Source organism: Rhinolophus sinicus, chromosome 17, assembly GCF_057876585.1.
Source record: "Rhinolophus sinicus isolate RSI-liver-muscle chromosome 17, RSI-T2T, whole genome shotgun sequence".
NCBI lineage: Eukaryota > Metazoa > Chordata > Mammalia > Chiroptera > Rhinolophidae > Rhinolophus > Rhinolophus sinicus.
The window spans coordinates 182,191-420,304 of NC_142517.1; the positions used below are offsets into that span (position 1 = coordinate 182,191).

Sequence of the window (238,114 nt, forward strand, 5' to 3'; positions counted from 1 at the left end):
GTGCCTGGGCCCGGATTCCCAGCGGCGTGATCGCGGGAGAGGCTCTGTGCAGGGACGGCTTCCCGGTGCTGGGGTCTCGGGCTGGAGCGGGGCTGCCCCCTTCCCCTGGTGCCGGGGTTGGGACCCTTCCCACCACGTGGGCGTACTGCCATCATGGGGCTGCTGGGACATCCTGAGCACACTCAACGCTTTGCCTGGCATTCTTGCCGGCGTGATGACAGGTCCCCACTTAGACCCGGCGTGGGCCGGGCATTTCCCACAGGCCTTTATATGTCTTAACTCACTTGCTTTTCAAAGCAGCCTTGGAAGGTGTAGTATTGACCAGAAGGGGCTCCAGCAGCCACTTGAGACCATGAGGTGACCTTGGGAAGTGGGAGGACAGAGGGGACGAGACGTTAGGAGCCTGGGCGCTTGGTGGAGCTGAGTTGAGGGACCCACAGGATCCCGAATGAGTCGTCCCCCACATATGTACCGGAAGTGTGTCTGCATGGTGCAGGGGCGGACTTCAGTGAATATGAGTACACCTGTGGAGTCCTCATCTGGTGACTGAGGCAGGAGCACAGAACACCTGTGATGAGCAGTGCTTGCTCCCCAGCACACCAGACTGGCTAAAGCTCTGCTGGACTGCACACACTTCTCTGCCCGAACCTGCAGCCTGCCCTCCTTTCACAGGTGTTGATGCCAGACAAACATCTTGTCCCACAAACTCCATCTCAGCATCTGCTTCTCGAGAAAACATCCTGCAACAGGTATCAGGAGTGTGAAATCAGGTGATACACTGGGGTTTGAGGCTGCTCACTCCACGTGTGGGTGAAACACAGCCCCGCGGCACAGGTGGTGATGGAATGTCAGTTTTTTCAGCACTGTTGATGTAGGAAGTGACTCACTGAAGCGAAATGGGATGATACACCAGTGGGTGGGTGCTGTGTTAGGCCTTTTACACACGGTGGAAGTGGGAGCAATAAGGAAGGATAATGCCATTGGTTGTCTGTCTAGTCCTTACCACTGATGCCCTTCGGAATAGTGGACAACTGATGGCTGGCAACAGGCACTTACTTGAAAGCCACAGATCTCTTTGGTTCCATGTAAAGAAACCCTCATCTCCTACATTTAGACAAGACAAGGTCCCTGCCCAGGAATTAGTACCTCAGAGATGGTAAATGCTCAGTCAAGGCAGTTATGCCAAATTTGGCACTGGGAAAAGCTCGGCCCATGACACGGGTTGGAACTGATACCTGGGAAGGTGACCTCAAAGGTTTTGAGTCCCCAGATAACCTTGAACCTTTGGCGCCTACCCATGTGGCTCACGTCCCCACCTACTGGACACTAGATATATAATGACGGTTATTTCTTAGCATAATTCAGCTGGAAACATGATGAGATAGAAAAGGGACTCTAGCCCTCTCCCCCTCAAAAGATTTGTGTATTAGTTGCTTGCACTGCAATAACAAAGCACCACCAACTGGATACCTTCACAGAAATTTGTTGTCTCATTTCTGGAGGCTAGATGTCAGAACAAGGTGACAGCAGGGTCACTTCCTTCCGAGGGCTCTGAGGGACAATCTGTTCCATGCCTGTCTGCTAGCTTCTGGTGGTTTGCTAGCAGCCTGTGGTGTTCCCTGGCTTGTAGATTCATCACACCAATCTCTGCCTTCATCTTCATGTGGTTTTTCCTCTATCCGTGTGTTGGTTTCTGTGTCCAAACTTTCTGTTGATAAGGACAGCAGTCATTGGATTAAGGCCCATCCTACTGACCTCATCTTAACTTGATCATCTGCAGAGACCCTATTTCCAAATAAGATCCCATTCGCAGGAATTGGGGGTTAGGATTTCAACATCTTTTGGAGAGTGGAGGGGATATAGTTCAGCCAATAACAAGCTATAAGACCCAGCCAACAGGTATACCAGAAGCTGGGAGAGTTCGTGTTGGGCTGGAGGATGTGCTTGGTGAGTGGTGGTCCCTAACACCTTTAATTCACCAGCATGACCCCTGCAGGAGTCAGAAGGGAGCTGGAATGGAAAATTGGGTAGAGAATTTACTGACTTAGAAGCAACCCTTTAAGATACTGGATTTAACACCCAGGTGGACTGGGTGCAGACTTGTTCAAAGGATGGCTTCTAGGATGATGGTGTGTCTGTTGCTACATAACAAGTCACTACACACTTAGTGGCTTAAACCAAGACCCATTTACAGGCATAACTCGTTTTATTGTGCTTTGCAGGTGTTGTGTTTTTTACAAATTGAAGGCAAGACCCTCCACCAACAAAAAGATCACGACTCACTTTATTGTGACTCTTGCTTTATTGCGGTGGTCTGGAACCACCCCCATCGTATCTCCAAGGGATGCCTGTATCATCTCTCTATGTTACTGCGGGCACAGAGGGGAGGCCTCATCTCTGTTCCACAGCATCTGGGGCCCCCACTGGAGCAGCTTGAAGGCTGGAAGTTGGAGTGATTTGCAGGTTCATTTACTCACATGTCTGACAGTTCGTGCTGGAGCCCAGATAAGGGATGTTAGCCAGCACACCCACATTTGGCTACTCCTTGTGGCCTGGGCTTCAACACAGTATGATAGCTGGGTTCCAAAGGCAATTGTCCAAAGACAAAGGAAGGCCACAGCCTTTTTTGTGAACTAGCCTTCGGCCACTTCCTGTCTATTTGTAATGAGTCACTAAATCTCACCTGTATTCAAGGGGAGGGGGAGAAGACTCCATCTTCTGAAGGGAAGAGGATCAAAGAATTTGCAGCTGTATTTTTACAACACTACACGTGGAAAAAGCTATGGCCCTCAGTAAGGAAAGCTGAAATGACAGAATCACTGTGGTCGACTTGTGTAAGGGAGTAAAAGGCTCGGGGGTGTAAGTGTGCTGAGATTTATATACTCGTGCTTCCTGAAGATCCATTGGTGGCTGTACTTCACATAAAGGCATAAAGAACACATTTACAAAGTCCAAAGAGACAGGCTTGTGAAAGGGGCACTTGTGTCACGAGAATGTTCAGTGGTGGCTCACCTCTAGGCAAGAGCTAATGGTAGGAAAGACTGCTCCAGAATTTGGGTGGGTGATAGCAATGGGGATGACACGGTTGGTGTGGAGACAAACAAGGCCGGGAGGCTGCACTGAACTGACAGGTCAGAGGGTCGCAATTATACTGGCCAGCAAGGTCTGGGTGGCAGTCAAGGGAGCCTGACCTGTAGAGAGTTACAGAAACGGTTACTAAAACATGGCATCTCTACAGGCAAAACAGATGGGCAGCTGAGGATACTACCAGCAGAAAAAAGTCTGGGATGCATGACTAGGAAAATCAAGATGGCTGCCCAATAAAAAAATCACAATCCCACACCCAGTTTCTGGAGCTGAGTCAGTTTTCAGACATGGAACCCATTTACTGAATGGCCCGATGTGGAGAAGGACCCCATAATCTACACAAATGAATCCCCAAGTCCTTTTCCAAAGGGTCCAATAACCATTTCCTTTGATAATTACACCCTGGGGAAAAGTGGGTAGCCAAATATTTTGAAGACTGATGGGCCCAGGGTCTGACTTGACCTTGATATCTAGACACCTGAGTCATTGTCGTGGCCCCATCACAGTGGCTGCATACCGTGGCCAGGAAATAATGGAGTCCTGCCCAAGGTCCAGCTTGCAGTAGGTCCACTGGGCCTGCGGTCATCTCCTGAGTCCCCAGCTGAGTAACTGACATTCACATACTTGGCAGTTGACATTTCTCTTACATTGGGTCCCTGACATGTAGGGTTAGAGTCGTCACAGTAGGAAAGGCCAAGCGGAGCCCTCTGAAACTGCCCCATCCCTACCAGGATCATAAAATAGTCACATCCAGAGGTGGGAATGGCAGAGTTGGGGCCACTTTTCAGGTAGTCCCCCAAATCTTTAATGCAAGAGCACGACCCCCACAGAAATTGGAAGGATCCTGGAAGATGACAGTATACCACTGCAAATTCGACCAAGTCGCCTGACGGCAGCCTATGCCAGATGTGGCAGGTGGCTGTTGATTTGGTGTGTTCCTTTCTGTCCTATCAGAAAAGAGGATCAGAAATTCCACACTCAGCTGTAACAAAGGTAACCGTTTTGCCAAAGGCTTTGCTACCTCTTGCCTTTTCATAGTCCAAAGAGAACAGGAGCTCTAGACGTCCTGGACTATGTTACATTGTCCCATTACCTCAATGACGTCACATGGATTGGGCAGATGAGCATGAGGTGGAGAAGATGCTGGAGATCTTGCTGAAACAGGTGTTCCAGAGAGTGGGAGATAAACCCTACCAAGATTCGAGGACTTGCTACATCCATAACATGTTTAAGGGCCCAGTGGTCAGCAGTGCCCTTGGGCATCCCTTTCAAAAGTAAAGGACAATTATTGCATCTTGCACCGTAGGGACTGTTCAGGTTCTGGAAGCAGCATTTGCACACCTAGGAATACTGCTCTGGCCCAGACACTGGGTGATTCAGAAGACGACACGAGCCAGGACAAGAGATGTGATGGGTTACAGCTGTGACGCAAGCGACTCTGCCGCCTGGGCCGTACGGAGCAGCAGGTGGTACTGCCCGTGGGAGCTTCTGGTACGTCCAAGTAGGAGATGCACAGTGCAGGGTCCTGAAGCTCTGCCATTCCATTCAGAGTAGGGAATGACATGCCTCTGGCAAAGAAATATCTGGGTGGGCTACTGTGGCCAAATAGAGGTGGAACACCTGACATGGGGACACCAAGTGACCCTGCAGCCCAATCCACCCATTCTGAGGTAGGTTCTGTCCAAGTCACCAGTCCATCATGAGATGGAAGTAGTACGTTCAAGATTGAGTGTAAGAGTGTACGGAGGTCACAAATGAGTGCAGAACAGGTGGGCCAGACCCATATGGCACCCACTGCCCGTGTCAGGGCCGCTCTGCCACCTCACACCTGCGACCATGTGGGAGAGCCCTTATGACCAGTCAACAGAGGGAAACGAGCTTTGTTCCTAGGTGGGTGAGCGTGGCATGTGAGTTCAGAATGAGTGATGGAGTCTACGTGACAGCCTTACTCGGGTGGCCTTGAATGACATTGAGAAGGGCATATCCTGCCAGCACAGCTGCTAGGCATCCACTTTTTGTGTAAGAAATGGCCCAAGGGGAGACTGTGGACTCATGGGCAGTGTTGGGTGGCCTGGGTGACTGGTTAAAGTCTTGCAGGAAAATACTTGGAAGTTGGGGACAAGGAGGTCTGTGGGTAAACAGACTGGAATATCGGCACCAAGTGGGACGATCTTGTAGAAAGTGCCAAGGGCCCTAGAGAACATCTAGGAAAGTAACAGTCAAGTAGACAGGATGACTTGCCCAGTGGCCGTTGGACAGCAACCCCAGTACTGGGTACAAGGACAAAATGGCCCAGGTGGAGTTGGAGGCCACTCATGGGCCCAACAGTGCAGGTTCTCTGACTAAAACTGGTCTAGCCACTAGCTGCCACTGAATGTCTGACCTGCCAGCAAAAGCGCAAAGCTGTTTCCATTATGGCTCCTTTCGTCAGAAGCCCAAGCAGCCTGGTTTGCTGTACTGGGTCGCTACCTCCCCAGAGATTTTCAGACATAGATTCACATTCCATATAGGTTTGTCTTCCCTGCCCACAGTGTCGCCAGCAAGGGCTTAATGAGTGCTTGTGTCAGTGGCACACGATGCCATATGGCGTCACGTTAGATGGGATGCAATTTACAGCAAAGGACAGGCAGGAGTGCACGTCACACAGCAGGAACTGTGGTGACCATGGGACCCACTGCCCGGGAGAGCACTGGGACAGCCAGCTAAAGGCACAGCTGAAGTGCCCAGTTGGAGGTAACATTCTGTGAAGATGGGTACCATTCAAGACCTTCCCAATAGCGGGGTCTGAACCCCGAGGGGTGGAAACAGGCGTAGCTCCAGTTACCATCACTCCTAGCAGTCCACTGGGGAAACTCCTGTCCTCCAAAGTTTTGACTCTGCAAGGCTGGAGTCCTGGTCCCCAAAAGGGACACTCAAAAGGGAACACAAGAAGTGTTCCACTGGGTTGCAAAGTACAGGTGATGTCTGGGAACTGTGGGGTGCTTGCATCTAGGAACCAGCAGGCGAATGGAGTCACTGTTGTGGCGGTGGAGATGGCAGGGCTGCTGTCACATGCATTACACATAGGGAAGATGTGTGCAGCCAGATGACTCAGGGGGTGGTGAGTTTTATTCTTTTGCTCAACTGTGATTACAAAATGAGAATCCGACTTGCACATGCAGTGAAAGGCTCTGCCATTTTGTATTGTTGTCAGTTTATTACTGTTTGACATCCAGTGAAACTGTCGTACCCCACCAGGCCTGTGGACCCCAGGACCTGGCGAGTCTGACCTGCCTAATAAAACACAGTACGAGGAGAAGACGACTACAGCCACTCCAAAGTGCGGCTGCGACAGCACTGCCAGGAAAGGAAAAGAAAAGCAGGTGTCCCATGTTCCCCGATTCAAAATTCTTTATTGTTTTAAACAATTAATGCTGTTACCAAATGCCACTGATGCAAGAACAGAGCCAGACACAAATAGTCCTCCATGTTCCTTGCCACATAAACATGGAAGATTTTCATTTATACAGTTTTACTCCAAGTCTGAAACTGCATGTGCTGCTGCTAGGGATACAGCTGGGCTCCAGAAGGAGGGGCTCAGCCTTCCTCACACCACTTCCCGAGCGTCCTCACTGCCAGCGTTGCTCACCACCGGTTTGGCCCAGGACCGCAGCTCAGCTGCCCCGCGCCCCCCCTTCAGCTGATCCTGTGCCTTCTCCTGGCTGAGCGTGGCCTTCACTTTGATCAGGAGGGATTCAGCTCCGAGCCCCCTGCCCTCACTGTCATCTTTCTCTGCCACACGCTGAAGACCGATGCGGGACAATTGAGTCTTTGGAGGGCAGGGAGCCCCCAGGTTGAAGGTCCCGTGTTCGGGCACAGCCGCGAGACGTCCCTCTCCAGGTCACTGGGGCTGTGACAAGCTCGCAGTGCTGGGGCAGCAGCTTGAGGACGGGGCAGCTGGATGAACAGCTCGATGAGCTGACGTCCAGTCCTGGTCCTTGAGCATCTTCTGGGTGAGGCTGGCTGGGATGGGGACAGCTCGGCAGGCAGCCCCTGCTCTGCCTCTCACTCATGTTCTCATCATGGCTGTGGGGCTGGATGGTCAGCCTGTGGACCCAGCGGGAAGGGAGGTGACATGGCCCAGGGTCTACTGGGTTAAGGCACACACCAGTTTGAGACATGACTTGCAGCTTGCGCTAAAGAGCCTTCAGCTGGCCCCTCCGCTCTGCGGTCCAGGCGACTGCCTCCAGCTGAAGCCACATATGTGTTGGTTTATAAATTGGCCCCTGATGCAGAGGGCCAAGGAGAGACCGAGGAAGAGACAGATGGCTTTATAGGTGGCAGGATTTATAAACAGGTGAACTTACAGGTTTGAAGTCGGTGCGGCAAGGCGAGTGGTCTCTGCCCCCCGCCCAGAGCTTCAGTTTGCACTGAGGCCAAAACCGGCTGGCACGTCCCGTTCACGTGTCCCATCCACGTGGTCAGCATCAGGCCACTTCTGCTGGGGGAAACCAAGCAGAACGCGTTCCAAGGAGGAGCAGGTATGGGAGGCACCTCAGATGGCCAGGTCCGCTCACAGGTCAACAGGCGGTCATGTCCCCTGGAGGACCTACTCCCACACGTGGGAGATCAGAGATGTGATGAGGGAGGCGGAGCTCGTCCCTGCTCTGTCACTTCTTCGTGCCCTGCGGCTGAGAGGCAACCTGCAAAGCCCAGCCACCGAGACATTCAAGTCCATGCGGCGGTGTCGGCAGGTGTGCTGCAGCCACGGATCTATGCCTGAGAGGACAAATTCCCTGCTCCCCTGTAATGGAAAGAACCGGGTCGCCACATAAGGTGTAGCACTGGTCTCTACTATTGGCAATTCAGGCACAGAAGTGGCAGAAGCCAGGAACACTTTGGGGACAAGAAGTCTCCTGTCGGCCACTGTGGATGCTTTTTATGAGTTTGTTCAGAAAGTACCATGTTGGCTAAAGAGACTGAGTGACAGGCCTTGCCCGCTAGATTCCACTGCCACAGCTTGTCCCCTGGTGGGCGGAGATGTGTCTGCAGATCTGCCCTGTGGACTCCTTGATGCGTCTTTACAACCTTTTCTCTGTCCAGCTGACCAGTGGGACAGTCAATTACCCACTGCGCAGGGATGCTTCTAGATCAGGAACTCAGGTCAGCTCTCTTCCAAGTGAAATGGACCCCCAGATGTACCATCCCAAGTTTCACAAACATGAATCTCCCAAAAGCCACCCAGAAGTGGGGCTGCAGGGCAGCTGTCCACTCTGGCTGATGAGAGCACTCAGTGAGCGCCATCTGCAGAGAATGTCCCATGAGGCCACACGTGCCCTGAGCGGCAGTGCTACGAGGTGACTGCTCACTCGGGTCATCTGCTTGTGCCTTCAGGCTGTCTGTGTACTTGATATGGACTGTTTCCCCGCAAATTCATGTTGAAATCCCCCGCCCCCATTGTGGTGGTAGGTGGAGGCTTTGTGGGACTGGCATTAGGTGAGGCCGGTCTCTCAAGTTACATTTAGTTACATCCTGGTAACTAAATGCCGGAGGGAGGGTGGCCATGCCCACCATCGGCCCGTGTGCTTCCTGGGGGCTCAGCCCGTTGGCTCTGCACAAGGTGCCGACTTCTACCGCGATCTCAGCTGCAGCAACACTGGGCATAGGGCACAGATGCCGAGCAGGGCAGGGAGGCTCCCAGTGACCTGACAGCAGTGTCAGCTAATAGCAGAAGTGCGGCCATGGACCCATGCTGCGGGCTGAAAGGAGAATGTGTCACCGAAATAAGTAAGGGATTTAGAAGGAATTGTGTTATAGTAAAGCCTCGGCCCAGCAGAATAAATGTTGTGTCAGAGGTCCTGAAAACACAGAAGAGCATGTAAGTACAGCTGTGCAGCCTCTGGGTAAAGGACAGTGACCGGGTCTTACTGCCTAGAAAGCGAGTGTGAGGGATACGTAAAGGACCATAGCAGTGAGAAGCAGTACTGGTGGCAGTCCCTTCCAGAAAGTAAAGAAGGAACCACATAGAATGAAGCTAGGTGACCAGTGCTTTGAGTTCCACTGCAAGTTTCTGATTTACAGGAGTTGAACATAAATGCTGTCGTGGGTTTTTTCCCCTCAGGGACAAAAGCAAACAGGATAAAACTGAAAAACAACACAAGGGCTATTCACAAATAAAATAGTTCTTTAATTATATTCTCTCCTTTTGTGTTTTTGTTTTTAAACCCAGTTTCCATCTGTACACTTTAAGAAAATAAACAGGGAGCCAGTCTCTGCTTACCGACCCTTCTTGGAGGCAGGCAGGTGGCTCTGCCCACATGCACTGCGCCCGTCACACATGAAGGTAAGGAGCTGACAGGTACTGAGATTACACAGGAAACACTCCATCTGGCTTTGCAGCGATGCACCAATGTGAGAACACGTCAGTCGTGGCACTCGGGGGCTGGCGTTTCGGGCGCATGAGGACATTGGGCACCGCTCAGCACGGCGGGCCACAGCTTTCCGTAGACAAAGGAAGAACAAATCTTGTCCTCAGACAGAACCATCACAGGTGAGAGCCAGGGGGATTTTATTCACTGTTTAGTCTTCTGGCGGCAGGATTTCTTGAAAGTGGGATCTGAATATAAATAAAAATGATGTACAGTATGTTAGAAGGCTTCACTTGCCTTTTAAGAAGAATTTTGCAATGTTGAAACACTACCACTAAATTAATCTCATCTTGGTAAAAATATGAGTAATTAAAATACACAGTGGTTTACATTATGATGATTAAAAAGCACTGGACAAACTGCATCCTGCTGAGACATCACCGCTACATTCCCCCTGAGGACAAGAAAGGCCCAACGGCCCAGCTGGTCAGCTCACTGAGCCCAACACCTGTGGAGCCCTGTGCACGGCTCTGAGGTGTGTCCGCTGACAGCCTGCTGCTGCTGCAGCTGGTGACAGCTGCTCGCTGACACTGCACACCAGCAGCCCTGCCTACGTTACTGTACATTCCAGGATACAGTTACGGTATTTTAGCAAATACTCAGAGAGCACCTTTTATTACCTGGCGGCACCCCCCCCAGTCTCTGCTGGATCATTTCTAGGTGGTGAATATATTCCGTCAAGGAACGTTCTGGATCTTCAGATGCAGTCCGGGGTCTTTCTGATCTTGAATTTGGGGATGGACTGGATCTTCAAACGAGCAAACCAAGAAACAGACAGAACAGGAGATGAACACGCCACAGTGACCGCAGTGAGCACAGACAGGAAGTGCTCTGCGTCCTGCTGACCAACACACAGGCCCCGGGAGACGGGGGACACAATGGCTGTTCCCTTCATGTCTTCCCTTCACCGCGAAAGAAAGGTGGTACCTGGTGCTTTAACACCAACTTCTATGGAACGTCTCCGAGTTACAGTGAGTAAAACTACTGCATATGACTGCAGTCACCAGACCGTGGATTATGCATTGCATGCCTCACCCCACACTACTGGGCACAGGAACTCAGTGTGTCACTCCTCACGTTCTCATCACCCACAGAGAAGAGGCCTTGGTCACCACTTGTTGCCCAGTGAGTATCACCACCTGGGCACTGAGTGCCACAGCCACTTAGAGTCCCTGCCGACCACGCTCGAAGCACACTGGTGCCCACCTTGCTCAGGGGCCCCCAAAGCCAGACTTACAAATACGTCCCTCCAAGGAACCACATACACAGGTGGGACCTCGTCAATAGAGGCCATGAGAGCTAGATGCACGAGAGTGTGCAACAGGATGGTTACACCAGACATCGTTACCTCCTAAAGCGCAAGTGTCACCGTTACCCAGAGGCCATGGAGCGAAAGAGCCAATGTGAGCGCTCACCCTGCCACCTGACAACACGCGGGACTATGTTTTGCTCAGACTAGAGTGGAGCGCACTCATTTCAGAACAGGGGGACCACACTCAGAATCCTAAGACAGGACACACCTACAGATTCTGATATGCGTGTGCAAATGCCAAGAGACACAAACTGAACTTGCTATACACTTGAAGGGCATGTTCCAAATACTGGAAAAGTCATAGTTGAAACAATTCAATAAAGGACTCATAATCCAGAATGCCTCATTCCAGCATCTGAACAGGGTTATCATCTTTAATAGGATCATTTGCAACTTTGAGAAGTAAAAGCGGAAATCTCATTCTTCACCAGTGACTCGGAGGTGAGAAATCGCATGGTCAGGAAAATGGCATAAACTGTGAGAAGGTCATTAAGCTTCATCACAGCCCCTCGTGACAGGCACATCACATTACGTCACCTCTGCACGCAGGGAGGGCTTCGAAACATGACAATTAAGGACATCTTTTTAACTGAAAAGATTTTGTCCCAAATAACTTATCATTAACATTGTCATTGGAACATCTCAATTGCCAAATGAGTGTAAGTATCAAAATACATCAGGTGTGCACAAAACCCAAATCCTACAGAAGAGACTGATTAAAGCCCCCAAGGCCTGTGTGGCGGAGGGTTTCACTCGCCTGGGCACGCCCCTTCCATCAGAGGCAGGACTGGGCACCTTCCCACTGCTTGTCTGTGGGCCTCCACTGATGGCTGCCACCCAGGCCCCGTCTGTCCGTCACAATGGAAGAGCGGCCTGGAAGCACCACAGCTCACCTTTCGCTCCGGCGTGGGGAGGCTTTTGGCACATGGTCCCGGGTATGGCTGGAGGAATCGTCTCGGGTTGGCGGGGATTCACTGGTTTCGCGTGGAGGGTGCTGTTGCCGTGGCACCCAGAATCCTGCCCCCAGAATTATTTCACACCAGAGGGATCAGGAAAAAGACAAGTGCATTTTAGTAGGAAGGCCCATCTACCAGAATTTAAAATTCATAAGCTATAAGAGTCTGCATGGAAATTTCAAAACATTTTTAAGTACCTAAGTTATAAAAATTACATTTTGCAAAGCTCTAGAAGAAACCCTTCTGATCACCTCATACCCTGGCCCTGGAGGGGCGCTTAGTGGTGGATGGAGCCAGCTGGGGGGGGGGGGCCGGGGGCGGGGTCTCCTCCACCCAGCTGGGGAGTGGGCTTGGGAGACTGGAGCAGGAACCCTGGAAACCACCAGGCGCGCCCAGAGGGGGCAAACTTTCCTGAAGGCTGAGGAGGCATTTTGACTTCAAGAAGTAGCATTAACACATGAAACCAAAGCTGATGGGCACGCTGGGTGTCATCTGTCCCCCACCCCAGGTGGCCCATCCCTGTGTGAGTGGGAGGAGGTTCTCTGCCAGCGTGGGGATGGCAGCAGAGAACCTCAGACACATGTGACTGAGCGACAGTGAGCAATGCATGGCAGCTTGAAGAACTCCACTTCATTTTGGAGAATAAAAAGGACCTTTTTGTTAAAAATGAGTTATCAGTCGATCCATTTAGTATTTCTGTGCTTTTCCATCACTGTGCTTCTCTAAACTACTTTTACTCGTTAACTGTATGAACCACAGTTTTCTTTGTGTTTGTTCCCTATAGAAACCATTCTCCTTAAAGACCACCTCGCCTCTGACAACTGCACTGACTGGATTTACCCATTTCTTGTACTTCATTATATCCCCACCGAGCCCTGAAAACCAGTGGATGTTAATGAAAAGCTACAGCACGTGGAAGGCACGTTTGCGAGGTCAATGGGTCCCTGCAGTCCCACCTGGGCGGGGCACCTGTCCATGCATCAGAGCTCCTTTCCGATCTACTTCTTGCCATTTCCTAACCAAAAAACGTAATCTAGAAAAAAAAAAGATACAAAGCATTGAAAACTAGAGCCAAACATAAGTGAAAAAAACAAAGAAAATCCAGACGTGACCGACAGGTGGGTGGGTTTTGCCGGCCAATGCACTAAGGACAGTGCGTCCTGCACACTCTAGCTACCTTCTCACCCGCCCTCGGGCCCCGCCCACGCCGCCTACATCCAGCCCCACCCACTCTGCCCACACCTGGAGCTGGCCACGCCCTGACCCCACCTAGGCCACTCCCGGCCCCGCCCACTCCCAGGCACCCAGGTTGGGGTCTTCCAGATTCCGGTCCAAAATCAGGCTGCAGCACCCCGCTCACTCTGTCACCAAGGCCACTTGGGCTCAGGACAGCAGGTGAGTGGGGTGTCGGGTAACCGGAGTGCAGTGTTGCGGGGGCACCTAGGCCCGGGTTCCCGACACAAGGTCCCTGCAGATGCCGCCTCCCTGGGCAGCTCCTCAGCACCACCGCTCTGAAACCCACCCTCCTACAAGGCATTTTCTGTGAAAAATCGCAGCGCTGCGATGACCCTCCCTCACTGCCAGGAGGCCCTGAGGCTGTTTTGGGTCTGTTGACCTGTCCCCACCTAGCCTCTAACATCCTTCCTGGCACAGGACCCATAGGTGAGGGGACCAGGAGCCCTGAAGCTGGAGGAGGCCCCCCCCACCCCGCAGTGCAGCCTGCCCTACTGACAGACCAGAGCGGCCTGGGAAGGCACCTCTGGGGGAGGGAGGGTGGGCGTCACAGAGCAGACACAATCACACAGTTCTCAGTGGGACACATTTTCAGAAATTCATAAAAATTTAAAAGTATAGGATAAAATGGATTTCATCACTTAATTTTGAAATTCCCAGTCACCCTAGAGAGTCCCATCCCTGCTCCAACAAGATGCCTGTGCACACAGTGGCTGTGGAGAGCAGCGAGCCACACCTTCAGCTGGGGCCCTGGGTCACTCAGTGGCGGGTGGGGGGGACAGGCCCCCCCAGCCCGCAGACGCTCTTCCTTCCCTCCCCCACCAGCGATGGGGACTGGAAGGGCTGCACCGTAAGTGCTGGGCTGTATTCTTATGCACCTGGCCCCTCTCTGTAACACAGATGAGACTAAAAGAGGAAACAGAAACGTGAAGAAGGAAGGCAGTGTTAGACGTGGTCAGACGTGCCGAGTCCTCAGAACAAGCCTGGCAAGAGGCCCACCAAGGGGCAAGGTGCTGTTTTGTGATGAAAAGGGACCCTTAAATCTTTTCCTTTTAGTAGGTTTTGGCACAACATGATTTTTTGAAATCAAGTGTCACTTCTACTTTCTTTAAGGCGCCAAGCGTCATTCATCTCAAAAAAGAAGACAACTACAGAGTGTCAGACTAACGCCACCAGGACAGCCTCCCACTCCGAGGTGGGCAGCCACGACTTCACGTTACCTGGGTACCGTTACCTGGATATCGCAATCACCACCCTGACAGCCGTCCGGAACTTGGTGAAAGGACGGGGTGGGGCAATTTTCTTGTCTGCTTTGGACGGAAACACTCCTAAATGAGCAATCATGGAGAGTGTTTCCTGTTCCGAGTCCTGGAACCCACCAATCAACAGTAAAAGATACTTCTTTTGATAAATCAAAGCTTTTCTAAAGCTCTCGGCTCTCAAATAACGCAAGTACAATTTTTCCATCTGAAAGAAAAAAGATTGTAAAACTTAATCATAGAACAAAGATATCTTCCTGACAAATCTTATAAAGCATGTTTGCACTACTGTGCTTTGCAAAGACCCAGACCACTTTTTCCTCAGCAAATCATCAGACATCAGCCCTGTACACCATCTGTAACCGGAAACAACCTTGCTGTTTAAAGTCTGATCTTCTGTGTCAGACAAACATAGGCCACACGCCCTCCCATGGGGTGCCGTGATCCTAACCACTAAGCGAGGTCCAGCCTGGGGGCCACTGGGCTGTGGGAAACCCCGAGAGAGTGCGAGGTTGCCGCCCACCTCTCAGTATGGACCATCCCTCAGGAGAGGGCATGGCTCACTCCATGGGGTCATACGAGGACCACGCAATGCTGGCGCAGGCTTTTCCGGTCTGTGCAAACTATTACCTGGTGACCAAGCACCACGTGCTCTGCCCCTTAACCCATGAGCAGAGACCCAAGGTCAGATGAAGTTCCTTCTCTTTCGCTTCCCTCAAGTGCAGCAACTTGGCCGCCAGCAGCAGCGTGCTTCTCACTGTGAACAAGCACGTGTGGTGCACGTGATGCAACTGCCAGGCACAGGGAGCGCTTCTGCTAGTTAACACACTGGGATTTTAAAAAGCATCGACCGGGCGGTGGGTGAACAGGAGGAGCACAGAGGGTGCTCAGGGCAGTGACACGCTCTGTATGACACTGTGACAGTGGGCACACGTCACTGTACATCTGTGCAAACCCAGGGTTGGCACAGCACCAAGAGGGGCCCCTGGTGTAAAGGGTGGGCCCCGGGTGATGCCGACGTGTGTGTCACTGTAGGTCCGTTAGTTGTAACAGAGGCCCCACCTGGTGGGGACGCTGACGATGGGGGACGTGCCTTGGGGCGGGGGCTGTACGGGAGCTCTCTGCGCTTCCTCTCCATTTTGCTGTGAAGTTAAACTTCCCTTCATATAAAGATATAAAGTCTTACAAACAGGTCAGGACGCCCCTTCCGCAGCCCTCAGGCTTGGTCTTACCTTGACGGTGCTGGCGTCCGCCTCCTCCCTGGTGGCCGGTGCAGACAGCCCTGGGTCTGGGAGTCCCGGTGAGCCTGGCAGAACCTTCCTGTCCCGCTTCCCGGCTGACCTGTCCGACCTCTGCAACAACCCCAGACAGTGCCAGGTGCAGAGCTGTTCTCCATAAGGCAAACGACCACCTCTCCCAACGCCAACCCCCGGGGGGAGGGCATGTTCAAACACCTGGCTCTGTCCCTGGCTGTCCCCTGGGCCTCCGCAGGATGAGGCCCCAATGGAGGGGGGGGGGGGGGGACACGGGCCACGCCTATGTCCCCTTTCAGCCTCTTCTTAGAGGTGCCCAAGTTGTTATGTGACATCATCAGCCAGATAACTAACACTCATGGGGTGATTATCACATGCTTTTACTGAAGTATGCTTGCACAAAAGGCACTTTTATTAAAAACCAAACCCCAAGTATTTGTGAAATAACCGCAAATTCAAAGCTCCAAGCTCTTGCGCTGCCTCATGTCCTCTGACCTAGAAACGCTAACTCCTAGAAGATGAAAATTTCTCGCTCTGCTCTCGCACCATCAGATCACATGCCTGGAGTCTCAGCAAGGGCCCCACACAGGAGCCACTCAAGCCGAGGGACAGGCACCATGTGGAGCACACTGACCAGGCAATGTGTCCGAACCTACGCAGCGTGGGCTGACACCACAATGTACAAAAGACCCCAGAGCTCCAATGCGGGGTATGCTATTAGAAGGATTCCACAGGGAGGGGAACCAAGGAGCCACCCACAACAGATGGGGACCGACTGGCCTGTCACCGAGGCCAATTGAGCTCGAAGCACTCCCAGTGCCACGTGGCCAGTGGCCTTCGGCCAGCGTTTGGAACAGGAATCGGAGGCAGCCTAGTCGCGCCACCCCTCCCCCACTGCAGAGCAGGTCCGAGAGGACAGAGCCCTGAGACGGTGATCCTGGGAGCAGCTCTGCACTCCCTACGAGGCAGAAAGGACCAGTGTCTTCTTGGTCTTAGAACATAGCTGGGTCGTGCCTGGAAAGAATCCTCGAGGAACACACGTCATCTCAGACACAAAGGAGAAAATACTCCACCGTTTGCTTTCAGCCTACCTTTGATTTTCTCATTAAGAATATTAATTTCCTGGTTTCTTTGTTAACTTTTTCACAAAGGATGAAAGCATTCCACTGCTGACTGCGTTTTAGTCCACGCAGGCCCAATGGGGTGCCCTAAACAAGGAACCTGGAGACACGTTCTGAGCAAGTTCCAGAGAAGCAGACAGGCAGTGAGGTGACACTAATGGCAGCCGTCATCAAGACAGACGTGGAGTCTTCATAACGACTGCGACAGAGAACATAGTCGTGGGGCTGCTGGCTGGTTGGGAATAACTCCACAGTACAGGGTCCATTCACCTCCTCTAACAGAGCTTCAAAACTGACAAATCCACAGTCCTCATTAGAGATGTCAACACTGCCTGCCAGTGACGCAAAGGACAAGCTGGAAGATGCTCCGCTGCTCACAGAAGACTCGAACCCCATCAACCAACTCGATCTAACTGACCTTTCCAGGACACTCCACGCAACACCACCAGAAACATCAAATCCGTCACCAAAAACTTTCCAAAAAGGAAACACTAGGCCCAGATGGTTTCACTGGTGAATTTTAACAAATATTTAAGGAAGAAATAAATACCAGCTCTACATACTCTCTTCCAGAAAGTGGAAGAGGAGGGAACACGCCCCACTTCGTTTTATGGAGCCAAAACAGACAGACAACGCAAAGAAGCCCACAGTAATCTCTCTCATGAACCCAGATGCCAAAATGCTCAACAGAATGTGAGCAAATGGAATCCAGCAGTACCCAGAAAGAAGGCATCACAAAGGGCAGTTGTTCCTGGGACGACAAGGTGGAGTCAACATTCAGAATCAACGTGACCCACCACGTTCACAGACTAACAAGAAAACTACACCACCCTATCAACAGGTGCAGGAAAGCACGACAAATGTCAACACTCACTCACGACAAAAAGTCTCAGCAAACCAGGAACAGAAGGGAACGTCTTCAAACTGACAAGGGCACCTCCCAGAAGCACCTGTGGGGTCCCTCATGGTGAGACTGAGCCCCACCCATGACAGAACCAGATGAGGGCGAGCTCCTCACCACGCCTGCTGCCACTGTCCTGAAGTCCTAGCCAAACAGGCAAGAAAAAAACCAAGTATTCAAATAGGAAAGAAGGGATGACACTCCCCATTCGCCGACGACATGGCTTCGGTGTACAAAGTCTTACAAAAAGACTCGTAGGGGTAAACGGTGAGGCCAGCAAGGGTGCAGGTCACAGGTCAACCTGTAAGTATCCATCACATTCCCATACAACACGAGTGAAAAAACAAAACGTGTAAAAAGTTCCCTTCCCAACAGCCCCTGAAAAGCGAAATATTTAGATATAAATCTAATGGAATGTTGACAAGACCCACATGCTGACAGCTACAATGCATTTAAGAAAGAAACTTCAAGATGTAAACACATGGGGAGACATGCCGAGTTCATGTTCATGGATGGGAAGGTTCAAATGCAGCTAGGATGTCAGTTCTTGCCCAGAATTGTATCGCAGCTTTACTGAGGTGTGATTCACGTGTGATAAAACGCATTCTGCTGAAACACACTGTCCAACTGCTTCTTGGTCTTGTGGCTGATTCGAGAGCACCTTCATCACCTGCAAAACCCTGGGCAGTAGGAGTCCCCCCACCCAAAGCCTGACAGCCACTAACCTATTTTCTATCTCAATACATTTGCGTGTTCTGACGCTTTATATAAATGGACCCATACAGCACGTGGTCTTTTACAGCTGGCTTCTCAGGCTCCCCGACTGCAGCAGGGCGTCACGCCTTCATTTCTATCGACTGCTGAACAATATTCCACTTCAGGACAAACCATGTACCATGTTTCCCCGAAAATGAGACCTGGCCGGGCAATCAGCTCTAATGCGTCTTTTGGAGCAAAAATTAATATAAGACCCAGTCTTGTTTTACTATAAGACCGGGCCTTATCTAACATAATACAATATAAGACTGAGTCTTATTTTCAGGGAAACATGGCATTATTTTCCTTTCATCAATTACTGGATATTTGGGTCATTTCTATTTTGGAGCTACGATGAATGGTGATAGGGCAACTTGTGTACAAGTTGTTATGTGGACATACATTCCTATTTCTCCTGGATCAAATACCTAGAAGTGGAAATGCCAGACTGTTTTCTAAGGTGGCGGCACCTTTTTCCCTTCCCAATTTTTCCCACATTGATCTACAGATTTAACACAATCCCAACAAAAATAGCCAGCAAGATTCTAAAATTTATATTGAAGCATACAGGAACTAGAACAGCTAAATAATTTGAAAAAGAAGAAAACGTGGAGCCTTCCCACTACCTACTACCTGAAGTGAAAGTGTAATACAAACCTGCGTTAATCAGGCAGCTGGTAAAGGACAGACATACAGACCAGCAGGACAGAAGAGTCCAGACACATGTACACAAACACTATTCACTGACTTTTGACAGAGGCACAAAGACAATGCAAGAAGACAGGACAATCTTTTCAGCGAGGTGTGCCAGGATAACTAATATCGATACACACAAAAAGAACCACCTATCTTTCAGACCATACACACAAGTTAACTCAAAATGGAGCCCAGACCTCCAAGTAAAAAGTAAAACTATAAACTCTTGGCATGGTGACTGTAGGCAGGAAGCATAGGGGCCCCAAGGGCGGGGGGAAGCAAAGGAAGGAGGAGGCAAGGTCAGCAGTTAAGGAAAAGGCCTACAATCCAGCCAGAACCAGATGTCGGTGGCCGAGAGCAGATCCAGGACAAAACGTTGCCCCTTACAGTGAACCTTTGCTGATTATAATAGATCCTAATGCTATTAGCATGGCAGCCAATAAAATCTCCACCCGATCGCTGTGACAGTTCCTAGAGGCACTCCTCAGGTGAAATGCAACACACACCATGTCCTGGCCAGGGCCAGAGGACTTCTGTGTGAAGCCATGGCCACAGGAGACAGAGTGTGTGATGCATCTGGCTCGGAGTAAAGCAGGGCACCCAGTACTATGGAACAGAAGCAGCTGTGGCCACCAGGGAGGACAGAACTCACAGCGCTAACTGGAGAGGGGACGGCACTGCCCCAGGCCACAGCCCTGTGCAGGCGCATACGTACGCTGAGCGTGCAGCCCTTCAGCAGGTGCTGGGCAAGTGTCCTCTCCAGCCGGGTCGCAGCCCGGCACAGCCCCGCCTTCTCCCGGGTCACGGCGCCGAGGGCCTTCCTGAGAGAGTCATTGTCCTTGAGCAGGATACCCACCAGCTGCTCGGGTCGCTGTGTTGTCATGTTTTTCTAGAGAAGGAGGAAACAAAAACAAACGTGTAAGGGTTTTTATTAAGTGGCACGCACACCACCTCTGTTTCTTACTGTCAGTTTTTTCAGGGATTATCATTTGAAACGTTTTTTTGGGTTCTGTGGGAAGCTTGTAAGGCTGGGCAGAGCGTCTGTGGGACAGGAAACAGTACAACTCATCAAATCACATTTCTCCTCAATCCTCTCTGAAACAGACAGCACAAAACTGAGCTGTATGAACAGAGCGGGCCTGGGGCCTGGACCCGACACCGCGTGGCAGCGCTGACCAGAGAACGTCATGTGCGCATCCCCGGACGCGCCTCAGACGCAGCGAGGAGGAGGGCGAGCTGTGTCTGAGGAGGACTGCTCCCAGGGGGCTGGTGAGCAAGTCCCTCGAAACAGGCTCATTACTTCCACAACCAGAGGAACCTTTGGCCTGTGGCAGGGACGCGAGGAAGGCACAGTGCCCGGCAGACAAGAGGTGGGCCGAAGGACACCCACTGATCTCTGGCTGCCTGCCAGTACGCTGCTGTCACCAGAAACTGTCATCGCAAAATGGTCACAGACGCTTGCCAGAAATTCCTATCAGCAACGAGGACCTCACACACCTGGAGACACAGCTGACAGGGCGCAGGCTCCCCACACGGGTGTGCGACGGCCAGAGCCCACCGGGGGCCTCACAGGAGTGCCCTGAGCGCCACACCCCTGAGGCACCCACTCGCTCACCGACCGCCAAACTGAAGACAGATGGAGGAAGGAACAGAGGAACGACCAGTCACAATGAAATCGAAACGGGCAGCGGGCGGCCGCTGCATCTCACCTGGGAGCAGGTGGACGGGCTCAGCTCGCACTTGAGCTCCTCTAACGTCCGCAGTAAAGATGTGACCGCTTTCTCATTTGATGATGTCCAGTCATTAATTGTCCTGTCAAAATGAAGACACATTTAGATGGTTCATACGGATCCCAACTGCCCACCACCCGGCGCCAGGCGGGATGCTGCCCTGAAGAGGGGTGAGCACCAGGCTCCCGGGAGGGCCGCGTGCGGCCCACCGTCAACATGCTTGTCAAGGACATCGAGCGCGTTCTGTCCACGCAGGTGGGCAAGCCCTGGCGTGGGCAGCCTGTGAGGCCCAGCAGGCTCTGGCCACCCCACTGCCCGCTGAGCACCAGGCTCCCTCGGCGCTCACGCCTCCCACGGGACAGCTCAGCGGTCACGCTGCTGCCAGGGAACTCCAATCACAGGGAACTATGTTTGCGGAGGTTCTGTGTCTGCAGGAAAGGGCCACATTCACGTCGATTATGCTACTCACACAACACACCCTGGTCTCCAGGCTGGGCTCCGCAACCACGACACGCACCCGGTCATGAGCAGAGGCCTTGGCATGGCCAACACACGGCACCCCCCGATCGGGTGGGCGTGCTCGGCCCTGGACCCCCTGGGTGTGAACAAGTCTAACTGGTGTGGGGAGAACCAATCCCAAGGAATGTGGACTTCTGTCACTGCAGCACACAGGACAGTGCACCCTGAGTTCATCCGAACACGTGGGTCACTGACACATGGGCTCGGAGCCCAGGCTGCCCCTCGTGTAAGAGGCGCAGGACGGCCAGGCCCTCCAGGTCCCCAGACTGACCTGTCCACAGTCTGGTTGATGAAGCTGGTCAGCAGCCCGGCTGCGCCCAGCAGCTGCTGCCGAATCTTCTCCAGGCTCTGTTGCTGCTCCTGCAGACGCCCCGCCTCTGGGGACCGGTGTGCTGCCCGCTCCAGCTGCTGAATCTTGTGCTCCTGTCGCTGGCGTCGCAACTCCAGCTCTCGCTGTTGTCAATGGCAGGGCAGGCAAGGGCGTCACACGCATCCCAGAAGCCCAGCCCTGCACTCGGGGCCCCGCCCAGTGTTGGATCCCAGGGGGCTGCCCAGCCCACGTCACCCGGGGAGGGTGCTCACGGGGTCCAGATGCCCTTCCTCACACATGGCACAGGCCCAGTGCTATTAGGGTGGAATGTTTTGTGTTTCTGAGAACGGCCAGCTTTCACAGGCCCAGGGAAGCCAAGGTACAAAAGAGAAGGACCGGGACGCTGACGCACGCAGGACAAAGCCTCAGAGGCCCATGTCTAGGCCACCACCCTCAACACACACATGTGTGCACATGTGAACAGCCATGTGAACACGCGTGCACACGTACACACATGAACAGCATGAAGCTGGGCCACCCTGTGGCCTCACTAAGTGGAAAGCCCCCACCGAGAAAGAGCTACGAGACGAGTCATCAGAGCAGGTGGGGACACAAGAAGAGCGCGGGGAAACGAGGTCCATGTGGCTGGAGACATGCAGACAGGGGGACAGGCTGGGACAGACCCCAGCACGGAACGGACCGCATGGCCTAGGCCACCAGGTTCAGAGCTGCCCTTTCAGTGTATTGTGGAGAACAGTTAAAAATTTAACTTAGAAAAAAACATTTTCTTTGTAATTGTGTCTTTCAAGTTACCACTCAATTTAAAATACATTAAAAAAAAAAGAAAATCAGGTAAAAGGGCCTGGCTGTAAACTTGATATATGCTTTGGGGAACATCTTGAAAGCACCTGGAGGCTGCAGACCTTTCTCCCAGGGGAAAGGCCAGTGCACACGCGTGCAGCACAAACCCTGGACACATTCTGGGCTCTGAGTCACCCAGGCCCACCCAGCGACTTGATGCCACGCTCCTCCTTCACAAAACAACTAGCAGTGCCGCCCGACCATGCTCTGTCCACTCTGTCACTCCTCCCAACTATTCTTCTCCTTTCCAAGACTTCTGGTGACAAAACATTACAACTATTTTAAAGGGTGAGTAACACAGTAAAAATTGTTAACCATTACTTACACACGCTATAACATGGATGAACCTTACAAACATCAGGAAGAAGCCAGACACAAAAAGCCACCCATTGTATGATTCCATTTATAAATTCCAGACAGGAAAATCCAGAGAGGTTGGAGGTGGATTAGTGGCTGCCAGGCGCTGTGGTGGGGTGGGGGGTGACCGCTGACAGGCAGGGCTCCATGCTTGAGAGATCAGCGTGTGCTAAAGCCGAAGGTGGGGGTGAAAGTACTAAATTGTGAAAGCACTACAAACTGCTGCCCTGTGCCCCTGAAATTGTCAACTCAGTGGTGTGTGGGTTGCGTCTCAGGAAAGCTGTTAAAAATATTAATCATGTCCTCATGTGAACTTATAAAACTAATTCTATAGCATTTTGGAATCTGATTTATCCTTGTAACATTTAGAAACTTAGAGTTTTCTTAGGAACACATATTCATTTCTCAACTATATCACAGCAGGCTAATCACTAAAAAGACCAGGTCGTTGGTTTTCCCTGTGCATTTTTAAAAACTTTTTATAATTTCACAAAATACCAAACCAGAAATTGTGAAGGTATTTTTTCCAAATTAAAAAAATATGTATTTTTAAAGAAGTCAAAATAAATGTCAATGTATGAGAAGATACAGGATATAATTTCCTCAGAAAAAAGGCTTTTGGTTGACATAAAATGTATCTAAAATTAAAGCTCATCTAAAAATTAAAAGAGGGAACACTATCCAGCTCACCCTCTGAGGCCAAAATCATCCTGATATCAAAAGTAAAGACACCAGAAGGAGATAAAACCACAGACCAACATCCCTTATGAACACAGATGCAAAACACAGTGAAATCCAGCACCATATGAAAAGAATTATATATACACGAAAATCAAGTGGGCTTCATCCAGGGCAGGCAAGGATGGTGTGACCTACGGAAATCGATGCGACACACCCACCAGCAGAATGAAGGACAAACCGTACACTTCAAAAGATACTAAGTAAACCCAAAACTCTCACGATTCCAACAAAAACAGAAAACGTTGAAAAACCTAGGAAGAGAATTCCCTCTGATAAAGGGCATCTGCGAAAATCCCACCACTCCCATTGTACTTAATGGCGAAAGACTGACGGCTGCCAGACAATTAGGAACAGGCCCAGATGTCCCCTCACCACGTCCAGCATTGCTGCCCTGGAAGCTCCCGCCAGGACAATCAGGCAGGAAGAGGAAACGCAGGCACCAGATTGAAAAGGAAGAAGTCAAACTATGCCTACGTGCAGGTGGATGTTCTTGTGCCTGGAAAATCCCAAAGAATCCACCACAGAAACACTGGAACTGATAAACAAGTACAGCTAAGCTGCAGGGTGAAAGGTCACCATAGAAAAAGCCACCGGATTGCTACACATGAGCAATGAACAACCTCACACTGAAGCTGAGAAAGTAAGTCCATTTACAACAGCATCACAGACATTAAAATATTTAGGAATAAATTTAACAAAAGTGCAAAGCTTATCATCTCAAAGTTAGAAAACACAGTTGAAAGAAATTAAAGAAGACCTAAATAAATGGAGAGACCTTCCAGTTTCATGGTGGGAAGAGTTAACCTTAAGGTGACAAGACTCCCCAACGCGACCTACAGTCGGTGCAATGGCTACCGAAATCCCATGGCCTTTCTTACAGAAACAGAAACGCCAGCCCTCAACTCATGTGGAACTGCTAGGCCCCACATATCCACACGACCTGGAGGAACATCCAAGGTGGGGACGTGCACTGACTGCTTTCCAAACCTGCTGCAGGACTGCGGGCAGTGGGGCAGCCGGTGGACGAGAGCGGCCGGAAGCGCCCTCATCGCGTGGCTCGTCCCTGGTCCCTGCCCTACCAACTTAGGCCTACATGCTCACATGCGCCGAGGGCGGCTCTCACCAGTTTCTCCTTGTCTCTCTGCCACTTCCTCCACTTGTCCGCGTCTGCACAGCTCTGCCTCGTCCCCGCTCTCCTCTGCGTGTCCTGGTGTCCTTGCTCTGCCAGCCTCGTGTGTAACTGCTCTACCTGTGCCTGTGGCCACACAGGCGTCTCCCCCTCTGTCTCCTGATTGCAGCTCAGCTCAGGCCTGGGGGTCTGTAGGGCCTGCACGGTAGCCCCTGGCGTGGCACTTACCTCCTTCTCCCTCTCGAGCTCTTGGCAGTGCCCCTGTGCCTCAGCCTCCGGCTGCTGCGGGGCAGCCTGCAGCTCTGCCACGCGGGCCCTCTCATCCCTCAGCTTGCGCGGCACGGTGGGCTGCCCTGGCGGCACCTGTGACCTCCGACTGAGCCGCTCGGTCAGGAGGCGCTCATGCTGCAAGGCCTCGGACAGCTCCTGGGAGCGGCCCTGCTCAGCCTCTAGGCGCCTGCGCAGCTCGGTTAGCCGGCCGCGCTCTTGGGCCAGTAGCGCCTCGCAGCGCGAGGCCTCAATCTGCAGCTCCCGCTGGAGGTTGTCCTTTGCTGTCTGCTCGTGTTTCAACGTGACACACAGTCGATTGTTTTGAGCACACTGCTTCTCCAAAGACACTCTCAGCTCCTGTCCGGGGGAAATGAGAGGGAGGATCTGAAATCAGGAGGAAGGCTGTTTTCCAGCCAAACTGCTGTTTATATCCTTACCCAGCAGTCACACCTTTTGAAATTGGCCGGGTGGGTGAGAGAGGACACGGGGCTGACCCTTCAGTAACACGGGGGTAGGGACGCCGACCTCTCTCCAAGCCAAAAACCCACGCGTGTTAAGTATAGTTGGCCTCTGCACACACAGACCCACAACTGCGAAGCTGACCCTTCAGCAACGCGGGTGTGAACTGTGCAGGTCACGGTAAACAGTGGTCAGCTGACAGACACCCACACCCGAGTGGACCCACGCCGTCCACACCCGCAGTGTCCAGGGCCAACTGCACTGTAACTATCTTGTTACTCGGAAAAGTTGCTCTGGGTAAATGCACAATGCTCCTGGCCCCGTTCCCGCCTCAGGAGAACCAAACATCCAGGACACCCAGACACACACACACACCCAGTCTGCACTGTGGAAACACAGCTGCACTGTGGCTGGGAACTCATGCTTGGCCTGCCCAGGACCACAGAATGCCCGCTGGACACATAGTCTTGGAGCTGCGAAACCAAACGCAGATTCACACAACCCACATCGTGCACAGGAGTTGGGTCCTGCCACCTACGCGACGCGGCCTGACACAGGCCTCTGAGGCTGCGCCTCGTGTGTCTGCCCAGCACAATCAAACGGTTGGAGATGGTGGGGACTGACCAGCATCGCGGCCACCACACTGTCACTGCAAAGGTCACCCAGACGAAAAGAGCCACCGTAGCGGCTCCCGGCTCCAGCCGGCCCGGTGGCGCTCACCCCCAGGGCTTGGGCGTGCTGGGCCTCTGCGTGCAGGCGCTGCAGCCGCTCGTGCTCCAGCCGGCCCTGCAGGGCTCGCTCCTGCCCACGAGCACTCTCGAGCTCCTGCAGCGCGGCCCGCAAGTCCTCCTCCTTGCCATCCAGCACGGACCTGTGGGGAGACGCCACTGCACACGGGCCCACGGCACAGAACGCTCAGGTGCATCGCGGGCCAGCCCTCAGGACCCTGCCGCCCCCCTCGTCTTCTGCACCTGGGCTCCACGCCACTGCAAACCCATGGGAGCAGGACGTTTCTGCCAGGACCGGGGCCACACTGACCGGAGCACAGCCGTACCTCAGCTGCAGGACCTCCCGCTGCACGTCGCTCAGGGACTCCAGCAGCCTCTCGTTGTCCTGCTTGCACTCGCAGAGCTCCGACTTCAGAGCTCGGACTGTGTTCTCCTCCACCAGCAGCAGCTGCCGGACGTCACTGGCTTTCTCCTGCTCTTCGCTGAGGGTTTTCTGGAGATCGCTCGCTATACATTTTTCCTGCTCAACTTTGTATGCCAGTAACTCAACTAAGAAAGAGATAGAAGAACATAAAACAGCATTCATCACGAGGCCAGAGAGCTATATGAGTAACTTAATGAGTTCCAGACAAGCCAGTAGAGGGGTGCAGAGAGTGAATGAAGCTTCGGTGACCTAGAAGCCGTCAGTTATAATGGAGCCACATTCCTTCTTCTCGTCACTGGCTTCACCGTGCATGGCACCAGGCCGTGGCCTCCGGGCGGTCAGAGAGCGTGCATGACCCACACCAGGCATGCGGGCACGCACACTCGACGTGGCTCCCGGGATGGGCCACAAGCCCGCTCCGCCCCTGTAGCAATTCAGGTCTGGAGTCTCCCCAGAGACAGAGGCTGCAGCTAAGCCGAGATGGACCTGCACGTGGGAGGCCGCTCAGAGCCCACCATGCCTGGTGCCAGAGGCCAGGTGTGGCCTCTCGGTGGTCACTCTAAAATGCCATCCCACCTGCCGCTTCTACATTGAATGCCTCCAAAAGAGCCAACCCCAGCCCGGACAGCTTTCCTGGAGAATTCTCCCAAAACTTAGGAAATAAACCCAGTTCTGTACAAACTTCTCTGGAAAACAGAAGGGGTATAGACATGTTTCAATCCTCCATGAGGCTAGTGTTACTCCAACACCAAAACTGGAAGAGAGGAAACGGCAGACCAGTAGCCCTCATGAACGCAGATGCGAAATATTGCAAATCCAGCCCAGAAACGCTAATGCACCACGACGAGGAGTCACGGCCAAAACGTAGGGCTGTTCCACTCGACAGACTCAGCCCATCATTCATCCTCCACAAGTAGAGAAGGAACTTGGCAGAGCTGGCAGAGCGCGTCTGTGACAATCACAGCTGACACAGTGTTTAGGGTAAGACACGGAGGGCTTCCCTTATGGCCGGGCCAGGGGATCCATTCATGGCATACTCACCGGCCTGAGCCGTGCAGGAGAAGGGAGGTGGGGAGGAAAACGTAAAATGCTTTTATTCACAGGCAACACGAGTCTCTACATAAACAGCTCAAAGAATCTAACTAAATGTAGACACCATGACAGCTGCTTGAGCCCAGTGCACGCTGCGGGGTGTCCCAGACACGGTCCTGCTGGTGCCCGGCACACCTGCTTGGACATGGGCGCCCCCACCGCCTGCTGGGATCCTGGGCAAGGCCTCTGCCCTGACCGCTCTCAGTCGTTTTCACTCAGAGTTCTAAGAACCAAGAAACGCTGCAGCCAGTGTTCTGACGACAAGGCTGCTGGGCCCGCACTCAGGAACCTGAGAAAGCAGGACGTCACTGCAGCCCCAAACCCAGTGCTAGGCAGGCCGGGGGACTCTGCTACCCTGACGCCGTCTCACCAAGCCGGGGCCACGCCGCCGGGGCCGTACCCACCCTGCCTGCGCAGCTGGTGCTCCCGCTGGCTCCCACGGGCCTCCGCACTGGTCAGTGCCGCGCACAGCTGCTGCAGTTTCTCCTGGTTCTGCAGGTGCGTCAGCCGCAGCTGGGCTCGCAGGGCCTGGATCTCGGACAGCAAGCTGCTCCTCTCGGACAGATGCAGGCGCTCCGGCGATTTCTCCTGCAGGGCCTCCTGGACACGTGTGAAGGGGGGAAAGCAGTCAGACTGGAAGGCTCAGGGGAGGGGAGCCCACCCACATGGGAAATGGAATGTGACGGAAGAACCCTGAGTGCTGGCGGCCCCAGGAGCAGCCCACCCTCTGCACACTCGCGCCTCCAGTGTTGCTGCTACAAGCTGTGGACTTGGGAGTCCCTAACTCGTGGGAAAGCCTACTCGCCAAGCACACATGTGACCGTCCGTCCCCAGAACCTGGAGCTGGTGCAACAGGACGCTAAGCTCGTCAAGGGCCAACACCCTCCGACGTCTGACCCCGGGCGCTGTGATCACAGCATAGGGCCAGGCAGCGTGGAGATGCTTTTGCTTTCGAGGAAAGGCCGGTTATTTCCAGAACGGAGTGAAGTGTACAGGAGGACAACTTGCACACAGAAAAACTGTGTTACACCCGGACTGAAGGTCGGGGGCTCCAGGGTGAATGAGGCCCGAGCTTACCTGCTCCAGCCGCTGCGACAGGAGGGCCACGGGGCCATAGCCGTGCCCTCGGGGCTGCAGTGCCGACAGCATGTCCTGCTCCTTTGCAAAGGCTTCCTGGACAACCTGCAGGAACTCTCCTCTCCAGTCAAGGCTCATGCCGGGAGGTTCCTGAAATTGGGAGCAAGGAGCTCAGTTGGCACAGATGCTCCCGGCAGGAGAGCAGACACGAGTGCCCAGGACCGACCATGCAGGGGCAGGGAAGGCTGATGGTGCTGGGCAAGAGGGGAAGAAACACTGCAGATGGCGGTGAGATCAGGCCGAGCGAACCGCAGCAGGAAGCCTCTCCCACCACGAGGCCCTGGGCCCAGGGGAGGCCCAAGGTGGCCACTGAGGCGGGTATGTGCGTGCCAGAGCGCATGGAGCACAGAGCATGGGCCAGCTCTGGCGGCTGCCCTCCAGCCCCTGCTCTGGGCCCCTCCTCTGCAGGTCCAGCCTGGGTCCTTCCCCTGCTCCCCCACACCCATGGCAGGCTGGCTCCCCTTGGACGTGGTTCTCATTGGGCCCTCGCCTCAGCACTGCCCCATCCTGACCCCCACGCCACCTACCCAAGGCCTCTCCTGCCCTAACAGGGCCTGGGCCGGGCCGGCATGTGGCCAGGAGCCCGGCCACCCTGCCAGACACCAACCACCTCTTGTTCCCTATTCTTGCTTAATTTGCCAAACAAACCCCTCAGAGTGGCCGAAACCCACGGTTTCTGTCTCTCGTGAACATCTCTGTACCTTCTCTCCCTTTTGGGGTGCTGGCAATGCCTCCAACAGGCTTTGGCCCCCCCACGGGAAGCCCTCGAGGGGGGTGCTCGGCTCGCCCTTGCCCAGCGCGCTGGGGGGTCCACGGTATTCAGACAGGGCCAGGATGTGGCGGCTCTCGTCACACACCATCTGCAGCAAAGCCTGCAGCGGGACATTTCAGAAAGAGGAGACATCAGCTTCAAACTACCGGTCCCTGGTGGCCCTGCCTTTGCGGGGACGCCTGCACTGCCTTTGTGCTCAAGAGCAGAGCTTGCGTCCTAACCGCCAGCTTTTTAAAAGTCCCACCCCCATGACCGGCAGGGGCAGCAGAACACTGCTTTGGAAAGGGTCAATTTCTGTCGAAGCCATTCCAGGGTGGCCCCCACGACTTGGCCATCCCATCTCCTTTCTCATGGACACTGTCCCTCCCCTTGGCCTGGGAGAAGCTTGGGGCAGGGCCTGGGGCCACCTCCCACGACAGGTCATGAAGACGTCATGGGCTGCCCTGGCCCCCCTGGGACCGCAGCTGCCAAGCCCTGAGGAAGCCCCATGGGAGGCCTGGGCACTTGTCCCAGCAGACGGGTGACGCCTGCAGACGGCACCAGGCCAGTACTGACGATCTCAGTCCTCCAGTGGCCCCAGGAGCCCAGACCCAGGGCACAGAGAAATGTCCCCGAGGCCTCCTGTCAGAGTCCCTGCCCACAGGCCCTGTATTACAGAGCGATGGGAACGGTGACATCCATGGTGGCCGTCTACATCCTACCCAAAGGGGCTGAGAGGTGATGGCTTCCCCAGAGCTGTCCTTGCGGGTAAGTTGGGGTGAGGACAGCGCCCCTCACGTCCCCAAGGCATGAAGTCAGCCTCTGCGCACGGTGGGCCTTTCCTGCGGCAGCACGGCCCACGGCCACACCTCACCCCGCTCCCCACGGCAGTTACCTCAACGTGCTTCGAAGGGACCACTTTCTCCTTCATGGCTTCCAGCGGCCGTCGGAAACTCCACGAGGCAGGAGGGGGCGCTGCTGGACTAGCAGTGGGGGCGTCCTGTCCTCCTAGGCTCTGGGTGAGTGTCTCTACTCCATCGCCATCACCTGGAACACACCACCAGGTGAGGGACTAAAATCAGAACGCTCGGTGGGGGGCAGAGGGCAGGCAGACCCCACCATCCTGCCGGGGAGCGGTGGCTGCAACTCCTCTCCCTGCAGAAGACACCGAGGGGCCACCAAAGACGGTAACATCAGGCAAGAACTACATACATGAAGTCGGGAAAAGTGTGTTTTGCACCTTTCAAATGGTAATGTCCATCATTTGAACATAAACCTTAGGGATCTTGGCTCATTTTACAGATGGGGACGTGTTTCTTCACCCCTCTAAGGACAGGACAAACCTGCAGCACAGCACAGAACAAGCACCTCAGCAGACAGGCGTGCAGGGCCTGTCCTCTCCAAACCCAGGGCATGAGGACAGAGGGGCTGGGGGCAGGAAGAGAAAGACACCGGCAAGGACTGGCTGGGAGCCGCTGGGCCAGCAGTACACATCTGGCCAGGAGGTGAGCACCAGCGAGTGGGCTAGGGAACCACGGACCAGGCCTAGAATCTGAGGTACCGGGAACCTGTCAGACACGAGGGCCCTCAAGTCAGAATGCAAAGCCCCTCAGAAGCATGTGGCCCCACTCGTCCCTCTGCCCTAAAGCCCATGGCCAGTCCAGGATGGCTGGGAGGGAACTCACACTCTGGACCCCAGAGGGGGCCCAGGGAAAAGCAGCTGCAGAGCTGCCCTGCTCGTCCCCACCAGCGCCCAGCTTGGGGCTGGGAGGCAGGGGGCTGTGGGGTCCTGGGGGCTTCCAGTTGCTGCTTTGGCCGCCTGCTAAGGAGTCCCAGTTCTCAACAGACTGAGAAAGCTTCAAACACAACTGAGAGAAACAGACAGATACTAGGGAGCACGCGCCGGAAGAAGCCCGTGTCAGCACCGGGACCTGTGAAGGATACGCAGGCCCTCTGGGTGCCCTCTGGAGTCCGAAACTGCAAAAAATAAAAGGTCTACATAAAAGGTGACGGACTCACTTTTTTCACTTTCATCGCCTTTTCCTTGTAACCCAAGAGGGGGCGATCTTGACTTTTCTTGAGACTCAAGAGACGTTGTGATAAAATCCTCAACATCTTTCTCCTGTTCAAACAGGTGGAATTTTAAATGGTCACAAAATAACTACATCATGGACCTGAACTTACCATGGGGAAACTTTCGAAGGCTGACTTTATCACCTTCCCACACAAAACGCAAACAGAAGTGTTCAAAGCTCCTGGACACACAGAGGTCACACACTTTTGCGAATTTAATCAAAGCCACCCACAGTTCTCTAGGAGCAGTTCAAACAAGCCACTAGCAAACATTTCAGATTAAAATGTTTTTGCACGAAATGGTCATTTATGGATACTTCAGGTAACACGAGTCCCCTAACTTTTTATTTTATTGAACCCACGATACACAAAATATCAAAATTATGTTAGGAAAAATATAATCTATCTGAAAAAAAAAATAAATGGAAGTGTTCTTGAAATTAATTAGCATTATACGTGGAGCTTCTGAAATATGCAATACAACTGAAAGTAAAGCTAAAACACACATTCCAGATGAAGACGCCGGATGCAAACCGCACACGAGGACGAGTTCATGACCGGACTTGTCCACATCGGCGTTAATTCAGGCACTTAGTCCTGGGGGGACTTCTGAGGAGGACGGAGGCACCTCCCACAGTTCTACGAACCACTGGAAGGCCTCTCAGTGTTCACGTCCCAGTGGCTTTGGGTCTGTGCTGACAACACTGACTGTCACTACACACAGCTGACGGGACACTGAGGGGCCTGCCCACACCCGCCCACAGGCCTGCCAGGAGGTGAACCAACAATGCCGCCGCTGTGACACCACGAGCCACACAGACAGTCCCATGACCCAGGACAACACCCAAGGGGTACCACCTACCACAGGCGTCCGCTGCACGTGGGGGTCAGCAGAGGGAGCCTGGTCCACAGCTGCCAGGGACTCAGCCCAGCAAGGGGCCTTTGCTGCTGCTGACTCGCCCCGGGAGCAAAGCAGCCCCTGCTGGTCAGCCTGGAGCAGCGAGGTGCTCGTCCTGTCGCTCAGGGAGGCGTCCAAGCAGGGCGTCACGGGCAGGCTGGGCAGCGGTTCGAGGGTCGAGTCCCTCCTGACAGCCTCAGGGGAGCTCCAGGACACATCCATAGCGCTGAGCGCGCTCTTCAAGGGCTCGGCCCCCTCGCTGCGGGTCAGGTCACTGCAGCTACTGTGCAAGCTCCCGAGTGACCCATCCTGCACATCTACCTTCTCTCCCATGGGGACATTTGGCTTTTCATTTCTTATCCACGAATCCTGATTTCCAATAACGTCAACTAAATCCCATGTGGTTTTATTGATAGTAAATGCTTCCACAGGAGGCAATTTGTCAGTTTCTTCACCGTTATTGGAACTATCACTCAAACTGTTTTCTAAAACATCAGAAAATGCCAATGGCTGTTGAGATTTGAAATCCTCTGTCTCAATGTTCTGGAAGTTCATAGAATATACCAGACAGTTCAGTTTTTCTTGAAGTTGTTTCACCTGACTTATCAGATCAACTTTCCGCAGCTTACAATCTTCCAGCGGTTTCTCCTTATTCTGTAGGTAGAAAAGAACACGCAAACAGTAAAATGATTGAATTAATTACATGGTGTAACATTTGTCTGTCTGGTATTTGTAAGTCAATTTCAGAGACTGTCTGTGTGAGCAATTAAGGATGAGATTCCATGATGAGTTCTTTGGTCCCTCTAGACTCCTAAGATTTCAAGCTTTTTAAAATTTTTTGAAAGTCAGAGTCAAGGCTTACAGCTCACTGCCTAAAAGACAACTGCTGAAGAAGATTCTGGGAAGATGGTGGAACAGGAAGCACCAGGAGGCTGTCTCCACCTGGACAGCAACTGCACTGGCAGAATCTTATCTTTGGAACTACTTTGGTAGTTTGCTGAAGGCTTGTAACTTCCAGATGAAAGCTTAGACAGTAAACTGTGGTCACTCGGGATCAATTCCCCCTCTTAGCAGAATAGCAGCTATCTGTAGTCCAAAACCAGGCCCACAGCAGGCGACCATGTATGTGTTCCTGGAACAGCTTGTACAGATTTGGGAGCTAAGGTGGGCAAAAGACCCTGTCCTCCAAACACTGGGGATCTGTGCTCCGACTGTTGCTTCTGACCGGGGATGCATACAGAGATGGGAGCCCTGGCTACGGCGGCCCCTCCTGCTCTGGATGAAGTGACTTCCAGAGACTTGAAGGGCTGGTGCCCATTTTTCTATCCCTTCATTTTTTTCTTTCTTTTGGGGATAAATTAAAAACAAGGACATTCAAAATCAACTACAATACAGAGGAAATTAGAAAGTGACTGTGTGTGTCCAGGGAAAGGCATGGGCTACAGAAAGAGCTGAAAGACCCTGAGCTCACATCGCAGGCTGATCCTCAGAACAGAGACAGCCTAAGACAATAAAAAACAAACACACACAATTACAAAAAAAACCAGCAAACCCTGAGGAAGAGGGAGACTCTGATTTCCAGATTTGCCACATTAGATTCAAATGCGCAGTGTTCAACAACAACAAAATCATGAAGCATACAAGGGAACAGGAAAGTATGACCCATTCAGAGAAGAAAAATACATCAACAGAAACTGTCCCTGAAAAAGACCTGATTGCAGATCTACTAGACAAAGACTCTGAAACAACTCTCTTAAACATGCTCAAAGAACTAAAGAAACACATGGAGAAAGTTAAAAAAAAAAAAAAAGAAGAAGAACAAAAAACACTAATGTTTAAACAAAACAGAAACATCAATAAAGAGATAGAAAACTTGAAAAGAAACCAAAAAGAAATTCTGGAGATGAAAAGTACAATAACTGGGGGAAAAAAAATTTTTCACTAGAGGGATTCAAAGGCAGACTTGACGAGGCAGAAGAAAGAATTGGTGAAGTTGAAGACAGACGATGGACGTTATTGAGTCTGAGGAAAAGAAAGAAAAGAGATGTAGGAAAAGCACTTGACAAAATTCAACACCCTTTCATGATAAAAACATTCAACGTAACTAGGATTAGAAAGAAATGATCGTACATGACCATATTATGACCATACATAATAAAAGCCGTACATGAGTAACACAGTGGAAATCACAGTCAACGGTGACAGACTGAAAGCTATTCCTCCAGGAGCAAGGCAAGGATACCCACTTTCACTGCTTCTCTTCAACATAGTATTGGAAGTCCTCACGGGAGCAATTAATAAAGAAAATAAATAAATAAAAGGCATCCAAATTGGAAAGGAAGAAGTAAAACTATCTATGTTCACAGATGATATGCTCTTACATGTAGAAAACCCTAAAGATTCCACAAAAAACTGTTAAAATAAATTTAAAAATTCAGCAGAGAACACAAAGTCAACATATAAAAATCAGCTGCATTTCTACATACGAACAATGAACAATCTGAAAAGGAAACTAAGAAAACAATTCCATTTATAATACCATAAAAAATCAAAAAAGAAAATAATTAAGAGTTAACTTAACCAAGAAAGTAAAAGAGTTGTACGATGAAAACTACAAATAATTGCTGAAATTAATGGAAATGCATCCGTATTTATGGATTGAAAGACTTACTTAATATTGTTAAGATGTCAAAAGTGCCCACAGATTCAATGCAAACTTGACCAAAATTCCAATGACTTTTTTTTGGAGAAAGAGAAAAACCCATCCTGAAATTCATATGGGATCTTAAAGGACCCGAGAATAGCCAAAACAATCATGCAAAAGAACAAACCTGGAGGATTCATACTTCTTGATTTCCAAACTTACTACAAAGCTACAGGAATCGAAAAAGAGTGTTACTGACATAAAAACAGATATATAGTCCAATGGAATAGAGAGCCCAGAAACAAACCCTCACATGTACAATGAAATTATTTTTAATAAGGTTGCCAGAACCATTCAGTCAGGAAAGGATAGTCTTTTCAACAATGGTGCTGGGAAAACTGGACAAACACATGCAAAAGAATGAAGTTGGACACTTACTGAACACCATACACAAAAATTAACTCAAGATGGATCAAAGACTTAAAGTAAGACCTAAAATTATAAAACTGAGAAGAAAACATAGCTCAAAAGCTTCACAACAGTGGATTTGGCAATGATTTTTTAGATAGGTCACCAAACGCACAGGTAACAGAAGAAACGACAAATTGGACTAATTTTACAGACATTTCTCCAAAGAGAAATAGGCAAAGAGCCAATAAGCACATGAAACTATACTCACTATCACTAATCATTAGGGAAACGCAAATCAAAATTAGCTTCTAGATACTGTTCAAGTGGAATACTAGGAAATTTCAAAAACGCATCTGAAGAGCTGAGAACATAATGGAGTCTATTGGTGTGCTTGTCACCTCAGCGAAAATGCCAAAGATCGCTATGCTCATGATGGGCTCCATGCTTGCTGTGCCCAAGTAACTGTGCACCCCCCCACTCCTGTTGCCGAGCACCTCCAGACTCACGTGCACCACCTCCATCTATAACGCCCCCCAGGAGCCCCCTCACTCACACGCATCACCTCCATCACCCACCCCCGCACCTTGCCACGCGCCTCCGCACTCAAGCGCATTTCATTTTTCACCAGGAGCAGTTCAGACTCCAACTGCCTCTGGCAGACAGCGAGCACCGACGTCACGCTGTCTTGGTGGTGGAGACCCGCATGGTTCAATGTCAGCAGGGCTTTGGCAGGCTGCACATCACCCTTCACTGGGCTCTACAATAACAGAGAAAACAATGGTGATGCTGTAAGATGACGCTGACCACACGCACCACGGAGGTGCGGGAGGCCGGCTGCTGGGCTGCCGCAGGCCTGGGAGACCGGGAGCCCAGGTCTGGCCGCCTGCTTGGCCCACAGCAGGTCCAGAGGTCCGGCGTGGGTGGTGGGTGGCAAATCCTCCGAGTTGTACTGAAAAGCCAACTGAAGTTTGTTCCCAAAAGAAATGAGCTTGAAACATCTTACACTGGAAATGCAGGATAAAAGATGACATACTGGATTAGAGCTCAGGGGGATGGGTTAGGAGGAGGCCTAACATGGTGACCTGCCCATCACCAGATGTTCCCTATCAAAGAAAGGTGAGTTTTAACAAGCTTAAATAACTCAAAATGATAATAAGCTTAAACATCTACAAAACACTGAAACCCAGAGCCTCTCACTGCGGACATGTGTTCTGGCTTGAGGTTCTATGGGCCCTAAACAGGCCAGGGCCCCAGGCCAGAACAAAGCCACAGACTCGCCTCTCCTGCATGGCACCAGCCACCCACTGGGAACTGCGTGCCCCTGGCTCAGCACAGGGAGGAGAAGCATTAGGATAAAGAGAGACGGAGCAGGAGAGGAAGGGAAAGGATTCAGTTCCCTTCACAGAACACCCAGTCCCTCTGGTCCAGCTCCAGCACGCAGCCACCGTGTCACTGCTGCCAGGGCCAGGGATCCTCCAGGCCCCACGCTCCCCGACCTCAGTGCACACAGCCTGCACCTGTGGAGCTGCAGGGGCCCAGGCCCACCTGTGGGCCATGGTCATGGCCATGGGAGGCCTCGGTCAGCTGTCTCCTGCCCACGTCATGTTCCAACTCTTCCTTACAGAAGGCCTCGTCATCCCCGGACTCCAGTCCCTGGGCACTGCCCTCCCCAGGAGAGGGTGCAGGAGCCTGGCACGCCTGCTGCTCATCCAGCTCTCTCTGGCACTTCTGGAAGTGCAGATTCAGCGCCTGCAACTGGCGGCTGAGGCGTACGCACTGCGTTCGGAGCCGCTGCAGCTCAGGGGGCTCGTGCGTGGAGCCTGGGTGCTGCTGTTCCAGCAAGCGGCGGATGCGGGCAACAGCCGACCGCATGGCCTGCAGCTCGACGCAGTGGGCCGATGTTCGTCTGTGCAGAGTCTCGATTTCCAAATCCCTCTGGGCAACCGCCCAGTCCTTTGCTTTCAGGGCGGCCTCAAGCTCTCGGATGTGGGAGGCCACGCCGGGCTCTGGCTGGGCCAGCTGCCTCGCGGCAGCCTCCTCCACGCTGCGCAGACGCTGATGCAGGGCCTCCAGGGCCTGGCCATGCCGGTGTTCCTGATCGGCCAGCAGCCCGCTTAGGGCCTCCCTGGACGCGAGCGCAGCATGCAGTTCAGCCTGCAGCGCGGCCTGGTCCTCGGCTCCGCCCCTCTGCGGGCACAACAGCTCGCGTTCCAGCTCACTCTGGAGGTCCTGGGACGGGCCAGGACTGCGCTCCCGCTCCATGGGCCCCCCGAGGGACAGCTCCCTCTGCAGCCTCTCGATGACCTCGTGCAGTCGCTCGATTTCCTCGGCTTTCTCCTCCTGCAGCCGCTCCTGGTTCTCCTGCAGAGTCTCAATAATGGATTTCAGCTCCTTGACTTCTGAACTGGTGCTAGGCATAGCCTGAAAAAAGAGCCCGTTTCAGAGGCAGGCACCGTGCCAGCCCCACACGGCCTGATAGCTCTCAATCATTCTGCACAAGTGGGGACTTGGGAGCTTGAGCAAATAGTGTCACCAAATGAGCTGACACTTGGAAAAAAACCCCAAATGCTGCACCCCGACTACTTCAAGTTTCTCAAACTGGTCAAGAGGAAAGCCCGGTTGCTACCCAGCCGTCCGAATCCAGAGGAAGCTCCAACTCGGTCACTGGTCACTCAGAGACACCTTCATACTGATGTTTTCACCCCCTTTGAAATGTGTATTTAGTTATTATAACATTGAAATAAGTGTAATTTGTTTGGTTGTCCTAACGGGCACATTTAGATTTTAGGCGCCACTCTAACACTTGAGTAAGGAAGTGAGGAAATCGGGCTAGGGACTGTGTGTGATGAGGACTGTGACCGAGCCGGGCGATGGCATGCACGCAGTGTGTGACATGTCGGGACGGCCCCACACAGAGCACGGTACCACACCAGGCACCCAGAACGCTTTTACTATTTTGTCTAATAGGAAATGCTGTGCTAGTTCATCTAACCCTCAACAATTCTAAAGTAAGAAATGTTGGTATTCCTAACTTTAAACATGGGACAATGGAAACTTAGATATTAAATATCTTGCCACAACTACAGAAAGATAGTAAATGGAAGATCAGGACTGAAATCCATGTCAACATGGATCCAAACTCCATTGTCTTGAGATCACATCACTGGTAGTGACCAAAAAGTGAAACCTTCTAACCAATCTGTGTTTTAGTTAACAATCAGCCCATTTGTTATAGTTTAGTGCTTTGGTTCCTGAAAACTGACAGTTTCATAACAACTCTTGGTTTCAGTACTGCTTTTACACGCATATTGCTTCGCTTTACACGCATATTCAAATCCGGCCTACAGTTAAAGCAAAAATAAAAAACAAATTCACTTGCAGTTTGGATAGTATCAGCTACACAGGACCCATACATTTAGCGTATCTGAATGCCATACGGTATAGTTAGCAAAAGACAACGCGCTGGTGTGAAGTTAGACCCTCAATCAGCTCCAGGTCCCCCGCCCCCCAGCACTGAACGCTACAGGCTGCATCCCCCTACTCACGGGCAGCCGAGGGGGATTTAGGGTAATTCTGACTGTGTCCAGTGTGTGCTTATCCCCTTACTGCACTAAACACAGAGATGAAAAGGTAAACAAACAAAACAGCCACAATCACAACACAAATATTACATTTAAAATACTGAAGCCAGCACGTGAGAGTGGCTTTAAAATGGTAAACACTAAACTCTAAAGTAGGTCCTCCCAGACACAGTACAGTTGGGGCAGGCGAGGAAGCAGCTGGCAGCGAAAGGTCAGGGCTCCCAGGGGCGAGCACAGCTGCAGGCCGGGGAATGGAAACAAAGCGCGACCTCGCGCCAAGAGCACATGGCTCCGTTTCCCACAGGTCCCATCGACAGGCAGAGGCCACCAGATGGGGAAGAGCCCTCTCTCAGGCTGTGCCCTCAGGTGGCACAGCCAGACGAGTGAGGCCCAGGAGAAGGGGCAGGGGTAGCAAGGACTGTGGCAAGTGACAGAGAAGCCAGGAAGGAGAACCCCAAACTCCGTGTGTTGACAACACCCACAATCGACCGCAACAGGCAAGTTGGAGCATGCACGTTGAGCCTGACCACCACTAAAACAAAAACCTGAGCCCTCGGCAGAGTCAAGTTCCCACAAGATAATTTGCAGAGTATCAAGGACACAAGTCAAAATATTCAAAATGCAAAAAAATCAACAACATGAGATCAATTCTGAAAAGACAACCAAGTGCAACCACCCTGAGATGACAAAGATGCTGGAACGAGCAAAACAAGTTAAAGTAGAGGTTACGGTTGTGTTCAAGAACATAAAGTAAGTTCAAGATAAACAAGAAGACAGGAAATCTCGCTAGATGGACAGAGACTATAGAAAAAAACCAAAGTGCTAGAACTAAAAATTATAATGGGAGAAATTCACTCAGTGGGCTTAAGAAAATCCTGGACGTGACAAAGCCCGCAAGCTTGAAGAGCCGTAGACATTATCCCACCAGAGGAAAAGAGAGGAAAAACAATACTGAAAATGCACACAGCCTCAACTACCCAGACGACAAGGTAAAGGTACGGCATGTTTGTAACTGGAGCTCCAGAAGAGAGAGGGGGGCAAAAACAAACAAATAAACACACAAACAAACCTCAATAATGGCCAAAAATTTCCCAGTATAAAATATTATTTTGAAAACTATTCAAATATATGGTGATGGAAGGAGAACTGACTCTGGGTGGTGAACACACAATGGGATTTATAGATGATGTAATACAGAATTGTACACCTGAAATCTATGTAATTTTATTAACAATTGTCACCCCAATAAATTTAAAAAATAAATTATAAAAAACAAAACAAAACAAAAAAACTATTGTAACCACTAAGGAAATTTAATCCATAATTTAAAACGATGGTAACTTGCCAGGCCCAGATGGTGTCACTCAACATTTAACAAATAAATAATACCAATTCTATACAATCTATTCCAGAAAACAGAAAAGGGAAAAACTCATTCAATGAGACCAAAATTATCGATGTGAAAACCAGACAGACATCACAAGAAAACAACAGACTAATATTCCTGATGAATATCGATACATAAATTCTCAATAAAACCCTAGTAAACAGAGCCCAGCAAATAAAAAAGAACTTACACCACGGCCAAGTAAAATTTATCCCAGGGAGCCAAGGCTGGTTCAGTAATTGGATCAACGTAATCCACCAGGAAGAAAAATCACATGATTGTCTCAATGATGCAGAAAAAGTTGACTTGACAAAATTCAACACTATTCTTGATAAAAATTCTCAGTAAACAAGAAATAGAGAAAAACTTCCTCAACTTGAAAAAGAGCATCTTTTTTTAAATGTACAGCTAATACTACACTTACTAGTGAAAGACAAAGTTTTCCCATGAGATATGAAACAAAGCAAAAATTTCCACTCTGACCTCTGTTATTCAACATAGTACTAGAAGTGCCAGCTAGCTCTTAAGGCAAGAAAAGAACATGAAAAGCATATAGATTGGAAAGGCAGAAATTAAACTGTCCCTATTTGCAGATGACATACCAGTCTACACAGAAAATTCCAAAAAATCACAAATAAAAAAATAACCCCAAAACCTTGAGTAAACATCAGGATGCCAGGAGGGCTGGTTCGAACCCAGAGTTGGCAGGTCGGGGGTGGGACCTGAGAACTTGCATTCCCCAGGTGACACTGACGCTGCTGGCCTGGGACCCACTTGGAGAACCCCTGACCTGGTGGGTAAAAGTGTGTTGCTGGTGCCAGACAGCGTGGCTTTGCCATGTGGCTCTGCCGCTGACTGGGTCCACGATAGGAACAAGCTACTCGGCCACTCTCTGCCTCAGTTTCCACATCTGTAAAACAAACTATTACCACCTACCCCACATGGCAAATACCATATAAGTGTGATCTAAAAAGGAATTGAGTCAAGTGGGGAAAGAAAGAGAAGCAGGAAAACGCTGCCTCCACTCTGAGTGTCCTTCCTTACTCTCCGTTCCCCCACCGCTGAGCTGGAGAGAGTGAGAGCCTAGCCTTATTTGGGGAACTTGTGGTGGGCACAGGCCCTGACTCCCCTGGGTGAGCAGATCTCAAGTATGAATGGTAAATGAGCACATGAAAGATGCTCAAGATCACTACCCACTAAGGAAATCCAAGTCAACACTCTAAGGCCGTACCAGTACACACCTGCCAGAACGGCTGAAATGAAACACACTGACCAGAGCTTGTGCTGGTGAGGACGTGCTTAACGGAAGCCTTCACACACTGCTGGGGGGATGGGGCAAGGAGAGCAAGTCTGCAAAACGGTCTGGTGGTTTCTTTACAGTTAAGCTCACACACGAATCAGTCGTTCAACTCCTGGCTATTTACCCTAAAGAAATGAAAACTTATTTTCACACGAAAGCCTGTACATGATGTTCCTAGCAGCTCAGTTCATAATTCCAAAACCAAAACAAGCCAAACACCGCTCAATGAGTGACTGGGTAAACAAAGCTTGAAAGAGCAATCAAGGGACGAATTACTGACACGTGCAATGGGTGAATGGCAACCCATCACACCACGTGCTGACACAGCATCCTGGAAAGGGCACACAGCACAGGGCTCAGTGGGTGCCAGAGGCTGGCAAGGGCATCACAGGGACACTTCCTGAGGCAGGGACTGGTCTGTCTCTCGACAGTGGTGGTTATTACGGGACCAAAAGCATTTTTCAACACTCATATAACTGTATACCCAAGTGAATTTTACTGTAATTATTTTAAAAAAACGTTTAAAGTTTACAGATAAAAAGACTATCTAAAATCAATGACCTAAGGTTCCACCTAAAGAAGCTAGCAAAAGAAGAGCAAAATAAGCCCAAGGTAAGTAGAAGGAATCCAATTAAAAAAAAAAGAAAAAAAAGAATCAGGGGCGGACGAGTGGCTCAGTTGGTTGGAGTGTGAGCTCTGGGCAATGGGGCTGCCTGTTCAACTCCCACATGGGCCAGCGAGCTGCACCCTCCACAACGAGAATGAAGTCAATGTGGTGCCGCTCAGCTCCCGGGTGGCCAGATGGCTCAGTTGGTTGGAGCACACGCTCTCAACCACAAGGTTGCCGGTTCAACTCCTCGACTCCCGCAAGGGATGGTGGGCTGCGGCCCCCTGGAACAATGGCAACTGGACCTGGAGCTGAGCTGCACCCTCCATAACTAAGATTGACAGGACAACAACTTGACTTGGAAAAGTCCTGGAAGTACACACTGTTCCCCAATAAAGTCCTGTTCCCCTTAAAAAAAAAAAAAAGCATCAAAATAGACCAAAAATTGAGAAAACAAGTGTAATGCAGAGACTCAGCTCCCGCTCCCTGCACAAGAACGCAGGATATGGTGAGTCCAAAAATGAACAATGACAGAGCCATAGATAGGGGAGTCATACCCCTATATTCTCAATGGCGGCCAGTCGAGACACAAAAGCAAACATCCGCCAGTACCCCAACGCGGGGTCTTCCTGCACCCATCTCATTAGCGGCTGGGCGAGACACAGGAAGTAGGATCCACACAGTCCGCAATCTGCTATTCGTGCTTGTTAACCCCACTTGCTAGCCACAATCCACCGCCCGCTTCTCTGCCAACCAACCAACGCCCTACTGTAGCCACGGCCGTTCTATTAGTGGCTAATGGCTAACCGGTAACAGCTGATGGCCACCCAGCCACAGCGGATGGCCATCTAATAACCGAGCCAGCACCTTTCCATGTGAGGCCGAGAGCATGGAAACTGCTCTCTGGGACTCTGTCCCCACAACTAGCAGGGCCAAAAGTCTGGTAAAAACATCAAAATAAATAAATAAAAAAGACAAACCCTTAGCTAGACTTCAAGAAAATGAGAAAACACAAATTCACCAATATCAGGAATGAAAAAGGATCATCAGTGCAGAAGTTAGAGATATTGAATGTGTCCATAAGGAAATCGTTAATGAGGAAAGATTATAAACTCCTTCACACCAAGAAATCTGACAATTTAGATAAAATGCACAAGTTCATTGAAAAATAAACTTATCAAAACGAACACAAGATGAAACAGAAATCCAAATACCCCCTATAGCATGAAGCAAACTGAATGCATTATAGACACTGGGCCAGATGGTTTCACAAAGAAATCACATCTATGTTAAACAACCTCTTTCAGAAAATAGAGAAAGTGCAAAAACTTCCAACCCATTTTATAAGACCAGCAAAATATTCACACCAAAAAATGATAAAATATAACAAAAAAAGAAAATTACAAATGGATACCACTCATGAATACAGTTGCAAAAATCATTAAGAAAAATCAGCAAATCAAATCCAATGCTATATTAAAAGGGTAGTTCATCATCACCAAGTGGGGTTTATTGTAGGAATGCAAGGTTGGTTAACCGTCAAACATCACTCAGTGAAATTAATCCTGTTTGTAGACTCAAAGAGAAAAATAATATAACTATTTCAAAAGATTTAGAAAAAGCAAACTAGAAATAGAAGGTAACCTCCTCAATGTGATAAACGACATCTATGAAATACCTCCAGCAAACATCACACTTAATGATGAAACATCAAACACTTTCCCCCAAATCAGGAAAAAAGCAAGTATGACAGCTCTAACCTGTTTTATCTAACACTGTCCTGGAAGTACTACACATTGTAATAAGGAAGAAAAAGAAAAAAAACAAAAAACGATCAAACAGAAACAAAACCGTCTGTACTTGAAGACATCGAAAACCCTATGAATCAATAAACACTACCAGTATACGTGAATTTAGCAAGGTAACAGAATACAAGGTTAATATACATACATATATGTATATGTGTATATATACTCACAGCAAACAATTGGATAATTAAATTTTTTTTAAAGCCCATTTACAATAGTGCAATAAACCTAAAATACTTAGGCATACATTTACCAAAAGATGTTCAAGACCTCTTCATTGAAAACTGTGGAATAAGGGGGGGGGGGGGGGGAATGAAAAAAAGAAACAACACTAACGCATGTATTAGAGTCAACAACAAAGGAAGGAAAATGTATAGTGTGAAGAAGGTGTTAGGATGTCAGGGAGCCACTGGAGGAGGAGGTGCAGAGAAGAAATAACCCTAACTATATCCACAGAGATCTTCACAATGAATGACGGAGACAGAAGCGTTCAGGTTTCCCAAAAACCTGAAAGATACTACGATTCTAGAAAATGAAAATCTTCACTGACATAAAATAAGGGTAGAAAATGTATGAAAATATGGCTTCCTTCAAAGAATTAGAAACCTAACAAGAGTCAGCCCTATAAACGGTATTTCAGTTTTATTTCTTATAGCAAAGCAAAAACATTGTCCACACCTTTACAAAAAATCAGTTGAATTGCAGAAAACAAAGGATGTACAGATTTGTTTGTACACATATAGAAATGAATAAAATCTCAAAAGAAAACATTTGGGACTGTCTTTATAAAGCTGTCTATCCTTAAAGTTTTGTCCTTATCACATAAACTATTTTCATTATTTATGACATTTTAATATGTAAAATGATACTCACTTGGACAGTTCTAGAGCACTAAGGACAAACAACAAATACAACCGCCTTTAAAAAAATTAGTCGGGCCGTCCCAGTGGCTCAGGTGGTCGCTGGTTCGATTCTCACATGGACCAGTGAGCTGCGCCCTCTACAGCTAAGATTGTGAACAACGGCCCTCGCTGGAGCTGGGCTGCCGTGAGCAACCAGAGGTTGGCGTGAGCTGCTGTGTGCCGCTGTGGGCTACTGTGTGCCATGAGCTGCCGGTAGCCAGCGTGAGTGGCCGGCAGCCAGCATGAGTTGCTGTGTGCTGCCATGGGCTGCCATGAGTGGACGGCAGCCATCGTGAGTGGCCAGCAGCTGGCGAGAGCTGCCGTGAGCTGCTGTGAGAGGCCAAACGACAACAGGCGACCTACAGGGAGCTGTGTCCTACACAACTAGACTGAGAAAGAATGGCTTAAACCGGAGTGGGGAAGGGAGGAGGAAGAAGGGGGCGGGAGTTAGTCACTTCAATAAATGGTGTTGGGGGGGCGGCAGGTTAGCTCAGTTGGTTAGAGTACGGTGCTCTTAACAACAAGGTTGCCGGTTCAATCCCCACATGGGCCACTGAGAGCTGCACCCTCCACAACTAGACTGAAACAACTACTTGACTTGGAGTTGATGGGTCCTGGAAAATCACACTTAAATTTTTTTTAAAAAGTTAAAAAAAGGAAAAAGTGATTGCAGTTTAAAAAAGAAAGAAAATGTTTTAAATAAATAAATAAATAAAACATAGGGGCGGCCAGATGGCTCAGGTGGTTAGAGCACGAGCTCTTAACAACAAGGTTGCTGGTTCAATTTCCGTGTGGGATGGTCGGATGCGGCCCCTGCAACTAAGATTGAAAACGGCGCCTGAACTTGGACCTGAGCTGCGCCCTCCACAACTACATTGAAGGACAACGACTTGGAGCTGATGGGCCCTGGAGAAACCCAATAAAAAATTAAAAATAAATAAAGAAATAAATAGTGTTGGGAAAACTGGACAGATACATGCAAAAAAGGGAACTGGACCACTTTCTTACACCACATACAAAAGTAAACTCAAAATGGATCAGAGACTTACACTTAAGACCTGAAACCATAAAATTCCTAGAAGAAAACATAGGCAGTAAACTGTCTGCCATTGATCTCAGAAATATTTTTTTGGATATGTCTCCTTGGGCACGAGTAGTAAGAAAAAAATAAACAAATGGAACTAAAGCAAACTAAAAAGTTTGGCACAGCAAAGGAAACCATCATCAAAACGAAAAGCCAGTTTACTGATTAGGAGAAGGTATTTGCCAATGATACGGTAAGGAGTTAATACCCAAAATATATAAAGAACTCATACAACTCAACATGAAAGGAAAATAAAACCAATCCCATTAAAAAAATGGGCAGAAGACATAGATAGGCATTTCTCCAGAGGACATACACATGGCCAATGGACAGATGGAAAGATGCTCAACATCACTAATCATCAGAGAAATGCACATAAAAACCACAGTGATATACCACCTCATTCTGGTCAGAATGGCATCACCAATGAATCAACAAACAACAAGTGCTGGTGAGGTTGTGGAGAAAAGGGACCCCTCGTGCACTGTTGGTGGGACTGCAAATTGGTGCAGCCACTGTGGAAATCAGTATGGAGGGTCCTCAAAAAAATTAAAAATAGAACTACCATATGTCCCACCAATTCCACTTCTGGGTACTTAGCCAAAGAAATCCAAAACACTAATCTGAATAGATACATGCACCCCTATGTTCATTGCAACATTATTCACAATAGTTAAGATGTGGAAGCAATGGCAGTGTCCATCAATGGATGAATGGATAAAGAAAATGTGGACACACATATAATGGAATGTTATTAAGTGAAACAAAAAAAAACAACCAAAAAAAAGGTGAAATCTTGCAATTTGTGACGTAGATAGACCTGGAGGGCATCATGCTAAGTGAAGTAAGTCGGACAGGGACATATATCACGTGCTTTCACTTATATAACCTAAAAACAAAATGAAAAAATGAACAAACTCATAGCTACAAAGAACAAAGTGATGGTTGCCAGATGGGAGGGGAGTTGAGGGGAGGGTGAAAAAGGGAAAGGGATTAAGTATAATTGGCAGTTACCAAACGTCATGGGGATGTAAAGGACAGCACAGGGAACAGAGTCAATAATATGGTGATAAGTATGTACGGTATCAGGTGGGGACTAGTCTCATCAGGGGATCACTCTGCAAGTTATACAAATGTCTAACCACTATGCAGTACACCTGAAATTAATATAATATTGCATGCCAACTGTAACTGAAAAATAAATTTTAAAAATAAATTAAAAACTATCAGTCACTGGTTTTAAAAGCACTTTTCAAAGTAACACACAAAAAATTTTGTTTTAATTTTGCCAAATATATAAGATACCATGACAAATTACTAACATCCCAAATAGCCTGCCACTGTGAAATTTAGCGACACGAAAAAACTGCAGATAAAACTTTTTATCCCAACAGCTGCCACCATCCTTATACCTTCCATCATAACTAATGAAAACACAATTATAAACTTTATGTTGTGTCATCCTCGAGGTCTCTTTGATCTGACATCTGACCTACAAAATCCCAAGAACACAATGGCTAACTAAGATGCCCCTATGGCCAAAGGCAGGAGATCAGAGGGCGTGGCCAGGCTGGTGGTGTCAGGCTGGCAGGCTCGGGGGCGCCTACCTCGCTGACGCTGACAGTGCCACTTCCTATCCCAGCCAGCTGTGCCTCGAGCTGCTCGCTCACACACATTATCTCATTCTCCCCGTTTTGCAGACATGCCTGTGGAAATGAAGATAATAAACATGATGAACCAACAAAGCATTCCTATGGGAAATAGTCCCCAGACCTGGCAGATGCGAGATGTCTTAACTGAATAAGCCTGTAGTTTCAAATACTGACACTCAATTTGAAAACGTTTTTTTCTAATAAGGGCTTCCGTTAAAATGACATATTCATTCAATTTTTGAAAATCAGTTGCTGCATTTCTCCAGTCAATCTATTTAAAGCCACCAACAAGGAGAGATAAGGTCCATTTCTCCTCTAGTGATTAGGGACGGGTCCCGCAGACAGGTTGGCAGTGACCCTGGGATGGGCCCTGACCCCCATCTCCACTGAAGAGTTTAAAGCGCACAGCTGCAGACCCGCTGAGGCTCGGGTATGAAGGACACGCAGCCTCTAGGATTCCTACCAGCGCTGCCACTTACTCCTCCAACAACTGCCAGGTCGGCACTCCACGCAACGACCCTCAACTCAATCTAATACACTGCCAGGCCGTCTAAGGTTACGTTTTCTCCACAACTTGGTTATCGGCTGCACTGTATAGGGGCTGGTTTTCTTTTCTGCTTCAACAGCACAGCTACATAGAGGTAACAGAGGATTTAGAAGTGACTTCTCTTCACTCTGAGGTGGGAAGGTAACGGCGAGTGACAGCCTCCCCTTGACTGGGCGCCCTGGGAGGCAAAGGCAAGGCCGTCGCTCCCAAGTCCGATTTGCTTCCTTGTCACAGCTCTGTTGTCAGGGAAGTGCCTCTTTCACAGCCTCACTCCAGCAAGCGGCCCTCAGCAGCCCTGCCATCAGCACTGCGAACAGGAAGCAGAGTCTGGTGCGGAGCTGGGAGTGGACCAAGCTCGCCAGTCAAGGCCACTCTGGTTTTTCACCTGTGATGCCTAGAAGCTGTCCCGTGCAGACTCAGTGCAGACACGAGGCTGGCACCTCCAGAGTCACCTGCCAGCGTAGGGTCCCTCCCGTCTTCTGGAGGGCTGACGTCGCCCGCCCAGGACAGCCTGAGGCCCTAGCCGACACCCGACAGACACCCCACAGCTGAGGGTCCCCGCAGTGGGCCAGCCGCAGCACTTCTGTGACCCATAGAAGCTCAGGAGCAGAGGTGGGTCTCCTCAGCTCACCGTCATGCTGGCGCCATCAGCGTGACGCCCGCCAAAGCTGGCACCAGAGTGGCACCAGCCTAATTTTAGGTCCAGATGCCACGCCCCTTCACTCCTGTTCACTGAGTCATCTTCAATTTTTTCTAACTGCTCTTTCAAATCCAAAAGCTTTCGTTAAAATAAAAGACATAAGTATTTATTAAAAGTTACCTAATGCTCTAGTTGACTTAATAATTTTTAAGGTCATGCTGAAAGATTTCAAAGTATATGCCTCAAAGTGATTACAAGTAATCCTATAACCCATATGAAAATGGTCAAAGCACAAAGACTACCCAGGAGCTACAGACCCACCACTGCACTCTTGGAACACCTGGCATCCCCTGCTGGGCAAGGACTCGGGCGCTGGGCGTCAGGCAGCGAGCAGAGGGGCCCGCCTGCCCGCTTACCTCGCTGTCCTGTGGCAGGTGCGCCCTCTGCACAGCCTCTAACTGGACTTCTGGGCCCTCGGGACGGCGGCCCACAGGAGGCCAGGGGCGTCTGCCCTCGTCTTGTCTAGCCTGCCGCGTGGACACCGGAAGCAAGGTACTCAGCTGCTGCTCCTGGAAGACCTCCTTGTCCTAGTTGAGAAAATAGGCCCGTGTTTCAGGAATCGGGGCCTGAATTGCCGTGTTAGGGTGTACGCCGTCCCCGGCTCTGGTGGAGCTCCCCTGCACACACCTGCATGTACCACACACCTGATCCCAATGCCCCTGGTGAAGGACGCGGCCCCAGAGCCAGTGGGCACAGCAACCCACTGCAGGTGACTGAACCTTAGTGGTCACTCAACAGGTACAGAAAGAGTCTCCACACATAGCAATTTCAGAACACTGCAAAGAACTTGCCAAAGAACAGGGTAATGGCTGACAACACATCTGTACAGAGAACGTTAACAGCCCATTTAAGTTTTCCAAGAAAACCTGATATGGATAAAATGTCATAACACATTAAGTGGGCAAGGAACGGCATACCAAGTTGTATACAAGGTCCCACTGCGGAGGGAAAGAAAGGCATTTTCTACACGCCTGGCATCCAGAGTTCAGTGTTTGCTGGGGGGAACGGAAGGGGGAAGCCCACACAGGAAGTGGCAGGACGGGCACCACTGCCCTGCAGGCATGGGAAGGGGACACCTGGGCGCCGCTGGTGTCCTCACGAAGGAGCCCTGACTCTACTCAGTACCGTGCTTCCCCAAAAATAAGACCCGAAAATAGGACCATCAGCTCTAATGCGTTTTTTTGGAGCAAAAATTAATATAAAACCAGGTCTTACATTATATTAAAATATATTTTAATTATATTATATTAAAATATATTTTAATTATATTATATTAAAATACGACCGGGTCTTACATTAATTTTTGCTCCTAAAGATGCATTAGTGCTGATGGTCCAGCTGGGTCTTCTTTTCGGGGAAACATGACAGTTCTCATGGGCATTTTCCACAACCAAACATGCCTGGTGAAAACTCGCTTCCTTGGGGCAGGATGTGTCTTAGGGCCAGATGAGTGATTCTAGAATAAAATTTCTCATTGAGCCTCACTTTTCAGGTGAGCCTTTAACCTCCAGTGACAGAAGATAGATGAAGTCAGAAGTTCAAGTGCTTTTGACGAAAGCACTTGCGTGGCCACGCCGCGGGTCCCCTGCCCTCGCACTGAGCACAGCTCACCCCTCGCCTGAAACAGAAGCGTCTGTCCCTCACACGCATAACTGCAAATGACAGAAAACTGTCACTGGAGGCATTTTCATCAGAGGTGACATAAATTACTAAACTCAAAAATTAAAATAATTGTAACTAGCTCTAATGTTATTTAATGAAATAACTTTTATAAACCTAAAATCCTGAACATTTACTTTATGAAATTACTAAGGAGTGCTACACAAATTGTCATAAGATGCTATTATACTAAAAATGTGATACTGTGACTGATAAGAAATGTATATTTGGTCTCCTTCCAATTCCTGGCAGAGCTCCCAAAACCCTTGGACTTTCCTGAGTGATCCGAGAGCAAGGGGCTTGCCATTCATAACAAGCCCCTCCAACCCCACCTGAGTTGATGTTGCTAAGACGACTTCTGGAAAGCCCCTAGGTCACCTAAAGGTGGGGCTGGCCTGGTCGACAGGGGAACCAACCCTGTGATGAAGGGGTTGGACCTTTCAGTCCATCCCTGACCTCCATGGAGGGAAGAGGGGCTGGAGGTTGAATCAGTCACCAATGGCCACCGACTTACTCAATCATGCCTGGGTGATGGGACCTCCATCCATAAAAGCCCAAAAGGACAGGGTCCAGAGCGTCTGGTGGGTGAGTGCATGGAGGTGCTGGGACAGTGGACCCCAGGGACCCTGAGCCCACCCCCAGACCTTACCTTCTGCATCTCGTCCTCCCATCTGTTTCTGAGTTAGACCCTTTATGACCCTAATCTCCTAAGAAACTTGTGCCCTGAGCCTGGGAGCCACTCTAGCAAATTCAAGGACTCTGAAGAGGGGTGTGGGGACCCCTGATTTCTAGGCGGTCTGTCAGAAGTACGTGTGGTTGAGACTTGCGGCTGATGTCTGAGGGCCAGTGCTGTGCAACTGAGCCCTCCCTCGTGGCGTCTGTACAAGCTCCAGGGGCTGGTGTCAGGACTGAGCTGGGAGCTGCCGAGGGCGGGGTGCTGCTCAGTGTGCGGGGAACCCCCACCTTTGGTGACCAGTTTCGTGACGCAGCAGAGGACGCACTGAGCACTTCCCTCCAGAACAGACAGAAGCAGGGAGGCCAGAGGGAAGTCCATTGGTCAGTGGGTGGCCCAGGGGCCTCGCTCACACTCAGGCTTTCCGAGCGGCTCAGGCAGTGTGCGCCCACAGCGGGAACCCGTCCAGACCCCCATGACAGCAGGTGCTCACCTGCTGCAGCTCTCGCATGGCTTGCCTCAGTTTCTCCAGCTCCTCCTGGAGCTGAGTCACCTTCCTCATGGTGCTGGCATTTATCTCTTCGAGATGCTTAATTTCCTCCTCTTGGATCAACACTTGTCTGTCTGCTAATTCTTTCTTTATAACCAATTCGCCAAGTTCATCTGATTTTTCTCTCAATTTTTCCTGTAAGAATTCAACCTAAAACAACAAAAAATGCTTCAGAAATACAACAGTTAAAAAAAATTCTTCCAAACAAAAAAGTCCCCAAACACTCGAGAGAAAACTCATCGTCCACGTGGTTCTCTGGACCTCAGTGTGCAGCGACGCCCTGGGAAGAGCACGATGGAGCCGTGGTACGAAGGGCAGGCTCCCAGGGGAAGACGTGAAGGCGAGGACACACGGTTTATCGCAAAATGGACTTAGCCCCGCAGTGAGGAACGTGAAGCACTCAGCAGGAAATGCGGCACCTCCAGAGAATCAGGCTGCGGCACCCAGTGTGCAGTCCCCTCGTAGGAGGGGCCGAAAGGAGCACGTGGGCTGGGATGTGACTGGATCCCGCAGGACGTCACCACTGGGGACACTGCGCCAAGGGGCACAGGGTCTGTGTCTTATTGCTCATGACTGCACGTGAACCCAGTTACCTCAGAATACGTTTCATTAACAAAGAACAAGCCCACTGACTACAGAGACCTCAGACAGGAGAAGCAGACAGTTCCGGCCCCACACTGATGGCTGCAGGAAAAAAGCAGCCAGATGCAGGGGCAAGGGCGCAAAACACCCCCCACCACATATCCCCGTGGGCTGGGCAGCGCCCATACATACCTGCTCGTCCCGCTGTGCCCGCTGTCATTCCCGGGTACATGGAAGGCAAACACATTTTTCAAGATAAAGCTTAAGAGCCATAGAGAACCACTATCCCGCGAGTGTAGCACGTCGTGGGGCCAACTTACGTCACCATCAGGGACGCCCCGGGGCCGTGGCCTGGCCGCCTGCCTCAGCTGTTCCTCCAGCCTCTGGATCTCCTGCTGGAACTCCTCACGCTCCTGCTCCCTCTCCACGGCCTGCTCCTGTCACCAGGCAAGATGTGCGCTCAGGGCCACATGGCTTCCCTGGTCCACAACCCCCCCCCCCCAAAAGGGGACCTGGGAAAGGGGAGGCGCCCGAGCCTGCGCAGACCGCCCGCTAGCCTCTCACTCAGCGGCCAGGGCTGCCAGGTGGCACAGGTCCCCTGCCCAGTCATGTGGCCCTGCAGAAATGGCGCTAGTGCAGGGTCAGCCCTTCCCGTGTGGTGCAGGGAAACCTCGGAACATTCAGAAAGCGGAAAGCGTGGCCCTGACTGGCACCCATGCGACCGTGGGGCTCCTGATCAGACCGTGGCGCTCACGCATCACAGAGCCTCCGTCTGCCCTGCCCACCAACAGCTCAGAACCCTTACATCCATGAAGTGTCGCTGGCTGCGCAGCTGCTTGTCTAGACTCGCCAGCTGCTGCCGCAGCGCGCACAGCTCCGCTGCCTGCTCGGTGCACGCCTGGTGCTGCAATAGCTGCTCCTGCAACTCGGCCTCCAGCGCCTCTGTCTGGGCACGCAGGGCACGGTGGTCTTGCTCAGCCTGCTTCCGGCTCTCCGCCTGCTCCCTGGTCACGTCCTCCACTTCTCTCCGAAGAGCTGCAGGGACAAAGAGGATGGTGGGAGCCAAGGGCTCAGACTGCGGCCCTCATGCCGCAGCAGAGCCCCAAACGTGGTTTCCTGACAGTGATGCCGGTACAGCAGACGCCCACATGACACGGCTGCCCAGAAAAGGGCAGACACCGCAGCCAGCCTCCCTGGCGGCCTAGACGGGTCCTGGCCAGGACGGCAGCATGGGCTCCCTGAGGCTTGCAGACCCTGCCCACAGACACAGCGTGGCTGCCCCTGTCCCGGTCTCTCTCCTCCCACAGGAAAAGGACTCAGCCGAGACCACTCAGCCACCTCTTGGGGGAACACGTGTACCCACAAGCTAGTGTGAGCTGCATCTCTGACAGGTGCGAGTGGCCGGCCATCAGGGCACTGTGGCCATGGGAGGGCGGGGTCCTGGGGGCACACACCTCCCTCAGCGGGTGGCTGTGGGGACCAGCGGTGAGGGCTCCACATGACACACAGGTCAGAAAAATGAGCTCACGTATTTGTTTCTTACGAATCTGCTCCTGAGTACAATGTTACCTGCAAACTCCACGTTTTATACCTTTTATGTTTTGACTGTTTTTAAATACTCAAAACTCTAGCAAATGACTTTTGCCAAAGCTGTATTCTCCTAGTTAAGATAACATTAGGAACTTTTTTGTCATTTTCAGTAGCATTTTTAAGTCACTCTCATTTTTTCGCGGTCTTGGCAATTTATCTCAAACAGGCTGGCGACATCCACAGTGCCGTTTGCCAGAGGCTCTTCTGACCCACAGACACGTAGAAGCAGGGTGACAGGCGGACACTGCCGTGAGCAGCACCCCACGTGCAGGTTCCGTCCCTCTTCAGCCCCGAGACACCCGGCTCCCAATAAGCCGCCGGCCTTTCCTACCGGCTTCCCGCTCCTGGGCTTCAGCAGCGGCCGCCTCCTTCTCACACAGCAGGACAGCATTCTTCTCCTTCAGCTCTGCCAGCTGCTGGGTCCCCTGCTGCAGTTGCTGGCTCAGGCTCTCCAGCTCGACCACGAGGCCCCGCTCAACCTCCTCCTTCTGGCCCAGCGCTTCCTGCAGGCTGGCCTTCTCCACCTTGAATCCCTCGATGATGCCTGGGGAGACAGGGGTGACATGCTGCGGGGCCCCACTGAGGCGCCGCCAGGCAGATGAGGGCATCCCCGCACCAGCACGACAGCTCAGTAGTCGTGCCTACGTCTGTTCCTAGACAGACAGCACAGGGTCGGCCCACCACGCAGGTGTGGGAGCTGCCAGACACAGTGACACAGCAGCCGTGTGCAGGACGTCTCCACCTCCCCTATGCACACACCACCCCCTAGTGCTAAGGGCCCAGCACACACGGCCACTGTGCGCGCTTGACACACCAGGGTCATGGGAGTCGGGGGCAGTCACAGAGGTGACTCCTAGCGGCACCCACTGTCCGTCGCCCGTGACGGGAGGAAGAACGGTCCCATCCTGCCACATTACACTCTGAGGCTGTCGTCCCAGAGAGCAGCAGGAAGTAAGTGCCAGGGGACAGGACCGCTCCATGAGCCCGTCTGCTGCAGCCCTGACGGTGCACAAAGGCGGTTCCTTCCACTGAGGAAAGTCACTGACACCTCACACTGTTTGCTTTATTTTTACACTGGCTTGAAAACTCGGTGCTGACACTTCCCATGGCACGGCTCTGCTGCGTGCCCCCCCGCGCTCGCCAGCCGCTCACCCTCCGCCTTGTACAGCTCCAGCGTCAGCCGCGTCTGCGCTGTGTTCTCCTCCTCCAGGCGCTCCAGTAACTCCTGGTGTTTTCTCCCAACCTGTGCCATCTCCTCACTCCTGCAGCTAAATTCTTTCCCAAAATGATCATGAATTTGACGTGCTTCCTCCAGCTGTTAAAACACATAGAAAACTGGAACTGTGCATCGAAAGAAATCGAAGCTCAGTTAATACAAACAGAATTCTACTCGCGTACAATTGTGGTAGAATCATCAATACTCCATAGAAAACAGTTTCAGTGTTCAGTATTATGTCAATTACTAAATAAAGTTGCTCATTCAACAAGTTTTCAACAGTTGTGCGCACAGACTCGCACACCTAGGCATCATCGATACACGTGTATCTGGCATGGCAACACCATCTAGGACACGTGACAGGAAGCCGATCAGTGAGAGCCTGGCACCTGGGAGGGGACAAGCCGCCAGCTCCACATGTGCAGAGTGGACGGGAAAGGCCACAGGGATAGGAGAAAGGGTGCCTGGGGCCAATCATCAGCCTGGGCCGGAGACCGGGTGTGGCTCAGTCACCACCAGGCCCCTCCAAGGCCTCCTGATGCCCCCACTTCCCAGCTTGGCCCTGGGCTACAATCTCCCCTCCCTCCCCTGCTTGTCTGGCAGGCATGTCCATTCTGCAGCAACCAGGCCATCTACAGGTTCGGGGGCCCTGAGTACCCCAGCTGTCCCCACAGACAACTCAGTACCTGGCCTGGGCCTCCCCTGCCTCCCTGTGTACCTGACGAAACTCAGCCAGTGAGGATACCTGTCGGTCTCACCCTGAAAACAGCCCCCAGGACTCCTTTTCTGAGGTCCTGCCCAGAGCATCCATCCTCTCGGGACACCTGCCCCGGCCTCAACAGGGCCCCTCAGCCCGTCCAGCTGCCCACCGCCCACAGGACACCTCTCCGCTAACCCACCGCCCACCGCCCACAGGACTCTGCTCAGCTCACCCCACAAACCTGCCCTGCGTTCCCTCCCATGCCTCACGTCCCTCCTTCTGTGGTGATGGCTGGCCCCCTCCCTGAGGAATGCACTCCGTGGGGGTGGACTTCCAGGGAAGGGGACACAGGGAAAGCAACACGGGCCCACGACAGACCAAGGCACTTGCTCAGACACAATGCCAGGACGACGGCCGGGCAAGAGCTGCAGACACCAGATGACCACACAAGGGCTTCTGTTTCTTTTTAATGACACTAGGGGACAATCAAAAGCACCTAATGACATGTCAGCAGCTGCCCAAACCTGTCTAGTTTGCAGACGGGAGGTGCAAAGGGGACAGGCTGCTGTGGGGCCGAGAAGGAAACGTCAGGTGTGGACAGGGAGGGGGCTCACTCAGGGTCTCTGAGTGCGAACAGAGGCCTCACATAACAGTTTTTGCGTTTAATGCACGGATGCAGAAAAAAGTGTCTCTCTACTGCTTTCACTGTCCAATTTAGTGTCTCTCCTATTTGTCTACAACATCCTACGAGGTTAACAAGTAATTCACTTTTTCAGTGGTAATGCCTGAGCAGAAGCGTACTAACTGGATCACAAGCAGCTGAATTACACGTCCCCTGAGTTAGGGCGCGGAGGCTGTTTCCATTCACAGCAAGCCCACTTCAAGACCTTAGGATCAGGAAAGACTCCTTCTCAGAGACAGGTGCGGAAAAGGACCTCGCCGGCAGTGACACGATAAGGGGCGGCACCAGAACCAACAGTCTCCGTCCCCAAATGCAGGGGCACAGAAAGGACAGAGCGACGGGTCCGACCCCTCCCTACTGGGCTGGGTGGGAATGGGAAAGGCCCAACGAGAAAGGCCATCGTCCAGCATCCTACACGGTCACCGTGCCTGAGGCAGTCGGGGCAGGAGTCAGCATGGGGCTGTATCTTACCTGCCTGCTGGAGTCCAGAACCATCTCCAAGAGACTGTCCACCGCCAGGGCGAGGCTCTGGTAGATTCTCCGGACAGGCTGCTCACACTCCAGCATGCTTTCTGGGCTCAGGAAGAAGCTCTCACACAGGTGACTGCTGATCTCGGCCTCGGAAGACATCTCCGTGCTCTCAGGCAGAGTCCCGTCAAGCTCCGGCACGGCCCCGTCACAGCCAGGCCACGTCTCCTCCAGGGCTGGCACTGCAGGTGAGCAAACAGGATGCCACATCAGGGACGACACCCCAGCACAAGCAGCAGGTCCGGCTGGGCCTGGAGGGGATGAGGGTGACACTCAGCGCCCAGGTGTCTGGGGCTCACCGGCAGACGGGGTCAGGCCGAGCCCCACGCGCTCGCTGATCCGGCTCTTCAGGGCGCTGGCAGCCTTCAGCGTCTCCCCAAACAAGCTCAGCAGCCTCCGCAGGGCGTCCTGGAGAGCTGTCCTGGGAATAGAAGCACAGGGGCAGCGGCCATCAGGGGGAACAGCCACCTGACCGGGGCTGCCTCAGCTCAGCCAGCAGCCCTGTGGACGCGAACAGGGCTGGTCTTCCTGCTGCTCCCCCTGATTTTAAAAGAAGCTGGACCACTGTGCCTTCAGGGCGCTCCTCAAAGGCCTGCAGCCAGCCGACAGACCAAACCCACGGTTCCCATGTCACAGCTGCCCCGGCCCTCAGGACCCTGCCCTTCAGAAGACGGCCGCCAGCCTACCCCACAGCCCACGACAACCAGGGTTTAGCATGATCTGCTCCTCAGAGGACTGGGAGCCAGGCTGCACCCCATCTCCAAGGTGGGCCTCCTCTGACCCTCAGTGTGACCCCGCCCAGGACAAGGCTATGAGCAAAGGGCTGCAGCTGGTGGCCAAGCCCGACCAGACGATGTGGTGCACTCACTCCCCATTGAGGGCGCCGCACGGGCACTGCTCTCAGCACGGACCACCACTGCCCCAAACACTCGAGGAGCCGCGCCTCATGGGGCCAACATTCCGGTGCAGAGCAGGAACTGGAGGGGACACTGCAGACTGCACAGAGCATGCGAACCCCGGGTTGGCGGGGCCTGACAACTCCCTGCTGCTGCCCAGGCCCCCACGGGGGCTGCCGAGGACACAGAGACCCTGCGGTTAGCGTGTGGGCAAAGGGGAGGTCAGGAGGGCCAGTGTCAGCTCTGCTCTGTGAAAAAAGCACCAGAGGCCCCTCCCAGCTGCCCACACCACCTGCTCACGCCCTGTGCCAACCCCCGGTCCCTACGATGATCCCAAAACGCCACCCTTGGTGTCCGGGCGTCTGCAGCTGCTGCTCACCTGGAGGACACACTCTAAACACCTGGGGTCATGTGCTCTCTGCTGAGTCCCTCCCGCGTGCGGAGCTGGTGACCGCAGAGCCTGTCACACTCCACCCTGCACCCATCTTAGTGACTCAGGGAGGCATGAAGCCACAGGCAGCTACAAACAAGGGTTACGGAAGCGAGCACGTGTGGACAGAGCCATGGGGAGGTTGGGGGATGCTGAGCAGGGACCCGCAGCGGGCTCAGACCTGAGCCAGGCCCGCAGTGGCCTGGTCTCTCTCAACCCTCAAGGTCAGTACAGGGCCACCGGACAAGGCTGCGGGCAGAGACAAGCTGGTGGGCACAGTAGAGATGGAGGGACCTGGAGAAGGGCCTGAGCAACGGCTCACACAGATGGGACGGCTCACACAGTGTCACAGATGGGACACTGAGCAACGGCTCACACAGACAGAAGTGGAGACTCACTGACGTCAGATGCAAAGGGACAGCTGGACAGTTCCAGGAGTGCACTAGACGTACCGGAAAGAGAGGCTAAACGTGGGACGATGTGTGGGGACACAACCTGTGTGGCGCCAGGAGGAAACTTTCCAAAAGCAGAGCCCAGACACGAGGACAAACGGGCGGATGGCTCACAGCGCCTGCATCACTGTCACGGTTTGCAATTCAGCGAAAGGCGAAGCCCCAGCAAAGTGGGATAGGGGGTGCGCAGGTGTCCGCCATGTCACTCCTCACTTTTCTCGGTGTCTGAAATCTTTTCAGAGGAGGAGAGCCCTGCAGCAGGGGTCCCACCCATGACACCCGGTGCGCTGAGGCGCGGCAACTGACCTCTGGCTGGCAGACAGGGCCGTGTCAGATTTGAGCATTGCGATGAGGTTTGCGCCCTCCTGGTTCTCCCGGGCGCGTCTCTGCTGTAACTCCTCCAGCTCGCGGCTTAAGGATAAAACCTGGTCCTTCAGCTGTTGTGGAAAGATCAGTCACACTTTACTTAAAACAATTTAGTGAAAAATCAATTTCTGTATGGCGCTTTCACCATAACCTTCTTCACCCCACTAATTAAAAAACAGTGAGGGCCGGCCCAGTGGCTCAGGCGGTTAGAGCTCCGTGCTCCTAACTCCAAAGGCTGCCGGTTCGATTCCCACATGGGCCAGAGGGCTCTCAACCACAAGGTTGCCAGTTCAATTCCTCGAGTCCCGCAAGGGATGGTGGGCTCTGCCCCCTGCAACTAAGATTGAACACAGCACCTTGAGCTGAGCTGCCGCTGAGCTCTCGGATGGCTCAGTTGGTTGGAGCGCATCCTCTCAACCACAAGGTTGCCGGTTCGACTCCCGCAAGGGATGGCACAGCCCTCTGCAACTAGCAACGGCAACTGGACCTGGAGCTGAGCTGCGCCCTCCACAACTAAGACTGAAAGAACAACAACTTGAAGCTGAACGTTCAGAACCCTCCACAACTAAGATTCAAAGGACAATTTGACCATTGTTCCCCAATAAAGTCCTGTTCCCCTTCCCCAATAAAATCTTAAAAACAAAACAAAACAAAACAAAAAAAACAGTGAAAGACGAACAGGTGGTGATTAAAGGTGAAAGTCATTCACGTGGATTGTGCCATCGTCCTCCCCCTACAAAGCATAGAACCCCCAGGCCACTAGCCTGGGGGCAGCGGAGGCAAACCCATGCAAGATCATTCTCACAAATGATCACTCAAAACAAAATCCTTTTCTGGTCATTCATAATAAAAATCAGTCGCCAGGCAAGTGAAGATCTCTCTTACATATTCCTCTCACGAGCAAGACAAAAAGTCAGCAACCGTGGTGCCTCAGGGGGCCATCTGAGCAGTGGCCACGGGCGTGGCGGTCTTGTCATGCCGCTTAGAGAAGTGACAAGTGTGTTTTCCCAGCAGTAGAGCCCCTGAGCCCCTTAAGGCAAGAGCTCTCCCTGGCCCGGCACCCACAGCCACAGTTTCTCAGTTCAGGTCGAATTTACTGCCAAGAAGAACATGGGCGTCCTTCCCATGGAGGATGAAAGGACAGAGGCCACCACAGACCTCACTGGGGTACACGCCGACACACACAGCTTCACAGCAGCAATGGGCTGACACGCCCACGGCTGCCTCTTCATCCAAGAGCAAGTTTGTGTGTGGAGAAAACGGACACAAGAGCACCAGTGCAGGGCCCATAAAACAGTTTGAAAATACAAAAAGAAAACCCAGGCCATGGGAGGAGGAGGCGTAATTCTGAAAATAATTACTGCAGGAACCACAGCCAATTGTCAACAGTTTCTGTGTTGTGCTTGGAGGGGAATCAGCATAGAATGGGGCTCTATAAAACACTGGTTACGTCAACTAACACCCTGTAGCTGGACAATTAGAGAAAACACAATCAACAGAGAATTAAAAGTTTCAAGATGGCAGAAAGTGATCCCAAAGGAATAAGAAATCGAGAAGGTGAGCGTGCCCACCGCACGCTGCCACACACAGACCTGCATGGCCGGACCGCGCACGGCCAGCCGTGGCCCCGGCTACTGATGTGGGGAGTGGATGGTGCTCAGTGGGTGGTGGTCACTGAGGGCCTCACTGCAAGGAGCACCACGGCAGCCAAGGTCGACCTTGGGGTGGCCACGCCCATGGCTGGTGGCCAGGCCAGAGGCCACCACGATGGTCGGTCACACTCAAGAGCCTGCAGGACAGTGGGAGCTCCATGCCTGTCCTGCCCTGCCCCACACACGGTAAACGGGGAAAACTAACGTGATCACGAAGAAGAGACGGCAAATAAGCACCGGAACACAATCGACGACCACGAAATAGAAACTAAAGGATGACACTGTTCCTTTACCATCTCTCTCCCCTCAGGGAGCACGGAACCTCCCACCTCCATCATTTCCCTTATTCTGTCCTTAAACGCACAAAGGAAGCTGCAAAGTGTCCCTCTCCTGAGCATCTGCGCTCTTGGTTCCTGGCACATGTCATCAGTTTGCCTCAAACTCTTACACAAATTTTCTACAGGACTGGACGTTCTTACGTCAACATATGTGCAGTAGAATGTGCCTCAGCCTTGAACAGGAGGGACACTCTGACACCACGTGCAGGAACCTGGAGGGCATGAAGCTAGTGAAACAAGCCAGACGCAGAAGGCCACTGTATGAGGCCCCTGGAGGAGTCAGATCCTGCGACAGGAAGTAGACGGTGGTGCCAGTGCTGGGGGAGGGGGCGGAGGGTAGTGCTTAGTGGGGACCCTTGGGAAGACTGTGAGTGTGGTTAATGGTCCAGATGAACACTTCGTGCTCTGCAGACCTTGCCGCACGCGGAAGGCAGGGATGGAGGACACACGTCCCACACACCTGCACCACCTGTTCCTCCCTCTCCTGAAGCTGCAGACGCAGAGCCTCTGTCTCCCGTTGGTGGAGGGGCTGCTCACACGCCAGTCGACGCATGTCCGTTCGGTCACACAAAGCAGCTTGCTTTTCAGATTCACCCTGTACAGAACACATTATTCAGAACAAAAAGATGCAATTAAGGTATGAAATGATGCTTGTTCCATTTCTCTGCTGTTCACTAGAATTCAGTTCATTCAACAGATGTTTACTGAGTCCATACTCGGGACCAAGGCCGCACCCTGGAGCGAACACGCATGCAGAAGCGTTACAGACAGCAGGAGACGGCCTGCTGCCTTTCCCTGACGGGCGGTCGGGCGGCCACACAGGAAATTCTCCATCGTCAGGGAATCAGAACCATCAAAACCCAAGACACTTAGAACCTAAGTTCCTTTGGTTTTTCAAAGGTAAATCCTGTTTCTTCTTCAATAAAAGATGCTTTTAATTAGGTTTATCTAATGAACTAAACTGTATTAATGAAATAAGGTGTTTTTTTTCTTTACAGAAAACTACAGGTGGCACCTTCAGAATGACATGATAAGGACCTCCAAAAATCCACTCTATAAAAGCACTCTGGATAACGATGCAAAAATTGTCAAAATCAATTTCTTCAGAGCTCTGCGAATTAAGAAGGCTTGCAACAACCCAAAGAGTGTTTATGGAAAAAAAGGCTGAGTCTCCATCGTAGCACCCAGCTTTGGGGTGTTTGAACCTACCTGATCACACCAATCTCGGGGTCAGACTGGAAAACAGCACCCCCGCAGCCGTGAAGGTGGCGTTCCCCCAAAGTGCCACCCTAGCGACTGTCACCAACTGACCTGTCTGGCAGCTCTCTGAAAAGCTCCATTCCCAAGGAAGCTTTTTATCTGGTCTGAGGCAGAGCTCACTGCCACTGGTCAAAATCTATCACAGCAACTGCTTAACGTCCCATGGCCTGAGGCCACGGTAGCAGTCAGAGTTAGGAGAGACTGACCAAAGCCTCCAAAGGAAACACTAGAAAATGAGATAGCGGGGGCTCTGAGAAGCCCCCACACACTCCTGGACATTTGGAAGCAGGAGCACAGGCCGTGCAGGTGCCCAGAGAGCCAGAGACCTGAGGGAGGCGCTGAGCTCTCACCTGCACCCACAGCTCCCCACAAGCAGGCACATTAGCTGCCTGCCAGACCCCTCACAACAGAGACATGTATGAAAGGGAACCACACAGGTGTCCTGGAGCTGCAAAGTACAGTTACCGAAACGAAAACCGAGAGGCCTCCACTGCCGACAGAGTGGGCAGAAGCAGCAGCAAACGTGAGGACAGATCACGTGGGGCCTCAGTCCGGAGAACAGAGAGAAAAAGAAAGGAATGAAGTAAGCGCACCCTCAAGGCCTGAGGGCCACCAATACAGACCAACGCCACACAATGGGAATCCCAGAGGGGCAAGAACAGGGCAGAAACGACACCTACGGCAAAAGGGCCAAAACCTGCGCAATCTGATGGGAAAATAGGGATCTACACAGGAGAAGCTCCACGAAGTCCAAGGGGAACAAACGCAGAGACCCACACCTCGACACATCGGAAGTACACCACTGAGACAAGGGAAAAGAATCTCGAAAGGGGCCAGAGGAAAGCGACTCAACACAAGGACCCTTGATGGAGTGACAGGCGGCCCACTGGGACTGGCTGTGCATCAGAAACCAGAGTCAGTGGCAGAAGGAAGACACAGGTGCTAGGAGAAACTGCCCCAGGAAGCCCACGTCCAGGATACTGCCCTCGCCAAGTGAGGGAGGGATCACGACACCCCCCCAACAACAGGAATAGAGCACCCCTCAGCCAGACCTGCTCTGCGGAAACACTACCAAGAGGCCCTCGGGCTCACACGAAAGGACGCTGGCCAATAACGAATCCAGGAAGAAACATAGAACACTGGGGAAGGTAATGACGAGAGACAAAATAAATGGACTTTGTTTGTAATCCTTTTTCCTCCTGATTTAAACGACAACTGCATAGAGCAACAAGCGTGACAGGGATCAGATGGACGTACCTGCAGACGACATGAACAGAGGAGGGGGAGGGCCGCCGCCGCGTGGAACAGTCTCATAAAGTATGAAAATCAAGCCGACATGATCTGAACTACACTGTTATAAGATCTTCACTGTAACCCTAGGGTGAGCACTAACAAAATAGCTCAAACACTGTTAAGAAAATAAATACCAAGGAAATGAAAAGAAGGCAACAATGGAGGGATAGAGGGGAGCGGAGACGTGCAGGCACTGACCCGCAATGGCTACTGTGAACCCGGAAACGGCAGGCTGAGAAAGAAGCCAGACACAGAGCACATATGTGACAGGTACCATTTCTGTAAACCATCCAGAAAAGGCAAATCCATGCAAAGTACACGAGTGGTGGCAGGGGGCTGGGGGCCTGAGGGAGGCTGCAAATGGGTAAGGGGGCTGCTTTGTGTGGTGACGCAAATGTTCTGGAATTAGTGGCAACAGATGCATACTTTGTGACTGTACTAAAAACCACTGAAATGTACATTTTGAAAGTGATTTTTATGTTATGTGAATGCTATCTCAATAAAACTGTCATTAAAAAAACAAAACAGGGAGTGACGTCATAGGAATGGCGGCAGCGAGGCGGACTTCTTGAGTTTTCCTCCGGAACTTACCCCAAATTGAACATCTATAACCCATCAAAGGACTCTCTGCTCATCACACAGAAAAGCTGAGACCTGAACGGGGATTACTTGAAGGTGGGCAAACTGGGCGAGCAGGGGAAGAGGGGAGGGAGCTGAGTGGAGACGCAGCCCGCATCTGCGGCTGTGGAGACGCAGGGGGTCCTAGGAAGGAACAGAGACCACAAGAGCCAAGAAGTGGGCTCTTTCTTTACGCCTCACAGCTCATCTCTCCCGCCGAGAGGGCAGCATATCGAGCATTTGAGGCAGTAACCTCAGCTGAGACCTCCAATTGGGCCCTAGGTCAGACAAAGGATGTAAACACCATACCTGGCCCCTCCCCCCACTCTCCCAATCCTACCCCTGCCCTTCCAGAGACTTAAGCTGGTCCCTGAACTGAGGAGTAGTGTCAGACTATAGAGGAGCCATAGCGCTCAGGATCTGGGAGACCCGGCTTGCAGCTCTGACCCAGGGAAGAGGCTGGGAAGAGTGTGACACGGCTGGGCTGGGAGAGAAGAGACTCCTCCATCCCCAGCCCCCACCCTTTCTGACCTGCCTATGGCAGGCCAATTACAACAGTGGAGACACTCCCAGGGGTCAACAGTAGGTGGCAGACGCAGCTCTGGGCTTTCAGCAGCTCAGAAATCTCCCGCCCGCCCCCCCCCCCCCCACACACACACGGAAGAAGTGCCATAAGACTCAGGAGACCTGGGCATAGGGCTGGTTGTGTTACTCAGTGCGCATATGTGCAGGCAAGAGCAGAAACTGCACTGACTTTGTAAAACCTACCATCCAGACCCCATAACCCCACTCATCTAGAACTGCAGTGTCAGGGTCACTCTGGGCACCAGGTGACCGGCTCTGCCTGCACAAGACGCAGAGGACTCTTTGGTACAGCAGAGGACGACCGGGAGATTACTTGGTTGGCTTAAGCCAATACTGGCACTGCTTTTTTGTTTTGTTTTGTTTTTCTCTCTTTGGTATTTTTGCCTGTGTTGATTGTGGGTTACCGGTTGTTTTTACATGTGAATGTATTTGGTATTTTCTTTGTTATTGTTGTTGTTGATGTTGTTGTTGTGCTTGGTGATTTGCTTTGTTCTGAAATCGCCCTACACCAGGGTCCAGCTCAAGAGGCACAAGATCCAACACACCCAGAGGCCAACTCCAGACCAAACCAGAGTACTACCGGGTTGGACCTACAATTGACACACCCAGAGGGAATTCTCTACAGGCACAAGAACCCATAGGGACCAAGCCTCATTTGAGTGGTCACCCCTTACGCAGCAGAACATCCTGCTGTGGGCAGAGCCACGTCTCACAACTAGTCAGCCTAGGAGTCCATCCCACCTACTCACAAGCTAAAAGCAATTAAAGATCAACTTTAACAGGACAATATACACAACATAAGAGTCACCTTTGGAGCATACGCAGAGGAGAAGAATGAAGTAGATGCAAGTTAAATATAAAGGACACATACTACATAAGATAACCCAGCAAGAACTAAGAACCCTAGGGGATCTACCTAATACATCGAAGCAAACACAGAGAGTCAGCCAGAATGGGGAAACAAAGAAACATGTCCCAAATAAAAGAACAGAAGAAACCTCCAGAATTGGAACCAAATGAAATAGAGGTACCAACCTATCAGAGACAGAGTTCAGAACACCGATGATTAGAATGTTAAAGGAGCTTAGTGACGACATAAAGAAGGATAGAGAAACCATAACGAACAACCAGTTAGAACTAAAGAACACAATAGCTGAAATAAAGAATACACTTGAAGGAATTACCAGCAGGTTAGATGAAGCAGAGGATTGAATCAGCGACTTAGAAGACAGGTTATCAGAGATCACCCAAACAGAACAACAAAAAGAAAAAATAAAAAACAATGAAGATGGTTTAAGAGACCTATGGGATAACATCAAGCGCAACAACATGTGCATCATAGGAATACCAGAAGGTGAAGAGAAGAAGCAAGGGATTGAGAACATATGTGAAGTAATAATTTCTGAAAACTTCCCTAATCTGGTGAAGGAAACCGACATGCAAGCCCAGGAAGTGCAGAGTTCAAACTAGGATAAACCGAAACAGGCCCACACCAAGACACATTATAGTTAAAATGGCAAAGGTTAAAGACAGAGAGAGAATCCTAAAAGCAGCAAGAGAAAGAGAGAGGGTTACATACAAGGGAACTCCCATAAAACTATCAAAAGACTTTTCTGCAGAAACATTGAAGGCCAGGAGGGAGTGGCAGGAGATACTCAAAGTGATGGAAAACAAAGGCCTACAACCTAGATTGCTTTATCCAGCAAGGCTATCATTTAAAATTGAAAGAGAGATAAAGAGCTTCCCAGAAAAGAATAAGCTAAAGGAATTTATTACCACCAAGCCAGCATTGCAGGAAATATTAAAAGGACTTCTGTAAACAGAAGAAAGATGAAAACAATCTAACTACAAATTTAAAAAATGGCAATAACTATGTACCTATCGATAATCACTTTAAATGTAAATGGATTAAACACTCCAATTAAAAGACATAAGGTGGCTGAATGGATAAGAAAGCAAGACCCTTGTATATGCTGTATACAAGAGACTCATCTCAGATCAAAAGACACAGACAGGTTAAAAGTGAAGGGAAGGAGTAAGGTATTTCATGCAAGCGGAAATGAGAAAAAAGCTGGAGTTGCAATACTTATATCTAACAAAATAGACTTTAAAATGAAGAACATATTAAAAGACAAAGATGGGCACTATATAATAATAAGGGGATCGAGTCGACAAGAGGACATAACCCTAGTAAACATCTATGCACCCAACATAGGAGCACCTAAATATACAAAATAGATATTGACTGACATAAAGACAGAGATCAACAGTAACACTATCATAGTAGGGGACTTCAACACACCTCTGACAAGGGACAGGTCTTCCAGACAGAAAACCAATATGGAAACAACAGCCTTAAATGATACATTGGACCCCTTGGATTTTATTGATATTTTCAGAGCATTTCACCCCAAAGCTGCAGAATACACGTTCTTTTCAAGTGCACATTTTCCAAGATAGATTACATGTTAGGCCATAAAACAGGTCTTGACAAATTTAAGAAAACTGAAATCATACCACTGTCTTCTCTGACCACAGTGCTATGAAATTAGAAATGAACTACAGGAAAAAAACTGGAAGACACACAAATTCATGGAGGCTGAATAACATGTTACTAAATAATGAATGGGTCAAGCAGGAGATCAAGAAGAAATCAAAAGATATCTCAAGACAAACGAAAATGAAAACATGACAACCCAAAATCTGTGGGATGCAGCAAAAGCAGTCCTAAGAGGGAAATTCATAGCATTGCAGGCCTACCTAAAGAAACAAGAAACATCACTAATCAACAGATTATCTTCACACTTAAGGGATGTGGAAAAAGAACAGCAAAATAAGCCCAAAGGGAGTACAAGGAAGAAGATAATAAAGATCAGAGCGGAAATAAATGAAAATAAAAACCAGAAGAACAATACGAAAGTTCAATGAATCCAAGAGTGGGTTTTTAGAGTAGACAAACAAAATCGACAAACCTTTAGCCAGACTCAACAAAAAAAAGAAGAAGACCCAAATTAATAAAATCAGAAATAAAAGAGGAGAAGTGACAACAAACACCACAGAAATACAAAAAATTTTAAGAAATTACTATGAGCAATTATGCCAACAAATTTGACAATTTGGAAGAAATGGACAATTTTCTAAAAGCACACAACCTTCCAAGGCTAATTCAAGAAGAAACGGAAAAACTGAATAGACTGATTACCAACAGGGAAATTGAATCAGTAATCAACAATCTCCCAACAAACAAAAGCCCCAGACTAGATGGCTTTACAGTGAATTTTACAAAACATTCAAAAAAGAATTATCATCTATTCTCCTCAAGCTTTCCCAAAACAACCAGAAGGAGGGAAGGCTCCCAAACACTTTCTACGAGGCCACTATCACCCTGATCCCGAAATCAGATGCAAAAATCCTCAACAAAATATTAGTGAACAGAATTCAGCAATACATTAAAAAGATCATATACCATGATCAAGTGGGATTCATTCCTGGTATGCAAGGGTGGTTCAACATCCGCAAATCAATTCATGTGATACACCACATTAACAAAATGGAAAGTAAAAATCATATGATCATATCAATAGATGCAGAAAAAGCATTTGACAAAATCCAGCAGCAATTTATGATAAAAAACCCTTAAGAAAGTGGGAATAGAGGGGTCATTATCTCAACATGGTAAACGCCATATATGATAAACCCACAGCTAACATCATACTCAATGGTGAAAAGCTAAAACCATTCCCCCTTAAGATCAGGAACAAGGCAAGGTTGCCCACTTTCTCCACTTCTATTCAACATAGTGCTGGAAGTTCTAGCCACAGCAATCAGACAAGAAAAAGAAATAAAAGGCATCCAAATTGGTAAGGAGGAAGTAAAATTGTCATTATATATGCAGATAACATGACAGTATATATAGAGAACCCTAAAGACTCCACCAAGAAACTATTAGAGCTGATAAATGAATTTAGTAGAGTAGCAGGGTACAAAATTAATATTCACTAATCAGTGCATTTGTATATACCAATAATAAAATATCAGAAGGAGAAATTAACAAAACAATCCCATTTACAATTTCTTCAAAGTCTATAAAATACCTGGGAATAAATTTAACCAAAGAAGTAAAAGATCTGTATTCAGAAAATTCTAAGACAGTGAAGAGAGAAATTAAAGAAGATACAAATAGATGGAAACACATACTGTGTTCATGGACAGGAAGAATTAACATAGTTAAAATGTCCATACTGCCTAAGGCAATATACATATTCAATGCAATTCCCATCAAACTACCAAGGACATTTTTCACAGAAATAGAACATATAATTCTAAAATTTATATGGAACCATAAAAGACCCCGGATAGCCTCAGCAATCTTGAGAAATAAGAACAAAGTGGGAGGTATAATGATATCTGACATCAAATTATACTACAAGGCTACAGTAATCAAAACAGCATGGTACTGGCATAAAAACAGACACATAGGTCAATGGAACAGAATAGAGAGCCCAGAAATAAATCCATGCCTATATGGTCATTTAATCTACGATAATGGAAGAAAGAATTTACAGTGGGGTATAGACAGTCTATTCAACAAATGGTGCTGGGAAACCTGGACAGACACATGCAAAAAAATGAAGCTGGACTACCTCCTTACATTATATACAAGAATAAATTAAAAATGGCTTAAAGACTTAAATGTAAGATCTGAAACCATAAAATTCCTAGAAGAAAATATAGGAAGAAAGTTTACAGACATTACCTGGAGTAAGATTTTTACTGATATAGCCCCTCAGGCAAGGGAAGCAAGAGAAAAAATAAACATGTGGGGTTATATCAAACTAAAAAGTTTTTCACAGCAAAGGAAACCATCAATAAAACAAAAAGGTATCCTACTGAATGGAAGAAGACATTTCCCAATGATATATCCGATAAGGGGTTAATATCCAAAATTTATTAAAAAAACTCACTCAACTCAACTCCAAAAAAACAAACAACCCAATTAAAAATTGGGCAGAGGACATGAAGAGACATTTTTCTAAAAAGGACATACAGTTGGCAAACAGGCATATGAAAAAAATGCTCAACCTCACTAAGCATTAGAGAAATGCAAATAAAAACCACAATGAGATACCACCTCACCCCGGCCAAAATGGCTGTCATCAATAAATCAATAAACAACAAGTGCTGGCGAGAATGTGGAGAAAAGGGAACCCTTGTGTACTGTTGGTGGGATTGCAGATTGGTGCAGCCCCTATGGAAAACAGTATGGAGGTATCTCAAAAATCTGAAAATGGAATTACCTTATGATCCAGAAATTCCACTCCTAGGTATCTATCCGGAGAAATTCAAAACTCTAATTCAAAAAAATGTATGCACCCCTATGTTTACTGCAGCACTATATACAATAGCCAAGACATGGAAACAACCGAAATGCCCCTCGGTAGATGACTGGATTAAGAAACTGTGGTACATTTATACAATGGAGTATTACGCAGCCATAAAGAAGAAAGAAATCTTACCATTTGCAACAATATGGATGGACCTAGCGAACATTATGTTAAGTGAAATAAGTCAGACAGAGAAAGACAAATGCCATATGATCTCACTTACATGCGGAATCTAAAGAAAAGAATAAGTGAATGAACTAATCAGAAACAGTTTTGGAGACATAGAGGAAAAACATGGTTGCTAGATGGGAGGGGGTGTGTGGATAAGGGGGAAGGTGAGGGGATTAGAAAGCACAGTCAGTAACCACAAGACGGCCACAGGGATACGAAAGTCAATTTGGGGAATGTAATCAATGTTGTAAAGATTTTGTAGGGTATCTGATGGACATATGTCCCATTTGGGAGACCACCTCAGGGAAGATGTAGATGCCTGATCACTGCACTGTACACCTGAAGCTGAACAATAATGAATGTCAACTATAATTTTACATGTATATATAGTTACAAGAAGCGGAGCACAGCATTAGGAACAGAGACAGTGGAAATGTAATGGCTATATGTGATGTCAGAGGGGTAGTAGATGGGGGCAGGGGGGTTACCACTGTGTGAGGGATATAAATGATAAATGTCTATTACATTGTTTTGTGCACCTGTAACTAATAATAAATAAATAAATAAATAAATAAAAAACCACACACAGAAAAAACCCACAGTAAGATCAGCCTGAGACACGAAGGTGCTGAAAGCGGTCACACTACGCAGACATCCTTCTGTGGAAATGGCCCGTTAAAGCAAGACCAGCCTCATGGGGCCTGCTGTGACACCACAGCAAGGCAGACAGACAGACAAGCTTTCTCAGGTTTAAAATATTTGTGACAATTTCTTAGCAGACAAGGTATGCTAACCAGCCAATCTCAATACAAAAAGGAATGAAAAGGGTGGCCTACAGAAACTGTCCCTGAGATGATGCAAGTAGCTTGTTTTAAGTTTGCATAGCAAAGTTTATGTACAATGAAACATCCCTCTGAACCCAGCAACTCTGGCTGGGACAGCCGGGTGGGCCTCACAGACAGCGTGGACACCGAGCTGATCTTATGCGGGGACAAGTGTCCATTCCCAAGCTGACCCTCATTCACCCGGTTTTCTCTGTGAAGACACACGGAGCCACTGTGTGAAGGCTCTGGGTCCTTGCCTCAGTCACAAAGGTCAGAAATGGGGCCTGCACGGCAAAACACTGAAATTGTACTCTCAAGTTCAAGAAGCCATTTGTGAATCAACACAGATCATTGTCATCAACTTTCTCTCCTGAAACACAATTAAGTCCAATCCTTTAGAATTCAAGCGCAGTTTCTGAGTTAGGGCACACTGCAAAGTTGCAGAGAACGTTAATTATCTCGGTTAGTCCACAGGGCCACCTCCCGGGAAGGACGCTGCAGTCCTGAGAGCAGCTGGGTTCCCCCCGGGGTGCCGGTCCGCGTGTGCGAATCATGAAATGCTGGTGAACACGAGAACACAACCCCAAAACCAGCGGGCACCACAGACAGCAGGGCCACAGTCCCTTCCCCGAAACACACCCCCATCAAATTCTTCCACCAGTTGTGAAGGACCCTGGGAAAAATAAAAAAACATCAATTCCCAAGAGAAGGCAAATCTCCCAGAACATGATAGAGCGTGACCCCCAGTCACACCGGACACTGAGCCACAGCAGCTGAGCTCTCGGGACCCCGCTGGGGGGCTTCTATCTCCAGCGAGCACCTTTAGTGAATGGGCGCTGGTGGCAAAGCTCTCGGCTCACCACACCCATTAAACGCTGTTAAGAGGCGGGGGCCACACACATGGATTGGGGAACTTTTCTGAGCCAGATGGCGTCCTTCAGACAAAAACCTTTCACAGAAGCCTAATATATAAAAACAGACACAGCAACCTCTGCTTGAGGCAAGGATGGGAGCCCAGGAGCTCCCCACACCCCTGAGCGCAGTGCCCACACGGAGCGCCAGACAGCACAAGGGGTAGCACGCTCAGGCCGCCTCTGTCCAGTCATGTGGTCCTCGGGTCACTGTGTCACACTGTCTATGAACGGAGAGGACCGCGGGTGGACCATACGTGGAGCCCTGGCAGGGAACGGTGAGCCAAGGAACCGGCCCAAGGACGTCCAGTGCCTCCTTGCCCGCGGCCAATGCTAGCAGCACAACCAGGATGGCTGGGCCGAGCCATGGCAGACTCCTCGCCCTGCTCGTGGCTTCAGGAGGGTTTGAGACCAGCGCACACACACCAGGTCTAACAGGGCTGCACAACCCAGGCCAGAAGGGAGCTAACCCAGAGTGCCCATCCCATGTGCATTGGGGCAGCTGGTAATCGCCCCAACTTCCCATCTGGGAGGGCAGTGAGCCCCAAGCCTGGAGCGGGACCTTCAGATGGCATGATGACAAAGTGAAGGCCAGCCATGTGCGGTCTCAGTCACAGGGGGTACCCGTGCCATCTCGGGGGCCCAGGAATCTGACCGCTGGGGACATCTGGCAGGAGGGCGCATGCTGAAGCCACCCCTCCACATGACTGCACCGGCCAAAGGAAGTTTGACTCACGTGACTCCCCACCCATAAGACCCCTTACAGACAATCATTTCTATTTCCAGCCTTAAGTAAAACTTGGTTTAATTTGCCAGGTTCTAACGATAGATCAATATAAGAAAAAGATGTTTTTAAGAAGTTATTCTTAGGTTTTTCTAAAACCCCACAGAATTATATGGGAAATGTCATACATACTTCAATCATTAAGAAAACATAGTCGGTATGCCTGAAGAAGAAAAAAAAACTATGTATATTAGGTTGGTGCAAAATTAATTGTGGTTTTTGCAATTGTTTTTAACCTTTTAAACCACAATTAGTTTTGCACCAACCTAACAGTACTGCACAAACAACATCGAGGTAGTTATAAAAATAAATTCAACTGATAGTGAATTCGGACATTCAAGCCATATCTAAGCTGACCACAGGGTCTCTTTATATTTTCAAAGTTGTCATATAAATACATGTGTTTTTCCAAGAAAAGGGGAAGCTGCCTTGCAGAATCAGTCCTGGGCACGCTACAGTTCACTTCTCTTTCCAGACCTCTGCTGGGTGTTGCCCCCAAGGGAGGGTTCTTCATGGAGGCACATCTCTAAGAAAAGGACGTTTCAGAGCACTCGGTCACAAGCTCACTCCACAGGGAGGGGACCGGGAGAGTGACCCAATCACCTCACATGCGTACGTTAAGTAACGTCTGGTAAGTAACACTGCTTTGCAATTAGTTGCACAGATATTTGTGGCCCAGATGAAACCTGTTGGTAGAGGAAGAAGAGCTCATCCCAGCCATTGTAGGGACAATGACCCTGGCATCCCAAGGCTTTATGTAATTCACATTTGTGGGTAAAGCGTGAGCTTGCACCAACTCACAGACCTCAACCTGGCCACACATGCAGGCATATTGGCTCTGACAGGGGACAGGGAAGCCTAGACGCTCAGCCAGGGAGCCAGGAAAAATGAGCGGGGCAAACGGGGCCGGGTGGCCCTGACCTGAGCGACCACTGGAGGGAACTGGCCCTGAGGCTGGATGTGGGACGAAATGAAGATTGTCGCTGTCAACTTTCAGGTGAGAGTGGTCCTGGCTGTGCTATACTGGGGGGGGCTGACTTGGTAGAGTCAGAGAGTGATGTGTCCCAGGTGAGCACACCTGATGCCAGGGGTTTGCCTTAAACAACTGGGGGGTGGGGAGGGCTGATGCCACAAGGTGTGCGTCCCTACTGGGTAGCCAGGTGGGGAGCTGTACTAAACTCTGCTGCGTGTCATGCTGACATTTTCTCCACAAAACGTTAAGACGGGCAGAAGTATACCCCCACCTCCCCAGGGCACCGCGGTCGTCCTGTGAAATCAGCTGCACAGAAGACACGACGTACAGCACGTACAACACTCACCCCCTTGGCGGCACAGCAGGGACCACCGACCTGAATGAGCAGGTGCAGCAGGTGAACCTGTAGGAAGCAGGGCCGACAGGGGACATGCACCTTCACCAGCACTGGCTCTGAGACCACAAAGCGCGCAGGGCTGTCAGCGGCCGAAGGTGGAAGTCAGTGGGCAGCACAGGGGAAAGGCCGGGGTGGCACACAGCAGGTGCCCTCAGTGTAGCGCAGGTCTGACCCCCCAGACACACCTTGCCTGGACCCCGTCGGCAAGCTGCAGAGTGCCGTGGGGCCTGCCCAGCGGCCAGCCCCTGCCGCCCGGGCACGTGGGACCTGCCAGCAGCCCCCGTCACGTGCCTTTCGCCAGAGCCACTGTCCATCTCACACCCTCTGCTCTACTGCCCTCGAAGCAACTTCCTGGAGGCCACATGACCCATGCTGGCCCCTCAGGATGGCGACTCAATGGGCAGGGGGACACTGAGTAAACTATGGGGGGCTGTGGGGACACTGAGGAGGCTAAAGGGACACCGAGGGGACTCTAGGAGCCTGAGGAGACGCAGAGGCGACTTCGTCCTCTTTCAGTGCAGAGTAAGAGGACATTGGGAAGAGAAGACTGAGATGCTGCCAGGATGCTGTGTGCCTGCCTGTGAGCTGGTGGCCGGGGGCGCCTCCAGGCTGCCTGCGGGAGGGCACAGCTCCCGGCGTGGTGCCTCCTTTGTCCTCTCCTCCCATCAAACATGGAATCCCACCGAGTGGCCGCTTTCAGGGCAACTCAGAGCCCAAGGACCAAATGTCAAGAAAAACGTCAACTCCCAGACTTGCCAGCAAAGAAAGGGGGATGAATCTCATACGTAGGCAGGCTTCCCTGATTTCTGTAACCACCTCTCCTCCTTCTGGGCACTTTGGCTTCACGCACATGACCGCAGCGCTGACTGGTCACCTGGGAGCCCAGTGAGTGGCGGGGCCTGGTCCTGGTGTCAGAAACGGGCGTGCACACGCCCCTGGTGAGGCCCCATACAAAGAGTGCTGAGCCTGGTGTACACATCAGTCTTGTGCACAGGCGTCACATAAAATGCCAACCACGCGTGACATGCATCACACAGGTTCTCACCCCCACAAAGACCCGAAGTTAGGGAGACATGAGCCTTCAAATACAAACATTGGGGAAGGGCCCCTGGGGTCCAGCCAGGGGTTTCCCAAGCCTGCAAGGACAGAATGTAAAATCACGTGGGCCCGCGTGTGTGTACAAGCATGTGTGCAGTGGGGACAGGGTGCCCCGCACTGCATACCAGGAGGCCCCCCTGCTGGGCAAATCCCACCCCGCACAGAGGCACGGGGAACAGACGACAGGAGCCCCACGGCTGGTCACCTTTCCAAGCGCCACGGTCAACCTCGCTCCCGCAGACCCCGGTGAGCCTCAGGAAACCCTCGGGGCCCTGGAGCTTCGCCCGAGCCCTCCCATTCCTCCTCCACCTGTGGGCCTTGGTCAACTGTCACCTAGACTAGTACAGTCGCCTCCACCCCCTTCTGGCCAGCTGCCCACGGCCCCTGGAGCAGACCGCGTGCTGGGCCGCTGGCTGCCAGGTAAGGTCAGGGCCCTGGCAACAAGGACACTGCCCTCCAGGTTTCCCCTGGGGGGTCCTGACACCCTCACTCCCCACCCCAACCTCCGAGACCCTAAGAAGGAGTGGCAGAGCCACTGGCACCAGCAACAAGTCCACCTCAGAGGCTTGCCAGAAGAGGGGGGCTGCGGGGACACTGCATTACAGCCCCCCGCAGCGAGCTCCCCGGGAGGCCATGGTCTGGCGCTGCTTTGGGCCCAGGGACACAAGACTGAGCAGAGCAGAGAGCAGACAGGATAAGCACGTCACACCACACGCTCTGCTAGGAAGAATGCTGTGCGGTCTGCAGGACGCGCAATTGGTGGCCCCATCGGGCAGTGAGGGAAGGGCTCCCTGAGAAGGTGATTTGATGAAAAGGAGGCCAGAGCACAAGTTTCCACGCAGTGCACAAGGTCAAGTTCAGAGAACACAGCCCTTATGTTCTGGAAACAGAGGCAGCAAGTGGCCGGCACCATGCAGACAAGGGGAAGGGCAGCAGGCAGGGTCAGAGGGCAAGCATGGCAGGTACCACTGCACAGAGGAGAGTCTGGGGGGCATCACCAACACTCAGTGACCATGGGCCAGCAGCACCGCGTTCCAAGGAGGAGCCCCAGGGCACCCGGCAGCCCCATCACCCACCGTCCCTGAAGTTACCGCCGCCCAGGAGAGGGACGCATCGCAGGCTGGGGGCGGCTCACCTGCAGGCCCTCTGGCTGCCTCTGCCTCTCAGCCCCACGCATGCATGCAGGCACGCGGCTTCACTCCTCTCCTCTCCAGCAGGTGCCCCTACGAGCAGGGCTGCAGCCAGCTCCTCCTGCCGCAGCCTCACTCCTGCCCCGCCATCCACGCCCTGCGGGGCAGCACCAGGGACGCCCACCCGGCCCACACACCACACGGCAGCTCGTCCACTGCAAGGAGATGAAACCTGCAGCAACCCGTTTTAGGCCAAGCAGCAGTGTCCTACTGGAGAGACGCAGATGCCATGGTTCTGCAGATGAAGAAAGGTAGGCGCCAGCCCCAGGTAACAAGCCTTCTCCAGAACTTCCCTTCCATACTGATCTTAGGGACAGTCCCTGCTCTGGAAACACGACACAGGGTTTCAGCTCATGAAGCAGCCACAAGGGGAGAGCCAGGCTGCTGCGAGGAGCACACCAAACCCCGTGAGGTCAGATGCACTTTCCACTGCGATCACAGGCCCACAGCTTCCCCCGAGGAGCCTGTAATCAAAAAGACCCTTCAACCTCACTGGTCTCCATCCAAAGTCACCGCCAATGGTGGTAGCCTGGATACACGCAGGCCGGCACAGACACTGACACTCGCTCAGGTGCACACCCTCGGGCATACAGCGTGCAGCGAACACATGGAAACAGGGAGAGGCCTGTGCTGGGAGTGGCAGGGCAAGCCTCACCTGCTGAGCCCCGCCAGACCTGGCTGCAGGGACCCTCAGACTCTCGGGGCACTCGGTGCCCGGCTCAGCGCCATGGCAGGCCTCTGCAGACTGAAGCTCGGCGTCACGTTCCTGCTCAAGTCCCTCAAACTCTGGAGTCGGAGCCACGTGCTCAGGAGACAGGTGGTTGTGCACCTGTCCCTCATGGCTAGCTTGCAGCAGCTCCAGGGCCCGCCTGTGCTCACTGCGAAGGGCCTCTACTTCACACCGGTGCCTCGCCTCCACTGACTCCAGATCTGACCAGTGCCTCGCCTCCAGAGCGCAGACCTCCGCAACACGTTCCTCCTGCGACTCAGCCGCTCGCTCTCCCGAAAGAGTGCGATGCTGCCTCTCAAGCGCAGCCCGCAGCTCCGCGGTGTCAGCCTGATGCCGGGCCTGCAGCTCCGCAGTCAGGGACGCGAGGTGCTGCCGGTGTCTGTCCTGGAGGAGCCGCAGCTCGCTGGCGTGCCTCTCCTGGGCCTCCCGTAGCAAAGCGTCTCGTTCAACAGTGAATTTCTCGGTGATTTCTCTACGTTGCTCTAAAAGCCTGAGGTGACAGCAAAACCACAGTCATAAAAGCACCAAGCCCTTCATATCCTTCCAGGAAACCCACTCCTGGCAAGACCAGCATGTGGTTTTCACTGTCCTTGCTCCTCCTCCTTCGGCCACAAACGGCCCAAGAGGAGCAAGTGGAGTGAAAGGGACAGAGCCAGGCGTTCCCAGTGCAGGACACACAGCAAGAAAGCAGGTACACTTCTGCCGGGCACTGCACACGGCCAGCACAACTGTGACCACGGGAGGAGGGACCGACGGGGGCGGCAGGGCCGCAGAGGGCGTCCAGCAGACCTCAGAAACCCTTCAGCTGCGAGTGAGGGACGTGAACTCGGGACGTGCGGGCAGGAGTCGCTGGCTGGCAGGGCCACAAGCAGAGGCAGAAAACGCAGTCTTGCCAAAGCGCCTGGGGCCCTGCCTGGAAGCTCAACCACAGGGTCCAATGGTGGCGGGCCCTGCTGAGCTGACACAAATGGAGGCGTGACCGCCAGTGTGTGCTACCCACCCCCAGACACTACCCATCTAACCCTGACCACAGAGGGTGCGCTGAGCTTTCATGCCCACATGCTCAAACCCCAGAGCAGAAGCTCCTGCAGCTCATGCGTGACGTTGGGAGCAGCTGACACACGAGAAGAGGCAGAAGGTCCGATGACCCCAAAACTCACAAACAGCCTGGTCACAACAGCCCAGGTTGCAAACAGTCAGCACCGTCAAAGGCCAAGAACCAATTCACAACGTCTATTTAAAACTTACAGAATGTATGTATTTTAGAAAAAATGTTTTGTTTAAAAAAATCACCTGTTAAAGCTTAAAAAGCAGAAAAAACATGTGCAGACTGCACGTCGTTATGATAAACAAAGCCGAAAGGTCTGCATTGAAATTTTGAAATGTGCGAAGAACAGAAATGATGTGAATGAAGCGTGTGCAGCATCCGTCCATCTGAGGAAGAGACTCCACCGCAAGGACCTGGACAGTTTCTGCCAGCATGTCTTGGTCACAGAGCGGCACGTCTCACTCTGGCTTTAGGGTGAGGACGCAGGACACTGCTGAGCATTCACAGCTCGTCTTCCCAGGTGACCTGCCTCCCACAGTCTGCCAGGTGACCTGGGTCAGGTCTCGCGTGGGAACCCAGCGACAGTCCACACTCAACACACCGCTACCAGGACGTCACCCACCTGTTCTGAGCCAGCGTCAGCTGGAGGGCACAGTCCTCCTTCAGGCGGACAGCAGCCAGCTCCCAGTCCTGGCCCGGCTCCCGGCCACACTTGCTGCACTGCGGACACTCGTCCTCCGCGAGCCCCAGCTCCAGCTGCCGTAGGCGGCCCTGCTGCTCTACCAGTGATGTCTCCAGGTCCCGGATCTGGGCCGCCTGCTGGTCATGCAGTTGCCGCATCTCAGTTTCTCGGAGCTCAAACTCACTGAGCAGGGACTGTCTGCCCGCCGCCGCCTGCTGGGTCAGGTCCAGGAGCATCCGTGTCAGTTGCTCTTCTGCTTCTCTCTTTCGGGCCTCACTGGTGACCTTCCACTCTGCTTCTCTCTCTCTGAATTCTTGTTTCAGTAGCTGAATCTGTTCCTTAGCTTTCCTCAGCTCTTCCTGGTGACATTCAGCTAAGTCATGTTTTGCCTGTAGACAGTTTTATTGAAGAAGGAAGAGAGTGAAGCAACAGGTTTTTGGCAGCAATGACCCAGCCCCAATGTGAAGGCAGGACCTTCCAGAACATGTGGCCATTATGCCGGGTACAGCAATGGACGGCTTGTGTGAATGGGACCAGAAGGAACCTAAAATGACCAACTGAAACCACCTGCTTAAGTAAAATGTGTCCACATCCTGGCACCTGGAACCAACGGGGCCAGCAGGCCTGCATGAAAACTAACTGAACTAACACACATGCGTGGGAGTGGAGCAGAGTCGGGGCTGGAGTCCTTCTCTGTGGCGCCAAGACCAGCAACGGGGGAAAATCAGGTCTGTCACAGGTCTTCTGTCGAGGAAAGGCCAGTGACCCAACACAGTGGAAATGCCACCAGCAAGAAGATGAAAGCAGCAGACAGTGTCATGAGGTTGAGTCTCTGGATGTGCATGATTTATATTCCAGGATATACAGGAGCCAGAGCCAGAGGATGATGAGCTAAAACCAATATTTTCAAAGGTATCTTGTGAAAACGGAGATGATTCAGAAAGCGGAAAGGAGGGAAATATCCTGGTTTTTGAAACAGGAAAGAAAGTAGGTCAACAAAGTACTAAAAATCATCCAAAAAAAAAAACCAAAACCAAAACAGGTATGTAAGACTGACATCAACTCCTCATTTATTAAAAATAAAGTTTAGGGCCCTGCTTCTGGTGATGGCTGAGAAGCTCCAGTCTGACCAACCTTCCCAGAGATAACTATACACTCCGGTTAAAACATAAAAAGCTACCGGAAGGCCCAACAGAAATGGCACTGGAAACTCACTGAGCTGTGCTCACAAAATCCCATCATCTTACTTATTTGAACAGAGGGCTGTAAAGTGAGAGAGGAGAGCCCATCAGGACAGAGCGAGAGGGGGAAGCTGCAAAGTCTGGCTGATCCCAGATCCGTACGTGTGTGGGTGGCCCCCAAGGGCAGGCCGGCTAAGGCTAAAATAACTGAACAATGTGCTTCAGTCCAGCACAGAGAACAAGCCCTGTGTAGTCTGAATCCAGCCATGTTAACTGCCAATGAAACAAGAAATCAACACTCTTCAGAGGAACCTAACAGAATCCAGAGTCTCCACCACGTCTAGGATCCAATTCAGAACTAGCGATATACAAGTAAAGAGGAAGTACGGCCCATGCTAAAGAGAAAATGTATCGGTGGAGAACCCCAAGATAACACAAATGTTGAAATTAGCAGACAGAGGTTTTAAAACAGCTATCGTAACTGCACTTGTGAACATAAAGGAAAATATGCTCACAATGAATAAAAGAATAGGAAATCAAGGCAAAGAAAATAGAAACTATTAAAAACAACCAAATGAAAAGTCTAGAATTGAAAAACACAATACTGAAATTTGAAAATTCAATAGAAGGACTTAAAAACAAATTAGAGATGACGAAAGGAAGAGTCAGTAAACTTGAAGATCAATAGAATTTAACCAACAAGGAGAAAAGATTAGAAAAAATAAAATGAACAGAACCTGAGGAACCAAAAGATACAGCATCCATGTAAATGGACCTCTAAAAGGAAAGGAGACAATGGGGCAGAAATAAAAAACTGAGGAAAATACTTGACGAAAGTTTCCCAAATTTGGTAAAAAATAAACGTACAGAATTTTCTGTAAGTTATCGAAAGACCACCAATTCAATAATATCATCATTAAATAAGAAAAGATGGCGTCAACCTAGTATAGGTTTTTTTTTAAGGTAATTATATTTCTAAGAATCGCTGTTTCCTTTTCTCAAATATTTGCGATCAATTTTATGTACTAATTTTTAGAATCTCATGAGAGAAAACATGTCAAAAGAAATCATACGTAGGCACATCATAGTGAAATGACTGAGAACAAAACATAAAGGGACAAATCTTTGAAGGAGCCAAAAGGAAATGACACACGATATTCAAGGGAACAAGGATCTGAGCAGTGAGTAAGTTTACTTATTCATTTATTTGTCCTAAGTATAAACCTGCATCTTTTGCAGATGGATTTAGTTTTGGAAAACAGCCAGAGCCAGGCTGGACACATGGAATAGGTGGATGGGAATTAAAGTTCAGGAACAGCTGTGGAGGGACGTAGACCAGAAACAAGGTCAGAGGGAACATCTTTCAATCCTGAACAGTCAACCCAGATTTCTACATGCACCAAAATATTCTTCAAGAATGAAGGTAAAAGTAAGCCTTTTGAGCTTTAGGAGAACGTGTGCAGATGTGCACACCCATACCAGCTGTAAACACTGATCTTCGGGGAGAAATGAAGAGCACTATGAATGGCAAATGTAAGACTTCTTGTCTTTAATTTCTTTCAAGTACAAATAATTATTCAGAGTAAAGCATCATACTGCAGAGCTTACAACACAGGTAGACTTCATCTGTATGACAGTTACAGCATAAAAGACAGGGGGTGGTAAATGCACGTTTGCAATCCTGAGCTCTTACACTGTTGTGCAACAGCCTGACGTTAACCCTAAGAAGACTGCAAGTTATGAATGTCTGTTCCAACCCCTAGAGCAACCATTAATCATAACGCAAGAGGTACAACTCAGGCATCAACAGAGCCATTAAAATCAACTCTAAGAGTTTTCAACTAATCCAAAAGGCAAAAGAAGAAACAGAGGAACAAAAAAAAAAAGAAAAGAAACGAACAAAAGAAAAACAGATGCACCCTGTGGAAACTAACAGTAAAACGGCAGACCTCAGTCCAACCACATCAATAACGACATGAGAAGCAAAGGGACTACACACTCCAATAAAGAGGTCGATAGTCAGCATGATTTCAAAAACACCCAATGCCATGTTGTGCGTGTGTGTCACACACTAAGAAGTAACTGTGCGGTCCTTGTCTCTAGCTGTGGGCACACAGCTGCTAAAACCCTTGGCATCTCTGCAGTGATAAGAGGGTCTCGAATTGTAATGCCAGATGTCACACCAGAGTTTGGCTTCCAGCAGGTGAACACAGAATAGTGAGGCCGAAAAGGAACAACAACAGAGCCACGGATATGGGGTTCATACCACTAGAGTCTCGATGGTGGCTGGGTGAGACACAGGAAGCAAACATCTGTCAGTACCCCAACGAGGGGGTCTTCCTGCACCACAGTCTCGCTGGCGGCCAGGAAGACAAAGGAAGTGGGATCACCCACACCATCCACGCTTGCTAATGCAGCCAAGGCAGTTCTATAGCACACAGAGCAGTAGTGGCTGATGGCCAACTGGTTACGTAAGTGCTTACACAGGGATGCGTCTTGCGCATGCACGGGCTACACAACCGCACCAGCACCTTTCCACATGAGGCTGACAGCCTGGAAACTGCTCTCTGAGACTCCATCCCAACACGTATGCAAGGAGAAGACTAGTGGCTGGAACCCCTGCATGGCTTCGGGATGGGGCTGTCCCCAGAACACCTTTCAACCCCACCCAACCTCCAGGGAAGGGAGAAGGAGACACACTGAGGTCAGTCACCAATGGCTGGTGATTTCCTCAGCTTCCATGACATCCCTAAATACTGGGGTTGGACAGCCTCCCGGCTGCTGAGGTGCACCAGCTGGGTCGCTGGCACTCCACCTTGCCCTGTGGCTATTCCTGTTTGAACCCTCGGTGATAAACTGGGGCCAGTCAGTCAGCTGTTTCCCTGAGTTCTGTGAGCGGTCTAGCAATTACTGCACCTGAAAGGGGGGCGGGGGTAATGGGAACATTCTCACTGAAGCCAAGTCAGACAGGTGTGAGCAACTGGGGACCCACTACTTGCAACTGGCCTCTGAGGGGGGTCGTCTCGTGGAACTGAGCCCTTCACCTGTGGGGTGAGACACTAACTTCAGGTAGTTTCTTTCAATAAAGTAAAACAGACAGAAAAGGGACACCATGCAAACACAATGCAAATGAAAACTACAATGACTATGCCAACAGGACAGAAAGGGACAGATGATGGTAGAGGCACATCTGTCAGAAACACGTCACAACAGGCTGTGTAACCGCTTCAAAACTTAAAGCAAAACCTGACAGCCTTGACGGGAGACAGCCAGTGCGCAGCCCCCTTGGTAAGTGAGAAACGGGGTCCAGGAGGCACACATACACCCGACACCAAAGGCACCAAGGAAAGCCAGCCCATGAGAAACGCCTGAGGTCATGGTCTGAGGACCATGGCCGCCACAGCTGCCAGCTCGGCTCCCAAAAGCTCTGCCCTCAGCCCAACTTTACTCCAAGTCTTCACAATGCCGAGGACAGAGAACAGCACATCATCAAACTTGCAAGTGAGGATGGCTTCCTGGGAAAGTCTGTTTTGATGGAGACTAAACATGCAAAGCCCCTTACAGGAAGAATGTAGAGTGAGGGCAGTGGGCCCAAAGCAGAGCTGAACGTGCAGAAAGGACTTAGAAGTTGCAGCCTGATTCACTCACTCCAGGGGTAAAGCGCTGCTGTAAGTGGTGCCCATTGCTCCCTCGGGAACTTGGCTTGGCGGCCCTGGGCTGATCAAAGACACCACAGGAAGCACTGGGGGGGACAGCCTGAAGGTGGCCCCATTTTGTGCCCCAGCCGCTGGGGGCCGGTGGAAGGGACAACAGGAGGCGATGCTCTGACTCGGCTGGGGGGAAGCTGGTCCTGACTGAGGGAGACACTCACCAAACCCACTCAGCCAAGCAGTGAGCAGACCGACACCCCCGCCACCCAGCCAGCCAGGCCACCTGCTCCCCTAGGTCACGGTGGCCGCCGTGAGGACTCGAAACTCACTTTCTCCAAATCTTCATTCAGGCGAATTTCCTGCTGCAGCTTCTCGAGTAAATCTCTCTTTTCCACGTTTAGCAGCTCAATCTCTTCCTTGAGTTCCATCTGCAGCGAGAGTCTGACCTTGTGCTCGGCTTCCAAACCCAGCACTCTGGCCGCCACAGCCGTCTCCACTTCCTCGGCCATGTCCTGCGCAACCTGGAGAGGCACGCGAGTGAGCTCTGCAAGGAGGCAGGGAGGACAGTCAGGTGCGACACCGAGGACACCCATGCAGCACGGCAACAACCTGCCTACAGACGCTGCGACAACAGACCTGCAGATTCTGAAGACCACGTGCGCTCAGTGTGGCCACGCTGCATGCCCACACACAGCCTGGCCCCAGCCACCCACTCTGCTCCTTCAGTTCAGGTAACACATGGCTCTTAGCTGGTACATCGTGCCTGGCGGCAGTAAGGTGCCATGTGGTGGCCATAGGCACCTCACGCAGGAGGGAGAAGAGGAAGGACAGAGGCCAAGTGCGGTGTGACCTCAGCTCTCGGGGCCATGCCCCCCTTGCCCGCTCCACCAGCTCTGAGGGAGCCTGGGCCAAGGACGGCGCTCATGACAGAGCATGCACCATGTCCTCACACGGGACCCTCGCGTGGGGCTCTCTGCCTCACGTGCCCAGCTCGGCGCAGAAGAGATGGCACCCACCCCCTCCTGGAATCTGTGTCCGGCCTCACACCCACTCTCCCTGGTGGCAAGGCCACTGCCTATCCCCATCTGCCACGCCCCTGGGATGACCAGAGCTTATGCACTAGCCACCTCCCAGCCACCCCCGCCGGTGACCCCAGTGCGGTTGTGTGGCCAGGCCGACGCTCCCGATGCCCCACAAACAAGCCTGAGCACTGAGAGGCTCCCACCTTGGCCCGGCCCTTCCAAGGGCCCCGCCCGCTGCTCCAACACGTAGGTCTCTGAGACGTCTGCATCCTGCTGGGCTGCCCCTTGGCGCTGGCGGCTCTCTTCCACCTGTGTGTTCACTCGCAGGCTGGCCTTTGGGGGAGCATACAGATGAAACGTTTGCATGGGCCTCTCTGCCTGGTGGACCTCTCGCTGCCTCCCAGGTAAGGCTCACGGGCCGTCTCCCCTCATGTCCAGATGGAAACGGCGGACCACAGCCCCGAGGGAGGCAGGCTGCTCCTGGAGCCTGACTAGAACCTTCTCGGAACACCCTGCCCTTGCCCTCCCCTCCCCTTCCCAGACTCTGCCTCCTCCACTCACCCCTTTGTCTTTCACAAGTCACACAGCCTTCCTGACCAGCCCGATGGGCTCCCAGGTTTCTGTACACACTTAGCACGAGTCTCCGCCCTCCCTGGCCTGCTCGGCCCCTAACAGAGCCAGTGCTGGGCCTGCTGGGAGTTTTGCGGGGCAGGGTCTCTGCCTGCTGCCGTGAGGAGCCCTGACAGCAGGGCCTGGCCGGGCATCCAGACGAAGAAGGTTCAAGCGCTGCTTCAATACTTCCTGTCCCCCACAATGCAACTCGGAAATCCACTTTCCCCCTAAACCAGAGGAGTCACAGCAAGCTAAAAGTCACGAGTCCTGCCCCTGAGACGACTGAGCACATGAAGGGGTCACGGTGCAGACGGGAGAGCAGATCCAGCCAGTCAGGCCTGAACCTGACTCACCACTTGGAAAGAGGAAAAAACTTAAGGCTACACCTCCGGCCAACAAGAGCTAAGTTCCAGACGGACGAAATTGAAAGTAGAAAGTAAGCCTTTAGAAGAACCAGAAGAAAACTGAGCAAAATACTGTTACGCTGAGCGTGGGGAGAAAGAGCCGAGGGCAAGGAGCAGGACTGATAACTCCAGCCCTGGGGACTCCAGCAGCCACATGGAAGTGACCACAGTCATGTCCAGCCACGAGCAGTGCGGGACATCTGAACCACAGAGGAAAGGAGCAAAGATGTGGATAGCAAATCATAAAAAAGAAAGAACGCTCAGTAAATAAGTACAAAGACATTCAACCTCATTAACAAACCAGCCCTGTGACACCTTGACCTTGGACCTCTAGCCTCTGGCACCATGAGGAGACAAATGTCCGTTGCTTGGCTGCCTGAGCTGACTGAGACACACCTGAGTGACCAGGAAGAGCAGGTGTTTAGACGACAGCCGTCCTTACCAGCTGAGGGCCATGGGTGCTCTGCCACCTGTAAGCACTGCCCGCCTAGAGATCGGCCCCCAGACCTGGGGCTACTGACACTGCAAGGGTTAGCACTGAACAAAAGGCAACCTCCGCTCCCCAGGTGCTCCTGGCCGCATGTGCCAGTGGCCACCACACTGCAGCACAGAGCACCGACCACCGTCACAGAGGCCGTTTGGACTGGCCATCTACACAGGTTACAAATGACAGAAACAAGCACCTGGAGGCCACCTGAGGGGAGACAGAGGCCAGTGAGCGATGCTCAGGGCAGGATACATGTCTGCACTGCAGTCCTCGGTGCAGGGAGCGCATGGGGACGGGGGCGCCAGGGCAGGACGGCAGGCTCCCCACATCGGCTCCGCTTTACACCACTGAGCTCATCACGTGTATCATTGTGAACAAACACGCAAACAGACCACAAAGCCAGTAGGTCGCCAGAGCTGTTCACTTCCTTTATGTGACATGTGTCAGATAGCGCTTGTGAAAAGGATGGGCATCCAGATTTCATACCATCAAATAGTCTAAAGATACGGAAACACAGCCCTTCTCAGTGATACAAACTGCTCACATACCTAACTCGACAACAAAAAGCCAATCTGATTAAAAATAGGGAGAAGTTCTGAATAGTCATCTTTCCACACAGATGGCCAACAGGCACATGAAAAGACGCTCAGTGTCACTCATCACCAGGGAAAGGCAATCAAAACCACAGCGAGATATCACGTATCTGTCAGAATGGCATCATCAATGAATCAACACACAAGGGCTGGTGAGGACATGGACAAAGGGGAACCCTCGTGCACTGTTGGTGGGACTGCAAATTGGTGCAGCCACTGTGGAAAACAGTATGGAGGGTCCTCAAAAAATTAAAAATAGAACTACCTTACGACCCAGCAATGCCACTTCTGGGTATTTATCTGAAGAAAACGAAAACACTAACTCGAAAAGATGTCTGCATCCCTATGGTTACTGTAGCGTTATTTACAGCAGCCAAGATATGAAAACAACCTGGGTGTCCACTGATGGATGAATGGACAAAGAAGATGCAAGGCACACATACAATGGAATGTCATTCGGCCATGAAACAGGATGAAATCTTGCCATTTGTGACATGGGCACACCCGGAGGGCATCCTGCTAAGTCAGTCAGACAGAAAGACAAAGAACATGATCTCACTGTATGTGGACTCTAAAGCAAACCAGGCTCACAGATACAGAGAACAGTGGTGGTTGCTACAGGCGGGGGTGGGCTGAGCCGGGTGAAGGGATCCAAGGAGCAAACTTCGCGTTACAAGGTAAGTCCTGGGATGAACGCACAGCGTGGGACTGCAGCGAGAGTGCTGCTTTGTGCATCTGAGACTTGCTAAGACAGCAGATCTTAAAGGTTCTCATCACCAGGAAAAGAATTTGTTAACTGTGCGTGGTGATGCCCAGGAGACTCACTGTGGTAGCTGTTTCACAACATGGACAGACATCGAATTGTCACATTGTCCAACTTGGACTAGCACAAGGTCACATGTCAACTCTACCCTCAGTCGGACCAAACTGGCCGTCACCTCACGCGGCTCCTGCTGCAGGCTGAGCGGATGGAGGCAGTCTCTCCCTTCATTTTCAGACGTCTCTTCTAGCCCCACGCCAGGTACACTACAAGAGAAGACAGGTCCTGACAGGCCGGCACGTGGTGCTCCCACAGGTGACCTCTGCCACCCTGGCTCTGACCACATGAGAGAAAACGCCCCCAGCTCCATCCATCGCAACCCTGCTTGTGTGTCAGGGAAGGGACAGTGGGGCTGAGTGAGCTGTGTCTGTGATGGTGGCCGGAGCCAGTGTCACAGCTGAGGGGACCCTGAGGCAACAGTGGCTTCCCACGACCTGCGCCTCCGGCATGTTGCCATCCTCGGCCTGTTGCGTGAGTCAGATCAGCTCCCAGCCCTCACGATGTTTTGTTTCGAGGCCGTTAGCCTCCATGGCACCAAGTCACTGACCGGAGCAGACAGCAGTTCGGCCCAAGGTTTCCGCACGTCAAAGGATTAAGATGAAAGCTGCTTCATTTACCTTATTTCCTCAGACTCCAGAAGAGTGTCCTCCCTCCGCTCCTGCAGCCGCTGCGGTGACTGCGTCGGGCACTCCTGGCCACTCCTGTCAGAACACAGCAGGAGCCGCTCCAGCCGGGAGTCGTGCTCGCTCTGCTGCTGCTGCAAATCCTCCACGCCAGGTGCTCGGGCCGGCGGCCACTCGCGCAGCTCTTAATGGGACGAAATTATGCCATCACTTCAAATGAAACACTAGGGGAAATCGGGCCACCCTGAAGAACCTGGAGTGCAGGGCGGGGGTAGAATTCTGAGCCTGCGACATGACACAGGCGGCCTCCACAGGGAGGTGACCCACAGGCCTCAGGCTGGAGGGAGAAGCCGGACAGACTGGACGCATTCACCAGCGAGCAGCCGGCAGGTGCCATTTCTGCTCTTCTCCTAACTCCCTCGTCCCAAATCACATTTCCCCAGTCAGGGCCAGTACCGGCCTCAAAGGCTCCGTCAGAAATGAGCGAGCGGCAGAGAAGCACGTCTGTTTCCCTCCTCAGCGGCCCCTGACCGCCCAGGAGCACAGGCCGCTGACACAGGTCCCTAAAGGGCCCAGGTGAGCAGCCTCCAGGGAGGGGCTACAGGCGTGGGGCTCACAGCCTCAGCTGTCGCCCTCCCACATGGGATGGAACTCATGGGACCCATGCAGAAGGCATCCCTGTGACCCCGGGCACCGGCTCAGAACTGCATTTCTAGCACGCTCAGCCGCCGCTTCCAGGCAGAGGGAAGCCTGCACCTGTGGGCAGCTTGCTGACCTCCCACTTGAGGGGCCTGAGGTCCCGTGGGCAGACGGGTGGGCTGCTCAGCATGAGACCAAGGCTCCACCTCAGGCTGCAGCGCCCACAGCCGGGAAGTTCACGAGTCAACGTGTCCACTGCCACAGCCACCGTCTGGTCTGCGCCAACAAGTGAAGCCCGCATTCTGGCTTCTGAGGGTCTGATGCCCAACACGGGGCCCTTACCACTCAGCTCCTGCTCGTCGGTCCTCGTGCACTCAAGCTGAGACCACAGGCGCCAGTGTCCCTCTTGTGACTCAGCCTTCAGCTCTTCCTGTGATGCCTGAAGGTTCTGCAACCAGAAAGGAAGGTACCGGTGAGACACACTGACCGAGCCTAAGGCTCTACGGCCTCTCCTCACGCAGGACACAGGACAGCAGGTGCCCTCCTGTGCCTCGGTCCCATCAGGGAGGGACATGTGCCCTGGCCCTGCCCTGGCCTCGGCCTGGGTGCAACAGCTGCAGGGCCGGGATACAGGCTCCTGCAGGGCTCCAAGGACTGTCCCTGCTCAGCTGTAACCTGTGCACAGGCCACGACTAACTGTATCTCCTGCTTCACTCGTTTCTCAAGCCCGTGCTTGGGCTGGTTCTTGGGCTTGGTGTAAGAGCACTCAGGTCTCAGAGAAGATTGGGCCACGTCACCCATGTTCTGACAGCGTTTCACGGAAGAAGAGCTTGATGCATAAGCTGCGGGATGTTACTGGTGACCTTTCCTTAGGAATGTCTTTAGTAAATGTGGTCAGAGCACGTGTCTTGACAGCCCTAATGTTTCAGGGGCATTGGACAGGGCAAGAACACGAACTCTGTGCAGACTGAGTATAACTGGTGCTGTCCTCAGCCCACCCAGCAGTCTCCTGAAACCCTGCCTGGCATCTCCTATGTGACCGCACAGGTTGCTGGGAATGGCCTACCTGCAGCTGCCCATCCGCCAGCTCTGGGTCCTCCGCGTGCCGGCAGTACTGGGACCCCAGGTCCTCCTGCAGCCTCTTCACGGTGGCCTTCTGCTGTGCCTGCAGACTCTGGAGGGACACTGGGGAGCACAGACCACTCAGTCTGCAGCCTCTGTCTTCATCCGCGCAGCACGTCTCGGTAGTGACTGCAGTTGGCACTGAGTACCACCTCGCGCTGGCGGCCCCAGACTCCTTGCAGGCCCTGCTCAGCAGCCCTCTGTCCTGGGAGGGAGGGAGGGGTGCAGGCCAGCAGGCCAGCACACAGCCTCTTTGACCGGTGGGTGTCGGGTAACCGGCATAAAAAGGGAACAATCCCGCTACTGCTGCTCGGGTAATGCTTTAATAATGGAGTGTGCAAAACCGCCTCTGGAACAGGTTTCGGGAAGGTTCAGGGACCTGAGGGACCTGTGCCCACAAGCGGAAACCCCGTCCCTCCTCACGGGGGATCACGTGGGGGGGGGCACATGCTAGGCGGCATCTGAACACTCATGCTCAGTGGCAGCTGGCAAACCACAGGGCGCTCACTCCATAACTACAGGGAAACCAGAGTCCCTTCTAAACTGCTCACCGCACTCTCACGTGTCACACGCTCATGTGTCACACACTCACGTTCAGCCTGATTTTTGGCTTGAGACATCTTCTCCAGCCCAGCTCTGAGTTCTGCCGATTCCCTCTTAAACTGGCTCCGTAAATTCTCCAGTTCTGCCTGGTGCTTTGTAGATAACTCTTGGCGTAGGTTCTCTAAGCATAAATCTCTCTCGGATTCCCAGTCTCGCTTCAGAGTCTAATTTAAATAATCAAAAAGGAGACTATAACCAGTGGGGGGTTATCTGCCATAAGAAGAATTTAAATCACACGTTCGAAAACTGGGCAGTCACCCCCTGCCCAGACCAGACTGTCACCACAGGAAACTGGCTCCAGATTTCCAGTCGGTCCCCGTCTGCTAAAAGGGACAGGACCGGAAGTACTCACAAGGCAAACAGCCAAGGGAAAGAAACAAGACCACCTGCCCATAAACAGAACCTGTCTATGAACATACAGCACGGGCGCGTGGTCACTCTTTCAGATTCACGCGTCCGTCCCCCATGCAGACCGGGTGTGCTACAGAGACGTCGCTGAGCTCTGCGGGCAGGCCGGGCTCTGTCCGGGCGCCCTAAGAAATGAGTTCCGCCTGTCCAGTTCAGACGGGCAGGCTGAGGCACCAGCCTCCAACCCGGGACTGATGGCTGTCCTCCACCAACTGCCTGACCAAAGCGGCCAGAACAAACGCTCACCTGCCCCAACACCACACGTGTCCCCTATCGTCACCCGTGTCCCCAGACATCACCCACTTCTTCTACCACCACCAGCACCAACGGCCCCTCCACAAACATAGCCCTGAGAATGGGACTGTCCAGGAGAATCAGAAGTTCCAGTGAAAGACTTCCTCAGGGAAGAACTAATTGTGTTATACTCGAAACACAGCTCTTTCCCCCAAAAGGGGGTGTGGGTGGGAGCAGCAGGAGAGTGGCAGGCCATGCGGTGTGGTCAGCACTGTGAACGGGGCCAACCACGGACCTCACAGGCGAGGACCCTGCGGCCAGGCCGTCCCCCCAGGCACACCTCTCCCTCTGAGGTCCCCAGGCGCCCCAACACGCTCCCCACACGTCTCGCTCAGTCCACACCCTGCGTGAGGACAGCAAGGACCACTGAGAAAAGCAGATTTAGGAGCAAGGGCGTCGTATGACACAACAAGCCATTTGCCAATTTTAAACTGCACAAGAAAAAGAATACTTCACCTCTGAATTTTGACAATGCGACACTTTTTGAAACTGCCTGGCTTCTGCCTGAGCCAAAGTGGGGGTTTTAGTGTGGGGCTCCAGGGTGGCGGGATAGGGAGAAAGGGAAGAGCACTGTGTACGCAGAATGACGTTTTCTGATCATACACACCTCTGTTATCTGGGCATTTTTCTCCGTTTCTGATTGTAACTTCTCCTTCAGCTCAGCTGCAAGAAAAACAGTCGCTCAGTCCACCGCGTCTCAGACTTTTCCACAATCTCCTCCCCCAGGAGATAAGAGGGTTCCCAATGCCCACTGCCCCTCAACAAAAACACCCTCCAGCATCAATGGGACAACCGGACACACCTGTGAGGGAGCAAGAGCATGACGATGTCTGCTTTAATTAACAAATTATATTCCTGGCCAAACCAAGGCCAGTGGGCCTCCCAGCCAGCATGACAGGCCGGTGAGCTCGGGGGCTGCACAAGTCACTGAGGACGCTGAGGCCACCTCTTCCTGGTGGGACCCCAGCCTGTCCACTCCACATGGGGCCAGATTCCAGACAAGGAGTCGGAGCACAGGTAAGCTAAACCAGGGAGAGATGTTCTAGGGCGCAACAACCCCCAGCCCCGAGGGAGGCCGCACAAGGGCAGAGGCCCAGGGGTTGGGGGCGGAGGACCAGGACACAGCTGGCCTGGGGGTGCGGGCGGCAAATGTGGCCTGAGAGGGGGGTGTACACCTGGCAATCAGGGCGCCAGGCAGACATGGCTGGAGCCTCAGGAAAGGCCAGGGTGCAGCTGGGGAGAGGTGGCACCAGGCGGCAGCTAATGCCATGCATGCAGTGAGGGCAGCCTGAGCAAGTCCCGACTTAAGGCCAAGGGCCGCTTGCCACCCTCTGAGGACAAGTCCCACCCCAGCCGAGCCTCACGGAGCAGAGGGCAGGTGTGGGCCGCATGGACTCATTCTCAAGTGTACCTGGAGGAAACAGCATCGGAAGGGGCCTGAGGCACACCATGTTTTGTATTTTAAAAAATAAACAAAATGAGGGGCGTAAAACGACATTATTTCCGTTTGTTTGAACCCACATGAGGACACGTGGGACGGCACAAGGACCTGAGAGTGCTCTCCAGTGGGGGTGGGCCCACAGCTAAGGAGCAGGACTTCTCACACTGCCAGAGCCCGCCTGGGGCCCTCACAGCTCAAAGGAGAACCCCAGCAGGTAGATAAGCAGGTACCCGTGCCAGCAGAAAAGCGGGGGGCTGCTAACGGGCACAAGCTGCCTTTCGGGGTGATGAGCGCTCTGAACTCGACTGTGTGATGTCGGCACAAGTCTGTGACACACACAAGCCCACTCAAGTGTGCACTGTAAATGTGTGTACCACTGCTCGGTGACGCTAGGGTTTAAAAACCCAGTGTTTACAAAAATTAGTGAGCACTTTAACAAAAAGTGTACCAGACACGTTAAAATGAAAACATGAAATACATCTTAGATGTAAAGAACTTGGGGTTGGCCAGAGAATCAGGGGACAGGAGCGCCGTGGGACGTGGGGTTGTGTCCATGAGCATCCAGGTAGGCCAGACACCGTCCTGCCAAAGGTGCAGAGACAGAAACCTGCAGCACGAGAGCAAACTACCTCCAACAACATCATTTCAAGTTAACACAAGCTCACTGGACAAATGGACGAAAGGCAAGGGGACAGCAGAGCAGGAAGGACATGCGGAGCCCGCCGGCCAGGAGGCCCAGGGGCCAGTGCCCGGAGCAGGCGCCCCATGGGACACGCCACGCAGCTGCGCGCGGGAACGCCTCGCCCGGGGCACCTCTGCAGGCCACCTGCTCCCCCACGTTTCCGACGGCGGCCAGCAGGCATGTACCTGTCTCCTGGTGGTAGCGCCGTGCCAGCTCCTCCAGCTGCAGCTGCTGCCTGCTGTGCAGCAGGGCCAGCTCCTGGGCGTGCCGGCCGTTGAGCATGTCCCGCAGCTCGGTCAGCGCGCTGTCCTTCTCCCGCTGCAGATGCGCCTGTGCCAGCTCCAGCCGCGCCACGTGCATGTTGCTCAGGCTCAGGCGCAGCGCCTCCAGCTCCAGGGCGGCCGCTGGCTGTGGGGACATGGCAAGCTGAGGCGGCTTCCCGTCCCGCAGCACGGACACACATGGAGTGGGATGAGCAGCGGATGGGGGACAGGCTGGCCGTGCAGGGAGGGTCCCTGGCACCTGGCCCGAACTGCGGTCAACAGGTGTCCACAATGTCACTCCCTCTCAAAGGCCCCACACGAGACGTGAAAACAAAACCAAGCAGGAAAGCAGACGCAGCCAGCCTGCCCTGCACGCCCGTCCACTCCGTGACAAACCTCTCCCACCTGCCACCCCCAGATCCCAAACCCACGGGCCCAAGTGAGAATCGTGAGTGCCCGGGTCACCTGGGCCAGCAGCTGCCCCTGCTGCTCCTCTGCTGTAGGTGGACGCCCCCCCGTCGTCCACCAATGCCCACCAGCCTCGTCCTCGGCTCGGCCCATCGACTCAGCACCTGCAGACGCACAGGCCCGTTCACACTCCTAGGGAAGGAAGGCAAGACACGTGACCCAGGAAATTCAGCCCCTGAAAACAATGACCACATGTCCTCCCAGAGGCGCGTCCATGAATGTTCACTCAGCACTACTCCCAGTTGCCAAAGATGGGAGCCACCCAAGTGCCCGCCGACAGGTGAGCAGAGAGCAAGAGGGGCGCCCACACACAATGGGTGTCACGACCTTCTGACCCACTACAATATCGATGAACTGCAAAACACACTCAAGGAGAGAAGCCAGACACACTGACAGCTCCCTCTGCATGAACCGTCCGGAACAGGTGAGTCCACAGACAACGCAGACTGGTGGTCACCAGAGTTTAGTGACTGCCAATGCAGAGTTTCCTTCTGGGATGATGCAAACAAACGTCTTAGATTTAGCTGTAACGGACGCACAAACTCTTGACTGTCCTAAAGCCACTTAAGTGTACAGTGAGAAGTGCTGCATTCTGTTCTGTGCATTCATTATGTCCCAATAAAACTACGGAAGAACATGAGGCCTGTTTGAGGGGCTCAGTGTCAAGTCGGAAGCCAGACGCAGGCCAGCTGAGCCTGTCTGCCCTCCAGTCACTGCGACAGAATATGACACTGTGACTGACTGCCAGCCAACCCCTGCCCCCGCACACTCTGGGTACGAGGCCACCACACACAGCAGGCTCTGTCACTTCCGGGGAAGGTCAGGGCAAGACAGAGTGGCGCCTGCGTGGAAGGCGACCTTCTCTCCTCACTGTCCAGGACAAAAGGTCACAGGGAGGGCCACCTGGGCTCACTCAGAGGGTATGGAGAGAGGCCTTCCACGCAGGGCCACTCTGCCACCAGCCCCTATGCACCCAGTTTCCACGCTGAGAGCAAGGGGGCCCTTTGGAGACTGAGTCCTCTCTGTGGTCTGGACGTCCTCCTCTGACGAGGAGCACCCCTGAACAGGAGAACCCTGAAGAATACCTCTGTGAGCAGCTCAGGCTGGTCGGGGCGATCGGCATCCAGCTTCTGCAGCCTCGCTGAGTCCTCCGTCCTCGCTGCAGCACGGTCCTCCGGCTAAGACGGGAAAGGCGGGGAGGGCAGTCACAGCAGCGTCCAGCGGCAGCCTCAGGCCCTCCAGCCCCACACCTGCTCAGTCTGCCCGGTCTGCCGCCAGCATTCCCAAACTCACCGCCTCTATTTGGCTCACTGACCTGGCACCGCTGCTAGCCTCCTGTTTGTGAACTCTGCTTCTCCAGTGCCCTTGGGGGCTGCACACGTAGGTACTCAATGCAGCCTTGCAACAAACTAGTCGTTCAGACGCATGCACATTTTCCAAGCTACTAGTTTCATAAGTTCAAATATTTAATCTTTGAGATTTTCCTCTACATATAATTTTCCTTAGAAATTGGTAGAAATGGTATTTTTAGCTTCTTACTGTAAGTTATCTCAAACTTTAAAGTTTTCCAATGAATTTTCTCCCAATGGCTTCTTCAACTGTAAATTCACAATAAGCTTTCAACCTGCTGTGCCAACTGAGCTGATGACGGCTGTCTGCAAAGCTGGGTGGGTCCACAGGACCGCGCTGGCATGTCAGCCGAAGGCACTTGCACACCCACATCGCTCACACCCTCACAGCCGTTCACTCGTCACCACTAACTCTGGGCCGAGGCCTGCTCGACCCAACCACAGTTGTCCAGGTTCTTTTCTGGGCAGTTATAACCACTCAAGGAGACTGACATTTCACAATTTTATTCTCTCTTACAGACTGGTCTTCCAAAGAACAATGAAAAAATCCACCTTATTAAAAAAAAATAAGAACATATTTTATCTTGCAATTACTCCATGGTCCACAAGACCCTGCTGTGTGTCTACGACACAGGATGGACTTGAGCGGTCTTGTTTTCCCTGTATTGTGATACTATTTCATCCTCCTAAGAATTATTTTCTCATACTCATCTGTTACTACCAACCATGCTAACAAGTAAAATAATGCGAAAACAGAAGGAGGGCGATGACCATCCTTCTTGGCTTCAACGTGACAATCCATTCAGGACTTTTCATCTTCCTCCCAAAATGGCAGAGAGAAGAAAGTCAGCAGCAAAGACTGTTCACAAACACACACCAGCAGCACTCAAGGCCACCGACAGCAAAACAAGTCTTCACAGGACGACACTCGACCGACTTTCTCAAAACCAGGAAGCAGTCAGAGAACAGCATGTGAGGACAAGGGGAAGTGTGGCAGCCACATCCAGCTGCTCAGCGCAGGAAGGACACCGATTCACGACGCTCGGCATCTAGAAGCCCCACCATCCCTCCATGTAGGGAAGATGAGGAAAATTTGCCCTCATTGGTTGATGTGAGCTTTTGTCTATTAGCTTTTGTCTGTTCCTATATGTGAGGTGATTTCTGTGCTGTGATCAGGGGTTGAGTAAATTCCCCCTTTGGTCTCATTCTCCTGAGCAGGGGAGATACGAGATGAGGTTTGCTGTTCTGTCTGTGCTGTGAGATGATAGTTAGCTTAGGGTTAAAGAAATTTTTGATCAGGGGTTGAGAGAATTCCCTCTTTGTGCTGCTGTCTGTTTCGCCCACATCGGCAGATGAAGTGAAGAGCTAGCTAAGTTATATCAGGACGACGTGACAGACACGTTGCCAGGCTTTGGAAGACCTTGGGCTGATGGTCCCAAGCAACAACAGTAGATATTGCTTATCCAGATGAATTGGCCGTTTGGCCGGATGGGCAGCATTCATATCAGTAACTGCCAGACCCTCCCAGAACTGGCCATTTCCAGAGGGGGAGGCAGGAACAGAGAGCCTGGCTCTAAGGTACATCTGAGAAAATATATAAGACAGACCTCAGCTGGCAGTGTAATTATTATTACAGTGGTACCTCGGTTTTTTTAACCTAATCTGTTCTGGAAGACCGTTCGAGTTTTGAAACGTTAAAAAACTGAGGCACGGTTTCCCGTAGAAAGTAATGCAAAATGGGTTAATTCATTCCAGAAACTTTAAAATCAACACCTAAAACTGCAAATTTAGCATGAATTTTATTATCTAATGATATCATAGATCTATAAAATTTATGGCGTTCGTAAACTGAAATGTTCGTCAACGGAAACATTCGGAAACCGAGGTACTACTGTATTTCATCATTTGGTCATTTGTCATTGGTGATTTCTCATTCTAATGTTTTGAAGACCTCCAGCAACATGCAGCTTACAGCACCAGTGGATGTCCTGACTTCCAGCCACGGACCAGGGGAGGGTCGGCTGGTTCCCGGCTTCTCCAGTGTTGTTCCCCATGGTTAGCCTTCTTGAGAACTAGTTAGCATCTAGAAAACTTGTATGCAGCTTGCAGCTTACAAGATCAGAAGACGTCCTAACTTCTAACAACAACAACAACAAAGGCAACAATAGCATTCTTGGGTATTAACAAGCAATGGTGTGGAAGACACCTGAGTTTCTCTCACCTACAGACCTGGCAAGGTTTTGAACTATGACTTTTCCAGTATTGTTCTCTCCCAGTTTGGTGAGCTTTTGGCATCTACTGTAATAATTATTACTCTATAGAGCTTATTACTGCTTTTGGATACTCTTTACTGATGTTATTTGTGTACTTAGCCAAGTGATTTTTGATCAATAGTAAATATATGTTGGGCTCTCTTAAACTTATGTGTATGTGCACTCCTTTGACATGACATTGGTATCAATGTATGTAGTTTCGTCTTAACCACCTTTACTTCCGGACATTAACATATTCTATGATTGCCTTTGTCTTTTGCTATTACGTGCTGCTAAATAAGTTGATCAGATAATAAATAACTAGCCCCATTCTAGCCTGTGTCCCTCGTCCTTTTCCCCTGCTCGTCATCACACTCCCATGGTGCTAAAAGCACACGTCAATACACAAAGATTTGTATCAAACTTTCTAACAGTTGTTTTAAATTGTTGCTTTGTCTTATTTCTGTAAATTATATGTAAAACAACTTAAAAGGACAAAAAAGAAAAGAGGGTCCATGAGACCCAGATGATAAATTTTTGATGACTAGTGATGACTATTTTTCCTGGTAATCCAGACGAATATAAGAAAGGAAAGTTCTGGAATTACGCTTCCTAAACCTTCTACAGCACTAGTTAAACCTCCAGCCCACAATTCGGTAAAGGGGATTTTCTTCCAAAATTCTTCACCACTGTGCGATTTGGGGTGGTTCTCTTACAAGAAATGGCCTCTCTTTATTTTGTTCACGATGCATAACTGAAAGGTCAAGTGCTGCTCTGCTGCCATTTCTGATTTAACTGCCAAAAATGAGGTGACTATCGCCTCGATTTAAATAAAAAGCTTCTCCGTCACACACTTCACCTAACAAGCCAAGGAAGATGACCAGATCCCGAATATTTACCATCAAGTCTCCTGCGGTTCTATTGTCCTTATAACCTCCTGAAAAACTCAGACCTGAACGCTGCTTACAAATATGCCTTATTTATATATTCTTAGACTTCCATATGTTTCTACATTTTCAGCACAGGGGAACAATTTACTTTCTTTATCCTAAGACTTCAGACTCTTTAACTGAAAGGGATTATCAAAATTATAATGTGTGGGATGGTGTCAGATGGTGGCTGGACTTATAGTGATTACTTCTTTAGGTATATAAATGATGAATAACTGTGGTGTACACCTGAAACTAAAATATTGTATGTTAGCTACACGTTAATAGAAATCTTTTACAGAAATTATGATGTGTGAACTTCTACAATTTTTGCTACAGGACTTTCCTTTTTTTTTTTTTTTCTTTTTGCTACAGGATTTTCATGTAGCCGTTACATTGTATTTTCAAGCTGTCACCTATCTCTGATTTTGTAGTCTTTGAGTTTTCTGAACCCAGAAAAGAGCTTTCATGTTAAGTTACACTAAAGAATGACTATCTCACCCAGCGAAACAGGCTTCATCACACAGCAAGCCCCACCCCACCCCCCACCAACAGGCCCGCCGGGGGCCGCCATCCAGGCAGCGGGCAGCACAAGTGGCACATCCAAGCACCAACTGCACGCTTTCCACTTCAGAGATTGTTTTTCAGTTATTTTTCTATTTCTAAAGAGGTTCAAAACTACACAGTAAGCACTCCAATTAGATTATTAAGGAATAAACTTAGGCTAGAAATCATCTGTATAGAAATTACCTATATTTACCTAACAGTTAATGAGCATTAAGGTAACAAGTGTATCAAATACAGTACACTTTTTGAACCAAAATTAGCAATTTATTATATGTTGGAAAGAATTACTATTTCACATATATTTATATTTTTATGTTTTTCAATAAGCTCATTAAACTCCACATGAGCACTAAACTTCACAAAATGGCCTGACATGGGTGAAATAAAACAGACACCCTGAATCAGGTTTAAAGCACTGTGACGACCTCAAGGCTCTTCAAGGACTCACACTCCGCCGACAGACAGGCCCAGCACCTGAGAGCAGGCTCCCTGGGCTCCGGCCGCAGGGAGCGCCAGGCGCCTGGGAACAATGCGCTGCAGCCTTCTGCTACTGAGCGTGGGACAGCGAACCTGTGCTGGAAGTTTACTTCTCAGAACGTTATTCTAAACACAAGATATTTCCTATCTTAGCACCACCTATACTTAGATTAAAGGCATTTTAAGTTCTCAGGAATTGTCATTAATTACTTTATAACATATCAATGGGCTGGCCCAGTGGCTCAGGTGGTTGGAGCGCCATGCTTCTAACGCCAAAATCACCAGTTCAATTTCTACATGGGCCAGTGAGCTGCACCCTCTACAGCTGAGATTGTAGAGCTCTCCCTGGAGCTGGGCTGCCATGAGCAGCCGGAGGTAGGTGTGAGGTGCCACGGGCTACCATGTGCCACCAGGAGTGGCCAATGGCCAGCGTGAGTGGCTGGCAGCCATTGTGAGCGACCGGAGACCGACTTCCTCAACCGGCGGGAGCACAAGGCTCATGATACCAGCACGGGCCAGGAAGCCCTAAACAACTAGACTGAGAAACAATGGCTTAAACAGGAGTGGGGGGGGGGAGGGCGGGTGGTGGAAGAAGGGGAAAAATTATTTTATAGCATATCAAAAAACTTTCTTGTTTTGATTGAACTCATCATGTGCAATTGTATGACCAGAGAGAAGGTCAGTAAAACATCTCCTCTTACAGCACCGATGGCACACCCCTAATTTTAACATACAACAGCCTCATCTAGAAATCTGATTCATAACTCAACACACAAGAGGAAGACAATGGGCCATCTTACACATGCTTCCTATTTCACCCATGCACATGAAAATTTTAATATAAGCATGTAAAATGAGGATGTAAACTAAAAAATAATCCGTGCTGCTAAAATTAAAAAAATTTTGAAAAATTGTGAATGTCTAGAGGAAAATCAATAGGCTAACTGTTTATTTTTTTAAAGCCTGATTATTAGTAATCTGCATGTCTTTCTCAAGAAGTTACAAGCACAATAGCAAATTAAACCAAAGATAATTGAAAATAAAAAATCACATACACTAAGAAAACTAAAGAAACATATACTACATAAAAGAATTGAGGCTATAATTAATTCTTTTATAAGAACAGATGATTAACTTGTGTTGAGACTGATTTAAAAAGGCACAAAGACTCATCATTAAAAAAATGAAAAGGGTTATCAACCCTGACGCCACAGACAGACACTAAGAAGAAAATATTCCTATGAACAACTTAATGCCCCAAACTGAAACATTCCATGAAAGGACAAAATCTGAGAAAAAGCACAACTGAACAGTGAGATAACTCTTAAGTAAATTGACTCTGTAATAAGAGCCTTGATACAAAGAAAACTTCAGTCCCCAATGGCTTCGAAGTCTTAAACAAACTCACCCACAGCAAAGGACCCCGCTCAACTCAGCTCAGTGTGTGACGCCAGCATAACCTCAACACAAAACCCGACAAGAAGGGAAAACTACGGGTCACTCTCGCAGAAACATGTGCTTTGTCTGTTATCAACTGAGCTGATCACGTGACTTTTACCTTTTAGTCTGTTAATGAATCACTGTGATTTTTTTTTTGAATTTTTGACCAATCTTGCACTCCACTAAAATACACTCCACTCCAGATTTCCACTCAAGATGGTGGAGTACATAAGCACTGTGCTCACCTCCTCCCACAACCACCTCAGAAAATTACAGAACCATTATCAAGAATCGTCCGGAATCTTGCTGAGCTCAAGTTCTACAACTAAGGACATACAGAAGAAGCCACCTCGAAACTGATAGGAGGGGCAGAGACGCGGAACAGGCTGGTCCCCACATCTGTGTAGGACCATTAAAAATAAGGAGGGTATCTCGGCAGCGGAGGTTGCCCACGGAACAAGGGGCCCCAGCCCCACACCAGGCTCCCCAGTCCAGGGTGCCAGTGCTGGGGACGCTGGGGAGAGAAGTCCCCATAACTTCTGACTGTGAAAGAAGTTATGTGAAAGCAGAGATTGTGGATGCATGAACCAGAGTATGGCTGGAGTCCCAGGTGTTCCTCTTAAAGGGCCCACACCCTTGCTGACAGACTCACTCACTCTGAGCTGCAGTGCTGGGACAGCAGCTCGAAAGGTGACAGAGACACACAGGGAGAAACTAAGTGGTCTGGCTTCAGGGTGAGGGCTGGAAGGGCAGCTTTCTTCCAGAGAGAAGTGCTGGCAGGAGTCACTGTTCTTTTGTTGAGCCCTCAACCCTCCCAGTGTGCCACACGCAGACGGCAACCACGTCTGAGTCACTATGACCTGGCTAAAACCGTTCATTAGCTCCACCCAACTTACACGCTCCCCCAAGCCGCTTCCAGCGGCTTTTCTATACAAGCAGCCTATCTTGGCTCATGCTGTGGATTTCCTTAAAATCTCAAAGGTTCACAAACCACAAATGAGCAGCACCTGGCCTCAGCGTGTCCCTTACCTCTTGCTGAGCAACCCCAAGCCCAGCACTAGCGGCAGCCAGCCTCAGTTCACAGTTCACAGCTTGGCCTCTCCCAGGACTGTCCTAAGCAGCCCCAGGGCTGGCACGCACAGTGGCCAGCTTCAGACCCAGCCAGAGCATCACCCAGCCACCTCCAAGGATGACACACCCAAAGGACAGATGGGGCAGGCACCAGAGCCCTGCTAAAGCGAACCCTGCTCTGTAGGGTCAGCCCCTGCACAGCATCTCCTCTACTGCAATCACCCCCAGTCCTCACAGCCAATCAGCCTGAGGGTCAATCCCTCCCACTGATGTGCAAACAGCAACCAAAGCGCAACTACAACAGGAGAACACACACAACCCACACGAGGGACTCACCTGGAGCACCTGGCTCTGGTGACCAGGGAGACTATGCCACTGGGCCCCACAGCACACCTACTACGTAAGGCCACTCTGCTAACACCAGGAGGCATAGCAGCCCTACCTAATACATAGAAACAAACACAGGGAGGCAGACAAGATGGGGAGACAAAGACACATGTCCCAGATGAAAAAAGCAGAACAAACATCCAGAAAAGGAGCTAAACAAAAAGGAGAAAAGCAATCTATCAGATGCAGAGTTCAAAACACTGGTTATAAGGATCCTCAATGATCTCAGGGAGAACTTTAACAAAGAGATAGGAAACATAAAAATGGAAACAGAAAATATTTTTTTTAAGTCAGAAATAAAGAATACAATAATGGAAATGAATAATACATTACAGAGAATCAACAGTAGATTAAATAAAGCAGAGGATTGAATCAGCAATTTAGAAGATAAGTTAGCAGAAAACACCCAATCAGGACAGCAAGAAGAAGAAAAGAATCCAAGTAACTGAGGAGAGTTTAAGAGGCCTCTGGAACAACACCAAAGCGTACCAACATGTGCATCGTAGAGGTACCAGAAGGAGAAGAGAGAGAGTAAGGAATTGAAAACCTACTTGAAGAAATAATGACAGAAAACTACCCTAACCTGCTGAAGAAAATGGATATACAGGCCAAAGAAGCATAGAGAGTCCCAAACAAGATAAACCCAAATAGGCCACACCAAAACACATCATAATTAAAATGCCAAAGGTTAAAGAAAAAGAGAAAAATCTATAAGACAACAAGAGAAAAGCAGTTAGTTACCTACAATAGAGCCCCTATAAGATTGTCAGGGCCCCTATAAGATTGTTTCTCAACAGAAACATTGCAGGCCAGAAGGGATTGGCAGGAAATATTCAAAGTGATGAAAAGCAAGGACCTTCAATCAAGATTACCCAGCAAAGCTATCACTTAATCAAAGGACAGATAAAGAGCTTCCAGACAAGAAAAAGCTAAAGGAGTTCATCACCACCAAATCAGTATTACAAGGAATGTTAGAGGCACTTCTTTAAGATGAAATAAATAAATATATACATATATAGCAAAAATATTAATAAATGGGTAATAACTATATGCCTATAAAAAATTGCTTTCAATGTAAATGGTTTAAATACTCCATTCAAAAGACACAGGAGGGTTGAATGGATAAGAAAACAAGACCCTCACTTCAGAATGAAAGACACACACACACTGAACATAAAAGGGATAGAAAAAGTTATTTCATGAAAACAGAAACAAAAACAAAAAAAGCTGGGTAGTAAGACTTATATTCCAGACAAAGTAGAATTTACCACAAAGGCTATAACAAGAGACGAAGAAGGATCCAGTAATCCCACATTTGGGTATTTATCCAAAGAAACCCAAAAGACTGCTTCAAAGGGACCTGTGCATCCATATGTTCACTGCAGCATTGTTTACAATGGCCAAAACATGGAGACAGCCTGGGTGTCCGTCAACAGATGAATGGATAAAGAAGAGGTGGTACATATATACAATGGAACATTGCTCAGCCATAAAAATTAATGAAATCTTGCCATCTGCAACAACATGGATGGACCTATAGGGCCTTGTGCTGAGTGGAGTAAGTCAGACACAGAAAGACAAATGCCATATGATCTCACTTATATGTGGAATCTAAGAACAAAATAAACCAACAAACAAAAACAAATTCATAGATACAGAGACCATTTTGATGGTTGTCAGATGGGCGGGGGGGGGGGGTTGAGGGGATGAGTGAAAAAGGGGAAGGGATTAAGAAGTACAGATTAGTATTTACAAAATAGTCGCGGAAGTGTAAAGGATAGCATAACATTGTAATAGCTATGTATGGTGTCAGATGGATACTAGATTTATTGAGGTGATCACTTCAAAAGTTATATAAATGTCTAATCACTGTGTTGTACACCTGAAACAAATATACTGTATGTCACCTACAATTGAAAATTTTAAAAATTATTTTAAAAAGTAATAAAAATAAAATACACTTCATTCCACACCCACCAACTCTGTTAAAAAAGAAAGGGGGGGGGAAGAAAAGACTGTCAATACCAATCATAGACAGACGTTAGGCAACAACCACAGCTCCCATAGGCCACTACTGAAACTATAAACTGAACAACTCTTTCACAACACAGTTCAACGTATGCAAGTTGAACATACATAGATACATAGTGACCCAACAATTACATACCTACTTATAACACGAACAGAAACATGTTCACAGGTACACAGAGAGGTTATGAGGATGTTCATAGCAAAGCCAATTAATAGTGGAATCGACAAACTGAGATAACATTCACACAGTGAAATGTCAACTATAGCTCTTAACATGGATGAACCTCATAAACAAGACGTTGGAGAAAAAGGTCCGGATTCAAGACACATTTACTAGGTAGGTTATTCCTTTTATTTAAAGTTCAGAAACTAGCAAAACTAAATGATAGTTCTAACAGTCAAGGTACTCCATACACAAAAAGTAACTTGAGATGGATCTTATACTTAAACGTGGAAACCAGACCACAGCTTCAAGAAGACACAGGAGAATATATTTATGATCTTAGGACTAGGAGATTTTGGGGGCAGGACAATAAGCACTAACCACAGGAAAAATTGCTATTTCAACTTCATCAGAATTAAGGACATCTGCTTATCACAAGACACCATTAAGAAAACAACTAGGCAAGCGAGATGGGGCAGGGGAGGGGACATTCACAGCACATATATCTAACAAATGATAAATATGAAGAATATTAAGAACTATAAATCAACAATAAAAAGACCAAAAAAATTAGTTAAAACACTTGCCAATGATGGGGAAACTGCCCTTAAAATGGTTCCCTGCAACGTGGAACTGAGCTAAAATGGTGGCCCAAGTGGAGAGAGAAGTCCCCAGCCTAAGCCCCAGCCCACTTCCGCATAACCCCCTCCAAGCCACACCTTGAGCCAATCACCAGACGACATGTGCCCCTTCCCCGACTCAAGAAAGTCCCCAACCCATAAAAACCTTCTCTAAACCTCGCTAAGGGCTCAGTCTTTTGGGAAGGATCCCGCTGAGCCCGCCGGCATAATAAAGCTGACTCTCCTAACTCTCAGAGTGCCGCTTGGGTTCTTTCCGGGCTTGGATTCTGCAACACCAAAACAGCAACATCCAGACGCTCACCAAGTAACATTGACAACGCTTGGCATCCAATCAAAATTTATTAAAAAGGCCAAAATGGTGGGAAATGTGACCAAAACTAAGAGAAAAATAAGCCAATGGAAGTATACCAAAAAAATGACAGAGGTGATAGAATTAGCAAAGACATTCAAATACCTATTATATTGATACACAGTATTTAAAGGAAAACATGAATATAATGAGGAATGAAATGGAAGATTCAAAATATCTGCAACAAGAAAAAAATGCACTACATTGCATTAATAGATTATACACTGCAGAAAAAAAGATCAGTGAACTTAAGGACCCAGCAGCAGATGCTCAGAGAAACAGACTGGAAAACATCTTTAATAAATAAGCAAAGCCTAAGTGACCCACAGCAAAACACCAAACAACCTGAGGTATAAATACTTGAAATCACTGAAGTGGGAGAGATGGGAGGAAATAGAAAAATTATTTGAAGAAATAAAGGCCAAAATTTCCCAAATTTGATGAAAACTGTAACTCAAAATTCCACGAAGGTCAACAAAGCCCATGCAGCATAAACACAAAGGAAACCACAGGGCACATGTGGTTTGCCACAATGTGGCAACTCATTGCCACAATGAGACAATTCGCAATCAGATAAAAACAAAAATGTCGAAAGTGCTCCCCGCAAAAGGAAAAGAGTCTGCAAGGGCGGCTGCCTTCTCTTCAGAAACCATGCCAGCTGGGGGCCAACGGGACAACAGGGTCAAGGTACTGCAACGCTAGCCGGCCAGGCTGACATTCCATGTCCAGCAAAAGCATCTTTCAAATATGAAGAGTCATTTTCAGACAAAAATAAAGAAAAGCCAAGAAAATTCATCAGCAGACCTGCACTACCCAAAAACTGTGAATAGGATTCAGGCTGAAGGAAGAATGATACCTGACCAAGCTTCAGTCAATACAAATAAAAGCACTGCAATCAGTAAACATGTCAGAAGACATAAAAGACCAACACTTCTCATATTACACATGATTTACAAGAGAACAGGCTGTTTTAAAAAGGAGAGAGAGAATGTCCCTGTACTGCTGTGGGGAGCCTTCCAGAATACAGTGAGTGAGTGGGAAAAGCAGATGCAGCGAGTATGGGAAGCGGGGGCCGCTGCGAGAGGTGAGGATAAGTATGTGCACGTGTTTGCCTCTATGTAAAAAGAAGTAATGAGAAGAAAACCTAATTGAGACACAGCAACACGTTCCTTCCCACTCCCCCACATCGGCTTCGGCCCTCTCACAGGCTGTCAAAACTGGTGAAAGAAACCACTTGCTATGATGTTTTGGGGGTCAGACCCAATGCCACCCAGGAAGAATTGAAAAAGGCTTACAGGAAACTGGCCTTGAAGTACCACCCTGATAAGAACTCAAATGAAGGAGAAAACATTAAACAGATTTCTCAAGCTTATGAAGTGCTCTCTGATGCAAAGGAACGGAATTATATGGCAAAGGAGGAGAACAGGCAATTAAAGAAGGTGGAGCAGGTAATGGTTTTGGCTCCCCCATGGACATCTTTGATATGTTTTTTGGAGGAGGAGGAAGGATGCAGAGAGAAAGGAGAGGCAAAAATGTTGTACATCAGCTCTCGGTAACCTTAAAAGATTTACATAATGGTGCAACAAGAAAACTAGCTCTGCAAAAGAATGTGATTTGTGACAAATGTGAAGGCCAAGGTGGTAAGAAAGGAGCAGTAGAGTGCTGTCCCAATTGCCAAGGTACTGGGATGCAGATAACAATTCATCAAATAGGACCTGGAATGGTTCAGCAAATTCAGTGTGTGTGCATGGAGCGCCAGGGCCATGGGGAAGGGATCAGTCTTAAAGATGGATGTAAAAGCTGCAATGGAAGGAAGATAGTCCAAAAGAAGATTTTAAAAGTTCATATTGACAAAGGCACGAAAGATGGCCAGAAGATAACAATCCATGGTGAAGGAGACCAAGAACCAGGACTGGAGCCTGGAGATGTTATCATCGTTTTAGATCAGAAAGACCATGCTGTTTTCACTCGACGAGGGGAAGACCTTTCCATGTGTAAGGACACACAGCTGGCTGAAGCATTGTGTGGCTTCCAAACGCCAATATCTACTCTTGACAACCGAACCAGTCATCACCTCTCATCCAGGTCAGATTGTCAAGCATGGCGGTGTCAAGTGTGTTAAATGAAGGCCGATTTATCGCAGACCATATGAAAAGGGTCGCCTGATCATCGAGTTTCAGGTAAACTTTCCTGAGAATGGCTTTCTCTCTCCTGATAAACTCTCTTTGCTTGAAAAACTCCTACCTGAAAGGAAGGAAGTAGAAGAGACTGATGAAATGGACAAGGCAGAACTGGCAGACTTGGATCCAAACCAAGACGGTGCCACTACAACGGAGACGCATCTGAGGATGATGAACGTCATCCTGGGGGTGGTGTTCAGTGTCCGACCTCTTAACGGGGCCAGTGAGCAACTCACTGCTGGCTCTTTATAGGCAGTAGTGAATGAGGGAAGGACTGCAACCACAACATGCTCACTACTTGCCACTGTTTTTGTTTTAATATTCAACTACAGTAGTGTTTTAAAAGTTAAATGAAGAATAAACTTGGGGGGAGGGGGTGGTAGATGAGGGTGGTAGATGAGGTTTAAGGGGATCAAATACATGGTGATGGAAGGAGAACTGACTCTGGGTGGTGAACACACAATGGGATTTATAGATGATGTAATACAGAATTGTACCCCTGAAATCTACGTAACTTTACTAACAATTGTCACCCCAATAAACTTTAATTAAAAAAAAAAGAATAAACTCAAAAAAAAAAAAAAAAAAAAAAAGAATACCTAATTTAAATGGTAACCTAGAAAGCAAAGAAAGAAACAGGTTCCAGGGGAGAGACATACAGTAATCAGATTATCTGAACACACTTGCCTATTAATTCTGGAACCACATCAACGTTTTACATAATTATAAAACAAAATTAAATAAATGGTTAAAAAATCAAAAACATGAAAATAAAACAAACAAATATAACTATACAGTAAGTTGATGGCTTAATCACACATGGCAGAATTATTTCAAGTGACTTTGAAACAAAATAATTTGACTGCACGTCCCTGTGGGGACAAAAGGAGAAAAACATCTGTAAAGAAATCATAGGCTGCTTCCGAATCATATGGTTAGTAACAATCCCGGTACTGGAAAACGACAGAGAGAAAAGCACATGGCAACTATGTCAATGTTAGGAACGTACATGGGTAATGATAGATTTTTTCAAACTTAACCAGAAACTCTGTAATCCTAAATTACGGACATGAAAATATCAGTATTAACTCATAAACTGTTAAAAACAAATCCTAACTAGTCACTGAAATGACCTACCACGTTTCCCTGAAAATAAGACCTCGCCGACAATCAGCTCTAATGAGTCTTTTGGAGCAAAAATTAATATAAGACCCAGTCTTATTTTACTATAATATAAGACCAGGTGCACTATAATATAATACCGGGTATAAGACTGGGTCTTACATTAGACCGGGTCTAATATAATATAAATATAATACCCGGTATAATATTATATAGTATAAGACCAGGTCTTATATTAATTTTTGCTCCAAAAGACGCCTTAGATCTGATTGTCCAGCTAGGTCTTATTTTCCGAGAAACACGGCAGAAACAGTGACTCAGCCAGTACTGACGAAATCCCCCGAGTCCAGATCAGGTTTCTAAATACTATTTCCCACTAACAGAGCCAGCTGTCAACAGCCGACTCCAGGCCTGGGGCAGGACATGTGCATGTGACCCGGAACACTTGCTACCCAAAAGCCAGGACACCACCATGGCGACGGTGGTGGGTCACACTGAAGATGCTCTCATTAGCCAAAGATGGGAAACCCGAGCGTCATAGGACACACTCAAGGCAGCTCATGTCCAATCCATGGAAAACAGGCGGATTTACAGTGGTGCTTAAGAAACCCATTCCACAGTCACACTTGGAGAAGCGCAGCAAAGCAGACAAGTCACTATTTTTCAAACTGATGAACAAGGGGAGAGAGCCGAGCATTTACCCTGCTTTTCTATTACACACTGTACCCGAGGGTAACCAAGCAGCTGGTGAGACAAACCTCTCTTTATAGAAGAGTCCAAGTAATGAAGAAGGGCGGGATGGCAGAATTGAAGTATTAGTATTCTGCGCTCACTGATGAAGTAACAGCTCTAGGCAATGATCCGCACTGGCTGCTAAAACCTGAGATAAAAAGCTCGTGAGAAACTTTCAGGGGACGACCTTGAAGACAGGACCTGAAGTTGCTGAAAGTCTCAACAGCACCAGACAGACCACTAGGCATCCTGCGCCTTCTGACAGAAATGCACAACTACGAACTATTCTTGCCACTGAAACTGCCACCATCATCTGATCAAGCCTCCAGTCTAGATCAAAGGGCCAGTTTACAGACACCGTGGACCAGAGACGGGGTGATGCAGGAATTTTCCCAAGACACTACAGGGATGCCAACAACAAAATGCAAAAGGTGGCAAATTCTTCAGAATGAAAAAAACGCCCTAAGGTTTCTTCAGCAAATACACTGCAAAGGAATACAGACATGTCAATCAAAACGCCCTGTGTGGGACTTCACTTCTGGAAACCTTATGAGCAGATGTCCAAGAACCCGACGGGGAACCATCCGATGGCCATGTGTTTAGGTTATGATTACCTTTAGCTCGTCAAAGTGACAAGAATTGTCTGGAAAAAGCTTTTAACAATACTCGCCCCTTGCCCACCATTTTAGAAGCCAGTGGACAGGAAAAGGGGGTCTTTGTCACTTGACCTCTAGCCAAGATTGGTGCTGAGGAATTCTGTAGACAATAGTGAGCCAGGCAGAGGCTCCGGGCAGAGAAACCCAGGCACAGGTCCTTCCCAGCATTCATAAACACAAATCGTGAACAAAACTTTCACTGTGTGAGCATGTTCATCTTTCTAGAGAAAAAACCCACGCATCTCACCAGCTTCTGGGTTTAAAAATGGTGCTTTAAGTGGAAAGTTACTACCTGCAGTAAATTACCTCATAAACGAAACAAAATGTTTGCTTTGCCTTGGCCATCTGCCTCCTCAGTCATTGGATAGTCAAGTTCTGCGAAAGCACACTCCACCCACATTTCCCACCCATCCTCCAGGTGAGGGGTTCTACCTTCTGTGGTCCTGATGGGGTGATGCAAAATGCAGAAAAGAGTGAAGGCACATATGCCACGGACAGCCAATCAAGGGAGCTATAAAGGCTCTGAATGCACACAGACAGCTTTACGAGGTCAAAAAGATACACTAGATTGGTGGTCTGATTAGACTGCAAAAGGGGGGAAATGTTAAAAAGGAACCTAACTGACTTATGGTAGAAAATACAAAAACACAACCCGATAACAGACAAGCCCAACAGTCACTGTTGCTAACGACTGGTATGTACCCTCTGATCCGGAAAACAGAAGTCAAAATGGTTTTCCTCAGATCATCCTCCGGCAATAAGGTACTCCTCCAATACCCGAGTTAGAAACCTAAAAGGTCTGTAGCTGATAAAACAGCAAAGCAGTGGTTTTCAATTGGGAGGCTCCATCATTCCCCTAATGGAAACCCCTTTCAGATAAAGTACGACTGTGTTGTTTGGCATGGTTTTCTGATTGTAATTCAAATCTCACATGTATTTCTCCACCTGTATCAGTTTATTACTTTTAAAAAGAAATGCAATCACAACTAAACATCAAAAGTAACTTTCTGATGGCAGAAAACGTACCCTAGTTAAAGGAGGCCTAAAGAATAGCGGTGGGGTGTGGGGGAGAGCAGAGGTGAAGTACCTTCTAGGAGGTGACCCCGCATGCGCATCCAGGCACCCCCCACCAGCCACACTGCTGTCTCCCTCAGCTGGACTGTCACAGCTTCCCATCAAGTATCGCCAACTCTTAAGTCCCACTACGAAACTGAGTGCAAACAACGCCTTTTTCCTTTACAGATGCCATGAGCAGCAGAGTGAAGCCTGGAGTGCCAGAGCAAAGGCGGAGCCCAGGAACCCGAGTGCGGCAGTGGGCTCTGCAGCCCACCAGGCGTGAGGGTCCCTGCAAAGGATAATCTAAGGCCCTCTGTCACAGCGTGGCCGCAGACGAATGGGACCATATACACACCCACAACCATAAATAATACTTGTCATTATATTTCTACATAAAGCTGTAATTCCATTTCTTTTCACTGTTAAAAAATACAAAACAAAAAACCTGACACCTAATCATATGTGTCACTGGCAGACATCCTAAAAGACACGTAAGTAAAACCAAAATAACATGAACCTTTGTGCAAAATAACGCATGATTCTCAGTTTCCTCTTACAGGGACTTGGCCTTCTCAAGCACCGCATCAATACTGCGTGATCTGATCAATTTCTGTGCTTGTGGATAAGCAAACGTACAGCATCCTACTAACCAGGTACCCCATCAGCTGACGGCGTAAAACGCAATTTTATTTCAGTACTATACTAAGCTGAGCACAACAAGAAACGTCCATCTGCCAAAAGTCTAATTGATTCAAAAACCCAGAAGGAAAGAACCCCACACCACTGGGCCCCAGCCCCTCACATGACTTAGGACTTGGAATGAACGACCTTCCCTAAACTGAGAAAAGTCCATCCATCCTGGCAATCGGTGCCTCCACTAGAAACAGAATGCAGCTCCAGGCAAAGGACTCTGGGACAGGACCCCTCACCCACATCACTGGCCCCATGGCAGCATGCCCTCAGGGCTGGCAGGGGCACCACCACCGGCCTTCTGCTGATCCCTCCCTGACTGATCCTTCAGCACACAGGACAATGGCTGCCGCCAGGTCTCGTTCTCTCGGAGCCCAGCCGCCCCAGCAGAGACCCTCAACTCGCCCCCATCTTTAAAACAGGCGAGTGATCTCTCCCCAGCCAGGAGGGAAGGCAGCGGCACATTGAGTACGACGTTTCCTTCAAAACACACAAGGTGCTGGCAGGGAACAGGGAACCTGATGGCAGGGACGCGCCCACAGCACCTGAAGCCCCCTCCAGGCCGAGCCAGTCTATGGCGTCTGGCGTCCTGCTTGCCCAGCAGTTCTCCCTACAGCTGAGCCTGCAGGTGCTCCACAGGCAAGTTGGTCCCGTCCTTTACTCTGAGCTACATTTTGCAAAATCTTTGCAAGTCTGACTTCATTTCAAAGTGAAAAGCTAAAAAATAGATAAGCTTTAATTTAAAATAAAAGACTGCTGGGGCCGGCCCGGTGGCTCAGGCAGTTGGGGCTCCATGCTCCTGGCTCTGAGCGCTGCCGATTTGATTCCCACATGGGCCAGTGGGCTCTCAACCACAAAGTTGCCGGTTCAAATCCTCGAGTCCCGCAAGGGATGGGAGGCTCTGCCTCCTACAAATAAGACTGAACACAGCACCTTGAGTTGAGCTGCCATTGAGCTCCCAGATGGCTCAGTTGGTTGGAGCGTGTCCTCTCAACCACAAGGTTGCCAGTTGGACTCCGCAAAGGATGGTGGGCTGTGCCCCCTGCAACTAGCAACGGCAACTGGACCTGGATCTGAGCTGCACTGTCCACAACTAAGACTGAAAGGACAGCAACTTGACAACTTGACTTGGAGAAAAAAAAAAAGAAAAAAAAGGCCTGGAAGTGCACACTCTTCCCCAATAAAGTCCTATTCCCCTTCCCCAATTAAAAAAAAAAAAAAATCTTTGAAAGACTGCTGATTTGAAAGTAAAAGCAAAAAATTAGTTTTAATTATACTCTGAGCTTTTCTCCTCAAAGAGCCCAGGCAGGGACATACAGAGAAAAGCCACTGGGAGTGAATCCTCAGCCCTCTCAGTGTGGCTTCCATCATCTCAGCTGCCCAAGACATGGCTGCTGAGAACTGCTGCTCTAACCCAAGAGAAACATCTAGAAGACACTGACGAACAGGAACTGACATGGACCGCAAACCTGCCAGAGGACAGGGAGTGGAGGGAGAGCCAGTTGGGCACAAGCTGGCTCAAGGCGCGGCCACCTCAGTCTGGCCAGCTGCTCCCCAGGCAACGTGGGAGCACCATGGCTAGTCTTCCAATTTTCCAATTTTCCGAAAGAAGCATAATTCCACATTTGTAGGTAGTGTATCGTAAAAGTCACACGCTGGCAATCATTCCATTGTTTCCAATAAGGCAGGCCAGACACATCCTGATTTTGAGTCAAACTCTGCCTCAGCCGCCAGCTTCCCGCTCACCACAGCCAACACCTCACCTGAATGTGCCCAGCCGTACACAGCGGGGCGCTCACAGTTCAAGGCCCCTCTCATAACACACACGAAGCCCCAAGGAGAGCCCACCTACGGTCGGGAGACCACGCAAGGCCAACACCGCCAACGCCCACGTCACTCACCTGCCACACCTGCCCCGCAGCAGAGGGCGGCGTCTCCTCCACAAAGACCCCATTTCCACACGTTCACCCCTTCCCTCCTCCTCCCATGGTCAGAGGAAGGAAAAAGACAAAGAGTGACAAGCAGGTGGATCTGACAGGAGGTGAAGGCCTGTCATGGTGTAAGTGTCCCCAGACACGCCTGGCAGATGGCAAACGCACAGCTGGCCCCCAGGGACCACTTCGTGTCAGACGTCCCTTACCAGAGCGAGCACCCATACTGACAACGCCTCAGTCAATCTGAACTTCTCAGGAGCGTACAGAGATGAGCATGAGGAAAACCACAGATGTACACTCCCCTCTTGTAAACTAAAACACACCTGCCACACTTATGATGGGCAAACACTGAGCAAAGACCCCTTTTCGTAAATCATGCCAGCAAGAACCGACAGGCAAAGTACAGGCACGATGCTGAGAACATTCACCTGAGCTGCTCCTGCCCCCTCAGGGGGCTCACTGCACGATGAGCTTTGGCGAGCGTCCCCTGGGCCCACGCCTCCACCGTCCTCGCTGGCTACCGGGCTCGCCTCCTGGACAGGCGCATCGACAGCCGGGCCCGTCCTCTTCGCCGCCTTTTTCTTCGAATGCGCACGGTCACCTTTTGTTTTTCTCTGTCGGAAGTGAGCAAGCTGCGCAGAAACGTAGAGAAGTAGTAAAGGCAGAGGTAGGTGAGGAAAACGCAGCAGGACCACAGAGTCAGCAGGCTCGCAGGGGACATGGGGCTCGTCGCACACAGCCACACCTGGCCAGACGCACGGCACCCAACAGATCCCACCCCACACACAGTGCCTGCATTAATGCCTGTGACGCCGGGATCTACACTCAGAACTACACCCCTGGGGACTGTCAATTAATTACGCCTGTGAGCAGACCAGAGAGGGCAAGATGGCCCAGCGGCAGCACAGCTTTTCTAGCTCCTGGCAATTTACAGAAAAATAATATTTTAAAAATATACCTATTTAAAAGAACGATAGCTTAATCAAGCCATATTTAAGGTTTATATAAAAGCTAAATCTCTCCCCTTCTGCCCACATTTCTCCCCCAACGAAGGAAATATATAGCCTGGCCCAAACTTCCTAGCCATAGATTCTGAGACAAGGCACAGAAATAGCAAACAATTAATTAAGCCAGGTCAATCTAACATCCTCCGTTATGAAGTCAGATGTTCTAGTTTTCATGACACAGCTCACCAAAGCACCAGGGACCTCCACAGAGAGCCGCCCATCACGACGCACAACCCAGCTCTGTCCCATCTCTCCAATCCGGGGTTTCAGACTCTGCTTACGCTGCATCTCCCACTAACACTTCTTCAAAAGGTATCAGGTTTAACATCAACTTTTCTAATAGCAACTGTGGTCATAAAAGCAAACGCATTTAAGAAATGTTTGTGTAAATGATAATGAAAGGGTACACTGCATGAACACAGGATTACCCAAGGCCGTCCACTGGGAAAAACCACCTGTCAAAGACAGACACTGCCTTCAAAACCAGCCCCGCAGTCACTGCTCTCAGCTCCCACTCCCTCAAATCGACGTGTCTGACAGTTCCCTTCGGGCATCATGGTCCTCGTTTCTTGCCTGTGTTTGCCCGACAGGAAGCGTCTTGTTCCTTCTTGAGACGACGCCAATCGTCACCCTCCATGTTCCCTCAAGTATAATTACTCACGTGTACAAAGCATGGCAAGCTCGGGACACACACAGGGCTGAACCCAGGTCCAGTTTCAGCTCCCATGTATGTCACAGGCACATACATGGAAGGGGGAAAAAACAGGCCACCCACAGCCTCCCTATTCAAATCCCCATCAGAAGTTTCATCTTCAGAGGAAGCCTGCACGAGGCCAGTCTGTCCCCCGTCTGTCACCCCGCCATTGGACACGCTGTCCCAGCCAGGGGCTCACACCAGTCACCAACTGCTCTGAGCAGTTCCTTTAATGCAGTGGCTCCTCATGGGAAGGGGCCAGCACTGATCCATGTGAAATCCTGAGGTCTGAGCAGCCTGACCTCACGCAGCACCTTCCTGGGGCTCTCCGCTCAGTCGCTGGCACTGGAGGCTCTCATTCATTCACTGCTGGCAGAGGGTGTCACTCCCCACAGCCACACGGGGTAGGGCTGGAGCCACAGCCAAAGTGCTCCACTCTGCACCTAGAGCTGGGTCTATTCAGCATGCAGGTAATTCCCACAATACCTCCCCAAACAGCGAGTACCAGAACAGCTTCTGTGACAACCCTGGCAGAAGGGAGGTGACCAAAGCATGCCTGGAGACACCTGCCTCCAGGATCACTGGCTTACTGGCACATCCACAACCCAGGGATGTAGCCCCCATTCCAGGAGGCTCTGTCTGGGTGCCTGGAGCTTCCCTAGGAACACAGCATGGAGCAGGCTCCAGGGGGCTCCTCCACCCTCACCTGCTCAAGACGACCCACCTGGGTCTCAAACAGCAAGGAGGCCAGAACACAAGCTTCTGGACGCCGGGAGTATTAAGCAGGTGAGCGGGAGATATTCCGCAGTGTAAACAAGTCACGTGGCCGAGGAACAGCAGAGAACTTTTAATATTAAAAAATACTGCAGAATTCCAAGTAAAACAAAAATCTGCATGCAGTTTTAAAGGGACGGAAGCGAAGACGGAGCCTCCAGAGCGCGCCGGTGTCACCCAGCACCGCAGGGAACAGGCCCTAGAAGTCCTCCAGGAATCCTGAGCTCTGACAGGTAGAGCCACAGGTGTGCATGTGGGTGCAGGGGTGCGACGTCTGACTGTCCAGAACACGCGACGTGGGAACAGCGCCCTTCCCTTCACTTTCTACTGGCGTCCGAATGAGGGCAGACGGTCAGGGACGCAGCGCGCTCTTAAGCTACCACAGTCTTCTAGGGCGCCTCGGACTCCGGCCACTTCACAACCAGTAAAAGGGAGGCCGCCAAGCCAGCTTCCCTAGAAACACGGGAGGGCGGGACGGGGTCCAGACGGAGACGCCAGCCCACCGGCACGCCCTTCCCGGGCCCTGTCCCGAGCGCAGGCGCAGCCCTACGAGTGCCCACGAGCCCCACGAGCCTCCCAGGAAGGGGCCGCGAGTCGCCGACCGCAGATTGGCTGAGGCCGCGGCGTGGGCGGGTCCGGGCACACGGCGGCGGATTCAAGATGGCGGCGGCCAGGAGGCGGCTTCCAGGAGAGTCAGGGGCAAGGGCACGAGTGCGGCGGCGACCCCTGCCTGACCCTGTCCGCTCCTGAGAGGGACACTGGCGGGCACTGGAGCCGACCCTTACGAGTCCACACCGGCGCAAAAGAAGGAGGAGGAAGCGCTACCGTTTACCTTCGCTCTTCCCGCCTCCACCTTCCTACGCCGCTGCTCTTCCTCATCTTCTTCCATTTCCCTCCAGGACTCCTCGGGGGTCGTCCGCAAGGTGACCGGACAGACGCCTTCGCTCTATTTACACTCCCTCCCCCTCGCCCTCCCCCGAGACAACTGTCACGCAACCGTGGGCCCGCCCCACGTCCGGCCCAGTCCCCGGGCGTGTGCCGCCAACCCTGCCGCCAATCAGGGGCCAGGTTCCTGCCCTCGCGCATGCGCACACATGGTGGAACCGCCCGGGCGGAGCTCCGCTCCTGCCGGCCTCCGATTGGCGCTATGACGCTCCAATCAGCGGCGCGCGGTGACCTCGGACCTCTCTATGGTTGGTCGATTTTAAAGGGCCGAGGCACCGCCCCGTCTGCGCAGGCGTCCCCGCGGCGGTCCTGCTCCCGGAGCCCGGCCCCTTGGCCGGTAAGCGGGACTGGCCTCCGCTGCGGTGGCCAGCTCGCGTCTCACCCTGTGTGTGTCCCAGACCGCTCTCACCCTCCCTCCCCTCAGGGGGCTGAGCCCCGGTGACTCTGCCCCTCGACGCTGGGATGCCCTTTATTCATTTCACAGTCGCAGGCAGCCCGCAAGATCACTTGGATTCTTTCCCCTGCTGTGTGACTTCACTTCTGCCTCGTAGCCTGCGGCGCCTGGACGCGGGTAGCCCAAAGTGCAAGGGCAGCCAGTAACGAGTTTGATGGGAATCTGGGTCGGGACCCCCAGCTACACAGAGGCCACTGGGAGTGGCACCAGTCCTGGACTCATGTGTTCTTCCTACTGGGGACAGTGCCACATTGCGGTCTCAGTGTGTCTACTACCCCCAGCTCGCAGCTTCTGGGGGGTGCGGCATACGATTTGGCCACGGGGTCCCACAGTCCGAGGTCCACTCCAACGCCTCTGCCACAAAGCAGTCCCTGGACGGAACAGTGGTAGCAGGGACCCCATGCTGGTGTGGAGGTCTGCAAAGGGGCAGGCAGAGGCCCTGCAGGCAAGAAAGGCACACCCATACCTGGACTGGCATCTGTCCCTGTTAGGACAGCCTCTGGAAGCCCCGGATGGAAGGGGCGCCACAGGCTGACCTGCCAAGCGGCCTGTGGTCTTCCTGAGGAGAAAAATTTGGTGAGGATGCAATTTTAAACGAAACACTACTTGTACCCAGTCCTACATCACCAGAGAGAGAACGCTGGTTCAGTGAAAAGTGAAACCAGTTCTTCTCAAGTGGGAAAGGATTAAGGCTTTGACGTGTTTAGGTAAATCATTCCAGGAATTTATATTGCAAATGGTTATTAAAAAGGAATGTGCTGAGCAGCGGGATGGCTCAGTTGATTAGAGCGTGAGCTCTCAACAAGTGGGCTGCGCCCCCTGCAGCTATATTGAAAATGGTGACTGGACTTGGAGCTGATGGGCCCTGGAGAAACACACTGTTCCCCAATAAAAAGAAGTTTTTTAAAAAAGGGGCATGTGTTGTGTTTATCTGTTCAATATTGCTGTGAACCTAAAACTATCCAAAAAAATAAAGTCTATTAAAAACTTTTTTTAAAGGAATGTGACTTTGGTTAACAATTCCTGGTACGTGTGGGAATCTGAAGTCTCATGAAATCATTGTTTGTTCCTTAGCTTCAAATTTCACTTGAACCTGTTTGTCCACATAAGGAAACTGTGCAAGGTTTTTGTTCCTAGCCCACGGTTTTGATTAACAATCAAATGCTGGTGGTGTAATCAAGCTCACTGGAAGCTGATAAGCTCTGATTAATTGACATTAATACAAAGCATCTGACTTGTCTAGAGTAACTGTACCTGGGTGAGCGTTCCCAGCCAGGGCGGGCCGGGGGAACAGCGCCTCTCTCACCAAGTGGTGGTCTGGTCTAGTTAAATGTGCTTAAGGTTCTCGGTCTCGTTTTACTTTCTCTCATCGCTGTCAGTAACATCCCGTTTACCATGAAAAGGAAAACGAAAGCAGAGCCCTAAGTTAGGGTCTTTCTATAGGTCACACAACATTTCAGTTGCAGGATGAGAACACCAGAGTCCAGGCAGATGACGAGGACAGGGTGGGCGTCACCACCTCAGGGAGACACACAGAAACCACCTTGAGTTCTCTCTGTAAGAAGTATAAACGCCCCGAAACTCCACCGTGCTACAGATCTGGGCCGTTGAGAGCTGGGTAGGATGACAGTACTTCAAGTGGCCTACAACTAGAGAGGTGACATGAAAAACAAGATTGCGGTGGGCGACCTGTGTCACAGCAAACACACGGGGGAGTCTGGGTTCCCTCCATTTTTTTTTTTTTTTTAAGATTTTATTGGGGAAGGAGAACAGGACTTTATTGGGCAGCAGTGTTTACTTCGAGGATTTTTTCCAAGTCAAGTTGTTGTCCTTTCAATCTTATTTGCGGAGGGCGCAGCTCAGCTACAGGTCCAGTTGCCGTTGCTAGTTGTAGGGGGCACAGCCCACCATCCCTTGCGGGACTAGAGGAATTGAACTGGCAACCTTGTGGTTAAGAGCCCACTGGCCCACGTGGGAATTGAACCGGCAGCCTTCGGAGTTAGGAGCATGGAGCTCTAACAGCCTGAGCCACCGAGCCGGCCCAGATCTGGGGCGCATTTGAATACAGTTATCACGGGGTGTCCGGATGGCTTAGTTGGTTAGGCGCGAGCTCTCAACAAGAAGGTTGCGGGTTCCACTCCAGCATGAGATGGTGGGCTGCGCCCCCTGCAACTAAAGATTGAAAATGGCGACTGGACTTGGAGCTGAGCTGCGCCCCCCACAACTAGATTGAAGGACAATGACTTGACTTGGAGCTGATGGGCCCTGGAGAAAGACACTGTTCCCCAATATTCCCCTATAAAAATTAAATTTAAAAAAATGAATATAGTTATCACCACTCAGACATGGTCACGATGCTAAATTTTGTGATTTTACCACAGTATTTTAAGTTAATTAATTTTTAAAAGGGAATCTTGAGATGGGGAGATTATCCTGGATTATCTGGGTGGGCCCAGGGTAATCACAAGGGTCCTTCGGACCCGTCCAGAGAAAATAGGTATCGACCTAGATTTGAATATGCAGCACAACTGGTGTTTAAGACCCAAGGGAAATGGCGGCTGGATGGCTCAGTTGGTTAGAGCACGATGCTCATAAACACCACGGTTGCCGGTTCGATCCCCGCATGGGCCAGTGACCTGCGCGTTTCACAACTAGATGGAAACAACTACTTGACTTGGAGCTGATGGGTCCTGGAAAACACACTTAAATACATATATATTTAAAAGGTTTCTTTTAAAGGGGGGGGGGGGAATGGAACATTTGCAAGAAAGTAAACAACACGGGAGATTCAGTAGCCTGTTATAAAGAAACTTATGAAAGATTTCAAGATGGTAGAAAACGATTCCAGAAGGATGGCCCAAGATACAGAACAGGGTGAGGTAAATTCTAACAATGTTTCCTGTGTGGAATGATATCATGTGTATTTCTGTGAAGTTGTTCTAACAGGCGGGACTGAAAGGGTAACAGTGACAAGTAGGTCAAGTGAGCAGGGAGCCACCGTGTCCCAAGTCCCCAGTTGGTGGGTGAGGAGGTGGCACAGGACACTGTGTTTGACTTTATAGCCAACGGCCCAACAGTCTCGAGTGCTGTCACAGTTCTTCTGAGAGTTCACACTTTTACATTCAAATATTTCACCAGTTGGATTCGTTCTGGAATAAAGAGCACGAACTTGACTTTGCTTTTTCTAAATAGCTAGCTACATATGGAACATTCCATTTCTGCCAGTGATTTTTAAATGCCATGTTTTCTCTTTTAAGGTACGTGAGCCTTTGCACATACAAACACGTACAAGCACACATGTACACAAACACACATTAGCACATGCACGTGCACACATAAGCACACACATGTACAAACACATGCGTGCGTGTACATGCTCACAAAACACATGTAAGGACACGTACACATACAAACACAAGCACAAACTTGCACATACATGCACACATGGACAGACAGGAGCATATCTACATGCACAAACACACAAGCACACATGCACACACAAGCACATGTGTGTGCACACACTGTACACATAAACACATACGCACATATAACCACATGTACACATACAAACACACATGCACACACATACACAAGCGCACATGTACACAGAGACATAGGCATGCGTACATGCAAAAACACATAAGCACACATGTACACATACAAGCATGTGTGAATGCGCACACACATACAAGCACACATATGTACTCATACACACACACCCGGATTGCTCAGTTTGCCTCTGGAACCCAACAGATGTCACTAAAGTTCATCTGGAAAGACCAACAAGGGGTAACAGGGACACACTGGCAGAGCTGCCCTGTGAGACTGCCGGCTCTGCCCCCGGCACCACCAGGCGTGAGCTGTGGGACCCGAACTGGCTCATGCTGCACTGACTCGACAGGTGAGCTGCAGTCACTGGGACACAACTGGTCAAACGACCCTACACACGGGTCTGTGTGCCCTTGGTGCCAGCACTGTCAGTCACTAGGGAAACGCCGATTGAAACGGCAGTGAGCGCCCACCGCCCCCATTAAATCGGCCAGCTGAGGACATGCAGGATTGGAGTCTCCGACTGGGGGGTCACAGTGGTATACGCTCTGTGGGAGCGGGGACATACTGCCTGCCGTTCAGCCGCTCCACTCCCGTATTCACCAGGAGAGATGCGGACACGTTGCAGGGAGACTCGGGCCTGAACCCCCACGGCAGCTGTGTGGGTGGTAACCAAAACCTGCAAACATCCCAAATGTCCGTCAACAGGCAGAAGGACACAGACACTGGTTTGGCGGTGCCAAGGGACACAGCTGCGGTCATGCCTCTTAAAACTATCGCGCCGAGTGAACGTACAAAAGGGTTCATCCTGTGTGATTCCCTCCCTGCACATAAAAGTCTAGAAAATGCAAGCGCACACACAGTGACGAGCTGATCAGCAGTTGCCTGTGGGGGCAGAAAGCAGGGAGTGAAAAGGGCTGAGGGAGCTTTCGAGTTGGTGGTTTCTTCCCTCTCTTGATGTAGTAATGGCTCAGGGGTGTGCGCACATGTCAAAACTTATCAAATTGTACGTTTTAATATGTGCAAGTTACTCTATGCCATCCCAATAAAGCAAGTTTAAAAGTCAAGTATTCAAAAGTTATTTAAAAAGAAGAAGCAATTTAACCGAGGTTTTTGCAGAGCTAGTGACTGGAAGCCTTTCTCAAAGTTCAAGCTGTTTTCATGTTGGGGACACGTAACTTCAGTCGAGCAGCCAAAGCTGACCCTCAATAACCATCCTGCTTACAACTATTTTTCCTTGAGCACAGAATTTCATAAGCCCATACAGTATTAATATGGAACACTTACCTTCCTTAATACTTTCTGACCTTTGAGTGGGGAAGGCCTGGGCAGCGGGGAGCTGTGCAGTGAGTGGCTGCTGAGGTAGCTGCTGAACTCAGAGTCTTACTGTCTAGAAATGACGGTTTCTCCTTCCTTTCGATACTGATGCAGCTGTGTCTGTGTCCCTGCACTGGGCGGGGTTTCCAGGACAACAGTAAACAGTAGGACATCAGGGGCAGCTCAGCCTGGTTCTGACTTCAGTGTTTCTAATGTTTTACCAAGAAGCACAATTTTTTCTTTGCTAGGTTTATGGTAGGCAGCCTTATCAAGCTACGGTAGTGTTTTTACCTAAGTTTGGTTAAGAAATTTGATGAAGAATGGGTATAAATTTTAAGATCAGCACTGCAAACCCTGCTAAATGATCCCGTATTTTTGTCACGGCCCCGATTACACACAGGTGTCTGCTGTCTGCAGTGACACCTGGGATAAAGCTTACATGTGAATTTTCTTAGGTACTCAAGACTGCTTGTTGTCACATTTTATTTAGCATTTTTGAACCAGGTTTGTCAGTGAGAGGAGACGTCAGCTTTCTGTCTCTGTACTCTCTGGTTATGTTATGATTTTAGGGTCAAGGTCATCTGATGAATGAAGGGACATGCCTGCTATTCTCTGCTCAACAGGTTTGTACTGCGTGTGAATGAGCTGGTTCTTGCATATTTGTCAGAACCGGCCCACAGTCGGCAGGGTTCTGAGCACAGGACAGGAATCTGTACTTTGGAGAAGAACACGGTCTGTTCTAGTGGGTGGGTATGGGGATGACAGAAACACACACTCAACACAGTTCTTACCACTCCTGACTCAGCTGGAGCTCCTTTTGCGTCTGCATTCTGGCTTGTTCCCACGACAAAGGAACATCGTAGTTTTTCAAATGTTTTTTAAAAAAATATACACATATCTGGCCATCTTTACTCAGTGCCTCTGAGAAAACAATACAAAAAAAAAAAAAAAAGAAGAGAAACTAATATCACAAAAGCAACAGGTGACCACTTGACATTTACTTAAACTCCCTGATTGAAGGACAAGCCCTTCGGACTGAAGTCACACAATATGTCACTCCCATTTGAGCCAAATGCGCTGCCGGCACCTGTGCGCCCTGCCAGGTCCACAAGCTCATGCCCAGACTCCAGACTGCAATGGCAGCAGGTTGCCCAGAGCCGCCGAATTCTAACTTAGAGCCAGCCCGGGGGGAGTACAGACTCTCTTAGATAGTCTTAGCTCTCCCCCGTGTGTACAAGTCACTGGAAGTCACTGGCTTGAAAAGGGAGTGCTAAGGAAAGGGAGGACGGTGACCCACAGGAGAAGAACAAACCCGAGTAAACATGTCTCGTTGCTGAACTGCACGAGTGGAGTCTCCCGGGGAGGCAGCCCCACAGCAGCACCAAGCATTAACTACCTGACGCAATGGGGAGCCTGGGGGGTGTCCAGTCCCTCAGCTTGTGGTGGACGCACAAGGCGATGATGTCGTCCCATGGAATCTCAGCGACCGAGGGCCCCGCCCCCTGGCCCGGGAAGGGGCGCTTGCTCTTCCACCTGCTGTAGGCTCTTCCGAGCAGATTCTGCACCTGGCACTGGAGGACGGGTTGCGTCTGGCGGCAGCTGGGGATCTGGGAGGCGTACTGGGTGACCATGGAGCACACGGGAAGCCAGGGAGCTGGAGAGAAAGCACCTCGTGAGCCGCAAGACTTGGCCAAAGGACAGGTAGACATGTCCACAAAACGGTCTTCACTCTGTATTAACCTAGAAGGTGACCGTGGAGCTGAGAAGTCTGCTCTGGAACCCGAGTGAATGGAACCACAGCTGCTTAGGAAGGAGCACCTCCGTCCCCATGTCCTGGTAAGGGGACACAGTCTCCCCAGACCTAACTCACAACGAAGGTCCCCTTGGGGCTCTGACTATACAGGCCCAGCACCCGGGGGAGGTCAGACATGAGCTCTCGGCTCCCCTGGGGAACCCGACGAGCCTGCTCAGACGGCGCACGCTGCTTCCCTCTGGGCTCCCTCAGTGATGCGCGTGGGTTCAGAAACTAAGAAGGGTGCCTGAGGCCTCTTTCTCTGCGCCCACAGGAAAGGCCCTGCCCGGGCGGCGTGCTGTGCCACACGAGCAGCCAACAGCTTGCTTCCCTCCTCCTTGAGTCAGTAAGGGAAGGGGCGGCCTCTGCAGCCAGCCCCGGGCCCAGGAGTCTGTACCAGAACAGTCCAGAGGCTTAGGTGGCACAGCCGAGCCACAGCAGAGTTTCTCTGACCAACGTGCTGTGGCCCCAGAGAGCCAGCAGCGTGGGGACAGGACTGCCCAGTCCTCACCCCGGGGCTGCAAGCAGGAGAGGACCTGCTGTCCATTCAGAAACTCTAGGCCTTGGGGTCAGACTGTCCCAGAACTGCACACCACCTTCCTCTGGGGCTGTGTGGACACTGGGCTGCTGTCGGTGGTGAAGGGCCAACAGCTGTCACTCCACAAAACCTGGCTCATTCTGCCTCCTAAGATCAATGGCAGGTGCAGTACGAGGACGGGGCACAGAGTGACAGACGGAAGACCCTCAGGCCAGTGCACGACGCCTGCCGAGCTGTCAGTACAGTAAGGAAGGGATTAGGACCCCCGCCCTCATCATGAGCACGCACCCCCCGCAGGTGGCAGGTCCATCTGTGGGAGCTGGAAGCCCAGCACAGCCTGCTTCAGCCAGGCCAGGTGCTCTGGGGCGTTCCAGTGCAGGTGAGGAAGCAGCCAGCTGCCTCCTGCCTCAGCAAACTCGGTGACGGGCCAGGACAGGCCGCAGAGCTGCTCGGAGGACACCACAGAGGCCAGGAAGTGCAGCACGCTGTTGAATAGCTCGATGATGGCACCAGGCTCCTGCGAGGCCAGGCCCCCCAGCCGCCTCTCTCTTCGGTCACGGAAAAACCGGCCACTAAACTCACGGGCAACCCCATCTTCCACGTACTGGATGATGGTCTGGCAGCAAAGGTCAGGGGTACAGGGGCAGCGGGAGACCAGCCACTGCACGGCCTGCGAAACCTGCAGGGGAAGACTTGGTCAGACAAGTCGAGCTGCTGCTCAGAAGGTGCCACCTGAAGGTGCCCCGCCCACAGCTGCCACCAGAGCCACCTGCTGCAGTGGAATGTGGCCTACTAGGGCCAAGGGGACCCCAGGAGAGGGGCTCCGAGGCCCAACCTGACCCAAAGTGCAGACAGGGACACGGCATGGTCCAGCTCTGGGAAGGAACAACACCCTCCCGCATACGCGGACTCTCATGTCCTGTAGCTATCTTTCTACCTACGGTTTTGTCTTAATTCCCGGCATTCCTTGCCCTAAACGTAATTGTCAGCACCCACATCCTTTTTTAAGGAAACTTCTGTGAATGTGATTTCTTCATCTGTTCCAACGACAACACTCTACAAAAATAACTTATAAGCTGACCTTCAGATGTGACACATGAACAGTCACATTTTAAATATGTTTCAGGGCACGGGGTGGGGGAGGGGGAGGCCTTTCCTCCAGAGAAATCCTCCTCCTAATGCTAAAGCTCAATGGCTGTGTGGGAGAAGTGGGCGTGGGCTCCCACGTGAGTGTAGGCTTTCACTGAACCCCCAGCTTTCAATGGCCCTAATCTGTGCCTCGTGCCTGAGTTCACACCTGCTCTGACTGAACTGCTGCAGGTTTTCATCCAGGTAGGGAAAGGATCTAGCATCACATTGATCCGTGTTCAAACCTTTTACTGGTTCTTCCAGTGTCTGCGCCTTCCTGGGGTTCGTTGGCGAGAACGGTCTCTTTTCTTGTTGGCTTCACCCCCCAGAAGTGTCAGCTTTCTCTGGCTTACAAAGTCAGTTTTCACTGCTCCTTCCAGTCCCAGCCTCTGTAATTCTGTTGACCTCTATTACTTACTACTACCTCGTCTCCCATTCTCTCTGTGAGCTTTTATCTTTTCTTACTCCAGGTAGGAAGTGCAAGTCAACGCCTGTGCCCAGTATGCCATGTGTAACTGGAACCCCGCCCCTTTGGTTTCAAACTCTGCGGTGGGGGCTTTGCTCCTCATGTCTATTGAAATTGCTCCTAAATCGCCAATAAATTGTTTTGCCAACTGTGCTTGTAACCTGAGGTCAGGGCTTCTTGGAGAGCCGCCTTGGGCCCTCAGGCGGCAGACCCCTCCGTGTTGGCAGTTTCCTCCTGTCAGAGGCTCTCAAGCCTCCCCTGAGCCCCAGGTGTCTGCTGTGCACCCCAAGGGCCACTCTGGTCCCCAGCCTCCCCCCGGCTGTCCCTGTCACGTCCGGCCACTGTCTCTGTCCCCATTCTCTCCCCTTCTCTTTCTCGCCTCCACTGTCAGGGCCTTGCATCTTTAACTTATCCTGGGGACCCCAGAGGTGCAGCTGACGCCCTGGCTGGCCTCGCCCTCCCTGGTTCCGCGGAGCCTCCTGGCGCCTGCGGTTGTTGGCCTCCGTGCCTCGGCCTCACCAGCCCAGCCCGGGGAAGCCTGGCGCAGCCTCGGGGGAGCCCACTTCCCGCTCCCCACAGTCCCGCTCCTCCGGACACGCTCCTACCTGGTCGCGGCCCGGCCCGCGGCCACCAGCCTCCCCGCACTCACTCGCTCACTCACTCGCTCGCACACTCGCTCGCACACTCGCTCACACTCACTCGCTCACACACGCTCGCTCACTCGCTCGCACACTCGCTCGCACACACTCGCTCACACACACTCGCTCACTCACTCGCTCGCACACTCGCTCGCACACTCGCTCACACTCACTCGCTCACTCACTCGCTCGCACTCGCTCGCACACTCGCTCACACACACTCGCTCACTCACTCGCTCGCACTCGCTCGCACACTCACTCGCTCGCACACTCGCTCACACTCACTCGCTCACACACACTCGCTCACACACACTCGCTCGCACGCTCGCTCGCACGCTCACTCGCTCGCACTCACTCGCTCGCACTCACTCGCTCGCACTCACTCGCTCGCACTCACTCGCTCGCACACTCGCTCGCTCGCACTCGCTCGCACTCGCTCGCACACTCACTCGCTCGCACACTCGCTCACACTCACTCGCTCACACACACTCGCTCACACACACTCGCTCGCACGCTCGCTCGCACGCTCACTCGCTCGCACACTCGCTCGCACTCACTCGCTCACTCACTCGCTCGCACTCGCTCGCACACTCGCTCACACACACTCGCTCACTCACTCGCTCGCACTCGCTCGCACACTCACTCGCTCGCACACTCGCTCACACTCACTCGCTCACACACACTCGCTCACACACACTCGCTCGCACACTCGCTCGCACACTCACTCGCTCGCACACTCACTCGCTCGCACACTCGCTCACACTCACTCGCTCGCACTCACTCGCTCGCACACTCGCTCACCTCCAGCCTCTGACTCGGCTGTTCCTCACGGACACGAGCTCCTCCCCGCCTGCCCGCTCGGGTCCCGGCCCCCGCATGTCCTCAGCCTGAGCCTCGCTCCCCACACCCCCTGCCCGCCCGCCTCACCTCCTCTTCCCAGGGCCACCCCTCCTCAGCACGGACTTCCTCAGCCCTCAACGCGGGACTTCGCCTCACACCTCGCTACCCGGCGGACACGGGCTCCGGGCGTGACTGGCGGCGCGCCGGGTCCAACCCTACGCCGAAGTCCACGACCCGCTCCGCCTCTGCTCACCCAGTCCCGGCCCCGACCCAGGCCCCGCCCCGCCCCTCACGGCCCCGCCCAGGGCCCATGCCACGCCCACCCAACCCAGGTCCCCGCCCCCGCCTCGATGGGTCGTCTGGCGCTCCTCCACTGCGGTGGCCAAGAGCGCACTAGGCCCACCCTCGCGGCGTTCTGATTGGCTGCTCGGGCATCTGCCCATCGCTCAGCACGGGTCGGCTGAGTGGCGCGCCTGTGCAGTGCGCTCCGGCGGGCTTTTAGTAGGGGCGCAGGTGGCTGGGATCGCCGCAGAGGTCGCCGCGGCAGTCATGACCGAGGGCACGTGAGTCTTCGCGTCCCAGACTCGCTGGCCGAGGGGGCGCGGTCGGGCCGGGGGCTTCCAGTCCAGGCTCCGCGTGCGCTGGGGGCCGCCTGGCAGGGGCGGGGCTGAGGAGAGCCGGTGGGGGTGGGGGCCCTGGGCGGGGGTCCCTGTGACAGGCGTCTCCACTCGCCGCGACGCATAATGGTGCAGGAGCTGGAGGCAGAAGTGACCCCGAGAGGGTTTCGTTTTGCGAGATGAGGACTAACGGCGGTGGGTTCTTAGAAGTGAGCCGCTGGGCTCTGCCCAGGTGAAGAAGAGGCACGATGGCCATTCACCTGTGCACGACCTTTTTCAGGTGTCTGCGTCGCAGAGGGGGACCCTATAAGACACAGCCCGCCACCGACCTCAGCCGCTGGCGACTCAGCAATGAGAGGGGAAGGCAGGTGTGGACGTATTTTCAAGAGGGTGACCCTGGCCGGGGGCAGACGGCGCTGGAAGCTCACTCCTTGGGACTGGACACCGTAGGTGCTCGAGTCTGCTGGTCACACACAATGCCTGGGACTCGGCAGACCTGTCGGCATCCCTTTCTCTTAGCCGGGAGCTCCAGGAACCAACAGGGAGCTTCACAAAGCTGCCTGGGAAGGGTGTTTTTTCCTTGTCAACCAAGAAGAGATGTGCAGTGTGGGCCTGGGCCACATGTCACTAAAGCTGGTTCCTACAGGAATCATTTGAGTTAAACGTAGAGTGTGAATTGGATGGACTCCTGTGCTTCCATTCCTCCGTCACTAAGTTGTGCATAAGAACCTTGTGTAACTTTGGTTTTATTCAGAAAAAGAAGTTTTTGAAGCAGTGAATTTCATGTAAGAAATTCGGCCATGCAAAGAGTATGCAGTGTCCCTGGGGTCTCGCTGATGGGCTCTGGCTTCTCCTCACTGTGACTTCCCTTTGGCCCCTTCCCGTGAGAGGCCTGAACCCCAGGTCTGGGTGGCCATCAGCTCCCCACCCCACACTCGTGGGCCCCTGCTGTATTAATTTAAGAAGTCTTGGAGAAGTTGTAAAGACATTTGCAAATAGGTGTGACTGGAAAGCAAAACCATGAATTGCTGAGGTGGTAATACCATCCTCAGGGTTTAGATTTTTGATTGGAGCAGCTGAAGCTTTTAAAGTGATTCGGATTCCTTCTTTTGACTTGGGTGTCAGTGACTCGCGCTCCTCTAGCCTGGCCAGAGATCCCCTCAGCTCTCATCTCTTTTCTCCTTTGCAGGGGAGTTACTTTAAAGACTTGCCCAAAGCCGACACAGCGCACGAGGGGGCTCTGAATGGGATGACATTTTACATGGGGCTGCAGGCTGAGGACGGCCACTGGGCGGGTGATTACGGTGGACCACTCTTCCTCCTGCCAGGTAGGAGGGTGTTGCCCTGGGCTGTGGGCAAGCCAACGGGGCATCACTGGGGTCCTGGCCTGACCAAGTTCACGCCCTGGGTGGACATTTGTGGTGAATGGGCGAGCAGGTGTACACGGGAGCTCACGGGAGTGGCTGGGAGGGTCGCCCGCACCCTGGTTGTCCAGTGGTCTGCCAAGGGACATGGGTGCTCTGGGGACGTGGGAGGCATGGCTCGAGTCCAGAGCAGAGCGGCAGGGGTACTCCAGGTGGAGGGCCAAGCCTGTGCAAAGGTGCCGGATGTGGGCAGAGTGCTGGGTGGGTGTTTAAGTCCTCTGCTGGCAGCTCGGGCCTGTGAACTCACCTTGAACGGGTGGCTGATGGAGCTCAGGCAGGTGGACTACAGGTTGGTGTTAGTGAGTGCCCGGAGGGTTGCAGCTGGGCCCCCAGGCCTGGAATTGGTTTGGGTAGACAAGACTGTTGCATCCTGGGACTGTCTAAAGAAATACTCAGTCTTGTCCAATGGGAAATCCACTTGTAAGAATGTCTGCAGAAGGACCCCCTCCGCTGGTGGCAGGGACGCTGCAGAGCCATCAAGCTGCCATCTCCACTTTGTCTCCAAGTCCCACTGCCTCCCGGACTGTACAGCTTTGTATCTTTCTTCCCAGGCCCCTGGGCCTGTTCTTGGGGGTGAGGCAAGGGGCTCTCTTCCCTTGTCCCCTCTGGAGCCCCTTGAGACACTTCTGGGGGTCTGCTCTGATTGGGCAAGGCGATACGGCTTGGAGTGCCTGGACCACCTCACCTGTGACACGGCGGTGATGAGGAGTGGGTTTGGGGAGCCATAATTCGGGGGTCCAACCCCCTGGGTTCCAGCACCTGCATCACCATTTAGGGGCTGTGCCTCAGTTTCCTCACCTGCAAAATGGGGGAAGACACTGCTCCTTGCCTGTGTTTCCTGTCTTGACAGCATCTTGACTGTTAGGAGAGGAGATGGGTTTGTTTCTGAGATCCTCTGGAGTCTCCACGCCCATCTGCCCTCCGTCCAGGGCGAGCCTGGCCCGAGTGGCTACCAGGGTTCTGACTCCTCTGCCAGAGCTGGGCACTGTTCCACAGCACATCATGACGGTGTCCCAGGCCTGTGGCTGATAGAACCAATGCCAGGATGGGGGTGCAGGGGCAGCCTGTGAGCCCCATGTTCATTCAGGAGGGCCCGGGAGGGACGGGAGGGTGTTCTGCGGGTAATACTTATTGTTGTCCACTTCCCCCATTTGCAAAGTGACATATGCTAGTAAAGAACTTATAAAACAGAAACATAAGCAAGTAAATGTTACGCCATTGCGGGCTGCCCCAGCAGGTGTGACAACATAGCGGGGCCCTGGGGTAGCTGGGTGGGCTTTGCATGTCCTATGTGGGGTGTGTCACGGGGCTGTTGCTCCTGCACCTGGGGCCTGTTCCCAAAGTTCCTGGCAGTGCCAGGAGCAGCCTCCCAAGGCCGGTGTGTGTGAGGGAGGCCTTTGGGAACAGCTCCCGTTGGGAGGGGTCCTCAGGAGGAGAGGGGCCGGGCTTAGCCTGCCGAGCGCCTGCGCCCTGCTGAGTGAGGGACCCCTTCTGCCACACAGGCCTCCTGATCGTGTGCCACGTGGCACACATCCCTCTGCCAGCTGGGTACAGAGAAGAGATTACGCGGTACCTGTGGTCGGTGCAGCTCCCGGATGGCGGCTGGGGCCTGTGAGTGTGCCCACCCCATGTGTGCATGCGTGTGCACACGTTAGGACATAGATCTGTTGTGGGGCGGGGTTTGTAGCCATGGACCTGGGCCTGGAGGGTCAGTGTCACAGCTTGTGTTGTGAATTGGTCTCGTGACTGGTTGACAGATTTGAGACCCTTGCGCCAGTGAAAGCCATCTGGCTGTTACGGTTCTGACTGTGGCATGGCAGCACCGGTGCCGGGGCTGGTCAGCCCTCCCCAGCCGCGGCCAGCCTTTCTGTGGTGGGGCTCGCTCTGGGACCCGGGCCGAGGTGGTCAGGTGCCTGCCCGGGCTCAGGTGGGCCAAATCCACAGCACCTGCCTTGGGGACAGCTCAGCCTCTGCGATGGGGTCATAGCACGTCATGACAGGTGTCGAGATCTCACGTCTCGCCCTGACACGTCACCTGCAGGTGCTCTGTGTGCGGCAGGGTCATGTGGACTAAGGCAGGGAAGGAGCAGCGGAGGTGACAGGTCCCGCTGGGCGGTTTGGGAACTGCATAGTTGTCATGGGAGGAGTCAGTCCTGGGTGTTTCTCGTGTTGTCGTGTTACATCAGTGTAAGATGTCAGCATTCCTGGTTTCCTGAGGAAGTGCCAAGGAAAGCATTGCTTCATATCTTAAAGGTCATAAAAGCTGTCCCTTTCCCACCCCGTCTCCTCCCGCAGGCACGTCGAGGACAAATCCACAGTATTTGGGACCGCACTCAACTACGTGTCCCTGCGAATCCTGGGCATCGGGCCCGACCATCCTGACCTGGTACGTGCCCGGAACCTTCTGCACAAGAAAGGTACGTGCTGTACAGCTCGCGCTGGGGAGAGAGGCCGTGGCTCCATGTTGTAACAAGCTCCTGCAGAGTAGGAACGCAAAGATGCACCTTCTCCCAAAATACTGGGCCAAACACCTGAGCAGGCAGCCCATCAAAGCAGAAAATGGAGACCGCCTCAGTTTACCAGCATTGTTTTAAAAAGCAAATTAAGATAACCATGGAATTCTGTCTACTTTGCGAATTGGCAAAGACAACATGCTGGTACGCGGCTTATGGGAGTGGCCGTGCAGTGGCCTTCCCAAGGGATGGGCAGCCCGGTCCCGCTCTGCTCGCACCCCCGCGCTCACCCTCCTGTGTGCCTGCCGGGGACTTCTGGCTGGCGCACCTCTCCTGCCTATGGCACTGGAGGTGATTAGTTAGAGCCTGGGGGTCCACGGCTCCCGTTGCTGCCAGGACTTTCCTGCCTCATTGCAGAGCCTGGCAGGACCGCCCGCACGTGTCTGGGCATTGTTCGCAACTCCTGTCCTCGGCTCACATGTGGGCCCCTGTTACCTCCCCAAGCCCTTCCTGCTTTAGGTCTCAGCATGCTGCCTCCTCTGCCTGGCATCCCACCTTCCGCTCCATGCCACCGTGTGAGGGCTCCTCAGCCTTCACCTGGCACCTTGGGTGGCCCGTCAGCGGTAGCCCTTCTGACCTGCCCGGCTAGGTTAGGCCTCCTGTGGCCGCTCAGAGGAGAAGACCCGCCTTCTCACTTCGCTCCTGCCATGAGCTCCGCCTCGCTCTCTGGTCAAACCGCGTGCCTGCGGGTGATGTGTTTGTGTCACACTTCCTTCCCTGGTTGCTTCCTGGGTTTTTAACTTCCACACTCGTGGGTCTGGGTGAGGCCCCCTGGTGAAGCACGGCCAGGAAGGTGTTTCTGTGCCTGGGACCTCTGCTGCCGGGGTGGCTCCAACTTGGGCCAGAGTGTCACCGATAGCCATGTTGGAGTCATGCCCTGTCTGCCGAGTGGGGACACAAGTTGGGGCAGCTAGGAGCGGCCCAAGAGTAGGCGGCCGAGTGTGCGTCGTCACTGCCCTCATCCGCTTCTCCAGGCCCGTGGGGCATGGGCTGCCGTGCGCACCTGGGACCCTCACCTTCCCAGGTAGCAGGTGGGGCTGCAGACCCCTCTCCTGGGGCTGGATACACTATTCTGGGGAGCCACTGGTCCCAGCCCGCGTCTGTCCCTGGAACTGGCTTCTCATGGTGGCTGGAGGCTCCTTGACAGACCTGCCTTCAGTTCATGCACGTAGGGCAGATGTGACTCCCGAGGGTCCACTACAGGTAGGTGACGCGGGCTTGTTCTGTCCCCAGGTGGAGCTGTGGCCATCCCCTCCTGGGGGAAGTTCTGGTTGGCGATCCTGAATGTTTACAGCTGGGAAGGTCTCAACACGCTCCTACCAGAGATGTGGTATGCCCGCCTCTGCGGGGCTGGGCCGCCGGGTCCCCCCTGCCTCACTGAGTGGAGTGTCGGCTCTGGGTTCCTGCTACCTGCTACCCAGACAAGGCCCATTTTGTGGCCTGTTTTGTGGCCCGTTTTGTGGGGTGGGGTGGTGTTAGTGTTCTGGCAGAGGCCCTGGTTGTCTGAACCCCACAGATGAATGGAAGGAAGGAGGGGGGCACCGTGGGGTGGGCGTGTGACAGGCGTGGTGCATGGGGGACCTGTTACGGAACCCCTGGTATGGAAGGGGGAGCTCTGGCTTTGTCGCCTAGACCACAATGATTGCATCTTGTCTGTCACTTTGGACATTCTGAGTACGTGTAGAGGTCGAGACGGGTCAAAGCCTGGTCCTGCTCCCAACGCCAGCTCTGGGGCTGGCCTGTGTTCTGTCTCCTGCCTTCTTTTCTGCCAGTGACTGATAGCTACTCCCAGACATCATGCTTCACCCGTGAATACTTCAGTGTGCCTTTAAAAGGAGACTTTTATGTTTAACAGAACCACAGTCTTCAAATGCTCAGCAAAATTGACACTGCTTCCTTCTTGTCCGACACAGCCAGTACTTTGTAACATTTTATGAATATCTAGTGAAAGCTGTGACATCTCCCCAGAAAACACTCATTTGCATATGAATTCCCCAATTCGACTTGCAGGAGGTGTTTTGGGAATAGTTTTCAACTTCCAGAAAAGTTGCACAGGTAGTCCAGACCCCTCAACCACCCCGCTATCAGCATTCCTCTTCACTGGCTTGTCTGTCGCCATCAGAATCCAGTCAGTCCTGAAGTTAGGAGCTGAGCCTCCTGGCTTTAGGATGCGCCTGGATGAAGCATGAGCAACCTGTGCTCTGGGGCCTCTGGGGGTTGACCACGGGAACAGGCTGAGTGCTGGCCTTGCCGACTGGATCTGGACAGCTGTCCGTCCTTTCTGCTTGGGATGCCTGGGGCTGTGGCAGTGGTGGTGGGGCCAGAGAGCCTGCTCATGTGCTGTCCCCCTCAGGCTGCTTCCTGCCTGGATGCCCGCGCACCCCTCCACACTGTGGTGCCACTGCCGGCAGGTCTATCTGCCCATGAGCTACTGCTATGCCACCCGGCTGAGCGCCCAGGAAGACCCACTCATCCAGAGCCTGCGCCAGGTGAGGGCCCAGCTGGCGGTGTAGGGGGCGCCGTGGGCCTATGGACCTGAGCGCCTGGGGTAGGATGGGACCTCCCCTGTGGTGACTGTCCAGTGGGGTGGACGGCACAGGGCTCAGCAGGTGTGCCGTCCCCAGGAGCTGTACGTGGAGGACTACGCCAGCATCGACTGGCCGGCCCAGAGGGCCAACGTGGCCCCTGATGAGCTGTATACACCGCCCAGCTGGCTGCTCCGTGTGGTGTTCGGTACGTGCCTTTCCGGGCTCAGCTGACCCCAGGGGTGACGATGACTCCGCTGTGGTTCAGTCGTCACACAGTGGCCAGCCGTGTGTGCCTTGGGTCCCGCAGAACTGCCCTGTCCTCGGCCTTGGAGCGAGCCTGGGGCGGGGCTCCTGGATGACAGGATTCGGAGCTGAGGGCCTTGGAGGGCCCAGTCATCTGTCTCTGGGGGAGGAGGGCAGGACCCCCAGGCCCAGGCCCCTGCGTGACTTCCCCCGGAGGCAGGCCCAACCATTGTCTTCCCTTTGTGCCTGGTCCCTGCCCCGTCAGTCAGCGCTGACACAGCTGGAGACTCCCGATGGCCTAGACGTGGGGGTAGAGGGGCAGTTGCACAGGAGGAAACTGAGGCAGACAGGGCCAGGGTCGGCTGGAAATGTGGCTTGCCGTCGAGTCTGCCTGGGCCGGGCTGAGGCTGGCACTCCTCTCTGTGTTCCGTGCCCGCTGACACCCTCATCCCCTCAGCCTTGTGCAACCTGTACGAGCGCCACCACAGCACCAGCCTGCGGCAGTGGGCTGTCCAGAGGCTGTACGAGCACATCGTCGCCGATGACCGCTTCTCCAAGTGTATCAGCATTGGTCCGGTCAGTTCCCCTCTTTCGTCGATGTCGGCCAGGGGTGGGCAAGGACCAGGGCAGGAGGCCGAGGCAGGACCCCCCGCCCATCTCCCATCCCCACCACCTGGTACATCTGAACACTGCTACTTGAGGCCCCTCTCAGGGTCTTTCTGTCCAGCCCCCCAACCCCCCCCCCCGAAAAAAAACTCCATCAACCCTTCTCTTCTGGGGTTTAGAGAGCCTGAGGCACTTGGGTTCCAGTCCTGGTTCCTGCTGAATCCATGACATGCAACTCAGTGCTCTGAGCCTCTGGGCTCCTGGCCCGCTTTACCTTGGGCTGTCGGGCCAACTGGCTACCCACAGGGAGACGGTGCAGGACACAGCCGTTGCGAGTTCCCTGTAGGTTGGGACACCCGTTCTCGGGGCACCCAGTTGGTTCAGTGTCATCGAGCCCCACTTCCGGTCCCGCTCCCAGGCATTTTCTGGGCCTCACGAGACCCCGGTGGACCGTAAGCGATGGCTACCCAAGAGCGGTCAGCTATTCCCCAATTTTAGCAGCATCTTGAGTTGGGCTTTGACTGAAGGCTGCGTGAAACACGTCTGACTGAGACTAGGTGCAGTTTTAGGTGTACTTTGGATCTTGACTTAGATCCCAGGGTGGCAGGCCTGGGCTCGGAACGAGGCGCTCTGAGTGGCAGCCCTTGCAGCACAGGTCTGGTCTCCACCTCGGCCTTGGGCCAGGGCCCCTTGGGTGGTTCTGCCTGCTCGCCAGACGGCCGGGCTTCCCTGTCTCCCTCTGTGCATGCCCTCACCCCTTCTGGCTGTCCACGGAGGACTCGCTTCCTGCAGGACTGCCCGTCTGCTCGTGACGAGGGTTAGAGCAGAGGGCCCAGCTGACAGGAGGGTCTGCGTGAGGCCATGGGCTCACGCAGTGGGGTCATGGCCTCAGGGCTGGGGCAGAGCACTGACGGCCTGTCCCCTGCAGATCTCGAAAACCATCAACATGCTTGTGCGCTGGCGTGTGGACGGGCCGGCCTCCGACCCTTTCAAGGAACACGTGTCCAGGATTCCCGATTACCTGTGGTGAGTGTGGGTGGAAGGGCACACTCGGTCTCCAACTGAGGTGGCTGACAGCCCAGAGCAGTGGGTGTGTGTCTGTGTCTGCGTCCCAGTGAGGTTGCTGTGGTGTCTGCAGCATAGCGGGGACCAGGAGTTTCAGGGTTGGAAGCTGGCGAGGGTCTGAGTGGGAAGACCCACCGCATGGCAGAGACTCAGCACATCTGGAAGGCAGGACTGGGGAGCTTGTGGATGTCAGAACAGCATCAGGAAGACCTTGGGGACAGCAGACCTGCTCAGTCATAGATGTGCACGTCCGCAGGCTGAGGGGGCGCTGTCCTCCGTAACCAGGGGCAGGAGGCAGCGGCTGACCCCAGCCCTTTGCCCTCTGCCCTTTGCCTCCTGACCTGGCTTTTCTCCTCACAGGCTGGGCCTGGACGGCATGAAGATGCAGGTGAGGCCATAGGCCGGCTGCTGGCTTCCTTGGCAGCCATATTCCTCCTGCCTGTGGGTTTGCTGAGATTCAAAAATCCCTCACAAGGCCTGGCAGTGTGATGCCAGGCTGCATGTTCCCATCTAAGGGGACGTGCGTGCCTCCTGGGCTGGGCCGTCAGAGGAACCGAGGGCCCCGGGGTCGTGGGAGGGGTCTGAGCCATGTAGTTCCGAGCTGAGCTGCGGCTTAGGAGCCGACAGTGGCCTGAGTCGCACGCTGGCCAGGTGTCAGGTAGGGGGATGGCCCTGCCCTCACGGCCGCCTGCCTCCGAGGGTTTACAGCCGCGTCCCCCGCCCTGAGCCCTTCTCTGCATGCGGCCAACCCAGTGGTCCGTGCTACTGGGCTCGTCCCCCGTTTCCACGTTGTATGTAGTAGGTGATCTGGCACCACCGCTGCCACCCCCATTGTAGTTCCTGTACGTGACTCTGCAAGTAGGGGCCACATCACAGAGTGGCCTGAGCCAACCTCATCCTGTCCTGGCTCCAGGGGCCCTGGGAGCCATTGGGTCATCCTGCGGGTTTTGTCTGCTGTGACCCACCTAGCTCATTGTGGAAACACGGAGCCTCCAGCAGGGTCCTCATTCGGAGGGTGCGCAGAAGAGGCTATGGGTGGTGGCGTCCTTACCCTGAAGTGCCCTGATAGTTCTGTTCTGGCTGGTGGCCTGGTGAAGGCGGGGGTAGGGGACTTTCTGCAGGACCCGTAGACTTTGAGGGGTGCACAGAGCCTGGGGTCAGGGTTCAGCTGGGCTCCCATCTGTTGGAGCTCATCGGAGCCCCCAGACGCCCGTGGCTGCCGTGACAGACCATCCTTTGCATGCAGGGCACCAACGGCTCACAGGTCTGGGACACCTCGTTTGCCATCCAGGCTCTGCTGGAGGTACGTGGCTGTGTCTCCTGCTCTTCAGTCAGCCTACAGCTGACTTCCTGTATGGCCACCCCTAAGCCTAGCACAGACACGCACCTACGGACTCCTGCTCTGCTCCCTGGGCCCTGAGGCCTCTGGCGATGTGCGGCTGAGGCAGTGGGCCGGCCTGGAGGCTTTAGGAGCAGGGACGCTTGGGGGTGTCCCAGCACACGGAGGAGGGGCTGCTCAAGGCTCTTCTCAAAGTCACTCTGCACCTGGCACACTGAGAAGAGCCCCGAGGACGTGTTAGAGAGAAACTAGAGTGTGTTTCTGTTCCATTGAATGAGCAATCCTAGAGAGCCCCCAGGGGTCTGGGCCCTATGGGCCTGCGGCAGACAGGACGGGCCCATGGGCACGGGCAGGCAGCTGCGGTGCGGATGTCCCTCCTGCTCACTCCATTTCTCCATGTCTTTCTCACTTGCGTCCACTTGACCCCACTTGACCCCGGGTGGGTTAGTTCCCGGTTCCAGGTTCCTGGGAGTGGCAAGGTGTTCCCATATTGCCCGGGGACCAGCCCACCCACGCAGGCTCCTGCAGCCACCGTCTTGCCTTCTTCTGTCCTCCAGGCGGGTGCACAGCACAGGCCCGAGTTCTCGTCCTGCCTGCAGAAGGCGCATGAGTTCCTGCGGATCTCACAGGTGACCCTGGGGCCTGGCAACTCTGGGGGACCTCCCCTGGGCAGAGGTGCCGCCTCCTTGCCCCCACCCTGCCCTCTCCAGCTCAGTGGGGGCCTGATGGTGTTTCCCGGCAGTTGGTGGGGGCTGTGGGCCTGGGTGAAGTCTCAAAGGCTCCTTGGGCACCGATGGCTGAGAGGCCACAGCTCTGGAGCCTCACGTGCTTCTGCGTGGGCCCCTCACTGCCCTGTTGTCTGCGCACGGCAGTGACATGTTTCTCCTGCACTTCCCACATGTGTCCTGGTGCTGTCCAGGTCCCAGACAACCTGCCCGACTACCAGAAGTACTACCGCCAGATGAGGAAGGTACGCAGGGCTGCCCGCCACTGGCTTTGCCTTCCAGGGCTCTTCCCTCAGCCTCCTGGGGCTTATGGCGGTGAGGACGCATGCATGGGGTGCCCCCATGGCCGCGAGGTGGCCCCACTGGCGGCTTGCCCACATGCTGAGCACACCGTCGTGTCTCTGAGATGCTCCAGCCACAGACACGTTACAGACACTGGGGTCAGGAGGTTGAGGGAGATGACGAGGCGAGGGCAGAAAGGGCAGTTCCTCCAATGTGTGCAAGCGTGTACCCGCCATGCGGTGTCCCCACAGGGTAGGGAGGGCAGTGGTGGCCCTTTCCTGTGCCCGTCCTGTGGTGGGATCTGAGGGCGGTGATGGGAGCGGCAGCAGCCGTGGGGTTCTTGAGCCAGAAGCCGAGGCTGGCCCACACGGGGCCTCCCCGCAGGGGCGGAAGGCGGGCTCAGGATGCCTGCACCCACCAGTCACGCCGCGCTCTGCAGGGCGGCTTCTCCTTCAGCACTGTGGACTGTGGCTGGATCGTCTCCGACTGCACAGCAGAGGCCTTGAAGTCCGTCCTCCTCGTGCAGGAGAAGTGTCCTTTCCTCACCACACACATCCCGCCAGAGCGGCTCTTCGATGCCATCAATGTGGTGAGGCTGCTGTGCGAGCAGGGTCCTCGGGTACCATTAGCGCTGTGCCTGTGCTGTGCCCTTGCCTGCATGTCCCCTGCGACCTGTCCCAGCCAATACTCAGGGCCAAGACCGTGAGCTAGAGGGGCACATCCCTACGGCACCTGTGCCTGGCCAACAGGGGTTCCCGCCTGGGCGTGAGCAGAGCCAGTGTCCTGGGCCAGCGTGAGGGCCAGGTGTGCGCCCTGTGGGCAGCTTTGGCCCGTTCTCCTTCATCCTGGAGGCTCACAGGCCGGCCGCTTCCACGGCCTCTCTGGGAGGTCTGGCTGTCTGCACAATGCCTGGAACACCAGGTCAGCCCTTTCAGCCGGCATACAGCGGAGGCTGCGTGGTTCAGAGGCCTACATGCCTTACACCTGGGCACGTGCATGTGTTGGGCTGTGTCCCCGGAGGTTTCCTGGAGGACCTGACAGAGGCTGCAGCCCACTGTCAGGGCCCAAGGCTCTTGGTGTGACGTGGGGGCCGGCTCCCACCTCCTGCCTCCCATCCCCGCACTTCGGTTCTCGGCGCCCCCAGGAGCCTCCCACAGCTGGGGCGCCCGCACGCTCAGCTCAGGGTGTGCTCTGGTTTCAGTTGCTGAACATGAGAAACTCCGATGGGGGGTTTTCCACCTACGAGACCAAGCGTGGGGGTTACCTGCTGGAACTGCTAAACCCCTCGGAGGTCTTCGGTGAGTGGCTGGCCGGCCTGTAGCCACAGCCCAGGGCCCCATACCCAGGCCAGTTTGCTGACCAGAGCCCTGTCCCTTCCCCTGGCCAGGGCCGTGCCTACAAGGGCTCTGGCAGGTGACGGCAGGTCCTGTAAGAAGCCCCCAAACCCCGGATGCCCCGTGCTCCTGGACCCATGATAGTGGCCTTGGAGCCCCTGCTGGGGTGGGGGTCACGGCAGGATCTCGGGGTTCACTCCGGCTCCGGCCCCTGCCTTGTCCACCTGCATGCTCCTTGCAGGGAGCTGTCGGTGGGGACACTGTCACCCTGTGCCCCCCTTATTTCCTGGTTCTTTACCCTGCTCCACGTTTTCGCTCCTGCACGCCTGATATCACTGCCAAACTCGGTCCATTGGGAGGTTTTTGGGGTGCAGCTCTCTGCTCTGGGCGCCCTCTTGCATCCTCCCACTGGTCTGACGGTCCCATAGCACACAAACGCCTCCAGGTCACCAGGTCATCTGTGTGGCCGTGTCACCTGGGCTGGTCCCACGTTGCCGAAAAGGGCGGTGAGTGGCAGCCCCCGCCTCACTGTGCCCTTGCTCTCCCAGGCGACATCATGATAGACTACCCGTACGTGGAGTGCACCTCGGCCGTGATGCAGGCACTACAGCATTTCCACATGCAGTTCCCGGAGCACAGGCCCCAGGAGATCAGGTGAGGGCCACTCCAGGCTGACAGCACCGTGTTCCCCGGGGCCCTTAGGGCCTTCCTGTGGCTACTGTGACTCGTGCTGTGAGCCTCGTACTCGTCTCTTGGGGCCCAGAGGAGGTGTCCTCAGGAGGCCTCGCCGTGCTGTCCCCTCCGCAGCTTCAGCTTCGAGAGGCCTTCCTCCCAGGATGAGCCCGGTTCCATGCCCCCTGGTGGAACTCAGCTCAGTCCGGCATGTTGGCCTTTTTGTACTTGTCGGGTACGTGGGAGTCGATTTGGGAAACGTTTTGTTGAGGACTTTCACAGCTGCCACGGAGTGAAACCAGTCTGTAACTTGGATATAATGCCCTCGTCAGGGTCTCCTGTGAGGGGATGCTGGACTCAAGCTGAGCTGCAAAGTGTTTTCTTTTTATATTCCCTGGGAGAGGGTGAGATCGGTGCTGTTTCTGCCCCCGTGGCCTGTGGTTTTCTTGCAGGAAAGCAGTAACAGACGCACCTACTGTGATTCCTGACTTTAAAGGGGTGCTGCTACTACTTCTCCAGTAACAACGATAGTTGCTGTTGGTTTGGGGTGGTTACCCCTTTTCAGGGTAACAAGGTTCTTGTTTTTTTCTGCTAAGTTGTTCTTTCCCTCCACTGTGAGTGGGTGTTGAGTTTTAGCAAGTGACCTTTCTATGTCTATGAGCTGATTATTTATCTCGTTTATCATCTTCGTGTCGTAGATGATGATTGTACATTTTTCTAACGTGAAAACACCTTTGCATGTCTGGGATGAACCTAACTGGGCTTATCTCTGCCGTTTAGTTTAGAATTTCACATCTGCGTTCCCTAGTGAGCAGCCATGGGGGGCATGGTACCCCTCCCCTGCTGGGGTCTGAAAGCCCTGTGTTGGGTCCATAAAATGAGTCGGAGTGTCCCGTCCTCTTCCTAGTCCCTAGAGAGTTTGTGTAAGATTAGAATGCTGTTCACGATAATTTAGGATAATTCACTTATAAAACTTCTAGGCCTAGAGTTCTTTTTCTGGGAAAAGTTTACATTTTTGACCCTTACTATTAGTAGTTACAGGACTATTCAGACTCTCTCTTCTTCAGGCCATTTTGATAAGTCAGTTTTCTTAGTAACTTGTGCATTTTGTCTAAGTTTTCAAATGTGTTGCTAAACTTTTATTTTCTCTTAACTTTTTGATTTCCACTATATCTGTGGTGACATCGCTATTACTGCTGATGCTCTTATTTGTATCGTCATCTTTGCATTGGTCACCTGTCGCTGAGTGACAGTATCTCTGCAGACTTGGTGGCCTAAAGCCACACTCAGTGATTACCTCCCAGCGTCCGTGCGTCAGGAGTCCAGGCCGTGCTGCATCCCCTCTCCGCTGACCAGGGTCTCATCTGAGTATTGACCAGAAAAGGTCTGCTCCAAGCTCGTGCGATTGTCGGCAGGTTTTCGTTCCTTGTGGGGTGTCAGTCTCAGGGCGTATTAACCTGCTGGCCGGGCTGGAGGCCACCCTTCGTTTCTGGCCCGTGGGCCTCCGTATGGCAGCTTCATGACTGCCGGCCAGGGAGAGAATCAAGGGGGAGGCCAGAGCATCACGTGATATGGTCACGGGTGACATCCCATCAACTCTGCAGGAACGGTGGTTGGAAACCTCGGGTGCCACCCCCACTCAGGACTGGTGACACCGGCGAGCGCCGCAGGGGCAGGGCGCCCTCAGGCTGCGTTGGTACCTTCATGCCGGCCTCTTCAGAAGGGCCAGCTAGGCTTACAGCGTGTCTTCTCTGTCCTCTAAATCTTTTGTTTGCGCTCTAATTTTTCATTTCTTTTTAGAATTTCATTTGTGTCATTTACTCAAGCCCGTACACTTTTCAGTGACACTGGTCACTGTTACCAACACTGGCTCTTCCCTGAGCATTTGCTTTGCCCTTGGGTTTCCTTAACTACCTGTACTTGCTTCTGCCTCGGCCTTATAGCTTCTCTCTGAACTGCTTATTTTTACATATTTCTTAAAGGGAGACTATGCTCATTCTTTCTGAGACCCTAGGTGGGTGGGATTCGGTAAATTGCTGTTTTGCCGGAATGTTCCCTGGCCGGCCTCTGTGTTGCAGGGAGACTCTCGAGCGGGCCCTGGAGTTCTGTCGGCGGAAGCAGAGGCCTGATGGCTCCTGGGAGGGGTGAGTGAGCTCTGCGGTGTGGACGTCCGCTCTCACACACAGCCGTCCTGGCAGGAAGCCGCCCGCCGCAGATTCTGGTGGGCCGTGTCCCTCGTGGACGCCTGGCCTCCACCCTGTGGTGTGGGCGAGTACTGGGCGTGCAGTGGCCTGCCCCCTTGCCTTGCTCCTTGGGTCTGGTTACTCACGCCCTCCCCTGGGTTTGGATCCGTTCTTACCTCGCTGGGTGTTTCCTCAGAGGGCGCCCAAGGGCCGGGAGGGCCGTTTCTATCCCACGTGCCTCAGAGCTCTGCGGTGCTGTGGCCTGTGAAACCCATGAGGCTGTTTTGCCTGACAGTAACCACAGCCTCCTGTGCGGGGGGGGGGGGGGGAGTCCCGTCCTCCCACCCGCTGTGCGTGGGGCCTGGGCGCTAAGGCTCCGTTTCCTCGTGTCTCCCTCCAGCTCCTGGGGTGTTTGCTTCACCTACGGCACCTGGTTTGGCCTGGAAGCTTTCTCCTGCATGGGGCACACTTACTGCAATGGGTAAGCATGGGCGTTTGCCCTCCACCCTGGTGGAATGGGGTCTTCCCCGCAGGACACTCTGCTGGAGACCTTCCTCCTTTGATGTTTGATTTTGGGGGTTTTTCTACATTTTTTTAAACGGTGAGGTAAGATCAGTATTCCAGAAAACATAGGCGTTACCAGGGGGCCTCGCTGGCTCAGGAGCTGGCAGCATCCATGTTATGGACGCTTGGCTGGGCATGTCGCCCGCAACTCTCCTGGCCCCACCCGGTGGCCATGGCCAATCCAGGACACTTGCTGGGCCGGGTTGAGGGAAGGGAGGTCTGGTACAGCTGTGTCCAGCGGCCACACCCAGCTCTGCTTGGCCCGGTGGGTATTCAGGGGTGGTCCTGACAGTGAGACATCAGCAGCTACAAAGCATGTCACTTTGTCTGTCTGCCTTCACACCTGTGGTGGGGTGGCCATGAGAGCAGCCCCCTCACCCCTGAGCCCTAAGAGGCCCTGCCAGGGTGAGAACCCAGGAGCCTGGGACACTCCTTGCGTGACGGCATCTCGTGTCTGCTCTCTGCAGGGCTGCCTGTGGGGAGGTGTCGAAGGCCTGCGACTTCCTGCTCTCCCGGCAGATGGCGGACGGAGGCTGGGGGGAGGACTTCGAGTCCTGCGAGCAGCGGCGTTACATGCAGAGCGCCCAGTCCCAGATCCACAACACGTGCTGGGCCCTGATGGGGCTGCTGGCCGTCAGGTGGGGCAGGCAAAGGAAGGACACTAGATGTGGTGGCTTGGGCGGGTGTGGGTGGCTGAGCGCCGAGTGCAGGGCTGCAGCCCGGGTTCCCGGGCAGGCATATAGGTCTGTCCAAGCCAGTGGGCTCCTGCAAATAGACTCAGTACCCACAGTGACAGTGACAGCAAGGGACCTGAGAGGACTCGGGTAAGCAGTTTGAGGTGTGGCGGCATCTGCTGCTGCTCTCTTTGGGCCCACCGGTGTCCACAGCCAGTGCTAAACCACGTGTGGCTACACAGGACACGCGTGGTTGCACAGGCACACGCACACACAGATGTGCACACATGCAGAAATATGCAAAACCACAGGCATGTGCGCACACACACACACACACACACACACACACGTGCAGTGTCGCAGTCTCTGCAGTCCCGTTGGGTTTGTGGCCATTTGGGGCCTCTCCTAGGATCCCCCCAAGGCCAAGCCAGGCCAGTTGGAGCAGCAGGGGCAATCTGCAGGATGGGATCGGGGAGCATCTGCCAGCCTATCCCCACAGCTGAGTTGGTCCTGAACCCGTGATTCTCTGGTGTGTCACCCTCGGCAGGAGGAGTGAGATGAGCACGCGGGCTGGGCGGGCACAGGCATGGCCCTTCCCTGGCCACCTCTGTGGGCTGTCCACCTGGCCTGCCTACCTCTGTGCACGCTGCGTCGTCTCCTCTCAGGCTGGACCTGTGTAGCGGTGGCCTGAGGTGTGCTGACTGTCCCTAGTGGGTGTGACACCTCGAGTATCAGTTATGTCATCTGTCATCGCCCGATGTTTTGTATCCTCGTCTGGGGCAGGGCTGCGGGGATGAGACCTGGGTTTTCCCGGCAGCCGGAGGCCGTGTCTCAACTCTGCCCGTGTGGCCACTGCTCCCCTCTCCCAGGCATCCCTGCGTGGAGGCGCTGGAGAGAGGAGTCCGGTGTCTGCTGAGCAAACAGCTCCCCAATGGTGACTGGCCCCAGGTACGCTGTGGGCCCAGCAGTGGCCCGACTTCCCATGTCCCCATGGGCTGCTCATGGGCAAGGCCTGGCTATGGGGTTTAGAGATTCAGAAACCCACCAGTGAGTGACCCGTTGAGAGCAGATCTGCAGTGGGAGGCCGAGGACCTTGCTGTTGGAACTGAGGCAGAGGGTGGGGTCAGGGCTGGTGGTGCTGGGAGGCCTGCGCCCGCTCTGCTTGTCCCTGGGGCATGGGGTCGCAAGGTCGTGTGAGGCCAACCCCCCACCCTGGATGAGTGAGGCAGACACGGCTGTGCAGGGCTGGCGACCAGGCTGGTGGGCTTGCTTCAGGGTGAGGGCGGCCAGCTGTCGGAGGGGTGACAGCCTGCTGAGAGCCTGCGCACTGCCCACCAGCCAGCCCTGCCCCTCGGCCATCTGGTGGGCCTTTGTGTTCAAGTTCCTGTGTCCTTTCAGGAAAACATCTCTGGCGTCTTCAACAAGACCTGTGCCATCAGCTACACAAGCTACAGGAATGTCTTCCCCATCTGGGCCCTCGGCCGCTTCTCCCGCCTGCACCCCGACAGCACCCTCGCGGGCCACCCGTGAGAGCAGGCCTGTGGGCGCCTGTTCAGGGGGTGGCGGGCCCAACACCCCTGTACCCATGCCCCAGACTCCCCACTTTCAGAGTGAGTCCCAGGACCGGGCCTGGGTGGAGCAGGGTGGCGGTTTAGACACTTGATCTTCAACTTAGGTTTAGTTTTGAGAGAAGCTCGATGGGTCTAGGTGAGGGAAGGAACAAGATGAACTGTGACAACGCAGAGGGCACGGTGTGGTGTGTCCTCGCCATGGGCACTGGGCTGGCAGGGCTTCTCAGGAGAGGAGCTGTCTGCTCCTGCCCAGTGCTGGGCTCACCCCAGGCCGGCTCTTCCTGTGCCTTCTGCCCCTTGGGCTGAGGGACGTGTTGGCCTTCCCAAACAGCCCGGTGGGCAGAGGCCACCCAAGGCCCCGTGAGGAACGGGGACCAGTCCGGGCACGCCGACCCTGCCCCTGATCTCGTGTGCCCACGCTATATCACGGTGCTGCCAGTGTGTGGATGCCAGCATCCCCACCTCCAGTTTATAGCCTGTAATGACAAATGCTCAGGGAAACCAAGCATGACAAAGGCTAACGGGGCGTTAGCAGCTTGGTGGTTACCACGGTGTGGCGCTGATGGCACCCAGCCTGTCACTCACCACCCCTGCAGCCCGTCAGGCAGGCGTGACCCCAGGTCACCCTCATGGCTGTCGAGACCCTCATGCCCCCATCTACTCTGAGCTGGAGCAGGAGCGACTTCCAGGCGATGCCTTTTGGCAAGTTGCCCTCTGGTTCCTAAACCTGTCAGGTTTGCTGGGCTGGACCTGGGGACTCGGATTGGGGAGTCCTGGTGGTAGGTTTGCCCCTGACCAGCAGACAGGCAGCTGTCATGCTCAGGGCCCCCCAGGTGTAGCTGTGGAATCACCAAGAGCTTTGATGAGGACAAAGGCCAGAGACCCCAGCCCACGCCACTTCTGCCTGCCTTTCCTGTGTACCGTCCCCTGCACTGGTGGCAGCCCCCACTGTGTTCTCCCTGGACAGTGCAGACCCATCGGGTTGCCCCTCTGCCTCCGTCATTCCCGGCCCAGAAACCGGTAGGCCCCTCGCCGAGGCTTTCCACACATGGCCTTCCACCCGCAGCCCTCAGGGCCCCTAGGCGCTCTCCATGACCGCCCAGGGCTCGCTGCCTTCAGGGTCCTCACCCGAGCTGGCCCCTCCCCTGATGGCCTCCTGCCCCTTGGGTCACGCTCCTGCCTGCTCTCAGCCCCACAGGGCCGGCCCCCCTGGCCGCCGCACTGGGGCACGAAGCGGGGTTCAGCCTGCTGCTCAGAGATTTCATTGGGGTTTGTTTGGTGAAGGAACTGTGTTGGATCCCTTTCATACCTGCTGGGTTTGCTCTTGCCTCTTTTAAAATAAATTTGGAATCCTTTTTTCTTTTTCAGTTACAGGTGACATTCAATATCATTCTAGTTTCAGGTGACTAGCACAGTGGTGAGACGTTTATGTTCCTTCCAACGTGTTCTCCCTGCTCAGTCCAGTGCCCGCTGGCACCACGGTCATCACATTTTGACTGTATTCTAGTACTTCGTTTTACATCCATGGCTGCTCCGTAGCTGCCAACTGTACTTCATCCCTTCCCCTTTCTCACCCTGCCCCCAATTCCCTCCCATCAGGTGACCATCAGTCTCTTCTCTGTATCTTTGAGTCTGTTTCTGTTTGTTCATTTATTTTGTGTTTTAGATTCCACACATAAATGAGAGCATACGGTGTTTGTCTGTGTCTGAGTTAGAAGATTTTGGATGTTATGCTGGGAAACTTCCTCTGGGGCCATAGTAGGTTTTCTGTGTTCACCGTGATGTATTTCACACCCTTCCCTCTGAGGGACTTTCTAACTGGGAATGCGTGACTCCCAGTGAACTTCCCTCTAGGAAAATTCTTTTCCTGACCAAACAGAATCACTACTATTTCACACACTTGCATTTTACTTGGGCAATAAAAAGGAAGCGTCAGTGCCACCTACTGTTGCTTCCTCTGCATCTCAGAACTCTGTAAGAATCATGGATTTGCTGGTCAGCTTCATTCATTTTCATCTCCACTGCCGTATGAATTCTTATTTATAATGCACCTTGTTTCAAGAAGGAATTAAGATTAGAGACACGAGGCAAAGGAACACAAAGGCAGGAAATTCAGACGGGCTGGGAGGGATGTTAGCACCCGAGGTACGTGCTAGGGGCCTGGTTAGTCACTATCCTTGGGCTCCAGAGTCAGTGTTTAACTTTCTAGGAGCAGCCAGAGAGGAGGATGAATGTAGGACAGAACCCCTGTAGTGGAGGACGTGCCTGCGGCCCTGACTGCTGTTCCTCAGCACCTCACAGGGCATCTGGTTGGCAGAATCCACGCACACAGCCCGTCCTCCGGCAGAAGACGACGCTGAGGGGCAGCTGCAGAGCAGGGGACTCGCCACGAGCGCTGGGCAGCAATTCTTGTCCTTGGGCTTCTCATGCTGTGTGACCTCTATGCCTGGGATTTGTTCTTGGAATGGTGCTGTCTCGAAGACCCCCTTCATTCAGGAGGGTGAGGGTGATGTGGATAGCTTTCCAGTTCGCTGTTGTCTTTAGTGAAAGTAATCCAACCACTACTTTTCATATAGTGACTCCTACCGAGAGCAGGTGATTTCCGGCCTTCCTCAGCACAGCAATGCCCCAGGGAGTGTGTGAGACCCATGCCTGATACAAGTGGAGAACAGCTGGTTTGCATGGCATTAGGCAGCCTGAGACACCTGCCCCACAGACAGGCCCTTTATGGGCATAAGAGGCAATGAGCCTGATACCCCATGGTCCTTGATGTCCCCTCTGGTTCTTGGGAAGAGACAGGAGCAGGGTTGGCTCCTGGGCATCCAGGAATAGGGGAACAGTGAAATGCCTGTGGTGGCCAGAAGACAAAACGAACCAGCCTCTTACCCTTGGGTAGTATTGAGTGGTCTAACATACATATAATGGGAGGCCCAGGAAACGGGGGGAGGGAGGCAGAAAAACTTCCAAAGTAATCACGGCTGAAATTCTTTCAAATATGATGAAATATATAAGCCCAGAGATCCATCAAGCTCAGCAGACATGTAGCAGACCAGAAAAACAACAAAACTATGAGATCAGAATCAAATTGATGAAAACCAATGATGAATAAACAAAAACAGACATGTCACTTACAAGTGAGTAAAGATAAGGATGGTGGCCACCTTCCATCAGGAATAATGTAAGCCAGAAGAGAGTGGAATGACATCTTTAAAGTGTTGAAAGGGGAAAAAAAAGGTCAACTAACAATTCCATATTCGGAGAGACAAAAACCAGAGCTGAAGGAATTTCCCAGCAGCCTTGTCCTATGAGAGATGTTAAGTTGTTTAGCCTGAAGGAAAGTAATACCAGATGAAACATCCTCACCAAAGAATGACGAGCACCAGAAATGGTAAGTCTGGTAAATACAGAAGGCTTTTCCCTTGTCTTTTAAAAAATGTGTTTAGGATATAATTAACTTAAAAGCAAAAATAATAATGGGTTTGTCACACAGAGATATAAAAGATATGACACCAATAACATGGAAGGTGTTGAGGAGGGACGTGTCCTGTGGGGTTTCTACCTCGTACATGGAGTGGCGGACTATTTAAAGGTAGACTGTGATAAGTAAAATACCTATTGCATACACTAGAGTAAACCACTAAAAGGAAAAAAGAGGAAGTAAAACAATACAAAAGAAGCCAGGGAAAAACAACAAAGAACAGATGTGACAAATAGAAAGCAAATAACAAGATAATGGACTTAAACCCAACTTCTATGAACTGAATTGTGTCCCACCCCCCAAGTTCACATGTGATGAAATTAGGAGACAGGGTTTTTAAGGAGATAATTAAGATAAAATGAGGTCATAAGCGTGAGTCCCTAATCGACAAGACAGGTGTCTATAAGAAGAGACACCAGGAACACGCACAGACAGACTGTGTGAGGACCCAGCATGCCCAGGAGAAGCCTCAGGAGGAACCAGGTTGCCAATACCTGGATCTGTGACAGACAGGTCTTGGAACTTCCAGACCTGTGAGAAAATAAGCTGCCACTGCTGAAGCCCCTACTCTGGTGTTTTGTTATAGCAGCCCAAGGAGATTAATATACCAACCATTTAAATAATTGTATTAACTATAAAGGACCAGGCATTCCAGTAAAAGACAGAGATTGTCACATTGACAATGAAACTCAATTTGTAGGAAACTAAGAATAAAAGAAACTAAAATACAGGATAAAAGTTTAGGAAAATATATAACAAAAACATTAATCACAAGAAAGCAAAAGTGCTCTATCAATAGCAAAGCAGGTTTCAGGAAAATGAATAGTACTAGAACTAGACATTTAATAATGATAAGAGTTAATTCATCAAGAAGATAAAACAGTCCTGAATGTATGTGCACCTAATAACAGCTTCAAAATGCATGAAGCAAAAACTGGTGGAATTAAGGATAGAATTAGACAAATAGACAACGTGGAAGATTTCAACACTTGTCTCAGCAAATGTAGACACAAAATCTTCAACAACTTGAGGCTACTGGCATTTATAGAAGAGTTCACCTAACATTCTTTTCAAGTCCTTGTGGACCATTCTCTAAGATTGGCTATGTGCTGGGTTATGAGATGAGTCTCAAGGAATTCCAAAGGATTGAAACCATGTAGAGTGTATTCTCTGACCACAGTAGAATTAAATTAGAGATCAGTAAGATAAATATTTAGAAAATCCCGAATATTTGGAAATTAAACAATATACTTCTAAATTACCAATGGTCAGAAATGAAAGCACACGGGCAATTAGAAAATATTTCAAGCTGAATGAAAGTAAAAACATATCAAAGTTTGTGGGATATAGCTAAAGCCATGCTTAGAGAAATCTTTGTAGGATCATAAAGCGCTGTATCCGTGATATGAATGTCCCTCTTAAGGATCTTAAAACCAAAGTATTAGAAGGTAGGAAACAATAGATAAAAGAGTAGAAGTCAAATGCTACAGAAAATAGAGAAGACCAATGAAACCAAAACTTGATGCTTCGAAAGAATTAGCAAGCCTCTAGTCTGATCAAATAAGAAAGAAAACACCCTATATCATGAATGAAAAAGGTGCAACACTACAGATCCTACAGACATGAAGCCAGCTATCCAACCTATCCTGCTGCTTGGGCCTGGTCACCCCAGGCCTGCGGACCTGGTCACCCTGGGGCTGTTGACCTGCCTTGGTCACTTTGGGCCTGTTAACCTGGTTTGGTCACTTTGGGTCTGCTAACCCAGCCTGGTCACCCCCCAGGCCAATTGACCTGGTCACCCTGGGCCTGATGACCTGGTTTGGTTACTTCAGGCCTGCTACATGGTCTGGTCACCCCTGCCGGCCTGCTGCTCTGGCCTGGTCACCCATGAGCTTACTGTCCAGACTGCCCCCCTTCTCTGTGGATCACACTGTTTCCTCTTGTCCCGTTTGCCTCATATCTTGATGCTGCAAAAACCTGCCAGCGCTGTTTCTGCAATTTCCCACTGTGGCTTCTGTCCACAACATACACGACATGGCTAGATTCCTTCTGCTAAAGACACCACTGCTATCTAGATGGACATAAGAAGAAATGGAAATTTAAGTGGCCTTATATGTATTTCAGAAACTGATATTCAGACCTTTCCCAGAAGAAAACTTTAAGCCCAGATGGCTTCACTGGTAAATTTTATCCAACATTTCAAAAAGAAAGTAACACAAATACCCAGAAAACAGAGGAGGAACCTCAATAGCAAAACCAGACCAAGGTATTACAAGAAGGGGAGACACGGGTCAGTTCCCCTCACAAACACAGAAAGCACTTAACAAAGTATCAGCAAGTTGAATCAGGCGCACATTGAAAGGACAGTGCGCGTCACCATGAGAAAACTGGCAGATGTCTTGGCCCGAGACTGGGGCCATGGAACCCAGAGGGTTTTCCTGGGCCTGGAAAGAACTGGGGTTTAAATGGAAAGAACTGGGATTTAAGTGCAGTGGGGTGGGGGAGGGGCGGCGGGCAGTGCCGCCTCTTTAAGACGACATCACAAGGCCCAGAACTCGGGGTCTGGGCGCCACCTGCATGGGGTGAGCACAAGTCCTGGCCATGGCTGAGGGGAGCGAGCTGATGGACAGGCTGCTGAGCGAGAATGCCGACCTGAAGAGGCAGGTGCGGCTGCTGAAGGAGAACCAGATGCTAAAGCGCCTGCTGAGCGAGAGCTGCCCCGATGGCAGCCAGGGGGCCCGTGACGCCGTATTGGCCAAGGCGCCCATCTACACTGAGGGCTGCTCCCCGGGCACCGCAGGTGAGGCCTGCTCCTGTGGGTGGTCCCCGCGTGCCCTCCCTCTGTTCCCACAGGCCCCAGGTGACCATTCTGCTGTGTGTCCTCACGCGAGGCCCCCTCCTCCCTGAGGCTGAGAACCCACACCTAGAAGACGGGGTTCGGTGGCTTGGTCACCCCGCTGGTGGTTGTAACCGTCAGTAACAGCACACAGCACTGCCATAGGTCCCCTGGCGTGTGCCCAGCCAGGCAGCACTGTACTCTGTGCGGGCACCTCCCTGGCACCAGCGGGCTGGCCTGGTCCTGCTCGTGTCACCCAGGGGGCAGATGTGCCAACCCCGCTAGCTTCAAGCTGCTGCTGTCTCCTCTGTTCACGCACATCGACAAAGCAAGTCACGTGGCTGGGCCCAGCGCCAAGGGCAGGAAGTGCCACCAGGTGGGAGGACCCTGCAGAGGCACCTGGGGGGCGGGTGCACACGAGCGCACAGCTGTGACCCAGCTCCCCACACGGTATCCACTCCAATGGTCTGAACAGGCTTTGATCACTTGCTGCAGAAGTAGGTCGTTCTGTTTTAAACATTTCTGTGGGAAAATTCCCTCTCACACCCGGGAAGTCTGACTTAGGCTTGGTTGGTAGGCAGGAGTGGTTTGGACGTGGATCATGGATGGAGCCCTGGGAGCAAGCGAGCTCCCGGAAAAAGGCCTGCTCACGTCTCACATCGTCTGGCCAGGCGGACAGAGGACACAGCAGGCCAGCACAGGGGCCATAGCGGAACAACCGACTGGCCTGGCCAACGCCCTTGGGACCTGCTATCACAGCACAAGCCGTTCAGCTGATCGTGGGATGTTTCCCGCCTTTGAGGCTGTTTGCAAAGCTGCTCCGAGTCCCTGAACGGATGCTCCAGTAACTGGCTGCTGGGCCCTGCATCGGCTGTCATCACTTCTCAGAGTCCATTGGAAAGCCTGCCACCACCTCCAAAGAAGCACAGCACGTGTGGACGGTGGCTGTGTGGAACTTGTTCACTCAAAGCCCTGGGGTGCAAGGGCCCTTCCTGGCATTTGGACACTGGGAACCTCAAGGGGACCTTGAAGAGAGAGCTCAGATAAGCATGAGGTCCTCATGGCGGGTGGTGGGAAGAGAGCGATACACCAGGAGGGGCAGCTGCAGAAACACTGTGCCCCCAGCCGCAACCTGTGGCCTGAGCTCCCGCCAGCAGCCAAGGCACATTCTTGTCACCAGACGTTTGCTGAGGAGGGGCTGGACTCAGTGCCATGTCCTGGGTGTGATAGCCTGCTAAGGGCCAGCGCTGCTTCTCAGGCCACTAGCGACGCCTAGCGTGCGGTGGCTGCAAGAGGCAGTTGTCCCCAAGCCTTGTCAGCCTGTGACAGCTGCTGAGTCAGGAGCCTCATGCTGCTTTGTTGTCTTTCATGCCAGGGGCAAGCCCAGATCTTGCTGGACACCAGTCTTAGGGGGAGCCCCAGCACCTGGCCAGCTGAGGCCTCCAGAGAGGCCTTGAAGCGCCAGCGCGGGGCGGGTGCTGAGGTCAGCGTGGGCGCCTCCACCTCAGGGAGGGCAGTGAGCTTGGGTCCTGGCCACCCGCAGGGCGGCTGCATCCAGGCCGGGCCCCAACCCACAGCATCTGGGCTGTAGCCTGGACCTGGGACCTGGAGTTCGGAGAGGCAGCGGGAGCTCCTGCACAAGCAGCAGCAGTTTGTCACAGAGGGGACCTCGCAGCAGTGGCTCATAGTTCCCTGTCCATCAGCCTTTGCCTTCCAAACAGGATGTGCTTTAAAAGCCCATCGTTCTTACTAAGCCACATGCACACGCGTGGAACTCAGCAAGACCCAGAAGGCTGGAACATTTGAGGTCGAGCACGTGCTCCTGGCCGGCTCCCAAAGGCAGCCAGCCTCTGTGCGCCGTGCGTGCGGTTTGGCATTACTGATAGGTGGTCATAGGCGTATCTAGGCATCTTTGCTTTCTCTTTGATTTGCCGCTGCCGGGCATCTCCCTACCATCACCCATTGGTCGTTCTCCCCTGTAGATCTAAATGCACTTGACCCCTGGGAGCAGTTCCCTGTGGGGCTCCCATCTGCTCAGCCTGCCCCCATGAGAGGCACTGGCCTCCCAGCTCTGTGCTCTCACGTGTGCCTCTGAGAGGCTGCAGGGGTGACTGCCCGGGAAGTCCGTGTGTCAAAGGCCATGTGTGGTTGAAATGTTGAAATAGACAAATCTCCCCAAAAGGCTGCGGCCTCGGCACTGCCAGAGAAGGAGCCTTCCAGGACCTTCCTGACACCCAGCTTCCCGGGACAGCCACACCTGCTCCCAGGGAAGGGTCCGCACGCAACCTACCAGCCTGTCACAACCTGTAGGGCTGTGTCCTTTACTTGGGTTTCCCAGCGCGTGATGCACATTTTCAAAGGGACCAGAAGGAGTGGCAGGCCACCCAGGGCCCCCGCCTCAGTTTTCAGGGTCTGCAGTTTTCAAGGGTCCTTTAGCCACTCACTTGATTCTTCGTTGTTTTGGGTGGAGATGATTTTAAGCAGTTTGGAGTATCTTCTATGTACAACTCGCTTTCTCTTCCCTTTAACGTCATGACACAGTTATTTCTGTGCAGCATTCTGAACTAGTTTAATGAAGTCTTCTCCTCATATTGAAATTAGTTCTTTCTTACCCTCAGGTAAATAACACAGCAGACAGAACCTTTCGCATTTAGGGTTATTTCCTTCGGGTATGTTTTCCTAAAAGTGGAAGCACTAGCTGGGGAGGCGGTAACTTGGTTTCCCACATTTCTTCTTCCACTTGCCTGCGGTGCTGTATCGACTTATTCTGCACACGCTCAGAGGTGATTCCCCGCTGCACTTGTTGCAGCTGAGCTGGCTCCTGGTCTCCAAGTCTCTTTCCTTCTCACATGTAAATCTGCCTTTGTCAGTAAGTGTATTCCTGAAGAACCTTGTGTTATTCCTTACAATTATGCATTTCTGTTTCCATTGTATTTTTTCCGAGTCATCAGAGTTGATGTATTTTGGAAAGCTGTTGATTTGTAAATCCCACTCTACATCCAGTCATTTCCTAAGCCCAGGGCGGGGAGTGGTACATTTCATCAACAAAGCATCAGTATGCAGAATGCAAAAGGAACTGCTACAAAGAACTAGAACGACTACCCAACCCCCCAAAATGGGCAAAGAAGAGGCACAGATAATTCTGAGCCTCTACCCCAGAGGCCCGTGAACACGTGAACATGTTTAGCTCACCAGGAGTCAGGGAAAAGCCACGTGTCGTCCCCAGCCCAACTGCACATGCCAAGGGGTATTGAGAGTGTGGGTCAGAAGCCGCTGGTGTGCAGGGCACCACCGCTGCTGCTGTAGAAAACCAAGGTCAGCATGCACACACCTGAGCCCAGGTGTGGAAGCTGCGAGCAGGAGCCATGCCGAGGGACCTTGATCACAGCTTGGTGTTTACACAGAGACCTGGAAACAGTCCACGTACCTCGGAAGGCACCGGACAGAAAAATCACTGTGCTGTGTGCGCATATGCAGGTGTGCCACATATGGTTAAAGGAACCAGGTGGCTGCAGGTGACTCAACATGGGTGGGCCTCTGAAAAGATAATGCTGCAGCCAGAAGGTGTGCCGCAGAGCAAAACGTGCGTAGGATGACACCATTTGTTCAGACTTGGAAAAGCATACCGGTCACTGTACCGGGTGTGGACACACAGTCGGGTGGGAGCGTTTGGGGGCCGGCAGGCTCGCTGTGCCCATAAGCCAGGGGCTGGTGGCTTCCTTGGGCAGGGGCGGGGCCCAAGCCTCATCACCCCCATGGGCATCTTCTCAGAGGGGAAGGGGGAGAGCTCTGGAGATGGGGGATGAGAGCAGGTGTCAGAGCTTGGGGCGGGGCTGTGCGTGTTCCCAAAGTGTTCTCTGCACTTCTGGGGTGTTCTGGGAACAGCAGCCTGACCGCTCCTCCCTTTCCTCCCTGTCGCAGTTCCAGCATTTGGAAGGTTCACCGGCATCCCTGACGTGCCCGTCCAGCTGCAGACGTCCTCTCTGGAGGACCTGCTGTGCTCACAGGCCCCCCTCTCCAGCGACGCCGCCTCCCCCGGCTGTGTACCCTCCTCCCAGGTGCCCTTCAAGGCTTTCCTCAGCCCCGCGGAGCCCCGTGCACCCCAGAGCCCTGACCGGAAGCTGTCCCCGCTGCTGGGCCCTTTGCAGGACCCTCTGGTGGACAAGAGCCTGCTGGAGCCCAGGGAGGTGGTCCGGCCCAAGAAGGTGTGCTTCTCGGCAAGCAGCCTGCCCTTGGGCGACAGGACCAGGAGGAGTTACTACCTTAACGGTATGGCGGGGGGCGGGCACCTGTGGGCGCAGGGCAGTGGCCGGCAGTCGGGGAGGCCAGCTGGGCACAGCTGCTCCATCCACCCGGGCACAGGTGCTCCATCCACCCAGCACAGGGAGGACCCGGTGTCTGGGGGCCGGGGTCTGCGGCTGCATCTGTTCAAATCTTCTGCCCATTGAAGAAAACTGAGTTGCTTACCTTCTTATGAGTTGTAAGTGTTCTTTATATAGCTTGGATAGGAGTCCTGTTTTTGAGTATGTGATTTGCAAATAGGGTCTCCCAGTTTGTGACATTTCCGTTTTCATAACAGTGTTTTCTGGAGAATCCTGACAAATGCAACCTTGTATCCTGCAACCTTACTGAACTCAATTATTTGTCCCAGCAGCTTATAAAAGAAGATTCCTTAGGATGGACGATTGTGCTGACTATGAATAAAGACAAGATTGTCTTTCCATTTCTCATCTACATGCCATTTTGTGTGTGTGCGTGTGTGCGTGTGCATGCGCATGCATGCGTGTGTGCATGTGTGAGATTGCACTGGCTAGAACCTCTAAAACAATGTTGAATAGAAATGGTGACAGACGGCATTGTTTCTTCTCCTGACGGGAAAGCATTCAGTCTGTCCCCATTAAGTGTGATGTTAGCTCAGGTTTTTAGACGCCTTCATCAGGTTGGGGAACTGCTCTTTACTTTCTAGTTTGCTCAGAATTATCATGGATGGCTGCTGGACTTTGCTGAATGCTTTTTCTGCATCCGTTGAGATGAGCATTTGTAGTGTATTTCACTTGTAGTGTATTAATATGGCAAGTTGATTGATTTTTGAATTTTAAAACTACCCTCCTGTTCCTGAGATAAATCGTGCTTGGTCATGATGTATTCTACTTTTCTGTATTGTTGGATTCAGTTTGCTACATTTTTGTTAAGAATTTCTGCTTTGTGTGAGGGACCTTGGTCCGTAGATTTTCGTAATGTCATTTTCTGGTTTGGTGGCAGGTTAGTGTTGGCCTCAGTGAGTGAGGTGAAAAGTGCTCCTGCTCGGTCATTATCTGGGAGAGTGTGTATAGAATTGGTATTATTTATTCCTTAGATGTTTGGTAAAATTTACTACTGAGCCTTGAATTTTCTTCTTTTTGTTGATATTGCTTTTTATTTGTTATTATTTATTACTTTCAGTTACAGTTGCCATTCAACATTCTTTCATATTAGTTTCAGGTGCACAGCAGAGTGGTTAGATCATCTATAATTTATGAAGCGATCACCCCTGTAAGTCTAGTCCCCACCTGGCAGTATACATACTTATTACCATATCATTGACTAGATTCCCTCTGCTACACCCTATATCCCCGTGACTATGCTGTAAGTACCAATCTGTACTTCTTAATCTCAGCCTTGAATTTTCTTTGTAGGAATATTTCCCTTCCACAAATTCAATTTCCTTAGTTGATATAAGGCTATTCAAATTATCTATCTCTTCTTAAGTGTGCTTTGGTAGTTCTACCACAAAAGTGAGCTTTTGTGTCTTTTAAGGAATTGGTCCATTTCATCTAAGTTGTCAAATTTATTGGCATAAGGTTGTTCCTAATATTCTGTCATTATCCTTTACGTCTGGAGGGTCTGTGGTGATGCCATATCTAATTTCTGGTAGTGGTTACTTGTGTCCTTTTTTTTTTTGTAGTAAAGGAGATTTATCAAATTTATTGACTTTTTTCTTTGAAGAATAGGTTTCTGGGTGGATCTTGGAAGGCCCAGGTTGGACGACGAATGATTTCTAGAACATCTCAGGGGTAGCTCATTTCTTCCACCTAATTTATGCTTTAGAGAGAGAGGGAGGGAGGGAGGGCAGGTCACTGATTCCTGTCGAGAGGAAGAGGCATGCACTAATACAGCAGGGGGTTGCACTCTGCTCCTCCACCACATTCCTCGTCTGGTCTGCAGTAACTTGCTTCTGTGTCTTGTGTCTGGTTCTCAGCTTCAACTCCTGGGAAACTTCTGTAGCCTTGCAAAGTGATTAGGGAAGGAGTATACTGCAAACGACAAAACGTTGTTGAAAGAAATTAAAGAAGAACTAAATAAACGGGAAGACAGCTTGTGTTCACAGATTAGAAGACAGTATCATTAAGATGGCGAAACTCCACAAATGTTCCACAGATTTCAACACAATCTCTATCAAAATCCCAGTTGGCTTCTTTGCAGAAATTGACAAGCTTATCCTAAAATTCAGAGGGAAACACTAGGGACCCAAATAGGGTCTCTTTAAATGTTTTCCCCTCTCAAAGGCAGAGAAAGGACGGAGCACCCCAGGTTTCCCAGGGGACACGCCAAGAAAAGGGAGGAGAGGAAAGGTCCCTTTCCGTTTTGCAACAGAATATTCAGTTCTCTTTTAAATGTGTATTTACCCTCGCAGTGGGGTGGTCAGCCCCTGCCCACAGCCCCAGTGGCTTCATAGGGAAGCTGCAGCGGCTGTGTCTGGGGCTTCCTTTCCCTGAAATGGATCCTGGAACACCGTCAGCATGGATCGGGTGGCCCTTGACCTCTGTGTCCGGGACGGCCTGTCTCACACTCCCCCCTATCCCCCACCCCCCTCAGAGATCCAGAGCGTCACCAGTGCAGAGAAGGACGGGCGCGTAGTTGGGGAGATCGCCTTCCAGCTGGACAGGCGCATCCTGGCCTATGTCTTTCCCGGGGTGACACGGCTGTATGGCTTCACCGTTTCCAACGTCCCAGAGAAGATCAAGCAGGTGTGCCTCCTGCCCCGTCTCCTCCCTACCCCGGGTCCCGTCCCTGCCCCCGTCCCCTCGCTGCCCTAGGTCCCCTCTCTGCCGCGTCCCTTCCATGCTCGGTCCAACTCGCTGCCCCGCGTCCCTTCCCTGCCCCCCGTCCCCTCCTTGCCCCCGGTCGCCTCGCTGCCTCTGGTCCCCTCCCTAGCCCAGATCCCCTGCCTGTCCCGGGTCCCCTCCCTGTCACCCTGGTTCCCGCACAGGTGTGGGCCTGGGCAAGGCTGAGGGGGGGGTCCAGATTCACGCATCATGGCATGTGCTGAACCGGCTGACAGGAGCACGTCTGCTCATGGCCTGGGACAGTCCGGGGAGCGGCGCCTGGGTCACAGAGCGTGTTGGCCTCCTCCACTCCTGGGAGGGGCTCCCTGCTCTTGTCCCTGACACTGTGCGCTGGAGGGGACACTGGGAGGCCCAGCTCGCTCGGGTGGGGCTTGGCTTCGGGCCTGGTTCCCATCTGCACGGGTTCTTTCATGGAGATGGGGTGATCGTCCCGCCCCAGCCTCCCGTGGCGCTGTGGTCCGGCCCCGCCCACATGCGCTGTATCCCCAGACGTCCATCAAGTCCCTGGACGGCTCGGTGGACGAGAAGAAGCTGCGCGAGCTGACGCAGCGCTACGTGACACTGACGGCGCGCCTGGAGCGACTGGGCTACAGCCGCGACGTGCACCCCGCGTTCAGCGAGTTCCTGGTCAATACGTACGGCATCCTGCGGCAGCGGCCCGACCTGCGCGCCAACCCGCTGCACAGCAGCCCCGCCGCCCTGCGCAGGCTGCTCATCGACGTCGTGCCCCCCAAGTTCCTGGGCGACTCGCTGCTGCTGCTCAACTGCCTGTGCGAGCTCTCCAAGGAGGATGGCAAGCCGCTCTTCGCCTGGTGAGCCCGCCGGCGCCACCGGCCTTTCCTGCAATAAACGTGTTTGTTCCAAACCCGGGGGCCGCCGTGCCTCCTGCATGTCCCCTCCGGCCGGCCGGGGAAGGGCCAGCGAGCCAGCGAGCCCCCAGGGCTGCAGACAGGCGCATGGCACCGGAGCGCGCGCGCCTGTCCTGAACTGGCCGGCATGCGAGGCGCCCACAGGCCGCCGGCTCCCCCACCTGCGTGGCACTTGTCATACTGTATTAAAATCGTCTGTTTACTTGTCTGCCTTTACCGTTGGCTCTTTGAGGGCGTGGAGAGCGCCTCGGTCACTGCTGGGGCCACAGCAGGTGCCCCTGGTATGTTTGTACCGGAGCCTGGACGGAGCCTGAGGGTGAAGGGCTTCAGCTCATCAGGGCCCCTGGCCACTCAACCTCGAGGACCTTCCCCCTGGAGGGCCAGCGGGTCCTGTCCCAGTGTGCGTTTTCCAAACGCAGAGCCTGAGGCAAGGATTCGGGTGCAGGAGGGATGGCTGCAGAGTCTGCAGGGCCCTGTCTGTGTAAAATGAAATTGGGCCCCTTTTTCAAAAGTCAGGAATTCCCAGACTGCGACTGCAGAGAGTGGGCCGCACGACCGTGTGTTCAGGTGTCCATGAAGGCAGCCCAGCACAGGCAGTTGATTTGGAGGGTGACTCAAGGAAGCAGGGGCCACCTAGGGAAGTGGGACCTGCGTGGGCCTGCTGACAGGCTCACCCGTGTATTTCCTGCCTGGGCCTGGAATCGGGAGCTCTGGTTCCTTTTATTGGAGAATGGGGCTGGAAAGCAGGCCCTGGGCTCCCAGTGAGATGGCTTTTCCCCATAAATGGTTCCCGAGTCTGAAACTATTTATAGCACCCACCAGAATTTTTAATGTCTCAGAACCTAGCATCCCACCAGGTCTGGGCCCTGCGTCTTGTGTTCCCAGCTGTGGCCAGGCCCTAGCCAGGACTGTCCCCCAGGAAAGGCACCCCTGGCCCTCCTGTAGGCTCCGGCCCCTGTCTCCCCTGAGGCCTAGAGAGGGTGGTGTACCTGCTGGGCCCCAGGGCAGGACCAGGGCCTGGCTCTCACACCTTCCTGGGGTTTGGCTTCGAGTATAGTGTGTCTGGTCACTTCTCTGCTGCGGGGACCAGGATGAAGGTGTTGGGGTCACTGGGCCAACCCAGTGTGGGGCGACCTGTCCCTCGTCCCCAAGCCTGGTGTGTCCTGGACACCAGCACCTTACGACCGTGGTTTTGTCGGTTTGGGCGGCTGCAACAAACACTACCTTCATTCTTTCCCAGTCCGGGAGGCTGGAACAGAGTGCCAGGTGTCCCAGGCTGGTTCCTCCCGAGGCCTGTGTCCTGGGCGTGTAGATGCCGTCTTCTCTGTGTCCTCACGTGATCGCCTCTCTGTGTCTGCATCCCGGTCTCCCTTCCCATAAGGACACCAGTCATGTTTGATCAGGGCCCACCCCAGTGACCTCATTTTAACCGAATTACCTGTGTAAAGACCCTCCCCCCAAATAGTCACTTTAGAGGTTAGGCCTTCAGTGTGTGAATTTGTGGGTTATGATTCATTCCATAACAGACCCCCATCCTCCTCTCCCAGCCACTGGACACCGACCTCCGACGGAGGGACTCCCCACCTCGTGAGAGTCTCTGCAGGTGCACGAGGGCAGCACCAGGGCCACCTGCCACAGGAGGGGCTGGCGGGCACTTCTGGGAGCCCCCAGGGCTGTGGCTCAGAGTGGGGGCTGGTTTTGGAGAGCTGCCCTTGCTGGGCCTTTGCCGTCTGCCAGGTTCTCCTGAGGGTCCCACAGCCACACTTGGGACCCAGAGGTGGGATGGCCATCACCCACAGTCACATTCACCCAGGGGATCATGGCTAGAGAGGATCCAGCCTCTGAGGGTCTCTGGGCTCGCCTGGCTCCAGGGTGGTGAGCCAGCACTGGAGAGGGGAGATCCCCAAGGCCCACAGGGCTGGGGATCCGAGAGATCTGGGCACTTCCTCGCCCTGGCCCCACGGTGACTGCCTAGAGGCAAAGTAGCCTCAGACACTGAGTGCCCCAAAGACTTGTGGGGTGCCTGTGCCTGGGAGGGGCCTGTGGGGTGTCCATATGCTATCAGGATGGCCACGTGATTGCCTTTGCAGAGCAAAGCTCCTGCTCTGATTAGACTCATCAGGAACTTCAACCCGGCCTGGCCCTGTGCTGCTGGCTGTGAAAGAGCTGCCCCTTCAGGGGGAGCCTCCAGCCTTGGCGAGCTGGGGCCTGGCTGGCCACCTGCCCCACTGGGGACCCACACACCTGCACACACTCACTCCCCTCCCAGGCCCCTACCTGACAGCCGAGCTGAGCTCTGCCGAGAGCAGGGCCAGGGCTGGGTCCTCGCAGCCCTTCTTTTGCCCCCCCGCTGCCCTGAGGTTTGGGTGTTTACGTGAAGAAACAGAGGCCCAGAGCGTCACCGGGAGTTTCATGAGCGAGGTCACACACATGGCCACCAGGTGGCTGTGAGCCACGCTGGGATTGCAGTCTGTGCTGACCTGAGGTCACAGTCTGTGGATGACCTCCCCATTGAGGGGCCAGGTCACAGGCTCTTCTCTCAGGGCGGCCACCTGGGCACAGCGATCCCTCCTCCTCTGTCATCACATCGTGGGCGTCCTGGTTCGGCCCCTCCCCGGACCGCTCCATGTTTGCACAGGGCCTGGCCTGTCCCTCTCTCCCCACCGTGACTGGTCGTTAATAAGCAGCCGGGTGGCGAGTATAAAGGCCCCACCGGCTGCTGGAGCATCCAGTCCCTCCCGCCTACCTCCTACCCTGTGAGACGAGCGTCCCCATCAAGGACCAAGGCCCAGACCATGTCCCGCCTGGTGGAATGTGTCCCCAATTTCTCGGAGGGAAACAACCAAGAGGTGAGGTGCCGGTGAGGGCAGCAGGCCAGGGGCAGCACAAGGGGCCCGGGGGCCTCCTGGGTGTGAGGTGTGGGGACTGTCTTCCCTCAGAAGGCACCACTCCTGTCAGCCCTCAGGGACGTGCTCTGTGAACAGGGGGACTTAGAAGTGACTGACCCAGGGCTGAGGAAGGAGGCAGCAGGGGGGCAGTCAGGCAGGGGTCCTGCCTCCACGTTTGGGCCAATCATTTGGTCTCTTATGGAAATGCCCCCCCCAACCCCAAGCACAACCCACAGGGCTATTTGAGGGTCCCCACCATGGTTCCTCTGTCTCCCCCTTCCCACACCTTACCAGGTGAGCACTATTGTTATACTCACGTCATCAAAGAAACTGAGGCACAGAGCGTTGGGACCGGCTACTGAGGGCCACAGAGCACTTTGGGTCCTGAGGCCACTTCCAACCATGGGCCTGCCTGTCACCTCAGAAGGTTCCGGGCCCTTCATGCCCCTCCCCCAATGCAGACGCTCCCACTGGAGCCCTGAGCCTTGTGACCTTGGCCTGCAGGTCACCGTCTCGGAGCCCCTGCAGCCCCTCCGCCTGGGTTCTGCTTCCTGCGTCCGTTTCTCCTGGAGGGTGCCACCATTGCCCCCTCTGTGGTGACTACAGCCGGCAGCGGGTCTCCCCAGGCTCCCACTCTTTGAGGAATTCCCGAAGGCTCAGCGCCAGCTCCTAGGCACAGCTTTGGGGGTGTTGGGGACAGGAGAGGCATGGCCACCTCCGAAGCTCCTGCCCCTCTTCCAAGTGGGGAAATCGAGAACTGGGCGGGGCTCTCGTCCCCAGGTGATCGAAGCCATCGCCCAGGCCGTGGTGCGGACCCCGGGCTGTGTGCTGCTGGACGTGGATGCCGGCCCCTCCACCAACCGCACCGTCTACACCTTCGTGGGGCGGCCAGAGGACATGGTAGACGGGGCCCTCAATGGCGCCCGCGCATTTCCAGGTGGTGAACCGGCTGGGTCTAGACTCCCTGTCCCCCTTCAACCCTAAGGAACGAATCATTGAGTGAGCAGCACCCAAACCCCTCTGCCCTCCCCCCAGCCTCAGTCCTTCTACAGCCTTTTGCTTGGTCACTTGTTCATCAGCAAACCCCAGGGTGCTGTGCAGGTGTGGGGCTGGTTGGGGGATGCCGTGAGGTCCCAACAAGGTCCCGCCCCGTCCTCATGGGGGTTCCCAGGGGGTCACAGCCTCTCCCACGCCGGGCTGCATCCCCTGTCCTGTGTTGGTGGGGGGATGGGCTGGAGTCAGGGACCAGGGTCTGAGCCAGACCTTCCTTCACAGCATGTCCCCAAGTGACTCAGGAGCCCATCCCCTATCTCCATCCTCACACGACGCAGCACTCTGTCCCCTGTCTCTCCCGGGCCCCACAGGTACCTGGTCCCCGATGATGGGCCTGAGCAGAGCTTGGTGGACAAGCCCCTGTGTGCGTTTGTCCGCGAGGTGGGTGCCCGCTCAGCGGCCCCAGGGGGTGGCTCGGTGGCAGCAGCCAGTGCGGCCATGGTGAGTGAGGGCTGGGGATAGTGACAGGGATGGGGAGGATGACCGGGACAGGAATGGGGGTGGGGACAGGAGTGGGGCAGGGATGGCAATGGGGACAGGGACTGCGTGGGGACAGGAGTGGGGTAGGGACAATGGCAGGACAGGGGTAACTGGGGGCGTGGATGGGACAGGTGGCAGCGGGGCTCCAGCCCTCAGCGAACTATCCCTGGGTGACTTTCCCAGGACGCCTCGCTGGCCTGCATGGCCGGCCTGATGACCTACGGGAGGCGACAGTTTGAGCACCTGGACGCAACCATGCGACGCCTGATCCCGCCCTTCCACAAGGCCGCAGCCCAGCTGATGGCGATGGTGCATCGCGCCAACGCCTTTACTCTATTTACACTCCCTCCCCCTCGCCCTCCCCCGAGACAACTGTCACGCAACCGTGGGCCCGCCCCACGTCCGGCCCAGTCCCCGGGCGTGTGCCGCCAACCCTGCCGCCAATCAGGGGCCAGGTTCCTGCCCTCGCGCATGCGCACACATGATGGAACCGCCCGGGCGGAGCTCCGCTCCTGCCGGCCTCCGATTGGCGCTATGACGCTCCAATCAGCGGCGCGCGGTGACCTCGGACCTCTCTATGGTTGGTCGATTTTAAAGGGCCGAGGCACCGCCCCGTCTGCGCAGGCGTCCCCGCGGCGGTCCTGCTCCCGGAGCCCGGCCCCTTGGCCGGTAAGCGGGACTGGCCTCCGCTGCGGTGGCCAGCTCGCGTCTCACCCTGTGTGTGTCCCAGACCGCTCTCACCCTCCCTCCCCTCAGGGGGCTGAGCCCCGGTGACTCTGCCCCTCGACGCTGGGATGCCCTTTATTCATTTCACAGTCGCAGGCAGCCCGCAAGATCACTTGGATTCTTTCCCCTGCTGTGTGACTTCACTTCTGCCTCGTAGCCTGCGGCGCCTGGACGCGGGTAGCCCAAAGTGCAAGGGCAGCCAGTAACGAGTTTGATGGGAATCTGGGTCGGGACCCCCAGCTACACAGAGGCCACTGGGAGTGGCACCAGTCCTGGACTCATGTGTTCTTCCTACTGGGGACAGTGCCACATTGCGGTCTCAGTGTGTCTACTACCCCCAGCTCGCAGCTTCTGGGGGGTGCGGCATACGATTTGGCCACGGGGTCCCACAGTCCGAGGTCCACTCCAACGCCTCTGCCACAAAGCAGTCCCTGGACGGAACAGTGGTAGCAGGGACCCCATGCTGGTGTGGAGGTCTGCAAAGGGGCAGGCAGAGGCCCTGCAGGCAAGAAAGGCACACCCATACCTGGACTGGCATCTGTCCCTGTTAGGACAGCCTCTGGAAGCCCCGGATGGAAGGGGCGCCACAGGCTGACCTGCCAAGCGGCCTGTGGTCTTCCTGAGGAGAAAAATTTGGTGAGGATGCAATTTTAAACGAAACACTACTTGTACCCAGTCCTACATCACCAGAGAGAGAACGCTGGTTCAGTGAAAAGTGAAACCAGTTCTTCTCAAGTGGGAAAGGATTAAGGCTTTGACGTGTTTAGGTAAATCATTCCAGGAATTTATATTGCAAATGGTTATTAAAAAGGAATGTGCTGAGCAGCGGGATGGCTCAGTTGATTAGAGCGTGAGCTCTCAACAAGTGGGCTGCGCCCCCTGCAGCTATATTGAAAATGGTGACTGGACTTGGAGCTGATGGGCCCTGGAGAAACACACTGTTCCCCAATAAAAAGAAGTTTTTTAAAAAAGGGGCATGTGTTGTGTTTATCTGTTCAATATTGCTGTGAACCTAAAACTATCCAAAAAAATAAAGTCTATTAAAAACTTTTTTTAAAGGAATGTGACTTTGGTTAACAATTCCTGGTACGTGTGGGAATCTGAAGTCTCATGAAATCATTGTTTGTTCCTTAGCTTCAAATTTCACTTGAACCTGTTTGTCCACATAAGGAAACTGTGCAAGGTTTTTGTTCCTAGCCCACGGTTTTGATTAACAATCAAATGCTGGTGATATAATCAAGCTCACTGGAAGCTGATAAGCTCTGATTAATTGACATTAATACAAAGCATCTGACTTGTACCTCTTGTTACTCTAGAGTAACTGTACCTGGGTGAGCGTTCCCAGCCAGGGCGGGCCGGGGGAACAGCGCCTCTCTCACCAAGTGGTGGTCTGGTCTAGTTAAATGTGCTTAAGGTTCTCGGTCTCGTTTTACTTTCTCTCATCGCTGTCAGTAACATCCCGTTTACCATGAAAAGGAAAACGAAAGCAGAGCCCTAAGTTAGGGTCTTTCTATAGGTCACACAACATTTCAGTTGCAGGATGAGAACACCAGAGTCCAGGCAGATGACGAGGACAGGGTGGGCGTCACCACCTCAGGGAGACACACAGAAACCACCTTGAGTTCTCTCTGTAAGAAGTATAAACGCCCCGAAACTCCACCGTGCTACAGATCTGGGCCGTTGTAGAGCTGGGTAGGATGACAGTACTTCAAGTGGCCGTACTTCAAGTGGCCTACAACTAGAGAGGTGACATGAAAAACAAGATTGCGGTGGGCGACCTGTGCAGGGTGTGTCACAGCAAACACACGGGGGAGTCTGGGTTCCCTCCATTTTTTTTTTTTTTTTTTTTTAAGATTTTATTGGGGAAGGAGAACAGGACTTTATTGGGCAGCAGTGTTTACTTCGAGGATTTTTTCCAAGTCAAGTTGTTGTCCTTTCGATTGTAGCTGTGGAGGGCGCTACGCGCCAGGTCCAGTTGCTGTTGTTAGTTGCCGTTGTTAGTTGCAGGGGATGCAGCCCACCATTCCTTGTGGGAGTCGAACCAGCAACCTTGTGGTTGAGAGCCCACGCTCCAACCAACTGAACCGTCCAGGAGCTCAGAGGCAGCTCTGCTCTAGGTGCCGATTCAATCTTAGTTGCGAGGGGCAGAGCCCACCATCCCTTGCGGGACTCAAGGAGTTGAACTGGCAACCTTATTGTTGAGAGCCCACTGGCCCATGTGGGAATCGAACCGGCAGCCTTCGCCGTTAGGCGCATGGATATCCAACCGCTGGAGCCACCGGGCCGGCCTCTTCCCGCTATTCTTTCGTCCATTCTTGTGCCCTCACTTGTAAGGGGTTTGTGTGAAGGCTGTAGTCTCCGTTTGCTCTCCTCTCTAAGATGGACTAAAGGAAACAGCCATGGCCTTCCATTCACGTGCTGTTAGCTCATTTTTCAACCTCAGTGAGAATGCGGGATTCTAAGCAGCCATGACTCAGAAGTCTCCTTCAGGGAGCCCTGGAAACTCAATGGCCAGGAAGCATTTGTGCTCCTGCTTCAAACCACAGCCCTCTGTGCTCAGCGCAGTCTCCAGTCTTGGCTTGCAGCTTTTGTAAACATGAGGCAGTAGGCTCACAAAACCAGGGGCCAGGCAGGCGACACCGGCGGACCACAGGGTCAGACCTTCCGAAAGCCATCAGACCCCGCTCTATGCCTGGTTTTCTCAATCTCTACGTGTTCCACTTAAAACTCCGTGGGGATCCCAGTGCAGTTTGCCATGCTGGTTTGCTCAGTGTTCCTCAGACCCCAGAATCACATCCATGGCCATTCTAGACAGGTTCTGCAGTTGGTGGATACTGACCCTCGGGGAGGGAAACATAACCCCCCACACACACTCCTTAGGTGTGGGCTGTGCATCGCAGCTTCCTCCCACAGAGGACAGGGTTGGAAGGGCGAGGAAAACAGTAATCGTGGAGTGGAGAAACCTGACAGACACGACCTCTGCCAGGTGATCAAGGTCAACACCATCAGAGACAGGTCAGGTCGACGGTAGGCGCCGGATAGGATGTGATGAGAAGGGCGCTGCACCTCTGTGGTCTCCCTCCCAACAACCCGCTCCCCCAGTCCAATCTGGAAAAAAACAGACAAACTCCAACAGAGGGACACTCTACAATGACCCTGACCCATTCTCCTCAAGACTGTCAAGGTCATCAAAGCAAGAGGAGTCAAAGGAGCTATGACTAAATGTCATGTGGTGTCCTGGATGGGATCCTGGGACAGAAAAAGGACGTTAGGCAAAAAAATGAGAACGTGAAGTATGGACTTGAGTTAATGAAATGTATCAATATAGGTTCATAGGTCATCCTAATATAAGATGTTAATAACTAGGGAGCTATTTGTGGGAACTCCGTAAATCTTCTCAATTTTTCTGTGAATTTAAAACTGTTCTAAAAAATGAAGTTTTTTAAAACTGTCTAACTCATTCTCACTGGGATCATCTCCTAGCTTCCTTGAGTTGCTGAGTTAACTAGTTTTTGTGCTTACTCCTGCTTGAATGTTCGGGTTATGTTACATATGAAACCTAAATACAGAGGTGTATGGACAGCTTAAGGGGTTTCATCCCACCTTTGGCCATCTGATGGAAATTTCTGGGTCAGCTGCATGAGGAGGGGGCTGTAGGCTGCCAAGCCCTGCTCCTCCCCCAGCCCTGGACTGTGGCCATCACGCCAAGTTCAACTGTGATACATCCCTTCATCAGTGCTCTGGACCAGTTTGTAAAGTTGAAATGGAAAGCCCGTCGAACAATGGGCCACCTCCCAGCTAGAGTCCCTGAAAATACCATTACAAAAGGCCTCCCCTACTGGGTGCACTGTACTGCTGGCACCTGCGGACAGGCGATCACTCTCCCCAGGTACCCCTGCCCTGCAGCCACGAGGATGCCTACTGGTGTCTGGGCTGGGGTCCTGGCCAGGCAGTCCAAGCGCTGGACTCACTTCCCGCCCAGAGGGGTGGGGTCCCTGAGCTGGTGTCCCACTAGGGGCCGGCTAGGTGTCCGTGGGATGGCTGCACATCGAGCCCCACCTGGGAAGCCCCCGGGTGGGTCACTGGCTGGCAGGCTCCTACCACCAGGAAGTTCCTGAAATCTACAGGGAGTTGGTGTCCCCACCCAGTTCTCCTGGAGTCTGAGCTCTGCTCCTGTCTGGCTCGGAGGGTGCCTGGGAGCGGCCAGGGGCCCCTGGCCTCCTGGAGGCGGCAATGGATGCAGCCCACAGGCCCCTGCGTGAGAGGGAAATGGATATATTGCCCCCTCCCCACAACACCACCCTCTTCTGGGCTCTGTCCTGAGGGTGGGGACACTGCATGGTGGGGTGGGAACTATGCTCCGCCCAGGACCCTGCTCTGTCCCCGGACCCCAGCTGCTGCCCATTTTTGCCCTCCGAGGAAGCCCCACCTGGCCACACCTGGGGATGGCTGTGTTTGCAGGTAACCCCTGCTTGGGGACCAGGCGGGGCCTGGGAAGGACTCTCAGCGGAAACCCAGCAACCCGGGGCCTCCCTGTCTGCGTGCCTGGCAACCAACTGCCAAGGGAATGCAGGGGTTGGCCCTGGACACTGCCTTCCAGGGGATGTGGGGCCCCTCTGCTCCCTGGCAGAGGCGGGTCTCCAGGAGGGACACTGAGCACAGCGTCAGATCCTTCAATGACACCAGGGCTCATGCTGCTTGTGGATAGCTGAGTGGTGCTCTCTTGCAGATAATTGACGACCGGGGTGGGAAGGGGCCTGCGGCCTCCACTCTCCTGCTTCCCAGGATGCTGGACTCCTCTGTGGCAGATCAAACGGCCCGACTGACCCTGAAACTCTTGGAGAAGGTAATACAGCCAGGTAGAGGGGTGCAGCTTTAAAAGGCAAGACATTGTTCCTATAAGAGCTCCTGCGTCTGAACAAATGCTCTCCTGTGGTTTTTAGCCTCATGATGAAGGACTGGTTTCTTGTTTTTTCTTCTGTGTTTACAAAGAACTAAGTAGGTTCTTCTGGCAGTCTCTGCAGCCAGGAGGCAGTCATGAAAGCACCCACAGGCCCAAGCACTTCCAAGGCCCCATGAAGGTCCCCCAAGGAGCTTCTGGGCTTCCTTCAGTGTTTTAGAGAAGACAGAGACAACCCCCTCTCCACCCATGCAAGACTGACATTCCTCAGGCTGGGCCTGGGGCTGGCGGCCTGGAGGACGTTCCTCACTCTGATTCACTCTTCTCTGGGGGTCTGCATGATCCTTCCAGCCCTGCACCTCCCCCCAGTCTGGTTGCCCATGGGCCACCTTGGAGGGGCTGCAGGGGTTACCCCGGACGGGCCCAGATAGTGGCTGCCCAGCCCAGAGCCAGCTGAGTCCTGCTCTTCAGAAAGCTGTGTGAGGGGCCACATATATCAGAGCATCTGCCTTTGGAGTTTAAAGTGGAACGTGTGCATTGTATGGAAGTGACACACACAGAGAGGGGACGATGACCCTTGCCGTCTGTCCCACACCGCTGTCGCACAGCTCTTCCTGCTCAGTCCCCTCCATCTGGGGCGCTGGTTCCTCCAGAACCCTCTGGGTTATTCCAGGAGTATGGGGCAGGTGCCACGCCTGCCCATGCCCTGCTCACACCCAGCCTGCACCTGGGGACCGAGCCCAGGTCCCCATCATAATGTCATTTCCTCACAGAAACTGCAGCAGGAACGTGAGGATGTGGAAGGGGATTCTGAGGACCCCCACCTCATGCCAGGTAAGAGCCGGCTGCATGGGGAACCCCCTTCTGCTCAGGTCCCTCCTCGTTCTGTGACCACAAATTGCGCTTGGTCTTGCTGCTCCATCCAGAGCTGAAAGCTTTGGTTTTCATCTTTACACATGCACAGCCCAGGGACTGTTGAGCGCATCCTCACCTTTAGTCTGAAAATACCAGGACTGGGTCCATCACCCCCATTTTGTAGATGAGGAAATAGAGGCCCATGCCACCCCAGATCCCGGGCAGGTGAGGCTGGAGTTCTGACGCGTCTGCACTTTGGTGCCAGGTTTGTCCCCAGGACACGAGGACCCGCCGGACACTGCCCTGCAGAGCGCTCTGAGAACCAGGAGGGACCTTCTGCAGAGACTCTGGGTAGGCCCGCAGTGCAGCAAGCCTTGGCCGGCGCTCAGGCGCGTGGGGGTGGCCGTGTCTGGTCTTTCTGGTTCTCTGGGACCCGTGGGTGGGTCACTGGCGTCCATGAGCAGCGAGCCTTGGCTGGCACCTGGGTCCCACAGTGGCTTACTGTCTGCGGGCTGGGCTGACAAGCAGTGCGGGACCAAGAGCCCTGCTCCCACGCACACGCAGGGGTGGAATGCCGCGCACAGCCCGCCTCCCACCGGAACTGGGAGTGGAGGCGGCGGGGCGGGGCCCAGAATGAGTCCGGGCCACGTGCTGGGTCCACCGACCCTGTGATGAGTCCGCGACTCTGTAGCCAAGGAGACTCTGAGGTGGCTGGAACCTGCAACTACTTCGCAGCGTTTGGTAAATTTCAAGAGCAGCGTTATTGTCACTGTGCCCCGCATGAGGCGCCACGCCCCTCTGCCACTCTGGTTGCCTTGCAGGAACAACACCTCGCGGACAAGCTCCTTCGTACCTGGAGGGCGCCGAGCACAGCAGCCCGCGGGCCAGTGCTGTCCCCACAGCTGCCCCCAGGGAGTTATGGCGCCACCTCGCAGCCCCTACCGGCCCCAGAGCTGCCGCTTCAGGTCATCCAACACCAGGTAGGTCTCCCTCCCAAGTGCCCACAGAGACCATCAAACAGGTCTTTCTCTGCGATGTCAGCAGCTTTGTGACCGTGGTCTGAGGAGGGTTGTTGACCCATAGCCAACAGGGTGCAGCTACTGCATCTACTGCCCTCAGGGGACCTCGGTGGCTCAATCTGCCAGTCCTGTAGGCCCCTGAGACAGGGCTTTGGGGAGGGCCAGCCTCTTCCCCTCCTTACAGATGGGAGGCTGGGGTCTGGCCCCAGGTCCTAACGGTTGCTCTAGGAGTAGTATTAGGAAATTCAGCCTCAGGAGGACCCTGGATTGGGGGAAGATGTGTGTCAACTCTTTTTCAAAATTTCATAATGAAGCTTAACGAAAAAAGGTAAAAGGGTTCCAGTTTTGAGAACCTTGTACCTTTTTTCATCATCTGGGTTGCAAACAGTATCAAGTGGCGGTGGCTTTCTTGAGGGAAAGGGATTGTATCAGAGGCCAGCTGGGTGCCCAGAGGAGGGACGCAGCTGTGGCACAGCGGGGCCTGGGGAGATCAGTGTGACGGGGGAGAAGACAGGGCCCATGAGGTGGGCAGGCCGAGCTGAGAAGGTTCTGCACTGGCCGGCCAGGAACACTGAGGGTGGCGGCAGGCTGGGTCTGGGACCCAGAGGACACTAGTTCTTGGAGAGAGGACTCTGGCAGCACATGGTGGGTGGTGTCAGGGATCCATGCTCACGGGGCCCCAGAGCCCCCTTTGCTCCAGGCTGTCTCCCAGCCCACGCCCTGTGGTCTTCACCTGGAACCCCTTCCAGCTGGGAGTGTGGGCTGTCCGTGTAGGAGGCTCCCTCAGCCCCAAGCGTGTTCACACTTCCTGTCCTTGACCAGGGCCTGGCCATGTTTGCGAGTTTCAGCCTCAGGCCCAGTGACACCAGGAGGGCACACAGGGCCCTTGGTCACTGGATTTCTAGAGGCTGGACTCAGCAAGGACAGGCAGAGTGCCCAGAGGGCCTCCTTGGTCCATGCCAGGGGGCAACGATGGCTGTGGCCAAAGCTGGCCAGTCATCTGTGTTTGCACAACTGGCAAGCTAAGCAGGCTGCTACATTTTAAGTGTTTGGGGGGAAAAATCAAAAGAATAATAGTTTGGACACACGAAAACGATATGAAATGAAGCCTCAGTGTTCATCCATAGTCTCAGTGGACCAGCCTCTTTAGTTGATGTGTCTGTGCCAAGCAGCTGCCTGGGGCCCAGATGGCCACTGTCTGGCCCTCCACAGAGAAAGCTTGCCCCCCACGGCCTGTGGTGCCGCCTGCGAACTGAGAGGGAAGACTGGGGGTCAGGCCTTGAACAGCAGGGGGAGGGGAAGGAGGATTGACAGCAAACGGGTTCCTGGGGCCCGCTCAGCACCCAGGGCATGCTGGGAATCCTCAAGCTTTTATTTTGACTCGAGAGAAGCCAGAGGTTCTTTTCATGACGGGGTCATTGGGTGCCTCTATGAAGCAGGATGAATGAAGCCAAGGGTTAGCGTAGCCAGCTGAAGCCAGGAAATGTGGGAGACATGAAAAATACCACGTATGCGTCAGCTCAGGCACCATAACAAAGTGCCACGATGGGCGGCTTAAACAACAGAAGTGTGTCTCACAGTTCTGGAGGCTGGAAATCCAAGATCAAGGTGCCGGCCAATCTGGTTCCTGGAGGGGATTCTCTTCCCGGCTTGCAATGCCGCTTCTCACAGTCATCACATAACAGAGAGAGCTCTGCTGTCTCTCTTCATAAGGGCACCGGTCCTATTGGATCAGGACCCCACCCTTATGACCTCATTTAACCTTTGTCACCTCTTCACAGGCCCTGTCTCCAAATACAGTCACATTGGAGGTTAGCGCTTCAACAGATGATGGGGGGGGGGGGGGCTTACACAAACATTCAGTCCATAACATACTTCTCCTAAGTGATGGTTACCTATTCAGCCATCAATTCAACCTCTAGGGTTAAGCATTTAAAGTTACCCTTGGATGGATGGATAGACAAATGGATGTGTGGATGGGGCTGGGGTAGGTGGATAAATGGTGGAAGGAAGGAAGGAAGGGTAAATGATGGATGGATGGATGGATAGATGGGGGGATGGGCAGGGATGGGTGGGTGGGTGACTGCTGTAGATACTACAAGGACACATTCAGGTAGCTAACCACCTGGCTCTTCCTAGGTCCCCCAGCCTCCTACCACCATCATTCAGCAGCTACCTCAGCAGCCACTCACTGCACAGCTCCCCGCTGCCCAGGCCTTCCCCACTCAAAGGTCAGGAAGTATTAAGGAAGGTAAGTGTTCCATATTAATACTGTATGGGCTTATGAAATTCTGTGCTCAAGGAAAAATAGTTGTAAGCGGGATGGTTATTGAGGGTCAGCTTTGGCTGCTCGACTGAAGTTACGTGTCCCCAACATGAAAACAGCTTGAACTTTGAGAAAGGCTTCCAGTCACTAGCTCTGCAAAAACCTCGGTTAAATTGCTTCTTCTTTTTAAATAACTTTTGAATACTTGACTTTTAAACTTGCTTTATTGGGATGGCATAGAGTAACTTGCACATATTAAAACGTACAATTTGATAAGTTTTGACATGTGCGCACACCCCTGAGCCATTACTACATCAAGAGAGGGAAGAAACCACCAACTCGAAAGCTCCCTCAGCCCTTTTCACTCCCTCCTTTCTGCCCCAACAGGCAACTGCTGATCAGCTCGTCACTGTGTGTGCGCTTGCATTTTCTAGACTTTTATGTGCAGGGAGGGAATCACACAGGATGAACCCTTTTGTACGTTCACTCGGCGCGATGGTTTTAAGAGGCATGACCGCAGCTGTGTCCCTTGGCACCGCCGAACCAGTTTCTGTGTCCTTCTGCCTGTTGACGGACATTTGGGATGTTTGCAGGTTTTGGTTACCACCCACAAAGCTGCCGTGGGCGTTCAGGCCCGAGTCTCCCTGCAACGTGTCCGCATCTCTCCTGGTGAATACGGGAGTGGAGCGGCTGAACGGCAGGCAGTATGTCCCCGCTCCCACAGAGCCTATACCACTGTGACCCCCCCAGTCGGAGGCTCCAGTCCTGCATGTCCTCAGCTGGCCGATTTAATGGGGGCGGTGGGCACTCACTGCCGTTTCAATCGGCGTTTCCCTAGTGACTGACAGTGCTGGCGCCAAGGACACACAGACCCGTGTGTAGGGTCGTCTGACCAGTTGTGTCCCAGTGACTGCAGCTCACTTGTTGAGTCAGTGCAGCATGAGCCAGTTCGGGTCCCACAGCTCACGCCTGGTGGTGCCGGGGGCAGAGCCGGCACTCTCACAGGGCAGCCCTGCCAGTGTGTCCCTGTTACCCCTTGTTGGTCTTTCCAGATGAACTTTAGTGACATCTGTTGGGTTCCAGAGGCAAACTGAGCAATCCGGGTGTGTGTGTGTATGTGTACATATGTGTGCTTGTATGTGTGTGCGCATTCACACATGCTTGTATGTGTACATGTGTGCTTATGTGTTTTTGCATGTACGCATGCCTATGTCTTTGTGTACATGTGCGCTTGTATATGTGTGTGCATGTGTGTATGTGTACATGTGCTTATATGTGTGCATGTGCTTATGTGTTTATGTGTACAGTGTGTGCACACACATGTGCTTGTGTGTGCACGTGTGCTTGTGTGTTTGTGCATGTAGATATGCTCCTGTCTGTCCATGTGTGCATGTATGTGCAAGTTTGTGCTTGTGTTTTTATGTGTACGTGTCCTTACATGTGTTTTGTGCGCATGTACATGCACGTATGTGTTTGTGTGTACATGTGTGTGCTTATGTGTGCACGTGCATGTGCTAATGTGTGTTTGTGTACATGTGTGCTTGTACGTGTTTGTATGTGCAAAGGCTCACGTACCTTAAAAGAGAAAACATGGCATTTAAAAATCACTGGCAAAAATGGAATGTTCCATATGTAGCTAGCTATTTAGAAAAAGCAAAGTCAAGTTCGTGCTCTTTATTCCAGAATGAATCCAACTGGTCAAATATTTGAATGTAAAAGTGTGAACTCTCAGAAGAACTGTGACAGCACTCGAGACTGTTGGGCCGTTGGCTATAAAGTCAAACACAGTGTCCTGTGCCACCTCCTCACCCACCAACTGGGGACTTGGGACACGGTGGCTCCTTGCTCACTTGACCTACTTGTCACTGTTACCCTTTCAGTCCCGCCTGTTAGAACAACTTCACAGAAATACACATGATATCATTCCACACAGGAAACATTGTTAGAATTTACCTCACCCTGTTCTGTATCTTGGGCCATCCTTCTGGAATCGTTTTCTACCATCTTGAAATCTTTCATAAGTTTCTTTATAACAGGCTACTGAATCTCCCGTGTTGTTTACTTTCTTGCAAATGTTCCATTCCCCCCCCCCCACTTTAAAAAGAAACCTTTTAGGGCCGGCCCGGTGACTCAGGCGGTTAGAGCTCCGTGCTCCTAACTCCGAAGGCTGCCAGTTCGATTCCCACATGGGCCAGTGGGCTCTCAACCACAAGGTTGCCGGTTCGAGTCCCGCAAAGGATGGTGGGCTCCGCCCCCTGCAACTAAGATTGAACATGGCACCTTGAGCTGAGCTGCCGCTGAGCTCCCGGATGGCTCAGTTGGTTGGAGCACATCCTCTCAACCACAAGGTTGCCGGTTCAACTCCCGCAAGGGATGGTGGGCTGTGCCCCCTGCAACTAGGAATGGTAACTGGACCTGGAGCTGAGCTGCGCCCTCCACAACTAAGACTGAAAGGACAACAAATTGAAGCTGATCAGCACCCTCCACAACTAAGATTGAAAGGACAACAACTTGACTTGGAAAAAAGTCCTGGAAGTACACACTGTTCCCCAATAAAGTCCTGTTCCCCTTCCCCAATTAAATTTAAAAAAAAAAAAAAAAAAAAAGAAACCTTTTAAATATATATGTATTTAAGTGTGTTTTTCCAGGACCCATCAGCTCCAAGTCAAGTAGTTGTTTCCATCTAGTTGTGAAACGCGCAGGTCACTGGCCCATGGGGGATTGAACCGGCAACCTTGGTGTTTATGAGCATCGTGCTCTAACCAACTGAGTCATCCAGCCGCCCTTTCCCTTGGGTCTTAAACACTAGTTTTGCTGCATATTCAAATCTAGGTCGATACCTATTTCCTCTGGACAGGTCCGAAGGACCCTTGTGATTACCCTGGGCCCACCCAGATAATCCAGGATAATCTCCCCATCTCAAGATTCCCTTTTAAAAATTAATTAACTTAAAATATTGTGGTAAAAACACACAAAATTTAGCATCGTGACCATGTCTGAGTGGTGATAACTATATTCATTTTTTTAATTTAATTTTTATTGGGGAATATTGGGGAACAGTGTCTTTCTCCAGGGCCCATCAGCTCCAAGTCAAGTCATTGTCCTTCAATCTAGTTGTGGGGGGCGCAGCTCAGCTCCAAGTCCAGTCGCCATTTTCAATCTTTAGTTGCAGGGGGCGCAGCCCACCATCTCATCCTGGAGTGGAACCCGCAACCTTCTTGTTGAGAGCTCGCGCCTAACCAACTGAGCCATCCGGACACCCCGTGATAACTGTATTCAAATGCGCCCCAGATCTGGGCCGGCTCAGTGGCTCAGGCTGTTAGAGCTCCATGCTCCTAACTCCGAAGGCTGCCGGTTCGATTCCCACATGGGCCAGTGGGCTCTTAACTACAAGGTTGCCAGTTCAATTCTTTGAGTCCCGCAAGGGATGGTGGGCTATGCCCCCTACAACTAACAACGGCAACTGGACCTGTAGCTGAGCTGCGCCCTCCACAACTAAGACTGAAAGGACAACAACTTGACTTGGAAAAAAGGCCTGGAAGTACACACTGTTGCCCAATAAAGTCCTGTTCCCCTTCCCCCAATAAAATCTTTAAAAAAAAAATGTGCGACAGATCTTTAGAACTTCCCATCTTCCCAAACTGAACCTTGGTCCCCATTAAGCACTACCCCCCACTCTCTCCCCCAGCACTGGCACCACTACTTCCTGTCTCTGGATCTGACTCCTCGGGGACCTCGTGTGAGGGGACTCATAGTGTTTGTCCTTCTGTCTGGCTTGTCACAGTGTAATGTCCTCAGGGTTCCTGCATGTGGCAGCTGGTGTCAGAATGCCCTCTTTCTTAAGGCTGAGTCACATTCCACTGCGTGGACGGACCATGTTTTGCTTGTCGGTCCATCCGTCCATGAGGATGGGGGCTGCCTCCATCCATCCCAAGATTCTTGACTTAATCACACCTGCAAGGTCCCCTTTTCCCTGTAACAAAACGCGGTAACAGGTTCAGGGGGTTAGGATGTGGCCATCGCTGGGGTCACTACTCAGCCACCACACTATCCAATCACATTGGGATCCCACAGGTTGTGAGCCCATTCTTTTTGGGGTTGGGGGTTCCAGTTCTTTCCAGTGGGGGGGCTAGTACAGCAGAGCTGACGCACACGTGGGGCCCGTGCCCAGGAATGAGATGTCCCGTTGTCACGCCACGGAAGGAAGGGAGAATTTCAGGTGCCCACAGCACTTCTCCAACGCTGGGTGTTCTTCCATTTTCACCAGCTTGGTGGGTATGCCATGGTAGCTCGCTCTGGTCTCGATTGGCATTTCACCATTTCATATATTTATTGGCCATCTGAATATCCTCTTTTGTGATGTGTCATTTAAGTATCTTGCCCGTTTGTCCGTCAGGCTGCCTGCCTCTCGTTGATTTCTAGGAATTCTTTATACATCCTACAGTGGCTCCCTTTATGAGCCATGTATTGCAAATATCAAGTCCCGTCTGTGGCCTGCCCTCTCCCACTTCACGGTGTCTTTGGATGAACAGAAGTGAATTTTAATACAGCTCAGTTTTCAGGCTTTTCCTTATGGCTGGTGCCTCTGGTGTCCTGTTTAAGAAGTCCTTACCTGCTCCAGGTCGTATCTTCTCCTATGGCTTTGTTTACCTTTCCCGTTCAGAGTTACAATCCATCTGGAGATTTGTGTGTGCTGTGGCTTACGGATCAATGTTATTTTTTTGCCATGGACATTAGTTTGACCCTGTGCCATTTACTGAAGACTCTGTCCCACTGTACTGATGTGTCCCTTTGTCATGAGGCAGTAGTGAATGGCGTGGGTCCATTTCCGTGCCCTCTGGTCGTCTTCATCTTTTCACACCTGACTGTCAGTGGGAGTCCTGCGGGCCTGACTGGAGACGCATCCTCCTCAGAGCTGCCGGTGGTGGGGACAGCCCCAGGCCCATGTCCTCGAGGGTCTCTCCAGGTGGGCTGCCAGACTCAGCCTCCCCACTCTTGTCTTGTGGGGCCGTCCCCACAGCTGTGGTGCTGCAGGAGTCTGGCTATGGGCCCCCATCCCCATAACTCCCCAGCCCTGTGGCAAAATCAGTCAGTCAGAGCTCTCCAGAGAAAAAGAACCGACAGGAGTTGTACACAGAAAGAAAGATGGGTTTTAAGGAACTGGCCCGTGCTATTATGGAGGCCTGGCTAGTCCAACATCTGCAGATGGGCTGACCGGCCGGGGACCCAGGGAAGCATTGTGGTTGAGTGGGGAGGCTGTCTGCTGGCGTGTCATGTCTTGTTGGAGCCCCTGGTCCTAGGCCTCCAGGCTCCTGTTTGTGTGACTGCTCCTAGGGGACCCACCTTCGTTTGGTGAGGCTGAAAGAGGCTGGAGGAAATGCCTAATTTCCAGGGCCTGGTTGCTGTGGAAAGGACCCATGTTTACCTCTCACACCTACAAAATTTACGTCATGGTATCCAGAGTTGGTGAATGTCTTAGTTTCCTGGGGCTGCCATACAAAGCACCACAAGCCAGGTGGCTTGAAACAGCAGAAATCTCCTCTGCCAGTCTGCAAGCCAGAAGTCCAAAATCAAGGTGTTGCGGGGCTGCACTCCTTCCAGGGCACGGTCTTCCTGCCTCTTCCAGCAGTGGCTCCGGGTGGTTCTAGGCGTCCTGGGCTTGTGGCTGCATTGCTCCAGTGTCTGCCTGGTCATCACATGGCCTCCTCTATGTGTCTCCCCTTCTGTCTCCATGTCCCTCCGCCTCTCTCTTATCAGGACACTTGTCCTTGGATTGGGGGCCCACCCGGAGAAGCCAGGCCCTTAATCATACCTGCAAAAAAACTTTTTCAAAATAAGGCCATGTTCTGAGGGCTTGGGGGTAGGACGTGGACACACATTTCGGGTGCCACAATGCAGCCCAGGTGGACCTGAGGCATCTACTAGTAGGAAGGCGAAGTGGAGGTGATTGTCCAGAGCCCACCTGGGCCCGGGAGCGCACCTGGGCCCGGGAGCGCGCCTGGGCCCGTCCACACACTTCACAGCATACACACCCTCTGACCTGGAAGTTTCACATCTGGGGAGGTCACAGACCCCTGAGCCGGTGGCCCTGGGGATCGTAATGCACTACATCTGTTTCAACACGCTGTCTGGAAGCTCTGTTCTCAGGTGAGGCCCCGCCAGGCCGAGCAGGCGGTGAGTGACAGCCCCACCCCTTTCAGACATGGTGGAGATGCTGCTGCTGCAGGCGGCACAGATGCACCAGGTCATCATGCAAAGCCTGATGCTCCAAGCCCTGCCCCCATCGGCGCTGGCACCCTCCCGTGGACCGCAGGCCACACCCCTGCACCCCACCCTGCAGGTAGGCTCAGCCTGGAGCAGACATCAGGCAAAGGAGGCCACCCAAGTCAACACCCCAGGACCTGGGCGGCTTCTCTTCTGGAATCTGTGCATCTGTGTAACTCTGAAAAGCACAGTTTGGGCTCTGGGGGGGTCTGTGATGAGCTGTGAAGCCTCCCAGTGCTCCCCTGTTCCCCCAGATGAGGAAGGGGTCGTGCAGTCTGGGGCCCAGAAACCTGCCACCTTGGGCCAGGCTCTCCCAACGCTCCCGTCCCCTCCGGCTCCGCCCACCCCGGTCTCTGGCCCCGCCCGCCCCCGGCTCCGGCCCCGCCCACTCCGGGCTCCCGTCCCGCCCCAAGCCCGGAACCCGGCGGAGGGGCAGGCGAGCCGCAGCGCCGCGTCGCGTTGAAATGGGCCGCTGTGTGTGCCGATCTCCCGCAGCGGGCTCACGCCGCCGTCCCGCGAGCTGAGAAGCGGAAGCCGCCGTCCGTGCACCACCACCACCACCACTACGCGCCCCCAGCCCCGCTGCAGGCCGTCCCTGCGCCCGGCTCACCCGCGCCTTACTCCGTGTGGTCCCCGGTGGCCCCGGCCACCGCCCTCCCGCCGGCCGCCAGCTTCCTGCCCACCGTGCGCCACGTGACCGGCCCTCCAGCCGCTGCCCTGAGCGCGTAGGTCCTGGCGGGGCTCAAGGCCAGCTTGCTGTGGGCTGCGGGAGGACCCCAGGCCCGGGTCGCCCCTTCCCACCCCTGCCGAGAAGCCAGTGGACGTCCGGTCTCTGTCAGGCCCGCAGGGTGCAGCGGGGAACCTGGAAAGGACCCCACGGCGTCCTCCCGGGGAGCTGCCCGCTGCTTGGGTCATTTGTTCAGCCCAGCAGGGGGGCTCTGGGAGTGTCCAGTACAAGCACGGTGGGCGAGGGCCCCAACCCAGCCTGGCAGCAGGAGCCAGACCCAACAGTGACAGCACCCAGACATCTTGCCTTTCCTTTAGGGTGGCATCCGACGACGTCCTGCCCGCTCAGGTTCCGGGCGTGTGAGCCCCACGATGGCCGGCCGGTCCTTGTCCTCCCAGCAGAGGAGTGGCCGGAAAACCAGGCGCAAGCCCGGCAGCCGTCCCGGCGGCGGACTCGGGAGGGTCTTAAGGAAACAGGGATTTCCTTAGGAAAGTTGCCCTGGAGCCACAGAAGGAAAGACCCATAGATTTAGCCACATAAGAATATAAACCTTCCTACGGGAAAAGTACCATAACCCGTCAAATAGACTGAAAACTGGGAGATCTGCTGTCCACCCGGGTGGCCGTGCTGAGGGGCAGAAGGAGCGAGCTGCAGAGTGTGAGCTGATGTCCTGTGAGGAAAGCGCTACTGTGTGGCTGGACCCACATGCAGCCCAAGTCCTGCTCCAGAGATGAACCGGCAGAAGCTGCACATGGCCACCGGACTCTGTTCCATTTGCTCTTCTGCTTCTCTTGGAAGAACCAAAATGAATACGTTACCTTTACTGTCTTTGGTACGTTTTCTTCTTGGAATTATGTCCTCTTGCTGTTTTAATAGTCTTCATGTAAGTGTCATTTTTAAGTATCACGACTGTTTTCATGGCCCCTTTGGGGCAACTGATCTGGTTCCGTACAAGTAGGAGCCCTGTCTTCGCATCCATGGACGGTCGCGGGTTCTCCCGAAGGCTTGTAAGAGGAAGCAGGGCGCCCTTGGAGCTGCCTTTTCACTGCACACGGACTCCCTCCGGGCTGACCAGGAGGTCCGTGCCCACCGGTGGGCTGAGCCACGTCTCTCGATGAACAAAGGTCTGACCTGATTTCTTATTTTCACATTAACTTTTTCTAATCTGGCTTTTCTCTTTGGCTTTATTTATCATCATTATTAAAACTCAGCTCAGTGCACCTTCTGTGTAGGAAAATCCCAGCTCTTCCCTCGTGTGTTTGTTCCCCGTGAATGTCCTTCACTCTCACAAGGACACCTCCTTTGTGGGGAGGCTGCTGCTCCCCACAACCACACGTGGGTCTCCAACTCCTGCCGGTTCCTACAGCTCACTCCAGTCCTGACACCATCTACCCCCTGAGCGCGGCAGGTCCCACAGGTGAGGGCTCAGTCCCACAATCAGCCCCGCCCCCTCACTTGTGATGCCAATCACAAGTCCACATGGTCACCTGTGCTTCTGACCCACCGGCTATAGACCAAAGGTCCCCATGAGCCCTCCTCGGTTCCCTTAACTGGAACAGCGCACAGAGCTCGGGACACCCTGATATTTTCCAGTCTATTAAAGGACATGATGAAGGACACAGATGACCAGTCAGATGAAGAAACACACTGCCGACGCCTGGGAAGCTCCCGAGCACAGGGGCTTCTGTCCCAGGGAGTTAGGTGTGCGCCCACCGGAAGCTCCCCGAGCCCCGTACTGTTGGGATGTTACGGAGGCTTCCTCTCGTAGGCATGATGGACCATTACCTCCGTCGCCAGCCCCTCTGCCCTCTGGAGGGTGGGAGCGGGGCTGGGAGTTCCCAGCTTCTAATCACCTCCATCCAGGAGTCCCCCAGAGTCGCCTCACTAGGTGACTGTCATCCAGGAAGTTCCATGGGGTTTTGGAGCTCGGTGTCAGGAACCAGGGGCAGAGACGGATAGAAGTATATATTTTTTTCTATTAGCTCACACATGGCCTTGCTGGGTCAGCAGGGTTGAAGGAAACATGTACCTGCTCCCAGGAGTGTCGGATGCTGTGGAGCCCAGGATGGGGCACCGCGGGCCAGGCCACACCTGAGGGGGGCACGGGCGAAGGTACCCCAGACGTGGTCCCCCTTGGTCCCTTTCAAGCCAGCCTGGGGAAGCTGAAGAGGTCAGAGCAGGCCCTGGAAGCGGGATGGGTTTGCCTGGGAAGAGGTCATGGGTCAGGTGCCTTGAGGTGGTGGTTGGGGCTTTGCAGGACGTGATATTGTGACGTAAGAAACATGTATTTGGTCTTCGTCCTAGTTCCTGGCACAGAGCTCCCGGAACCCTCTAATTCCCAGGTGATGGGGTGAGAGGAGCCCCCGAGAGCCACACCTGACATTATTCTAATGAGGGGACCTGGGCCCCTGGAGAGCTTCGGGATGGAGCTGGTCGCCAGGGGAACCAACCAGGGATGAGAGGGCTGGGCCTTCACCCCACCCCCAACCTTAGAAGTGACTGACTCTATCGTACCTGGGTGATGGGACCCTAAGCGATGGGGTTGGTGAAGCTTCTGGGGGCGTGGGTGATGCACCCGACTCTAAGAGCACGAGTTCCTGTACCCTGGGCCCCTCCCCCCCCACGTCACCCGAGGGACCCTTCATCTGGCTGTTATCCGTGTCTGTGGTCATGTACGAGGGTTTGCCTGAGTTCTGTGAGCCATTCCAATTATTGAACCGGAGGAGGGGTCGTCTGAACCCAAATTGTAGCAAAGTTGGTCAGAAGTGGGGGGGTCTGGTGAGGCTGAGGCCTTAACTTGTGGGGTCTGCATAAGCTCCTGTTGTGAGTAGTTTTCTCTGAATGGCTGAGCGCTCGGACCCGTGGTGAGGGGGCTCTGGGGGCTCCTACACTGTGCCCACCTGTGCCGTGATGGCAGTGACGCAGAGTCCAAGACCCGTGAAGCGAGAGGCACCGCGCAGGTGGCTGGAGCCTCAGCACACTCTGCCAGCCATGGATCTATGGGGGCTGGGTGTGCGTACACGCAGGACATAAGGGGCTCAGGGACCAAGCGCCTCCTGGAGAAGGAGGGGCCCGCCGGGCAGACACCGGGTCTGTGGGCCGCTCTGGAACCAGGGCCCTGGGGGCACAAGTGATCAGTGGAATGAAATAGAGCCAAGACAGCTCCACGCCTGGTGGCAGATGACACAGCTGCTGCTGGACAGTGGGCTGGCTTTTCTCCTATCAAGTCAGAAGGACACTTGACCACATTCTGTATTTTCAGAGATACATAGAAATCTCTGAATCAGGAAAAACCAATAGGAAAATGGCACAGCCCTGAGCAGTCACCTCACAGCAGAGCGTCACTGGTGACAGGAGAAATGCAGGACGGCTGCGGTGCACGCATGGACGCCCATCCAAGAGGAGGGGTCGGTGTGCCCAAGTCGGGGTCTGGACCCTGAGGTCATGCTACGGGCTGTGGGGGCGCAAGTGACCAGAAATACTGGGCGTCATCTGGTAAAGCTGGACCTCCCACCCCTGACCCCCCAGCACCCAGCCTGTGCCCGGATGTGACAGGATCACCAAGTCTCAGGACCCCTTCAGTCGCAGAAAGGATTCGGAGCCAAGAGCTCTGTGGCTCGTTACGTTGAGTTTAAACTGAGAACAAACTTAGCTGCCAAGCAGGCCATGTGTAGCCAATGGTGACTCAGGAGGGCCACAGGCCCAAGTCCCTGTCCCCAAGAGCCCGGGATCCACAGCCAGGTTGAGACAGGACACAAATCCGGTGGGAAATGCGTTTTCATGTCTCTAAAATTGACTCGTGGGGAAAGCAAATCCTCAGCATCGTAGCATCCCCGGATTTTAGGACCCAAGAGCATCTGAGAGGCTGGCCTTTCGCAGCTACCAGGGAGGCCCGGGTAGTGCAGGCCCCTGTGGGCTCAGTGCCTGGCCCCCCCAACCTGCTCCCGCCCATATGTACCCCCACCCCCCAGCCACGTGCCTCACCCTTCTGAGTGGCTGCAGAGGTGGGGGACAGAAAGGCCTCATTACCAAAGGCAGGACTCCAGGGAGGGGAGGGGAGATGCTCCGTCTCCCCATTTTAAGAGTTTAGAACTGTTTTATTTACAGTACTGGAAATAACATGTCTGACGTGAATGGAAATTTCACTTGTATTGTAAGCAATGGGTCAACTCCTGGGCAGTCAGCAGCAGGGCCCTCAGTTTGGCGGAGCCCAAAGGGAGGCGTCGGATTCCCCCCATGGCGTCCCTGTGTCCTGGGCCGCGACCCTCAGAAGAGGCCCCTGCTCAGGGGCTGGAGCCGGGCCCCGGTGTGCCTGCCCAGCTCCTCCAGAACCTCCATCTCCTTCAGGTACATCTGAAAGGAAGGGACGGAAACCACGCTGGACATGCCCAGCCAGCCCGGCCTCCCCGGCTCAGGGCTGTGGCCCCGGGAACTTTGGCCTCGGGGCTCCTCACACAGGGTGACAGGCAGGGACATGGACTTGTGCAAGGGGGTGCAGACAGGCTGCTGGTGGGTGAGCGGTGGAGGCAGGCGGGGCTTGGGCTGGGGCTGAGGTGGTGGCCTCGGGTAGGAAAGGGGAGAGCCTGCCTGGGGTCGCAGAACCAGCCAGAAGGATGCCAGGGGTACAGATGGCCCCCTCCTGGGGGGAAGGGCAGTCTGGGCCCGGAGGGCTGGGGCCCCTGCAGGACTCCTGGTCTGGGGTGTAGAGGTGGTGGGAAGGGCGAGCAGGGGGAGGAGGGGAAGTGGGGCGGCAGAGCTAGGGTGTGGCTGGTGTGGACCCAGCCTAGGGCGGTTCGGGGACAGGACAAGTGCATCAGGGACTCTTGTTAATGAAAAGGCTTTATGCCTTTCAGAGAACCCGACCGTGTGACTACAAATACCGTGTGAGGTTATTAAACACAGCATGGCACACACACCATACACCACGCGGACCTCTCTGAGTGGGTACAGGTTGGCACGTTCCAAGGAAGCCACCTGCCTCGTGACTTTACACAACAGGTCTCTACCAGACGCCTGCACACTTTAAGTCCTGTTCCCAACTGATAAATACCATCACGATTTCTTTTGTAAAGATTTTAAAACTTTAAGCCATTAGAATTTCATAGAGTTTTTAGAATTCAGTGTCTCTGCTCAGAGCCTCCTTTCAACAGTGAGTTAATGCAGTTAACAGCATCTGGGGAGTCCACTGTTTAAAACAAACATTGTGAGTCTTCTGTAAAGCAGGCATTGGTTAAATTCCCTATTTTACTGTTTTTTCCATTTTGGTTTTCAGCATTGACTGTCAGGGGCAGGTGGGGCAACCATGGCCATGGGGGACGGTGCCTACCTTCTGCCACGCGGCCTCTGTGCTGTGTGTGAAGCCCAATAGATGACAGAGCCCATGGGTGGCTGTCACCTGTTGGAACAATTGAGAAGCGGCTTCAGGGGCTGGTCATGACCAAGCCATGAGCCAGGAGAGGATGGAGGCAGGGCGAGCCCAGCCCACGCCTGGTGGGGGCTTAGGAGCCCTCCTCTGGGCCCAGGCAGGGCTGTGGGAGGGTGTGGGTGGGCAGTGAAGTCACGGGTGTGAAAATGGGGACCTCCCAAGGTGGAGGGGAGGGGCAGTGGTTATTTCCTGAGGAGACAGCTGCTCTCAGGGCCCGGGGAGGGGCCGAAGGGTGGGGAGCCATGGAGGAAGGGGTACCTGGAGGGTACGTTACGGGGCCTGTTCGCAGGGCCTACATGCAGTTGGGGGCCAGCAGGGCGGACAGTGGCCTGGCCTGGCCCTGTGCTGGGCGTGAGGACCCCAGGAGGTGTGGCCTGGCCCTCCGTTTCGTAACAATCCTCAGGAGGTACGAGGAGTGGGAGCAGATGTCCACACTGCCCCCAGATCCCGGGGTGCATGCTGCTGGCCAGAGGTCCCAGAGCGGGACTGAGCTGATCAGCTCTGCCTACACTGGGTTTGCTGTCACTCAGGAAGGAAGGACAGCCTCCTTCTCCTCACAGTGGGTCTCGCTGGGAAACTCTACTTCAAGTCACACAGAAGCACCAGGACCCCCCAAACGTAATTCAGGATGTGGTTATTGGGCCAAAGGAAGACCCCTCAGTTGAATCCCTGGGGAAGTTAAAATACGACTCGATCACACACATCTCTTTGAGGACACCCCACCCCCGCCAGCTTTTCATTTTTACGTTAAGCTGAGGAGACAGATCTGGACGGTCCTGGACGCTAGAATCCTGTCCACCTCGGGCAGTTTCCTAAGAAGCTTGTTCAGCAAGTCTGAGTTAGGTGCACAGCTGCTGAGCTTGAGGTGAAAACTAAACACAAGGCCCTTTCTGGGAGCTTCCATCTCAGCAGCGAGCTCTCCCTGCCCTCCCGGCCCCCAACACTGCCACAGGGCGTGCAGCCCCCACCCGGGCTTCTCTCCCTGTGGGCCTCCCTCCATAACCCTCGTCCTGTAGGTGGGTGACAGTGTGGATGCAGGTGGCACATCATCATCCTGTTCTCGTGGCCTGGATGAAGGGCAGGGCTTTTATTGTGTTGGCCAGGATCTGTCACTTCAGCATTCCCACTTACAGTCAGGACGTCATAGTAATTTTCATTTTCTTTGCAGTGCTGGAAGATATACTCCACTCCTAGGAAAATGTCCCCTAGATTATAGTCCTCTGCAAAATCTGGCTGAGGAATTTCGCCTGCTTTCAGATTCTGCAAAAGAAGAAATACAGACTCGGAGAACAGGACCTCAGGAATCAATGACGACAGGCCTACAGATTCATCCTCTCACTACTCCTATGGGGCAGGGGCGCTGAGCCAGTCACACGAGTCACTTAACATGTTTCCACCTCGTCAAATGAGTTACTTTCCACCACTTCTTTCATCCTTCCCAATACATAGTCACACAGATCCTTCTAGGAGTTATATTACCACGTTTATACAATTTTGTATTTCTGTTCTTTCCACGTGGTGTTTTGTCCCAAACAGCCGTTCACATTTTCGTACTTAAAGACCATAAAGACAAGTGAGTTCAAATGAGTTCTGTTCACATTAAGTCAGTCACCTATGGTGACATATTTATGTAGGGTGTTAATAGTTTTCCTTCCTCTTAGGGAAAATGTAAGTGGACATTTTAATATTACACATTTAACATGTCATCGGTTCCTTCTGTTGGTTGAGCTTCGTAGGTGTGACACTCGTGGATTCAAGGACACATGTCTTAGGTGCTTGTCACCAAGCTGCTTTCCAAAAGGGTCGCTTCCGTTTGTACCGCCTGCAGAGGCGTTCACATGACGGAGACAGTAACCTGACGGCCGTCACATGCTTGTTAAAACATTACCCAGGCCTGCACCTTCGCTCAGTGTTGATTGAATTTCTCACCATACCTACCTATTCATTATTGGCTATTTCCTATTGATTCACGTTCACAACTGCAGAGGCCCTGCCCTTCTGATTCACCGATATTCCCCATTCCTCCAGTGATGGGCCTCGGCCAATCCCTGGGATGAACTCTACTTGTGTGTATTTGAAAGTTTTCAAAATAAAACCCAAAAACCGTGTGTATAATCAATATAGGAAATTTACACTGGACAGTAGGCGAGACGAGGTGCGGAGGGAAATACGTTTTACCTCATGAAACGGGAAAGAAAGCACATCGGTCGGGACGTTCCTCCCTCTGTAGACCCGGTTAATGCGCTGCATGCGCCCGTTGTCCACGCAGACGAGCCCCAGGTCGAACTCGCCGACCCCTAGGATGCGCCTCAGCAGCTCCACCTGGCGGCGGAGCGGCGCCCTGCGGAGCGGGACTGCGCGCTGCAGGTTCCGGATCCCCAGGCTCATGGCGGCAGCACCCGCGGCGTGTCCGGTGCCTGCAAAGGAGCCGGCGGTGCGCGTTGGAAAAGACCAGTCAGCGTGGAAAGTGATGGCGAGTCCTGCAAAAACACACATACATACACAATCATCTTATGTGGTGCACTTTCACTGGAAAACTTACAGTTTACATTTTACGATAAGGACGATATAAAAGGAAGCCCTAGTCAGGCGTCCAGAGCGGATAACAGCAGCTTTAGGAAACAGGCTGGCGGAGGCAAAGCGGCCATTACAAGCGAGGGCGGGTGCATGGGGGTGGGGTAGGTGAGGCGGGGGCGTGGGGTGGGGGCGGGGCGCGTCCGGCCTGGTTCGGGGCTTCCCAGGAACCGCTGAGCGGAGGCCGGGGCCCCGGGAGCGCAGGCTCCTGCAGTTCGGGGGGAGGAAGCCGCCTGCGCACGTACCGGGGCCGAAACCCGCGGACCAGGGCCGGGACTCCGCGCACCGGAAACCCCACTGCCGCCGCCCGGTCGGAGAGCGGAACCCCAGCGCGGCTGGGAGCGGGCGGGGCCGGGCTGCGCTGGAAGGACCGGAAGTTGGTCCGCGACTTTTTCTGTCCGCGGCGCTTAAGGAAGCTCTTGCTCCGACGTTCGCGGTCAGTGTCTGCTCTTCCAGCAGGGCGCCGCGAGCCGGGAGGTGGCGGCGTCCCAGAGCCGGACAGTGGGTGCGGCGTGGGGCCCGAGCCGGGTGGCGGCCTCCCCTTCCCCTCGTGCGGCTCTCCGGTACCGCCGCGCGCGCGTCGCTAAAGGGGCGGGACGGCGGGCGCCAGGCCCAGGACGCGGCCTGTGCGCGGACCTACGGCACCGCGGCAGATTTGGGGTCGTGCAGCTTCCGCTCCTCGCCCTACCCCGGCCTCTCCGCGTGAGTACCCTGGACCTTCAAGCCACTTCCTTCGGACAGTCGCCCAGGTATAGGAAGGTTTTATTTCTGTGTTTGGAAATAGTAGTTAGTGCTCTGGAAACTCTGAGAAAAATTCGATGGGTGGCAACACTGCAACACTGATGTTTGATAGTGTTACAATGTAACCTTCTGGCTATGGAGATTGGCAGGTCAAGAGAAACTTGAAGAGCGTAACGGTATTCATTTATTAAATTAACATTTGGAGTTTTTCGTGAATTTACGAATTTAGTAAAATGATTTGTTTTTAGTGACACTTTAAAGCTCGGTAACAATAATTTATTTGTACCACCCTCTACCCCACACTCCAAAAAAACCCCCACCACAAACAAACAAAAAAACCACTGGCTCTCAGAAAATACTATTCGGTCCTTTGCTTTGTGTGCCTTTTAAGTGATTTAGTGTGACATGTGATTAAAAATTCTTTTTTTTGGTCTTCCAACAGGACATAGCTCTGGTGATGTGAATTTTTGTGTTTCAGCTTATGTGCAAATGAAGGGAAGTCCCTAGTTCAACAGACTGTTTAAGGAAGAGGACTGCTTTGTACCTGGAGTACTTATTACTTTCGCATAACTGGATCAGAAGATGAACCCAACTAACCCTTTCGGCGGGCAGCAGCCTGGTGCTTTCCCACCATCTTCCAGTAATAGTTCCATAGGGCCATTTCCAACTAAGCCGCCATTTCGATTTGGTCAGCCTTCTCTTTTTGGACAAAACAACACATTACCTGGGAAAAGCTCAGGATTTTCACAGGTACCCAGCTTTCCAGCAGCTTCTGGAGTAGGTCATTCTCCTTCAGCACAAACATTAGGATTCTCCCACACCTCAAACGTTGGACTCTTTTCTGGGCTTGAACACACTCCGGCCTTTATAGCTGCCCCTGGACCTTCAAGTTCATGTGCGCCTGGAACCTCAGGATTTAGTTTTAAGTCACCCAACCTTGGGGCTTTCCCAGGTACGTCTGCTTTTGGACCAGAAACTGGAGAAGTCGCAAGCTCTGGTTTTGGGAAATCAGAATTCAGCTTTAAACCTCTGGAAAATTCAGTGTTCAGACCAATACTGGGGGCTGAATCTGAGCCGGAGAAAACTCAGAGCCAAATTACTTCTGGATTTTTCACATTTTCCCACCCCATTAGTAGTGGACCTGGGGGACTGGCCCCATTTCCTTTTACTCAGGTGACAAGTGGTTCAGCTACCAATTCAAATTTTACCTTTTCAAAATCAGTTGACAGTAACTCATCATCGCCCTTCACCTCTGCTCTGTCAAACCAAAATGTGGAGGAAGAGAAGCGAGGCCCCAAATCACTGTTTGGAAGTCTCAATAGTAGCTTCACTAGCTTCCCCATATCTTCAGGATCTCTGGGGGAACCGTTCCCAGTTAGCAAAACGGGTATCCGACAAGGCTGTGAGGAAGCAGTTTCCCCGGTGGAGCCGGTGCCCAGCCTCATGAAAGGACTGAAAAGAAAGGAGGACCAGGACCGCTCCCCGAGGAGACACGGCCACGATGCTGCCGAAGACTCGGACCCTCTGTCGCGGGGTGATCATCCTCCCGATAAACGGCCTGTCCGTCTGAATCGACCCCGGGGAGGCACCCTGTTTGGGCGGACAATACAGGATGTGTTTAAAAGCAATAAAGAAGTTGGTCGTCTGGGCAACAAGGAATCTAGAAAGGAAATCGGCTGTGCCGAGTCGGGGGAAAATGACCACATGGCCATCCCAGGAGGGAGTCAGTCTGTTCTGACACCTTCCCGGCTTCCAGTTGTGAATAAAGAGGAAGAAACTGAAAGTAGAGATAAAAAAGAAGGTGAGCTCTGAACATGTACAACATACAGTAAATCCTGCTGGCCAGTTCTTAGTAAATTCCCCTGGGTGTGAGCTTGCTTTTTCCGGTAAGTTCACTATGAGCATTGGGGATATTAATATACCACAGGGTCTCGGAGTGAGTCTCACGTCCATGCTCTTCCTTTGTTCTTGCATAGTTGGTCCCTCCTGTTTGAAAACGTTAGGTCTAATGTGGTTCTGTGCCTGTCTTCTGATCCCCTAGATTTTCTAAGAGGAATTCCTGGGCGTCAGAGTAAAAGAAGTGAGAGCACAGACAGTCTTGGGGGCTTCCCTCCTGCTGAAATCACGGCGATCCAGTGCAAGAACATTCCCGACTATCTCAACAACAGAGCTACTCTGGAGAACCACTTCGGCAAAATCGCTAAAGTGCAGCGCATCTATATAAGACGCAACAAAAAGCTTGCTGTGGTGTACTTTTTTGATCATGTGAGTACTCCCGAGTAGGATTTCCAGGCGGGAATTCTCGCGAATTTATTTTGCTTTCCTGTTCCTGAATCCTGAGAAAAGTTGGTCGGGAAATCAGGAAAATCGGCTCCTTGAACCTAGTAATACCCACAATGGGAAATAAATGTACTACTCACAATGTATCTCTTAGACATTTTTCCTATTTATCGCTAGGGTTTCTGGGCGGGAATTCCCGCCCGTTCTTGGGAATTTTTCTTTTTCTTTTTTTTTAAAAGATTTTATTGGGGAAGGGAAACAGGACTTTATTGGGGAACAGAGTGGACTTCCGGGACTTCCCTCCAAGTCAAGTTGTTGTCCTTTCAATCTTAGTTGTGGAGGGTGCTGTTCAGCTTCAAGTTGTTGTCCTTTCAGTCTTAGTTGTGGAGGGTGCAGCTCAGCTCCAGGTCCAGTTGCCGTTGCTAGTTGCAGGGGACGCAGCCCATCATCCCTTGCGGGAGTCGAACCGGCAACCTTGTGGTTGAGAGGACGCGCTCCAACCAACTGAGCCATCCGGGAGCTCAGTGGCAGCTCAGCTAAAGGTGCCGTGTTCAATCTTAGTGGCAGGGGTCGCCACCATCCCTTGCGGGACTCGAGGAATCGAACTGGCAACCTTGTGGTTGAGAGCCCACTGGCCCATGTGGGAATCGAACTGGCAGCCTTCGGAGTTAGGAGCCTGGAGCTCTAACTGCCTGAGCCACCGGGCCGTCCCCTTGGGAATTTTTCTTGCTTTTTCCATTCCCAAATCCCGAGAAAAGTTGGTTGGGAAATCAGGAAAATTGGCTCCTTGAACCCAGGTGGTTGCTAGTATCGGCCATCACTTTGTGGAAACGATTCATCATGGAGAACAGAAAACAGTTTATGTCTTGGGATTTGGGAACGGGAAAGCAAAAAAAATTCCTGAGAACAGGCGGGAAATTCCTGCCTAGAAACTCTACTCCTGAGTGAACTTTGTAACTTTAAAACCTATTTTTTTCATCTGTCGCTTGCTTGTTAGAATGTAGGGAAGTACTATTATTTTATTCTTAGCTTAGAGAGGCTAGGCTAGCACTATTTATTTCATAACTGAAATCATCACTGAGAAGCAGCCCCTACTGAGCACAGTGCTGAGTGAGCCCCACGAAGTCAGACTGCTCTGAAGCGCACAGCAGTGGCCCTGTAACCACACAGCACTTTTCCAAACTTGAGTTTTCTTATTTTGTGTTTGATTTTATTTGGTTGTAATATGCGATCGCTGCAAACATTCCAACAATACAGAAAAGGTGCACTGTGCTTGCCATCCCATTCTTTTGAGGTAACTGCTGGTACTGGCTGATTCATACCCTGACTTGAAGTTTGTGTAGAAGCAGCACACGTGTGCCAGGCACATTAGTTGTAGAGCGTCTGCATACGTGCACTGCTCACATTATATGACTATGTCTTTATGATTTTTCCTAAATGTTCTTGTGGGAAAAACTAAGTTCTGTAGGAATTTATGAAGTAGAAAGCATGTTTTCATACCTTTGTTAAATGATAGAAGTGTTGCCTGTCAGTATACTATGGGAGGGGCACGGAATCACCCATAATTCTCTCCACCACGGTTGCAACTGTGAGTATTTTGGTTACTGCCTTTGCAGGTGTGCAGGCATGCTGTCTTTGCACAGGTGGGATCACGCTGCACAGGCTGCTGGTAACTAGTGTTCTCTGAAGTCGGTCGCCTAGATGAGAAGGGCGTGCGATCCTGTGGCCTTACTGACTTGGCCAGTGTTCTCCCTGTGGCCATTTTTGTGCATATGTTTCTGATTAGTGTAGATCCTGTGTTTAAATTCCTGAGAGTGGAAGTTCTGTGCCAAATATGTGCAGTTTTTGGTTTTTTGCTAATTATTCCTTCCTGTTGATTCATTTTGATTTCAGTAGCATTAATTACAGTCACCATGTTGTGCAGCCATCACTGTTTTCTATTTCCAGGCTTTTTCATCATCCCAAACACTCGTTAGTCATTAAGTGGTAACTCCCTACCACCACGCCCCTGGTGACCTCTAAAGTACTTCCTGTCTATGAATCTGCCTCCTCTGGATAGTTCATATAAGTGGAATCATACAGTATGTGTCCTTTTGTTCATCTGGCTTTTTCCAATTAGCATAATGTTTTCAAGCTTTGTGGTATACTTCACTCCTTTTTATGGCTGAATACTATTCCACTGTGTGGATGGACCCCGTTTTGTTTATTCACTTCCACCTTTTGATTACTGTGAATAATGCTGCCGTGACGTGGTATGCAAATCTCTCTCAAGGCCCTGCTTTCAGTTCTGCTGCGTTTATTAACAAGGAGTGGAATTGTTGGGTCATGTGGTAGTCCTCATTTTTTTTTAAAGTTACTGTTTGGCTATTGCAATGTGCTTAACCCGGTTGAACCCTAAAAAGTATTTACATAATAAATATACAACGTGACACGTAAGCACATTGATACAACACTGAGGTCCCCTGGTCACCCCCATCTGTCATTACCTAGGAGCAAACATGGTCACCTAGTGTGGTGTGTGTATTTCTAGACGTTTTTCACACTTGGTTTTGTGATAAATTGTATCTTGTGGGTATTATTCTGCAGCTTCCTTTTGTGTGTGTGACGTGGCTGTATCTTTCCATTGCTGTATGCTGCCAGATGATGAGAATTATTTCACCAAATGCCATGAGGCCAAGCTTATGGGTTGTGTCACAGTAAAGTCATTTCAAAATGGAGAAGAGCAGATGCCAGATGTGAGACAGGTAGGGAGGCGAGGATGGTGGCCGCTGAGCCTGGAGGCCGCCGATGTCCCATAGCAGCATGTGTGGCTGCTGTGGTCTCCGCTCACCCTCACACGTGGTATTGTGGACTTTTCCCCAGGCGTCTGCAGCCCTAGCTCGGAAGAAGGGAAAAGGTTTGCACGAGGACGTGGCTATCTTTTGGCACAAGAAGAAAATAAGTGAGTTTCCAGTTGCTCTTTCACAGTCTCTGATGCTTTGTGTGCAAGGCACCTTGAGCTTTGAGTGGGAGCCCTTCCCTAGGCCGCGGGGGCTCTGTGTGGATGCTATGTCTCTGCTTCCTTGGGCACCTTTATGACCTCTGTAGCAATTATAAGAATTTTACTTTCTCAAAAAGAAGGTAAAGAAATCCAGTGTTGATTGACATGTGACATCACAAATTCTGTTCTGACTCTTGCATTCTCAGGTCCCAACAAGAAACCCTTTACCCTCAAGGAGAAGAAACCAGGCGAGGGTGATGCTGGCCAGGGCACGGAGGACACGCCCTTTCAGCACTCCCCTCTTGGCAAGCCGCTGGGGAGGGCTGCAGCCGGCAGCCTCATGACCAAAAGGTGCGTGGGGCCTTCCTCACTGCATGTTTGTCCTTTGATCTCTCAAGTCAGTGAACACGAGGGCCTTCACAGCAGTCAGGCCAGAGCTTGAAAGGGAAGAGGGGTGACAGGCTGACACCTGAGTAGGGGCTAAGGGCTGACGGGAATGGTGGAGGAGAGGAAAACAGGTGAGGAAAGGACTGGGAGGGGACACGGGTGACAGTGAGAGCCACCTACCAGGGCTGTGAAGAGGCCCTGGGCTCCTCAGTCTCTTCCTGGGTCACACATGCCATGCAGTTGCTGTCACATGGTTCTCACTGCCATAAGGTAGAAGCGGTCACTTGTTCCTTTAGAACTTGTAGCTGGCAGTGATAACCACGTCCACCTAACAGCCACTCCAGCAGTTTCTGCATGACATCTGATAGGTCAGCTCCTCTTGGTGAGACCGTCACAGCGGGGGCCGGTGTGCTTCCCGCAGCTCCCCACCTGCCTGTGGGAGTCTGTCCCTTCTGATCAAACGGCCTGCGTCCTGCCACAGGCCTGCATTCAGGTCCTTCACGGGCTCGGCCCACCTGCGGAGCGTTTCCTCACTCTCTGTTGGGCAGTGAACAGATGTGCTTTTGCTTTTCTTTCTTTCTCAACCTGTCTTCTGTCTCCTTCAACATTCGAGTTCCCAGAATGCTAAAGCCAGCTAGAAAATGGGGACTTGAGAGAGAACAGACGCCCGTTTAGACCATCCTCCTCCTGAAGTGAAGTTCCCTAGGAAAACGTGGGCATGTTTTCTCACGGGGGCAACGTGGTTTTTTTAAGGCTGAATTTTATTTCTTTGAGATAGAGTTCTGTAGATACTCATCTCAGCTGTTTCAGTGGGCTCAGCTCATCTGTAAAAAATAGGAAATATTTCAAACTGTCTAACTCACCTGAGTGACTGGCCTGAGTGCTACCTCTGCTCAGCGCCAGCCTCAGCGTCACTGCGGCCACCTCACCTCAGTGCTTGTTCATTGCGGCGTGGAAAGCCTCGACAGACGTGGGGGTGTTGGGAGTGGAAATGGGTGAATACTGAGGGCTCAGCGCCTGACGTGCTGCTCCTTTGGCAGCTCCCCCGTGAAGAAACCCGGTCTCCTGAAGGCCCACCCGCTGGAGGGGGACCCTTTTGACTCGGGCTCCGAGGTGTCGGAGGGCCCCGGGCCGTGTGTGTCCTCACTCAGTGCCCTGATAGGCACTGTGGCCGAGACATCTGAGGAGAAGTTCCGCCTGCTGGATCAGAGGGACAGAGTCATGCGGCAAGGTATGGCGGTTGCCTCTCTGGAGGCCCAGCCCCGGGCAGGTGGGCACCGGGCGGGAGGTGCGGTGTGGCCAGCCTCCTGCTACCTTTGTTTACTAGTCTCCTGAGGGACTGCAAGTCGACGTGCCTATAATGCGGATACGTTTTTAGTTTTATTTTTCGAAGAAAGTCTACAAATCATGGATCCATGCAAAATTAAACAATTTAAAAGGCAGGTTTTAGATATTCAGAAAGCACATGAAGAAGAGTAAAAATTTTGTTTGACAGAAGTCACCACAAATAAAACTAAGAAATGTCAACCCGGGAAAAAACTTAGCACACACCAAGGGCCAATTTCCCTAATACAGAAAGTCTTGTACAAGTCAGTACGAAAAAGACCGCCCCCAGTGGGGAAATAGGAAAGGTTCTGACAGGTTACAGAAAAACAAGTACTGGGGATTGGCTCTGAAATGTGTGGACAGATGCCCACCCTGTCACACAGGAAGAGGGGCAGACGACAGCCCTGGGGATGCTGTACCCCACGGGTGGAGTGGGGGGTGGAGCGCGGTACCTGGGAGGCTCAGGAGAACTACCTTTGACCCAGCATTCCTTGCCCAGGGGTGTATCCCACAAACTGTGAGAGAGAGAGATTCATACACAGGTGGCTTGTGACGGCAAAGATTGGACACTGGTTGTCCACAGAAGGCTTGTAAATGGCCTGACAGGAGACTGGGGCTTCTTTATGGAAAACCAAGATTTATTATGAAGTGAAGAAAGCAAGGCGTGGGAAGTCTGTGGTGTGCTGCCATTTGTGTACAAAGGGGGAACAGTGTGTGTGTCCGTGTGTGAGTGTACTTGCTCACGTGTGCATAAATGGTCACCGGAACTAGGGAAGGGACTGTTGAGCTGATTGTCAGGAGAGGGGAGCAGGGTGGCACGGTTGCTGTGTCCTCACATTCGTACCTTCCAGCTGTTGAACCATGTGATGCATTGTTATTCAAAAGTGAGCATTGTGTTAACATTAAAAATATGTGCAGTTGGGGTGGCCGGTTATCTCAGCTGGTCAGAGCAGGGTGCTCTTAACAACCAGGTTGTTGGTTCGATCCCCACATGGGCCACTGAAAGCTGCGTGCTCCACGACTAGATTGAAATGACTACTTGACCTGGAGCTGATGGGTCCTGGAAAAACACTTAAAAAAAAAAAAAGAATTAAAAAAAATACGTGCAGGACAAAAAAGGCAGAAGCACCTGCTTTTTGCAAAGGTTTTTTAAAATTAAATTTTAGTTGTAGGATTTATCCCTTTTATAAGCTGTGAGTGAGAATGATGACAGTGCCACCTCAGCACTGACAAAAAGCTGCCATCGTGACTTAGGCCACTGACATGGTGATTTTTATATTCCAGATAAAGTTATTACTAGGTATTGGAATTTTCCAAAATAAAAATGTATTTTGAGTTGTTCAATTCTATTTCACTTACAAGATATTTTTGTAACTACTTAATTCTGTGGGTAACAATAGTGGTTTATTCAAGTCAGGATCCAGGTAACATCCATTACGTGATCCCTGTTATGTTAAAAATAGGGTGAAATACTGAGAGCTTTAGAATGATAATACGTTTTGAATAGTTACATTGAATACACAGGTCCTTTGAAGAAACGTGCTGCTGCAGATTGTTCATTATCGCGGTGCCCCTCTGCCTGTGGTGTGCAGTGACCATCTGACCCTTGCAGACACCCATCCCCAGAGGGAGGAGACCTCAGGGGTCTTTACAGGCCCAGTGCCCTGCCCCTCCCCCCATGTGACAGGCCATGCTTTCCTTTGTGATCTGTGTGTGATGTTTGTGTTTATTTTTCCTTTTATCATGAAAACGCACTTCTTGGATTCCTGGTAACTGGTACATTCTTACTTTTTACTTGGTGTCATTTAGCTCGAGTGAAAAGAACCGACCTGGACAAAGCGAGGACTTTCGTTGGGACATGCCCGGACATGTGTCCCGAGAAGGAGCGCTACATGCGGGAGACGCGGAGCCAGCTGAGCGTATTTGAAGTGATCCCAGGCACCGACCAGGTGGGGCCCCACATCCCCCAGGGTCCCTTCCGGGCCACTGTCTGTACCTGATTCTCGGGGTTGAGGTGGGACGTGCAGGCAGGGGCGGCTGTTCCTTCCTGAGTTTTGCACCTCTGGCTACTTGATTTGGGTGTGTGCTTTTCAGAGTGTGGTGGGCATGTGCTGTTAACATCATTAGACTGCCAGTGTCATGAGGCGTTACTGAGCAGACGTGTAGGGGGCCCGAGGTATAGCTGTAGGTGCGGATTTATTTCATAGATTACTACATTCTTTCACGTTTCTTTCGTTTCACAATCTTATTACTATCCTTTCCTGTTCATGTTTTGCGCATTTGAGATTATGCTAGATGTGATTTTGTGTGAATGTTTTTCACTTAAAGTTATATCATGAACATTTTCTTTTCTTATGGACTCTTTATAAGCCTTTTTAAATGAAGGCTAATTATTTGATCATGTAGCTCAGTCAAAACTCCCCATTTTGCAGTCATTAGGGTGTTTCTAAGTTTTCAATTTTATTAATAATTCTGCTGGACATTGGTGTGTAATGCTTGGAAGGTATTTCGATTACTTCCTTCTGATAGAGCCTAAGCACTGAGTTACTCCGTTGGGGGCATGACCTTTCTGAACGCGTGTTGTGCATGTGCCCCAGCTGTGTCCCCAGAAAGCTGCACTCTCTTATACCCTTTGTTCATGTTGCTTTGGGGCTTCTCCGCTTCTGCCTGGTGGTTTCACAGCTTCACCCAGTTCAGACTTCAGTCGGCAGGAGCTGTCACAGCAGCATTCCAGGGCTCCTGCCGCAGGAGACAATGACACCAGCGGGGCCTAGGGCCCAGGCTGCGTGTCTCTGCTTCTGCCCTTGTCCGTGCGTCTGCAGCCTCTTTTGCAGTTGGGAGATGCAGCGCCCAGGCTCTTGTGGGCAGCTGGGCCCGACCCTGCCAGGCCTCTGCTGCTTTCTGCATTTCGTCTCTGCTCTGTAGGCTCAGTCTGCACTTTGAGCCTGGCCAAGACCTTTCCAAGTGCTTCAAAGTCCTTTCCCTGTCACACCTCTGTGCTTGGAGCCAAGCAGGTGTGGCTTCACTTATATTGCTTCTGCTTCTTAATGTCGTGGCCTCTTCACTCCGCGTCCTATTTGCGAAAAATGTTTCTCAATTTATTTTGTCTTTGAATTTTGATTGTCACCTTCAAGCAGAAATTTCACGTTTTAAAATTGTATTCTGTAGTATTGGCATTATATGAGTGTGTGTGCGATTTCCCCCTTACTTTAAGGCACAGCTGCTGGGGGTGCTGGCCAGCACCGGCCCCCCAGCTGCGTGTCCCCCTCATGTCCCAGGTGGACCATGCAGCAGCCGTGAAGGAGTACAGCCGCTCGTCAGCCGACCAGGAGGAGCCACTGCCACATGAGCTGCGGCCCTTGGCGGTGCTGAGCCGGACCATGGACTACTTGGTGACCCGCGTCATGGACCGGACGGACGGCAGCCTGCGGGACTGGTACGACTTCCTGTGGAACCGCACGCGGGGCATACGGAAGGTATGGGCCTCTCCCGCCTGGGGCACTGGCAGCGCGCGGGTCCCAAAGTAACAGGGTTCCCTTCCCTTGTCTTAGTTACATTTTATCTGTAACAAAACATGCTGCTATTTAAAATCATTACAAAGTCCTATTAGAGTGTTCTTCATGGGCTGTGTTTCAAATTGAACTTTGAGCAATGCAGGTAACAGGCATGTAGGTGCTGCTTCCCTCTGGTGGGAATGTGCTTGTGCTCTGTGCATGAGACGCTTGTGCCGGGGGCTCCCCCACGTGCGCGCATGTAAGAGTCCCACTTGCTCGCGGCCAGGACATCACGCAGCAGCACCTGTGCGACCCCACGACCGTGTCCCTGATCGAGAAGTGTGCCCGGCTGCACATCCACTGCGCTCACTTCATGTGTGAGGAGCCCATGTCGTCCTTCGACGCCAAGATCAACAACGAGAACATGACCAAGTGCTTGCAGAGCCTAAAGGAGATGTACCAGGACCTGCGGGGCAGGGGTGTGTCCTGCGCCAGCGAGGCCGAGTTCCAGGGCTACAACGTGCTGCTGAACCTCAACAAGGGGGACATCCTCAGGTGCGTCCGCCGCCCGCGCCGGCCCGAGATGTCGGGAATGGCCATCGGGATTGGCGGTGGTCAATGCCGCTGGGCCCAGAGCGTGCGCTGACACCAGCACATGGCACGCCGGCCCCACATCACTTCTGAGATCGCTGTCCTTGTCAGTGAGAGAAAACGAGGCAGGTCTCGGCCCAGTGAGCTAACAGGGTGCCCTGTGGTCGCAGCTGTGAGTAGCTCGCTGTGTCAGGCATATTTCCCTGTACACGCATGCACACACCTTGTCAAAGATCTAAGTGATAGCAGAGGACGGACTTGTGTGACATGAGTGCTAGGGCGGGAGGTGAGGAAAGAATGACCTTTTGATCAGTCCAACACTTACATAGACATTTCTGTGAGAAACACGGTAGCGGCTCCTGGGCCTCCATGCCTGTCACTGGTAAACTGGGCTTGATGACAACCATGTCTCCTTTAGTTCCAAGATTACCTTATCTTGCCGAAACTCTTTTCACTTAGCATTTTCCCCAAGGACTGTCACAGAATATCTAAACGTGGGATTGACTTTAAGTTTTAAAAATGAAGCCTTGGAGCTAAACTTGTCATGGAAAGTGGCTGTGTAGTCTTTTCATATATGGTAGGCACTTGTCCCATCTTGAGTAATTCAGTGAAATCAGTTTATTTCTAAACAAAACAAAGTTAAATTTTGTCTGTTTGACACGGCCGTCAAACACAGCTGGCAGTCACTTGGCGTTAAAGGAACGCTTGGATGATCATTTCTTAAACTGTTGTTTGAATTTATTTACTTCATTCGTCATCTTTTTAAAGAAAACGTTTGCTACCAGTCCAGCCCAAGATGGCAGCTTTGGGGTTAGGAAGTGACCCTGACGCACCCATCACCATTCAGACCCTTCTGGTCAGCATGGTTGAAATGCCGTTTTTATCGGGTCCATTTTCACAGATGTTTTGTGTAATTAACAATAAAATTCTGGTCTCTCTTCTTTAATTCACAGAGAAGTACAGCAGTTCCATCCTGCTGTTAGAAATTCCTCAGAGGTGAAATTTGCTGTTCAGGCGTTCGCTGCGTTGAACAGTAATAATTTTGTGAGGTTTTTCAAGTTGGTCCAGTCGGCTTCTTACCTGAACGCTTGCCTGTTACATGGCTACTTTAACCAGGTGAGTAGTATCGCCGTGCTCGCAGAGTTAGAAGGAAGCAGGTGGTTACGTGTGCTATGTAAGTGCTTCTCTGTTCCAAGAACAGTTCAGGCAGTTCCCGGGCTAGCAGCCCCCACAGGAGCCCCCTGGGTCACTGGTGTTGCTCCATTTTCCAGGGCTTGGCACCATTGATCACGGAAGGTAATGGAAACTACTGTTCCTATCATTCGGAGAAGAGGAATCTCTTTAGAGCCATGTAACTCAAGTTTAGCTCTATATACCGTGTTTCCCCGAAAATAAGACCTAGCTGGATAATCAGCTCTCATGCGTCTTTTGGAGCAAAAATTAATATAAGACCCTGTCTTATTTTACTATAATGTAAGACCGGGTCATATGTAATATAACATAATGTAATATTAATGTAATGTAATGTAATATGATAGCGGGTCTTATATAAGACTGGGTCTTATATGATATGCTATAATATAACGTAACGTAATATAATGTAATATGACATGATACCGGATCTTGTATGGTATATAATTTAGTATGATACCAGGTCTCAATATAATATAATGTATAATATAACATAATATGATATATGATAATATGGTACTGGGTCTTATATAATATAATAAACAACATAATATGATACTGGGTCTTATATTAATTTTTGCTCCAAAAGATGCATTAGAGCTGATTGTCCGGCTAGGTCTTATTTTCAGGGAAACGGTAATCCTGGGGACAGAGAAGTCAAGACACAAGGACCGCACACACAGTCCCTGACTTAGACATTCCTAGTGTTATTAATCTGAGTTTTAGGGTGAGCCTGACGACGCTAAATTCATTTGAGTAAATGTCGTCAGTACGTGCCCTTTGCTTCATGCTGTGCTGTGCTCTGGGTAGAACGGCGGACGTGTGGGGCTTTGCACAGAGTGTGAACTTCCGCTCCCAGAATCTCCAAATCAGGTTTCCAGCTGCAGCCTGCCGCTCGGCGCGTTGCTGCATCCCCAGCTTCAGGGTTTGCGGATGCCACCTGCCTGGCATCCTTGCTGAGGGCCCTGGGGGTCCAGTGGGAGGAGGAGGCTGCCCGGGAGATCTCCGGGACCTGGTCTGTGACTCCAGGTCATTTTTCTTCTTTGGTCACACACCAAGTCTTCCTGTAAACAGTGAGTTAAGCCAGTCACATCCCAGGCAAAGAATCTTCTGCAAGTGTGCTCATTGTCAGATCTGACAGTTGCCAGTAGAACTGGCATTCTGGAGCAAATGAAAAGATTAACTATATGTCCCTTGGGGAACTCTGCAGTTGATAAATTAGACTGATAGTTCATACATTTAAAATGATTAATGTTATTAGAATGTTGACCATTTGTACCCACCCCACATTGTCCCCTTGTCCCAGGGATCTCCTCCTCCCCTGCTCCCTCCTTGCCCTGGTCCAGCTGCAGTGGTACCCCACCCCAGACCCCGCCCCAGGCACCACCCTCCAGGCCCCTCCCCTCCTGCCTCAGGCCCTCTGCACTTGCTGTTCTCTCGCAGCCACACAGGACCACCTCCAGGACTTGGGTTGGCTGCCACCTCCTTGGCAGGGCCCACCCTGGCAGCACTCCCTGTCCTCTGTCTTTCTGTCGCACTGTCACCATGAAATATACTGTGTATTTTGTGCGTTCATTTTGTTCAGTGTTGGTCTCTCCCTAACATGTCAGCCACATGGGGACAAAGACTATGTTTCCTTCACTGCTGTCCTCTCAGCATTGACAATGCTAGGCATGAAGTCAGCACTTGGTACCTGCTGCCTGGAAGAAGCCACCCCATGTCCTAGCGCCCCTCAGGCTTTTTCTTAGCAGTTCCATGTTGCCCCTTCGGCTCCCTTTCTAAAGCATTGTTACGATGCTGAGTCAGTTTTGTCTCTGACTCTTACTCAGTTTCACGTCATGCCTCTTTCCCATGGCATTCGGCCATTTCCATGATAACTTTGAGCAGCTACCCAGCTTTTCTTTAAGTGGATGCTGCTGTCCGTTGCTGGATGGCTTGTTTTCTAGTTTCTCTCATTCATGAAGCCTTCACTGCGAACCTGTTCTGTGCACGGAGGTGTTGCCTTCGCCTGCCTTCCTGGGCATCCGCCACTGAGCACGTGGCCGGAGTCGCCACGCCTGGGGCCTGTAGAGCCCGACTGCTTCCCGGGCGGTGGGGACGGCATGACCCCTGTCCCTCATGGGCCGATTCTGTGGTCCTGGCACGGCTGCCCACAGTGATTGGCTTCTGCTTGCAGATCCGCAAGGATGCACTGCGGGCGCTGAACGTCGCATACACTGTGAGTACACAGCGGGCCACCGCGTTTCCGCTGGACGGCGTGGTGCGGATGCTGCTGTTCAGAGACTGCGAGGAGGCCACAGACTTCCTCAGCTACCACGGCCTCGCCGTTGCCGACGGGTGAGGGCCTCGGCGAGCTGCAGGTTCTCCCTTTCCTCTTGTCTCGTGATTCTGATGAGGGCCAGAAGTGCCGGTGCCATGCCAGGCCCTGGAGAAGGCACGTCCCATGTTCGCCTCCCAGGGGTGCAGGTGCACACAGCCAGGCTCAGGGTGGCTGGGGGACCCTGGACCACACTCTGCTCGTCGGCAGATTGGAGTTCAGATTCAATTCTTTGTGACTCTAAAATCAGTGCTTCTCACAAGTTACTGAAGAACTTAAAGGTTAGGGCCTCCTTATTCTGAAGATGGCCTCAGGTGGCCCTTGTCAGGCCACCACCCACCTCAGACAGGTGCTGGTGGGCCAGGCCAGGCCTCCCTGCTTCCGGTCAGAGTGTTGAGAGCCTGCCAGGACTTGCCGGCAGACGACACGCAGCCTGACGGGCCGGGCCAGGCTCGGTCCCCTCCCCCGACTCTCGCGTGCTGCCTGCTTTGCTGTCCTCACAGAGGTGGCTCTGCAGCGAGCCCAGAGCATGGGGTGTCACCCCACGCGTGGCTGTTGCCACAGGGCCAGGCGGCTCCCTCATGCCCATGTGGCCACCCAGTGACGGGGGAGTGCGGTGGTGGCTTCCAGTGCTGTTGCCGGGTCTGAGAGGTGAAGGCTGGAACCCCCATGACGCCTCCATGTCCTTTGTGGTCTGCGCAGCTGTGTTGAGCTGAACCGGTCCTCGTTTCTGGAACCAGAGGGGCTTTTCAAGGCCAGGAAGTCGGGGTTTGTTACCCGGAAGCTGATGGTGTCGGTTGGGGAAATTGTGAATGGAGGGCCGTTGCCCCCCGTCCCTCGCCATACCCCTGTGTGCAGCTTCAACTCCCAGAACAAGTATGTCAGGGAGAGCCTGGCCACAGAGCTGCCCGTGGGCACCCAGCGACCCGGCGTGGACGCGGCAGGTGAGGGCCTGCTGCTGCGGGAGCAGCCAGGGCATTTGTCTTGTTGTGTGGTTGGGGGTGTCACCCTGACGTCACGGTTCTTGGTTCCCATGATGAAGCTCAGGGAGGGTGGCCAGTCCTTGAGGTCAGTGCGGGTGGCCTGGAGGTTGTCCTCAGTGCGCACATTTGCCTGTTCCCTTGTAGGTGCGGGCAGGGGAGAAGAGTGTGGGGCAGAGGCGGACGCACCCCCACCTGCTCTCCCGCAACCTCTGCCTGTGCCCGCCCCGGCACCAGCACCGACCCCAACCCCGAGCGTGACGCCCAGCCTCTTCCTGTCCTCCGTGCAGTCCTCTGTGACCCCAGAGCTTCCTGCCAAGCCTGTGCCTGTGTACTCGGATGCGGTAAGGGGTCTTCCAGGCCAGGCTCCAAGGAGCCCCTGTGCAGACGCGTTCAGCAGTGTCTGAGGTTCGGTCCAACCATGTCCATGGACCGAATTCACTGAGGTGCTTGCTTGTGTGGCCCTAGACTGTTCTGAACCAGCCAGGGTGGGTCGCAGGTTGGGACGTGGCCCACAAGGCTTGGTCCTGTGTCTCAGACGAGGAGCTGCGAGAGCAGGGCCGAGTGCGGCTCCACAGCTTGCTGCCCGCATCTCTCTGGAATGTCGTACTAGGAACTTTGGAGGATGAGCTGAAGGGTTTTCATGGGCCTGACGCTGTTTGTGACGTAAGTGCAGCCTCACGTCAAGTGCCTCTTGGGCTCTACAGATACAGTGTTCCGGTCATCCTGTCCCAGTGCCATCCTGCCCCCACGTGTCTGCTCTGGGTGGTGTCACCACGCTCACTCGAGAGCCAGGGCACAGGCAGCCACAGTGGGGGCCATAGGTAACGCCGCGTGCCCAGCCACAGGCCTGGCCAGCACACAGCTGTGGGACTCGGCCTTGCACAGGCGCTGGGCACTGCCCCAGCTGGGGGGCTCCAGGAGGGCTGAGGGGGCGTGCAGGCGCCGGACACTGAGCATGCTGACATGGGGGTGGCAGCAGGGCCTTCCCAATGGCCATTCTCGGCAGCAGGCTCACCCCCGCCTCCCCAGAGGGCGCCTGTCTGCTGGTTAGCAGGAGGCCTTCCAGAAGCAGCATAGCCAAGCCGGTGCACCTTCAAACTGTCCAGTGACGAGGTCTCGACGGGACTTCTACCCTGGACGGGGTGTTTGAACGCGATGGCCTGTGGCGGTCCCCAGTGCCCTTTGGCTGCGGTCACAAGCTGGGTCTGGTGGAGGTGGGGTCCCTGCGGCCACCTGACCCGCGGCGCTCTGTCTAGGACCTGGCGCAGGTGGTGGACGAGCTCATCCAGGAGGTTCTTCAGAGGGACTGCGAAGAGCTCTGCGCCGCGGGGGCGGCCTTCGCAGCCACGGCCTTGGGGTGAGTGGGCGCCCCGCCCTGCAGCCGCGCCTGGTGGGCCGCACTGCCCCCCTCCAGATGCCTCCTCCCAGGGAGCCACCCTCAGTCTTCCTCAAAGGCCGCAGCGCCCGTGTGTCCAGGCGTGAGGACTGCCCTGGCCCCTCTGACCTTATGTGCGCGCTGTCCTGAGTCGCTGCTCTCAGTCCTGTGGGTATTTGCCTAGCAGTGGAATTGCTGGATATATAACCTATTTTTAACTTTCTGGCAAACCACCCAGCTATTTTCCACAGTGGCTGTATTTTACATTCTCACCAGCATTGTGCAAGCGTTTCAGTTTCTCTGCGTTCTTGCCAACATGTGGTATCTTATATATTTTTTTTTATAATAACCATTAGGAGTGTGATGTACTGTCTCATTGTGGTTTTGCTTGGCGATTCCCTAATCACTGATGGTGAGCGTCTTTCCAGGTGCTAATTGGCCATTCGTGTATCTTCTCGAGAAATGTCTACTCGAGTCTTTTGTCCATTTTGAGTTGTGTTTCGTTGTTGTAGTTCTTTTATATTCTGGATAGCAATACCTTATCAGATAGATGATTTGCAAATATTTTTTCCTATTCTGTGGATTGTTTTTTCACTCTCTTGAGAGTGTCCTTTGATGCATAAAAGTTAGATTTTTACATAGTCCAATGTTTTTCTGTTGTTGTTAGTGCTTTTGGTGGCATTTATAAGAAATCTTTGCCATAGCCAATGTTTTTTTTTTTTTTTTCCCCAAGTCAAGTTGTTCTTTCAGTCTTAGTTGTGGAGGGTGCTGTTCAGCTTCAAGTTGTTGTCCTTTCAATCTTAGTTGTGGATGGCGCAGCTCAGCTCCAGGTCCAGTTGCCGTTTCTAGTTGCAGGGGACACAGCCCACCATCCTTTGCGGGAGTCGAACCGGCAACCTTGTGGTTGAGAGGACGCGCTCCAACCAACTGAGCCATCCGGGAGCTCAGCGGCAGCTCAGCTCAAGGTGCCGTGTTCAATTTTTTAGTTGCACGGGGCACTGCCCACCATCCCTTGCGGGAGTCGAGGAATTGAACTGGCAACCTTGTGGTTGAGAGCCTGTGCTCCAACCAACTGAGCCATCCGGGAGGCAGCTTAGCTCAAGGTGCTGTGTTCAATCTTAGTTGCAGGGGGCGCAGCCTACCATCCCTTGCAGGACTCAAGGAATTGAACTTGCAACCTTGTGGTGAGAGCCCACTGGCCCATGTGGGAATCGAACTGACAGCCTTCGGAGTTAGGAGCATGGAGCTCTAACCGCCTGAGCCACCGGGCCGGCCCTGCCATAGCCAATGTTTTGAAGACTTCTTCTTATGTTGTTTTATAGCTTTAACTCTTAAGTTTAGGTCTTTGGTCCATTTTGATTTCATTTTGATATATGGTATCAGGTAAGGATCCACCATCGCTCTTTTGTATGTGGGTGTCCAATTTTCCTAGCACCAATGTTAAAAAGACTGTCCTTTCTTCATTGAATGGTCTTGGCACTTTTGTTGAAAACCAGTTGACTGTGTGTGTGAGGTTTTACTTCCGGGCTCTATTCTGTTCCATTGGTCTACATGTCTGTTTTTATGTTAGTATCACACTATTTGGATTTCTGTAGTTTTATAGTAACTTGTAGTGAATTTTGAAATCGCAAAGTGTGAGTTCTTCAACTTTGTTACTCTTTTTCAAGATTGTTTTGCTATTTAAAGACCCTTGAAATTTCGTATGAATTTTAGGATAGGTTTTTCTACTTTTGCAAAAAATGCTTTTAGGATTTTGAAAGGGATTGCACTGAACCTGTAGGTGGCTTTGGGTAGTACTGACGTCTTAGTATTGTCTTCTAATCCATGAACATGGGGCGTCTCTCCATCTGTCTAGGTCATCTCAGCAGTGTTTCGTTATTTTCACTGTACAAGTCTTTCATCTTGGTTACATATATTTTTAAATATTTTATTATTTTTGTTGTTGTAAATGAATTTGTTTTCTTAATTTCATTTTCAGGATGTTCAGTGCTAGTGTACAGAAATACCATTGGTTTTTGTGTACTGATCCTTATATTCCAACCTTGCTGAACTTGCTTATAAATTCTAATAAGTTTTTTTTTTATTATTGGGGAAGGGGAACAGGACTTTTTATTGGGGAACAGTGTGTACTTCCAGGACTTTTTTCCAAGTCAAGTTGTTGTCCTTTCAATCTTAGTTGTGGAGGGCGCAGCTCAGCTCCAGGTCCAGTTGCCGTTGCTAGTTGCAGGGGGCGCAGCCCACCATCCCTTGCGGGAGTCGAACCGGCAACTTCGTGGTTGAGAGGATGCATTCCAACCAACTGAGCCATCTGGGAGCTCAGTGGCAGCTCAGCTCAAGGTGCTGTGTTCAATTTTAGTTGCAGGGGGCGGAGCCCACCATCCCTTGCAGGAGTCGAGGAATTGAACTGGCACCCTTGTGGTTGGGAGCCCACTGGCCCATGTGGGAATCGAACCGGCAGCCTTCGGAGTTAGGAGCATGGAGCTCTAACTGCCTGAGCCACCGGGCCGAACAGTTCTAAAAGTTTTGAGTGATTCCTTAGGATTTTCCCTATACCATGCTTCCTCGAAAATAAGATCTAGCTGGACCATCAGCTCTAATGCGTCTTTTGGAGCAAAAATTAATATAAGACCCAGTCTTCTTTCACTATATTAGACTGGGTATTATAATATGACATGACGTGATATGATATGATATAATATTGTGTCATATCGTATAACATATTACTGGTTTCAATAATATAACATGATATAATATAATACTGGGTCTTATATTAATTTTTGCTCCAAAAAAAACGCGTTAGAGCTGATTGTCCAGCTAGGTCTTATTTTTGGGGAAACACGGTATAAGGTCATATCATTTGTGAATAGACATTGTTTTCTTCTTTTCCAGTTTGGGTGTTTTGATTTTTCTTGTGTAATCACTCTGACTACAAAGATCAGTTTGGTGTCGAATGAAATGGCAACAGTGGGCATCCTGGTCTTGTTCCTGATCTCAGAAGGGAGGGAAAGCTTTTAGTATCTCACCACTGAATATGTTAACTGTGGGTATTATCATGTTGAGGAAGTTCCCTTCTATTTCTGGTTTGTTATTTTTATCATGAGATGGTATCGAATTTTGTCAGATGTTCCTTCTGCATCAGCTGAGGTGATCGTTTGTGTTTTTCCCCTTTACTCTATTAATGTGGTTGTATGACATTGATTGCTTTTCATTTGTTGGCTCATCCTTGCATCCTAGGAATAAATCTCACTTGGTAACATCGCATAATCCTTTAATGTACAGTTGACCCTTGAACAACATGGGTTAGGGACGCCAACCCCCATGCAGTCAAAAATCCGCGAATAACTTGATTCCTCAAAAAACTTTACAGTCGGCCCTTGGCATCCACAGAGCCAACCAACCCCAGATCAAAAACAGTGTTTTCGACCCGCAGGTGGGAATCTGCAGATGTGGATGTGAAGGGCTGACTGTACTTATTGAAGAAAGCCTTGTATAAGTGGACCTGTGCAGCTCAAACCTGTGTTGTTCAAGGGTCAACTGTGTTGCTTAATTTTGGTTTGCTAGTATTTTGTTGAGGATTTTTATGTCAGTGTCCATAAGGGATATTGGTTTGTCATTTTCTTGTAGGGTCTTTGTGCAGCTTTGGTGTTAGACCAGGGCAGTGCTGCCTTCATGGAAGTGCTCCTTCCTCTTCAGTTGTTTTGAAGAGGGTGAGAAGGGTTGGTGGTGGTTCTTCTTTAAGAAATTGGTGGAAGTTATCAGTGAAGCCGTCTCATCATTGGCTTTCCTTTTTTGGGAGGGGTTTTGAATATTGAGTCAATCTCCTCACTAGTTGTAGGTCTGTTTGGACGTTCTATTTCTTACGAGTTACTTTTGATAGATTGCTTGTTTCTAAACATGGTTTTAATTTTTATGCTGAAAGTCAAGTAAGGTTTTGTCCCTTGCCAGCGTTAGAAGCTTAGTTACGTGGTTTGCTTGGCTTTCGTCCGTTCCTTCACACCGCTGTCTGCTTTGCACTCTCTAGTGTCTCTAGTGCCACAATGGAGGAGCTGCTGACAGCTGCAACCTCGGGCATTTTGAGGCACATTGCGGCTGAAGAAGTGACTGAGGAGAGGGAGCGGAAGGAGGAGGAGAGGCGTCAGGCTGAAGAGAGGAGGTGAGTGTGTGCTGTCCTCGCACGTGGGTGTCGGCGTTGTGGACACAGCAGGAACCCAGCCGGGCCTGGGACGCTCTTGTGTCCACGGCACCCGGCACCCATGTCAGACCTGTTTCCCAGAGAGTGGGTGGGCAGGCTGAAGCCACACACACCTGGGAGCAGCAGCGTCTCCCCAGCTGGGGACCGGGAGCTGGAGTGGGGCAGCTGCACGGCCTGTCGGTGGGATCAGAGGGTCAGGCCTGCCCGTTCAGATCCCCACTTGTGAGGTCATGGAGTGTGATGCCGTTTATCTTTATTCTCAAACATTACCCTGGTGCTGTTTTTTTAACTCTTAGGTTGAAACAAGAAAGAGAACTGGTGTTAACTCAACTGAGCCAGGCCCTGGCTATAGAGCTGACAGAACTGGTGGTGGCGGAAGGTGTGAGGGAAACCTGCTCCCAGGAGTTCAAGTGAGTGATGTGGGGCGTCCTGCGGTGTGAGGGGTCGGCTGGCGGAGGGAGCAGGGCCCTGTGGTCGGGCTGTGCTGCTCGGGCTAGCTGGGTTTCGCGCTGGCCAGGGGCGCGCCTTTTCAAGAGCCAAACACTAGAGCGCCATCCTATAAGGTTTTCCCTGCAGAGAGGGCCTCACTTTCACCCTCGTCCTCACTGTGGAGCCTGCCCTGGGTGTAGGGATGTGTCTGTAGAGGAATTTCCTGGCAGTGTCCACACGAGGTCACTCTCCTTAGTTTTTCCCAACCAGGAGGTCCTTTCTCTTGTTCCATATGTTAGAAGATTTCTTAGAGCTGGCTCACTTAAGAACTTAATTGATTTTAGTGCCAGGCTTCAGGAAGGAAAAATTCAGGTGTGCAGGGAGACTGGGCCTCCTGCTCATGCTCCCTGAGACAGCCTGAGGGGCCAACTGCGCAGTACCGAGCACAGTCCCCAGTGCAGAAGTCTGTTGTGTAATGAATGTTTCCTTCATCTCCATTAATTGGGAATCCGTTTCCCTGTTTACTGTAAATGAGAGACCTGACAAATGATGGCCGCGTGTTTCTGTCCTCAACCCCAGGAAGGGGTGCAGGAGGTATGCAAACCCGGACACGCTGAGCTGCAGGGAGCGTGTGGCCCTCCCTGGTCCCAGGAGACTCGGCTCCACCCCGAGAGCATGGCTGTTGGAACTGCAGCTTCTTTGATTTTGTGACTCCGTGTATTTGATTAAAAAGCCCTCTTTGCTCCATTGGTGGATAGACTTTTGTTGTAAAAATCTCTCTTTTAGATGCTGGTTTATGTGAGGGCAGCTCTGTAGACCACAAGCGGCCTGCTCTCCTGTGCTTGAGACACTTCCATGCAGACATCAGAAATTGCTGATGAGAAGCTGTTGCCGTTGTCTTAATGGTCCTTTAAAAACTAAGGGTTCTAACTGTTTTATTAAGATAAAGGTTTGTCCCTGGAATGTTCACAAGGGCCCTGCTGTCCTGCGACTCAGTATCTTGTCCCCTCTTGTTCTTCTGTGTGTTTGTGTTTGGGGACTCTCTCCAGGTGTCTCACACCTGAAGCAAAATGAACGTCTTAAAGTGCGTCTTGCAGCAAAGATGTAATTATGTTTCAACCCAGTGGCCTCCTGTCCTTTAAGGCAGGCTCTGAGTGTGGCCCTGAGGGCTGTGTCCCCACCCTGATAGCCCTGTCCCCCAGGAGTGCCGTGGAGACAGACCAGAGGGTCCGCATGGCCCGTTGCTGTGAGGACGTCTGTGCCCAGCTGGTGGACTTGTTTCTCGGGGAGGAGATTTTCCAGACGGCCAGGGAGACCCTCCAGGAGCTGCAGTGCTATTGCAGCTGCCTCCAGCGGTGAGTCCTGTGCTTTGGACACAATGCTCATGCATACCACCATGGGTCGGCAGAGCTGGTGCTTCCGGGAACAGCCAGTCGTACACGCGCACTTGCGCGCGTGTACACAGAACACGTTCCTTCCTGAGGGTGTAAACTCGGATGAGTAAGGAGTTAGATTGGGGGGTTGTTTGTGTTCGACAAGTACTTACAGGGTGTTTCCTGTTGCTAACCCACTGTGCTAGGCACAGAGACGTGGCCGTGAACAAGCCAGACTATTGACAGCTGTGTGCACCGCGTGGGTCAGTTTCCAGAACATAACTGATGATGCCGAAAAGCAATTCTCAGGGAACGCGTACAGCACGCGAGAGTTTATATGCACACTAACAGATGGTTCTGGATTTACACATAGTACGACCCTAAAGAAAAGCAGGGCCCTAACGGGCACACAGCATAGCACAGTGGTTGTCTGTGGGAGCGAGAGGGCCCACGGGTGTCCCAGTGCTGGTCATGCTGCTTCTCCACTGCACGGAAGGACGTGTGACTCATCATTGGTCTTTACTGGGTGGTTATGTGTTACGTACGTTGTGTGGTGATTCAGTTCATATAAAACTGAAGTCAGTGTGTTCTTGGCAGTTGCCACCGTCTGAAATTGATTCCATGAGAGCCCGTCTTCCCCCTCGGAAGCAGCGATTGCCCATGTGCCAGCCAGATACCTGCTGTGGTGGTTCTCAGCACAGCTGGGAGCTCGCTCCTGCGTCTGTACTCAGCCTTTCCATCCTGCACGTGGGGAGGGTGCAGGCCTGGCCACAGCAGCGTGTCAGCCATGCCAGTGTTGGCAGTGGCACTTTACGTGACCCACCTGGCCCCTGGCGCTGGACTCTCACGTGGTTCTCTCTCTGCTTGTAACAGAGGGCGGCAGGGACCGTCCTGGTAACACAGCGCACGTGTGTCTGGAGACAGGTTCCCTTGGTAGTGTCTGCGGGGCAGAGGCTGTGTGTTCCTCGTGTCTGTGTCCACGGTGCCAAACGGGCCTTGGAGATGGGTCAGCAGTGTGGGCGCTTGGCACCAGGCGTTTGCTGTCGGGCCTTCCCCAGCCTGAGCTTTCATTTTTAAACTTTTCTTTGTTGAGTTTTAATTCTGACTGATTTCTCAGTTTGAAGACTGTTGCTGAAAAAGACTAAATGTATTGTCAGAAAACGTGTCCCTGTGTTAACGGTGGTGGAGCAAGTTTTTGCATTTGTCCCTGAAGTACCTTTAACACCCCCGGTGGTGACCTGCTGGTGTGTCCCCAGGTGGAAGGAGGCTGTCACTGCCCGGAAGAAGCTGAGGCGGCAGATGAGGACCTTCCCTGCGGCACCCTGCTGTGTGGATGTGACAGATCAGCTGAGGGCACTGGCGCCCAGCGCAGAGTGTCCCATTGCCGAGGGGAACCTGGCCAGGAACCTCCTGAACCTGGGCCACGCGGGGAAAGTGGGCATCTCCTGCACTAGGTCAGTGCTTGGCTGCGTGTCGTGTGTGGAGGGACCTGGGTGGGGTCAGCGTGAAGACGGCAGTGGCCTGGGCCTTTGTGTGATGCCTGCCCGGCACTCTGCACACGTCCTGCTGTGCTTTGGTCACGTGTGTGCCTGTCCTGAAACACTCGGGTCCTGGTCACTGGATTTGGTCGGGATCCCCCGTTTCTCTCCTGGTCTCTCTGGCTTAAGGACACACCATGTCCACTCTCATCGGTGGGGCCAGAGGTCCCTGTGGCCTCATTCTCACTCCACTCCCTCTGCTTCTGGGTCCTTCTGCGTCCCTATCATCCCTGCTGCTGCTTCCCTCACACCAGCACCCCTGTTTTCCGCAGCAGCATGTCAGTGACTCCACAACCCACTCTCCTCTGTCCCCTCTCACGGGCCTCTGTCCTTGTGGCCCTCAGCCTGGCCCCCCTGCTGCAACTCCCGGCACCTTGGGGCCCAGCCCAGGTTCTTGCTTGAGCTGTCCGATGCTGCCCTTCAGGGCTCAGCCTCCCTCTGAATTCAGGCCATGTCATTGTCACCCCTTGAGAGGGGCCTCCCATTGGGGGGCTGGCAGAAGGTCACAGGGAGGGGCCGCAGCAGTGGCTGTCTGGGCCTCGTCCTCCCGAGCTGTCACGGGAGGTTCCCTCTGAAATGTGTCTCCAGGCTTTCTTCTGACTCTGACACACTGCGGCTGGCTGCTTGGGTCCCTGAGGGCCGGCTCTGCTTCTGGAGGTGGGGCATGGGGGGCGGCGTGCCCTGCTCTCGACCTGCTCTGGTCAGGGTGCGCAGGCTTCTCTGGCCACGGCAGCCTTGGCGCTGGCCTGGCTGCCTCCTGCAGTTGCAGCTGCCTTGGCTGTGTCCCCAACCGCCTAGCACTGCCCCTCCCTCCTTGTAACCTGTTTGTGTCCTTCACGCTGACAGCCCTCTGGTGCACCTCTAGCCCAGGCCCCTTCCTTGCGTTCCAGACCCCTGACCCCAATCCCAGCTCAGTGTCAGAAGCTAATCTTCCCGGAGCCTCAAAGCCGTGCCACCAGCCTGTCTGCTGGCTTCCGCCCTTGACCCTATACCCAGTGTCACCATCACGGCGAGTCAGGTCACCTGACGTGTCTAGTTGGCATCCCTGTGCTGCTCCCTGAGTCCTTGCCCAGGCTTCCCCCCCGCCCACAGCCACCCTCCCCATCTCCCGCTCTCCCTGTGCTCATTCCCTACACACAAGGCCCACTTCTGCCCTCCCCCAGAAGTTGTCATTCTGTCTTGGCGAGGCCACCCTGCCCTCTCCCCCAGAAATTATCATCCTGGCATAGCCACCCCTGCCCTCCCCCAGAAGTTGTCTTTCTGTCTTGGCGAGGCCACCCTGCCCTCTCCCCCAGAAGGTGTCCAGTTGTTTGCCCTTATTTCCTTTGCCTCTGCTCACGTACCCCCTTCTCTGACCGCCGTGTGAGGCCCCTGTGCCTGCTATGCCGTCCCAGACAGTGTGCTCTCAAGGGCAGGAGTTTGCCTCTTCCTGCTGCTGTGTGGCCCGTGATTGGCACACAGCAGATCACTGCCTGTAGCTGTGGAAGGAACAGGTCCCCTCACTAATCCGCGCTTTAGCAGAAAAGGTATTTTTGGTCTCCTAAGTATTTCCCACCTGGACACGTCCCTCCAGATGTCAGCAGATGCGTGACCGGTCCCTCTCATGGTGCCGAGCTGGCCTCACGTACTCAGCATCACTGTCCCTTCGCAGGCTACGGTGGCTCAGGAGCCGGACAGCACACCAGATGAAGGTCCAACACTTCCACCGGCAGCTGCTGAGGTCAGTACGCCCACGTGTGCGCTGCCCGCCAGGGGCTTGCTGCCCGCTGAGCTGCCCTGCTCTGTCCCTGCAGTGACGCAGCATGGGCGCCCCTGGACCTGCCACACATCGTGGCCGAGCACCTCCCTGGAGGGCAGGAGCATGTGTTCTGGAAGTTGGTGCTGCTGTTGCCCAGCGAGGACGACTACGTAGAAGAGATGTCCCCAGGGAGTCCTGGCAGGTCAGGGCGGGTCCCCTCTGGGGGTTTGATGCTGAGACCACGGGGTGGGTGTAGGGGTGGGGTGGAGCCAGCAGGTGGGGCTGCAGCCCTGTGACTCGGGCTGGCGGGCGGGCGGGCGTCAGGGCCACGTATCCTCATGCACATGGGATCTCTAACATGGAGGTTCCGTTTCACTGCTTAGACATGCAGTCTGTTTTGTTTGTGATTTGAAGTTCACATTTGCGATTCCAATGTTTGTTCTGTAAACCTGGCAGTAGTGTTTGTCCACAGCATTGAAGACATGATTGTTATTTAAAGCTGTGCCGGGCGTGCTGATTAGAAACCGCTTCAGTTTCGAGTTTTGGGGAAGACAGTTTAGTTTGTCGGCTGTAGTTCCATTTTGTTCCCCTTAGGAAGACACTCTGGTGTTTTTAAAAAGAAATCGAAAATTGACACGGCATTATTTCCTGTAACCAAATTGCTTCCAAAAACCATACAGTTAAAGCAACTACAAAACATGTTATTTTTCTTTTTTGTTTTAACAGCTTTCCTAAGATGTAATTCATATATCATAAATTTCACCCACTTAAAGTATCCATTTCACTGGTTTTTAGTACATTCAGAGTTGTACAACCACCACCACTATCTAATTCCAGAACATTTGTTCACTTAAAAAGAAACCCCATAGCTGCCAGGAGTCACTCTCCACCCCACCCTCCCTTGCCTCAGCCCTGGCAGCTACCCTTCTGCTTTCTGTGTCTGCCTTTGCCCGTCTGGGCAGGTGTGGCACCTCCCACTCAGCATAAACGTTTCTAGGTTCATTCCGGTCGCAGTGAAGGCGTCAGTCTTTCCTGTACTGTCGGTTCGTGCCGAGGGACGAGTTTCCCATTCTGTTTGCTCATCAGTTGATGGGCAGTGGGGTTGTTGCCACTTTCTGGCTATTGTGAATACTGCTGCTGTGCGTACTTGTGTACAGTGTTCACGTGGACACATGCTGGCAGTTCTCTTGGAGATACGCCTAGCAGTGGAATCGCTGGGTCGGATGGTAACTGTGTACGTCTCTGAAGATTGGCCAAACTTTTCCTCAGTGGCCGTACCATCTTACAATTCTGTTGGCAACGTCTGAGGGTATGAAATCCTCTAAACACATTACAGTGGTACCTCGGTTTTCAAACGTCTCCATTGACAAACATTGTGGTTTACGAACGCCGTAAACCCGGAAGTAAATGCTTTGGTTTTTTAACATGCCTCAGAAGTCGAACATGTCACGCGGCTTTTGCTGAGTGCAAGCTCCTGAGGCCTAGCTGTCAGCTGTTTTCGAACGTTTCAGAACTCGGTCTTCTGGAATGGATTACGTTTGAAAACTGAGGTACCACTGTACTTTTTAAGCAGGAGCACAGGCAGATTAAGGAAAAAGAAAGTCATACGTCAAAGCTGAGAAAAGGTGGGTTGTGGTGTTTTAAAAGTATTTAAATGATTCATTTCTTAAAGCAGGTGTCCTCTGATTTGCTAATTTCATTAGGAAATATATGTCCCAAGAATTCTTAAGGTCTCAGCCATGAGAAATCTGATTCTGTTAAACATGTATGTTTGAAACTAAGGATCTTTTTGTCGCTCCGAATCTTAATGCTTTAGAATCTTAAATTACATCAGTCCCATGAGTGCCCTCTCCTCTGACCCCAATAAATATCCCCGGAGAGTTCTGTCCAGGTCAACTTCACGGAAAGATTTGTGTCTGGACTTATATCTGTGTGATAATTTCTCTTTCTAACTTTTTTCCCTGAGAGTCTTTACAGTTCCTGTTTAGAGTTAGATTCTTCTTCAAGTGCTGTTCTTTTATTCACAGAATTCTAGCAAACTGGTTGAAAGTCAAGTTCATGGGAGGTGATGACTTGGATGACACGTGCGGTGGTACTGATGGGATTCAGACCCTCGGGCTGTTTAACGCGCTCAGCAGCAAAGGGAACCAGACCATTTCTTTCAACGTATGTGTCAAAGTGAGTGACAGTCACTTCATGTGTTTCCTCTTGTGACTTCCTTACTCCCACTCACTCCCAAACGTCACTGGGATCGTGAAGTGGTTCTGAAGAATGTGGCAGCTCCTGGTGTTTGGTGTGAGATGCCAGCCTGGAGTCCAGGAGCACGGTGAGCTTTCACTGTCTCTGGTCCTAGATCCCTTGGAAACCTTGGTGACAGCTCAGGGCCAGCCTGCCAAAGACATAGGTGCTCTGTGCTGTTCTGCTGTCCAGAGCTCTGGTTTGCCTCTGGCAGTGAACCCGAGAGAGGAGAGGGTGTTGCACAGGAACGCTGTGACTGCAGCAGCTCACGGGGCTCGCCGGGGCTGTCCCCTTGTTCAAACAGCTTCCCGACACATCGGGTCTTTGCAGAGGATTAATGGTTTTTAATCGATGCGCTTTTCACTAAGCTGGACCCCAACTACTGTCTAGGTCCAGGATTGGACACTTGAAGTTAGTTTGCTTTTCATTCAGGTTGTTGTCATGTTCTGTTACAGGTTCTCATTTTTGTTCTGTAGGTGCTCATACAACACTGATCCCAAGTGGTTCCCTGAGAGATTTTTGTTTAATGAGAACCTGTTTCCTCATTAGAGTCAAACCTGCATAAGTGGATTTTAGGTGTCAGTGTATGTGTCCCGAAGTCAAACCAGATGTGTCTCTTATTTACTTGGAAACGAGCAGTGCAGGACGGAAGGCGTGGGCTTCGGTGTGGGCCCACCGGTCCAGACCCCCGCTGCGCAGCCTGCTCTGTGAGCCTGGGCACGGAACCTCCATGTGTGCTAACCATCTCCCCAGCCTGGCCAGGCTGCTTGCTAGGGAGGCCGTGCTCCCGGGTCCTGGCTTGAAGGTAGCGCTGCTCAGCTCACTGCTCTACTCACCAGCTCACCCCACGGCTCGCCCTGGTCACCTGTATGGGACACTCCAGTCATGTTCTCTCTGTCCTCGGAACTTCTTCAAATTGCAGTTTGGCTATAGGGATTTTGTGTCTTTTGTTTTAGAGTTTTAATACCATTTATTGTATTTTACAAATGGAGCAGAAACACATATGAAACTTGAAATACAGGGAAACATGAAGGAAGAATGAGGACATAAGGGCCACGCATGCTCTCACACTCGGAAGTCATGGCTCATCCTGCCTTGGTGCATGCTCTTCCCTTTTCTCCTGGGATTTCTCAGACTTCACCCACTGGACAGCGTTTGTTGTTCCTCTTGCCTTTATTAAAATTGTATTCAAAGTAACACTGGCCCGTAGTTGAAAAGTCAGCTGGCGCCCTAATTGCCAGTGAGAACCAGTGGCCCCCGCCCCTCCGGGCCCCTCCTCCAGGGCTTAACCGAAGTGTCTCCCTGTCTCTGTGTCATGTGCTTCCACTGCTGACTCAGTTGACTGCTGTCGTATTCTCCACTGACTTCCCCTGGAAGTAATGTGTTTCCCCAAAAATAAGACCTAGCCGGGCCATCAGCTCTAATGCTTCTTTTGGAGCAAAAATTAATATAAGACCCGGTTTTATTTTCATATGATATGATATAAAAAACCGGGTATGATGTAATATAATATAATACAATATAATAGTATAGTATAGTATGATGTAATATATAGTACCAGGCTTTATGTAATACAAGACCGGGTCTTATATTAATTTTTGCTCCAAAAGACGCATTAGAGTTGATGGTCCAGCTAGGTCTTATTTTCGGGGAAACACGGTAGGTGTATGCTTTTCACTACATAACAAATTCCCCAGACTTAGCAGCTTCAGAGAACAAGCGTTTCTCATGTCCAGGTGTCTGTGGGTCAGCAGTCTAGGTGTGGCTTAGCGGGGTCCTCAAGCGCAGCGTTTCTCATGAGGTGGAATTTGAGCATTCCTTGCCTTCCGGTTTGGCTCCACTGTCACCTAGCATTCAACATCACTGCTGGGACTCTTTCGGCTCCTTTCTCTGTGGCCTGGCTTTGTCTCCCTTGGAAGGCTGCTCTCTGTCCCAGGGTTCTGGAAATCCGCTTTGTGTGCTTGGTGCCAGCTCCCCGCACTCATCGTGCTGGCCGCGGCGGGCCCTTGCAGGCTGGAGACTTGTTTGCTTCTGGGACGTTTTAGCATCTTCGCAACACGTGCTTTGCTTCTCTTTTTTCTGTTCTGTCTCGAACCCCTATTACACAGATGTCGGGTCTCATCAGTGACCCTGTGAGTTTCTCACCCTTCCTATACTGTTTTCTATCTTATTTTTTATATTGTATTCTGGGCCATTTCTCTGACTTTGTGTCCCAAATGTTCTGTTGAATTTTTTATTCCACACATGTGATTCATTTTTCTTGTTCTATCCTTGACTTCTTCATGTCATCTTGTGACTGTTTGTGGAGGCATCATCTTATCTCTCTGAGGAAATCAGGAGTTTTGAGACCTTTCTAAGTTTTCTTATGTTCTGTGCATCATCAATTTCTTGTTCTCTGTTCTGGTCTCTCTTATGTTGGAGGCTCTCCTCGGACACCTTACCTGAGGCTGTCTGCCACACCTGAGTGCGGCCCTGAAGGGCTGGCCACAAGCTGTGTGTTTGGGCTGGAGTGCAGGGTAACTGAATGGCAAGCTATCCTTTCTGGGGGGACCTCCGCATGTCAGTATCTGGGGTTCTGTGCCCTGGGCCCAGTGCCCTCCACCGTGCTCACGGATGCCCTTGCGTCTGGTTCTTCTCAGGATGGGGCTGGCCCCTGCCTAGGAGACAGGTTGCATTCAGAGACTGCCTGCAGGTGGGTGGATGACCTGTAAGGCCATTGCTCTGTGTGACTTGTCCCTCTGGGCCCTGAGCCTAGTTTCTGGATCTTGGTGCCATGAGGCCTGGGTGCTCTGGACCTTTGCAGCCTCAGCCAGCCTGGTTCCTTCTGCACCACTTTTGCATCCCCTCAGGTGTGGCTTCCTCTGCATCCCCAAGCCAGTGATTGTGCCGTCTCCACACTGCTTTCTAGAAACAGGCTGGAATCCCTGCTGGCTTGCTGTGCTTTCCTGTCACTGTGGGACCTGTTTTTGTAACTGTTCAGGGGTAACTGTTAAGACTAAAGGCTCACCCCCAAACACAACTCTAGTGGGAGGCTGAATTTCTGGCGTTGGTTCCTGGCTCATGAGGGGCTGGCCCAGAGCATGGTGGGGTTTGGCTGCGCTGCCTCTGGGGCTGGCGCTGCCTCTTGGGCTGACGTTCCCTGCTGATTTGTTCCTGGTGCGTCCATCCTGACAGTCTGGGTACCCTTCCAGGTGGCCCACGGTGCTCTCAGCGATGCGGGTCTGGACGCCGTGGAGATGCAGAAGGAGCTCCTGGGCACCAGTGGGCTCGTGCTGCTGCTGGCCCCCCGAGCGAGGAGCAAGGACACGGCGGAGGAGGACACGTACTGGCTGTCGGCGCTGCTGCAGCTCAAGCAGCTCCTGCAGGCCAAGCCCCTGTGGCCTGCGCTGCCGCTTGCGGTTCTCGCACCTGGCCAGGGCGGGGTCGCCGTGCAGCAGGAAGTGGAGGATGGTGGGTGAAGGCTTGGGCCTGGGTCTGAGCAGACTGGCTGCGCGGGGTCGGGAGCAGAGACGGGACAGGTGACCTCCCTCTGTTTCTTTCCAAGGTCTGATGCTCCAGGACTTGGTTTCAGCCAAGCTGATTTCAGATTATACTGTCGTGCAGATTCCCAACTTAGTTAACGACTTACAAGGCACAGACAAGGTAAGGAACCAAGGCTTAGGGGTCACCGACAGTGAGGGGACAGGGCTTAGGGGGCACGGACGGTGAGGGGCCAGGGCTTAGGGGGCACAGATGGTGAGGGACCAGGGCTTAGGGGGCACCGACGGTGAGGGACCAGGCCTTAGGGGGCACAGACGCTGAGGGCCCAGGGCTTAGGGGGCACCGATGGTGAGGGGCCAGGGTTTAGGGGGCACAGACGGTGAGAGGCCAGGGTTTAGGTAGCACAGATGGTGATGGGGCCAGGGCTTAGGGGGCACAGAGGTGAGGGTCCAGTGCTTCGCGGGCACCAACAGTGAGGAGCCAACCTGAGACTTCGCTTTTGCCCCCATTTGCTCTGTCTTGAACTTAGTGTGTGTTCCTGCTTGTGTGTTAACTTTATTTTTGAAAGGTAACCCACAAATATAAACAGAAATCAAAATAAAGAGTAAATTTGCCTATAGCCCTGCTAGCTACAACAAATCAAATTGTTCTTATCATTTTTGTAGAGGTTTTATCGTTACAGATTTAAAATGTGACTGTTCATGTGTCACATCTGGAGGTCAGACTTATAAGTTATTTTTGTAGAGTGTTGTCCTTGGAACAGATGAAGAAATCACGTTATCAGAAGTTTCCTTAAAAAAGGATGTGGGTGCTGACAATTACGTTTAGGGCAAGGAATGCCGGGAATTAAGACAAAACCGTAGGTGGAAAGATAGCTACAGGACATGAGAGTCCGCGCATGCGGGAGGGTGTTGTTCCTTCCCAGAGCTGGACCATGCCGTGTCCCTGTCTGCACTTTGGGTCAGGTTGGGCCTCGGAGCCCCTCTCCTGGGGTCCCCTTGGCCCTAGTAGGCCACATTCCACTGCAGCAGGTGGCTCTGGTGGCAGCTGTGGGCGGGGCACCTTCAGGTGGCACCTTCTGAGCAGCAGCTCGACTTGTCTGACCAAGTCTTCCCCTGCAGGTTTCGCAGGCCGTGCAGTGGCTGGTCTCCCGCTGCCCCTGTACCCCTGACCTTTGCTGCCAGACCATCATCCAGTACGTGGAAGATGGGGTTGCCCGTGAGTTTAGTGGCCGGTTTTTCCGTGACCGAAGAGAGAGGCGGCTGGGGGGCCTGGCCTCGCAGGAGCCTGGTGCCATCATCGAGCTATTCAACAGCGTGCTGCACTTCCTGGCCTCTGTGGTGTCCTCCGAGCAGCTCTGCGGCCTGTCCTGGCCCGTCACCGAGTTTGCTGAGGCAGGAGGCAGCTGGCTGCTTCCTCACCTGCACTGGAACGCCCCAGAGCACCTGGCCTGGCTGAAGCAGGCTGTGCTGGGCTTCCAGCTCCCACAGATGGACCTGCCACCTGCGGGGGGTGCGTGCTCATGATGAGGGCGGGGGTCCTAATCCCTTCCTTACTGTACTGACAGCTCGGCAGGCGTCGTGCACTGGCCTGAGGGTCTTCCGTCTGTCACTCTGTGCCCCGTCCTCGTACTGCACCTGCCATTGATCTTAGGAGGCAGAATGAGCCAGGTTTTGTGGAGTGACAGCTGTTGGCCCTTCACCACCGACAGCAGCCCAGTGTCCACACAGCCCCAGAGGAAGGTGGTGTGCAGTTCTGGGACAGTCTGACCCCAAGGCCTAGAGTTTCTGAATGGACAGCAGGTCCTCTCCTGCTTGCAGCCCCGGGGTGAGGACTGGGCAGTCCTGTCCCCACGCTGCTGGCTCTCTGGGGCCACAGCACGTTGGTCAGAGAAACTCTGCTGTGGCTCGGCTGTGCCACCTAAGCCTCTGGACTGTTCTGGTACAGACTCCTGGGCCCGGGGCTGGCTGCAGAGGCCGCCCCTTCCCTCACTGACTCAAGGAGGAGGGAAGCAAGCTGTTGGCTGCTCGTGTGGCACAGCACGCGGCCCGGGCAGGGCCACTCCTGTGGGTGCAGAGAAAGAGGCCTCAGGCACCCTTCTGAGTTTCTGAACCCACACGCATCACTGAGGGAGCCCAGAGGGAAGCAGCGTGCACCGTCTGAGCAGGCTCGTCGGGCTCCCCAGGGGAGCCGAGAGCTCATGTCTGACCTCCCCCGGGTGCTGGGCCTGTATAGTCGGAGCCCCAAGGGGACCTTCGTTGTGAGTTAGGTCTGGGGAGACTGTGTCCCCTTACCAGGACATGGGGACGGAGGTGCTCCTTCCTAAGCAGCTGTGGTTCCATTCACTCGGGTTCCAGAGCAGACTTCTCAGCTCCACGGTCACCTTCTAGGTTAATACAGAGTGAAGACCGTTTTGTGGACATGTCTACCTGTCCTTTGGCCAAGTCTTGCGGCTCACGAGGTGCTTTCTCTCCAGCTCCCTGGCTTCCCGTGTGCTCCATGGTCACCCAGTACGCCTCCCAGATCCCCAGCTGCCGCCAGACGCAACCCGTCCTCCAGTGCCAGGTGCAGAATCTGCTCGGAAGAGCCTACAGCAGGTGGAAGAGCAAGCGCCCCTTCCCGGGCCAGGGGGCGGGGCCCTCGGTCGCTGAGATTCCATGGGACGACATCATCGCCTTGTGCGTCCACCACAAGCTGAGGGACTGGACACCCCCCAGGCTCCCCATCGCGTCAGGTAGTTAATGCTTGGTGCTGCTGTGGGGCTGCCTCCCCGGGAGACTCCACTCGTGCAGTTCAGCAACGAGACATGTTTACTCGGGTTTGTTCTTCTCCTGTGGGTCACCGTCCTCCCTTTCCTTAGCACTCCCTTTTCAAGCCAGTGACTTCCAGTGACTTGTACACACGGGGGAGAGCTAAGACTATCTAAGAGAGTCTGTACTCCCCCCGGGCTGGCTCTAAGTTAGAATTCGGCGGCTCTGGGCAACCTGCTGCCATTGCAGTCTGGAGTCTGGGCATGAGGTTGTGGACCTGGCAGGGCGCACAGGTGCCGGCAGCGCATTTGGCTCAAATGGGAGTGACATATTGTGTGACTTCAGTCCGAAGGGCTTGTCCTTCAATCAGGGAGTTTAAGTAAATGTCAAGTGGTCACCTGTTGCTTTTGTGATATTAGTTTCTCTTCTTTTTTTTTTTTTTGTATTGTTTTCTCAGAGGCACTGAGTAAAGATGGCCAGATATGTGTATATTTTTTTAAAAAACATTTGAAAAACTACGATGTTCCTTTGTCGTGGGAACAAGCCAGAATGCAGACGCAAAAGGAGCTCCAGCTGAGTCAGGAGTGGTAAGAACTGTGTTGAGTGTGTGTTTCTGTCATCCCCATACCCACCCACTAGAACAGACCGTGTTCTTCTCCAAAGTACAGATTCCTGTCCTGTGCTCAGAACCCTGCCGACTGTGGGCCGGTTCTGACAAATATGCAAGAACCAGCTCATTCACACGCAGTACAAACCTGTTGAGCAGAGAATAGCAGGCATGTCCCTTCATTCATCAGATGACCTTGACCCTAAAATCATAACATAACCAGAGAGTACAGAGACAGAAAGCTGACGTCTCCTCTCACTGACAAACCTGGTTCAAAAATGCTAAATAAAATGTGACAACAAGCAGTCTTGAGTACCTAAGAAAATTCACATGTAAGCTTTATCCCAGGTGTCACTGCAGACAGCAGACACCTGTGTGTAATCGGGGCCGTGACAAAAATACGGGATCATTTAGCAGGGTTTGCAGTGCTGATCTTAAAATTTATACCCATTCTTCATCAAATTTCTTAACCAAACTTAGGTAAAAACACTACCGTAGCTTGGTGAGGCTGCCTACCATAAACCTAGCAAATAAAAAATTGTGCTTCTTGGTGAAACACTGAAGTCAGAACCAGGCTGAGCTGCCCCTGATGTCCTACTGTTTACTGTTGTCCTGGAAACCCCGCCCAGTGCAGGGACACAGACACAGCTGCATCAGTATCGAAAGGAAGGAGAAACCGTCATTTCTAGACAGTAAGACTCTCAGTTCAGGAAAATCAGCAGAGTTCAGGAAGGTGATCAGACAGATCCAACTACAAGGTACAGGAGCTGTCAATTCCCAGGACCAGGACAGGAGCCAGCCCTGTCGGACACTCGAGGGCGCTGAGGTGCAAAGGAAGCCTAACCCATGAGGGCCAGCCGCCGTGTTGATGGGAGGACGCAGTGCTCTAACGATGCCAGTTCTCAGACTGTACAGTCAGGGCGTTTCTAATAAAAACCAACAGGATTTCCCCGGTGGTTCGACAGTTCTAAAACTCATCAGGATGAGAAAGAGGTGTAGCACCAGCTGAGAGCATTTTGACTAAAGAATGAGGGAGTCTCTGGCTGTCAGTGTAACATAATAGGAAAGCTCCAATGGGCGAATGGACCAGAATAGAATGTCCAGCACAGAACATCTTTGTGTGACACAAAGATGGTGCTGAATGAGAGAGATGAGTGTAGAGGGCAGACCTGCATCTGTTTAGAAGAAACATCAGCTCCCATCTCCCACTGTCTGCAAACATTAGTTCCAGATGGACTTAACAGCTAAATAGAAACAAGACCTTGCTAACAGTAGGGGCGATACAGAAGCTGTTGACAACCCTGGCCCGGGAACAGGGAAGCCCCCGGAGGCCTCGGCCCTCAGCCCTGCACCCACATGCTCCTGGTGGACAAGAGCCCTTTCTCCCATTTCCTGACCATAAGCATTTCAAAACGTACTTCCAGCTTGGGGATGAAGCTTTCGCTTCCTGCCAGCAAGTTTCCCACTCCGTCGTCACTTCACGGGCACCACAGAGTGAAGAGTTGGGAGCGAGGCCCAGAGGAGCGGGTGCCCAGCACGGAGCAGCTGATGTGCGGGGCCTCTTCCCAGGAGCTCCTGGCCCAGCGTCTGTCCAGCCATCTGCTGCTGGAGCGAGAGGACAGCAAAAGGTGAAGTCTGTTCCTTCGGCTCATGGTGTGCGGTCGGCCGCTGATGCTGGAAAGCCGGTCTCCTGGCGTTTCTCCCTATCGTGGCTGTTCCCCTCTCCACTCACCACCCCTTACTGCATCCTCAAACCAGTGATTCTCCCTGCTCCAGTCTTTTCCAGCCTTTCCTGCAGCCCCTCTGCCGCCATGTCTGCTCCGCTTAGGATCACTGCGGTCTGCACACAGCTGCCTGACCAGGAACCCCGTCCCCAGCTGCGGCCACACCTGTGCCTCTTAGTCCCTCTCCTGCCCTGCTGGCCACCCCCCAGCCCCGGCTGCCCCTGCTGGTTCTTCCTCTTCTCCCAATTCCCCCTCATTCTGGACTTTTCCTCTGATATCTGCACCCAATCCCCACTCCCCAGTGATTTCATCCAATTTTATGGATTTTTAAATGACACCAATATTCGGACATCCCTAGTATGTACGTCAAACCTTGGGTTCTTTGGCCTCCAGACGTGAACAGCCCGCTGCTTCCTTGCCACTTATCTCAAAGCGAACATCCCAGCCCCATCCCCAACTGTCCCCCAGCGGTCCTCTCAGCTGAAGGTGGCCCAGGCCCGGTGCCTGGGAATCTTCCCCCCAGATCCATTCCATCCACAGACCCTCTGGGCTCGAATCAGAATGTGTCCAGAATTGGGCCATTTCTGCAGCAGGCCACAGGCAGCTCTGCAGACTCAGGCCTCTAAGTGGGAAGCACCGGCCCTGTGACTCCTTTGCTCATACCCTTCTGGTGGCTTCCTCCCTACCCTGAGTCTAAGGCCCTACGTGACCCCATCTGCATTCTGACCTCTGCTCTTTCCTCCAACAGCCGGGCCTCTGCGTTAGCAGCTCCTTCGGCCCGGGGCTCCGCAGCGCCCCTCCTAACCGCCCCTTCTCCCCAGGCTCAGGCTCCCCTTGCACTCACTCCACTGCGCTCAGCCAGGCCCTCCGTGCCCGTCTCTGCTGTGTCCTCCTCCTCTGACCACGTTACCCTTGTCCACTCCCTCGCTGAGGCCCGGCCGTGTCTGTCCTTGCGCTGCAGTGCCTCTGTGCCCGGGCTGGTGCCTGGTGTGTGGGGAGGATTTCAGAATCTGCCAGAAGAGGGAATGCACGAGTCCTGGTTTCTAAAAGCGGACCTTCCTAGGTCTGCCCCATTTAAGCAGTTTGGATCAGATTGTTTCTCTTGAAAAGACAATTGTGTGGAGTGTACGGCTCTCAGGTGTGTGAGGTGGCAGCGGGATACTATTTGGAATTAATGTTAAACTGTAAGCAGCAATCCAAACATCTGGGGGATCTAACGTGAGATAAGAACTCACTCGCCACTAAAAGCCAGAGAAATGAAGCAAAGGAGAGAATGACAGTGTGAAGTGTTCAGGTCAGAGCAGTTGTTTCGGGTAAGTGCCACCTTCCACGGGAAGTGGAAGTTAGGTTTAAGACCAGAGAAGACACTGCACTTCTGCTCCTCAGCTGATGGCGTAGCTCATTCTCTCCTTAGTGGAAAGCGAAGCTTGAAACAGTTCCCAGCATCTCCGGGGAGACGTGACTGACGGGTTCTGACGCTCCGGTGTTTCAGGTTTGACCGTCAGCTTCAGGAGTGCTTGTCTGAAGACACGGGAGCGCGTGCAGACGCACCTTCCCTCCCCGTCTACCTCCCTCAGACTCTGCTGTCCATGCCCCAGACTCTCGCACCTGTGCAGAAGACCGCTGCAGCTCCCATCCTGCAGGTGAGGGCATCTGATTGCAGGTAAAGACAGTGGCTGGGGAAGGGGACATCCTCATTCATCGTGTGATGTTAACATGACCAAGAAATTAATAGCTTAAAGTAGATGTTCTCTTAGACTTAATCTGTCAGTGTTACAGAGGCCCAGCTTCTGAGATTCTGCTTATAGAATGAAGGAAGAATGGGACTGAAACGAGTGTAACTTACCTCGTTGCCGTGCTCACGTGCCTGGGGCTGGAGGTGGGTAGCAGGTGATGGCCGTGCCTGCTGCTTACGGAGCCATGGCACCACCACACCCCCCTTTCTGGGGTTCCTGTTCCCTGAGGAGGGTAAGCTCCCCCAGGTGGGTCCAGCTGGTGTGTGGAGAGGTGCTTTTCAGACCCGACTTGCTCCAAAGTTCAGGGTCTTTCTACCTCACCATCCTTCCTTCAGTGGTAAAAGAAGCCGAACCAGAGTTTCAATCACAGATATTTAATGCTGGGCTGGCGTTAGGAAGCCCTTCAATACAGGAAAAGAGCAAATTCAGATGGCATAGTGTTTCCATTTATCAGTTTGGCAGATGCCTTAAAAATGTTTGTATCCTTTCATTTAACAATTCTATCCTGAAGAAATTACTGTATGTGACAAAAATTAATGCATTTTTATTCACTGTCACATTAGTTATGCTGCATAAAAGTGGAAACAAGCTGCATATCCAAAGATGGGAGTCTGGTTAAGCAGTTACAGTAGATGCGATGGAATTGCTCATAGCCTGTGGCAGTGATACTGTATACAAATGACTGGCACTGGAAGTTGTCACGATAGAAGCAGAGGAGAAATATCCCATGTGCGGATTTGGATGGCCCCAGCTGTGTGTGCTGGAAGAGGCTGGAAGGGCATCTCAGAGATGCCAGGAGGGGCTCTGGCGGGCCCAGCACGCCCCAGATGAGATTTTTCACATGAGCCAACCTGGCGCCTTCAGAGAGAATGTATCTTGGTTTGTGGACACCCCCAAGCTATTTTTAGTTTCTTTTTCACTCATAGAATGAAAGGAGAAGGGACCAAGTGCAGTTGTCAGAGGCAACAGGCACATCTCTGAGTGAACGGCTGCGGCACCTGGAAAGGCTGATCCAGACGTCCAGGGAAGAGGAGGTGGCCTCTGAGCTCCATCTCTCGGTGCTGCTGGACATGGTGGACCTCTGAGCTGCAGGCCCGACAGGACTGTTATTCTGGACGCTTGGTGCACTGTTGGCAATGTGACTACTAGTCATGCAAATAACCATTTCACTGTCTAACGAGGTCTGGCTGGCTGTCTCCTCCTACGTATGTCTCTGAGTATCTGCTTTCATGATCTCCTCAGAAGCTCTGAGGAAGTTTGCAGCTTGCATTGCTTGTGTAACAAGTTGTCATTCGTTGTCCTGGCGAGGTTGCAGTCCCAGATGTGCCAGAGATCAGTACTGCAGGGACGTCTGAGGCCCAGGGGCCCTGCCCAGCAGGCCCAGCAAAGCTCACACATGGGAGCCCACACTGAGCACAGCTATGCGAGTGGGCACGTCTGTGCCCAGACTGGAAGTGAAGGACGAGGGCACAGGGTGGGGTGAGAGCACAACTCCTGGAGAGGAGTGAGTGCGGGGTTGAGGCGTGAGGGAAAGTACCTGAGGACGTGATGAAATCCCGCAGGTGCCAAGTGAGGGGACAGGCCAGCCTGGGAGACCCTTGCTGCCTTATTTTGAATGCTGTGGGAATCAGCTGTCAGAGGATATTAGGTAGAGAAGTGACTTGGTCACATTTCCTTTTAAAAATGGCGTATGGTGAAGGCCAGCGATGCGAAGCAGGGGTCATAAAGCGGGCGCTGCAACCGTCTAGGTGAAGGGGGAGGGGACAGTCCCGAATTTGCTAAAGCCACATACAGAAAGAGGTGCTCAGACGGGGGTTGCTGAGTATGGCTGTACCAGGCTGGCGCTCAGCACCTCCCTGCTGTAACCCTCCGTCCCCTAGTCTCTGCGAGAACACTGTGTTATGCCTCATTCTCTTCAGACCTCCAACAGGAACAGAACTTCCTCAGCCACCGCCATCCCCGCCAAATCCACCAGCCCGTCCCCACCTCCCAGAACAAACACCTTCAACTCTTCTCTGGTTTTCTTCAGTGATCAACTCTGTGCTGATCAATAAAGACTTTCAAACAGTGGTATTGCATAATTATCTGTTGATTTCACAGGAGATGCCGAGTTAGCGCTCAGCAACGTGTATCGCCTACACTTACATGGCTCCATTTCCTCTCCTACTAGTCTCCCAAATGTTCAATGTTGCATTCAGAGCTCAGCACAACTACGAGCCCAGTGTTGGCTTATGGTTACATCCCTCCTTGGTGCAACTTTGTTTTCCTGGAGTCATTTGCCTTGTTCCTTTCTTTGCTTGGTTTCTGTGTTTCTCTCACTACACCTGGAACTGTCTGCATCAGTAATGCGCTAGCTCTGCTTTCTCTTGGAGATGACCTTCTGTAAAGCCCCACCTTTCCCACGGCTTGGTCGTTTCCTAGATTCCCAGCCCTCTCTCCCTTTTCTTTGGTTTGCTTCCTCATTTTGATGGAGCCCATGTTTTAGCCCCCTACTAAGCTTGCCCATCTGAAATGTCTTTATATCAGCCGTTATATTTGATTCATTGTTTGAATGAGAATAGAGTTTTAGATTGGAAATCATTCCTCTGTGTTGGCTTTTTGTTGCTGGAAGTTTCTAAGATCATCTCTATCCCTGGTGTTCTCGAATTTCTCAACACGCTGGATGTGTTGCTCCCCCTCTCCTGTCCCTACCCAGTTTATTGTGCTGGGCACTCAGTAGTGGGTTCTTCCCTGTAGTTACTACTGGGTCACCAACTACTGCAAACAGCAGCTTCAGCTGGGAAGGATTCAGCTGGGCAGCTTTCTCTTGAGGTCTCATGCAGTTGCAGCCAGGTGTTGGTTGAGGCTGCAGGCATCTGAAGTCTTGACTAGCTGGACTTCCAGGACAGCTCACTCACATGGTTGGCAGGTGATGTGGCACTGTTGGCTGGGGGCTCAGCTGCGGCTTTTAACCCGAGTGGCTATATGTGACCTCACCATGTGGCTTGGCTTCCTCAAGGGTTGTCGGACTCCTTACATGGCATCTCAGGACTCCAGGGGCAGGTGCTGCAGTGAGCAAAATGCAAACCCAGCTTTGGAAAACTCATGCAGGATCATTTCCCCCCTGTACTGTACTGGTTACAAGCATCTGGTTACACAGTCGGGACGGGACATAGATCTCACTTCTCGATGGGGACAAATGTTAATACAAATGTAGAAAAGCATCTTTAGAAAATAATCTGCCTGGGACCACAAAAGCCCTGAATAGCCACAGCAATCTTGAGGACGAACAAAACTGGAGGCATCACAACCCCTGATTCAGACTGTACCACAAAGCTATAGTGATCACAACAGCATGGTACGAGCATAAAAACACACACACAGACCATGGGACAGAGAAGAGGGCCCGAAATAAACCCTCACCTATGTGGTCAATTAATCTACGACAAAGGAGGCAAGCATATACAATGGGGTAAAGGCAGTCTATTCAGTAGATGGTGCCAGGAAAACTGGACAGATGCATGCAAAAAAATGAAACTAGGTCTACTTACACCATATATAAGAATAAACTCAAAACGGATTAAAAGCTTAAATGTAAGATCTGAAACCATAAAACTCCTAGGAGAAAAGATAGGCAGTAAACTCCCTGACATCACTCTGAGTAATATTTTTTCTGATATATCTCCTCAGGCAAGGAAAACAAAAAAAGGACTACATCGAACAAAAGTTTTGCACAGTGAAGGATACCATCAAAATGAAAAGATAATGATTGGGAGAAGATATTCATTAATGATACATGTGATAAAGGGTTTATATCCAAAGTAAAGAACTCATACAGCTTAATAAAAAAACAAACCGATCAAAAAAGGGGCAGAGGACCTGAATAGACATTTCTCCAAAGAGGACACACAGATGGCCAATAGACATATGAAAAGATGCTCAGTGTCACTAATCATCAGAGAAATGCAAATTAAAACCACAATGAGATATCACGTATCTGTCAGAATGGCATCATCAATAAATCAACAAACAAGTGCTGGTGAGGACGTGGCGAAAAGAGAACCCTCGTGCACTGTTGGGATTGCAAATTGGTGCAGCCACTATGGAAAACAGTATGGAGAGTCAAAAAATTAGAACTACCTTATGACCCAGCAATGCCACTTCTAGGTATTTATCTGAAGAAATTCAAAGCTAATTTGAAAAGACATGCATCCCTATGATCATTGCAGCATTATTTACAATAGCCAATATATGGAAGCAACCCAAGTGCCTATCCATCAATAGACGATTGGATAAAGAAGAGGTAATACAATGGAACATTACTCGGCCATAAAAAAGAATGAGATCTTACCATTTCATTAATGACAACCTGGAAGGCATTATGCTAAGTGAAATAAGTCAGACTGAGAAAGACAAATACTGTATGATTCCACGTAAGTGGAAATCATAAACAAAAAACAAAAACTAACAAAACAGAAACAGACTCACAGATACAGAGAAGAAACTGATGGTTGCCAAATTGGGGGTTGGGGGGTGGGAGGTCAGGGTGAAAGGGTGAAAGGAGTAAGAAGTACAAATTCATAGTTACCAAATGGTCACAGGGATATAAAGTACAGCATAGGGAATGTAGTCAATTATATTGTAATAACTACGGTATCAGGGGGTACTAGGCTCACTGGGGGGATCACTTTGTAAATTATATAAATGTCTAACCACCATGCTGAAATATACCTGAAATAATATAAAATAATGTTGACTGTCAATTGTAATGGAAAAAACCCTCATTTTAATATATATCAATCAGCCATGCTTTTTCAATCTGGAAAATTATCCACCAATTCTGGGAATTTTTTTGGAAATCACTTAACGTATTCTTCCCCTCTGCTATTTCCCTTTGGAACTCCTTATATTCAGATGTTTGACCACCTGGGTTGATCTAATTTTCTTTCTCTTAGCTTTTTTTAATATCCTTTTTATCCTACTATCCTACAGTTTCTCTATTTTATCTTCCTATTCTAGTGACTTAAAATCTGCCATATTTTTTGTTTCTCATAGTTTTTTTTCTTAATGTTTCTTATTTAGAGAATCTTGTTCATTCATTTATTTCAGTACATATATACTTTTGGAGTATTTATTATATGCCAGGCATTATTTCAGGTATTGGAGATATTGCAACAAACAACAAATTTCAGCCCTCATGGGGCTTATATTTTAGTGGGGAGATAGGCAACAAACAAGATAAATATGCAAATTATTTGGTCTGGTAATTGGTGGTAAGCATGGAGAAAAATGAGGTAGGGAGGGAAGAAGTGTTTCAGATGGTGCTTGTGTCATGGGTGAAAACATCCTGTCTCTGTGAGGACATGTTTTTGTCAAAGTCCTCTTCCACAGTGCTTTGTGGTTTTTTGTGGTAGAGGTTTTCCTCCAATGTCTGGCTCTTGTTAACGATGGAACTTTGAGGAGCTTGTTGGAAGCTCTGTCAATGGCTATAGCCTGCCAGCTGGTAGGCTTCTCTGCTTTTCCCTGGGTCCCAGCTGTCAATGTTTGCAGGTCTTTTGGGGCGCCGGGGGTGAGGGGCAGGGAGGCCTTTCCTCCAGAGAAATCCTCCTCCTATTGCCTAAAGCTCAATGGCTGAGTGGGAGAAGTGGGCCTGGGCTCCCACGTGAGTGTAGGCTTTCACTCAACCCCCAGCTTTCAATGGCCCTAAGCTATGCCTCGTGCCTGAGTTCACACCTGCTCTGACTGAACTGCTGCAGGTTTTCATCCAGGTAGGGAAAGGATCTAGCATCACACTGCTCCTTGTTCAAACCTTCTACTGGTTCTTCCAGTGTCTGCGCCTTCCTGGGGTTCATTGGCAAGAACGGTCTCTTTTCTTGTTGGCTTCACCCCACAGAAGTGTCAGCTTTCTCTGGCTTACAAAGTCAGTTATCACTGCTCCTTCCAGTCCCAGCCTCTGTAATTCTGTTGACCTCTATTACTTACTACTACCTCCTTGTAAGGGATAGAATATATGAAGGTCTGCCTGGGGACATTTGGGGATGTAAACTCTCACAGTGGCTTGGATACGTGCTTGGCCTTGGAAGGACTGGCTACCCTCCCAAGGACCAGGAAAATAACGATGTGGAGCCTGGCCTTCGCCTTAGCGCAGCTGGGCCGAGCTCCGATACATCTAATCTTGTACCAAGGACTGGCCCAGCTCCCAGCCAGATCCGAGACCAGTTCCTTGTGTTGCTGAGACGTATGCTTATTGGCTCCTTGCCGCTGTTGTTAGTGAAGTCCTTAAAACCCCAGAAAAACCGAGGCAGGCACGGTTGTTCCCCAGGCCACCTCTGCTGCTGCAAGATATTTTGCCCGTCCTGATGAAGGGCCAGTGCTGTTTCTGCAACTGTAATTGGGATTTCGCCCATGCTGATGAAGGGCCGGCCGGTGCTGTTTCTGCGACTCTAATTGACTGTGCCCTGGTGCTATGATTAATTGCCTCCTTGCTTGTTAGTGGTATAATGAGTAAACCACTAAAAGGAAAAAGAGGAAGTAAAACAATAAAAAGAAGCCAGGGAAAAAGAACAAAGAACAGATGTGACAAATAGAAAGCAAGTAACAAGATAATGGACTTAAACCCAACTTCTATGAACGGAATTGTGTCCCCCCCCAAGTTCACATGTGATGAAATTAGGAGACAGGGTCATTAAGGATATAATTAAGATTAAATGAGGTCATAAGTGTGAGGTCCTAATTGACAGGACAGGTGTCTTTATAAGAAGAGACACCAGGAACACGCACGCACAGACAGACTGTGAGGACCAAGCATGCCCAGGAGAAGCCTCAGGAGGAACCAGGTTGCCAACACCTGGATCTGTGACAGACAGTTCTTGGAGCTTTCAGACCTGTGAGTAAATAAGCTGCTGTTGTTTAAGCCCCTACTCTGGTGTTTTGTTTCGGCAGCCCGAGGAGGTTAATATACCAACCATTTAAATAATTGTATTAACTGTAAAGGGCTAAGCATTCCAGTAGAAGGCAAGGGATAGTCACATAGACAATGAAAAGGTATGACCCATCTATTTGTAAGAAACTTTAAGAATAAAAGAAACTTTAAAATACAGGATAAAAGTTTAGGAAAATATAACATAAAAACCATCATAAGAAAGTAAAAGTGCTCTACTAATAGCAAAGCAGATTTCAGGAAAAGAAATAGTACTAGAACTAGACATTTAATAATGATAAGAGTGTTAATTCATCAAGAAGATAAAACAGTCCTGAATGTATGTGCGCCTAATAACAGTTTCAAAATGCATGAAGCAAAAACTGGTGGAAGTAAGGAGAGAATTAGACAAATAGATAACATGGAAGACTTCAACACTTGTCTTAGCAACTGTACACACAAAATCTTCAACAAGTTGAGGTTACTGGCGTTTATAGAAGAGTTCACCTAACGTTCTTTTCAAGTCCTTGTGGACCATTGTCTAAGATTGGCCATGTGCTGGGTTGTGAGATGAATCTCAAAGAATTCCAAAGGATTGAAATCATGTAGAGTGTATTTTCCGACCACAGTGGAATTAAATTAGAAATCAGTAAGATAAATATTTAGAAAATCCCAAATATTTGGAAATTAAGCAATATACTTTGAAATTACCTATGATCAGAAATGAAAGCACACGGACAATTAGAAAATATTTCAGGCTGAATGAAAATAAAAACATCAAAGTTTGTGGGATGTAGCTAAAGCCGTGCTTAGAGAAATCTTTATAGGCTCATAAAGTGCTGTATCCGTGATATGAATGTCCCTCTTAAGGATCTTAAAACCAATGTATTAGAAGGTAGGAAACAATAGATAAAAGAGTAGAAGTCAAATGCTACAGAAAATAAAGAAGACCAATGAAACCAAAAGTTGACGCTTCGAAAGAATTAGCAAGCCTCTAGTCTGATCAAATAAGAAAGAAAACACCCTATATCATGAATGAAAAGGGTGCATCACTACAGATCCTACAGACATGAAGCCAGCTATCCAACCTGCCCTGCTGAGCCTGCTGCTCGGGC

General features: G+C 52.2%; 8 protein-coding genes, 2 long non-coding RNA genes and 1 pseudogene across 33 annotated transcripts; 6 read left to right on the forward strand and 5 right to left on the reverse strand.

Annotated features, from left to right (window-relative positions):
- Positions 1-6,459: 6,459 nt before the first annotated feature.
- Positions 6,460-118,217, reverse strand: PCNT (pericentrin). Of its 14 annotated transcripts, none has more exons than XR_012492119.2 (48): positions 117,991-118,217; positions 115,112-115,315; positions 95,743-95,835; positions 94,655-94,789; positions 94,112-94,334; positions 92,411-92,466; positions 91,091-91,265; positions 90,443-90,561; positions 89,719-89,824; positions 88,732-88,921; positions 88,206-88,320; positions 85,402-85,531; positions 84,506-84,720; positions 79,286-79,734; positions 77,541-78,105; positions 61,858-61,992; positions 59,348-59,478; positions 57,563-57,684; positions 57,207-57,445; positions 55,290-55,452; positions 54,469-54,681; positions 53,353-53,582; positions 52,868-52,984; positions 52,740-52,760; positions 51,909-52,115; positions 49,440-49,610; positions 47,792-47,890; positions 37,061-37,936; positions 36,099-36,272; positions 32,425-33,114; positions 31,509-31,611; positions 30,385-30,536; positions 29,440-29,610; positions 28,679-28,828; positions 28,006-28,201; positions 26,412-26,634; positions 26,078-26,228; positions 24,623-25,255; positions 21,502-21,683; positions 20,691-20,793; positions 19,697-19,870; positions 15,487-15,606; positions 14,230-14,462; positions 12,719-12,795; positions 11,700-11,823; positions 10,115-10,242; positions 9,347-9,682; positions 6,460-7,870 (listed from the first exon to the last, which is right to left on the reverse strand). XR_012492119.2 is itself a non-coding variant. In XM_074319934.2 (47 exons), exons 1-47 carry the CDS (start codon positions 118,045-118,047, stop codon positions 9,639-9,641), a joined length of 9,357 nt encoding a protein of 3,118 aa, XP_074176035.2. In that variant the 5' UTR covers positions 118,048-118,217; the 3' UTR covers positions 9,231-9,638. The 14 variants fall into 14 exon arrangements, 11 of the variants coding, with proteins under 11 accessions (XP_074176035.2, XP_019572618.3, XP_074175865.2 ...); XR_012492102.2 differs by lacking the exon at positions 6,460-7,870 and adding an exon at positions 7,877-8,825; XR_012492108.2 differs by lacking the exon at positions 6,460-7,870 and adding an exon at positions 8,906-8,924.
- LOC109437702 (dnaJ homolog subfamily A member 1 pseudogene) lies at positions 106,276-108,953 on the forward strand (annotated as a pseudogene).
- Positions 118,218-122,600: 4,383 nt separating the features above from the next.
- On the reverse strand, positions 122,601-129,268 carry LOC141567934 (germinal-center associated nuclear protein-like). The gene is made up of 5 exons (XM_088794025.1): positions 129,149-129,268; positions 126,042-126,432; positions 124,820-125,077; positions 124,215-124,344; positions 122,601-123,556 (listed from the first exon to the last, which is right to left on the reverse strand). Exons 1-5 carry the CDS (start codon positions 129,266-129,268, stop codon positions 123,490-123,492), a joined length of 966 nt encoding a protein of 321 aa, XP_088650151.1. The 3' UTR covers positions 122,601-123,489.
- Positions 129,246-148,860, forward strand: LSS (lanosterol synthase). Of its 2 annotated transcripts, none has more exons than XM_019717592.3 (22): positions 129,246-129,388; positions 129,723-129,888; positions 130,632-130,770; positions 132,369-132,477; positions 133,162-133,283; positions 134,613-134,709; positions 135,733-135,868; positions 136,004-136,112; positions 136,608-136,726; positions 137,685-137,782; positions 138,182-138,209; positions 139,068-139,124; positions 139,718-139,789; positions 140,080-140,130; positions 140,607-140,756; positions 141,369-141,465; positions 142,050-142,155; positions 144,252-144,317; positions 144,757-144,837; positions 145,388-145,558; positions 146,464-146,542; positions 146,993-148,860. In XM_019717592.3, exons 1-22 carry the CDS (start codon positions 129,375-129,377, stop codon positions 147,122-147,124), a joined length of 2,199 nt encoding a protein of 732 aa, XP_019573151.3. In that variant the 5' UTR covers positions 129,246-129,374; the 3' UTR covers positions 147,125-148,860. The 2 variants fall into 2 exon arrangements, with proteins under 2 accessions (XP_019573151.3, XP_074176499.2); XM_074320398.2 differs by having other exon boundaries at positions 146,412-146,542; positions 146,993-147,129.
- A 3,681-nt stretch (positions 148,861-152,541) lies between these two features.
- On the forward strand, positions 152,542-161,401 carry LOC109438021 (spermatogenesis and centriole associated 1 like). Its single transcript, XM_074320462.2, has 4 exons — positions 152,542-153,443; positions 157,401-157,748; positions 160,335-160,486; positions 161,075-161,401. The coding sequence occupies exons 1-4, from the start codon at positions 153,245-153,247 to the stop codon at positions 161,399-161,401; spliced, it is 1,026 nt and encodes a 341-aa protein (XP_074176563.2). The 5' UTR covers positions 152,542-153,244.
- LOC141568980 (uncharacterized) lies at positions 157,926-163,862 on the reverse strand. The gene is made up of 4 exons (XR_012492334.2): positions 163,732-163,862; positions 162,679-162,824; positions 161,225-161,425; positions 157,926-159,772 (listed from the first exon to the last, which is right to left on the reverse strand). It is a non-coding gene; the product is annotated as an uncharacterized LOC141568980 (long non-coding RNA).
- Positions 163,863-164,087: 225 nt separating this feature from the next.
- On the forward strand, positions 164,088-167,575 carry LOC141567935 (uncharacterized). 3 transcript variants are annotated; one of them, XM_088794021.1, is made up of 4 exons: positions 164,088-164,303; positions 165,123-165,341; positions 165,707-165,776; positions 166,059-167,575. In XM_088794021.1, the coding sequence occupies exons 2-4, from the start codon at positions 165,259-165,261 to the stop codon at positions 166,647-166,649; spliced, it is 744 nt and encodes a 247-aa protein (XP_088650147.1). In that variant the 5' UTR covers positions 164,088-164,303; positions 165,123-165,258; the 3' UTR covers positions 166,650-167,575. The 3 variants fall into 3 exon arrangements, with proteins under 3 accessions (XP_088650147.1, XP_088650146.1, XP_074173152.2); XM_088794020.1 differs by having other exon boundaries at positions 164,120-164,303; positions 164,847-165,341; positions 165,707-165,836; XM_074317051.2 differs by having other exon boundaries at positions 164,120-164,303; positions 165,707-165,836.
- Positions 167,576-171,164: 3,589 nt separating this feature from the next.
- C17H21orf58 (chromosome 17 C21orf58 homolog) lies at positions 171,165-183,869 on the forward strand. Of its 2 annotated transcripts, XM_074320922.2 has the most exons (8): positions 171,171-171,447; positions 172,275-172,335; positions 172,622-172,707; positions 173,178-173,336; positions 175,515-175,626; positions 181,842-181,952; positions 182,411-182,630; positions 182,950-183,869. In XM_074320922.2, the coding sequence occupies exons 1-8, from the start codon at positions 171,388-171,390 to the stop codon at positions 182,993-182,995; spliced, it is 855 nt and encodes a 284-aa protein (XP_074177023.2). In that variant the 5' UTR covers positions 171,171-171,387; the 3' UTR covers positions 182,996-183,869. The 2 variants fall into 2 exon arrangements, with proteins under 2 accessions (XP_088650387.1, XP_074177023.2); XM_088794261.1 differs by having other exon boundaries at positions 171,165-171,447; positions 181,842-183,869.
- Positions 175,847-181,976, reverse strand: LOC148754720 (uncharacterized). The gene is made up of 2 exons (XR_016019766.1): positions 178,253-181,976; positions 175,847-177,749 (listed from the first exon to the last, which is right to left on the reverse strand). It is a non-coding gene; the product is annotated as an uncharacterized LOC148754720 (long non-coding RNA).
- A 2,839-nt stretch (positions 183,870-186,708) lies between the features above and the next one.
- On the reverse strand, positions 186,709-191,026 carry YBEY (ybeY metalloendoribonuclease). Of its 2 annotated transcripts, none has more exons than XM_019717064.3 (5): positions 190,877-191,026; positions 190,236-190,537; positions 189,189-189,317; positions 187,959-188,027; positions 186,709-186,985 (listed from the first exon to the last, which is right to left on the reverse strand). In XM_019717064.3, the coding sequence occupies exons 2-5, from the start codon at positions 190,443-190,445 to the stop codon at positions 186,899-186,901; spliced, it is 495 nt and encodes a 164-aa protein (XP_019572623.1). In that variant the 5' UTR covers positions 190,446-190,537; positions 190,877-191,026; the 3' UTR covers positions 186,709-186,898. The 2 variants fall into 2 exon arrangements, with proteins under 2 accessions (XP_019572623.1, XP_088650388.1); XM_088794262.1 differs by lacking the exon at positions 190,877-191,026 and adding an exon at positions 190,600-190,746 and having other exon boundaries at positions 190,236-190,474.
- Positions 191,027-191,030: 4 nt separating this feature from the next.
- MCM3AP (minichromosome maintenance complex component 3 associated protein) lies at positions 191,031-232,171 on the forward strand. Of its 6 annotated transcripts, none has more exons than XM_088794260.1 (29): positions 191,031-191,380; positions 191,815-193,173; positions 193,414-193,637; positions 196,515-196,593; positions 196,839-196,983; positions 198,060-198,250; positions 200,155-200,294; positions 201,624-201,821; positions 202,126-202,394; positions 203,384-203,546; positions 205,798-205,958; positions 206,641-206,882; positions 207,066-207,262; positions 208,178-208,278; positions 212,318-212,449; positions 212,785-212,898; positions 214,120-214,272; positions 215,547-215,744; positions 217,402-217,548; positions 217,622-217,768; positions 219,594-219,744; positions 222,996-223,254; positions 223,349-223,446; positions 224,406-224,796; positions 225,761-226,018; positions 226,492-226,621; positions 228,066-228,269; positions 229,858-230,008; positions 231,028-232,171. In XM_088794260.1, the coding sequence occupies exons 2-29, from the start codon at positions 191,955-191,957 to the stop codon at positions 231,184-231,186; spliced, it is 6,021 nt and encodes a 2,006-aa protein (XP_088650386.1). In that variant the 5' UTR covers positions 191,031-191,380; positions 191,815-191,954; the 3' UTR covers positions 231,187-232,171. The 6 variants fall into 6 exon arrangements, with proteins under 6 accessions (XP_088650386.1, XP_074176658.2, XP_074176810.2 ...); XM_074320557.2 differs by having other exon boundaries at positions 191,851-193,173; XM_074320709.2 differs by having other exon boundaries at positions 191,031-191,333.
- Positions 232,172-238,114: the final 5,943 nt, after the last annotated feature.

Bases quoted from the DNA above. Each gene is read 5' to 3' on its own strand.
- PCNT (XM_074319764.2), bottom strand. From the start codon at position 118,047: ATGGAAGAAGATGAGGAAGAGCAGCGGCGTAGGAAGGTGGAGGCGGGA. The intron at 94,335-94,654 runs GTGACCCGGGCA...ATGTCCCCACAG, and splicing joins AGGGGCAGCTGCTGGCCCAG to CCAGCGGCCGCCCTGGAGCT. The intron at 9,683-10,114 runs GTAATAAAAGGT...ATTTATATTCAG, and splicing joins ACTGGGGGGGGTGCCGCCAG to ATCCCACTTTCAAGAAATCC.
- LOC141567934 (XM_088794025.1), bottom strand. From the start codon at position 129,268: ATGGGCAGATGCCCGAGCAGCCAATCAGAACGCCGCGAGGGTGGGCCT. The intron at 125,078-126,041 runs GTGCGTGCTCAT...CTTTCTCTCCAG, and splicing joins GGACCTGCCACCTGCGGGGG to CTCCCTGGCTTCCCGTGTGC. The intron at 124,345-124,819 runs GTAGTTAATGCT...TTGTTTTCTCAG, and splicing joins CAGGCTCCCCATTGCGTCAG to AGGCACTGAGTAAAGATGGC.
- MCM3AP (XM_088794260.1), top strand. From the start codon at position 191,955: ATGAACCCAACTAACCCTTTCGGCGGGCAGCAGCCTGGTGCTTTCCCA. The intron at 214,273-215,546 runs GTGAGTCCTGTG...GTGTGTCCCCAG, and splicing joins TATTGCAGCTGCCTCCAGCG to GTGGAAGGAGGCTGTCACTG. The intron at 224,797-225,760 runs GTGCGTGCTCAT...CTTTCTCTCCAG, and splicing joins GGACCTGCCACCTGCGGGGG to CTCCCTGGCTTCCCGTGTGC.
- LOC109438021 (XM_074320462.2), top strand. From the start codon at position 153,245: ATGGCTGAGGGGAGCGAGCTGATGGACAGGCTGCTGAGCGAGAATGCC. The intron at 153,444-157,400 runs GTGAGGCCTGCT...TCCCTGTCGCAG, and splicing joins CTGCTCCCCGGGCACCGCAG to TTCCAGCATTTGGAAGGTTC. The intron at 157,749-160,334 runs GTATGGCGGGGG...CACCCCCCTCAG, and splicing joins GAGGAGTTACTACCTTAACG to AGATCCAGAGCGTCACCAGT.
- C17H21orf58 (XM_088794261.1), top strand. From the start codon at position 171,388: ATGCTGGACTCCTCTGTGGCAGATCAAACGGCCCGACTGACCCTGAAA. The intron at 173,337-175,514 runs GTAGGTCTCCCT...GGCTCTTCCTAG, and splicing joins TTCAGGTCATCCAACACCAG to GTCCCCCAGCCTCCTACCAC. The intron at 175,627-181,841 runs GTAAGTGTTCCA...CACCCCTTTCAG, and splicing joins GTCAGGAAGTATTAAGGAAG to ACATGGTGGAGATGCTGCTG.
- YBEY (XM_019717064.3), bottom strand. From the start codon at position 190,445: ATGAGCCTGGGGATCCGGAACCTGCAGCGCGCAGTCCCGCTCCGCAGG. The intron at 189,318-190,235 runs GTAAAACGTATT...CTTCTTTTGCAG, and splicing joins TTTCTTTCCCGTTTCATGAG to AATCTGAAAGCAGGCGAAAT. The intron at 188,028-189,188 runs GTAAGTGGGAAT...TTGTTCCAACAG, and splicing joins ATTACTATGACGTCCTGACT to GTGACAGCCACCCATGGGCT.
- LSS (XM_019717592.3), top strand. The intron at 135,869-136,003 runs GTGAGGGCCCAG...TGCCGTCCCCAG, and splicing joins TCATCCAGAGCCTGCGCCAG to GAGCTGTACGTGGAGGACTA. The intron at 136,727-137,684 runs GTCAGTTCCCCT...TGTCCCCTGCAG, and splicing joins AGTGTATCAGCATTGGTCCG to ATCTCGAAAACCATCAACAT.
- LOC141567935 (XM_088794020.1), top strand. From the start codon at position 165,259: ATGGCGCCCGCGCATTTCCAGGTGGTGAACCGGCTGGGTCTAGACTCC. The intron at 165,342-165,706 runs GTGAGCAGCACC...CGGGCCCCACAG, and splicing joins CCTAAGGAACGAATCATTGA to GTACCTGGTCCCCGATGATG. The intron at 165,837-166,058 runs GTGAGTGAGGGC...TGACTTTCCCAG, and splicing joins CAGCAGCCAGTGCGGCCATG to GACGCCTCGCTGGCCTGCAT.